At 37.6% G+C, this 242,948-nt stretch overlaps 3 protein-coding genes and 1 pseudogene across 12 annotated transcripts; 2 read left to right on the top strand and 2 right to left on the bottom strand.

The window, feature by feature from the left end:
• Positions 1 to 6,114: 6,114 nt before the first annotated feature.
• Positions 6,115 to 90,348, bottom strand: YAF2 (YY1 associated factor 2). 5 transcript variants are annotated; one of them, XM_037058147.1, is made up of 5 exons: positions 90,124 to 90,329; positions 89,565 to 89,690; positions 60,301 to 60,372; positions 8,691 to 8,843; positions 6,115 to 7,890 (listed from the first exon to the last, which is right to left on the bottom strand). In XM_037058147.1, the coding sequence occupies exons 1-5, from the start codon at positions 90,147 to 90,149 to the stop codon at positions 7,653 to 7,655; spliced, it is 615 nt and encodes a 204-aa protein (XP_036914042.1). In that variant the 5' UTR covers positions 90,150 to 90,329; the 3' UTR covers positions 6,115 to 7,652. The 5 variants fall into 5 exon arrangements, 3 of the variants coding, with proteins under 3 accessions (XP_036914042.1, XP_036914045.1, XP_036914044.1); XM_037058150.1 differs by lacking the exon at positions 60,301 to 60,372 and having other exon boundaries at positions 90,124 to 90,325; XM_037058149.1 differs by lacking the exon at positions 90,124 to 90,329 and having other exon boundaries at positions 60,301 to 60,433; positions 89,565 to 89,684.
• A 23,471-nt stretch (positions 90,349 to 113,819) lies between these two features.
• On the top strand, positions 113,820 to 114,690 carry LOC118995215 (metaxin-2-like; annotated as a pseudogene).
• A 6,902-nt stretch (positions 114,691 to 121,592) lies between these two features.
• ZCRB1 (zinc finger CCHC-type and RNA binding motif containing 1) lies at positions 121,593 to 135,079 on the bottom strand. Its single transcript, XM_037058144.1, has 8 exons — positions 134,858 to 135,079; positions 133,731 to 133,816; positions 131,640 to 131,668; positions 128,361 to 128,472; positions 127,903 to 128,010; positions 123,150 to 123,262; positions 122,984 to 123,059; positions 121,593 to 121,953 (listed from the first exon to the last, which is right to left on the bottom strand). The coding sequence occupies exons 2-8, from the start codon at positions 133,812 to 133,814 to the stop codon at positions 121,822 to 121,824; spliced, it is 654 nt and encodes a 217-aa protein (XP_036914039.1). The 5' UTR covers positions 133,815 to 133,816; positions 134,858 to 135,079; the 3' UTR covers positions 121,593 to 121,821.
• PPHLN1 (periphilin 1) lies at positions 135,073 to 234,371 on the top strand. Of its 6 annotated transcripts, XM_037058138.1 has the most exons (11): positions 135,096 to 135,168; positions 135,766 to 136,040; positions 146,392 to 146,483; positions 158,226 to 158,390; positions 160,729 to 160,790; positions 170,950 to 171,161; positions 179,105 to 179,161; positions 181,608 to 181,687; positions 191,310 to 191,429; positions 196,823 to 196,963; positions 232,057 to 234,371. In XM_037058138.1, exons 2-11 carry the CDS (start codon positions 136,001 to 136,003, stop codon positions 232,249 to 232,251), a joined length of 1,164 nt encoding a protein of 387 aa, XP_036914033.1. In that variant the 5' UTR covers positions 135,096 to 135,168; positions 135,766 to 136,000; the 3' UTR covers positions 232,252 to 234,371. The 6 variants fall into 6 exon arrangements, with proteins under 6 accessions (XP_036914038.1, XP_036914033.1, XP_036914036.1 ...); XM_037058143.1 differs by lacking the exon at positions 135,766 to 136,040 and having other exon boundaries at positions 135,073 to 135,168; XM_037058141.1 differs by lacking the exon at positions 158,226 to 158,390.
• Positions 234,372 to 242,948: the final 8,577 nt, after the last annotated feature.

Below are 242,948 nucleotides of genomic sequence, written 5' to 3'. Positions count from 1 at the left end.
AAATAGAAGTGATCTTTGTATTACCCACACTGTCTTAGTGGTTATCTTGGAAGGTAAGGAGCTGTGTGCATGCCCTTCTGATAATTTTTACAATTCACGTATTTTCATATTCCTAAAATTAAATAATTTTGTTTTAATATAACAGGTAGGTATTTTTTCATTAACTCTGTATATGTATGTATTCCTAAACCTATTTTTTTATTGTAGACCATCCTCTTAATTCTCTAATGACAGGCTGGCTATCTCTACATTTTCAATCAATTTTGATCTTTCATCCTGTCAAAGAAAATTTAAGGTGACAAAATTAAAAAATAACTTGTTTAAATTACAGAGATGGAAATCTTTTCTAGGATCTGGAAAACTCTCAGGTCCAGGATAATCCAAATCTCCATAATCTTCTATTCAAAATGTTAATCTTGACTTTTCTTATACCTCCTAGTACATATTGGCTATATAATAGACATTCAATAAATGAGTGTTTTTATTTGTATTTTTATGTCTTCTCTAAGTCACTCTAAAGCAAACTTTGGGTCCTACTATTTCCTTCCCACCTGTCTGCAAGTGGGAAGGAAATAGTCTAATTTTCCTGTCTACATTTGATTTCTTAATTCTTTAAGAAAGACAGTGTACTGGGGAAAAGGAAAATTCTGTATCTCTTCAGACTAAACTTCAAGACAGACTAAACTTTAGACATTAGACTGTCTAATTTTCCTGTCTACATTTGATTTCTTAATTCTTTAAGAAAGACATTCTACTGGGGAAAAGGAAAATTCTGTACCTCTTCGGACTAAACTTCAAAAACTTTTTTATATATATAACTTCCACTTTATAAAGATTTATGCATAATCTAATTTAATCCTTATAACATTTATATGAAGTAGGAGATATTTTATTCTTTTAAACAACAAAGAACCTGAAATTGAGAGAAGTTCGTTAACCGCATTAATAATGAAGATCCATAAAATGAATAAAAAATCTTTGAGGGTACAAAATCCATGTTTGTTTTTTCTATTATACCATGCTATACAAACAGATAAATGCTAAACTGATGCAAATTAAGAAATAAAAAAATCAATGTTATATGAAAACCTGTTGAGAGGTTAAAACAAAATTTTACAATCAGAGAAATACAGGTGTGATTAGTTAGAGCACAGAGACCCAGAAACTCAGACCGAAAGTAAAAATGATTCTCTCCTCCAGCAGGCCTCTAGTGAAATTTGTCCATTTCCAAGAGACCTTGTTGGACTGGAGGAAAAAGTTAGAAAATACTGTGGCCAGCCTAAACAAAAAGTGTTTCATTTTAAGTGTTCATTCAGACCAGCAAACATGGGAAAAGGGTGGGGTCAGAGCAGGAAGAGAATTAAAAAACTAAATAAAAAGCTCAGCTTAAGCCACAAGATTTAAAAAAGTGGTAGTAGAAAACCAATGAATGGGGACACCTTAGCTCCTATATAGTCCCCAAATTCAGCTGGTGTCTACATCCACAAGGGAGGGAGCTTATGGGGAGGTTGGAGTGGGGGAGGGGAGTGAGAAGTATCCTGTGGACCATCTGTGTTTCTTCCTGGTCCAATCTTCATTCCGATTACTACAATAGATTATAATCTATGATTTTAAAATAAATGCTGTCAGTAAATTAAAAGCTAGGTTTGTAGGGAAGTATAGTCATGGGAAAATCAGAATTCAAATACATAGGCACAAATTCTCCTAACCCAAGTTCCCTAAAACTGAAGTCTGAAAATAATTTAAGAATTTTAATACCATCACACTTCAGAAGTCCAGTGCTTAGCTGAAAACAATCAGAATTTTTGTTATCCATCTTCCTTTCTATACAGCTATGACATCACTAGACAGTCCTACTAGTATGTTTGGTTTATTTTTTTACATTTCTGTATTTTATTTTTAAGCAGAGGGGGAGGGAGGAACAAAGAGAGGGAGAGAAACATCATTGTGTGGTAGCCTCTCTTGTGCCCCAAAACTGGGGATCTGGCCCACAACCCAGGCATGTGCCCTGACTGGGAATCGAATCAGGGACCCTTGGTTCGCAGACTCAATCCACTGAGCCACACCAGCCAGGGCTCTGCATTTTTAATAAAGTAAAAAAATTCTTTTTTGCTCTAATTCAGTATCCCTTAAATTATCCTGTATTGGAAACACAGGTCGTTATTTTTTTTTAATTTACTTTTGTTATCAAACATCAAAAACTATCTCCTAGGCCTAAGGCCAAGCTACTCTGTTCTTGAACTCAAGGCTGCTTTTCTTTAAAAAAAAAAAAAAAAATGCTTTCACTGCTGCGTTGGCCTTTAGGAGTCTTCTTCTCTCAAACTGGTTTTACACAGTCTCCCAACTCTTCTCAACCTTGCTGACCCCCAAGTAACACATAGGCTCATTTCATTGCCATTATGAATTAAAAGTGGGTAGTGAAAATAGTACATATAAAAAAGTCTAAATAAATCTTGATACCCAGTTTAGTTTCTAAATTGTCTTGCTAAAAAAGTTAACGGAAGTATAAAGATGGTATGGTAGCTTTTATCCCAACTCCCCACTTCCAAGGTCAGCAGATCTAAACCAAGGTGTAATCTCGAGACCTGCCAACCTTGTGTATTATTGCCACTGATCAGGAATTCCAGCTGGAGAGGCACTACTTTACTGGCTCCTTGCCCCAGAAAGCTCCTGTTGGGGCTTATCCTCACACCCTGAACTAAAGCTGGTTTTTTTTAGCTTTTAAAAAAAATATTACTATTTAGCCTTATTTACAGAAGAGATTTGAGGAACTTTTTTAAGAACACGGGAAATTGTAAGTAGATAAAAATCTGAATCTAGGAAAAATAATTAACAAGTTAGAATATAGGCATGCAAGGCAGTTGAGTCCTACACAATTATTAAAAGTAAGTTTAATTTTAATCTCAGATTTCTCATGACTAAAGCAAAAACTGAGAGCAATCAATGAGTGATTTGCATTGTCCATAAGGAAAAGGCAAATTGATTTCTCAGAAGTAAAACTTTTCCTGAAACAGGTCTAAATAAAATCCCTCATCTGGATTCTGAGTGATGGAATGTTCCCTCAATAATCTTCACAAAAAGGCAGCCACAGATCTCATTCAGCTGTTTGCTGATTTTTTTAAATTTTGTTCAAGAAAGTAATACATTACATGGCTTAAAGTTTTAAACTTTGCAAAATTCAAGCTGGAAAATGAAACTGTGCTGGCTAAAACTACTTGTGACATCCAACATTATCATCTGCAACTATTAAAATGAGATCCTGACATTTTTAGTGTGGACTTGCAGTGGATACTTTGGCCAAGATGAATTTTCTAGACACGAAAGCGTAACAAGCACACCCTCCTCACTGCTACCTCTGTATTGTACAAATATTTTTATTAATGCATTAAGATCTCTCCTGAGTTCCACATCTTTGTCCTCTTTGTAACCAACCCCTAGCCCAGTGCCTAGAATACAAATACTCCATAAATGTTCAGAGTTGAAGAATACCAATTAAGGAAAACCAAGATCAGAAAAATACTGAAAGTATTACATTGACAAAACAGCTACTATCGTCTACAGCTACTGATGGGAGAGGCAGGGATGGGAGTGGGGTGGAGGGAGGAGGAGGGTAAGGTGCAAGGACCAGCACCAGAAAAGGATTCAGAATGTGAAATATGTCCCACGGCACTGAAATCTTTCAGAGCTGTACTTGACTTTTCCATAGAAGTTCTTATCACAGCATTTCATATGCTCCAGAATTAGCTTATTCCATAAAGGCAGGGATATTCTTCACTGGCTAAATACAATGCCACGTGAAAAACAGTGTCTCCATTACCTGGGCTAGGAAGGATGTGCATTCAGGAAAGTAAAGTGTTAATGCAATTCAAGGGGAAACTTCTCCATGGCAGCTTTTTAAAATGAACTGGTTTTGAAGAAAATCATTCTAAAGTTATACATACTGCTGCCCTAGTGAAGTCTAAACAACTGAAACTTCAATGACTGAATCATTATAAATGTATGATAAAATGTTTTTTAAATATTGAGACAAACATGCTTTATGTTTTCTCTATTCCTAATGATTTTTCTGTTATCCAGATTGCATCCCAATGCCCTATTTCCTAATTTCTGCTACTATTTGTGCTTTGTTTTTCCCCCCTTCTTCCCTCATTTCTTTCCCATTCCTATTTTCCTTGCCTTTGGTATTAGTGGGGCTTATTGTTCATCAATAGCCAGTGAAGGCATTCTTTCACATCTGCTTTCACAAAGTGATCAGTCATGTCCCGTATTCTGCAATCTTCATCTCTTGATTCTGCTATTTTTTGGTCATTGATAACTTTTCTACACTTCAGTTATCTACACCTGTTCCAGACAACTGAAGGTGCTTGTAATTCAAGGGGTGGGGTAGGAGGGGCAATGCTAGTAAGTCAGAGTATTATTTTATGGTTATCCTTATCCTTACACAAACCTACTTTTCTTTTTTCTCCTAATTTTCAAAGCACAAGTTGTTGTCAATTTCCCAGTTCCTACATCAGGCTTTTAAAAGACTGGAGAAGAGGTAAGTTGCACACCAAGAAAATAAGTAAAAAATGGCCTAAATGGAAACGGGTGTCCAACCTGTCACCTACATTCGGCCCAGGATGGCTAAGAATGTGGCCCAACACAAAATCAGAAATTTTCTTAAAACCTTTTTTTTCTGTTCATCAGTTTTTTGTTAATGTTTGTGTATTTAATGTGTGGCCCAGAGACACCGAAAGATTGGACACCCCTGTTAGCATTAATGAATATAATATGCAGAAACTACATTCTTTTTAGGCAATACGGATTTTTATCTAAAAGAAAGGCAATATGCAATCAACTTAGAAAAGCTGAGGTTCTTCTTCCTCTTTAATGTCTTCACTTTGTCTACTATCGCTGCTATAACTTTAGGAAACATTTAATAAAAATAAGACCTTTATTAAGTCAACTATTTCTACTGTGTAATACAAAAGGCTTTAAGAGTATGTACTCTTGTATGCCTTAAATTGTATTCTTCACTCTTACTCATATCAAAATATGGTAATAAACTCTGAAAAACATCCAAATTCTCTTTTTGTAAGGAATTTGGTTAAAAATCTCACTGCTAAAATCATAGGGTAAATTGATGAAACAGAACTAAAAAATGTACCCTAAATCCAGGCTCTGAATCTTTTTGCATATTTTCATATTCTGTGTAAGTATTTATGGGATTTGGGACTGCTTCCTCCTTTGGAAATGTTTCAGGTAGGGTGAAGGCAAGTGAGATAATTATGATTAATGGAAGGAAAACAAAATTTTAAAATAGCCAACTCGATTCATTTCTCCTGTGTCACAGTGCATAGCACCACGTGCTTCACTTATGGAGAGACGGTTGCTCTGGGATCAGAGCAAACATCGGATGTAGAAAACTCAGTGTAACCTACAGAACACAATTCCTTTCAGTCATCCGAGAGGGCATGGAAATGACTTTTGTATTTTTACAAAGTAATGGGATTTTACTGATTCAGACAGTAAAGGCTCACATTTACTGAGCATCCAGTATGCGTCAGGTAATTTTAAGAATTTGGTATGATTGGTATTTAATCCTCCCAACAACCCTATGAGTTAGATAGGATTATCATCACCCTGTTGAACAGACGGGAAGTGACCTTGAGTGATTTCCTCAAGCTCACTTAGGTTCTACAGCAGGGATTCAAACACCAGACATCAGTTAGTACTCTTAATTCCCATGCTACATTATCTCCCCAGTAATATAGAAAAAGGACTGTGCCCCCACCCCACATTCAGGTAAAATCCCACCTTCTGTCAGATTTTTCTCTTTTGCAGTCCACTGAAAATACATCCTGAAAGTTTTTCAGCATCATCAGAAGATTCGGTACTTCTAAAGCATAGTTTTGACTTAAAATTTAGGATATTTTCCCTATAATTATTACTTGTCATTTTTGCTATGTCTAAAAATAAGTATATAAAAAATATCTGAAACACATAAAAAATTAAGACGAGACTTCATGTTTTAAAAGAACATAACCAGTTAGTTGAGGTTCCACTGAAAGTATCTTATAATAAAAACAAATTTTAATTTGTCACTTAATAACACTAAAGAATGAGGTATATAAATGCTTTAATCACAGACTTTTACTGTATGCAAATAACTGTTTTTCACAACTACATCTTACAAATAAGACAGTACCATTGTGCCTGTAAAAAGTACTGCAATTAAACAGAAAATTACATTGCCACATGAAACCACCAAATATCACAACGGTTAGGGTCTACAGCTTTATTTTTTTTTTCTTGAAATGCTATCATGTCTTTATGTGACATTTTGTATCCAACTTATGTTTTTAAGTTTGTTTACACTGCAGAAGTCTCCTACAGGCGGCTGTATATTAAGCAAATGGCTAAGAAGAAGCAGGAGACCCTAGGAGAGTTTAGGAAGTACTGTGTGGTTTCTAGGTTTGATTTTTAAATATAACATAAAACACTTTATTTGTTGTAAACAAAAATGCAAAATCTGTAGTCATAAAAATATTTTATTCATAACTTTGCATAATAGTAAGTGGGGCTGTAAATACTTTTCACTTGGAGATATTGAGAAATGCATAAACTGGCAGATATGTCTGTAAGTAGGGCACTATGATTTTCATAAGAATTGTTACATTTAATAAGAGGCCAATTAAACTGTTTAAGACTATTTTTTCCCCAGTTCTGTGCAACAGTTCTCATTTCTGTATTAATTAGATTCATACCTCTATAACCCTGGATAAAGTTTGGGGCAAGGAAACAGTGATAGAACTATTAAGTTAAAGCTTTTCCAAAATTACAGCTTTTAAAATATGGCAGGTTTCTTTTCTCTTCTGCATTGGCCAAATGCTTATAATTATTTGAATTTTAATTTTTTATATAATACAGAAAATACCAGTGTTCAATGACAATAGCACTAAACCTGAATTATAAAGCTAAATAATCAATGTTTTATTGTTTACTTATCTGAGAGTAAACATTACAATAAATGAATGTTTTGAAAGATAAGGAAAAAAGATAAAACCAGAAATATAATTCAGGAATAATAATTTAGTAAAATGTGTCAAAAAACATTGGCAATGGTTCATACAAATTTTTTATTTAACAACAATTTTCCTATTTAACCACACCAAGTACCAGCAGGTGTATTAAGAGGATAACCATTAAGAAAATCTTGTTGCAGCAATAGCTGATTAAGTTGATCTTTGACTTGTATACATATAACTATTTGTTTCACAATTCTCAAATAATACATATTTAGGCAGCTTGCACTATGTTATAAAAATTTAAATTTGTTACATGCCAATAGTAGAGAATTCAAGATTTATGTGTTAGAATTCACTAAACTAAAAGTGAAAATAGACTTACCAATAACACTGCAATAATGAATAATTCAAACACATTTTCATGGCACCTTTAACTGTGGAGACCAAAATGTTAAAGTCTGGAAATGTCTGGTAGGCACAGATTGCAATAAAATCTAACAAATTCTAACAAATTTCTATTTTATGTAAAACGCAAATTATGGATTGTGCATGAGTATGTTTGTCATGAAAATGTGGTAATATTGGCATAATCTGTGTACTTGCATGGTATGACAGAAGTGACTAAGAAACTGGAGAAAATAAACTTTAATGAGACTCTCCATTCAACGATGAGGCTTCTCCTCTGGGCGAAGATGACCTGGACACTCCCCGCTCTGTGTTATCAGAGCTAGAGCCACTCTGACTGTGCTGGTCTCCGGAAGCAGCACTAGATGCAGGTGGGGACTTCGTTTTCTCCTTAAAGTCTGTAATAATCACGGTCAGATCTCCAACGGTAACTTCCAAATGCTGAGCACTACTCCGATCCACATTTTTCAATCTTGGCCTGAACACACAAAAGATGATAAAATTGTAATTCTAACTTTCTGTACATATAATGAATAAATTAGGCAAAAATACTCTTTAACAACATGAATACATCTATATTTAAAGCTGTACATTCATGTGTAACAAACTAGCCACAAAAATAACATTAAATGTTTCAAATCATTAACATTAATCAAACCAATCACTCATGAAATCTTCAAAATGACAAAAAATGACAATCTAGAAGCAACAGTCTCTTAATTGTGCTTTTATAGCTTTATCATAATTTTGCAGACAGATCATCAACTTTATTAAAACAAATGTTTTAGACCAGCAATGACAGTTGTATCACTGAGGAAGGTAGTAATAGCTACCTACGGTTGTTATACACAGGGCTCTTACTCCACTGATGTGCCTGAGTAAGGGCACCCAGACTGTCTGTTCCACCCAGACCCATGACCATGTAGAGAGATAAAAGCCCGTGCAAATATCTGTGAATACTGTGAATATCACTCCTAGCTTTTTGAGTGAAAAAGCAATAGATTCCCCACCATAAAAAAGAAAGAAATAGCTCAAATGTGAATGTATTTTAATCTAGTAAAAAAAACAAAACAAAACAAAATCCTTACATTTAAGTTTATATTTGTGGCCTCTGTGTTTAATTTCTAGTACATCTTTCAAACTTAAAAAAAACATTTCATGATACTTTATAATAAAGATGAAATCTTTTACTGCTACCTTGTATATATCAATGCTAACTGAAAGAAAATGGTTAATTTTATTATTTCAAAAGTAGCATAAAATACTCTTTAAATTTACCTGGTTTTCTTATGACTGTTCTTTTTGCTAGTTGTTTCCTTTTCACTTTTTTCTTTTTCTACTTTATCTTTTTTCTCTTTCTTTGACTGTGTAGGGGGCACAAACTGCTGAGTAACCTGCTGTGCAACCAACTGGGAGACAGGCCGAGGCTTCCTGTGTGCATGTTAAAAAGAAAGGTTTTTTAAAAAATATTATCGCTTAATATATATTCTTTATGAGAGAATACCTCAAATTATGAGGATACATACTACGGTTTTCAAGTATAAAAGTTCTTCATATGTAGGGTAATTCAGATGCACAATTTAACAAATATACACACACAATTATTGTTTTCCTAACCCAACAAAAATAGAAATATAATAGTTGAAAGTTATAGCCCAAGATACGTGGTCAAAACATTAGAACATGACTTACATAAATCAATGTGAAAATTATTAAAAATGTGTTATCCAACTGAACACTCATATATAGGAAAACACATATATAAATAAACGTAAATTTTAAAAATTAAACTTGAAAGTTTACACTGAAAAAACATTTAAAATTAACCCTCCTTCCTCAGAAAAACCATCTGTGGCAATGACTATTTGGGTTTTTTTCCCTTAAAACCTTTCATTTATTCATTTAATAAATATTTGAGTGTCGAAATTTCTCAGTCCTTATTGCTCAATTCCTTGAGGTACTTTATGTATCTAGCCCAATCTCACCATGCTTTTTTGACACTAGAAATCTACCCAGTCCTTTGAGATATGCCTTCTCATTCACTTATTAATTTAAAAGATATTTACTGAAAAACTACTGTAGGAATGGCACAAAGACATCTGAAATGTTGCCTGGCTTTCACCTTGGTGTCAGTACAAGCTATCCCTCTACTGGCACAGATTAAGGGTCCCTCCAGCTTTATGGTAGAACTTGGGCAACTAAGGTCAAAATTCAAAGTAGTATCTGAGTTCTTAAAATGAGAGACAAGAAGATTGAGAAAAGGAAAAGGGAGGGAGGGGAAAAGTTAGGGAGGATAAGAATACATTTCAACCAATGATCTATAAACAGTAGTAATTTTACTGTCTGGAAAATCCTGACCCTATTTGGGTCAGTAGAGTTACTTAAAAAAAATTTTTTTTGTGGTTCCTCTAGATCAAGACGAAATAAAAACCAATGAGAAAATACTATATAATCTACAATCCAAAGCTGCAAGGAGGAATCTTTTGAAGAAGGAAACAGGAAACATAATGTGTAAAACAGATTTCAGTAGATGGATAATGAATTTTGTTTAGAGCATGGAGTCTGAAGTACCAGAAGGATATCCAGGAAAGACGTCCAATACACAATTTAAAAAGGTAGGATGGACATGTTAATGATGTAGTTAATGTTAATTAATGATGGACAGTTAATGACGCAGATTAAGAGTTACACAAATGAAAGTGACGTTGAAAGCACGGTAATTAATGGCTGAGCTTATTCAAGAAATGAACTTTAAAGGAATGGTTCTCAAATTTAAGTTACAACAGGATCACCTGGAAGGCAGCCCCACGCCCAGGATTTCTGATTCAGAAGGCCTGAGGAAGAGCCCAGTAACTGGCATTTCTAACTAGTTTCCAAGTTATGCTGATACCTCCCGTCTAGCCACCAAACTTTGCAAAGAAGTGCAGTGTTGCTGTAGGTCTTTGGATTTCATGACTTGGAATACTTTCCAGCCCCTTCTTGCCTGTAAGGTCTCTTTTGAGAAACCAGCTGACAGTCTGATGGGAACTCCTTTGTAGGTGACTGTCCCCTTATCTCTTGCTGCTTCTAGAATTCTCTCCTTCATTTTAATCTTGGCTAATGTAATGATGATGTGCCTTGGTGTGTTCCTTCTTGGGTCCAACTTCTTTGGGACTCTCTGAGCTTCCTGGATTTCCTGGAAGTCTATTTCCTTTGCCAGACTGGGGAAGTTCTCCTTTATTATTTGTTCAAATAAGTTTTCCACTCGTAGCTGTTTCTTTCCCCCTTCTGGTACCCCTATAATCCGGATATTGGAACGTTTAAAGATGTCCTGGAGGTTCCTAAGCCTCTCCTCATTTTTTGGAATTCTCATTTCTTCATTCTTTTCTGGTTGGATATTTCATTCTTCCTTCTGGTCCACTTCATTGATTTGAGTCCCAGTTTCCTTTCCATCACTATTGGTTTCCTGTACCTACAGCCAAGATTGCTTTATCCAGCAAAGCTTTCATTTAGAATGGAAGGACAGATAAAGCGCTTCTCAGATAAGGTCAAGTTCAAAGAGTTCATCATCACCAAGCACTTATATGAAATGCTAAAGGGACTTATATAAGAAAAAGAAGATGAAAATATTAACAGTGAAAGGACAGCAAACTCACAGTTATTAACCACCACACCTAAAACAAAAGCAAACCAAGAGGACAGCTAGATCAGGAGTGGAACCATAGAAATGAAGACCACATGGAGGGTTAGCAACAGGGGGGTTGGGGGGGGGGAGAAGGCACAGAAAATAGGATAGACAGTAGGTAGAAAATAGATAGGGGGGAGGGCAAGAATAGTAGGGGAAATATAGTATCTAAAGAACTTGAGACACATGGTTATAAACTAAGGGGGGGAGAATGGTGGGGGAGGGAGTGTGCGGGTGGAGGGGAATGAAGGAGGGGAATAGAACAACTGTAATGGTATAATCAATAAAATATATATTTTTTAAAAAGTACAGTGTTGCTACCACTACAGCTTAAAGCTTGAGAAGAAAAGTGGGAAGTGGTGGAGAAAAAAAGAAAGGCTGGATGCCCAGGAAGGAGCCTGATCATGAAAAACAAAGGGGTCTGATTTCTCCTTAAAAGACTGAAGAAATTCAGCTTTGAATTTTACAAAGATTACTGGCAGCAGTCTTAAGGGGAAAGGTACACAGAGGCCGGGAAACTATTAAAGAAGCTACTTGAAATAAAACTAAATGTTGACATTTAGTTTGACATCCTCTAAAAAATGTTGACATCCTCTAAAAAAATAAGAAGAAGAAACCACTTCAAAAAGGGCTTGACCTAAGGAAGCAGCAGTGGAATTATTTAAGACACTGAAGAGGCAGAATCAAGGGGAAAGGATGACTAATCAAGATGTGCCTTCCTCACTTCTCAGCCAACTAACATTCCTTTAGCAAAACACACAGAAATCCTGGGCTTAGCCAACTTTCTGTGACATAAAAGAAAAGGAAGAGCCCCGCTGGTGTAGCGCACTGGATTGCACGCGGGCCTGTGAACGGAAAGGTCGCCAGTTCCATCCCCAGTCAGGGCGCACGCCTGGGTAGTGGGCCAGGTCCCCAGTTGGGAGCGGTTAGGAGCTACTGATCAATGTCTCTCTCAAACACCAGTGTTCCTCTCCCATTCTTTCTCCTCTCTCCCTCCCCCTTGATTGAAAAATAACTATTAAAAATAAAAGAACACAGTCTTAGATGTTGATAAATGCTATGAAAAAAAATGAAGGAAGGGAGTGTGGAGGAAAGGGTTGCAGTTTTAATTTTGTCTTGTTTCCTCTTCTAAAATAAACACAAGAAAAGAGATTGTATTATGTACCACTGTATAACTAGTACCCAGCGTAGTGCTGAAAAAATACTATATAATTAATATTTGCTGAAGATTGAACAAATGATAAAATCAGGTTTAATGACAAGGGAAGATTTTTTTTTAAGAAAAGGGGTACAGTAATGTCTGAGTTTACTCACTGGCCAGGATCAACCACTTACTAGAAAGAAGAAAACAAGTAATGAGAAAGTAAAAGCAAGAATTACCTTCTCTTCTAATAATGCTGTAATATGGAAAGATTAAAAAAGCTCAGAGGTGTGACACGGTTGAGAGAAGATTTTTCTAGACAAGTGCCTCGTGAACACTGAGCCACCTGAAACTAAATGCCACTCCAAGATGTAAGACGAGACTGAGGTGCAGTAATCAAGGCGTTGGGGGTCTCTGGGTCTATTCCTTCCACAACAAATGAAGGTCTGACAACTTCCCTTACTGCCTTTTGTAGTGTTGCTCCCTTTTCCATCCCAAAATTTACATGCAAAGCTAATTTACAGAAAGGTTAATAAATTAAATTGAATTACAAAAAAACATGCAAATATTAAAATAAATTTACATTCGTTTGAACTTAAAATTCTGAAGTTTCCAGCAATTACCAAATTGATGTTACATATTCAGTAGCCATTAATACTAACTTAAAATATACAATTTATATTCTGTTTACTTAGTGCTGCCTTGAAATAAAATGGATTATTTTTCTAGTTCTTTTCTGGATTCATTAATGACCTCAATAGCTCAATGCTGGGTTTTTTCCCCCCATAAAATCTACATATCTCCATCATGGATACTCAGATCACTGAGATTTTCTGTAACTACTGCGCTGTGGTTAGGTACAATGTTTTTACAGCATGATCAACCCCGCTCCTTTCTCCCCTCCAGCATTTGTCTCCCCGTGGGTACCCATCTATTTTGTGATTCTGCTCCTCAAGATTCTCACTCCAACTTGTATGTGAGAAAGGGATGATCCTAATTCCCCGGCTTCAGGAATCCTGCAATACAACTGCTGCTGAGTCTTTTTTGTATTTAACAACTCTCATGTCTCCAGAGTGTTCCTAGAATTATTTTCCCTTTTTATTTGGCCCATATAAAATATGAGTTCATAAACGTGAAAATAAAAGCATATTAGTAAAGCAGGATTTGTTTCATAAAACTGTAAGTTTAAATTAAATTAATAATTTATTTCTAAACAACTTATGAACCCAGAATTCTTCTAAGTGTTAAACTCTCAGTTTAAGAACAAAATAGTCCGTGTACACTCTCCTACAAGGCACAACCAACACAGAAAGAACTAACTAGCTGAACTGCTCAGGGGAGAGACTAGAATGAAGACTAGGTAGAAGACTACCACGTCAAACTAGAAATGAAGTAAGTAACAGTAATAATGATCTACTCTATGGTGTGGTCAGGGGAATGGAACTGAAGCAGTAAATCTGATGACATTTCAGAAGAAGAATACAACCTGACACATGCTGAGGAATAGGGATCAAGAACTCTCCCTGTTACCCACTGACCCAAATGGGAGTTTTTAAAAAAAGGGAATTAGGAAGCAGAGTGCTAGGGATTGAATGTCTGTACCCCTTTGAGAGGTGATTAGGTCATGCAGCCCTCATGAATGGGATTAAAGCTCTTCTAAAAGAGGTCACAGACAGATCCCTTGCCCCTGCTGTGGTGTGAAGCACAATGAGGAAGTGTGTCCTCATCAGACACTGAATCTGCTAGTGTCATGATCTTATCTTGGACTTTCCTGTCTCGAGAACTGTAAGAAATAAATGTTTGTTGTTTATATCCCACACAGTCTACGGTATTTTTGTTAGCGCAAACAAATGGACTTAGGCAGTTGCAGGAAGCCAAAAACTATTCTAAACAGGAGGGACTGATGAACTTGGTGGTGGTGATGTTGGGTTTGTATATTTTAAAAATATAAGCAAAGCTGTAATTAGGGCCAGTGGAAATGTGAGACTAGGGGTCTGATAAGCAACCATATAATCTTTGTACCTCGTGTTGTTTGTTATTGATTTACTTTTTTAGTCACCAATAAGTTTTCTATAGTGGTTCTCTTTTTCCTTAAGGAAAATGTTATTTATTTCTGTTCTTGTTCTTCCTCTTTTTGTCCTAGACCTCACTAAATGTACACTATTCCATTTTTTTTATTATTAGTGGTAGTTGACTTTCACTTAAAGATTATAACTCGATTCCTCTGTTCTACAATTACTTGTTCTGGTTTAAATTGGGGAGAAACGAACAAAACACATGTGTATACGTACAGCCTCACTACTGAAAGTTTCCTGCTGCTCTCTAGGAGCTGAGTGGGCTTTAAAAGTCCTCCGCTGAAGACAGAGGAAACATAGCTTATGACAATCTTTTTGTCATATCATAAAGGAACTCATCTTCACCATGCCCTGTGAAAAAGAAAGCCCTTCTATATCCAGGGAGCTTAAGAAGGTTTAACTGCGGTTCCTTTTTTATTTAATGAGAAAAATAAGGACGACGGTAGGAAATTTCAGAGGTAAGAGATAGTTAACCCAGGAAATAAGGGCAGGGAATCATTTATAAGGCATGCTTTTTTATGTTCAGGAATTTATCATTTGGTGTTTTGGCACTACACCTGTAATGTCAAAGGTTCTTTGATGAAAAGGACAAAAAATCATCTCATTAATAAAATAAGTGCTGTCCAGCCATGTCCCAATTGCGCTCTATTATCTTCTCACATGTATCATGATCAAGCAATAACCTGTGAAACTGAATAACAATGTTCAAACATTTTGGAAGCCCTACATGTCTCTATATATCCATCTTAAAAGCCCAAATAGACTGTTAGGCAGGTCTGTTGATTTACTGCAACATAAGAAAAAAAGGAACATTTCAACAACCATTTAATGGATATCTACTATTCATCAGAACAAAATATTTAGAAGATTTTAAACCTTCCATGTGAATAGGAGGCTTAATGTATTCCATTTCTAAGTATGTGTCTGCCCACAATCATCATCACTCTTCAATACAAACTCTGTGTGCCAAATACAAGAAAAATGCTTAAAGCTTGATTAATCTCATTACAATTTAGCTTTGTCAAACTGGATAGGCAAAACAAAAAACAAACATATAAAACAGTTACTGGTTCTTTTCTAAAAGAGACAGCACTGCTCATAGCTCAGAAAGAAGTAATCTGGTTCATAGCACTAAAACATGGTACATTGCAGCAATATAATAAATCTCAGTGAGTGAAAAAGGTTGAACTAAACCCAAACCTGCTGTGAGTCTGTTGATACACTGTCAACAGAAACCCAAAAATCTAACCAAGGAAGAGTTTACAAGCACCCACCCTGTTTGAGAAATCTAGGTGAGATGCTGGAGATTAATCATATATGACCGCTTGTGCACTCACAGTTGACTTGGCAGATGAGAAAGACCCCATACAAAAGTAAACTAAATAAAAGTAAATTTTGTCAAAAGCACTGTGAAAAGAAAACGGTGTGCTATAATAGAGAAAAGAGACAGAAGACTGTTAGACATGGTGGAAACAACTTAGTTCATGTCTAAACCATCAGTAAAGTAGGAAAAACAGCCACCAGCACAGAACCCTTTTTTAAATATATTGTCATTTTATGAATAATTTAGATGAAATAAAGAAAAAATGAATACTGAAACTTTTAGTAAGACAGTGTAGGAGACCATTCTGTGTGGCACGGGCCCAGCTCCCACTGGGAGATGCACTGGACCCACGCCCACAGATAGGTTCTCCCGAGGGGGATCAGGCCTGCAATGTGCCTAGGCCGCTTTGAGTCTTGCTTTTTGCCAAAAACTCCCTCACCCAGATTTGTGGCAAACATTTACTGCAAAATAACTTCCTAAAATCCATGCTAAACCTTCCAAGGCTGAGTATAACCAGTTCAATCACCTTTGCCCTTTTCATTTGCAAATATCCCTCTTCTGCGATATGATTAGCATTTGCTCCTTTATTCTCTGTAAAAGGTAACCACCTAAAGCAACCTGTGCATAGTAAATGAGGACCATAATGTAATGTGCCGAGAAACCTAATAAAGGCAGGTCATGGTGGAGGCTGCTGGCTTTTGCTCCCCTTGAGAGAAAAGCCATGCTGTCCCTTTTCCTACACCGGACTCGGTAGTCTGTGTGAATGTTTCATTTCATCCATAATGATGAGGACACTGTGGGCCAGTGTCCGCATCAAGACAGTAAACCCAAATTTTTATTCCCTAAAAATGTGGTTTTAAAGATATATAAACCCTAGCCTACAAAGTTTTTTTAAATAATGTTAAGTAACTCATCAGCTATTATGTCTAATTCTAGGAGCATATCTATCTTATACACACTGGTTTCCTGAATTTATATGTATCTCTGATATCTTTACATCCACTTCTTAAACTTGCACTGTCAAAACATCTTTGAAAACCTTGATGGCTCCTGATTCTTTGAAAAAAGAGAACCATTTTCTTTGCTCTAAAATGATCGAACATTGTCATTTTTAGACCAGTATACTATACTAGTAGAGTATCATCCAGTATCTATCCACTTCTTTTGGTGTCAAGTACCACAGAAAAGAATACCATAATGTCCTAATAGTGAAACAAGATCGTTCAAGTTCACTGTTGAAAAACACTGCATGATAAAATCCTTTCTGTTGAAAGGATTTCTGTTTCTCAGTCATGTGAGAAACTGTATTTTTCCTTTCTGTCCTTAGGCATATATTGCTCACGTAACAACTCAAGTTTGCAAAAAAGTCATCTAGGATATGGTCATTTTGAAGACCTTGTCAGAGAGCTCTAGCATAGCACCCTGCAGCTACCGAGGATTAACAAACAGAGAGGGATGAAAATTATTACACGTTGTCAAGTTCCTGGATATCTCCTCCCAGGCCCTCAGAGAGTATTCTCTTGCTTGGCCCACTCAGTGACTCTTTCCCTTCCAGGGTTTCTGAGATAGATCTTACTTGACAGATCAGTTTCTGAGAATCTGTGCTGGGCAATCAGAAGGAGAGGAAGTTAGACATTGCTAACAGAGGTTTCATTTCTTTGTGGGGGATGAGAGATTTTGAGCATTACACCTTAGCAACAAAACTGTTATTCAGGGCATAGGTGAAAAAGAGAAAATGATGACTAAAAAAATGCTTCTACATTGATATATCTTTTTTCAGTGTTTAAGAAATACAAGTAAAGGGCTTGCTACTTTATTTTGAAACTGTAAAAAAAAAAACCTATACAACTATTCTTCAAAATAAATTAATTCGTTTTAGTGGTCTTCCTTCTGTACATGTTGATATTTGATGTAAAGAACACATTTATTAAGTATCATTTTATTATTTATTTTTAGGTATATTTTATTGATTATGCTATTACAGTTGTCCCATTTTTTCTCATTGTATCCGCCCCTCCCCCCCCATACCCTGTACCCTTTCTCCAGCATTCCCTTCCCTTAGTTCATGTCCATGGGTCATACACAGAAGTTATTTACTTCTCCATTTCCTACACTAATCCTAACCTCCTCCTGTTATTTTGTACCTACCAGTTATGCTTCTTATTCCCTATACCTTTTCTCCCATTTCCCCCTCTCCCCATCCCTGCTGATAACCCTCCATGTGATCTCCATTTCTGTGATTCTGTTCCTGTTCTAGTTGTTTCCTTAGTTTGTTTTTTCCTTTTAGGTTCAGTTGTTGATACTTGTGGGTTTGTTGTCATTTTACTGTTTGTATTTTTTATCTTCTTTTTCTTAGGTAAGTCCTTTTAACATTTCATATAATAAGGGCTTGGGGATGACAAACTCCTTTAACTTGACCTTATCTGGGAAGCACTTTATCTGCCCTTCCATTCCAAATAATAGTTTTGCTGGTTAGAGTAATCTAGTTTATAGGTCCTTGTCTTTCATGACTTTGAATACTTCTTTCCAGCAAGGTTTCTTTTGAGAAATCAGCTAAGAGTCTTATGGGAACTCCTTTATAAGCAATGCTCTCCTTTTCTATTACTGCTTTTTAAGATTCTCTCCTTATCTTTAATCTTGGGTAATTTAAGTATGATGTATCTAGGTGTGTTCCTCCTTGGGTCCAACTTCTTTGGCACTCTCTTAGCTTTCTGGACTTTCTGGGAGTCTATTTCCATCACCACATTGGGAAAGCTTTCTTCAATTATTTTTTCAAATAAGTTTTCACTTTCTTGTTCTTCATTTTCTCCTTCTGCCATCCCAGTGATCAGATGTTGGAATGCTTAAAGTTACCCCACAGGTTCCTAAGCCTCTCCCCAATTTTTTTAAAATCTGTTATTTCATTCTGTTCCAGTTGAATATTTATTTTTTCCTACTGTTCCAAATCGTTGATTTGAGTGCCAGTATCCTTCCCTTCACTGTTGGTTCCCTATATATTTTTTCTATTTCACTTTGTATAGCTTTCACTTTTTCCTTTATTTTGTGGCCATACTCAACCAATTCTGTGAGCATCCCGATTACCAGTGTTTTGAACTCTGCATCTGAAGGTTGGCTATCTCCTTGTCACTTAGTTCTTTCTCTGGAGTTTTGATCTGTTCTTTCATTTGGGCCACATTTTTGTCTTGGCCACCTGTTACATTGTAAGGGGTAGAGCCTCTGGTATTTGCCAGGGCAGAGCAACCCTGCTGCATTGTGGCACTATCTGGGGGGGAGCAGTGAGAGAGGGAACAATGCCAATTGCTTGGCTCTCACAGCTGGCTTTCAGTCACTTCCCCTGCTACCCACAAGCAAACTGCACCCTACTGGTGCTGGCTCCCAAGTGGGTGGGTTTGTGTATGTTCTAGTAGGACCTGTGGGTCTCTCCAACGAACTCTACTGTGAGGTTGAGAGTTTCTCCCACTGCCGCAACCACCACCGATTTTTATAGCCAGTGGTTTTGAAACTGTTTTTCCAGGGCTGGAGTCCTGGTCGCAAGGTCTGTCTCACTGGACAACTGTTCCTCCCAGTTTATCTGAATGCAAATGTGGGACTACCCGGTCCTCCAGCCACCACCTTGCTGCACAGTCTTCGCCTGGCTGCCCATCTCCGCCCCCTCCTACTGGTCTGGAGGAATGTTCCTTCTTTAACTCCTTGGTTGTCAGACTCCCATACACTTCTGTTTTCTGGCAGTTCTGGTTGTTTTTGTTTTTACATTGGCTGTTTTTTTTCTCTTGGTTGTGAGAGAAAGTGAAGCATATCTACCTACACCTCCATGTTGGCCAGAAGTTCCTTATTTTATTTTTTAAATGGTTAAAATACTTTAAAAATATTTGTGGAACCCTTGAATCTCTGCAGAATCATAGTCTTCTGTATTTCTCTGTAACGCTACTGATCACTGCATGATGTGTTCTCTCCCCCCACCAACTGGACTGTATGTTCTCGACATGGGAAAAGATCCCATCTTACTTATTTCTGTATCCCCAGCATCTAGTACCACACATCTTACATTTATTAGATGCTCATAAACATGTCTTGAGGTTAACAAGCACTAATAATACAAATTAAATATAATGTGGCAAACTATTAATCAATAGCATGAACACAGCTTTGATTAAATGCCAACTTCTAGGGGCTCACTTTCAGAAAAAGTTTCTGATGGTGTCCTGCCTTTGAGACATGTACTTCTTTCTCACAAAGGCAGAATGAAGAATTTAATGTATATGTCTACATTCTATAAAGTTATTATTAAATCAAAGGATAAAGAGTCTTTTTAAGTGGTTTTCTCCACTTCCAAATAGTGAAGTCATCTACTTTGCGAATACCAGCATAATCTGACTTACCAGCAAAATTTAAATATTAGCTGTATTAAGGATACTCAAATGTGTTTGTTACTGGTTTGCAGAATGACCATTCTAACAAAATGTTACAGGGAATCTCAATATATAAAACTGCAAAATCGAACTTCTACCTCTACAAAGCTCACGTGGAGGCAGGCTCCGTGGCCCTCCTGTGCTCAGTGCTCCTCCTCAAACCTCTCAGTTATCCCTGAAGTGTGACTGTGACGAAGACAGTGGGAAAACCACTGATCTACCATATTTCCCACTATGCTAATTAAATTGCACCTTAGGTTCAACGTACTCTCTTCTAGTCATCTGGTTAAGTGTGCTTACAGAATGTATAGAACAGTATCTTTCACCATTTCAAGAATCAATGCAGAGTATTTCGAAGAGTCTTTACGGCCTGTGTCTATTTAATTTTCAGTATCAAACACCACCACAGAAGCCCGGAACACAATCTTGCCCGAACTCCTGGGAGATGGTGGCGGGGAGATGATTCCTCGGCAGCACTACAACAGTCTTTGGTAAGCAGGCGAAACAGATGACTACATCTGCTATAAAAACTAGGTTAGAGCATTCAGCAATTAAGTCTCCGAAAAATCCCTCAGATCATTAAACAACATCACAGTTCACTTAACTTGAAAGACGAAGGGCACTCTCTAGAGCTACAAACGGTCATCCTCAACTTTTCCTTCCCCTTAGCCAAATAAACACCAATTTTTCTTCCATATTACTGGGATAATTCCTCATTATCATTCCCATTAACACCACTCTAGTCTAACCCAACAACAGCCCATCATTTACCAAAATTGGAGCTTTCAAGGGTACCAAGAATCACTTTATCATCTCCAGTGATCAACTGTAGCTCTCTTCTTATTGGTCATTTAAAAAGCATTTAACTTAGTTTATCATTCTACTTCCTGCAAAACTTTCTTCACAAGCCCTTAGAACACCACATTCTTCCAATTTTTCTCATGTCTCACTGGCTACTCTTTCAGAGTCTCATTTACTGATTCATTCCTGTCTTTCCCAATTTCTAAATTGTGCACTGCCCCAGGACTCGGTCTTCAGATACCTCTTCTATCTACACTAACCCTATGTAGGGCAGTTACTACTTGGAAGTGTGGCCCACCAACCCAACCAAGGGAACCTACACTCAGAGCCTTCTAGAATGCAAATTCTCAGACCCTGCCCCCAAACTGTGGATATTTTTACGCACACAAAACTTGAGAAAAGCTGGTCTAGGTGACCTACTTCAGTCTTGGCCATATAATAGCATTTGTACAATGATTTGCAGCCTGACTCCAATTACAATTAACCAATGCTTTTTAAAAGTAATTATGCCTGGGGGGGAGTTATTTTGTAAAAATAACAAATATTTAAGAAAAAACTGGATTGTTTAAACTGAAACTAATAAAGCAAACATTAATTTTAATAATATTAATGAAACCAACTGAACATTAATTTTAATAATAAAAATTGTTCTCAAGGACACATACCCACAAAACCTCTCCCACTGAAACATGAACAAACGTGATCCATGTTACCCAGGTACTCCACACCAAAATATTTATTGAGAGAAAGAAGTATGTGTCCATACAGAGATTTATATACAAATGTGCACAGCAGCTTTATTTTTAATATTCAGAAACTGAAAACAACCCAAATGTCCATCAACAGCTGAATTAAGGAACTGTAGGATCACTGGGCTATATGGTAACTCTTCTTCATTTTTAAAGGAATCTCCAAACTGTTTCTATAGTGGCTATATATACTACTTTATTGTACATTCCCACCAGCAGGGTAGGAAGGTTCCTTCTTCTCCACAGTCTCTCTCACACTTGTTATTACTTGTCTCATTGATAACAGCCATTCCAACAGATGTGGGGTGGTATCACACTGTGGTTTTTATTTGCATTTCCCTAAGAGCTGGTTACCAGAGCTGGTTAATTGTGTACTGTATGTCAATTATACCTCAATAAAAGCTGCCTAAATTTTTAATCTAATCACAAATCAAATTACACTATTGATGCCTGAATCCCACTCCCAAATTAAATGATAATCTGTAGAGGTGGAGCTAGGCTTAGCAATTTTTTGGAAGTTTCGAAGCTGACTGTAAATTGCATCCAAGGTTGCAAAGTGCATCCAGAGATGAGAACGACCAATCTCTACAACACTCCAAATTTTATGTTAAAAGCTCCAATGGCCTAAACCTCAGACTTAAATAACCAACTGTCAATTTAACATCTTCACTTGGATGTCTAGTAGAAACTCAAAATAACTCAGTTTGTTCAACAATATACTTTTGATTCCTGCCTTCTCTCACTCTTCCATTCGACAGTCTTCCTATGTTAGTAAATAGTATCCACACTTTCATTTGCTCAGACCAAAGGCTTAGAAATTTCATTCCATACTTCCTTTCATACCCACATCCAATTCGCCAGCAAATCCTTTCCATTCTACCTTCAAAATACATGTAGACTTGAGTGATTTCTCACTACTACCACTGATAGCACCCTTTAATATCCTCATAACTAACATCCCTGATTCCTCAACTGGCTTGCTACAGATATTTTTGCACAAAGTAGCAGATCCTTCCAGATGTAAATCAGATTACTGATTAGATTAGATTACTAACTACTCCCTCTGAAGCTGTTCAGTGGGTTTCTACTCCCCACCCAAACCTTTCCTTTGTTACATTCTGGCAACCAGAGTATACAGCAATTGAGAATAAAATCCAAATGATTGTGCTGGTCCACAACCCTGCATGATTTAATCTCTCCCCCCACTTTATCTTCTATCCTTTCCCCTCTGACATCTCTATTCTCGTGTCTTAGACGGCTTGGGCTGCTGTAATAAAATACTATCGATGAGTCACTTAAACAACAGAAATTTATTGCCTCACAATTCTAGAGGCCAGAAAGCCCAAGATCAAAGTCCGGCAGGGCTCAGCTTAGGGTGAGTGCTCTCCTCTTGGCTTACTGAGGGCCTCCTTCTGTGTCTTCACATGGTAAAGAGAGAGATCTCTTTTCCTCTTCTTACAAGGTCAATGATACTACTGCATCAGGACCTCATCCTTATCACCTCATTTAACCTGCCTCCTGGAAGCCCTATCTCCAAATACTGAATACAGTCACTCTGGGGATTAGAGCTTTGATATAAACTTGAGGTGTGTGTGTAGGGTCGGGGTACAGTTCAAGCCATAGTATCCAATCTTACTGGCCTTCTACTACTACCTGAGGGTTTCCCCTGTTACCCCTCTGCCTAACTTACTCCCTTACTTCTTTCAGGTCTCTGTTCAAATGCCAATCGTCCTGGAAGTCTTCCCTAATCTGACATAAAATAGCACTGGCCTCTCTTACTCCTCACTCCATCCTGCTCATTACTCTGTACCCCTCACTATACTCACATCCTTCAAAGTACTTGTTTCTACTTACCATATATCATTAATTTATTGCTTGTCTTCCCCTACCAGAAAAGAATATAAGCTCCCTACCACCCCCCATAAATGTAAACAGGGACTTTTTCCTGTTTTATTTTGTTCACTGTTGTTTGCCCTGTCCCTGTAACATAGAAAATACCTAATGTGTTTTTCATAGATGGGTGAATGTTAAACCCTCTTACTCAAAAATTTCCAGGGACCTTAAGGGATCCTATAGTAGTTTTCTAACACTGGCTGCAGAGGAGCACCACAGGGAGTGTTTCTGTAATTGCAATACTTCGGCTCCACCCACAACAACTGAACGAAAAGTTCTAGGAGTGAAACCTTGTTTTTTCAAAGCTCCTCAGCCGCCCCTCTTCCGCAGCCACCCACCTACACAGTAAGATCACAGTGTTAGCTAGGCTGTCAGATCTCTCCACATCAGACCCCAGAATCTGTGTCTCTCAAATGCAGCCAACTACTGGACTTCACTAATGTGCTTTCCTGATGTACTCCCAGATCCCATCTTGTCCAAATAGCCCTTCTTATCCCCTCTAGTCTATATTCACCTCTCCCCTCTCTGAATCCCTATGGCACATGTGGACTGTGTCAGATAATCATAGTAAATACACAAATAACTACATCATAAAGTGTACTTATACTCATTTTAAATTAATTACAGTTCTTTTTTTTTTTTTAGCCCTTACAACTCCTATGTCCATTCTGGACATAATAAATACAATTCATGCTGAATGAAGAAAGCTTGTTCATAAAATGATTTACTTATTCACTTTACACTAAATGAGAGAAAGAGTGCATACTCAAATCCTTCCACTGAGAATCACTGAAATCAGCAGTTCCTAAGCCCGATACACACTGGAGTCAGCTGAGAAACCTTTACAAAAAAATGTGCTGGCTTGGCCCCACTTTTCTAGGGGCTTTGAGTTATTTAGCCTGAGATAGAGCCCAGGAATCCTTTTTTGGTGTGGTTTTGAAAATCAATGACTGAAATGATCAAATCTGGATGCTATATTATTTCTCGATATAGAGACTGGCTGTATTAAAAGATGTCATTTGACTTAGATCTGCAGAAAACACCATTCCTATTTTTCAAGCCTTTCTTTACTGATCAAAATTTGTTTACTTTTAGCTAAAACAATTCTTATCCAAAGATTTCTTTTTTTATGGTTCAGTTTCCATTCTTGTAATTTGTATCTATGGACAAGTTAACATAGGCGTACTCCAAAGATACTGCAGGTTTGGTTCCAGACCACAGCAATAAAGTCAATCTTTTTGCTAGTGTAGGATCCTGACTTCAATTTGTAAACAATGCAGTATCTTTAAAGAGCAATGAGTCGAAGCAAAATAAACTGAAGTATGTGTGCACAAGTTATTTTTCCTACGTTTCTCCCATTCATTCACTCCTTTATTCACTGTAGCAGGTAGTCTTAGTCTTCTAAAATGGCCCTCAATAATCCCTGCCTCCTGGTACTCATGTCCTGTCTAATCCCCTCCTTGTGAGTGGGCTGGGCCTAGAGTTAGGTTACTAGAAGACTCTAGCTTCCATCTTGCCCACCCTCTCTTGCCTTGTGAGCTCTCCTTTAGAGTGGCCTATATGACAAAGAACTGAGAGAAGCGGCTGGTCAGCAAACAGGTCAGTGAGGAACTCAAGGAACAGGGGCTGCCAACAGCCACCTAAAGAAGCCTGGAAGAAATTCCTCTCCACCTGATACTCTGAGATAACTGCAGCCCATGACAGACCCTGAATCAAAAGATCTAATTAAGTTGTACCCAGATTCCTGACCCACAAAAACTGAGAGGTAATTAATATTTCTCACCTTAAGCAGCTAAGTTTTGAGGTAATTTGTTATGCAGCAATAGATACTAATATATTAACATGACATTCCAAGGATTGAGATGCCATCCTTCCTGACAGAAAGTCTGGCATCCATACTGCTTGAGACACCTCACTCTGGTCCGTTGAATCTTTACATATTACACAGAAGTTACGGTGCTGACTACAACAAATCACCCACCGGATTACAGCACCTTCAGTGGGGGCGAGCTGCCTGTCCTGTTTGAGGTTACCGGATCTGTTCTTCAGTTAACATTCTCACAGAGCTGTCCCAGCTGGTGTTTTTCACTCCCTTTCGATGTTCGCCATTATTCCGTGCTGTCCGTTATTCCTGGCATGCAGTTTGCTTTGTACTGTCTCCTCTTCCTCCTTGCCCTACTGCTTCCCCTCTGCTTCTCGGCCCAATGTGGGGAAGACACTGATGTTCACGGTCATCAACATGCACTAGTAGTATTGCTCCTTTCGCTTTACCTCTTTTACCGTTTACCAGCCAGGCGTGCTGCTCCCTGCATAATAATCAGATCTGTGACAGTTTTTAACAACTGTTCCTAGAGCACTGAGCGCAGTGTGTCAAAGCCTGGTCTGTGCACCACCGACGGGCCCTGTCAGTCCAACTAGTGCCCCACAGACTGGCTGGTACGATCATTAACAGGGAAGATGAAATACGATTTTTCACAGAAACCTCAGTGTTATTTTGTCATGTATAATCCAAATTGAGACAAACTTTTAACTTATGAAAGCAGACAATTCCAGAAATGCCAGAATTCAGAGTAATGATATAAACATTGAACAGGGCTTCAACAGAATACAGAAATGCCCATCAGTAGGACTGATGTAAACACACTTTCAAGTGTTGATATATATGCACAAGTACCTGGAAAGGAAAAGTGAAATGGGAGGTGTATTGATAAATGTCTTAAAACTGCTTTTTAATAAATCAGCATCCTTTTGCCTCTAGTGACCGCAGAGTACAAGTCTTTGTCAAACTGTGGCATGAAGCATAAAACCTTTAGTGAAATTTTCAAGGTACAGTACTTTTCTGGAAAACCAAGTAAGATTTTATAAAACATGAAGGGCAAAATATGCTCTTCAGTGTAAAACTGATGTATTCTGTCACCAAGAAAAGTCTAAAACTACAATGGCATCGTTCCCAGCTGACCTCTATAATAGCAAAAATATGGTAAAGAGAAATTAAAAACTTCATAATGTTGATGACATATGTTTTGAGAGGAAGTGGAAGGCACAGAATTCTTTTAATATATGATGTAGCCCTGGCTGGTGTGGCTCAGTGGATTGAGCTCTGACCTGTGAGGCAAAGGGTCGCTGGTTCAATTCCCAGTCAGGGCACATGCCTGGGTTGCAGGCCAGGTCCCTGATTGGGCGGATGTATCTCTCATGTACCAATTTTTGTCTCCCTCTCTTCTCTGTTCCTCTCTCTCTAAAAATAAATAAAATCTTTAAAAAATAATGTTAGTATATGATATAGCTGGGCACTGTATAATATTAATAGCACACAATATAGAATAGTTAATACTGTTACGTGTGCATTCTAGCAGATATCTTTGCATTACAGCTGGAACAAATCACAAATGTGAAAAAATATCAATCCCTTATATCATTACAGATACCATATTTGAGAGAGAAGTAATCAATGACTTTTTGTTTGATTTATCACTGACATCCAAGCTACAGAAAAGTTATTTCCACTAAAATGAAACTACATTGAAAACAGCTGCAAAAGGTGGGTTGGGAATACTACTCGTGTAGATATAAAGCTATGAAAGAGGTTGCAGTTAACTGACTAATCTACACGTTGCTTTATGCTTTAATGTATAGCTGGCAATAAAAAATACACCTCCTAATTTTTCCCAAAGACTTTATTTATTTTTAGAAAGAAGGGAAGGAAGGGAGAAAGAGAGGGAGAGAAACATCATGTGTGAGAAATTCATTAATCAGCTGCCCCTGCACAACCCCAAACGGAGACCTGGCCTGCAATTCAGGCAAGTGCCCTGACCAGGAATCAAACCAGCAACTTCTCAGTTAGCAGGATGGTGCTCAATCCACTAAGCCACACCAGCCAGGGCACACCTCCCAATTTTGATTCATTGTGATCCGAATGGTCTTAATGTCTTTCTATTAAAAAATGTTATTGGATATATTGCTTTTTCTACCTTAATATAAACTGTCTGTTGCAGGAAAAACTATTTCTTCAAGGCATTAATAACTTCTGAAATGGGACTTCTGGCCAAGATGGAGGCGTAGGTGGAAATACTGTACCTCTTTGCACAACCAAATTTAAGGACAACAAAGATTTAGAAACAAAAATACAACCAAAACAAACAGAAAATTGAACTGTACCAAAGTCCGACAACAATAAACCATTTATCCAGACTGGTAAGATAGGCAGAGTTGGCGGCCAGCTGAGAGGGGTCCAGGCAGGAAAAGGTGGTGGTTAGCAGACCTGGGTGGGTACAGGGATGACCCAGTGAGGGCGAAAAGGGGCTGGCTGACTGCGGACACACATTCATGCACAAATAAACCAGGCAAAAAAACGGGCAGTGAGACAGACCGCACAACCCAGGGCCCCAGCAATGGGAAATAAAGCCTAAAAGCACCAATTGGAAAAACTTTTGGGGGTTGAGGTGCCAGGAGAGGCTCCCAGCTTCACAGGAGAGTTTGTTGGAGAGGCCCACAGGGTCCTTGAACATACACAAGCCCAAACACCTGGGAACCAGCACCGGAAGGGCCCAATTTGCTTGTGAGAAGCAGCAGAGGGAACCAAATCTGAGAGACAGTGGAACAAGTGCCATTGCTCCCTCTCTGACCCTGCCCCCAGTCACAACCCAGCAACTGGGTTGACCCACCCTGGTGAACACCTAAGCCTCCGCCCCTCACACGTAATAGGTGCGAACAGACCAAAACATTATGGCTCAAGCAGAAAAACAGCTAAAAGCCCCAGAGCCAATACTTCTAAGCGACCAAGAGATGGCCAACCTATCAGATGCACAGTTCAAAACACTGGTGATCAGGATGCACACAGAACTGGTTAATTTTGGTTGCAAATTAGATGAAAAAATAAAGCCTACAATAAGTGAAATGGAGCAAAATGCACAGGGAACCAATAGTGATAGAAAGGAAACTGGGACTCAAATCAATGAAGTGGACCAGAAGGAAGAAAGGAACAACCAAACAGGAAAATATGAAGAAACAAGAATTCAAAAAAATGAGAAGCTTAGGAAACTCCAGGACATCTTTAAACGTTCCAAGATCTGGATTATAGGGGTACCAGAAGGGGGAAAGAAACAGCCACGAGTGGAAAACTTATTTGAACAAATAATAAAGGAGAACTTCCCCAATCTGGCAAAAGCAATAGACCTCCAGGAAATCCAGGAAGCTCAGAGAGTACCAAAGAAGTTGGACCCAAGAAGGAACACATCAAGGCACATCATAATTACATCAGCCAAGATGAAAATGAAGGAGAGAATCCTAGAAGCAGCAAGAGATAAGGGGACAGTCACCTACAAAGGAGTTCCCATCAGGCTGTCAGTGGATTTCTCAAAAGAGACCTTCCAGGCAAGAAGGGACTGGAAAGAAGTATTCAAGTCATGAAAGACAAGGACCTATAGTCCAGATTGCTCTATCCAGCAAAGCTTTCATTTAAAATGAAAGGGCAGATAAAGAGCTTCTCAGATAAGGTCAAGTTCAAGGAGTTCATCATCACCAAGCCCTTATTATATGAAATGTTAAAGGGACTTATCTAAGAAAAAGAAGATCAAAAATATGAACAATGAAAGGACAGCAAACTCAGAGTTATTAACTGACTCAGCTCTGTATGGAAAACCTATAGAAGCGAAGTGGTGGGCAGGAGCCAGACCTTCAAACCGAGTTTTCCTGTAAGAATCGGGCCTAGAAAATGCATACAGATTGTTATAGCTTGCTCTTTCTAAAACTCCATCACCCTGGTCTAAAACAACAAATGTGTATTGTCTATCTTCAAGGTAATTTCCAAAGCCTGTATGAGTTCTCCCAAGGACAGAGCTAATCAGCTCATCGCCATTCCCCTCTGCATCTTATTTTCATTTTCTTAATTGTATTTAAAATGTAGACAATAATATTCTATGTAATAGATAATAAATCTTTCTCTGATGTAAGACCCCAGGAAAACCATAAAAGCCTGTCTAGGGAAGGCTCGAGGCGCTCCCCTCTCGAGGGAGTGGCCGAGGCGTCTGTAGGCACTCTCCCATTGAGAGAGTAGTTGTGCCCTTCCTTTTTTCCCCCAGGATTGTTGTCGCCTGTGCATTCATTCTCATCTTCAACCACAGCAGGCGGACTCTGCTGGCTGGAGTCCACCACAGGGGAACCTGATTTATATAGTTCATAAGCCCTATAGAAAACCCGGCAAACAACATGTCTTTCACAGTTGTGACTTACAATAAACAGTAACTATTATTTTAAAAAATACTATTTTATTTTTATTATTTAGGTGTGACAGTATCTTTTAATTTACCAAATATCAGTGGTATGCTTATACAGTGTATATCCTGTGTTCCAAAGCTACTGTAAGACTGAGATTCAAAGGCATGATGTTTAAAAGTGTCTGGAGGTGACATAGGATTGCCTGGACTCTAATCCTACTCTGAGTCTTACTTAAAACCTCATTTCTTGTCTATAAAACAAAGTTCTGAGGAATAAATATTGTGAGCATAAAAATACCTTAACACATTGTCTTATGTGTATGTAATACGTACTAATAAAGATTAATAATAAACAGCTGTTATTCTTATTCTTTGAAGTTATTCAGACAATGGAGTATATAAAATCCTGAAAGCTAATATGTAAAGGCACTGCTAAAATTTGATTTAGAAATTCATACTTAAAAAGTTTAAGTGTTTCAGACTTTGTCATTTTCATTTCATCTCTCTGTTCCCCAGTTCAGGATAACTACTGCTGGCCTCCAGGGTGGTGGCCATGAACCTCACATCTCTTGGCACTCACGCCCTTGTCCCATCTCCTCTCACACCATGAAGTGCTGACCTGTGCAACCAGGTTTGAAGTGACTAAGTGGGACTTTGGAGGCCAGGTGATAAAAGACCCTGTGACTACCTGCTTACTCACTCTTGGATCACGTAAGCTGGAGGAAGCCAGATGCTATATCACCAGGACTCTGAAAGCAAGCCTAATGGGGAAGTACACACAGCAAAGAACGGCGGCCTCCTGCCAACAGCAGCCAGCCTGGGTGTGCACGCTGCACTGAGTCAAGCCCCCGGGTGACCGCAGCAGCCTCAGCTGACATCTTAATTGCACCCTCCTGATAAATGCAGAGACGGAACTACCAAAATAAGCTTCTCCCAAATTCTTGATTCACAGAAACCGTGAGGAAATAAATGCTTTGTGATAATTTGTTACACAGAAATATGTAATAAATCTGTTGCCAAAAATCCATGTGAAAAAACAGTAGTGTCTGATATGGAAAGGCGTTCATAGAACAGGAAAAGAGGGAAGGAAATGGAAATACAGCTAATCAAAGTGAATAGAATAAATCAATGCAAAGCATTAAAAATATTTCAGGCTATCATTATTTCTAGATCCCTGAGATCATTTCAATGTTCTTGTTTGTGCTTATCTGTATTTTCACACTTTTAACAAGAGTTTACTTTTCAAAATAAAAACAAAAATATTCTTTTTTAATCTTAAAAACTTTCTAAGTATCCACATGTACAATTTTATTATGTAATAATTACTTGAAAACAACCGAAGTTCAACTGATGAGAACCACTATTCATTTCAAACCTATATGCAATCACTGCACTAAATGCAAGAAGGGACTAAAGATGAAGACCACATGGTTCTTAACATCACGTAGCCTCAACTCAGTAGGAGAGACAGACATGAGGAGTCCAACATGGCCTAGAACCCAGTACATTCCCAAAGAATATTGGTTGAACAAACATGAGAAGTAGAAAATACTAAAAAAAAGCTCACCTACAACTAGGAGAGTCAGAGTGGAAAAGACATATATCAGGAAAGCCTTTCTGAGGAGCTGGTATTTACACTGAGCCTTAAGTAATATGTAGAATTTCAAAGGATAAAGTTGGAAAGAAAGGCAATTAAGGGAAAGGGAGCAAAATTAGCAGTCACGATGTGAGGTAGATACAGGGAATTTTGAAAGCATTTTCAGAAAACACATAATTAGCAAGTAACCCAGTATAGCTGGAATACTGAGACTGTGATAGGAGACAAAACTGGAAAGGCAAATTGGAACCAGACTACAGGGAGTTCTGGTGGACATCGTAAACTGGTCTAAAGTTTGGATTTCAAAAAGGTTACCGGTTTGATTCCCAGTCAGGGCTTATGCCTGAGCTGCGGACCAGGTCTGCAGTTGGGAGTGTGCAAGAGACAATCACACATCCATCTCTCTCCCTTCCCCTCTCTCCAAGAATAAATTAATAAAATCTTAAAAAAAATAAAGTTTGGATTTCATTCTGAAGTACTGGGGAGCTATTTGTCACAAGTTTAATCCATATATTATTTTCTCTACTTCTACATTTTATGTTCGAAATGTTATGTAATAAAAAGTTTAAAAAACTGAAATAGTTTTTAAAAATCCTCACTGCTGACAATGCAAGAGTATCAGGGTCAGACTTGAAACAAAGAATAGTATTAAGAAATTATTACAATAGTTGAGAGAGAGGTGACAAGGGCCCAAAATAGGGCTGAAGGGGTTAGATAGGCTAAATGAGAGAGTATGAGGGGGAAAAAAAAACCCTCATAAGTCTAACTGGATTTAGGGCTGCAGAGACAGAGGAAAGGAGGAAATCATGCCTTCGGGATTTCAACCTGGGCACCTGAGAACGTAACGGTATCACAACAGCAGAAACACACTTTGAGTTTTCTGTCTGTCCTTGTGTATGTACATATGTGAGTGTGTATCTATACACCTACATATATACACATAGTATCTATATGTTAAAACCTGATTTTTTAATGTTATATAATTTATATATTACATAAAATATATAACATTTGCAGCAGATATAAAATCCTTAGAAATCTTATGTTCTTGATTATGTTTCTTAGGTTAATATTAACATTAGATAAAATTTCATAAGCACCAATTGATTTTATGTGCTACAGATAGACAGGGAAGGTAAACCATTACTAAGTATCAGAAGACAACACATCTTGTTGATAATTCACATACAAATAATCAGTTTAAGACAAACAATAGTTTTAAAATGTACACATCAGGATAGCATACACTTTCTAAAAAATAAAAGCAGAAAGTGTTAAACACAAGTCTTGATTAAAAACACCTGTTTTAGTATATTATACAATGCCATACCACTTTCTTTAGACTGCTTTTTCTATTTAAAGCATGACGACTATACTCACAGAGATTTCATTCTATTTTAAAGAGTGTTCTTTTAAAGATAACTATAATCAGAAAGATTTTAAAAATTGAGCTTAGGCCCTAGCCAAATAGCAGTTGGTTGGAGCATCATCCCCACACGCCAAGGTTATGGGTTCAATCCCCAGTCAGGGCACATACAAGAATCAACCAATAAATGTATAAATAAGTGGAACAAATCAATGGTTCACTCACTCTCTCAAAATAAATAAATAATTTTTTAAAAAAATCAAGCCTAATAATACCAATCACAGCTAGCCTATTTCTTTTTTATTATACTACATATTAATTTTTCATAGTTAAGAGTCATACCAAATCAACAAATGGTCGTCATCTTCTATTTGCTAACAAAAGACTTAATTCAGCCTTCCTTCAGTACTCCAAAATTTGTATCCAAAATTTGGCTATATGAGGTCTGTCCATATAATATGAAAAATAGAAAAATGTATTGAAGAGACAAGATACAAGAAACACTGTACATAGAACAATGATGCTTCAGTCCCCTTCAAAGTTATGACCTCCTTGAGGAGATCTGGTTCATTGGTAGTGATTTGAATCAAATCATTAGCAACTGCAGCACAATATTCCTTCTGTTCTGGTAGCAGAAGCCATAGAACAAATCTGCCACAACACATTTCATGCCAAGATCCTGTGTCAAAATCTCGGACACAGTAGTTTTTGGAATCCCCAGATCAGATTCTGGTTCTCACATTGTCTCTCATCTTTGCTGAATGCAGCCTGTACGTGTTCTGCATTCTCAGGTGTTCTGCTTGTTGCAGGCCTTCTAGAACACGGACAACTTTCAACAGATTCCTGACCATCTTTGAAGTGTTTGTGCCACACTTTCGTTTGCACTGCACTCATTACATTGTCCCCAAAAGTCTTCTGAATCATCCAAATAGTTTCTGCAGAGGAATGTTCAAGCTTAATGCAAAAATTAATCAGATTCATTGCTTTACTTGCTCATTTTTTTTGCTCAGTCATTTTGCATGCAACTGCCACACAGTACACATGCTCACTCAGCAGTGTCTATCACCCTCACTGACTAGTATGGTGGTCATTGTTCACATATGTGCATTCCAGTCCACTCTCCTTGGCTGCCAGGTTACATCGATAACACACAACTCTTCTCATTATATTAACAATGTCTGGACTTTTTCCAGGCAGATCTCATATATGAAGTTTATGGCAGAATACCATATTTCTTAGAAAACAACATTCTGATGAAAATAAATACTCATGTTTTCTGACAGATTTAGCTCTAATTAGTTAAATTACATCACAAAATATTAAATGACTACCTGGGATTATATGTAAGTGAACAAAATTAATGTAGAATGAATGTGTCATGATGATATATTCCAAAATAACTAAAAAGGGAAAGTTAAGGCTTAACAGTAACATTAAATACAAAGAAACATGCAACCAAAAAAGAGGACTAACTCAAGTAAAAGAGGAGAGGAAAAGACTCAGGAAGGGATTTCTACTGATGAACAGAGTCCTTCCTTAGGAAGGACAAATGGCCCTCTCTCCTCAGCATTTCTCAACCAAACAGTAGTGAACTCCCAGCTTCTCTTTCCAAAGACTGTAAGGAACCACTGCAGGGTCCTCTATCCCAGATCAGCTGAGGAAAAAGTTGCGATTTCTTCTTCCATCCTATAGTTGCCCATGTGCTCATGCTAGCCAAAACTTTAGCACACAGAGCTAAAACACAAATGTACCACTAAACTGACAAATTTATAAATACATATGAGTAATGAGTCAACCAACCAGCAGGCATAAATGACTACTTCAGATCTTTGCTTTTCGATGAACGGGAAGTATAGGGAGTAATAGAAGTATATTGCATTCTCCAGATGAAATAAATAAAAAAACAACTTGAGCCCTGCCTGGTGTGGCTTGGTGGACTGGGTGCTGGCCTGCAAACCAAAGGGTCTCTGGTTCAATTCCCAGTCAGGACACATGCCTGGGTTGCCTGCCCAGCCCCCAGCAGGGGGCTCACAAGAGGTAACCATACATTGATATTTCTCTCTTTCCCCCTCTGTCCAAAAATAAATTTAAAAAGCAACTTGAGAAGAAAAATGTTATACTCTTAAACACAGTATAACACCAGATAGCATGTATTATATACTAATAAATGGAAGGTATATGCAGAAATTTTTGTTAGTAAGCCCACAAATAATATAATTTACTAAAAATACTATGATTGAGTTATGATTACAAATCGACTCAGTTTTTTGAAATAACATTAACCTCCTATAAATTAGCTTTCAAAACACAGAATTTACCAAGTTATCAGTCATCAACTAAATTTTGCAATTCACTAGGAAGTAGTCTACTGCAAATGAAAGATACTATCACATTAATAGTCAAAGTTAAATGTAGTCAAACTGAAAATATAAGACCTATGCATTTTATCATATGTTAATTGTACTTCGGTCAAAAAATTAAATATAGAAAGACTTTCATTATCAGTAACTGAGGATGAAGTATTTAGAGAACACTGATTATCCAGCTGACTGAAATATATATATATTTTTAAAAAAACCAATCTTGTCCTAGCTGGTATGGCTCAGTGTCAGCCTATGAACCAATGAAAGAGTCACAGGTTCAATTCCCAGTCAGGGCACATACCTGGGCCATGGCCCTGGACTACAGTTGGGGGTGTGTGAGAGAGAGGCAACTGATCAATGTACCTCTTGATATGCTGATGTTTCTCTCTCTTTCTCCCTTCCTTCCCCCTCTCTAAAAATAAGTAAAATCTTTTAAAATAAATAAATAACCAAATCTTTTAATTTTCTACCTAAAGTGTCTTACACGCATACTACATACTCAGGATCTACTGCCAGAGGAGTGGATGATGAGGAAGAGGTGACTAACCCCTGTGCAACCAAAGTAGCTCTGCTTTTGCTTTACTAACTGGTGTTCAAAACAAAAATGAGGGTTTTTTCCTTGATTTTTTAATTTACTGTTATTTTTAAATTATATTTTATTGATTATGCTAATACAATTGTCCTGATTTTCCCCCATTCACCCAGCAACCCTCATACCCTCAGGCAATACCCCCACCCTTGTTTATGTCCACCGGTCATGTGTGTAAGTTCTTTGGCTACTCCATTTCCTACACTGTAGTTTACATCCTTAGGGCTATTCCATAACCACCTATTTGTACTTCTTAATCCCCTCACCTCTCACCCATTCTCCAACACACACCCTCCCTTCTTTTATCTTTAACCTTTAGCATTTTAATGATGATGTGTCTTGCGGTGAGTTTCTCGGCATCCATCTTGTTTGGGACTCTCTGTGCTTCCTGGATTTGCACATCTATTTACTCCACCAAATTAGGGAAGTTTTCATCCATTACTTTTTCAAACAGATTTCCAATTTCTTGCTCTGTCTCTTCTCCTTCTGGAACCCCTATAAAGCAAATGTTGAAATCCTTGAGGTTGTCCCAGAGGCTGCTTATACTACCCTCATTATTTTGGATTCTCTTTTCTTCTTGGTGTTCTGATTGGTTGTTTTTTGCTTCCTTATGTTCCAAGTCATTGATTTGATTCTCAGCTTCATTTACTCTACTGTTGTTTCCCTGTAAATTGTTCTTTATTTCAATTAGTATACTCTTCGTTTCTGACTAGAGCTTTTCTGTGCTGGTGAGGTCCTCACTAAGTCCTTGAACTTATAACCAGTGTTTTGAACCTATAAACATCCTTATAACCAGTGTTTTGAACTCTGCATCTGATAGATTGCTTAAGTCCATTTTCTGTAATTATTTTTCTGGAGTTTTGATCTGTTCATTTGGGCCATGTTTCTTTGTCTCCTAATTTTGGCAGCCTTCCTGTGTTTGTTTCTATGTCTTAGGTAGACTGCTTTGACTCCATGTCTTGGTATTGTGGCTTACTGCAGTAGGTGTCCTGTAAGGTCCAGTCACACGGCCCCGCCTTATCACCTAAGCTGGGTACTCCAGGTGCACCATTTGTGTGGGCTGAGTACACCCTCCTCTTGTAGTTGAGCCTTGGCTGCTGCTGGCAGATCAATGGGAGGGATTTGCCCAGGACAGTCAGCTGCTAGGACTGGCTGTGACCACTGACCACCAACTCTGCCATCTGTGGAAGATCGGGTGTGCAGGAGCAGGGTGGTGGTGCTCTGATGTGGTCTGTAGCTGTCCACTGTTCACTGGGTGCACAGGTTGATCAGTCTCCATCTGTGTTTTGCCCAGGGCCACCCTGCCTGAGCTATAAAGCAATCTGAGATGGCTGCTACTTGTGCTGCATTTGGAGATTTCCAAGGATCATATGAAAAAGTAGCTTGGCAGGCCAATAAGTTGGGTGGGGTGGAGTCTCTGGGGATCTCCAAGGCGGGTCAGTCAGCCAGGCTGACGGAATCTTACATACAGCACGAGTACGCTGGCTCAGTCAGGATGGATGTGGTTTCTTTAATTCCACAGTTGTCAGACTTCTATCAACTAGATTTCTGTTGGTTCTAGGCAACGGTTGTTCTATATTTTAGTTGTAATTTTGTTGTGGTTGTGTGAAGAGGTGAGCCATGTCTGCCTATGCTGCCATCTTTACTGAAAGTCCTCTCCGTGAATTTTTCTTTAAGTGTGAAAACTATTAAAATAAGCTAACTGAAAACACTATAAGACTGCATTGGGTGAAAGTTACTGGAAAATGTCTGAAAATTCAACAAGGCAAAGAGTTCTTCAAGACAAGAAACTACATGCCCAGAACAAAGCACTGGATATTATCCAAAGGGTGTGGGAATTACTTCTACATCATGCCTCTTAAATTTCTTTAAATTTTAGCAGATATAGAACAAAATTAAATAATCGTAAGAAAATTTCCGCCCTGGCTGGTGTAGCTCAGTGGATTGAGCGTGGGCCTGTGAACCAGACAATCACGGTTCGATTCCTAGTCAGGGCACATGCCTCGGTTTGCATGCCAGTTCCCGGCAGGGGCCAGGTCCCAGCAGGGGATGCAAGAGAAGCAACCATACATTGTTTCTCTTCCTCCCTCCTTCCCTTCCCCTCTAAAGACAAATAAATAAAATATTTTTTAAAAAAAAGAAAAGAAAATTTCCTTGCCTTGTTTCTAGTATTAATCTCATATATATAGTATTTTCACATATACAGGTTTTGATTTGCATATTTTAATTATGTTAAAGTTTTATTAAAGATGACTTTCAGGAATATATGTATGATTTCATTAACTGCAATTCAAAATCTATTATGATGATCATATGGCTTTTCCTCTTTTCTCTACTAATATGTTAAATTATATTAAGCTCATTCTAATACATCTTTGCAGTCCTGGAAAAAACACAGATTTACTTTAGCACATATTTTATAAACACACACAGGGCAATAGCATATTACATTTTGAATGTACTATAGAATCTCTATCTGTTCTCAGATGAAACTAACCTGCAGTTTTATTTTATTATGAGATCTCTATCAGGTGTTATCAGTATTATGCCTGCTGTACTGCTCTGTTTTTGTGACACTCATGCTCATTAATGCTTTCAATATGTCAGGCATTGTTCTAAGAATTATGTTTGTGTTTGTATTAATCTGTATAATTCTCACAGCAACTTTTCTCACCTGATGTTTACTGCTTTTCAATTTAACTTTGTCTAGCAATAATACTAATCCACTGATAATTTTTTGTTTATGTTTGCCTAATACTTTGTTTTGACTACTGATTTACTTCCAACCTCCTTAATGGTTTTGTTATAGATGTATTTCTAACAAAGTGTATAGATGGGTTTAATATATCATTTGATTGAAGTCTTTAATAGTTGAGCTTATGTCATGGGCATTTATTGTTTTAACAAGCACATTTGATCCTGTTTTTTTATGTTTTCTGGGTTTTTTCCCCACTCATGTTCATTCTTTTTGTTTTCCATCTTTTGCTGCATAGATATGTCACATATTAAACAAATGTTTAAGTGCCTACCACATGTAAAGCACCATGCTTAGTGTTGGGAATACAACAGTAAACTTGAAAGCTGGCTACAAAACGTAGTTTTCTCCTTTCCCACCCTGCTCCAGTGCCATGAGCAATGCTAATAGGAGTGGGAGTAGATATCAAGAAAATTTTCTCATGAGTTTCGATATGCTCAGATTTAAATACGACAATGGAGTTGCTGAATGAAAAAGTGGGGGATTATCTCAGGCAGAAAGTACTGAGTGTACAAAGGCAGAAGAACTTGGTACATTATAGAAACTCAAAGTTGTAAAGCTGGAGAATACTGAGTGAGGGGAAAGATCAAGAGATAGGCAGGCCAGATCAGGTCTACAAAGAGCCCAAGTTAAAGCACCTACTGTTTCTAGGTGCGACAGATACCCTAAATACTCTTCAAAAGAGATGTGACTTCTATTACATTTTCATTTTTTAAATATTGTGTAGAGAATGAACTGGTGTGTGACACACAGAGAGTTGGAAAGACCAAGTGGTACACTATTAAAGTAACCCATACAAGAGGTGATGGTGGCTTGGAGTACTTGGCAAATGGTGAAGATGGATGGAAATGAATGAATCCAAAGATATTCTCTTTTAAAGATTTCATTCATTTACTTTTAGACACAGGGGAATGGAGGGAGAAAGAGAGAGAGAAACATCAATGTGTGGTTGCTTCTCACATGCCCCCCTGCTGGAGAACTGGCCTGCAATCAACGCATATGACCTGACTGGGAATTGAACCAGCAACCCTTTGGTTCACAGGCCGACAATCCACTGAGCCAAACTAGCCAGAGCTGAGTCTAAAGATTTTAATCAAGGTAATACTATGACTCTTCTACCTCTCCTTCCAAAATTACTTTCACGTATAATATAATTTGGTTGTTCTCATAATAAAGACACCACTATTCCTTGACATAAACTCATTCATTCAGTAAATATTTATTTAATGTCTATTACTGCCTGGTAACATGTTAAGCATGGGAATACAGCAAAGAAGGAAAAAATCTCTAGCCACAGAAAGCTTATATTTTGTGAAATAAAATAAAACTAAGCCATTCTTATGTTTTCAATTATGTCCTACCATAATATTCTAAATCAATTAAAACATGTTTTGGTGTAACACAGTCATTCATTTAGTCATCAGACACTTACTAAAAACAATCTATGTACCATCTGATTCTATGAGTGTACAGAAAAATCACCTCATGAAGCATACATGCATTCTAGAAAAGACAGGCAATCACACATACAGTCACAGAAGACAAAGCAAGGTCTGGGAAGGGAGATTTACAGGGAATGTCACAGCTATTTTTCTACAGGGAAATTAGGGAAACACCTCTGAGGAGGTTACACTTTAAAGAGAGTTGTGAATGAAGTGAAGAGTAACGAGATGTAAACCATTCCATGAAAGGTGAGACCAACTGCAAAGTCCCTGAGGCAAAAGGCTGGCATGTTTAAGAAACACTAAGGTGACCAAAATGTATGAACTGCAATGAGTGAAGGAGAAAGTTCTAAAATTACTTTTACTAGGCCAGATGATGTAAGGCCTTTCTTTCATACAATGGAAAGAACTTGGGATTCTGTTATTCTAAGTAGAAAGAGAAACTAAACAGAGTGGGAAAGTTCTGAGCAAGAGAATCACGAGATCTAACCGAAGTTCAAATAAAAATTCCCTGGCTCTCCTATCAGAACAGTCAAACTCCAGAACACTGCCAACACCACATGCTGGTGCATATGTGGAGCATCTCAGGTTCTTATTATTTGCAGGCAGGGACACAAAATGGTCAATGGCTGAATGAACTGTAGTACATTTAGACAACAGAATATTATTCAGCACTTAAAAAAAGAGCTATCAAGCCATCAAAAGGAATGGAGATACCTAAATGCATATTAATAAGTGAAAGAAGTCCATCTGAAAATGCTACATTCTGTATGAAAACAACTATATTACATTCTGAAAAAGGCAAAACTACAGAGGCAATAAAAAGATCAGTGGTGCCAAGGGCTGGGAGGAGAGAGGGATGCAAAGGCACAGCACTGAAGATTTTTAGGTCAGTAAAACTATTTTTTATGATACTGTAGTTGAGGATACATGCCTTTACATATTTGTCCAAACCCACCGAATCTATATCACCAACAGTGAACCCTAATATAAATTATGAACTTTGGGGGATAATGATGTATCAGTCCAGGTTCATCAATGATAACAAATGCACTACTCTAGTGAAGGTATTGCTATTGGGGGAGGCTATGCATGTGTGGGGACAGAAGTTATACAGGAATTTGTGGTCCACAAGACAAAGCTCTGAAACATGAAGACCTACAATTAAATTCTGGTTCTACAACTGAAGAGCTTCTGTTCCTCTAAGCCACTTAACCCTTGTGGACTCTGCTTTCTTGCTAAAATAATTGTAGTAACAGTCATTCTACAAAGGTGTGTGTGAGAATCAGATAAAGATGAGCATTGGAAAGTAAAAAAAAAAAAATTACGTGGTTGCTATTATAGACCAGATGGTAGGAGAATAGTGTGTAATCAGAGAAACCAACTAGAAACTTACTATAATAGGCAGGCAGGAGATGATGGTGGCTTTTATTAGGACAGCAACAGTAGAGGGTGGAAAAAACTGGTATAATTCTAAACATATTCTGGAGATACAGCATATAGGATTTGTATGTGAACAGGAAGTAGAGAATGAGAAAGGGAAAAGAGAGAGTGTATCATCAAAAGAGGAAGAGAAATTTGAGGACAGAAATGTTAAGTTCATTTCACAGGTGTTAAATATGAGATGCTGGGGAGAACAGAAAAGGGAGTTGCCTAAATGACTGCCTAACAATTCACACGCAAAGAAATGAGAGACGTTCATGCCAAGCTTACTGAAAACACTTACAGGACTTCCGGTCAAGATGGAGGCATGGGTAGACACACTGTGCCTCTTTGCACAACCAAAATAAGGACAACAAAAATTCAGAAACAAACAGTATTGACAGAAAACTGAACTGTGTAGAAGTCTGACAACAAAGGAGTTAAAGAAGACACATTCATTCATCCAGACTAGTAAGAGGGGCAGACTTAGGGGGGGCCAGGCAGAGAGGACTTGTGGCACATCAGCAGCTGGTGGACCCAGTGAGGTGGCAGATTATGGAGGGGTGCGGTATACAAGGCAGCTGGTGGACTGGGTGGCCCCACGTTTGCGCAGAGATAAACCAGGAGGAATAACTGGGGAGTGAGACAGATCACCCAACCCAGGGCTCCAACAAGGGGAAATAAAGCCTCAAAACACTGACTGAAAACACCTGTGGGGGTTAAGGTGCCGGGAGAGGCTCCTAGCCTCATAGGAAAGTTCGTTGGAGAGACCCACAGGGTCATAGAACGTATACAAGCCCATCCACCCAGAATCAGCACCAGGAGGGCCCAGTGTCCCTGGGGGAAGCGGCAGAAGTGACTGAAATCCGAGAGAGAGCGGAGCAAGTGCCATTGTTCCCTCTCTGACCCCACCCCCACATACAGTGTCACAACCCAGCAACTGGGTTGCCCTGCCCTGGTGAACACCTAAGGCTCCACCCCTCACTATGTAATAGGACAAAAAAAATGGCCCAAACCAAAGAATAGATCAAAGCTCCAGAAATAATACAACTAAGCAACAAAGACATAGTCAACCTATCAGATGGACAGTTCAAAGCTCTGGTGATCAGGATGCTCACAAAATTGCTTGAATTTGGTTGCAAATTAGATGAAAAAATGAAGGCTACACTGAGTGAAATGAAGGAAAATGTAAAGGGAACCAATAGGGATGGGAAGGAAACTAGGACTCAAATCAATGGAGTGGACCAGAAGGAAGAAAGAAACAACCAAACAGAAAAGAAAGAAAGAACAAGAATTCAAAAAAATGAGGAGAGGCTCAGGAACCTTCAGGACATCTTTAAACGTTCCAACATCCGTATCATAGGGGTACCAGAAGGGGAAGAGAAACAGCAACAAGTGGAAAACTTATCTGACCAAATAATGAAGGAGAACTTCCCAAATCTGGCAAAGGAAATAGACTTCCAGGAAGTCCAGGAGCTCAGAGAGTCCCAGAGAAGGAGGACCTAAGGAGGAACACACCAAGGCACATCATAATTACCTTACCCAAACTTAAAATGAAGGAGAGAATTCTAGAAACAGCAAAAGATAAGGAGACAGTTACCTACAAAGGAGTTCCCATCAGACTGTCAGCTGATTTCTCAAAAGAGACCTACAGGCAAGAAGGGGCTGGAAAGAAGTATTCCAAGTCATGAAAGACAAGGACCTACATCCAAGATTGCTCTATCCAGCAAAGCTTTCATTTAGAACAGAAGGGCAGATAAAGTGCTTCCCAGATAAGGTCAAATTCAAGTAGTTCATCATCACCAAGCCCTTATTATATGAAATGTTAAAGGGACTTATCTAAGAAAAAAAAGATAAAAAACACGTACAGTAAAATGACAGCAAACTCACAATTATTAACAACCACACCTAAAACAAAAACAGAAACAAACTCAGCAAACAACTAGAACAGGAACAGAACCACAGAAAAGGATCACATGGAGGGTTAGCAATAGGGGAGTAGGAGGAGGAGAGAGGGGGAAAAGGTACAGAGAATAAGCAGCATAGACAGTAAGTAGAAAATAGACAGTGGGAGGGCAAGAATAGTTTGGGAAAGGTAAAAGCTAAAGAACTTATAAGTATGACACATGCACATGAACTAAAGGGGGGGGCGGAATGTGGGTGGGAGAGAGTGTGCAAGGTGGAGGGGAGTGAAGGGGGAAAATGGAACAACTGTAATAGCATAATCAATAAACTATATTTTTTTAAATGTATTGTTTTTAGTCACATCTTAAACATGCATATGATGAACATCAAGATTATGTAAACTCCAATATTAGTTAAAATATTATTTTGATAGGTGGTTATAACAAGACAGACATGGTTTCAACCTCTCCTTAGTTTGCAGTTTAGTGTGAGAAACAGAAAAAACACTCAAGCAATTAAAATATTTGCATTAAGCATTATGGTAGAAGTCCAAAATTGAGGAAGAAATTTAGGTAGGGATAAAAACTTCCAGCTCAATGTCATAGTTCTCAATAAATGAGGGAGAATATACAGGAAAATATTAGAGATTTGACTCATGAATGAATATAATGAACAGATAAATTATTTTAGCTAGCACTAGACCATAAGTAAAGCACAGGTTATTGGCCTATAATACCTTACAAACTAAACTGTGACATTAGACATAAATTCAATTTAAAGTAACATCAAGTGCTGAAATCAGAGGTTTCTTACAAGTATTACCAGAACTGAAAGGAGTAAAAAATAAGTAGATACTGGAATAAGCAACCCTCTACCAAAAAAAATGTTAAGACAGCCTCCAAGCTGAAGTTTAGAGGATAAACAGAGTTGGAAGAGTGAAGAGAACATCCCATACAATAGAAACTACATAAACAAAGACTCAGAACTAGGAATTATTACAATTGCGTAGAGCACAGTGGCAAACACAAGGCCTGAGGGCCGAATCCAGCCTCCACCTTGTTTTATCTCGCCTGGCACCTTGTTTCTACCCAGTGGCAACACTGAGCTCTTTGCCCCTAGTTAAGAAGCAGTTACATTTATACAGTCCCAAAATTACATTAGGCCCTTTGAAGGCAACCACAAGACTGATGTGGTCCCTGGTGAAAATGAGTTTGACACCCTTGGCTTAGGGAAAGTAGTCAACCATTCAAGAAATATTAACTACATACCCATTTTATGACAGGCATCAAAGAGGGGAAAGACCCTTTAGAAGTCTACTGAATGGTATGGTAAGGAGACTATCAAAAGCAGTTGTAATAAGTGTTAAGACTGGGTTAAATTCAGGCAGTTATGGAAATACATAGGCAGATCCTATGAGACCTGTGAGGGCTTTCTGATGGATGTGACATCTAAACTAAGACATTAACAGGAATTATCCAAATCTAGGGTGGGGGTCAGGAAGCAGGGGCAACAGAGAATGGGGAGGAAAGGCAAACTAGCATCCAGAGATTAAGAGTGAATGTGTGCAAAGGCCGGAACCAACAGAACACACCGCCAATAAGTAGATGATAGATATGGCTGGGGCACATACATTACTGGGGCAAATGGCCAGAACCAAGGTCGGAGTGACAAACAGGAACCACACCACAAAAGGACTTCTAAGCCAAGTTAAAGAGCATAGACTTCACCTTAGGATATCCTCTTGGCAATACTAAAAGGTTCATGTCAAAGAAAAGTTTAGAGTAGTGAGGGACCAGATTACCTAAAACAAGAGTTGTAAGCCTAATTATCTAGAGACCAGATTAATGAAAATGAGGAAGGAGGACCAGGGATAAGAAAAACCCAGGCGGTAACAGGGAGTGACAAGAACTCTGGACAGCAAAAGTACCTTCTAAATGGGACAAACTGTTGCAATGAACACTGCAGTGAACAATGTGTTGTTAGATGTTCCAATTAATACAAAGAAGCTGGAAATCTGAAATTTCAGGAGAAATATGAAATTTTTTAAATGGCAATTCAATTTCTTTGAAACATGGTACAGATCAACACTGCACAGACCAAACGGAACAAGACTACGAGTCAAACCAGCAGTCATCAGTTTCCAGTCTCCACTGCAGACCCTTAAAGACTAAGAAGGCCTTCGACATGGATCTGAAGACAGCAGAGAGTTATTGGACATTTAAAGAGGAATGGCAAGTAACCACCACTTGAGAAGGCAGGGTCTGCCTTATTCAACACTGAGAAATACCTGACACTTTATTAGTTTCAGTAAATATTTAATAAATATTTATACGTGAAGCTAAAACTGAAATTTTTGAAAATCAGTGCCATGGCAATAGACAGGACAAACTGGAGGGCAGAAAATTTAAAAAAAGAAAACTAATCCAGTGCTCCTCTGTCTAAGGCCAGCCCACCTTTCTACCAGTTTCTAGTTTTGTTCACAGATGCTACCACATGCTGCCTAGTGTTCTTTCTTTGGCTATATAACTGCCTCTTAACGCAGAAACCTGGCCAACATACCAGTGACCACAATTAGCAACTATCAGCTTTCACCCGTCTAGGAGAAATGGAATGATATTTAAAAAATGATCACAGTGGATGGGACAGTGAGAATATTCTTTGCTTCGTTTCAACATCAGGCCAGGACCTGTGATGCTAATTCTATATTGTTGCTAAAACTACCATCTAAACCTCAGGGATAAGTAACACAAATGCTGCACTACCTATGCTGGGAATGCCCACCAAAAATAATGAGTATGCATGGATAGTAGGTCTGGGAAAGAAATGGAAGGGGACTGAGACTCCTGGAAGGGAAGTGGAGTAACACAGAGGTAGGATGAGAAAGACCAGAAACTCAGAACAGGTATGAAAACTAAGCAACAATTAAGACAATAAAACAGGGAACACAAGAAACCCCAGAATCTGACCATTTATATATTCAGAGTCCAAGTAATCTCACATTATAAAAGTCTGGCACTATTTGATATAAATTATGGAAGACTGTTCTGCTGTTATTGGGACACATGGGTAACATGTATTAGACCTTATACATTCATTTACTGAGAATAATCTAGAAAATGACCCTCATCTAGGAAAGGTGAAACCAACAGGCTAGCAGAATGTCAAGTCCTGTGGACGGTACCTTAGATGTGGCTTCATTGTGCAATATGAGTATCAACCAGAGGAAAAGTAGATAAAAATGCATTAACTTGAAAACCTCTAAGCAATTAATATCTTAGAGAATCGACCAAAAAAATCATCATATAAGGAACCCTTCTGGTTCAGAGCAATGACTTTAAACTGAAAAAGTGAGGTCTGTTACCCTGCTAGAGTGAGGGAAATGGTAATAATACATAAACCCACCTACAAAAGCCCATGCGGAAGGTCTGAGTTAGACAGTGTGATAAAAAGCAGGAGTCAATATTCTGATTCAAAGCTTACAGGAAGGAAACTCAACACTTAATATAAAACAATTAAGTAAACCTAAATATAAGGGAACACTACAGAAAGACTTAAGTGCTGTCAAATTTAGGACTTAATGATACAATTTCAGGTTATCAATGATCAATAGTAAAGCCAAGCACCCATGAACAGGTGAAACAATAAAACAAAAAAATACTCAAAGAACCTTTAATGAGAAGTAACAGAAGAATGATAGAGAATCAAATACTCTTTAAGATGCTCTAAGTCTGCACTGTACAATGTAGAAGCCACATGTGACTATTGGGCACTTGAAATGTGCTACTCCAGGTTGAGATGTATTCTAAGTATAAAATACACCCCAAATTTTGAAGAAATGATATGAAAAAGATTGTAAAATGTCTAAAGAACAATACTTCAGATATACTGACTTAAATACAATATTAAAAGTAATTTCACCAGTTACATTTTAATTTGGTCAAAATAAATTTTGAAATTGTACATACGTAATTTTACTTAAGCCACAAAAGGGACAGCGCTGTTATAAATTAGTTATGTTAATGTGAGGCCTAAATTAATGGACTATTCTAACATTTTAATTGAATTTAGTATTGTTTATTCCTTTAATATTAAACTCCTCTTGGTTACATCCTGAATAAAATAATTTTAATATGAAAAACAATGACAGCTTACCAAACTGTCCAGAAAGAGACTCAATCAAATTTCTGGGCAGGGGCTGAAGTTGCCAGGATTATTCCACCAAACGGTAACCATGCTCTCTTCATATCATCACAGGCAAAAGGCCTCATAGTAAGAAAGCAGCACTATTTACACATGGAACAGGATTTGGCCAATAGCTCAACTATAATCCATCTAGCATAATAATATGTTTTGTTATACCCATTCTCAGCAATTTGTAGATATTAAAATTTGCCTTTGAGGGAAAGATCCCACCTAACACTGACTAATGTGCTACCAAGGGAAACATACCTCTCTCACTTGAAAGGAAATAACAGTAACTACCTTTTATGGTACCATGACAAATTTTAAAGACACAGAATTCTGAAATAATGAACACTAATACAATCTGGAAATAGTCCATGGTCCACTGGGAAACTTCAAGAGAACGTGGTTTTAGAAAATTAAGAATTTTGCTAATAAGATGCGGAATATAAACACATTATTAAAAAAACAGTGACTCAAAGACAGAATACAGTAACTGTGAGAAAAATAATTGTACTATCCCACTATTAGAAGGCTACTACTAGATTTTTAAAAAATACATTGGAATCAGCACAATGAAAGTTGAATTTAAAGATTCTAAATTTCCTACAGATTAAAATATTTCTCAAGTCAAAGAGTTCTTTGGCAGAAAGCAATTCAAGGCTTTATACAGCGTTCTTAACCAGATTACCTTAGACTCTAGGAAGAAATGGAACCAACAGAAGACATCCCAGCTTAAGAAGAACTTTGGGTTCACAGGTGCTGATTTGAGTGAAGTGTGAAAGTGCATCAGTTATTCATTCAGATATCTAGGAGTCTCCAATACAAAGCAAAGGGCATTCTAAGTTTTAGTTTTAGAGATACAGGACTACTTGCCCATGCTTGACTCCGCCACATGCCGGGCAGCTGAGTCGCACTACTTGCCCAAAGGCTGCTTGACTGGCAGCTGATTCCCACCCCTGGCCCCCAAGGCTGATTTGAGCTGGGCCATGAGATTGACTCTGCCATTAGCCCTGTAGCTGACTGGCACCACCTGCCCTTCAGTGGGCTCTGGCCACTGTGCACTCCCAAAGAGCAAGAAGGAGATGCACTGCACGGATCTCTGCAACACTCGTGGATTAAAGGCCCCGGCCTAGTGCAGATGGACAGGGGGGCCTGGCAGTTCACCGAGGACCTAGGCTGGAAGCTGACCAACTGTGAATATTGCCACCCAGACCCAGTCCCCATCCTCATAAAACCACAGGAAGGGATAAAATGAAGCCTAGACCCCCAACCTCTTCCTGTGGCATCAAGGAAGACAAGCAGAACTTGCTCGTGGGTTTAAAGTCAGCAGTAGGCTTTTTCTTCCCCCAAGTAAGACAATAAGACCTAGAGCTGTGAAAGGTCCAAAGACAGATCCAAAGATGAAGCACAAGGCTAATCCCAGCAACTGAGAAACTGAGACAAATTTCACTTTGCTATTCGAGAGAACTGGCATTTGTTGTTTATTTGTATTATTATTTTTCATTATTTTTACTTCTTTGATTTTATTAGTATTTTTTATTTCTCTTCTTTTTGTTTAGCTTTCTTCATTTTATTTGTTTAATTGTATTGTTTGAATGGTTTTCCTTATTCTCTCTTTCATATTGTATTTTAATTTTCCTTCTTTCACTTCACTTGTATTCCAGTAATACACTACTCTTGATTATGTGCTTTCTATTCTTGTCATCCAAATCACATATTTCTTGCCATGTTATTGTTGTTCCAGTACTATTGTAAATAATTCTTGTTCCATACTACTGTAAATACTACACAGCACCCCTCCCTGATCCTAGCCCATTTCACTATATTCCTGAGGTTTATGACTGTTGTGGTTAACTCTATTCTTTTGCATACTATGCCTACTTTCTATCCTTTACTCATTATATCTCATCATCTAACCTTGCATAAGCGCTTTGCTTTCTGGATTCAGCTTACAGTCCTCCTCCCCTCTAACAAGAGTTTTACCTCTTTTTTACCTTTTAGAAAAAATGGCTAGCTGGGTGAAATATGACAGTTAACACTATACTTATCCGAAGGATCTCCTATCTCTTCTCTATTTGTTGGTATTTTAAATCCCATAGAATAGTCTCCTGATGTCTTAATCCATTTTGCCTAACCCCTGCCACTGATTACATACAAGATCCCTTTTAAAGTACCAATGGCATATTTCACAGATACAGAACAAACACTTCAAAAACTTATATGGAGCCAGAAACGACCCTGAATAGCTGCAGCAATTTTGAGAAACAAGAACAAAGTAGGAGGGATTATAATACCCAATATCAAACAGTATTACAAGGCCACCATAATCAAAACAGCCTGGTACTGGAATAAGAATAGACAGACCAATGGAACAGAATAGAGAACCCAGAAATAAACCCAAGACTCTATGGTCAATTAATATTTGACAAAAGGGAACAGAAGCATAAAATGGAGTAAAAATAGCCTCTTCAACAAATGGTGTTGGGAAAGCTGGACAGCTACATGCACAAAAATGAAACTTGGTCACCAACTTACCCCATACACAAGAATAAACTCAAGGTGGATAAAAGACTTAAAATGCAAGTCATGACACCATGAAAATCCTAGAGGAGGACATAGACAAGAACATCTCAGATATTCCACACAGCAATATTTTCACTGTGTCTGCTAGAGCAAGAGACATAAAGGTTAGAATAAACAAATGGGATCTCATCAAAATAAAAAGCTTCTGCATGGCTAAAGAAAATAGCATTAAAACGAAAAGAGAACCAACTATATGGGGAAAACATATTTGCCAATGATACCTCAGACAAGGGTTTGATCTCCAAAACATATAAAGAACTCACACGACTCCACTTTAGGAAAACAAACCACCCAATTACAAAATGGGCAAAGGGCTTGAACAGATATTTCTCCAAAGAGGAAATACAAAGGTCCAGAGACATATGAAAAGATGCTCAGCATCACTAGCCATCAGAGAGATGCAAATTAAAACCACAACAAAATACCACTTCACACCAGTGAGAAAGGCCATCATAAACAAAGCAACAAACAAGTGTTAGGGAGGATGTGGAGAAAAGGGAACCCTAATGTACTGTTGGTGGGAATACAGACTGGTGCAGCCACTGTGGAAAACAGTATGGGATTTCCTCAGAAAACTAAAAATGGAACTGCCTTTTGACCCAGCAATTCCACTGCTGGGATTATACCCTAAGAACCCTGAAACACCAACCCAAAGAACCTATGCACCCCAATGTTCATAGCAGCACAATTTACAACAGCCAAGTGCTGGAAGCAACCTAAGTGTCCATCATCAGTAAATGAATAGATCAACAAACTATGGTACATTTCCACAATGGAATACTACTCAGCAGAAAGAAAGGAGGAGCTCCTATCCTTTGTGACAGCATGGATGGAACTGGAGAGCATTATGCAAAGTGGAATAAGCCAGGCAGTGAAAGACAAATACCATATGATCTCACCTTTAAGTGGAACCTAATCAACAAAACAAGCAAGCAAGCAAAATAGAACCAGAGACACTGAAATTAAGAACAAAGTGACAGTAACCAAAGGAGAGGTGGGGTGGGGATAATGGGGGGGGGAAAGGTGAAGGGTTTTCAGGAACAACTATAAAGGACACATGGACAAAACCAAGGAGTGGTAGAATCAGAGGAGCGAGGTGGGGATGGCTGGGGTGGTGGAAAAGGCAGACAACTGTATTTGCACAACAATAAAATTAATTAATCGATCAATTAAAATAAAAAGTTTTACAGATACAATAGTGAATAAGCTACAACCTCTGACCATCACAGGTTTATTCTCTGGTAGTTTTGTAAAAGAATAAGACATAAGACTGCCATCCACATTTCATTGTCTGTTTCCCATGCCCCAAATCAAGATATTTCCCACTTCTCCTATTTGCATTTGGAAGGAAAGGAGTAAGGATGGAAAAACAGGAAAAAGAAATTTGCACTTAACATCCTGAATTGAAATTACTTATCACCTTCCCTGTAATACTGTAAACTCCTTAAAGACAAAGGGTGAAACCTATTCACCTCCCTATCCTTTAGTATCTGGCACTCATCTGCGGTTTACTAGGTCAGAACTAGATTAAATTATAGCAATTGTGGTAAGGCTACTGCTTTTTCCTACTATATATACACCAGTATCAAAATAAATAAAGCTTAAAACAATGAAAGTGTTTCGTTTAAAAAATTTTTATTGATGAGTGAGTGAGAGACATTAACTTGCTGTTCCATTCATCTAGGCATTCACTGGTTGATTCTCATATGTGCCCAAACAGCAGATGGAACCAGCAACCCTGACTTATGGGGATGATACTCTAACCATCTGAGCCACCTAGCCATGGCTGTCCAGTGTTTCTTTTTGCAAAAATAATCATATATACACATTAAATGTGGGTGTTTAAAAGTAATATACAAGCACACATTCTTTAAGGAAAAACGGGCAGTTCCATAAAGCTAATTTCCTTCCACCACTATCAGTAGATCTCCCTCACCTCCCACCCCAACCAGAGGTAACCACTACCATGAGTTTCATGCAAATGAGATCATATCATTCTGCAACCAACTTTTCCTTGCACTTATGAGGTCTCTCCATATTTAAAAGACATGGCACAGTGAACTCTGGAGCAACTGAAGTTCAAATTCTACCTTTGAATCCCAGCTCTGCTATTTTACTACCTATGAGAGTAGGTAGATTTTTTACCTCTCTATGCTTCAGTATGCCCATATGTAAAATGGAGACAACGACAGTGAATATTTCTGAGTTCCTAGGAGGAATAAAATAGTTCACGTTTATAAAATGCTTAGAACAATCCCTGAGCATAGAGAGTACAATTTGTTTCTTTAAAAAAAAAAAAAGCCACCAATGGTAATAACCTGAACAGAGATCTAGGTAATTCTCTGTCACAGAACTATTTTATATCATATTTATCCCTGCCTCTTATTGATAAATGTTTAGATTTTTTGAAGCAAGTATCTGTACAAATCTTGATGGGCAAATGTGCAAGTTTCTCTAGCCTAATGCCTTGAATAGTAATTGTTAGATACTACAGGTAGGTACATTTTCAACAACATAATACTTAGACAACCCTAAGCTTTGCAATCTAATGAGTGAAAATTGATGGCTCCTAAATTTTTAACTGCATTTCCCAGCAAATGAGACTAACCATCTTCTCAGTTCATTAACCATTCCAATTTCCAGTTTCCTCTGCTGTGAATTTCCTTAATATCCTTTTTGTCATTTTTAATTATTTGTATTTATATCATCTGTCTCATCCTTTTAATCTTTATACATATGGACACAAAACCACTGGATATTACAGACACTGCACATACCTCCCAGCTTTGCCACTTATCTTTTAGTTTGGTTTATGATATTTTTTAATTAACCCTAGGTTTTTCTTTTTGAGGTACTCAAAGCCTTTCTCCTTCACGGTTCAGTCTTCTTTTCTTCTTAAACAGGTCTTACACATATTCTTCTATATTTTCTTCTTTTTAAAAAAGTATTTTATGTTCAGTGTGTTTAATTCAAGTAGAATTTATTTCTGCATATGGTTTGAGATCTAGTTCCTTTCCCCATTTAGAAAACCAATTCACCAGTTCACACTCTTTCCCTCCTCAGAGGAGATCCCATCTCTAGCACTTACTAATTTCAAATACAAGTGCATCCATTTCTAAACTCCCTGTTATATTAATGTCTTTTCCTATATTAAGACTATACTACTTTAAATACCATATGTAACTTTTTATTGAAGTTTAACTTACATAAAGTATACAAATATGTATAGAGCTTGATTTTTAAATGTCTAATACCCCTCTGTGATCCAAACCAATATATTAACGTTTCTCCTGCTCCAGAATGGTCCCTCATATCCCAGCGCCACGATTCAGAGATAACTATTATTCCTGACTCTATCACCACAGATTGGTTCCATCTTCTTCTGAGTGGCCTACAAAGGAAATAATTCAATTTGTAATCTTCTGTGTCTCACTTCTTTTGCTCAACATTAAGTCTGGGAGATTCATCCCATGTTATATGTAGCAATTTATTCTTTTTCATGGCTATGTGGGACTTCATTCTAAAAAATTAGCCTGGATCTCCATCAGCACAAGTCCCTCCTTATTTTTTTCTTCTTTTAGAAGTGTCTCAGTTATTCTTGTACCTTTGCTTTTACATATTGAGGTCATGTTCCATTCAAAAAAATCTATAGGGATTTTTGTCTAAAACTACATATAAATCAGAGAGACAATTTTTAGGTCACATTTGTACTTCTCAGCCATAAATACAGTATATCTTGCTCTTTATTCATGTCTAACTATGTTCTTCAATAAAACTTTGGGTACATTACAGAATTTGCCATAAAGGAGATATTTTTTATTTTCTAACTGGCTATTTCCAAATGGAATGATCTTATATCCAGTTCCATTTAATTCTCATATTAACACTGCTGACTTTTTAAAAAAATTTTCTAGAGATTAGTTCATCTCCTTTTTTTCCATCCAATCCTTTTGGATTTTCTTTTTCTTTTTTCTTATCTTACTAGTAGAAGTATATTTGTCTTATACTTGACTTTCATTGGAATACTTCTAAGATTTCACCATTAAAGCATTATGCTTGCTATCTGAAAGACAGGGGTTGAGAACAACCTTTATTGGAAGAAAAAAGTTCAATTCCCTTCACAGTTTAAGGCACAGATGGCAAAGACAAGACCCATGGGCCAACACTGTTTTATCGCGCCAGGCACCGTGTTTCTACCTGGTGAGAGTACCGAGCTCCTTGCCCCTACTGAAGTAGTAGTTACATTTATGGAGTGCTAAAATTACATTCAGCCCTTTGAAGACTATTGGCAAGGCTGATGTGATCCCCAGTGAAAATGAGTTTAACACCCCTGTTTTTTTTTTAAACAACCCTTGGTTTAAGGGTTGTTTTAAAGAAAGATCAATAGGCATTGACATTTTTAAAAGATTTATTTACTTATTTATTTACTTCCAGAGAAATGGGAAGGGAGGAAGAACGAGAGGGAAAGAAACACCAATGTGTGGTTGCCTCTCACACACCCCCAACTGAGGAGCTGGCCTGCAACCCAGGCATGAGTCCAGACTGGGAATCAAACCAGCAACCCCTTGGTTTCCAACCTGTGCTCAGTCCACTGAGCCACACCAGCCAGGGCAGGCACTGACATTTTAAAACATTTCATTTTTTACTGTTTTTTCCCCCATTACCATTTATACCCCTTATACTCTCTTCAACTTCCCATCCATCCCCCTCCCCCCTCCCCATAATCACCACACTGTTGCCGGTATCCATGACTTTTATCACATACTCTCACTGAATCTTTCAAGATTTTTTCCCTGTTATAAATTACATTGATATATTTTTCAAATATTGAACTGTCCTTATATTCTTAATTAAAAATTTTATGTCTCTGTTCATAAATGAAATTGAATGTAGTATGTTTCCCCTTGCATATTTTTTCCAATTTAGGTTTCAAGGCTAAACTTGTCTGATAAATGAGCAAGGTAGCTTTCCCTTTTTTTCCCTATTATCCTGGTAAGGTTGTATAGAATCGAGATTATCTGTTCTGCAAAAGTATGTCTGAAATTATGATTATAAATATCACAATTAAAACTATTCCTGTGGGCCCTGGCTAGGTAGGTCAGTTGGTTAGGGAATCGTCCCCATACACCAAGTTTGCAGGTTTGATGCCCAGTCAGGACACACATAAGAATAACTAAAGAATACATAAATAAGTAGAACAACAAACCAACGATTCACTTTCTCTCTCTCTCTCTAAAAATCAATCAGTAAATGTTTTAAAAAAACTATTCCTGGCCCTGGCTGGTGTAGCTCAGTGGATTGAGCACAGGCCTGTGAACCAGAGGATCATGGTTCGATTCCCAGTCAGGGCACATGCCTGGGTTGCAGGCTGGTTCCCTGCAGGCCAACTCCCAGCAGGGGATGCACAAAAGGCAACCATACATTGATGTTTCTCTCCCTCTCTCCTTCCCATTTAAAGATAAATAAATAAATAAATCTTTAAAAAAAAGAACCATCGTCATTCATATAAAAAAAAACACTATTCCTTCTAATACAAATTCGTAGTTACAAAATAATCATGGGGAACTGGAGAGCATTATGCTGAGTGAAAACAAGCCAGGCAGTGACAGACAGTACCATATGATCTCACCTTTAACTGGAACATAATCAACAAAAGAAAAAAGCAAACAAAATATAACCAGATACACTGAAATTAAGAACAATCTGACAACAGCCAGAAGGGAGGGGAGAGGGGACTGTGGGGAAAAGGGTTTTCAGGAACTACTATGGAGGACACATGAACAAAACCAAGGGAGAAGGTGGGAGCAAGGGAGGGAGGTGGGTTTGGCTGGGGTCGGAGGAGAGTGGTGGGGCAAAAATGCAGACAACTGTAATTGAACAACAATAAAGTAAAAAAATAGTAATAATCATGGGAATGTAAAGTACTGCATGGGGAATACAGTTGATAACACTGTAATAACTATGTACAGTATCAGCGGGATAATAGATTTATTGGGGTGATCACTGCGGAAGTTATACAAATGTCTAATCACTGTGTTGTACACCTGAAAGTAATATAATATTGTACGTCAACAGTAATTTATAAGTAAAAAATTATTTAAAGTAAAAAAAAACAAACCCTATTCCTTCCAAAACCACTTCACACCATTGGGGATGGCTGTAATCAGACACATAGTAAAAGTCTTGGTGAAAATGTGGAAAAACTGGGGCACTCATACATGGCTGGTGGAAAAGTAATCTGGTAGTTGCTCATAAAGTTAAACACAGTTACCATATGACCTAGCAATTCCACTTCTAAGCACATACCCAAGAAAAATGAAAACATAAGCCCCCACAAAAATTTGTCCACAATGTTGATACAGGGATTATTCATTGAGGGAAACAATCCAAATATTCACTAACTGATGCATGAATAAACCAATGGCCATAAAAAAAAAATGAAGTGTATTGATGATATATGCTGCAACAAGGTTGAACCTTAAAAATATTACACTAAGTGAAAGAAATGAATCACAAAAAGCCACATATTAAATGATTCCATTTATATGAAATGTCTAGAAGGGGCAAATCTACAGAAGCAGAGTGCATTAGTGGTGGCTGACACTGGTACATGGAGAACTGGGATTGAATGTTAACACACACAGAGTTTCGTTTTGGAATGATGAGACTGTTCTAAAATTCACTGTGGTAATGGTTTGATGAGACTGTTCTAAAATTCACTGTGGTAATGGTTGCACAACTCTGTAAAAGTGCTAGAAACTACTGAATTGTATACTTTAAGTGGGGTAAATTGTATGGGTTTGTGAATTACAGCTTAACATAGTACCTATTTTTAAAAACTCCTCTTGGGGAAATTTACTACAGCTTTAATTTCTCAAATGGTTTTTAGTTTCTTTGGGTTTTCTTTTTCTTGTACAGTCAATTTTGGAATGACTTTTTTCTCTAGAAAGCAGACCATTTCATTTGGTTTAAAAAATATATATACACATGAATTACAAGTGATTTTTTGTGATCTTTAAAATTATAATTGTAATTATATATTTTTTATACATGATTGCCTTATAACTATATTCTATTTTTAAATCTCATTATTTGTCATCTGTTTCTTGATGAGTATTTTCAGAACTTAATCAACTGAAAAGAGCCAGTTTTGATATGAATAAACATCGCTATTTTTTTATGTTGATTATTTCCTAACACCAAATTCTATATTTATTTTTATTTCCTCTCTTCCTTCTTTCTTCATTTTACTTTCTTCTTTTTTTAGTGGAATATCTGGCTCACTTATTTTCCTTCAACTGAATACATGCATTTAAGGTTATAAATTTACCCCTAAGCACTACTTTTCTTGTATTTCTCAAGTTTTGATACAATGTTTTGTTGTAATTAAGCTCTAATAATTTCATAACTTCCACTTTTTTAATTCTTAAAATATTCTTGGTCTTTTTTTCTTCAATACTATTTCTCTACCATTCTCTGCATGCTCTCCTCTGGAACTCCAACAAGACACTCATTCAGAGCTTTTCAATCTAGTCTCTAAGGCTCCTGAGCCCTTCTTTACCTCTTTACTTCCCTGTGCTGTGTCCCGAGTCACTAGTTTTATCTCAAAAAAGATAGTTTTTATCTCGATAAGAAGTTCAACAACTTCTTTCTTTAGTTGTGTCTAGTCTTCTATTATTTCCATTTATTGAGTTAAAACTTGCTTGTTTTTCATTTTCTAGATTTCAATTGGATACTTTATACAGTATCTATATATTTATTGTTTCTTAATTGTTTTTGTTTAGTTATAATGCAGTATGCTCTTAATAAAAAAGAGGATATATATGTATCTTCAGCTACTATACTTTTAGGTAAAATGTTCTTTGAAAAGCTGTCCATTATAAAGCTCTTATTTAACGCAAAAAAAACAAAAACCTCTCCATTAAAGTTCTCTTGACTGCTATTCTATCTACCAAATGCTATTTCACTATGCCTGCCTACATCAAGGAAACATGAAAATAAGTCTATTATTCCCATTTTAGAATTAGAAAAGCTAAAGCACAGTGAAGTTCTTTTTAAAATACCTGGCTCCCCACTTTTTTGGGGGGGAAATATCAAAGCCACAGAAAAGTTAAGAGAATATGTCTGTCGCCCAGGTTCAAAATTAACATTTGCAACATTTGCTTTATCTCTCATCTCTCTTTACACATACCTACACACACCACACCCAAATACCCACATTTTTCTTTTCTGAGCCCATTCCTGAACCTATTACAATACTTCAATTCTAAATACTTCAATATGTACCTCTATCAAATAAGGGCAATTTCAATATTACCATCACACTATTACCAAACCAAAGAAACCATGAGACTGAATAGTCTCTTACAAGGATGTGCAAAAGACTCAAAAGAAGCAGTGAAGTCATCTGACTAAATGTTCTTTACCTTTGCCTATTTACTGGACCTGAATTGATTTAGAAGTGACAATGTGTCTAAGAGCATTTCCTTCCTCAACGACCTTGAAAAAGAACTTACTTTACTGCTTCATCAACTGGTATACTTAAAAACAAGCTTTCCTGAAAGTTAAGCAATAACCTTCTCAAAAGGTTGATAGTCAAATCTCAAAATTCCATATACTGAATTTCCAGTTTGTCTAACACTACACAAAGCCTTAAAGTACAGCCAACCTAATTAACTCTCTTAATACTATACACTCCTTTGTAATGTTCCATATAAGTTCATATTGCACTGAACAATTATAATTTCACTTTTAAATGAAAAAAGTTCTTAAAACATACAGTATAAAAACAACATTGATAAGTCAAATAAATATCTTTATAAATGAAAAAACTGTTAAGTATATTTATTAACTTAGATAAAAACAAATTTTTCAATGGATTTAATCTCAGTGACTGACATTAGTAACTAAATAAGATAAAAAGAACAATAAAATCCTAATCTTGCTCTCAAAGACCATACAAGTCAGCTTAAGAGTTTTATTTCAAAAGAAATAGCCATATAACCTGAAGCCAATATTTAAAAGTTAAACTGTGTCATACAGATAAGGATTCTATCTATACTCACATAAATGTTTAAGACCAATCTACAAGTAAATGAGAGCTAACAAGAAGAGTGTTGACTATGTGCCTCTACGTGGTAGGCAATGTCCCAAACACATTCCATGAATTAGTTCAATCCTCAGAGCAATCCCAGAGAGGTGCTAGCCTAAAAGGATGTATCTAAGCAGTATGACTTGACCTCAACCTTAAAGTATAGAAAAAAGAATGAAAAGAAGGTCATTTCAAGAAAATGGAAAAGCACAAACTAACATATAAAGTATAAATACAGTAACTGTCCAGATAAGACCAAACAAAAGTTCCAAATCAAAGAAGCTCGGGCTAAATAGGGTGGGACTGGATTATGAAGAGCCTTAAATACTTAGCAAATGGATGAAAAATTTATAAAATAGCTAGAGAGCAGGGAACCCCTACAGGCTCTTTATGCACTAAAAGTGCCATTTGAGAAATGGTAACTTGATAACAATGCAGAGTGAGTGAAAGAAAAGCGAGAAAGGAACTCTGTCTATTTCTAACATTAACACGCCAGAGAGTGCATACTGAATCAACTGTGCCGCTCTTCATAACAATAAGCCCATCCACTACGAACAAGAAAGCAGTAAACAGAATTACCACATGCCTTGAATTATTTTACAAACACACCTTCGGTGAAGTTAAAAGGTACACTGAAAACTATGTCATTAAGATGAGATAGTCAAGTGATATAAAACTATTTTTTACTGTTCAGTACTATGCCAAAAGAATTTGGCCAAACTTGGCATAAGCATAAATTTTATTGTTAAGTGCTTACTTCAATAAAAGCAATGTCACAAATAAATGAATAACAAAAAACACAAAGAAATGAATTAACAAAATATCAACAAAGAACTTCCTTAAATTGCTTTAGAACTATTTATAGTATTTACCATAAGGTAATAAACATAATTTTTATGAACCTTTATGTAAATGATACACTTTGAAATCAGTGTCACATTTATTCATACACTATTTAAGAATTAGGTATTTATCATCCACACAAGAAACTCGATAATCTATATCAAACTCACACACACAAAAAAGCAATAGCAAACAAGTTCCTTTCTTCATAATTAAATGAACTCCTTCTAAAGAGAAGAAATGTGAGAAAAAAATATCTCAAGTTTGCAAAAACTAGACTACTTACCAGTAACTTGAGTTATCCTATTGGGCCTTTTCCCTCACAGATCCACCTCTTCCCTTCTCTCCAGCATGAGAGTCTTCCTGATGGGCATCCACGGGCACTGAGGGGGCATGCAGTACAGATGTATATGTAAGAAAGTTGAGGGGAGGGGATTTGGGAGATGCTAGAGACATGCTTCAGTGCACTTGCTTACCTTCCTGAAATTGGAAATTTCAACGGTCCCTTGGTCCTCAAGGCATTCACAATAACTTCAGAGAATGTGGATCTGTGGAGATTACCCAATAGGAGAACTCCAGTTACTGGTAAGTGATCCAGCTTTTTCTTCTCTATCAGAATAAGAAGATTGTATAATTTTATTTGAGGTTATTAATACATACAGAACTATAGAAAAGAGGGTTGTAAATTCACCAGACAACTACATATGCATGCCCCAAAGTAAATACAAAAACTATCTGCTTAGTACAATGTCAACAAAAACTTCTGGCATTATTAGAAACACAAGCAAAAGAAAATGATTTGAATGGTTTCATTTTTAAATTTCCACTATAATGGCAGCTGTACTTTAACATACACATGTATCAGCTATCAAACTACGCCATTTCACTTAAACACCATCACCACTGAAATAATGTTTTCAGTATTAGTAAAAATGATCCTATTAATTAGGTGATCAAAATCTGTCCTTTCCTAACTAGCCAGTGTCATTAACATTCACCGAATTTTGGTGAAGGCCACAACAGTGGATAAACTATATACAAGACTTCAAATAAAATGCATCAATACAACTCCCATCCATCACTCGATAGGTCTTTAAAAGGACAATTTGCCATCTATAACAAATCGATCACAGACATGTATAAAAGTATGCCAGGCCATGGATAAATAACAAAGCTGATTTTAATTTAAATATTTCTACAAAGTAGCATAGCAATATTTTTTGTTAAGTTATACTTGTTAAATGATTAACTAAAAATAGACCTGTCATTTAAAAGAACCAACTGTTTCTAACAAAAGAAAACAAGGTGTCCTCAACAGAACTTTATCTTCAAGTGCCCATTAAAATCTCCTATTACTTTTAATTCAATCAGCATAGTTCAATTTTTAGTTCAATTCAACATATTAATCAAGCGCATGTTCATCTTAATGTGCTACAGCAGTGATGACTTCAAACATTAATCCCTGTTGAAGACACAGAGGGATACGTTTCGTAATACTCTTCCCTTTTACCACTCTATTACTAAGTAGTCATCCCCTACCTCCAAAAGATTACGGTTTCATGGTTCTTCAGTCTAGGGAAACAAAGATAATGTACACCTCTTCCTTTAATCGTAAACAGGATTAAATGGTGTAGAAAAGTTAACAAAAACCAAAAATGTAATTTTAACAAAACTCTTACATTTCAATGTTGTAATGAAGTAATATTTGTATGTTGTAAAGGCATATATGTCAAGATTTTTGCTAAATTTTCCCTAATATCAACATATAAAATTTGTCCCTGGTAAATTATATACATTTTCCCATAAATCTGAATTTAAAAAAACAGCAATTAATGCATTTATTTTGATTTATTTATTTTAGAGGGAAAGAAAGAAAGGAGAAAAGAGAGGGGGAGAAAGAAACATCAATTTGTTGTTCCATTCATTTATGCGTTTATTAGTTGATTTCCATATGTGCCCTGATCAGGGGATCACACCCACAACCTTGGAGTTTCCAGAGGATGCTCTGAGCTATCTCGCCAGGGCTAATGTATTCATTTTTTTAAAGATTTTATTTATTTATCTTTAGAGGGGAAGGGAAGGAGAGAAGGAGAGAAGTATCAATATATGGTTGCCTCTCATAAGTCCCCTGCTGGGAACTGGCCTGCAACCCAGGCATGTGGCCTGACTGGGAATTGAACCGCAATCGCATGGTTTGCAGGCCCATGCTCAATCCACTGAGCTACACCAGCCAGGGCTAATGTATTCATTTTTTAAGTGAGTCATTCATTCAAATAAGGGCACTAGACAGACCTCATTTCTAACTGTAATCCAAGGATAATTAACAAAAGGGTCATCTAGTTAACTTGTATTCTCTGAAGAGTAAGCAAATATACAACACAAAAGTCTTACATGTTTGGATTGATAAAATAGGCACAAGAACAATAATCCAAATATTTTATCCTTTTGGTATAAGCTAAAATAAAATATTACTGAGAACTAAATAATGATTTCCAAATTTTATTTATAGCAAATGTAGTCTCCATTAAACTCAGGTCTTATGAATTTAAAACAGAATCAAGTGCATTTTTTTAAAACAGTAAGTGAATTAAAGTATTTTGAAAATATTTTAAGCTAACCAAAAGGGTCACTTAGAGACCAGCACTGAAAGCTATGTTTGTTGTTACCATGCTATAAGTTCAATTTAAGATAATAGATTTTATCAGAGTATCTTAGAAAAGAAGTTTGAAAAATTAGGATGATCTATTCAAAAGTATCCTGTATAAACTTTAATAAACATAACACTTCACAAAAAGGTAAATTATCTTCCTTAGTAATAATCAAGAACCAAATCAAGTATTTCACTAATGAAAATCTATTCCATTAAATTAATTTAAATTTATGTCCTGGCTGGTGTGGTTCAGTGGACTTGAGCACCGGCCTGTGAACCAGAGGGTTGCTGGTTCAATTCCCAGTCAGGGCACATGGCTGGGTTACAAGCCAGGTCCCCAGTTGGTGCACTTGAGAGGCAAACACATATTGATGTTTCTCTCTCTCCCTTTCCGCTTCTTTAAAAATAAATGAATAAAGTCTTTTTTAAAAATCAATTTGAATTTATGAAAAAACTGCTCAGAAAACAATGTGGTAGCTAGTATTTACTTTCATTACTATCCACTGGTTTGGACATTATATTTTAGCAAGAAGCACCTTAAACTGTAATTGGTTTTCATGATTCCAAGTATATTATTTTCTAATTTTTATGAAGGTTTAAATATTTAATGTAGTCCTGGTCTAGGTGGTTCAGCTGGTTGGAGCATTGTCCGTTATCCCATAACCAAAAGGTTGTGGGTTCAATTCCAGATCAGGGCACACACCTAGGTTGCAGGACTAGGCGCATATGGTCCCCGGTCTAGGCATGTGTGAAAAGCAACCAATTTTTCTCCCTCTCCCTTCCTCTCTCTAAAGGCAATGGGGAAAAAATGTCCTTGGGTGAGGATAAAATTATTCTATACATCATTACACATTACATAAAAATATATCTATATATATAATGTAAGGTATTATGGTTGTAGAAAGTTATTCAGAATAAATCCTGGACTTGGAATCCCCTAACAGTATAATAAAATTTGATATTATACATACACTCACACATATTTAAGTGACATTACTGATGGTTCATACATAAATAAAGGGGAATGGATATATATAATTGAGCTGAACATCAGTTAATCAAAGCAAGGTTAAAAGTGAGTTTTCAACTTATTAAATAATGTTATTTACAGGAAACTATCTTCTCTTTTGCTCCTTACACAGCTCAGCAGATGTCTAGGTAAAGTATAGAATCTCACATCCGTTTTTTCCCAGCTAGACCCTCCCTCTTATCATCCAAGAGGGAAAAGTTCTACAAGGCACAGCATTTATAAACAAAAACTCTAAGACTGGTACTTTGTCTTTTTTTAATACATTTGACAAAAATTTATTGAGTCTATTGTGCCTTATCTCCCTTTTCAGGCCTATGATATACTTATACCATTCTCAGGATCCCTAAATTATAAATATCCTCTCATTTCTTAATCCAAATTGCTCTTTTCCTCAATTTTTAACCACCATTCCCCTACATCAACCCATAAAGTTTAAAAAAGGAAAAACAGTACTATTTTCTTGTTAATGCAAATTAGCTTGAAATCAAGACAGCAAAAACTATATTGGTTTGTAAAATAAGTATAATGGAACCTACTTCACAGGGCAGCTGTAAGGATTAACTAAATGTGAGTGAAGCCTTTAAAAACAATGTCCAGGATCTAATCGTTTATCAAACTGTTAACAAGACCACCCAGAAACGAAATTATTTTCAAATGGTTTCGGTTATAACCTGTTTAGAGGACTGTAGTCTATGGACTAAAAGAACTATAAAGAAAGTCCAAACTTCACTCAGAGATTTATCATTTACATTCATTTTGGTACTATTATTTTGAAACTACACACTTTATATTGCTAGATAGAGAAAATAAGTAGTTAATGTTATTGAATAGGAATTACACTTTCCAGGGTAAAATACAAGAGCTGTAAGAACACATTAATATTAAATTTAATTGCAAGTATCACTAGACCCTCATTTTTTTAAAATATAGTTTGGAAATAGTTAAACATTCTAGACAGTAGTTACTAAGTAAATCAGTATCATTATCATACCAATATATAAATTATATTTGCTAATATTACAAAATCAGCCATTATATTAGCCTTACTTCATTAATGGAAGCTACTTAGACTTTAAAAGTTGCCAGAAACATTTACACAAGTAATTTTCCATGTTCCAATACCCGATTTTTACAAGCTAGAACTTTACAGTTGCTGACAAATTCTGAGATAAAATATATACTTTATAATATATATACTGTTTATAATTTGAGACAAATTAAAAATATGAGATAAACAGTATATATTCATGCTCTTGACTGATTTTGATGGTAAAGATATTAATACTCAAACTGTTTGGAAAAGCTTGAGGAGGAGGGATGCCTACAGGTGAAGCTTGGACTCCTGCTTTAGACAGAAGAGCTCCCCTTTTATCAACTGTTATTCTGGGATTCCCCCACATGTTTTCCTTTCAAGAAAGAATTCTGCAATGACAAAAACTTTTAAACTTTAGAGACTTCTGGCCAAGATGGAGGCATAGGTGGAAATACTGTGCCTCCTCACACAACCAAATTTAATGACAACAAAGATTCAGAAACAAAAACACAACCAAAACAGACAGAAAATTGAACTGTACAGAAGTCTGACCACAAACCATTTATCCAGTCCGGTAAAAGGAGCAGAGTCGGTGGCCGGCGGAGAGGGGTCCGGAGGAAAGAGGCGGTGCTTGGCATACACAGGCACGAGAAGGAAACCAGCAGACCCAGTGAGGCGCACAAGGCGGTTGGCTGACTGTGGTCACACATTCGCACACAGATAAATCAGGCAAAAAAAAGGGTAGTGAGACAAACCATGCAACCCAGAGCCCCAGCGATGGGAAATAAAGCCTAAAAGCACCAACTAAAAAAAACTTGCAGGGGTTGAGGTGCCAGGAGAGACTCCCAGCCTCACAGGAGAGTTCGTGGGAGAGATCCACAGGGTCCTGGAATGTACACAAGCCCACCCACCCAGGAATCAGCACCAGGAGGGCCCAGTTTGCTTGGGGGAAGTGGCAGAAGTGACTGAAATCCGAGACAGAGAGAAGCAAGTGCCACTGTTCCCTCTTTGACCTCACCCCCATGTACAGCCTCACAACCCAGCTTCTGGGTTGCCCCGCCGTGGTGAACACCTAAGCCTCCGCCTCTCATACATAACAAGCACAACCAGACCAAAAAATTATGGCTCAAACAGAAGAACAAATCAAAGCCCCAGAGCCAATACTTTTAAGTGACCAAGAGATGGCCAACCTATCAGATGCACAGTTCAAAATACTTGTGATCAGGATGCTCACAGAACTGGTTGGTTTTGGTTGCAAATTAGATAAAAAAAAGAAGGCTACACTAAGTGAAATGAAGGAAAATGCACAGGGAACCAATAGTGATAGAAAGGAAACTGGGACTCAAATCAATGAAGTGGACCAGAAGGAAGGAAGAAACAACCAAACAGAAAAGAATGAAGAAACAAGAATTCAAAAAAATGAGGAGAGGCTTAGGAACCTCCAGGATATCTTTAAACATTCCAACATCCCAATTATAGGGGTACCAGAAGGGAAGAGGAACAGCAACAAGTGGAAAACTTATTTGAACAAATAATAAAGGAGAACTTCCCCAATCTGGCAAAGGAAATAGACCTCCAGGAAGTCCGGGAAGCTCAGAGAGCCCCAGAGAAGGTGGACCCAAAGAGGAACACACCAAGGCACATCATAATTACATTACCCAAGATTAAAATGAAGAATTCTAGAAGCAGCAAGAGATAAGGGGACAGCAACCTCCAAAGGAGTTCCCATCAGACTGTCAGCTGATTTCTCAAAAGGGACCTTACAGGCAAGAAGGGGCTGGAAAGAAGTATTCCAAGTCATGAAAGACAAGGACCTACATCCAAGATTGCTATATCCAGCAAAGCTTTCATTTAGAATGGAAGGGCAGATAAAGTGCTTCTCAGATAAGGTCAAATTCAAGGAGTTCATCATCACCAAGCCCTTATTATATGAAATGTTAAAGGGACTTATCTAAGAAAAAGAAGATAAAAAATATGAACAGTAAAAGGACAGCAAACTCACAATTATTAACAACCACACCTAAACCAAAAGCAAACTAAGTAAACAACTAGAATGGGAACAGAGCCACAGAAATGGGGATCACATGGAGGGTTAGCAACAGGGGAGTGGGAGGAGGAGAGAGGGGGAAAAGGTACAGAGAATAAGTAGCATAGACAGTAAGGAGAAAATAGACAGGGGGAGGGCAAGAGTAGTATGGGATATGTAGAAGCTAAAGAACTTATGACACATGGACATGAACTAAAGGGGGGAGTGTGGGGGGGGAATGTGGGAGGAGGGGTGTGCAGGGTAGAGGGGAATGAAGGGGGGAAATGGGACAACTTATGGCATAATCAATAAATGGCATAATCAATAAATTTTAAAAAACAATGGCAAAGTTTTGGTCAGATAGTTCAGTTGTTTAGAGCATCCATCCCAACACACCAAGGTTGCAGGTTTAATCCCTGGTCAGGACACATACAAGAATGAAGCAATGAATGCAAAGTATGTGGAACAACAAATCAATGTTTCTTTCTTTCTTCCTCTCTCTCTAAAAAAAAATCAATATATTTAAAAAAATGGCAAACTTTTCTAACCAACTCCAATATAGTGACAGTTTTCAAACTATTACCTATATTCTAAGTAATAACCTTGTTATTCAGCACTCATAAAATCTAACTCATGAATCATATATAATCCAATGTACTCCACAGGTAACTACCACTTTTCAGACCAATTACGTATTTATGGAAAATGCTGTGATTTGCTTGGTTAGATGATCTATAAAGAGTGATATAATTCATTCCTCATAAAAACAAAAGGGCTTCTTTAAACTACTCATGCTCCTCCACAATTAACCACACAATTTTCCAAGAGTCTTCAAAGTTACTGTACATTTACTTACCACTTTAAAAATTCTTGACACCAAGGAGGACCCAAGTTTTTTATTAATTCTATTAATTTCTGTAGCTATAATCAGGAACTACCTGTAAAAGTACAGGCTTAACGATAGATTTTACTACATAAGTAAAGATCTCTTCCTTGAGAAACAAAGTTAGATACTAACATAATTTTACTTACCTCCCAACCTACCAATATTAATCTCCTTTATTTAAACTATAGATATAATTTTTAAGTGTTATAATTATCATGAAAAGCTTAGCACAAGCACCACGCAGGATGGTGTTTGTTCCAACTTAAAGTATATATTTTAATGCGAAGTTTGTTAAAATAAACACTACACAGAACACAAGGAGAAATTTAGGATCCTTCTTGTTGAGAGTAATGGCCATTTAACATGGCTGACGACATACCCTCCCTTCGAAAACATTCTCTTCCTTCTGTTTCCGTAACATTGCACTTTCCTGGGCTTCCTACTCCATACTTAATTTTTCTTTCTCCTCCATTTCTTCTTCTTTATGGATGCTCTTCTTCTACCCCCACAAAAAAAGTGGTGACGTTTCTCAACGTTCTGTCCTAGATGTTCTTTTCTCAGCTCCACAGCCTATTCTCTCCCTGATCTGCCTCACCACTCTGATGACTTCCACTCAGTCATGTACGCTGATGACTACTGGATAAATACAGCTATGTTCTCCTCCCTAAGCTTAAGCCTCACATATGCAACTGCCTCATAGATCTCCCCACTTAGACACCTGAAATTAGACAAATCTAAAAGTGTACTATTACCTTCCCCCAAGCCTGCCCTTCCTCCTGTTCCCTATGTCATTGAGGAGTACCACCATTTACTTACCCAGCTACTTAAGCCAGAATCTGGGATTCTTTGCTTCTTTCCTTTGTACAACTCAACTTCCTCCCTTCTATAGCTATAGCAACAATCCATTAAGTCCTGTAAATTTGCTCCTGAACATATCTAAAATCCATTCGTTTCTCTCTCCCCGATATTATCCTTGTTGGGCCACTACTGTCTCTTGCCTAGACTATTACAATGATGTCCACTAAATGGTTTCTCTGCCTCTAGTTACGACTCAACAAGTGACCAGGACACTGGACAAGAAAATCCTGTATTCTGTATCAACTACAGTATCAACTAGTATCATTGATTTGATGGCAAAAGAAAACTCCTGAAAAAGTTGAGCATGAAGGTACCTTGGGTTTACATAAATTCTTTTATCAAATAAAATGGACATAAACATAATCCACCCAACTCACAGGTTCATGAAGTGAAATTACATCACTGTTCCTTAAAAAACAGGATGTAGAAAACAGTTTAAAGCAGCGACAGAATCAGATAAATGATAAAGAGCCTTTCCAGTTCAGTTAAGTGTTATCAATACCAACGTTAAGACCCAGTGACAGGCACTGGAAATTCTTATCAGTATTTACAATTACTATCTTTATTATTAAGAATTGTGTTGGGCCCTGGCTGGTGTAGCTCAGTGGATTGAGCGCGGGCCTGTGAACCAGAGGATCGTGGTTCGATTCCCAGTCAGGGCACATGCCTAGGTTGCAGGCCAGTTCCCTGCAGGCCAACTCCAGCAGGGGACGCACAAAAGGCAACCATACATTGATGTTTCTCTCCCTCTCTCCTTCCCCTCTAAAGATAAATAAATAAATAAAATCTAAAAAAAAAAAAAAGAATTGTGTTAATTTCCTTACATCATTTATCACATTTAATCATCACCAAAAAGCCCTATGGTTACATGGCAACAAATAGCATGGTACGGATTTCAACTGAAATGTGATTCCAGGACCAATGGTCCTACTCTCAAAGAGATTAGTCCAGGGAAGAAAAGAGAAACAAAAACAAAATATTTCAATACACTGTGTCAATACAACCATCATATTTTGTATAGAATGCTTTAGGAGTAATTGAAAGGGCATTCATTCTGGCCTAGATAAACAAGTACATCTTGAGAAATGATGCTTAAAAAATTAGAAAGAATACCCCGGCTGGTTTGGCTCAATGGACTGAGTGCCACCCCACAGACCAAAAAGTGCCTGGTTTGATTCCTGGTCAGGGCACATGCCTGGGTTGCAGACCAGGTTCCCAGTTGGTGGGTGTGTGAGAGGCAACCAATTGATATTTCTCTTGCACACTGATATTTCTCTCCATCCCTTCCTCTCCCCCTAAATATAAATAAATACATTTAAAAAAGAATTAGAAAGAAGCCCTGACTGATGTGGTGCAGTTGGTTGGGCGTCATCCTGCAAAGTGAAAGGTCACTGATTTGATTCCAGGTCAGGGCACATGCCTGGGATGGGGTTCCGTGCAGAGGCAACCAACTGATGTTTTCATATCAATGTTTCTCTCCCTCTCTTTCTCCCTTCCTCCCTCTCTCTGTAAAGATAAATAAATAAAATCTTAAAACAAATTAGAAAGTTGTGCAGGACAGGAGAGTGAGAGACAGAAGAAAGCCTAATGACACATAAATGAGATGACACAGTGGCCTAAAAAAGACACAACCCCACTCTCTGCCAATACAACCTTGAAAATAGACTTACTCTTTAAGGCAAACAGTAAAAACTGCTGCTTTAACTGTTTCAATTCTTAAGTGTATGTACACCGTTTATCACTATTAACACTACTGAAGTACTTTCTTGAAGTTAGAATTTTACTTGCAAGGCCTAAATGTTTATTTGACAATGCACATCAGGTTACTTAGGGAGATGTTATTTTCTTAGTAGAAAACATTTATTCTGGTTTTGTTAGTTACCCCACTAGAATCCACACATTTGACTATACAGATTCTTATACCCCTATATGAATTGTATTACCACTTGTATATTTGATGTTATTAGCTAACATTTTTGAGGACTTACTATACAGTAGGCGCTATGCCAAGTACTTTCCAAAATTTATCTCATTTAATCCTCATAACAACCCTATTAGGTAGGTGTTATTTTTACCTCCATTTTACAATGAAAAAACTGAGGCTCATAAAGGTCACACAGCCAGTAAGTGGTGAGAGGAATATTTAAACCCAAACAGTGGGAGTCCAAAGTCTAAATTCTTCACATCACTTTATGACATAATTGTAGAGAATTATTAAACACTGAAGTTATTTTTGTTTACTTTTATTATACTGAATACACATAAAAATTTAAGATAAATATGTATTTGAAAAAATATAACTAGGTATGTTCTCCTGCACTAAAAACATTGATATATAATGAAATTCCGTAAGACTGGAGGACAGCAAGATTACAGCTAAAATGTAAATCACCAAGAAATAATATAGAAAAATGCTGTGTGATAAAGACATTATGTTTATGGAAAATTGGCAACACGGGAATAGTGACCAAATTTAATAACCAGATTCTCACAGATAATGGAATAGTCTTATTAAATTTTATGAAAAAGTACAATTGAATGACATTATGAATTTAGTATTTTTTCATCTACTGAGAACTGCTCAAATAAAACAAGTTCTTCTACCAGAGGACTTCTCAGAAACTTTATTAAATTCCACTAAGGTATGATATGCAGTATCTCCCAAACTTCGTGGACTTCTTATTTCCAAAGAGCATTCCTTAAGGCTAGAGTTTGTGAAACACACTGGAGCACAGAGGATCAGGCAAGGTGAAAGCACTCATGGGAGAAAGTCAGAGAACACCAATGATTTAAAAGTCTCCTCCCATTTTTCCAAAGAGGTATGTCAACTACCACTTTTAAATTATAATATCTACCCCCTGGCTGGTATAGCTCAGTGGATTGAGTGCGGGCCTGCGAACCACACGATCGCGGTTCGATTCCCAGTCAGGGCACATGCCTGGGGTTGCAGGCCAGTTCCCAGCAGGGGACACAAAAGAGGCAACCATACATTGATATTTCTCTCCCTCTCTCCTTCCCTTCCCCTCTAAAGATAAATAAATAAAATCTTTAAAAAATGATAATATCTACATGTAAAAAGTCAGAAAACATTTTAATAAGTAGCTATTTCTGGCTGGAGATGATGATGCATATTCCATTTTCCTCCTTATAGTTCTTTATTCTTTAGTACCATCAATGTATATGGAATACTTTTGTCATCAGAAAGTTATTTTCTTAAGGAAAAAAACTCTATCCACCATGATCAGGTTACTTATATTTGAAAGAATTCCTTTATTCAGATGTACATAAAGCACAAAAGGTTTTCCAGTAAAGGAAAGGCTGTTGGTAGAATAAGGAAAACAAAGGAATCAGAACATTTTAGAATAGGCTAGAACATAGGCTAGAAACAAACATTAGTGAGGAGATTTGGGGCCTTGGGGAAACAAAAGATAAATAGCAAAAAGGGATGGAAAAAAACAAAAGAAGACCAAAACAACTTTGCCTACTCTGCAAACACACCTAGAGCTCTACTCCTTGAACAACTACTTCTATCGCATCAAATATCACCTATTTGCTGCTGTTGTAAGTTAATCATTCCTAGTATATCCAAATATTGTGCAAAGTACCTTGGATCAAATTATAAAACATCTAAAAATGAAGTGTTTTAGTTCATGCCTAAAAACTGTCAAAGGGCTGAGTAAACTTTATCATACACACATTCATATACACACATATACTCAAATTGATTATTAATTACACTATTAGTGACTCTTAGTATTTGTATCACAAATAAAGGAAAAATAATATTTACTGGGATTCTTCTAATATTATGATATCAAAGACAGGATACACAACACAATTTTACTATAAGAGACATCAAAATTAAGTCTGTTTATATTTGTACTTCAAAAGTATTAGTTAACATTAGGAAAATAACTGAGTTATTTTGTTCTTCTCATTATAGAGCAAGCCCAGACTTTAACACAAGTTCTTATTCTATCAGTTTTAAGCAGGAGGCTTAATGTTGGAAGTTCCCAAGATGTACAGTACTAGATCTAGGTATACTGAAATTCACAAAGAATCTTTCTGCAGTCACTTACCAGCAAATTTGAAATGCTACCGTAGCGAGGTAATAACAAGGACTAGAAATCTGAATACCTGAATCTGACACTAGCTGCATACTGACCTTGAACGAGGCACAACCTTTTCTGGCATGCCTCTTACCTGCCAAGATGATGGTAGGCTAGAGTCATGAATTCCACCAAATACAAAAGACGGCACTCAGCAGATTGCTACATGTCACCTGGCAGTTCTCTAAGAGGGTACCACAACTGAGCTGAAAAGTCTAATCAAGAAGGGCTTGCAAACAACAGTGGCCACAACCCATTTCAAAAGCTTTAATGTAAACATCTCTACCTGAAACCTCTCAAGATATTCGTTCTGAAGACTATTTTATCCCCCTACCATTAAGGTTCCAAATAATAAAAACTAGCCTGTCTCCAAGAAATGATTAAATAATATGGCAGCTCTTCAAAGGTTCCCTCCAGCTCTGAAATTTTCAGTAATTCTATAATTTTCCACAGTAAACAATATTACAGAATAAAGTGCACACTAAATCTTTTAAAACAAATGATTATCACTCTGGCTGGTGTTGCTCAGTGGTTTGAGTGCTGGTCTGTGAACCAAAGGGCCATTGGTTTGACTCCCAGTCAGGGAACATGCCTGGGTTGCAGACCAGGTCCCCACTGGGGGGGGGGGGGGGGNGGGGGGGGGGGGGGGGGGGCGCACATGAGAGGCAGCCATGCATTGATTTTCTCTCCCTCTCTTCCTCCCTCAGCCACTCCCCAAAATAAATAAAGTCTAAAAAAACACCCAGATGATTGTCAATCACATCATATATCAAAAGACAGAGGTTTTAGCAAACATGAAAGCCAATAAATAAAAACACTATTAAGTGTTCAGTATTTATTAAATGAATTTATCAAGTCACTATGACATATTTTATATACTTGTAATACCAGTAAAATTACAACCTATAAAAATGTTTAAGGAAAATGTGTCTTTCAACCCCACCCCAGGTTTCATTAAATCCTTGAATAAAACTTGAAACCTCACAGAATGCTAATCTTTCTACCAAAGTATGCTGGCCCCTACACCTAACCTTGAAGAAAAGAGGAATAAGCGAAGAAACTTTTTGCCCAAACGGGAGTGTTTTATAAACCTGTTTACCAGAGGTGGAAGGGGGAAAAGATCAACCAGTCAGACACCCTGAGTTCCAACCTGGGTTCTAACACTAAATCTAGGATGAGATGATCATCTTCCTCTCCTCTAAGTAAGGTGGTCTGATGAGCAGAGGCAGGATACAGAGGGAAGAATTCTGAACACAGTACAGCACTGCATAAATGACAATTTAAAGATACTGCTTTTACAGAATTTATACCCCCCACAAATGACCCACAGTAACTAAAAATTAATTTAGCAGTAATAAACTATATTTTTTCAAATACATACTTAACGGTAACGGCTACCATTTAATGAGCACTTGCTATGTATGAGCCACCATGAAGCAGCTTTACAGAAATTAACTCATTAAATCTTCTCAGCAATGCTTTTTTAAAATATTTTATTTATTTGTCTTTAGAGAGGAAGGAAAGGAGAGAAGGAGAGAAACATCAATGTATGGTTGCTTCTTGTACGTCCCCTGCTGGGAACTGGCCTGCAACCCAGGCATGTGCCCTGACTGGGAATCGAACCGCGATCCTGTGGTTCACAGGCCTGCGCTCAATCCACTGAGCTACACCAGCCAGGGCAGCAATGCTTTTTAAAGAAAAGAAAAAAACCTGAGCACCATTGCCAGTATAACCAGTAAGATACATAAAGGAACACACACTGAATTTAATAATGTTGTCCTATTACAAAAGTATTTTATTCCCCCAAAAAGGCAAATTCTGGAATGAGTAATCATGAAATATGTATAAATTTAACAGTCTGTAACATCCAATGTCACAGGCAAGTAATCATTTTAGTCTTCTGAAATCTTCAATTATATAACTATTTAACAAAAAAATTAGTTTATTTTAAAGACATATACATCTATACATACATATGTATGTATGTATGTATGTATGTGTATATATATGTATGTATGTATAAAGGCAAGAGGAGGTTTTACTCAGTAATGAAGTGGTAGCTTCATTTGGCTGAAATTTCTTAGGAGAAAGGTAATCTATCAAATTAGAAATTGGCCATGACATTAAAGCACATTTTATCAAAAGTGCTTTACCAGGGGTAGGTAGAGGAGGGTATGGGGGGTAAATGGTGATGGACAGACACTTATCTCGGAGTGGTGAACACACAATACAGTGTATAGATGACATGTTGTAGAATTGTGCATCTGAAACCTGTAGGATTTTGGTAACCAGTGTCTTTTAAGATTCTCTCCTTATCCTTAATCTTGGGTAATGTAATTATCACGTGCTTTGGTGTTTGCTTCCTCAGGTCCAACTTCTTTGGGACTCTCTGAGCTTCCTGGACTTCCTGGAAGTCTATTTCCTCTACCAGATCAGGGAAGTTCTCCTTCATTATTTGTTCAAATAAGTTTTCAATTTCTTGCTCTTCCTCTTCTCCTTCTGGCACCCCATGATTTGGATGTTGGAATGTTTAAAATTATCCCAGAGATTCCTAAGTCTCTCCTCATATTTTTGAATTCTTGTTTCTTCATTCTGTTCTGGTTGAATGTTTATTTCTTCCTTTATGGTCCAAACCATTGATTTGAGTCCCGATTTCCTTCCCATCACTCTTGGTTCCCTGTATATTTTTTTTTAATTTCACTTTGCATAGCCTTCACTTCTTACTCTATTTTGCGACCACACTCAACCAATTCTGGGAGCATCCTGATTACCAGTGTTTTAAACTGCGCATGTGATAGGTTTAGCTATCTCTTCATCACTTAGTTTTGTTTTGGAACTTTGATCTGTTCTTTCATTTGGGCCTACTTTTGTCTCAGCACCCTGTTATGTATAAGGAGCAGAGCCTTAGATATTCACCAGAGTGGGGCAATCCACATCACTACCCTTGTGGTGCTGTCTGTGAGGGAGGGGTCAGAAAGGGAACAATGACGCTTGCTTGTCTCTCAGTTGGCTTTCGAAGTCACTTCCCCTGCTACCCACAAACAAACTGGGCCCTTCTGGTGCTGATATCTGGGTGGGTGGGTTTGTGTACATTCTAGGACCCTGTGGGTCTCTTCAACAAACTCTCCTATGAGGCTAGGAGTTTCTCAACCCTCACAGGTTTTTTCAGTCAGAAGTTTTGAGGTTTTATAACCCTACACTGGAACTCTGGGTTGCTCAGTCTGTGTCTTGCTCCACAATTATTACTCCCAGCTTATCCACACAAAAATGTGAGACCACCAGGTCTCCCAGCTACAGACTTGCCTTGAGTCCTCTCGCCCCAATGCCCATCTCTGCCCCTCCTACCAGTCCAGATGAATGTTTCTTCTTTAACTCCCTGGTTGTCAGACTTCCATATAGTTCTATTTTCTGGCAGTTCTGGTTGGTTTTGTTTTTAAGTTTTCTGTTGTCCTTCTTTTCATTATGCAAGGAGGCAAAGTGTATCTACCTATGTGTCCATCTTGGCCAGAAGTCATTTCTGATTATTTGTCCTCAAGAAAGAATACTTGGCTTCCTGAGGAAGCAAAAATCAACACTGGATTTATAAGTAAATGGTAAAGCTAGATGGAGAACACAATCAGAGGTATGCACAAAAGCATACAATAGAAGGCAAGTTTGGGATGTCCCTAGGAAAATATCACAGGATAGACACGTGAACTGGGTCTTGAAAATTAAATAGTTAACTAGGCAGGCAAAATGACACTGAAATCCTGGAAAGATACATCAGCGCCCTAACTGATGTGGCTCAGTGGGCTGGGCATCATCCAGGAGGCCAAAAGATCTCTGGTTTGATTCCTGGTCAGGGCACAGAGCTGAGTTGAGGGACAAGACCAGGGAGATACCCAACTTTGGGCATGTGAAGCGCAGCTTCTCTGGCACACTGATGTTTCTCTTTTCCTTTTTCTCCTTCCCTTCCCCTCTCTCAAAAGATAAAATCTAAAAAACAAAAATGGCAACACAGGTAAACAGGGCTAGCCTCCTCACACAATCACATCAAAATTCAAACTAAAATACAGAACAACCATCATTCAGAAGCATCAGAAATCAAATAGAAGGGAAGTCTGGCAACTACAAAATTAAAGAAACCACATCCATTGAGACTGGTAGGAGGGGCAGAGACACAGGACAGGCAGGTCCCAAATCCATGTGTGGTGGATAAAAACTGAGGGGGGGATATCTCAGGAGCAAGGGATCCAGCCCCATACCAGGCCACTCAGCCCAGGGTTCCAGTGCAAGGAAGACTAAGATCCCATCACTTCAGGCTCAAAAACCACAGGGACTGAGCTGGTAGAAGAAACTTCTGGAGTCCCAAGCAGTTCCTCTTAAAGAACCCACACACGGACTTACTCAGACTCACTCCCTCTGAGCTCCAGCACTGAGATAGCAGCTTAAAAGGCACCAGTGGCAAACAGGGAGAAACTGAAGTGTCTGGCATCAAGACAAGAGCTGGGGGACAGAGGCCACTGTCCCTTTTCTGAAGCCTCCCTGCACAGGGCCACAGAGCTAACAGGTTGGTGCCATATCTGACACTCCTAAAATCTGGCTAGCATTATTTACTTTGCCCTGGAAAACCTAGAGACTCTGTCCCACCCAACTTACAGGCCCAACCAAAATGCTTTTCCATATGAATGGCTGGCCTTGCCTTGAGGTTCACAACATCCTAAATCCTCTCAAACAAGCAAGAGCCAGACTCAATGAGCTCTCCTCCCCTGTTCTTCTTGCTAAGTGGCCCCAGGCCTGACTCAAGCATCAGCCATCCTAGACTCAAAAATTGGCTTTGCCAAGTAATCTCCAAGCCCAGTACAAGTGGCTGCCATCTCCGAGGGCTTTATAGCTCAAACAGGGTGGCCCTAGGCAAAACACAGGTGGGGGCTGACCTTGGTCTACACCACAAGGGAAACCCTAAAGCCTATGCACCCATTTGACAGCTACAGATCATGTCAGAGTATTACCACCCTGCCCCCCGCACAGCTGATCACGCATGGAGGATGGAGGTTAGTGGTCAGTAGTCACAGCCAGTCCTTGCAGCTTACTGGCCTGGGCAAATCCCTTCCATTGATCTGTCAATAGCAATCAAGGCTCAACTACAAGAAGAGGGAATACTCAACCCACAGAAAGGCACACCTCGAGCACCCAGCTTGGAAGATGGGACAAGCTGTGCCACTGGATCCTACAGGACACCTAATACATCAGACCATGCCACCAAGACAGGAAGTTACAGCAGCTCTACCTAATACACAGAAACAAACACAGGGAGGCTGCCAAAATGAGGAGGCAAAGAAATATGGCCCAAATAAAGGAACAGATCAAAACTCCAGAAAAACAAGTGAACAAAATGGAGATAAGCAAACTACCAGGTGCAGAGTTCAAAACACTAGTCATAAGAATGCTCAAGACACTTAGTGAGGAACCTCAAGAACATAAAAAAGATCCAGTGAGAATCAAAGGATACAGTAATTGAAATAAACAACAATTTACAGGCAAATAAAAGTAAAATGGGTGAAGGCAAGAATCAAATCAATGATTTGGAACATAAGAAAGCAAAAAACCACCAAATCCAAAAAAAAAGAGGACAGTGTAAGCAGCCTCTGGGACAATTTCAAGCATTTCAACATCTGCATCATAGGGGTTCCAGAAGCAGAATAGACAGAGCAAGAAGTTAGAAATCTATCTGAAAGAATAATGAAAGAAAACCTCCCTAATTTAGTGAAGGAAATGGACATGCAAGTCCAGAGACACAGAGAGTCCCAAACAAGATGAATGCAAAGAGGCCATCTCCGAGACATGTCATAATTAAAATACCGAAGATTAAAGATAAGGAGAGAATCTTAAAAGCAGCAAGAGAAAAGCTGAGAGTTACCTACAGAAGAGCTTCCATAAGGCTGTCAGCTGATTTCTCAAAAGAAACTTTGCAGGCCAGAAGGGACTGGCAACAAATGTTCACAGTCATGAAAAGCAGGGACCTTCAGCCAAGATTGCTCTACTAAGCAAAGATATTATTTGAAATCAAAGGACAGATAAAGAGCTCCCCAAGAAAGAAAAAACTAAAGGAGTTCATCATCACCAAACCATTATTATATGAAATGTTAAAGGGACTTACTTAATAAAAAGAGGAAGATCAAAACTATGAACATTAAAATGGCAAAAAATACATGTCTATCAGCAGCTAAGTCTAAAAAACAAAGTAAACAAGAACAGAGACAGAATTCATGGATACAGAGAGGGTCATGATGGTTGCCAGATAGGACGGTATATGGGGGAATAGGTGAAGAGGTAAGGGGAGTAAGAAGTACAAATAGCCATGGGGATGTTAAGTACAGTATAGGAAATGGAGTAGCCAAGGAACTTATACAAATGACCCATGGACATAAACAATAGTGTGAGGATTGCCTAAGGGAGTGAGGAGGCTGGCTGGAGGGGACAATGGGGGAAAAATTGGGACAATTGTAGTAGCATACTCAGTATAATTTTTTAAAAGATATCAGCAGCTAATCTTGTTAGCCTTACTCTGAACAATTATGTAGTAAAGAAGTACACAACGAAGTACTTCTTAATGTCTGCCAATTTCTATAGTTGTTCAGTGTCTGCTGATTTGTACAATTTATTTATCTTTAAAAGTAGTCAGTTCAGCCCTGGCTGATGTAGCTCAGGGGACTGAGCACAGGCTTGTGAAGCAAAGGGTTGCCAGCTTGATTCCCAGTCAGAGCACATGTGTGGGTTGCAAGCCAGGTCCCCAGTGAGGGCCACATGAGAGGCAACCACACATTGGTCTTTCTCTCCCACTCTTTCTCCTTCCCTTCCCCTCTCTCTAAAAATAAATAAAATATATAAAGAATAAAAGTAGTCAGTTCATAGATTAAATAATACTACCTCCTCAATCAGAAGGTAAAAATTAGCTCAAACTTCATTACAATTCAATTTAATCTGTTTCATTAATTTTATTTTTTATTTTATTTATTTTTAGAGAAAGTAAAGGAGAGGGAGTGAATCATCAATGTGTGGTTGCCTCTAGCACACCCCTCACTGGGGACATGGCCTGCAACTCAGGCATGTGCCCTAACTGGTGATCGAACCAGCGACACCTTGGTCCATAGCCCTGTGCTCAATTCACTGAGCTATACCAGCCAGGGCAAGTTCCACTAATTTTATTTTTTTATTATTTTTAAAGTACAAGTGCTTTTTAAAAATTTTTATTTATTATCTTTAGAGAGGAAGGGAAGGAGAAAAGGAGAGAAATATCAATGTACGGTTGCCTCTTGTGAGTCCCCTGCTGGGAACTGGCCTGCAAGCCAAGCACGTGCCCTGACTGGGAATGGAACCGCAATCCCTTAGTTCGCAGGCCCGTGCTCAATCCACTGAGCTACACCAGCCAGGGCAAGTTCCACTAATTCTAAATGCAGTATACGTGTGCATTATACACAGCAAAATACAGTACTTTTCAATTGGGAAAACTGGACAGATTATACACACAGATTAAAATTGGACAGATTTCATTATACAGTTGGGAAAACTGGACAGATACATGCAAAAATGAAACTAGACCACCTTCTTACATTACACACAAGAATAAATTCAAAGAGTCAAAATCTCAGACACTGCTCATAGCAATATTTTATCAGATATATCTCCCCAGGCAAAGGAAACAAAAGAAAATAAAAACAAATAGAACTACATCAAACAAAAAGGTTTTGCACAGCAAAAGAAATCAACAACAAAATAAAAAGACAACCCATAGAATGGGAGAACATATTCACCAATACATCTGATAAGGGGTTAATATCCAAAATACATAAAGTACTTACAAAACTCAACACCAGAAAGCCAACAACCCAAGTAAAAAATGGGCAAAGGACCTGAATAGATACCTCTCCAAGGAGCATACACACATTGCCAACAGACATATGAAAAGATGCTCTACATCACTAATCATCAGAGAAATGCAAATTAAAATCACATACCATCACACCTGACAGGATGGCTATCGTCAAAAAATCAACAAATAACAAGTACTGGTGAGGATGTAGAGAAAAGGGAACCCTTTTGCACTGTTGGTGGAAATGCAGACTGGTACAGCCACTATGGAAAGCAGTATAGAGATACCTCAAAAAATTAAACATGGTCTGCCTTTTGATCCAGCGGTCCCACTTCTGGGAATATATCTGAAGGAACCCAAAACACTGGTTTGAAAGAACATAAGCACCCTTATGTTCATTGCAGCATTATTTACACTTGCCAAGATATAGAAGCTGCCCAAGAGTCCATCAATAGATGAGTAGATAAAACAATTATGGGACATTTACACAACGAAACACTACTCGGCCATAAAAAAGAAGAAAATTTTATCACTTCTGACAGTATGGATGGACCTGGAGAACATTATGCTAAGTGAAGTAAGCCACTCAGAGAAGACAAATACCATATGATTATTACTCATATGTGGAATCTAACAAACTGAACTAACAAGCAAAACAGAGACAAACTCATAGATGGAGAACAGATGACAGCTAGTGGGGGAAGGGGATCAGAGGTGGAGAGATTGAGGAAAAAGGACTCATGTACATGGACAACAGTGTGGTGATTGCTAGGGGGAGGGGATTATAAGGGGTCTAAATGGTAATTGAAAAACACAATAAAGATTTTTAAAATGGGGCAGTATATACACATGCCGAAATTTTTAAAAAATAAAAATTAATTCAAAAGGGAACTTATAATTTAGTTGAGAAATAAAATATATAATATGCTATCTATACTCTTTCTTGACTTCAGCAGAATACTTCTCAGTTTTAGCAATACTATATAAACTGCAATAGTCTGGATAACATGACCTAAATAAGTGGTGGTAAATGAGATAAAAAAATAGCCCTGGCTAGTGTAGCTCAGTGGATTGAGCACGGGCCTGCGAACCACACGATCACGGTTCGATTCCCAGTCAGGGCGCATGCCTGGGTTGCAGGCCAGTCCCCAGGAGGGGACTCACAAGAGGCAACCATACATTGATCTTTCTCTCCTTCCCTTCCCCTCTAAAGATAAATAAATAAAATATTTAAAAAATAATAATAAACATAAAACTTCCCAAAGTTAAACCTTAAAAATGCTAAGGTATTCATATAATATCATCTTTAAAATAAATAAATCTTTATTTCATCTTTAAATAATAATAAAACGAGACAAATATAATGTTATATGTCAACTTAAAAAATAATAAAACTAAAAATGTTCAAATACTGCTCTGGCTGGGGTGGCTGAGTGGACTGAGCACCAGCCTGCAAACCAAAGGGTCGCCACTCCAATTTCCAGGTAGGGCACATGCCTGGGTTGCCAGCCTGGTCACCAGCAGGCCTGTGAGAGGCAACTGACTGATGTATCTCTCAAACGCTGATGTTTCTTTCCCTCACTTTCTCCCTCCCTTCCCATCTCTAAAAGTAAATAAATAAAATCTTTTTTCGATGTTCAAAAACTGAAAAGAAAATATATTTTCCACTTTTATACATGCTTTTAAGAATATACATGACAAGAACAAGTAAGTATGGTCATAGAAAAAGTAAGACATGCTAAGTTCTTCAAGTAAATTCTTTTTTTTAAGGAAAATCTTTTTTTAAATTTATGTAATTATTTTTCAAGTAGTTTTCTATTACTCCCATTCCATCTCACCCCCCCCCCCCGTGCTTCCCTCCTCATTTCCACCCTTCTTAATTGTTGTCCATGTATCCTTTATATTTGTTCCTCTAAATCCCTTCCAATTTTCCCCTGAAATTCCCTCCCCTCTCCCCTCTGGTCACTGTCAGCCTGTTCTCTATTTCACTGTCTTTGGTTATATTTGGCTTGCTTGTTTGCTTTGTTGTTTAGCTTCCTGTTAAAGGTGAGATCATATGGTATTTGTCCTTCAACATTTGGCTTATGTTGAAGGACAAATCACTCAGCATAATGCTTTCCAGTTCCATCCATGCTGTTGCAAAAGGTAGGAGCTCCTTCTTTCTTTCTGCTGCATAGAATTCCATTGTGTATATGTACCATAGTTTTTTGATCCATTCATTTACTGATGGACACCTAGGTTGCTTCCAACTCTTGGCTATTGTAAATTGTGCTGCTATGAACATTGGGGTGCATAGGTTCTTTGCAAGTATATTCTAATTTAATCTTCAAAATAATCATAGATTGCCCTGGCTGGTGTGGCTCAGTGGACTGAGCACCAGCCTGTGAACTGAAGGGTCACCAGTTGGATTCCCAGGCAGGGCACATGCCTGGTTTGTGGGCTGGGTTGCCAGATGGGGGTGTGCAAGAGTCAACCACACATTGATGTTTCTCTCCCCCTCCTTCTCCCTTCCTTCCACTCTCTCTAAAGATAAATAAAATCTTTTTAAAAAATTTAGTAAAACACATATTGTGTTATAACATTATTGTGCTATAAAAATACTATCGTCATGTTTAAAGATAAAGAAACTAAAACTCAGAGTCACTCATCTCATCTAAATACCAGTCTAACTGTAAAAATTGTGCTTCTAATCAAATAATACAGCTCAAAATATAAAACAAAATTATAAAAATAATGTTGAAACAACTAACATATACCTATAAATTATGAACAAAATAGCCTGATAATATTTTTAAAAGCACGATTATTGGAAAAGTAATGCCAGATGTCAAATTACAATAATCAAATTAAGAAAAACAAATATTAATTGAAAAAGTTTAAATGCCTACAATGCCTACTTAGCTAGCTTCTGGGGATACCACAGTGAGTAAGACAGACCCTATCAGGTAGGGGAGACAAATATCTAGACAATAGCACAACACAGCGATTATCTAGGAATAGTTATATACACAGATAGAACGAGTCAATATGAGAGTCGGGGATGGGGGTAATCCCAGAGGGTTTCTCTTAAGTACTATCTGATCAAAATACTTAATTGCTACTGCAGCATAGGATTGGCTGGTATATACAGCAGAAAATGAAGCTAGGAAAGTAGTTTAGGAAGAGCTTATTATTGTCTGGAATACCATTCTCAGGAGCTCAACCTTTATTCAGGAGTAAATGGAGAGTCTCTATTTTTTTTAATACAAGGGCTAACATAATTACATAGTTTTCAAAAAATATATACTGAAGATAACATTGCGTTCTGGAGAAAAGACTGATTTGTCCAATAACTCATAAGAGAAATGATATGGGCTACTAAACTACAACTACATAAATTGGGAAAAGGACAGATATGAGAAAAAATCCAGAGAAAGACTGAACATAAGGGATGATGATGAGTTAGAATCAAAAATGAGTCGACAGTTTCTAGCTTAGGTTCCAGAAAGTTTGTGCCACATACAAAGAGAAGAAGCCAAGTAGGGGTAGGCAGAAATTGTATTTAAGAGATATAAAAGGAAAACTAGGAAAAAATAGTGCTACAAATGAAAAGAAGAATTTCAATTTATAAAGAAAGTTACCAATGTCAAATACTGGGAAGTGACAGAGAAAGAAGACTGAGATTAAGCCACTGAGTTTAACAATTAGGTCACTACGTTACCAGAGAGATCTACTCAACAAAGGATCAAGGAAGGAAAAGAATGCTGCTGAAGTAAACCAGTTGTTGCAGAAACCAAGTTAGTAAAACTCTAGACCAAGCAATTCATAAGATTTTTGGTCTCGAGACCTCCTTACACTACCAAAAGTTAAAAGAGCTTTTGTTTATATATATCTTATCTGTCAAGAAATAAAACACTTTATTAGAAATCAAAACAAAAAATATATATATTTTAGCACATTTAAAAACTAACAAAAGTACATCACATATTGACATAAATAATGTTTTTTATGGAAAAAATCCTCTGTTTTCCAAAACAAAGATAACTTTGCATAAAGAGGGGCATTTATGTATTTTTTAAAACCTCTGAACATCTGGCTTAACAGACGATATCTGGATTATCATATCTATTTCTGCATTCAATTTGTTGCATGATGCTGTTCTGGTTCAATAGGAAGAAATCTGGACTCTCACAAGTATGTAGTTGAAATAAGAGAGGAGTATTTTAATAGCCAAGTTCAGGCAGGAGACAGGAAGGAAGAAACTCTGGAGGTTCCTCAGGCCTAAGATAAAGGACATCCATAAAAGACAGAGACCCTCTTCTAAGACCGGTTGTTCCTGCTTTCTGAGAAATAGCTGAATCATGGTGACTCAAGAACGCAACTTCATAGAACATGCTACAAGACCTGTGCTGCATTATAATGGCATTATAATAAATTAACATTGTGTGACCCCCCTTCTTCGGTGGCCAATCAAGGAAAATCATGGGAGATCACATGCACAGTAGGTTTAAAATAATAGAAGTACTTGTACCATGCAATATAAGCCCGCAAAACTAGCCAGGAAGGACCCGCCCTGTAAGACCAGACTCCCTCCAGCTTGAGGTCAATCTCTGCTGGGAGTTGGCCTGCTCCCATGTTCTGTGGAGCCTACTATTACTTAATAAATCCCCTCTCTTTCTTTAAACTCTGTGTTCAGTTCAATTCTTTGTCTGCGATCACCAAGAACCTAGTGACCTGTGCCCACCTGTGACATTATCAGATAATTACTGATATTCTTTGGTATGACAGAAAAACACAAGTAGTTGTTTCTCAAAAGTTAGCTGCATGTGAAATCTGAAACCACATCAAGGAAGTTTTCACAGTGTTCCCTTAAAACCCGCTGGTTTATTTAGTACTCTGAATGGATTATATCCACGCATGGTTTTGTAACAACGTACATAGGTTATTGGGAAATACTGGGTCACTGAGTTACAGAGATCTTCCAAGTACTCACAAATTTCATGATAAAATATCAGAAATTACACTCACTGACATTACCACACAAGCTCATCTTTAAAGTGTTGGGAAATTCTTAAAATGTGATCATTTTCTTGATCACAAAAGGGAGCTCCAGGGTTCCTCACATCACACTTTGAAGACCACCATTCTAGCCTATCCAAATGCAATCATTTTCCAAATTTCTCTGTAAACACTGAACCCGTGTAACTGCTCTCATCCAAGATACAGGGAAGAAAACCAACCAACCAGCCTCCTAGAATAAGGGGTCTCTGAACAACTGTATAGTAGCCGGAAACACTCCTCAGACAGATGAGGGAGGCTCAGGAACTCTGCAATCTGAAAAATGAACTGACTTAGATGGTCCTGGTTTTTTTTCTCCCATTCCCAAAAGTCTAGGAAAATCTGTGCCAAACTTCAAATTAGAAGATAGGAAACAGGTGTGAAAAGACAACAACGATACTGAAATGAGTTTCATCAGGTAATGGGTTTCTTTAAGGTTTCTTCGAAATGTGAATTTTATAGACTTCATACATTCTATAGAAGCTGAAGTAATTCATTCCATCTACCAACAATAAGATCCTAACTATAATACTGTATTCAGATAGAAAACTATTTTTCTTTAAATGAGTAAGTTTTACCTTTTTAGCTCACACAAAAAGGAAAGAATTACTAATACTACCTCATGTACAGAATCTGGTATAATTCAAAGTGATTCTGATTTGACAAAATCATACAATTTTACAGAAGAAACCAAAACATGGATTTTGCTCACCAATGTATTCCCAAAACCTAGCTCAGCCCTTGTATAAAATAAGATGCTGAGCACACATTTCTGAATGCTGGGCGTTGGGGTGGCTGGAAAGAGAAGAGCCCTGGCTGCCAGACCCCCAGCACGGTTCTTAGCACTCCTTCTACCCCGTGCAGTCTCGTCCATCATCCTCTAAAATAACACCTCGGGAACCCCAGGGAACCATTTCAGTTTACCCTGAGAAGATATAATATTACCAGTTATACTTGAAATTACACTAGAAAGCCTGCTATGAGAACTAGGTGTTTTATAGGTTCTCATTTAGATCACAGTTCATAGTTATAGTTTTTAATATTTGCTTTCTGAATTAAGCAGGAATTTCCATCCCTATGTGAAAAAGTGGTGACAAGATATTAATCTAACTCAATCATCACACACTGTACTACCCTCACACACACACTACACTGCACACACTACAATGAAGACTTCATTTTCTGTGATGATTCAGAATGGTTCTCAATTTCTTACAGTTTCTTGGGTTTAATCTTTGAGACCCTCACTGCCTTTTAAGAACTAAGGAGTCTATATAGTACCATTGATAACAATTTGTCACCATAGTTTTTTCTTTTTAAAATTTTTTCCTGTCACTTTAACATCTATCATTTTTTTTGTTCACAAAAGCAAAATGTAGAAAACCTGAAGTACTTGAATTATGTAGTTATTTAGGTTCTGGATTAAAAAAAATAAAATTTAAAGTAATTAAGGCCAGCATGTACCAAAGTTTAACCCCAGAAAATATCTTAAGAATATAATTTAGCAATTTAGCAAGTAAAACATCAAATGACATTTTATTTTAAAATACTGCCATGAATATAACCTCATTTCACTTCATGCAGTTATTCTGCAGAAAAACATGACCCAGCAAGCATACAGCCAAAGGAAATGATGTTCTGTTGCAATATAAAGGATTTGAACTAGATATTCTTTAAAGAAAATAAAAATGTCAGTGGAAACTTTATAGGGAGACCATAAACTTCCTCTTCTCTGGAGGTTTAGAAAGAAAAGATTTTTCAAATGTCTGGGTTGGCTTAAACTTGGCCTCCCATTTGACACTGAGACAGAATCAGTTCAAAAGTCAGTATGACCCAAGGAATTCAAGTCCCTCCGGTGGCAAACAAGGCATTAGCAATCTGCATCCTTCTGTTCTGCAGCCATCAGCTTTGGTAATCCCCAACCCTACCCTTGAAATTGCTTTAACTGCTAATATAACATGTCCGTTGTGGAGACATATTTCTTCCAACTACTGAAACTTTTGCTTTTCAATAGTGCTCTGCAGGCCTTTAATCCTGTTTTCTAACATTACCAGAGAGGGCAATATTTTGTGGTGTAATCAATATCTGCCCTAGTAACAAAGCCCTGCTCCATTGTTCTATCCAAACATGGATTCCACTCTGATTTTCAGAAACAGCGGTAGGAAAATAACAGACAGAGAAATTAGAGCTCTTAGGTTTAACTTACGGCCAAAATCAAAAGAGAAGAGACAATTCAGAGAGAGGAAGGAAGAAGCTGAGAGGGTTGTAGTGTAGAACACTTACTTTTAGGAACAGAGTGTCCCTTAGACTTCTGGTGAGTTGCCCAGAGCCTCTTCAGTTTCAATCCAAATGACAATGCTTCTCTGAGTCCTCCTCAAGTAATCCACTAAAAATTGGATCTACAAGAGCTCAGATGCACTGGTAAAAAATGTCAGGGGCCCCCATGTGGGCCTCAAGCCTCTTTTAAACTAGGCCCACTTCTCTGTCCTGGGCCAACACCCCTGTGCACTATATTCCTTCTTCTTCCAGGTGCCAGGTAGTCGGCCTGTTTCTTCTCTTCTGAGCTGCCACCACCTACTCTATTTCTCAGGGTTCCTCTAACCCCAAGACTGGCTGTGGAGTAGGCCACCAGCTTCCCCCCTTCCTTGCTGTCCCTGCAAATAAACATATAGGCTCTTCTAGTTTCAGTATTTTTCTAAAGGCTACAAGAAAATAGAGGGAACAACAAAAAGCAACAATATCGTACCAGAGATTAAGATTATAATAACTGTCTCCACTTTAAAGTTCCTGTCTCCAAAACCCAAATTTTCTGGAGATTGCTTATCGAGCATTTTAAAAAGTACAGGTTACTAATACAGATATATAATCTAAACCAAATCCAACCTTATACAGACATAAACATATAAAGATATTCTGCTTTTCAAAAATCCTTAAATCACGGGTCCAAAAATAGTTACCATATTCCTTTTAGCAAATAGGTATTTTTTATCAGACTGGTTCTGTTACATTCCCTTGAATTCCAAAGATGTTTGAAAGTTTGCTTTTTAAAAAATATCATGAAAAATGCTCATATTTCACCCAATGTAAATAGGAATTAACATGCAAAAAGCCTACTATGATTTACAGTAAGACATATGTCAAAAGCAGCCAGCTTCACTAAGCAAATCTTAAAATTTTAACTTACTGTCAACCATACCTGAATCTACATTTTAAAATTTTATAAAATGCTCTAAATGGTGCTTAAAAATCTGGATATCTCATTTTTAGAAATCTAATTTTACTGAATATAAATCTAATGTCAATATTGTGTCAGTGTTTAAGATGGTATACCATATCAATATGCTTATACTCTTGTGATAATTTAGTTTGTAATAGACTTTGTAATATAAAAATACATGTTATCTAAATATCAGGCTATAAATAACAGGATCATAATGAATTAAGTCAAAGCCTACTTTCCTACAAAGGCAAAGAAACTCTGTAACTAAGTGCTGGCATATCAAGAATATCATTGACTTTGAATTTCCTGGATGATTTTCTTTATCCACTTAATTAACTTAAGTGGTTCTTAAAAGACTTATTGTAAGCTTACAGTAAAAGACTGAAAATAGGCAGAGATCATGTAATCTTACTTGTATAGTTTAATAATAGACTGCCATTTGATCAATCTAAAGATATTCAGATACTTTCAGCAAAAATATGTCCGTGCCTGGGCTCACCTCCAACTATCTATTTATAAAATATTAGCGAATTGGAATGCAAACACTAAAAAAAACCTTGATCTGACCCTTCCAGACATCTGTATTATAAAAGGAAGTTAAATCTATTGTGTATTATATAATCAGATACTTTTTTTTTTTTAGGAATGAAATTAAATTACATCTTTTGCTCCTAAAAGGTCTTCAGGGTTTCTTTCGTTCCTATACACTAACAACAATTGCAGCCAACATTATTATACCCGGAATGGGAGGGGGAACATTACACCCAGCGATACGAATTAAATCGCAGTAGCTAATGCCTCCCTTAAATAATTTATTCTCTCCTGGCAGCAAAAAACATTACACTCTTCAATTACCCTTCACTGCAAACCATCGCCTGCGTCGCGATCAATCTGACCCAATTCCTATCACGGCCACCACCTCAGTCGGGCCTCCTACCCGCCAGGTCTGCGAGTGTCATGGGAAGGGGCGGCAGCCGCAAGGGCCTCCTCTGGCCGCAACCCGGTGGCCGACGGTGCCCCGGGCAGGCTCTGGACTCACCGGGTGGAGGTGCCCTTCCGCACATCGCACATCATGCACTTGAAGGCCTCGGCACTATTCCGGAAGGTGCAGACGCTACAGTCCCAGTAACCCTCATCCGAGGACGGCTTCGGCTGTCGCTTCGGCCTGCAAGACACAACCCGGACAGGACGTTGCGCAGGGTCACCAGCAGGCCTTGCCGGGCTCCCAGGCCCCGCGGCCACCCCTGCCCCGCCCCCTGTCCCAATTCCACGACCCCCACCCCGCAGGCCCCCAGCACGCCGCGCTCCGGCTCAGAGGGGGAGGGGAGTCAGGAAGGAGGAGGGCGCGAGCGCAGCAGTAGTCTCGGCGTGAGCTGCTGCTGCCGCCACTGCCTCGGCTGACACCACTGGCTACCGCCGACAGCCGCCGCCATCGCAGCTCTATTGTAGGGCAGCTGGCGCCGGCCCCTCACACGGAGCAGCGGTGCCGCCCTCCTTCTCTCCCCGCTGCCTGTGCGGCGAGCGAAGAGGCAGCTCGAAGTCCAGCGCAAGGGCCCTGCCACCCGCACAGTCCGGGTCCGCAGGCCAGACGCTGTTACCTGGTGGGGCTCTTCTTGTCTCCCATGGCTTGGCTACAGATGCACGCTGAGAATCGCTGCCGCTGTTTGTCAATAAGGAGGATAATAAGCCGGGCGGAAACGGGCGGGGGAGGAGGGAGAGAGGGGGCGGGGAAGGCCGCACCGCTGTGCTCCGAGCCGCCGCCGGATCCCACGCAGCCTCCAGCTGTCGGGGAAACTCCTGCCTGGACGCACGTGATCTGCACCCGCCAATCAGCAGCCGCGCCGGAGACTTCAAACGCGGCCAGCGCGGCCCAGCACCCGCAGCGAGTTCGCTGGCAGGCGGGAGGAGTGGGGGTGACGCTGCATCCTCAGGAGCTGCTGTTGTTTCTCTGTCCGCTCTCCCTTGCATACCCCGAGCATCCTGCACGGGCTGGGAGTGCCCTGCCCTTCGGAGCCCCTCTGTCCCGGGGAATGGCGGGGGATGATCCCTGCCCTTCAACAAGAAGCCTGGTCCAAGGTGGGGCCAGCGTTTAGAGGGCAGCCCAGCTTGGAACTAGAGTTCCCTGGTGAGGTTTCTAGGTAGAAGCACTTTTCTGTCCTCAGCCGCCCTTGGCTACTCAGACCACCCCGAGGGATACCTGGGGGAGGATGGGAATCAACATTGAGGGCCATTACCTAAGGGTTTTATAATACTGTCTGGTTTTACGCACGCAAATGCTTTACCAAGTAGGGCTTGTCGCCCTTAATTTAGAGGAAATTAAACCGAGGCTCAAAAGAAGTTAGGTGACTTCCTCCGTATTACATAATTAGAAGATAACAGCCAAGGATCCAACCCTGGCTTTAATTCCAAATGTGTTGCTTTGGTTTCCCAGGCCTCTAGAGTAGCTGCTTAAATAAATTTTTTTAAGCACTCATAAGCCTTCTTTTAAAATAAGAGATTTACATGTACATGAACACAATCTGTTGGTTAAAAAAGAACACCATCCTCCCAGGTCTCATTCATTACCTCAACATACCAAATGCCCTCATCTTTAACACACTAGAAGCTCGTAACAACTGGTCTCTGAAGCACCAGCCCCAACTCCCCAATCTATTCGATAACACACAACCGGATTAGTAGTACAGTGCTGGTTAACGTGTGTTGTCACACTGGTCAAGGATTCTCCTAAGGCTCTTGGACTCCTTAGCCTGGCATTAAGGACTTCCACACCTTCTCTCTAACTACCCACCCCATTCCCTATCAGAAAAGCTGCCTCCTGGCAAAGACTGTAGATGATATTCATTCATTACCCTCCCAAAACCTTCCTTCAAAAAAAAAAATGGCTTACTTCTGCATTAAATATTTCCCTATCCTCTTTGATAGTACTGTTTCCATCAGTCTTTCTAGATTCACAGCAAGTCTGAATTACTGCAAAATAATAGTCACATTCCCTTGGGTTCTCGGCCTACCTTCCCTGTGTTTTCGCTGATAGACCTCGGAAAGTGTGTGCTTAATTTCAGGAATTGTTACCTTCTTCATCTGCAAAATGGCATCTATATTTATGAGGTTGTGTGGTTAATAATAAAATAACTAACCTTTTTTAGCACTACATGCCAAGAGCTTTGTAAATCTCTACACAAACACTTATTTTAAAGAACTCAAAGTACTATGCGAATGTTCTGGTCAACTAGCCTATCCCTTCATTTGATAGACAAGGAACTTAGAGCCCTGGTTAAGTGGTCTTTCTTTAATGAACAGGCCAGGATTAGAGCTCAGACTCTCACCAAACCTGCTTTCTGATTATCACCCCGATTTATAGGGGTCTCTGAACTCATGGCACCATCTGTACTTCTGGGAAGTGTCACTTGTTGAGGCTCAGATCTGGATTCAGAAGCACAGAAACCATGAGGAGTGCGTACAAAAGAATTTACACAAAGAGGAATGAGACTGTGAAAAAGGGACTTAGTGTGATACCATCATTTCTTCTGCATTCAGTTTCTGCGCCTTTCTCAGAGCCCCCAACAGCAGAATACTGGGACAGAGCACTCGAGGTTCACAACCTCTGTGGTCCATGGGAGCCACTATAAGGAGGGTCCCAGGAAGAATTTGCCATTTTCAGTGGAAAACAAGTGGCAGTTACTAGCTATGATGACTCTGTACTTAGGATATGGATTTGCCACACCTTTCTTTATAGTAAGACACCAACTGCTTAATAAATAAGGATGTTTCAGTTAATCCATGAAACAGATACAAAGAGGAATGTTTTCCTCTTTGAGCACAGCATACTAGATATGTTTGTAAATAAACATACGGAATTTTTTTTAAAAGCATACAAGAGAAGATCTGAGGCCTAGTCTTCAATCTCTCAGTAATGCAATGGGTAAACTTAGATTAGTCACTTCTTTTTTTCCCATCTGTAAATTAAATGAGTTAAAACTATTGTCTCAACTAAGGTCCCTTTCAGACCTAAGGCACTGTGATGCTTCTAAATTCCTCAACTGGCTGAATGTTCAAGGAGACTGAATAGAAATATCATCTACTTGCAAAAGTGATGGCAACAATTGTAATCAATTATATTTTAAAAGCTTGACTTTGGGAGTAGAGTTAGCACAGTTGGTTGGTGTTTTGTTTTTGCAAATTGGAGATACTTTACTAAACTTTACTAATTTTGTTGATCATCAGTTTTATAGGTTACCACTGTATTAGTTTCTAGGGTGCCAAAACAAAATACCACAGAGTGGCCTAACAACAAAAATTTATTTTACAATTCCACAGGCTAGATGTCCAGATATCAAGGTTACCCGTGGCTGCCTTCTCTCTCTGCCTTCACGTGGTCTTCTCCCTGCGTGTATGTGGCCTAATATCTTCTCTTAAGAACACCAGTTATGTTGGATTAGAGCCTACCCCAAAGACCTCATTTTCTTTAATTATTTCTTTGAAGACTCCATCTGCAAATACAGTCACATTCCGAGAGACTGGGATGTTAAGACTTCAACGTGAATTTATGAGGGGGCACAATTCAGTCCACAACAGCAGTGAAAAATTTCAGCAAATATTTTTTTAATTAATATATCCAGAGCATTCTTGTAGCATTACCAGCACAGGTTCGCAATCCTTATCTGAAACCCTCAAGCCTGGATATGTTTTGTGAGTAAGATATTTTGAGATTTTCAAAAGGAAATATGGTAAAAATACTACATAATTACCCAAGCCTCTGAGTGAGTTCTGTAGTACCCCATAATCAAATGCATTAGTGTTTATGCAAAATATCAAATACTCACACTATGTTGAAAAATAAAGTCTACAAATCACCTTCATCAGTTCCGCTCCGGTTTTACTGCTAAATGATTGCAGGTCAGGTGAAATATGAAGATGCTTTCCATTGTTAGTGCTTTTTAGATTACAGTTTTGTGGAAAAAGGACGTTCATCTGAAAGAATTCCAGGGGAAATTAAGAATGAAATTACTAAGATTAAAAATGTCTGTATTCTCTGACCCTGCCATTCTACTTTGGGGGTGTCCTTAGGATAAGTATATCCTAAGTATAGGATATACTTATATAGTATATATACTATAAGTATATAAAGTTTTGCACAGAGACAATCATTGCAGTTATTTTAACAAACACTGAAAATAGTTTAAATGCCCATCAGAAGAGAAATAATTAAATAAATAATGATCTAACCAAAAAGCTAAATTTTAAGCAGGCTCTAAAAACAATGCCGAGAATCTAAAGAGACATTTTTCCAAAGAAGACATACAGATGGCCAACAAGCACATGAAAAGATGCTCAACCTCACTGTTCATATGGGAAATACATATTAAAACCACAATGAGATATTGCATCACACCTGTTAGAATGATTATTATCAAAAAGACAAGAAATAACAGATGTTGGCTAGGACGTGAAGGAAAAGGAACCCTTGTGCACTGTTGGTGGGAATGTAAATTGGTGTAGCCACTATGAAAAATAGTGTGGAGTTTCCACCAAAAATTAAAAATAGAACTACCATATGATCCTATAGCTCCATTTTGGGTGTTTATCCAAAGAAAACAAAACACTAACTCAAAAGAACAAGCACCCCCCCATATTTATTGCAGCATTATTTATAGTCACCAAGATATGGAAACAAATTAAATGTCCATTGATGATGAGTGAATGGATAAAGAAATTGTGGAATATATTCACATATACAATGAAATATTATTCAGCCATAAAAAGAATAAAGTTCATCATTTGCAACAGCATGGGTAGACCTGAAAAAGCATGCTGCAGGCCCCTCCCCCACATACAGCAACACAATGTGTATTGCCCTGCCCTGGTAAATACATAAGGTTCTGACCCTTACTACGTAACAGGTGCACTGAGACCAAAAAAAAAAAAAATGGTCCAAATGAAAGAGCAGATCAAAGCTCCAGAAGAAATACAACCAAGTGATGAAAAGATAGCCAACCTATCAGATGCATGTTCTGAAACACTGATAATCAGGATGCTCGTAGAATTGGTTGAGTATGGTTGCAACATAGAGGAAAAATGAAGGCTACAAAAAGTGAAATAAAGGAAAATATACAGAGAACCAACAGTGAAGGGAAGGACACTGGGACTCAAATCAATGATTTGGAACAATAGAAAAAAATAAACATTCAACTGGAACAGAATGAAAGAACAAGAATTCAAAAAAAACTGGGGAGAGGCTTAAGAACCTCTGGGGCAACTTTAAACATTCCAACATCTGATCACTGGGATGGCAGAAGGAGAAAATGAAGAGCAAGAAACTGAAAACTTATTTGAAAAAATAATGAAAGAAAACTTTCCCAATGTGGTGATGGAGATAGACTTCCAGGAAGTCCAGGAAGCTAAGAGAGTCCCAAAGAAATTGGACCCAAGGAGGAACACACCAAGATACATTATACTTAAACTACCCAAGATTAAAGATAAGGAGAGAATCTTAAAAGCAGCAAGAGAAAAGGAGAGCATTACTTATAAAGGAGTTCCCATAAGACTCTCCACTGATTTCTCAAAAAAAACCTTTCAGGCAAGAAGGGGCTGGAAAGAAGTATTCCAAGTCATGAAAGGCAAGGAGCTACATCCAAGATCATTCTAACCAGAAAAGATATTATTTGGAATGTAAGGGCAGATAGAGTGCTTCCCAGATAAGGTCAAGTTAAAGGACTTCATCATCACCAAGCCCTTATTATATGAAATATTAAAGGGACTTATCTAAGAAAAAGATAAAAAATACAAACAGTAAAACGACAACAAACTCACAACAATCAACAACCAAACCTAAAAATAAAATAAAATAAGCAATCAACAAGAACAGGAACAGAAGCACAGAAATGGAGATCACATGGCGGGGGGGGCGGGTATCAGTGAGGGAGTGAGAGGGGAAGAGAGGGGGAAAAGGAACAGGGAATAAGTAGCATAAATGGTAGGTAGCAAATAGACAGGAGGAGGTTAAGAATAGTATAGGAAATGGAGAAACCAAAGAACTTATATGTACGACCCATGAACATGAACTAAAGTTGGGGAATGAGGGTGGGAGGAAGTATGCAGGGCAGAAGGGAATAAAGGGGGGGGAATAGGACAACTGTAATAACATAATAAAATATATTTAAAAAACAAAAAAAGAAGAAAAATTGTATTTTTTCTTTTTTGGATTGAGAGAGAAGGGGTCGTAGAGGAGCAGAGAAAGGGAGTGATAGAGGGAGAGAGAGGGAAAGAAAGAAAAACATTGGTTTATTGTTCCACCATTTGTGCATTCATTGGTTGATTTTTGTATGTGTCCTGACAGAGAATATGATCTGCAACTTTGGCTTATTGGGAGGACACTCCAACCAACTGAGTTACCAGGTAAGGGCCAAAAAAAAAGGGAAGTCATCATTCATGCATGAGCATTCCAATCCACTCTCCTTGGTTGCCAAGTTATATCAATATCATGCAAACCATTCTTATTATATTAACAATGGCTGGACTTTTTCCAGATAGACTTGCATGTAGCTGCTACAATCCTCAGTCCTATAGCTGGTCATGAAGCCATTATTGATATTTATAACTTTTTTTCTACTAACCATTCTACATTCTATGTTCCTTCTTTCTTCAGTCAAGTTTTTTATTAGTCTTAAATTTTTACCTGGTGAAGTGACCTAAACCTTTGTTCCTGAATCCTCAGTAGTCCTGCCTTGATTGGTTGGCGAAATTTCCATGAACTCTCCTTATTTGACATTGAAATATTAAGAGGTGTTTTCAAGAGTATTCCAGGTTGAAGACATAGTCCTTCCTATCTTCGCAGTGTATCAGCAACCCAATTTTCCCTTTGTAATCAGGATCAATCTTTCCATCGAGTAAAGCATCTTCCTTACTTATCTGTGCATTTGGTAGTCTGAGGAACATTAAATGTCCGGCTGGCATTTTCATCCTCTAATTCAATAGAAGAAACACTGCTTGGCCCCTCATGGAAGCATTCCTACCCTGGACATCAAGATCTCCAGATCAGTAGAATTCAATGTTATGAAAAAGGAAAGCAAAAATTCTGCAAGCAGATTTTTAGGTATAACAATGAGAAGAGAAACTCCCACTTCTAGCTCTTAGTTCCTGTATTTACTCTGGTTATGGAAGAGACAGCATCACGTAGTGGTCTCTGATTCAAAGCACATATTGCATGTTGTAAGACAGCACCACCTTTTTTTTCAGGATATTGTCTCCAAACTGACTGGGTCTGGAGTAAGAACATTCCACTGCTCTATTAGGCCAGATGCTTCTGTGCATCTAATAGAGTCTGTGGTGTGACCAGAGAATTTCACAGGCATGAGCCCATTGCTTCGAAGTGAGTTCCCTAATTGGAAGCAATATTGTACAGAAGACACTGAACACAGTGGTGCTAGCAGAAGCATTACAGACGGGGAGGGCAAATCCACATCCAAAAGATATGTCTACCCCAGGGAAATGATCTGCATCCCTTTCCATGAGGAAAATGGCCTAATATGATTAACATGCCAGCAGCTAGCTGTCCTGCTCCTTTGATGAAGGGTGCCAAATTGGAGACCCAGTGTTGGTCTGTGCCCGTGATCAGTTCAGCACTCAAGAGCCACAGTGTCACAGGCCACAAAGTCAGCCTGGTGAGGAGGTGACAGTGCTGGGGCCCACGTAGAGCCTCCATTTCAAACAACATGGCCATTCTACACACGGTCCCATTAAGAAATCCCTAGGGTGGCTGGAAATAGTGGCAGGTGGACAAAAAGAGACTGTCATTTTGTCCATCTGATTATTGAAAGCTTCTTCTTCACGTGATGCCTTTTGGTGAGTATTTGCATGGAACACAAATATCTCCATACTGTGAGTCCATTCTGAGAGCTCCATCCACATTCCTCTTTCTCCAGACCATTTTGTATCAGTCTCTCAATCTTGTCCTTTCTGAGCCCCTAGCCATCTAGCTCGAATGTTAGCAAGTGTCCACGAATCACTGCATCCCCATATTTCTAATTATTCCTCACGTTTGATTGTCCAGACAAGGTGGGCAATCAAATGTGTTGGTCAAAACTATGCTTCTTAAGGGAACTTCCCTCGATTCACGGCCTTCAGGGCCATCTCTCACTGAGACTGTAATTAATACAATTGTCCACATCTCCTTGGTGCCAGGACATCGTGCAGAACCATTTGTGAAACAGCCCTGGGTTTTTCATCCTCAATCAACCAATTGTGAGAAACTCTTTATGAAGCCATCGACGTGGACTGAGGGAGAGGAAGAAACACCATTGATAGGCTTTTCATGCAATAAACTCCACAGTTGTAAAGATTTCACCACCATTCATATAGGAAGTGATTTTATAAACTTCCATTACAAAATATAGATACTGTAGCTACACTTAGAACCCCTAGTAAGAGCAAATGTATTTTATTCATTTTTATATTAATGTTTGATCCAGAAAAATCTACTGAAATATATCTGAAAAAATTTTGAGTACCCAAAGTCTTTATGCCAAGAGCACAAACACAGCTGCAATGTTGCATTTTTGGGTAGTGAAAATAGTGTTTCCCTGAGACATCATCTTGGAAACAGATGTTTAAGGAGAAATTGCAATCTGTTGTCCTATGTGTCTTCCTAGGAAAATGATTGAACTGGAATCAGTTTTTGCAGTAATATAAATATAACTCCAGCAATTTCTACAAGGATTTCTTGCAGCGAACACATTGCCATTTAGATAATATATTCCACTACTATATTGCATTCTAGAAACAAACATCTTATTTCAGTAATACAGGTAACAGATTTTCCATGTTATACATTGCTTGACATTTCTCAGATTAAATATATCTTTAAATTTTAATATGAATACATTATGGCAACAAGCAAAACAAACTGTTTTCTTTTTTGTTTTTTTTTAAAGATTTTATTTATTTATCATTAGGGGGGAAGGGAAGGAGAGAAGGAGAGAAATATCAATGTATAGTTGCCTCTCGTAAGTCCCCTGCTGGGAACTGGCCTGCAACCCAGGCATGTGCCCTGACTGGGAATCGAACCGTGATCGTGTGGTTCGCAGGCCTGCGCTCAATCAAAACTGTTTTCTTAACCAGTGGTTAAGGGCATTACCCATAGCCAGATTGCCTGGATTCAAATTCTGGCTCTGAAGCTCACTAGCTGTGCTACCTTGGGCAAATTACTTAACCTGTGCCTCAGCCTTCACATCTATGAAATGGGACTAATAACAGTATGTGCTTATGGTTTTTTTTATGAGGGTTAAAAGTTAATATAGGTAAAGCCCTTGGAAACAATGCTTAGCACTTATAATATCAGAGACCTAGCTGTTTTTCTGAGGTAGCTCAACACAATGGCTAGAGCAAGACTGTCATTTTCCAATTTTAGCTCTAGAACTTATTCCCTGTATAATATTGGACAAGTTATTTAATCTTTTTGTACCTCGATTTCCTCATCTGTAAAATGAGAATGCTTATAATACTTGCTTCATGTACTTATTGTGGGTTGGTACACGTAAAGTACTGCGACTGGTATACAGTAAGCTCTATACAATAAACCTTTGCTTTCACCAGCTGCTGTTGCTTAGTTTGAATGCCGGTGAGACCTGAAAGCCCAAGGAGCTTAGTGAATTTTCAGGGAGCCCATCTTCCTAGAACCCACCGAATATTCCTACGGGACAAACAGGCCAACTTCCAGGATTCCTCCTGGCCAGGGTTCCCTGTGGCTTTCTAGGTAAATAGAAGTCTACATGTAATGATATTTATTTCTATTTTAGATATAAAATATAAGGAGATAGATATAGAATCAGCTGAAAGTTGTAATATATTTGAGTTGGCTCAGTTCTATTCTATATCCAAATATTTATGGAAGTATTATCACTTAGCTTCTTTGGTCCTCAATTTTCTCACTTGTAAGAAATGAAAGGATTATAGTGAAAATCTCTCATTTCCCTTCCAAGCATAAATTCTAAAACTCTTGCGTTCTATTTGAGTAGCGAGATGATGTTTGGTGTAGTGTGGTCTGAAAGATGAAATCTCAGTTGTTATTTGAATCGGATCCATAGTTTAAATACCACTGTTGGTGGCAGCTGCCTAAACAGTAGGTTACTATAAATTCTATCATTTCTTGTTACTATGGAAAAGAGGGATCAAAATAAATTGGAATGTTTATAATGATATGTAATTCTATGACTCAATTGCTATAAAACGCCTAAACTACTTTGAAATAACAGGATTTTACATTGGAAAGTTTTTAAAATCCATACAAAGACAAGCATAAAATTTAAGTTTAAATAAGGAAATACATGTATGTAAAAGTTCTTCACAGAGTACGTTTTGCAAATGTGAGACATGATCATATTTAAATCAACGTGGCCTTTAACTTATTTTAACAGAAGAGCTTTATGATGATGGAGACAAACCTCTGATTATTCAGCGAGCATGTAGAAGGCATCCATTCTACACTGACATCAAAGCATTTCTACTCGATAAGATATCCAAGTTAGATTCCATGTATATGAAGTCACGCCAGTTGCTAGAAGGATAAGGGGCCTTACTTTGACGGTTTTGAGTTTCCACATTTGCTTTCAGCTACTCTGCCAAAGGCTCATACCCCGCACCATCCAAACCCATATCAATTTCTCTGATGTTTTTCATGTCAAGACATTTTTCCCATTGACTTTTTGCTTTTGTCAGATAGTGAAATGACTTACCTGTTGGTAAAGTTTGTTCATCTATTATTATGGCTCTTAGTATACCACATAGTGGTTAATTTTTAGTATTCTTTAACACACGGCCTAGCCCGTGTTTATCTTTGAGGTAATGTAGTGATCCATTTGCTAATGTGTATCTGAAAGACAATTTCTCGTGTAAAATAGAGCAAAACCACGTTGTCATGTCACAATATTTTTAACATTAGCTCATCTCTTCACATACTCTGCAGTGTCCCTCTTAACATGCTTCTTTAAAAAATAGGATCTGGCACAAATAATGCCCTTTTATTACAAAATCATAAGCATGGAATTTTATAACATAACAATATGCACAAGCACACCATATGGCATTGTAGGTGAAATGTTCAAATTAAAACTATAAATTATTACACATATTATTACCCTACCAACCACTCAAAGCAGGTGTTACTCCTTCTGGACCTGGTATACAATCCCCATAAGTGGAATTGCTGGATCATGGAGATTCCATGTTTAAGTGTTTCAATTTTTGAGGAATCACCATATTATTGAGCCAAAGTCTTAAAAGGATGATTTACCTATCTAACATTGCTTTTTATATGTGATTGCTGGATATATGAGAAACATTTAGAAAAGAAAATGGACTTCAGATATTAATGGACAGTTGTGTGGCTAGTGGGGACAGCCAGGAAGGGCCTACTGAGAGGAAATATACTTCAACAAAGAATTTCTAACATCTTTCTGTACTGACACTACTACTAGAGCCAAGTATGTTCACAGCATCATCATTTGCTCCCTAATATTCTAATGTCAGAAGTATAATCAGAATGCCGATTTAAATTTTTTTAATTTTGTTTGTGAAAAGAAAATCCGACATTTCAAATTCCTTAGCTCTAAAAACAGTTTTTCTACCAGGTTTTTAAAAAATTAGCAATTTTTCCCTGGCTGGGTGGCTCAGTTGGTTGGAGCATTATCCCATTGTACATCAGAAGGTTGTGGGTTCGATGCCTGGTTAGGGCATATACCTGGGTTGTGGGTTTGATCCCCTGTCCATGTGCATATGGGAGGCAGCCAAATGATGTTTCTCTCCTATATCGATCTCTCTCTCTCTCTCAAATCAATAAACATTCTCAGGTGAGGATTAAATATATATATTAAAAATTAATAATTTCTATAACAAGCCATTTTATGTCCTCATCCAGAATTTATCTTCATGCTTTTTTAAAAAACTAAATGTTGCCCTGGCTGGTGTAGCTCAGTGGACTGAGTGCAGGCCTGCGAACCACATGATCGGGGCACATGCCTGGGTGGCAGGCCAGTTCCCAGCAGGGGACTCACGAGAGGCAACCATACATCGATATTTCTCTCCTTCTCTCCTTCCCTTCCCCTCTAAAGATAAATAAATAAAATCTTTTTAAAAAGATAAATAAATAAAAAAATCTTTAAAAAATTAAAATAAAAAAGTGGGTCCACAATCAGATGCTATTAAAAAAAGGAAGGAAAAAAACTAAATGTTTATTTATTAAGGCATCTTTATTATTATTTATCTAGTCTTGTGACAGATCCTGGGAATCTTAAAAACCAGACACTTAATTAGAATCTACTGCTGACATTAAAGAAAACACACTGGTCAATGAATTAAAAAGATGATCAGGTCTTAGATGCAACAAATGGAAGTGGTGCCAAGTGCTCACCAACTTTTGTTTGGGGAGAGACAAGTTCAGGGATGTTGATGCAACTTGCATCCTGGACAAACTTTAAAGTTTCCTTAAATAGGGACTGTAGCCTTCGAGTCACACTGAGCGCCAAACTACATAAACAGGTGACATTCCTAGAAGTAACATAGCTCCTTGCCCTCTTTCCTCTCTGTCACTCAGTAAGAGAACACTTTAGGACCCGTGTCATTCTCCTCTGTCCAGAGCTTCCTTCAGGCGCTTACAACGCAGATCAATTGCTGTCCTGTATAAAATGCCAGCAAAGGCTGAGGACTCTTGACAGAGGCAGAGACTCTACCCTTATCAAGTCTGACACCGGCTGAGGTTTTAGCCTGGGGCCATTTTGAGCCTCAAAGCCAATTAATCCTAAAAGGCTTCCTCTTACTCTCTGTCATCTTCAGTCACTCTCACAATTGCAAATTACAGTCCCTCCTCCACCAACACTTACACTCTACCCTGTCTTTCTGAGAATTGTTGTCATTCTACTGCTTTGTACTCACTCCCCAGTATATCACTGTTTCTCTTGTGGTTGCTCATGCACCCTCGTCCTCTTTTACTATGCCTTTTGCACATCTCCCCAGAACAACAAAACAAACAGCCAAACAAACAGAACACCCTTTCTTAAGGACATTGTGTATTCTTCAGAGTGTTTCCCTCTTTGAATTGTCTGCTAGGTATTGTAGAGCTCACTTTGTGGATGAAGTCCACTTCCACTTCCGCTTTATAATATTATTTCTCTCTTGCTTCATTTCTAATGCTTTCTTAAAACTTTGCTATGGTGTTACTACCTTCATAAAACGTCCTTAGATACCTTTCTAGAACCATATGAGATTATAATAAATGAATAATTGGGCATTTACTTATTACCTATCCAAAATCCATTGCTTCTCCTTCAGTTTTGCTTTGAATATCAAAGTGTCCCACATCAAACAATTTTGACTTTTTAGCTCCTTTAATACCAGGAATGGTCATTTGACATAGTTTGAGCTAATGAGATATAAATGGAAGTCTACTTCAGAGTTTTCAGAAAACCTATTGTTTTACTGTTAAAAGGGTCATACTCATCTATGCTCTTCTTCATCTATTCATATTTAAATGTAGATGCTTCGTATGTTCCTGTACTCTACCTTCTTCTTGCTCTATATACAGTATTCTTATCTTCACCTACAGCTTTTATCATCACATACACATAGTGTCATTAGTAAGGTTTCTCCAGAGAAACAGAACTAATGGAGATACACATGAGGTCTGACCAAAGAAAGTCCAGCCATTGTTAACAGGATGAGAATAGTTTGTGCAACATCATTGTTACCTGGCAGCCAAGGAAGGTGGACTGGAATGTGCATACATGAACGAGGATGACTTCACTGTACTAGTAGTGTGGGTGGTAGATGCTGTTGAGTGAGCATATGTACTATGTAGCTGTCACATTCAAAATGACTGAGGGAGTAAAGCAACAAATCTGCATCAAATTTTCAGTTAAGCTTGAACATTCCTCCATGGAAACTATTTGGATGATTCAGCAGGCCACAGCTATGGTCAACAGCTATGGTGATTGGCAGCTTCATTGTGACAACATGCCTGCTCAAGCATCACATTGCATGCAAAGATTTTGGGTGAAATATCATGTCACCTAGGTGACTCAGCCCCCCACAGCCCAGATTTGGCACCCTGCAACTTCTGACTTTTCCCAAAACTAATGTCACCTTTGAAAGGGAAGAGATTTCAGACCCTCAATGAGATTCAGGAAAATACAACAGGGCAACTGATGGCAATTGGGAGAACTGTGTGAGGTCCCAAAGTGCCTACTTTGAAGGGGACTGAGGTGCCATTGCCCTATGTATGATGTTTCTTGTATCTCGTATCTTCTTCAATAAATGTCTCTATTTTTCATATTACATGGCTGGATACTTTCAGGACAGAGCTCATATATTAATGAAGAGATTTATCATGGCAAGTGGCTCATGTGATTATGGACGCTGAGCTATGCTATGACATACCATCTGCAATCTGGAGAACCAGAAAAGCCAGTCTGACACCAAAGGCTTGAGAACACTGGGGGCTGCAAGTACTGGAGTTCAAAGGCCTGCAAACAGGAAACTTCATGATCTGAGTACAGCAGGGGATGGATGTCCCGGCCTTGCGAAGAGAGAGAAGATTTGCCCTTCCCATGCCTCTTATTCCATTCAAACCCTTGATGGATTGAATGATGCCTACCCACATTGGTGTGGGTGGATCTTCGTTATCAGTCTAGTGATTCAAATGCTAAACTCTTCCAGAAACATCTTCCCAGCCACACTCAGAAATACTGTTTTACCAGCAATCTGGGCATACCTTAGTCCAGTCAAGTCAACCCATATAATTAACCATCACAATGATAATGCCAAAGAATTTGCTTTGGAATTTCAAAACAGTATTTCCGGCTCTGGCTGTCTTATAAGCATCTCAAACATGAACTCATTCTTTCCAGAAGATATATATTTTTTCTTGCTTTTTGTATTCTGGTTAACAATGTCATGATCTACCCTACTGCCCATATGGGAAATGAGGATTCACATTAGATTCTTGGCTCTCCGTCACCTTCCACATCCGTATTCCACATCTAAGTCTTGTTGTTCTCATTCCTATAACGTTTGTTGTATTTTGGTAATTCCTCCGCCTGACCGAGAACCTTTGACTCTTCCATAATTTCCTCCTCCACATTGCAAACCCCACATGGGTAGGGAGGATAGCTTGCTGACTTCTGTGACCCTAGCTACCCCAGGTAATAGGGTTCTTGTTAAATACTTATTTTCTGGCTGGTTAAAACTAATATTTAAATCTGATTGTGTTATTCTAGCACTTAAAGGTTTTTAATAACTTCTAATCACTTATCTAAATACCTTAGTATCTTGTAAAAGATATTTAATCATTCCTATGTGCAGATTTTTGGGGCATATAGGTGTACTCAGATGCCTAAAACTTTTAAGCCCTTCAGTCTGCTTTTACACGTTTCTGTCACTTCCCTCATTATACAGCTTTCCACGACCACTTGTGCTATCAGTGAGCTTGCTATCACTTGCCTGGTCTTCCTTTCTCATGTGCTGCTTCTATGCTGCCATAGGCAGGGAAAATAGGGACCAACTGAGAGTTCAAAGGGCTACCTTCTGGGTAAGTTCATGAGTACTAGTGGACAAAAATGATAATTTCTCACCCTGGCTGGTGTGGCTCAGTGGATTGAGCCCCAGCCCACAAACCAAGAGGTGGCTGGTTAGATTCCTAGTCAGGGCACATTCCTGGGTTGCTGGCCAGGTCCCCAGGTAGGGGTGTGCAAGAGGAAACCAGTTGGTATTACTCTCCCACATTAATGTTTCTCTCCCTCTCTCTCTCCCTCCCTTCTCCTCTCTCTAAAAAATAAATTAATTAAATTAAAAAATTATAATTCTCATTTGGTTTATCACAGTTTTCCCTCTTATTTCCCACTTGTTGGTTATATTACAGAGATGAGACATTGCTGGATAAATGTCTTTTAGACAAGTGAGGTATAGTTATATATAAAGCAATGTAAAAAATAAAAATTATATGGCAGCTCTGCATGTGTTTTCCACATGAGGAAACTGGCCCATATGCAAATCAATAATCCAGTGCTTAAATCTGAACCAGTTATAACTGTCTCTCCCATTCATTCCATTTCTGGCCCTTTGCCCCCAGTCCATTTTCATGGACTGTCGTCACTACTTTACTGTCATTGCGATGTCAAGCCTAGATGGTAAGTATAAGGGAATGCAGAGAAACCATAAAAGTGAAGTCTAGAAACATGTTAATGTTTTCAGTTTCCTATGCCATAATTTTTAGGAAAGGGGTCATGTGACATCAGTCTGGCACATGAACACCTTATCTCTCCTGTCCCCATGTAAGGTCAACTTAAATAGGACTATTATTTAAATAAATATATCGCTGGGGTTTTTTAAAGGGGGTCCTGTTCATAAGCTATTTGACTATTTCCCTAAACAAAAGCAAAAACTAGATCCCCTGGCCACCCCGTATCTGCAAGTGAGCTGACTATTACTGCCAAGATAGGGTATATATTTTAGTCATTCGGAAATACCTTAAATGGTAAGACTTTTAACAGGTGTCCATTATACCACATACACGTGAAGAGAGAGACACACGAGAAAAGCAAATAAGCAAATACACACAATCCGTTAGAACTTCCCAATTAGAATAAGCTGTGAGAGTCTGGCACAGAGGAATAAGACAGAAGAAGCTTTCCTTTGAGCTGAGGCTTGTTTATCCTGCTTATTTGAAGTCACAGCCAATAATCCCAATGATCCCAAGAATGGTGATGAATGTTTTTCCTCATTTAGAAAGAGCCAATTGGCAGAACCTTTGCCAATGGTCAATTCCTGCTCTTAGTAACACAATACCAATAGGGCTCTTCTGATTTAATGCTGGTGTGTCAAGTGCCTTGAGTTGTTTTTCATTAGCAGAGATGGATTTACACCCATTCTCCTGCTTTCTGGCTCAGTGCCTTTGACAACCACCTGAATGCACTTAAGAAACAGGAGGATGACATTAGTATTTAGGAAACAAAACCAAGCTACCTGACCCATAGGAGTCTGACCTTAGCATCTGTCAAATGCCAGGTGGAGAGTCCTCTGCCTTCAAAGCTGACAGTGGAACATCTATAAGGCCATATGTTCCCAAACAGAGGCTGCTGCAGCACATCTTTGCTGGATTCCACAAAGGGTGTGTGTGTGTGTGCACGCATGCGTGTCATTCCCCCTGATTCAATTCTTTTAGCCCAAGCAGATCTAAATCCTAAGTATATTTCAGGTCTCTGCCCTTTTCTATTTATGTCTACTAGTTTTATTGTCACTTAGGCTACTTGATTTCTGTCCTTGGCCGATCTCTGAGTCTACTTTTGCTTTATTTCACTAGATCGCGTTGACCTGCTTGTACCCTCATCTGTATCTGGCTGCTTTTGCTTTAGCTCTTCCATAACGATCTGTAGGGACTGATTTATAGTGCACCACAAGATCTGGAGAGCTACATCATTAGGACAGTGTAAACTGGCTTGTCAGACACTGTGCCCTCCCGTCTTATAAAGTGATTTTATTTGTAGGCTTTTGAGTTGAAGTTGGCTGACATGCTTGAATTTTGACTTATCAGTAAGAATCTTGTGATGGGAAAGGCTAGGAAGTAGCCGTTCTTTTCCCAGTTTCCATCCTTTACATTTATAATCTGAATGCTGAGTATCCATGGGAGAAAATGGTTCATTTACAAGGTAGATAATAATTTTAGAAACAACTTGGATTTTTTACTTCACAAAAGTAAACATGGACTAGTGACTCCATTAATTGATAGAAATGTAGGGAAAAAAATCTTATTTTTCCTCAAGTAACTAATGACATCATATATGAACTAAGTGGTATCCGTAATTTTCAGATTGACTCTCAGCTAAGAGTTCATTGCTGAGACTAGCACTAAGGAAGCTTGCACCCCTACAAGTTGCCATTTCATATATTTTTAACTCCTTCCTTACTTCCAACACTCAGAACATGGTGCATTTTAACTTATATTAAATTGTTTCATTGCAGAGGCAATGTGTTTGTGGTAAGGATTAAATCATTTGGAACACAGCCTAGTACATAATATAGTTGTTTGCTAGTATCATATTCAAATTATAATAGTGGATTAGTATCAAGATAGTGCTGTATGAAATTTAGCCAGGAATATCTGAACAACAAGGGCCTGTTGTTCCTTCTCTTTGTTTTGGTGTTGAGGGAGCTGTGTTCACAACAGGAGCAAAACAACACAAAAATAATATCTCATTGTTAACTAGATCTTTGGCTCCAAATCCTAACACAAAACTCCAGAGAGATGGACCAGAAAAAGGAGAAAATTCCACTTCTTTAGAGGCCATAGATATCAAGGGCCAAACCCACTGGCCAGCATCTTCTCTTTGTCCTGCCTCATGGCCTACTCACACCCAAGTCTTGAAATTTGTCATTCCAGCAGTATAAAAACGACGCATACAAGAGCTAGAGAGTAAGGGACAAATAACGAGAGAAAAATCATCCCCTGAGCATGGAGCTGTCTATGCCAGACCTTCTCATGCCAGGGTAAGACAACGAGCTTCACTGTGTCACCTGGGGAAAAAGAGACAAAAGGAGAACAGAAAAAGGCAAAGTGGTTTAGGCTTCTACCAAGTCCAAAGCCTGACTTCCATAACCTCGTGGGTGCGTCATGGAGAAGCAGAGGAAGCACTGGTTCAGCTGGGAAGGTGCAGCACTGCTTTTAGCCCTTACTGCCATCCCAGTCTTGGCAGCTAGGGCATTTGATAACTGGTCACGCACCAAGTCACTAACCATGACCACTACAATGTTCCTTAAACCAAACCAAGCCAAACCATAGACACTTCTCCTGGTGGACTGAGTCAGAGCTCAAAAGACTAGAATGAAGAGTACTGCCTGGGGTCAACACCTATCTTCCAGCGTTGTGAAGACAATTGACAGTGACGTATGTGATATACATGGCACATAGTAGGTTCTCAAAATGTATCTATATTTCTTCATTTTGCTATTATTATTATTAGAGAAAATCTTCTATGCTAGATGCTGAAACACGGAACTGAATGAAAAAGCAAAAATTGATGGCTACAGCTGGTCCAATACAATAAATACTTTGGCATAGATTTAAGAAACCTAAAATGAGTACAGAACCTGACAGCTATGTTTCATCCAGATTCATATCACATTTAGAGTTTGGCTGGGATGTTAGCCAAAAGAGATTTGCTATAGTTTCATGAGATAAAATTATGGCATGAATCATCATCTCTCTAGTCTATTCAAGTAAAGATTCTTTTCAGAGGATTTTAAGATGACAAACGCAGTTCATAATTTGATGTATATGTGTTTCTGCCATTTGAGTTTTTAATTTCAAACAGCATGGTGGAGAGGGCATGCATTATCTCCAGCTACATGTTTGGGTTCATAAAATGACAACTAAGTGAAGGAATGAAAAAAACATGCTTTTTTTTTTTCTATTTAAAAGAAGGCAGAGGTTCTATTTTAAAAGAGGCTTGACATTTTCCAGGCTAAATTATTATTTATAATACACACATCACAAAGATATAGATTATCTTTGTGAGCAAGGAATTTAAAAACCAATTATCATGGGTGTTTGGCAGCACAAGACACATGCAGAATGTTGGAAGAGCTCATACTGAGACCATCATCTGCCCCTGCAACCACACAACATTCAAATCCAACCTCAGAATTCCTGACATTTGCTGAGGAGGAGAAAATGTGGGTTTTAAAAGACCAGTCCAGTACTATTGTATCAGGGTAACTAGATATTTTTTATTTTACACTGGTAAACTTTAGACTAATAAACTTTCACAATAAGATAAATTAATCTTTAATCTTTACCCTTATAATAACTTTTAGGTATTGGCATCTGGCATTTTACTGATGTCAATTTAATGCCCTGAAAAATAATTTCAAGATGTATTAGAAACAGAGAGTAGTAAGATAAGGACCAATATCATTTAAGTCAATGTGTTATTTAGACTAACTCTGCATAAACTTTTTAAAAAAGACTTTATTTATTTATTTTCAGAGAGAAGGGAAGGGAGTGAGAAAGACAAGGAGAGAAATACTGATTGGTTGCCTCTTGCATGCCTCTAACTGGAGACCCCTCAACCCAGGCATGTGCTCTGATGAGGAATCTAAACTTTCGGTTCTCAGGCAGGTACTCAAATCACTGAGCCACAGGAGCCAGGTTATTTCTGCATAAACATAAACATCGTCTACTAGTATAGCCATAAAACATGTAAGTTATTAAGAAAAAAAGGGAAAAGAAACCGTGTAGGTTACTTAACTTCTCTGCCACTTGGTTTCTTCACCTGTAATATGGGCATACCTCCCTTGATTTTTAGGAGGATTACATTAGATGACACATTTAATGTCCTAAGACTATCAGCTGATTTATCAAAAGAAACCTTACAGGCAAGAAGGGGTTGGAAAGAAGTTTTAAGGCAAGGACCTACATCCAAGATTACTCTATCCAGCAAAGCTTTCATTTAGAATGGAAGGGCAGATAAAGTGCTTCTCAGATAACATCAAGTTAAAGGTGTTCATCATCACCAAACCCTTATTATATGAAATGTTAAAGGAACTTATTTAAGAAAAGGAATATAAAAACTATGAACAATAGAATGACAACAAACTTACAACTGAACCTAAAAAGCAAAAAAAGCTAAGCAACAACTAGAACAGGAACAGAATCACAGAAATGGAGATCACATGAAGGGTTATCAGTGAGAAGGGGGAGGGGAAGAATGGGGGAAAGGTACAGAGAATAAGAAACATAAATGGTAGGTACAAAATAGATGGGGGGGCGGTCAAGAATAGTATAGGAAATGGAGAAGCCAAAGAATGTATATGTACAACGCATGTACATGAACTAAGGTGGGGAGGAATGCTGGAGGGTGGAGGGATGAAGGACAGAGGGGGATAAAGGGGAGATAAAATTGGGACAACTGTAGTAGCATAACCACTAAAATATACTTTAAAAAGGACTTCCGCCAAGATGGAAGCATAGGTGGAAACACTGTGCCTTCTCCCACAGCCAAGTTTGAATACAACAAAGGTTTGGAGAACAAGGACACACCCAAAGACCAGAAAATTGAATTATACGGAAGTCCACAACTACAAACCGTTCAACGTGGACGGTAAGAGAGGCGGAGCCAGCAGTGGAGCAGGGTCGGGCAGGACAGATCCCCCGACCTAGACGCGCAGGCAGCCCGGAACCAGTCGGGGTGTGGGGCAGACTGACCACGGTCGCACATTCGCGCACAGTGAGACGGACCACACAGGCCCCAGGGGGCAAACCCAGTGATGGAGGGCTGACGGCGGTGGCACACTCGCGTGCAGTGGAACGAAACGTGTGGGCCTNTATTTGAACAAATAATAAAGGAGAACTTCCCCAGTCTGGCAAAGGAAATAGACTTCCAGGAAATCCAGGAAGCTCAGAGAGTGCCAAAGAAGTTGGACCCAAGAAGGAACACACCAAGGCACATCATAATTACATTAGCCAAGACCAAAATGAAGGAGAGAATCCTAGAAGCATCAAGGGATAAGGGGACAGTCACCTACAAAGGAGTACCCATCAGACTGTCAGTGGATTTCTCAAAAGAGACCTTCCAGGCAAGAAGGGGCTGGAAAGAAGTATTCCAAGTCATGAAATCCAAAGACCTACACCCAAGATTGCTCTATCCAGCAAAGCTTTCATTTAGAATGGAAGGAGAGATAAAGTGCTTCTCAGATAAGATCAAATTCAAGGAGTTCATCATCACCAAGCCCTTATTATATGAAATGCTAAAAGGACTTATATAAGAAAAAGAAGATGAAAAATATTAACAGTGAAAGGACAGCAAACACACAGTTATTAACAACCACACCTAAAACAAAAGCAAACCAAGAGGACAGCTAGATCAGGAGTGGAACCATAGAAATGAAGAACACATGGAGGGTTAGAAACAGGGGGGGTGGGAGGAGGAAAAGGGGGGAGAAGGCACAGAAAATAGCATAGAGGGTAGGTAGAAAATAGGGGAGAGGGCGAGAATAGTGGGGGAAATATAGAATCTAAAGAACCTGAGACATGTGGTTATAAATTAAGGGGGGGAGAATGGTGGGGGAGGGAGTGTGCGGGTGGAGGGGAATGAAGGGGGGGAATAGAACAACTGTAATGGTATAATCAATACAATATATTTTAAAAGTAAAAAAATGAAATATAAAAACAGGAAAAAATAAAATATACTTAAAAAAATAGAGTTTTTAGAATAGTACTTGGCACACAGTAAGCATTCCACATAGGATACATGTTACTGGGACCAGTAGTTTTATATGGAAAATGATTGCTTAACATGTAGTTATATGAGAATAATAAAACTCACACTGTTTCAGCATTTACTCACTTAAAATTTGGAGAAAACATTTTATGTTTCCTAACCAATAAAAATAAAATTTCTGAAAAATACCCGATGAACAATTAATATTTACTAATACAGTAATACATTACATAATGACCACCCATTAAGCATAAGAAACAAAATAAATGTGAAAACACTATGCATAACATTGTATATAAGGTAGTGCTTATTATTATCACATATTTTACTCTATAAAATTTCTTCCTGAATTCAGAGGTTCCCTAGAAAATCTTCCATTGTAGATTATTAGTGTGTTAGACCCCTGCTGAAACACAGCTCATTATACTGAGATCCATATACTTGTGTTAAATCATTTCCACTGAAAGTTATGTCTCATTGTAAAACTTCTTAGTAATTTATTACTTTGTTTAAGCTATGTGTCAAATAATATTTCCCTGAAAAACAAACAGTGTAAGACCAAAAAAAGGCATTCATTTTCCTCACAAACATCAGGATATTTGTTATTTGTGTTTAGTAAGACAAGTAATTTCCAACATACCATGGCAGTATAATAGGCATAATTGTTTTCCCAGATGTGTATAAGGTCTGAATCACTAATCATTAGTTCTGTAGGATAAATTCATAAAATTTAAAAAACCCACTCTTTTCAATCTTCTGCATATTTTATGTACATTGTTTTCGCTCATAAATTCCAATTACTTTGATATATGAGTATATTCAGCCTCATTTCCTATCTCCTCTTTATAGTCTAAAATGGATACTTTCAAGTCTAGACAAAGAAAAATAAGAATGTCAGAAAAGGATTAAAAATGGAGTTTCCAAAACTCTGGAGATTAATAAGAAAAAGATGGGAGAAGAATGGCATGAAAAAGGTGAAAGAGAAGAACTGAGTCTAATCTAGTGCTGATCTTAATCTGTTTCCTTGTCTGACCACAAACTTTGGAATTGTCTTTAACCTACAGTTATCAGATGACTTCAATGAGTTTGATATTCAAGATAACTCATCTGTATGGATATTAGTAGACAAGTTGATGTTTGCTGTCTGTGGAGAGCTCAGCTAGAACTTTTTTAAAAAGATTATTTATTTATTTATTTTTTAGAGAGGGAAAGGGAGAGAGACACCGATGTGTGGTTGTCTCTCGCGTTCTGCCTGCCAGGGACCTGGCCCATAACTCAGGCATGTACCCTGGGACCAAGAATCGAACTGGCAACCCTTTGATTCATAGGCTAGTAGTCAACTACTGAGCCACATCAGCCAGGGCTCAGCTAGAGTTTTGAAGTTTTGACAGTGCCTACACATTTCCCTTGTGGCGTGTTTTTTACAGCATGATGGCTTGTCTCCCAAGGGGAGCTTCTTCAGTGCTAAGTGTCTTCAGAACAAGCATTTCAAAAGGCCCAGGTGGAAGCCTGAAAACTTATGTTCTAACCTTGGAAATCCTGAAATATTACCTCCGATGCCTTCTATTGACCTAGCAAGTCAAGAGAGAAGATTCAGAGATTAGAGAGGAATGGAGTCCATCTCTCAATAGGACATGTAACAAAGAATTTGTAGCTATCCTTCATTAAGCACAAATTTGAAAAAAATTCTAAAAATGAAAATCAGCTCTGGCTGGTGTAGTTCAGTGGATTGAGTGCAGGCCTGCGAACCAAAGAATCGTGGTTTGATTCCCAGTCAGGGCGCATGCCTGGGTTTTGGGAGAGGACCCAGCAGGGGACACACGGGAAGCAACTATACATTGATATTTCTCTCCCTCTCCCCTTTCCTTCCCCTCTAAAGATACATATATAAAATATTTAAAACAATGAAAATCACTCTGAAAAGATTAAGAACTCAGTTCAAGAGGCTCACAGAGTATTTGAGAAAAGTGTAAGAATTAGCGGTGAGCTTTGCAAGTCCAAGCCCCAGCAGGTGCCAGGCCTGTTAGCTGCCAGGAGCCATGGGGGTTGTGGAGCAGGATGCTGAAGGCCTCCAGGGACAGAAACCACAGGCACAGGGCTGCCCAGCCCACCTGTCTCTATTGACAAAAGCCTTTGTCTCACAGATCACAGCTGCAGAACCTTGGCCTGAAAATGCTGCACTGTATCAGCAACTGAGAGGGGAGTACATTTTGCTTTCTGCCAATGCTGCTCCTCTTGCTGTGCAGGCCTTTGGCAAATGTGTAATCAGCCAATCAAAGTGGTTTGAATATATCCTCTTCTACACCCTATGCAGAATATAGGTCTCCATCTGGTAAAGTGCCTTTTATTCACGTAGGGAATCAAGTAGTATCAGAACTTGTTCCAATAGTCCAATTGGTTAAAAGCAAGGGTTATTTTGTTAGTGATGGGCTGCATCCAAAGTCAACAACATGCTGTTGCCTGCAGAGTTATACTCTTGTGGTGTGATGAAGCCACAGTCGGGGAGATCACATGTACTAGGCATGGATCTCCTTACCCTTGGCCTCTGAATTGTATTTGGCCTATCAGAAACAGTGGGAAGTCAGATGTAAGATGAAAGGTATTGGATAAGGTAACAAGACTCTGGACCAGGTCTTAGAAGATGTTGCCCAGTGCTGTCAAACTCTTTCTCAAAGTCTGGGAACAAAACCATGTTTCCTCCAGAAGAAGCCTACTAAACTAGAGGCACTGGTGTTTGGCTGTTCTGCACCTCATTCTCACCCCACAACTCACCCATATGAACTTTCTCAGAAGGAAGAAAGCTATAGTGACCCCCTGGCTTTCTGTAGAAGAATTGAACAGCACTATTTAAAAGACTGTGGTAAGGGTAGCTCATCCTTCAGATTGTCTTACAGTTATGTGTTAATTTAGTTATTATTTTTAAAAATTTAACTTTTGAAATTTGAATGACATGATATCAAAATTTTAAAACCCAAACACTGTGTTTTGAAAACTTAAAATTATATAATGTGTTCTATACATGTACTTTGTCCTGTTGGTTGTGTGTACATTGAAGTTATTCTGAATAACTTCATTTAGTATCTTATACTCTATATCTTGCGATTTCTCTTGAAACTTGTATGCATAAAAATAAACTTAAACAACTGTTAAAAGTAGTGATCTGGAAGATAGAACTGGAAGAGAATAATTAGAATATGGAATCTTAAAGATAATAAGAGATAGTTTTAAAAAGACAGTGGAGCCCTGGCTGGTGTGGCTCAATGGATTGAGTGCTGACATGCAAACCAAAGGGTCACCGGTTCAATTCCTAATCAGGGCACACGCCTGGGTTGTGAGCCAGGTCCCCAGTAGGGGCAATGCATGGGAGGCAACCACACATTGATGTTTCTCTCCTTCACTGTCTAAAAATAAATACATAATCTTTAAAAATTTTGACATTTCAAATATCAAATTTAAATGTTAAAAAAATTGATACTAAAATTAATCTTTAAAAACTTGATACTAAATAAAATGGAAACCAAAAGTTAATGGAATAATTTTTTCAATTATTGAAAACAATAACCAAACTTAACTTCTATAATGTTGACGTAAGAAATGTCCAAACCTGTAGAAAAATTTTCTAAGAGCTGATTTGAGCCAAACTGATGATATGCTGGGGGGCAAGATATCAAATGTTCTGGAGAATAAAAGCTTTGCAGTTTCTTCTATGCATTTGAGAGTAAGCAGGGAAGTAAGGAAGATTCCATGAAAGTAGGAAAAAACAAGGTGACGATTGGATTACAGGGTAGTTAACAAGATTGTGTGCTCTCTTGAGAGTAGGTATGGTTTCTTTCAAAGGTGCATTAACCTACAGGCGCAAAATAATGGACAGGCCTTGCTTAAGGCAAAGACAAAACCTTTTGCTAAAAAGGTCTGTGGTGGGGCATGACCTGCTTAGTTAGGAATTTATGATTTATTACACTCCCCCTCCTTTTTTGTATATAATACTTAGAGACAATGTTCTTCAGGAATGCTTTACATAAACAAAAATTAAGATAATTCATCACCAGCAGACCTATATGAAAGGAAATACTAAAAGGGTGATCTCTAGGCCAAGAAAAAAAATGGTCCTAAGTAGCTTAGATATGAGAAGAAATGAAGAGCACAAAAGTGCTAAGTGTGTGAATAAATTTTCTGAATGAACATGGACAGTATAACATAATAATTTTGAGGGGAGTTCAAAATATAGACAAGTTGATAATGCTGGCATATATAACCAATAATGGAGGTTAAATAGAACTAGGTACTCCGGGGGCAAATTAAAGCACTAATTATCACTAGAATTTGACTGTCAAGAATATATTTTTGGGTCCAGATAAAAACTCTCAGATTTATTATAAATTGATTTACAATATTAATTTACATTAATTGAGCTCAATCCATTGAGCTATACCAGCCAGGGCTAATTTTATAAATATTTTAATAGCTATATCTTTTTATTCCTATAAATCATAGTTATTTATTTTTCAATCCAGTTTTTCTAATATAGTCTTCTATTTTCATATTTGTGCCTTTTATACTTTTAATCATCTCTATTCAATATATCTGATATTTTTATCTGTTTTGGAAGTCTAATCCTGCTATTAATTTTGTCTACTGACTCTTGCATGTTTTGCATGCATATTTTGGACTGTTTGCTTGTATGTTTTATAATGTTTGACTTGACTCATTTTCAGTGTAGTTTTATCTCAGAGAGTCTTGTGCAGTCCAAGTTGAAGGCGTGTTCACCTACTGCCGGCTTTCACTTGCTTCTGCCAAGTGTCCCAGTGAAGTTACTAGTTGGTGACTATAGTTGTGTCCAGAAACAATCAATGGACCATTCTATTTGTTTTTCCATAGCAACATTTTAGTATTTTGTTTTGTAATAAGATTTCTGGAATCATGACTCCACAGCTAATTTTTTAAAAGATTTTATTTCTTTCTTTTTAGAGAGAGGGGAAAGGAGGGAGAAAGAAAGGGAGAGAAACACCATTGGGTGGTTCCCTCTCACGTGGCCCTCACTTGGGACCTGGTCTGCAACCCAGGCATGTGCCCTGACTGAGAATCGAACTGGTGATCCTTTGGTTCACAGCCCATGCTCAGTTCACTGAGCTCCAACAGCCAGGGCCACAGCTAATTTTTAAAGACCCTAAAATAGACATCATTTTGATCAAAATTTAAATGATAGGTTTGGAAAACTTTGAACTGATTTAAAAGCTTAAAGCTATGACATTATTCTTATTGCAATAAATATGTATCCTGGTAAAAGCAAAATTAAAACATTCTAATATTTAAACTATTTTTTTAATGCCATGGCTGGTGTGGCTCAGCGGGTTGAGTGTTGTCGCACAAAGCAAAGGGTGCTGGTTTGAGTCTTCGTCAGGGCACATGCCTGGGTTGCAGAGCCGACCCCCAGCTGGGGGCGTGCAAGAGGCAACCAATTGATGTTTCTGATGTCTCTCCCACATAGATGATTCTGTCCCTCGTTTTCTCCCTCCTTTCCCCTCTATCTAAAAATAAATTGCATGAGAGGCAACCATACATTGATATTTCTCTCCCTCTCTCCTTCCCTTCCCCTCTAAAGATAAATAAATATTTTTAAAAATAAATAAATAAAATATTAAAATACTTTTTTTCTTACTATTTTAGATAGAGGAAGGAAGAAAGAGAGAGAGAAAAACATCAATTTGATATTCCACTTAGTTATATATTCATTGGTTGCTTCTTGTTTGGACTCTGACTGAAGATAAAACATTTGATATTATAATAATTGATACAATTTGTCCAGTATCAACTATGTGTTTGACTGTATATTATTTGTCTAATAAACCTGGATATGTTTTTTAAATTAAATAATTTCTTCAATTAGTTGATATACAACATTATATTGGTTATAGGTGTTCAATTTAGTGATTAGACTATTATATAATTTATAAAGTGATCACTCTGGTAAGTCTAGTACCCAAAAGATACATATTATTATTCCCTTTTCTAAATGGGGATGCCAAGGCTCAGAGAATGTGGATCAGGGACTCAGAAATCTTTCTGTTTGACTTCAAAGCCTAGACTTTATTAGCAGAATGTAAATTTATTTTATATTTTATAAAATATGTTGCAAACAGATATATCCAGAGCAGCTGTGCAGGTTTGTGGTTTTTAAAAAAAATTTTTTTACTACAGTTATTTTTTTTTTAAAGATTTTATTTACTTATCTTTAGAGAGGAAGGAGAGAGGGAGAGAAACATCAATGTATGGTTGCCTCTCATGTGTCCCTCACTGGGAACTGGCTTGCAACCCAGGCATGTGCCCTGACTGGGAATCAAAACTGCGATCCTCTGGTTCGCAGGCCCACACTCAATCCACTGAGCTACACCAGCCAGGGCCTTACTACAGTTATTTAAGAGCCCAGGGCAATATCTTAAACATCTTGAAAATTGCTGATACTCCAGAGTGGGGGTCCTCGACCTCCTGGCCTCAGACCTGTGCCGCTCCAGTCCTATACCAAATAGGGCCGCACAGCAAGAGGGGAGCTTGAATGTAATGTGCTTGAATCATCCTCGAACCATCCCCCCAACATCCAATCTGCGGAAAAATTATCTTCCATGAAACTGGCCCCTGGTACCAAAAAGGCTGGGGACCACTGCTCTAGAGAACACTAGAGCATCTTAGACCAACAATTAAGTGTTCCAGTTCAAAAATAACACACATTGTTTCTGCTCACAGCTCACTGACTACTACTGGTCACTTTTCCCACACACAAGTGGGCCAAGAATTGCAATCCCTCTACACGCCTAGGAGGCAGAGATATTTCATGAGCTGAATATTGAATGACTATCAAACTAAGTATCAACTTGGACTAGTGGCTTGCTCCCTTCAGGGACATAATGATAGTGTCAGACATCACATCCAGCAAAAAAGCAGTATCACACTATTCTAAACAGCAAGGACATTTCTCCCAGAAGTGCGTCACAGAACTTCTTCACTTAGTATTGGACAGAACTTTAGCATATGTCCATTCTTAACCCATCACTGGCCAGAGGAATGGGATTTTTGTTTGGCTCAGCCCAGTCAGAATCTGCTTTCCAGAGCTGGGGATTAGGTTACTTTCCCCTGAAGCTGAGGGCTGTCTAAAGTTTGTGAAAGTGTTGAAAGATATTTCTCTGGCACTTCTTGGTAAGTCAAATTCACAAAGGAAAGATACTTTAGTAATGTCAACAACTCAGGTATTAAAGGAGAACTGGGGAAATGAATGCAGGCAGGAACCCAATATGAGCTACTAAAACAATGATGGCAAAAGTTCTGAAGTGGGTGCCCAGCGGTGAGTTTCCGAAACAGGAAGGATGCCAGTGTGGCCATGGCCAACTGACTTGGGGAGTGAATTGTAGGCAATGAGGTAAGATACATAATGTCCTTCTTTCGGGACCTCATATATAGGTCATTGGAAGAACTTCAGCTTTTATTTTGGTGAAGGTAAGAAGTAAGAGATTTTTTAGTGGAGGATTCCATCTATCTTAGTTTTAAAAGGATCATTCTGTTGTGTGGAGCACACCGAGGAGGCAATTGAGGTAATTCTAGATGATGGTGTCCTGGGCCAAGGTGTTAGCAATAGACTGGCTCTGTACGTCTGAATACATTTTAAAGACAGAGCTGACAGCTTATGGTTTGATGTGGGGTGCGTACATGAAAAAGAAAAAAATCAAGGATTTTTTGGCCTGAGCTAAAGAATGTGGTGAACATTAAGAAACGTGAAAGGGCCTGGCTGGTGTAGCTCAGTGGATAGAGCACGGGCCTGTCAACCAGTGTCACCGGTTCAATTCCCAGTCAAGGCACATGCCTGGGCTGTAGGCCAGGTCCCCAGCAGGGTGTGTGCAAGAGGCAACCACACATTGTTTCACTTCCCCTCTTTCTCCTTCCCTTCCCCCCCTCTCTAAAAATAAATAAAATCTTTAAAAAAATGTGAAAGGCAGTGTATAGACAATCTGGAAGACTGGGAGTTCAGTTTGGGGTGGGTAAGTTTGAGATCTTGTGAGACTTCCAAGTGGAGATTATTTAAAAAATTTAAAGGCACTTGGGTATAATATATGTAATTTTTTAAGCTTTACCTTTAAAATCTGCTAGCCCTTCCAAATATATCCATCTCAGAAAAACCACTGAAAGAACAGTTCTAAGACACATTGTTATTCATATGTAAATGAAATTTAATCTACCTTTCTCTAGTTGACAATGCAGTAATATAGTCTGAGTACTTATTGAGGGAAAAAAGCATCACTGCATAGTGATGTCTAGATTTCAGAGGCGGGCTGACTGAATTGAAATCCTTTTTGCACTTTGTGAGACTTCGGGTGTATTACTTTACCTCTCTGCCTCAATTCTGTCATCTATATAATGATGCATATAATGCCTTCCAAAAAGGGATTGTTAGTTTGTATTTGTAGTGTTTCCGTTCTGGCCATTTGGGTCTCTGTGGTGTTGGGGGCTTTCCTCATCTGTTGATGCTGGTCTGTCTGTTCATATTTGAATATATTCATATCAACTTCTCTATATTGTATAGAAAAATGTTCTGTGATTTTCTTCTTGGCTTTAAAGTTGGTGAATTAATGGGTGGAACAAATAGTGGAATCCAGCATTCAATTGTTTTATCTGGATTACTCATCGAAATCTAGAAGATTCTTTGCTGGCGAGTGGTTAACACTTTCATTGCCTTTGTAGTTTTCAAAGAGGAAATATTTCTATTGCTTTTAGGAATTTAAAAAAAAGTAATAAATTGGTGTTCTTTTTAAGAACACTAAAAAAATATACAAACTAGAAAATTAAAGGCTCCATAATACCATTCCCATATAACTCTCTGCAGACAGTATGAGAACATTTAGTCAGAAAGTGTAATCACAGCATACTTATTAGTTCAGAAGTGAACAGTATTCACATAGTCATAAAATAAAAAACAATAAATACAGATTTGACCAAAAATTCTAACACAGCCAAATTGAGAAGATGGAATAGGACACTGGGGAGTATAGGAGATTGAAAAATCCTCCTTTAAACTTTTAGGAATTAAGTGGCAAAAATGTATGCATTTTATTTAAAAAATACATGTACATTTGGAAAAAAACAGCTAAAGAAGTTAGCTGCTTCTGGGGAATGGAACTTGGTGCCAAAGGCAGTGCAATTAATGCTGTTTGGTTGTAAGCCTTCTTGACATACTTCACATTTTAGGGGAAATTACAATGCATCCAGATTGGGATAAAGCTAAAAGACATAAGGTGACAACTACCCATATCAAAAACAAAAATTCTCTTCGAAATTTTATTAACATTTAATAACAATAAATCATCCAACTTTTCCCCAGCCTCTATAGAGTTTCTGCTTTACAGATGAAATTTATTTTAAAAGTCCCAGTGTAAACTAATCAGATGCATAAACTTTATAATGAACTTTCAAACAAATCTTTTTTAAATTGTGTTTTTTAATTGGTTTTACAGAGAGAGAGAGGGAGTAGGGGAAGAGAGAGAAGGGGAGCGGAGGAGAGGGGGAGAGAGGAATAGGGGGAGAGACGAATAGGGAGAGGGTGATTTGTTTTTCCACTCATTCACGCATTCATTGGTTGCTTCTAGTATTTGCCCTGACAGGAGATGGAGCCACAACCTTGGCATATCAGGTCCATGCTCTAGCCAATTGACTTAGCCGGCCAGGGCCTCAAACAAATCTTTTTAGTAACGCCTTACTTCTTGGATAACACCAACGTTACTTTGATAGTATTAAGTTTTATTTTTTATTCAAATAAACTGTTTTCAAGGTTAATGGTTATTAGCAAATCTTTATTTTTAATACTCTGCTAAGGCAATACTTAATACATGATCCTTTGAAATTTCTTTACAATTTCCTATGAAATACTTTAAAGTAAAAAATTATTTGGTATTAAGTATTTTTATGCTTAAATTCTAAAAGTGATCTTTAGTCCCAACTAAACTTGGTACTCCGAGATTAAAAAAAAACTTTAATGATATATACATAATAAATATAATTTTAATCACTAAGTTCTTCCTCATCACTGAAGTATGTGCTTTTCTTTATCCTTGGGCGTCTTGAATCATCGGATGTTGACGGACCCCCTGAACTGGGTTTCCATTTTTTTTGTTCTTCTTCAATTTTGGCTTGCTGTAGTGTGAGTCAGAAAACAAGATAAAACAAAACCAGGAACCTGTTTATTATTACTTGTGGTGCATGAATTCAAAACAAAGCAGACACACACCAGAAGTGCCAACACTGTCCACTCACGCAAACAATTCTACTCCATCACGATACTCCTCTCTCACTCCTGAGTTATATCCCAGTCTTACTATGTTACTAAAATCACTTTAGGTGGTTTCTACTAATTATCAGGCAGAGGAAATGGTGCCTACTTTCCATTTCTGCTAGAGGTGGGCGTGTTCTATAATATACATTAGTTAACTAAAAGGAAAACTAAATTGACATATATACTGACCGTGTGTCAACTACATTAAAACAAAATATCTAGTTGTATAAAAATTAAAAGATTATGTGCCCTTCTTTAAAAAATGTTTCATATATTTGTATGAGGGCCTTTAATGCTCAAAAATATGTTTCTGGTTTTGTTTTCAAATGAAGCTTCTTTTCAAATATATATTTTTAAAGATATCTTTTCAATATCTTTAATAAAATATTTTCTGTTCGGTTAAACTCACTTTAATCAAATAGTTCTGCTCAGTTCTGTAATGAAAACAAATTAAGATATTGAAAGTGCTGTGGGGACCTTTAAGTCTAGAAAGATCCAAGGGGAAACTCTTCTACCACACTGTTCTAAAGAGCTCAGAGAAGTAGCCTGACTCCTGAAGTTTAGGAGGTGAAGGGGAAAGACAGGTTGCCACGTGGAGATGATAAATAAAGTAAGCAAGGAACAGAAAACTATTAACTCAGGGCAGCTATGGCATGGTGCTTTCAAAAAAACTACTCAGGCCCTGGTTGGTGTGGCTCAGTGGATTGAGTGCTGGCCTGTGAACCTAGGGTCATAGGTTCGATTCCCAGTCAGGCCAAGTGCTCAGTTGTGGGTCAGGTCCTCGGTAGGGGGTGATCAAGAACACATTGATGCTTCTCTCCCTTTCTCTCCCTCCCTTCCACTCCGTCTTAAATAAATAAAATCTTTAAAAAATAAAGAACTACTTAGTACCTGGAAAGCTATGGCCTGACTGAGGCTATCAAGTGCAGGATCTTCCCCTTCATCTTCACTTTCTTCTACTTCATCACTAAATTAAAAAAAAAATCAGAATCACCTAACCAATAGTAAAACGACAGAAGCAACCTATAATTTATTTAGTAAGAGTAGATATACATACATTTCTTCTTCTGGTTCAGGCATTTTCTTTTTTTTCTTTTTCTCTTTCTTCTTTGGAGGTTCACGTTCTCCAAGCATATTTTTAGGACAGGCGTAACTTAAGTGTCCACTTTCCTTTTGTTTCCCATTGAAATGAAGAGGAAAAATACCATATGTTATCATTAACAGAAAGTTACCAAGTACCCTAAGACTAAAAGGTTTTACAAGTTAAAAAAAATATTGTTACACTGGGAATATACATGAAGAAGTTAACAAAATCCATAATATTTATAAGGAGGAGATAATAACTCCTAATAAGCTACTTTAACAATAACTACTTTGCCCTGGCTGGTGTAGCTCAGTGGATTGAGCACGGGCCTGCGAACCACATGATCGCGGTTGGATTCCCAGTCAGGGCACATGCCTGGGTTGCAGGCCAGTTCCCGGCAGGGGACACACCAGAGGCAACCATACATTGACATTTCTCTCTCTCTCTCCTTCCTTTCCCCTCTAAAAATAAATAAATAAAATCTTTAAAAAAAACCAAACAACAATAACTATTTTACAAGTCTGCTAAGAGTAAAAGTATTCTTCCTTCAAACATTCGAAACATCAAGATTTATGACAGAAAACAACTCAAAATTTAAATGGACTATCAACTTTAAATGTAAAAATTTTAAGTCATTTTTTGATAAAATTCAGACAAAAATATCCCTAACTCCCAACATGTTGCTTAACATTGTTTTAAGAACGGAAAATTTAAAGTTTTCCTCACTTTTCCTATTAATTTCATTTTGCTTCTTTCATATTTGGATTATACCTATGCTGTTCAATTATGGTAGCCACTGGCCATAATTCTTTTGTGGTTGGTGAGAACCTGTCTGAATTGATATGCAGTATAAGGGCAAAATACATACGTGATTTTGAAGACAATATGAAAAAAAAGTGTAAAATATCTTAATTTATAAAAATATTAATTATAATTATTCAAATAATATTTTAGATTATATTGGGTTAAGTAAAAGATATAAAGTTTACTTGTTTCTTTTTTAATGTGGCTACTAGAAAATTAAAAATTACACTTGTGACTTGCATCATATACACATTTGACAGTGCTGGACTAGCTATAAAGTTATAATGAGCCATAACATTGAGTTGTAAAACATAAAACGATGCACTATGTAATGTGCACATTAGCTCATTAATACATGTTTAAGAATATGGGCAAGTAAGGTGCAATTGAGCCAAGAAGGAGAGACTGAGCCAGGATGAGAACAACAGAAAAGAGTAATAATCATGCTTTTCAAAAAGCACGAAACAGACTGTGTACTTTGTATACCTGGGGACACAAGTGAACCTAAGAGGTGTCACTGTTAACAAACTATTGAGAAAACGTGCTCAGAGAAGCATTTTCCAAACTGTTTTTGAAATAAAGATATATCAAAAAATACTAACATGTACCATATTTAAAAAAGGATATAAGCCCTAGCTGGTGTGGCTGAGTGGATTGAGTTCCGGCCTGCAAACCAAAGGATCAATTCCCAATCAGGGCACACGCCTGGGTTGCGGGCCAGATCCCCAGTAGGCAGCGCATGAGAGGCAACTGCACACTGATGTTTCTCTCCCTCTCTCCCTCCCTTCCCCACTTTCTAAAAAATAAATAAATAAAATACTTTACAAAATAAAAATAAATAAAAAAGGATTTAATAGTGAAATCATTTTGAGACAAACTAGGCTAAATAAATGGAAAGACATTTTCTGGGGGGAAACTTTTTAAAAAATGTAAAAATGTACAAAGTATAATAAATATGAATCCACAAACCAAAAAGACAGTAACAGATTTGTCCAGGATATCTCAGATTATTTAATATTCACTGTGAATACAATACATACTATTCTATTCAACCACAGCTACTCTTCCCTCGCCCTTTTATTTTTTTTAAATAAAATTCAGGACTCTGGAACACAGTTTCCGAAACACTAGCTTATGAGATATTAGAATCATAGGAGCTGACAGAATGTCCTCGTGGCCCCTGCTTCCTCTCTTTCCTTCTTTCCTTCCTTCTTCCCCCACACCTGCCATCCACCTGTTTATTTAGTTTGGGATGAACAGTTAAGGACTGGCAGAGGGGAAAGGTCGCCAACTCATTTCCTTGTATCTTCCACATGATTTTGTAGCCAGGACAATGTCTCTCTCCGGCTTTCCATAAATACCTCTATACCCTGTTTATACAGTATTCTATACAGGCATTTTGGAGACCCTGACAGAAATTCTCTTGGTACCATTAATAGCCTTATGCAAAATTGTTCTGTGGCTGTATCTCTCTTAATCACTAAAAGATGAAATGGTTAATGATAGGTGGTGAGAAACAGATAAGAAAATTATCTACTTCAGTTATAAAACATTAGCAGTACTAATAGGAAAAAACCCAAAGAAGTTAAAAACACAGTATTTCATAAGACTAGGTCACATGATATTGTTTATACTGAATTGTAATGCTTAAACATTGGCTGAATACTACAGAAACGGGCAATATTTTACTAACACAAACAATTATTGGTCACTAAAATCTTTCAAGACAAACCAGTAAGTAATGGGTCAACATTTTTTAATCTGGACTTCTGGCCAAGACGGAGGTGTAGGTGGAACCATGGTACCTCCTCGAACAACCAAATTTAAGGACAACAAAGATTCAGAAACAAAAAACAACCAGAACAGACAGAAAATTGAACTGTACTGAAATTCGACAACCATTCGTCCAGATTGGTAAGAGGGGCGGAGTCGGCAGCCAGTGGAGAGGGGTCCAGGCAGGAAGAGGCAGTGGCTGGCACACCCAGGTGCAGGGAGGAAACCAGCAAACCCAGTGAGGCACACAAGGTGGTTGGCTGACCGAGGACACACATTCGCACGCAGATAAACCAGGCGAAACACGGGCAGTGAGACAGACCGTGCAATCCAGGGCCCCAGCGATGGGAAATAAACTCTAATAGCACTGATTGAAAAAACCTGCCGGGGTTGAGGTGCCCGGAGTGGCTCCCAGCCTCACAGGAGAGTTCATGGGAGAGACCCAAAGGGTCCTAGAATGTACACAAGCTCACCCACCCAGGAACCAGCACCAGAAGGGCCCAAATTGTTTCTGGGAAGCAGCAGAGGGGACCAAAATATGAGAGAGAGCGGGGCAAGCGCCATTATTCTTTCTCTGACCCCGCCCACACACACAGTGTCACAACCCAGCAAATGGGCTGCCCCGCCCTGGTGAACACCTAAGGCTCTGCCCCTTATGTAACAGGCGTGAACAGACCAAAACATTATGGCTCAAACAGAAGAACAGCTCAAAGCCCCAGAGGCAATATTTCTAAGTGACAAAAAGATAGCCAACCTATTGGATGCACAGTTCAAAACACTGGTGATCAGGATGCTCACAGAACTGGTTGATTTTGGTTGCAAATTAGATTAAAAAAAAATGAAGGCTATGCTAAGTGAAATAAAGCAAAATGTATAGGGAACCAACAGTGACGAGAAGGAAACTGGGACTCATATCAACACTGTGGAGCAGAAGGAAGAAATAAACATTTAACCAGAACAGAATGAAGAAACAAGAATTCAAAAAAAACGAGGAGAGTCTTAGGAACCTTCAGGACATCTTTAAACGTTCCAACATCCGAATTATAGGGGTACCAGAAGGGGAAGAGGAAAAGCAACAAGTGGAAAACTTATTTGAACACATAATAAAGGAGAACTTCCCCAGTCTGGCAAAGGAAATAGACTTCCAGGAAATCCAGGAAGCTCAGAGTCCCAAAGAAGTTGGACCCAAGAAGGAACACACCAAGACACATCATAATTACATTACCCAAGATTAAAATAAAGGGGAGAATTCTACAAGCAGCAAGAGATAAGGGGATAGTCACCTACAAAGGACTTCCCATCAGCCTGTCAGCTGATTTCTCAAAAGGGACCTTACAGGCAAGAAGGGGCTGGAAAGAAGTATTCCAAGTCATGAAATCCAAAGACCTACAGCCCAGATTGCTTTATCCAGCAAAGCTTTCATTAAGAATGGAAGGGCAGATAAAGTGCTTCTCAGATAAGGCCAAGTTCAAGGAGTTCATCATCACCAAGCCCTTAATATATGAAATGTTAAAGGGACTTATCTAAGAAAAAGAAGATCAAAAATACGAACAGTGAAAGGACAGCAAACTCACAGTTATTAACAACCACAGCTAAAACAAAAGCAAACTAAGGAAATAACTAGATCGGGATCAGAACCATAGAAATGGAGATCACATGGAGGGTTAGCAACAGGGGAGTGGGAGGGGGAGAAGGGGGGAGAAGGTACAGAAAATAAGGAGCATAGACGGTAGAAAATAGGGGGAGGGCAAGAATAATGGGGGAAATATAGAATCTAGAGAACTTGTGACACAGGGACATGAACTAAAGGGGAAAATGGGGGGGGGAGGGGGTGAGCAGGGTGGAGGGGAATGAATGGGGGCAAATGGGACAACTGTAATGGCATTAATCAATAAAATTTATTAAATGCATTTTTTAATCTAACAATTTTCAAAGATTTAGAGAGTAGAGAAAATTTCACTATCATCCAACTCAGATTATGTTTATGTACTACATTTCAATTGAATTTACTTACGTAAGTACTACATTAAAACAGCTTTCATAACCCAGTTTTAGCCATCCAGTTTTGGAGAGCACAAATAAAACACTGATGTGAAAAATACCTAAAAGTAAACTATGGAAAATTACATTAAGTTTTAGGTATACTCACCCCACACTCATAACACTTAGATTTATCAAAGTAGTTTCGTCTTCGAATGAACTCAGCTGCTCTTCCATTGTCAATAGCAATGCTTGCTTTTATCACTCTACCAAATAACTAAACCAAAGAAAAATGTCAATGCAGAAGGATGTATTCATTGAAACCTAACACTACAGTCATTTGACCCCATTTCTTCAAACCTTTAATTCCACTTAATATTTTAGATTATTTTAGCAGTTGCCTACTTAGGTGTGACAAATTCTATCCCATCATTTCTTATTCCTTAGCGTGTACCAATGTTTTAGGAACCCCATAAAGTTTTGGCTTCTTTTCTTTTCCATCAGTTAATACCTTCAGAATTTATTAATATCCAGCAGACTTGAGCACCCACTACATCCCCACATTTTTGGCCTGGATGAGCACAAAGGCTTTTGGGTTAAAAACCTTGTTGGGAATGAGTGACTTACCTGTTTGTTGTTTATTGCCCTGGTACAGTTTTGTGCAGAGTCTTTATCCAAAAATAAAATAAATGCAACACCTTTACTTTTCCTGGTATCTTTATCTTTCATTATAGTAACCCTTAAAGCATAAACAAAAAGTTTAAAATAATGAGGCAGCAATAAATAAAAAAGACATTAATAATAACTTGGAAAACTCAAGTGTTCGAAAAGGGTTAACAGAACATATACAGACTAAGAAATTAATACATTTGATAATAGCTACCACTTCAAGGTCATGGAACATCAAGAATGGAAGTGAGAAAGTGTGATACTGATTTAACTCTAGTGAACACAGGTAGGAATAGGAGTATATGATAAATCAAACTGTAATCAAAGGCTTAAGGATGAAGTAGAGATTACAAAGACAACAGTATCTCGAAGAATAAGTCTAATTCCTCTTCTCTATTCTTATTCAGTAGGAAAAAACAAAACTGAGGTATTCTCTTCTACACAAAATATAAAACGACTTACTTTTCCTGGATTTTAGAATCTAACTATATTCTTAAAATTCTTTTTAAGAATCTCCAGCTCTGTGGCTCTTAGCCACATCACCCAAAGTACCCAAGTGATAGGCATGGTGATAGGAGCAGAGTCCACTCTTTCTCCAGACACCTACACACTATTAGTCCTTTTGACCCTTGTCATCATGTCATTAAATATAGTATAAAAACAATGTCCAACAGGGCAGTATGGAGAAATGGCTGATTCTGAGGCTGGGAGAGGGAGAGACAAGGTGAACTATTTTAATTAGAAATACTTCCTCCTCCTTTCTGCTAGCCTCTACTAAACTCTAATTATGTAAAACTATGCCTCATCTCATGTGTTTTAATAATAACTCCTTTAAGGTTGTCTCTGTTAATCCTAGCTCAATATGTTAAAGTAAAAAAATAGATACAAATGGGAAAGTACTTTTTCAAAAGATTGCATCTATTTGCTACCCATGTGGTCATTCAGTCACTCAATTAGCTGCAAGCCTAGGCATTAAATACTGATAATATAGAGGGAGTAGGACAATATCACTCCCTCATTTAAAGTCTGCAATGGATCCCTGGTGTTCTTAGTATGAATATCAAATATCTTGTAACATGGCCAAGAAGCACAATTAGAAACCTGCTTCCATCTCTGGGCTCACCTCAGTATTGTTCCCTCTTGCGCACTTACCTCTAAGTCATATTGGCCTTCTTTCTGTTTCATGATCTTACTTTATTTTCTCTTGCCACAGGGCCTTTGCACAAGCTGTTTTCTCTACCCAGAATGTTTCTTTCATTCTTTTTGCCTACTTAACTCTTACTTAGACTTTAAAATTCAACTCAAAGGATAATGACTTAAGTAAATCTATCCTACTTAGACTAGATCAGGTCTTCCCTGTTTGTAGGTGCTTATAACTCTATGTCTTTAACTTCATAGCATCTTCATGTCTTATAATTATATATTTGTATGGACATTCATTTGGAACTTCTGACAGGGTAAAAATAAGAAAAGGTAATGGTAGGGTTAAGGGAGTAGACTCTGGAATCAAACAAACTGTTAGATTTAAATCTTTCTTTTTTAAAATTTTATTTATTTAATTGTTGTTCAAGTACAGTTTTCTGTGGATTTAAATCTTGTCTCCACTGTAAACAAGCAATATAATTTTAGGTTTACTGTGTGCTTCAGTTTTGTCATTTATAATATCAGGATAATAACAGTATTTACTTTAAAAGGTAGTTGTCAGAATTTAATGAGATATTAAAAATTAGAGCAATGACTAGCATATTTATATGCTTAATGTTACATATCATTAGTTTTTCTTTTAGGATTTTATTTATCTTTAGAGGGGAAGGGAAGGGAAGGAGAGGAGAGAAATATCAATGTATGGTTGCCTCTCATGAGTCCCCTGCTGGGAACTGGCTTGCAACCCAGGCATGTGCCCTGACTGGGAATCAAACCACGATCGTGTGGTTCACAGGCCTGCGCTCAATCCACTGAGCTACACCAGCCAGGGCCATATCATTAGTTTTTATTATTAGTGTTTTGATTGTTAATGATGACTGTTTGAAATTCTGAACACCCAAAAATTTACCTAGAAGCATTTCTGATGATTTTTAAATACAGAAGTAACTGTAAAAGAAGTTAACCTCAGGATGCAAACACAGTTCAACTATTGAACATCCATTTATCAAAGCTAGAAGGAAATTTAGTCAGGCTAAACAGATTCTAAATTCTTAAGATTTTAAATGATTTGATTTAAAATTTATACCAGAATATACACTGGTTATAAGATAGTTAGAATGACAGTATCTTGCTTTTACTTCTTTGCCCCATAACATAGTTAATCGATTTAAAATAGAGAATTAAGTATGAGAACCTGAAGTTCCCTTTACCTCAGTCCCAACTGGTATTACCACCCCTACCATTTCTGTATGTGTTCAGTCTTTCCAAAGATATCTACGCTTTCTAGATGAAGGCAGAGAGGCAGAGAATGTTTTCTATTTATCACTTTCATAAGCACTTTGCATAAGCATTACAATTTTTTTCATTCTGCATTCTAATAATATTCTCAATATTATTTATATTTGTTTCACAAGTGATAATCCATTTATAGTATACTCTATAATATACTTTCTAGTAAGAAATTATAGTTTAAATAAATTATGACATATAAATGAATACCATGAAATCATTAAGTATGAGAATATATCTTTAAAGTACATCACATGACATTTATTATATAATGTCAAGTTAAAAGACAACAATATTGCATGTATAGAATTGAGTCTCTTAAAAAACTGTTTATATATGTTTATACACATAGGAAAATAACTTAAATATATGTAAAAATGTTAACAGTGGTATTTTTATTTGCTTTGCTATATAAAACAGTGTTTTGTAAAAAAGTCAATCTACTTCCATTATAAATACATGGAGAAGAAAATTCAAGTAAATTTTTATATTTGATCTTAGTTGAAAGGCCAGTAAGTTACATATTCAGATAAACATTTTTTTTAATCCTCACCGAAAGAGATGTTTCCATTGCTTTTTAGAGAGGGAGGGAGAGAGTTACATCAATGTGAGAGAAAAACATCAATTGGTTACTTCCATATGCACCCTAACCAGAGACTGAACCCACAATGTAGGCATGTGCTCTGACCAGGAACTGACCCCGCAACCCCATGGTGTGCAAGATGACACTCCAGTCAACTGAGCCATGCAGCCAGGCCCAGATAAACTTTTAAATGAGTTTCAAAATTTGATGTGAATACTTACTTTACGACTTTGCCATACTTGGAAAATATCTGAAACAAAATAACACATAGTAATTTTCAATTTAATTTAAAATCACACAAAAACATTACATTTACAGGTTGTATACACTGATCACATTTTTTTAGTTCAAGAAAAATTTCAGCCTTTAGTCTGTAAGACAGACTCTAGAAGATATATATATATATATATATATATACACACACACACACACATGTATTTTAGTGACTACAGTAATATTCTTAATTGTTGTTATTGGAGTCACAGGTTTCTGCCTTCAGTTCCTCCATTTCTGATGGATGAGTACATACAGAGGAAAGAAGCACTCCTCATGTGTGGTAGACTGAAGACACACACATGCACAGCTGCTGTGTTTCCTGTGGCATATCCATGGCAACTATCAAACCCACTATAGGCCCAGAGAAACCTTGTACTTGAAATATCAATGTTGTGCAGTATCACTATTCCTAGCCTACCCCAGCCAATCAAGCAGTCACTGTTGCATAAAACAAAAGCTTCTATAATGAAAAATCCATTTCTATCAGTCTCCTTCTGCCCACCCTTGGTGGAACTTCAGTTGGCCTTTTCTCCTCTTACTTTTTCCTTTTCACCCTAAGCAATCTCACCTATTTCTTCATTTCAGCCACTACCTACCAATATATACTAATAGTTCCTATTATATAATGCTTTCTAGAAAAGCCTTTTAGAATACATTAATATATGCAATCAAAAATAAGAAATTTAGAGTATACAATTAACTTGTACAATGCTGGAATGTGTTATAATTGGATCCCACTGTTAGCCGCACTGAATTCTGAAGACCAATACAGACAACTTTCCATATAACTTTCAAAAGGCTTTGCATTTCACTCAGCGTTCCTTACTATTAACTATGCACACCCTAAACGGAACCTCTGCATGGGCTTACCTGACTGCTCCTCCTCTTCTCTCTACTTGATTTACTCTGTGCCAGAAAGGCTTATCCCCTAGACATATGCACAACTGCCTTACTCTCTTTAGGTGTTTAATGAAAAGGTATCTTCTCAATAAGGCTTCAGACCACTCATGTAGAATTTCACCTCCATTCCCAACCTTACATTTAATAACTCTCCTTTCCTGCTCTATTTTCTCTCCCTACTACCTAACATCTTAACATTAACTTTGTATCTAACAAATAACATCATTTGATTTTGAAATATTTCACATGGTTAGTTTACATTTATATTGTGGATGCCAAGAGAGATTTTCATTTTTTTGTTTGCTGATGTGTTCCTAGTATCTCTGAGAGCGCTCGGCATCCTATTAAGTGTTCGATAAGTACAGAAATGTCTCTATTTGGTAACAAGGAAGGAAGCTACAGTTCATTTCCTCCTCTGTTCTTTGGGACTCAAACTACCTTACTTAAGTAATTAGTTAGGTACTATGTGTATCATCTATACGGCATCTCTCTACATACACATCTACCTAAAGTAGCAAAGAGAAGAGGGCACATTTGGAAGAAAAATTCATGTCATTTCTCCCAGTTTTCCTCAGCTACCCATCTGCAGGACGGGCTCTGCAGGAACTTTGTTCTGTGAAAGGTAAACAGGTGAAACATGTCAGAAGGGACTCTTTCATCTCGATCACTTCTATCCTACACTGGAAACAAAATTTATTAAACTGTTAAGTTTCTGCCACATATGTAAATTAAAGTACACTTTTGTCTGGAGGGTTAGGAAACGTCTGTTTCCATCAGCCTTTGCATCCAAAACCTCTACCCCACTACCAGTTTCAAAAGCCAAGTAAGCAAGCAAGCAGGAAAAGTCAGCCTATCACACGTTGCTCCTACTTCATTATGCTAGTTATAACTTCTGTGTTCATAAAGAACTTGTTATCCTCTAATAAAGTGCTGCAAATTCCCTTTGGAAATTATGAGTGTCTAATTTATTTTCATTTACTCATGTTTGCAATAGAGATCTTTGGTATTAATGGTTTAAGTGTACTGTAATGTACTTATAGAGCATTTTTGCCAAGGAGGACTGTTTGCTTGAGCTACAACTGTTTCTCAGACAGAGAATTCAGAAGGTAACAGTACTAATACCAAAACAAACTTACCCGATATAAGTCATTGTTGGTTAGGGAAAAGGGCAAGTTGGATACATAGACTGTGCTTTTACTTGGGGCCAATCCACCACTCATTTCTAAAAAAGAAAACAAACAGACCCCAAAGCAATCTAAGCCAACGTATTCTTCATCCCAAGTAAAACCAATATAGGCAATCATTAATTTAATTATGCCAGGTTCATACAGCTTCCTTACTTTGTAGTAATAGCTAAGAACAATGACTCCAGGTGGGTGAATTGAGGAATTCCTTTTTTCCAGACACCACTTAAAACAGATTTTTGGTTCTCTTACACATAGATTCTTCACACTAACTTTTTCATGGTCTACGGTGTGAATGGAGAGGTGAGTTTGAAAGAGATGAAGGAAAAGCTCTGAAGCTGCTCTTAACCTTCCCTAAGGCTAAGAGCAAAATGCTTTCAAATATGCATAATATGTTGCATACACACAGCAGAAAGAGCCTGGGATCTCAGAAAGAACCTAAGCCATTGCTATTTCACTAACACTACATACAGTTAGATAACTTTCTGGTTGTCTTAGTACTTTTTTTTTCCTGGAGTGGTGTTATGAGGAAATTTTAGCCTCACATTTTGATGCACATAAAGCTCTTTCATATCACTAATTTTGCAGACTAGTGCTAAACTCTGAAATGACACATTATACAAATACGTTTCAATGCCTTGTATGTATTTTTAAGTTTATAAATATAATCTGTAACTTTCACATCGCGCTTTCCAAGTCTGCAAATTATCTGAAAATTTTATCTGGCTCAACTAAGTTCAAATTTTTCAATTTAAGAAATGTGTGTGGTATATATTTAAGAAGTGAGTACGGACTATCACAAATAGCAAAATATTGATTAGAAAGCATGCCAATTCGCGAAATAATAAGAAAACTGCTTGATACTTGGGATGCTTTGGGGGAGTTATTTAGACAACTTCAGAAAGTTCAAGTTTCCCACTTGAAACTCTACACGTTAGCCGTTTTGTAGGAAATGCGAAGGCAGCCAACGGTAAAGGCCCTGGAATAAAACGGGTGCCCGGAGAAAAGGCTTGCAGTTTCGGCAGCCGGGTCGGGGAGGGGCCCGCAGGAGGAAAGGCCAGAGGTTGGCAGGCTTTTACCTTCAGGTGGGGCGGGCCTGGAAGATCGGAAGAGCGTGAGCCCCGGACTCAGCTGGGGCTCAACCCCGACTATTCCTCGCCCCACGCAGTGGCCTTGGCATCACGGGTACTGGGAAATGTCAGGCACCGTAGACATCAAGGTAGTTGCAGCAGGCAGTACCTCTCCCCGACTCTCGTTTGACTCAGGCCCTGGAGGCGGGCCCAGAGGCGGGCGCTTTTGCTGACGTATTCCGCGCGCCGGAAGTGCCCGCCTGGAAAACGGCGACGAGCGGGCTACCACATTTACGGTGTCTCCCGGTGGCCCATAGTTGGTGAGCGTGTTTTACCTTTGTAAGAGCTGGACCGGGAAACGGGAGACTAGCGGGGATGGCGGTTGGCGGGCGGGCGTTTTCCGTGGCGGGACTTGGAGTCTTTTGCTGCTTTTGAATCGCGCAACAGCTATGCCTCTGCGGTTGAGGGTGGACAGACGCAGTGGAGTTGGAATAAGGAAAAGCATTAACTCTGAGATGTAATTTGCCTCTCTTTAGTGCCTTAGTATGCAAAAAGGGGACGGAACTAGGTAACTTAAATGCCCCCAGATCAGTTAGGAAGTCGGTAAGTTCACGGAATGTGTTCGACGTACCCAGGTTGGTATGAAGGACTTCGAGAACTATAAAAAAGCGTAAAACATGCATTTTTTTCTGGCGGATATCTTAATTTAGTTGGGGAGACTTGGATTCAGGAATGACTTATCTGGAGTGTTGGCATTGACAAATGTTGAACTTCTTGGTATCTTTTTTCTTCCTGTAAGTCTATAATGGGCACACATTGCTTTTTTTTTTTTGAAGAGGCTGTATGCAGACCCATCATTCCTACAGAAAAATCAGAAAATAATGTAAGGTAGTTTATACTTAACTTCTACCCACCAGCACACACAGACCAGGCCTCTAACCACTCCATGGGAGCCTGCGTGCCAGCAGCCTGGAACCCAGAGCCGTTTCTGGAGCCTGCACAATCCAGACTGAAGCCGATGTGTTACACAGAGACCGAAGTGCAATCCAGCCAGGACACAGCTGAATTTTGAGAGGCCTGAATGCCTCCGCGTCCACCAGGGGACCGCTGGGACTAATTCTCTTGGCAAACTTGTGGCCAGCCAAAACTACCATGCTTCACATCCCCGTTATCCTTGGTTACCGCCCAAGATGTAAGCCCCTTTGGTCTTCTATGCTACTACACCCTCATACCCATGCTGCTTTGTGCTTTCTTGCCCTTGATTCAGTCTATCACTGCTTCTTTTTTTCCCTACATTTCACCCTTCAACACAGCTGTGCTCTCTGAAACCTCTGTTCCTTCCTTAATGAACTTTTTTACATCATCAGCCACTTTATGGACATTCTCTTTCATCTCCTGACCTTAACACTTGGCTTTTCCCTCCAGCCCTTTCAAATGAGCCTTTCTGTGACACCTGCTGTAAGGCAGGGCAAAGGCTTTCGCATATTGAACTGATTTCGAGTCCTCAAATACTTTGTCTCCCCTTGGGGTTTTTGCAAAGGTTCTTTTCTGTCCGTGGCGTTTATTTTTCCTGTCTTCTTTCTTGATAATTTCTGTGCCTTCTAAAGATCAGTTTAGGTGTCTCTTTGAGGGGTGTTCCCAGACTTCCTGTAGGTAGAGTTGGGTACCCTACCCATCACAGCACTTACCTATCCTAATTGCACGTCTCTGCTTTTGTGACTGAGGTAGAGGGTGGAGGAACTGTATTTTTGTTTGTTTATTTTTGTAATTCCAGTGCCTAATAAGCAGTCAGGTATTTCTTGAATGGTTGCTGTGCTGCAGGTACAGTCTCAGAAGTCAGGCAGTTGACTGTCATCCCCCGACTTTAAGATGAAAGAGCCATTCAGAAAGGGGCATCTGCTCCTCAGCTTCAGTTCGTTGTGGCTATGTGACTATATGATCTCAGTGTTGCCAGAGCATCCAATTTTTCAAGGAAAGTTGGAAATATAGGTTATGTTTTAAAAAGTGATATATCCCAGTCTTTACGTTTTGTTAATGAGGTAACATTGTATTAATTTCGCATATGGTCTATTAGTCACCAGTTTGAACCCTGTTTTAAGTGTTGTAGGGTTTAGAAATGGGCTTTGTGGGGAATAATAAATTTTGAACTGGGCATTAATGGAAGGTTGGAAGTTGAATGAGAGAATTGAAAGAGGTATTCCAGCTTGGGAAATGAGTGAGGTAACTTCAAGGTAGCGTGTGTTACTTTGTGGCACAGTGAGAAGGCTGGCATGAATGATCCTTTTGGAGTAAACAGGAGGTTAAGTGAAATGATGGGGGGCATATGGAGGGCACAAAAGCTTGGATTTGTTATAGTTATTAAAAAACTATTTGGATTCTTGACCAGGAAAACTTAAGATATGATGTATTAGCAAAGCAAATTGAGAACCTTTTTTTGAGGGTAAAGTGAAGAGTAAAAGACTGGAAGGAGGCTGACCAATAAAGACTGTAACCTTTATCTAGATGTGAAATAAGACTTAGATTTGTAAATATTATATATAAGCAAACATCTGGTATTTTTGTCGATTTGTGTAATTTTAGTTATTTGATCACTACAATGGACAATCAAGAGACTCTTACTTGTAAGTATTTAATACAACATGGTGGGCTGTATAAAAGAAGTATCTTTACAGCAAGTAACTTGTACAACTGGTAGAGAATGCAGTATTTTCACATTGCTCAGTCCCCTGTTTCATTATGAAGTGGTCAGTAGTCTCCTTTTCTCTAACTTCTTTCTCTTTTATTCCATCTTGTTACTGCCAAAATAATTTTCTGGAGTAACATTTTCCTTTCACCCTATATTTACTCTTAAAAGTCTACAATGAACTCTAGTTGTTCTTGTTGTTGGGTTTTTTTGTTGTTGTTGTTGTTGTGCCATTTAATGCCCTTGAATTTGTTCTCTCTGCCCCTCCTTGTTTTGTTTGTGAAGCAATGTGGCGTGAAGTAAAGGACTTGGGCTTGAGAGTCATGCAGGCTTCAGTATGATTCGAGGCTCCTTTTGGCTCTGCACTTTGCGCTTCAGTGCCTCCATGTTTTAACTGGAACGGGAGGGATAACACCCATGTCGGGAGGAAATGAAAGCGTATTGAATACCTATGCAGGGCTACTTCCTACTCCTCTGCAATGTGCGTATTCTGCTCTTGTCAGTTCCATCTTTCGCATGTATATGTTTTCTTCCCTAATTTCTTTCCCTTTTCTTGGGTTCTTTTCACTCTTGTTTATCCACATTTAAGCAATCTCTCAAGATTCTGTTTAAATTTTCTTGGTTTCCTTAACTGTCTGCACTTATCTTTCCCTGAGCTTTGAATAGTGATTGATTCTAGTAGATACTTTTCTGCTGTATTTTGATCTTTTTAATTGGCATCAATGTTAGTTTTTTTCCATGGACCTTAAATAATTATGTTTTAATATTTATTTTTAATTAACTTGTCTGGAATTTTAAACATTTTCCAATTAAAATAGTATTATGTAGGTTTTATGTTCAAGACAGCCCTTAAAAGCTTCTTGTTTCAATTTAATATGTTAGGAATATGTTTACCTTGCTTTAAAATCAGTGGATTTCATCCTGAGATAAGACTTTTAAAAAGTGTCAGTGTTTCACCTCAGTTTAATTATATAGGGATTTAGAGGGTGGGGCCTAGGCATTTGTATTTTTAAAAGCTCTTTAGATGGTTCTAATATGCAGGATTGAGAATTCCTGCTTTGAATGCTAGAGCTAAGGATTCTCATTGATACCTTTCACTTAAAAATGAAATGCCACTAGTGTCATGAAAAGTGTGACAGGAACCATAACCTAATAGTGTTCATTGGACTTTTTCTGAATAACTAAAAAGTACAAAGTAAGTTTTCAGAATGGCTCATGTGGTGGTCATGAATATTATGCTTACTTATTTGGCCAATATTTAATAAGTACCTTTGCTAAGTACTGAGAGTAAGAGAGGTGCACAGTGATCGCCTTTGCAGTGGTGTTTGGTTTTGGAAGGCGAAGAAAAAAAAGCAGATTGAATATGATGTTATATAGTACTGTTATAGCAGGGCGCTTTAAGAGGCCCAAAGAAGAAGCGACTTTAATCTTTCTAAAGCTTTCTATAAGAAACACAACAATGCAAGATCTATGGGACAGAGCGAAAGCAGTCCTAAGAGGGAAGGTCATAGCATTATTGATTTACCTCAAGAAACAAGAAAAATCTCAAATTATCTAACTTTACACTTAAAGGAACTAGAAAAGGAAAAATAAATAAAGGCCCAAGTGAGAAGAAGAAAGGAAATAATAAAGATCAGGGCAGTATTAAATGAATTAGAGTCTTAAAACAGTACAAAAGATCAATGAAAATAAGAGCTTGTTCTTAGAAAAGATAAACAAGACTGACAGACCTTAACCAGACCCTTAAAAAAGAGAGAGGACCCAAATAAATAAAATCATAAATGAAAGAGAAGAAACAACTGACACCAAAGAAATTGTAAAGCTTGTGAGAAAAAATTGTGAACAGATTGCCAACAAATTGGACAATCTAGATTAAATGGATAAGTTCCTAGAAACATACAATCTTCCTGAGTCAGGAAGAATCGCAAAATCTGAATAGACAGATTATACCTAATAAAATTGAAGCAGTAATCAAAAAACTCCCAACAAACAAGTCCCGGGCTGGAAGGCTTTATAGGTAAATTTTACCAAAAATTCCAAGAACTAACACCTATCCTCTTCAAACTATTCCCAAAAATTCAAAAGGAGGGAAGACTCCCAAGCTCATTTTATGAAGCCAGCAGTATTTTAATTCCAAAACCAGATAAAGACATTACAAAGAGGCCCTGGCTGGGTAGCTCGTTGGTTAGAGCATTGCCCTAGTATGCCAAGGTTGTGGGTTTGATACCTGGTCAGGGCACACATATCAACCAATGAATGCATAAATAAGTGGAACAACAAATTAACATTTCTTTTTCACTCTCCCTTTCCCTTCTTCCCTCCCTTCTCTCTCTCTCTCTTAAATCAATAAATAAAATATTTAAAAAACACTACACAGAAAGAAAAATTTAGGCCAATATCTCTGATGAACACAGGTGCTAAAATCCTCAACAAAATATTAGCAGACCAGATCCAGCAATACATTAAAAAGATCATACACTATGGTCAAGTGAGATTTTTTTGCAGGGATATAAGGTTGGTACAATCTCTGTAAATCTACAAAGGTGACATATCACATAAACAAAATGAAGGATAAAAATCACATAATCATGTCAATCGATGCAGAAAAAGCACTTGGTAAAATTCAGCACCTATTTATAATAAAAACTCTCAGCAAAGTGGGAATAGTGGTAACATAACTCAACAAAGGCCACATATGACAAACCCACAGCTAACATCTTACTGAATGGGCAAGAATTACAAGCATTTACCTTAAGATACAGAGGAAGACAGGGATGTCCACTTTTACCACTGTTATTCAACGTAATATAGGAAGTCCTAGCCAAAGCAATTAGACAAGAAGAAGTGAAAGGTCTCCAAATTGGAAAGGAGAAGTAAAACTGTTGGGAAAACTGGACAGATACATACAAAAATACAGTTAGACCATCTTCTTACACCATATGCAAGAATAAACTCAAAATGAATTAAAGACTTCAATGTTAAACTTGAAACCATAAAAATCTTGGAAGAAAACATAGGCAGTGAAATCTTAAACATTTCTCATAGCAATATTTTTTCTGTTATGTCACCTTGAACAAGGAAAACAAAAGAAAAAATAAGTGAGGCTACATCAAACAAAAAGGGTTTTACACAGTAGAGGAAACCAATAAAATGAGAAGACTACCCATTGAATGGGAGAATGTGTTTGCCATGATATATCTGATAAGGGGTTAATACCCAAAATCTATAAAAAACTCAGATATCTCAACATCAAATAAACAGTCCAATTAAAAATGGTCAAAGCACTTGAACAGACACTTCTCCAAAGAGGACATAGAGATGGCCAATAGACATGAAAAGATGCTGAATGTTACCATTCATCAGAGAAATGCAAATTAAAACCACAGTGAGAAAGCACCTCACAGCTGTCAGATGGCTAACACCAGTAAATCAATACAGAACAAGTGTTGATGATGATGTAGAGAAAAGGGAACCCTTGTGCACTGCTGGTGGGAATGCAGATTGGTGCAGCCACTGTGGAAAACAGTATGGAGTTACCTCAAAAAATTAAAAGTTGAACAGCCATATGACTCAGTGATTCTGCTTCTGGAAATATATTAGAAGAACTCAAAATACTAATTCAGAAGAATGTATGCACTCCTCTGTTCACAGCAGCATTACTTACAAACAAGATTTGGATGTAGTCTAAGTGTCCATTGGTAGATGAGGGGATAAAAGAGCTATGGTGCATTTACACAGTATAATACTACTCAGTTGTAAAAAAAGGAAATCTTACCTGTGCAACATCGTGGATGGACCTGGAGAGTATTATGCTAAGTGAAATAAGCCAGTCAGAGAAAGACAAATACCATATGATTTCACTTATATGTGCGATCTAATGAACAAAGTAAACTGACAAGCAGAATAGAAACAGACTCATACATGCATAGAACAGCTGTCAGGAGAGAGAGGTCGGAGACAGAGGGAAAAAGGGGAAGGAAGTGAACACAAACATAAGCAACAGTATGGTGATTATTAGCGGGTAAGGATGGGTGTAGGTAGAAGAGAGTAAAGGGGGTATAAGTGGTGATGGAAGGAGATGTGCCTTGGAGTGGTGAACACAATACAAGATACAGATCATGTGTCATAAAAATGTACTCCTGGAACCTATATAATAACCAGTGTCACCACAATAAATTAAATAATAATAAAACTTTAAAAAAGTATAAGAAAAGCTGGCATTTGAGCCAAATAAGGTAGATTAGAAGGTGAAAGCAGATACGTAGAAAAAGAATATTCTAGGCATGGGGAAAGGGTGCCAAATAGTGGTGGAGAGACCTAGTGGCACACTTACAGAACAAAAAGTAGGTAATGTGTCTGGAGGTGCTCGAGACTGCTTGAGAATTGCTAGGAGGTGAAGTCGGAAAGGCAATAGCAAAGTTATAAGTAAGCCTTTTTCAAGCTTTACAGTTCAGACTTCATTCTTTAGGATGTGCAGAACCACTGAGATTTTAAAATCGGGTGTCTTATCATGATGAACACTCTGGCTACAGTTTGCAGGGTAGGGAAGGTGACTCCAGAAACAGAGACCAGTGTTTTACTACTGGGGAGTCCAATGGCTACATTAAGAGCATCTGTGCATGCATTGGTAGTAGGGACAGGGAAGTGTAGATACGTGTGCTTTATCTATTGAGGTGATGGAAGTAACTGGACTTAGTGAATAGTTAGATATGAAAAGTTTTGGGTCTTCTATTACTCAGGTTTCTGATTTGGCCATTTGGGGTACCTGGTGGTGTCGTTGACCATAATGGGGAAGAGAGATGATAAAGCAGATGTCTAAGAAGTAAAGAACTGTTTTTGCATTTGAAGTTCAAGTGTCTGTGAGACATTCTCTTGAAAGGACTCAGGATGGAAGTGGAAATTGGAGAGGTATCGGTAGGAAGCATATTGGTAGCTCAGTGGAGTGCCCTAAGAAAGGCGTGTTTCTTTCTGGAATTAAATATACCGTGATGGTGTATTAAAGATCCTCTCTTTATTGAATATGGCATCAGAGGGTATTTTTTAAAAATCTAGAACCAGTTATGAAGAAACTTCTTAATGAAACTTACATTCTCCACACTGAATTCTTAATTTTATATGCCCAATTGTTATGCAGAGTGTCCTTTCACTTTTTAGTTGTATTCTTTCATTTTCGCATCTTATTGATCAAACAACTTAACTATAGTACTTGCTTCTCAGACTCTGCTAATGGCCATTCCTCCCCCCTCCCCCCTTTGTAAGCATCATCATAAAGAGCCACCAAAAATCCTTTGACATATGTCTTCTGTAAAATACGTTTTTTTCATAGATCTGTGGACTACCCACGTGGGCTTGTGCTGTTTTCTATGTATGAAAAGGCCCTAACTTTGTAGCTGTCCATTTTCACTTCTTTATCATGATCATCCTTCTACCTATCAGGATGGTTCACATTTCTTGGCCCAGAATCTGCTGTGTGATTACTTCACTCTCTTCTGGTTCTTCCCAGTTAACCATTTGTCATCTACTTTAGAGCTGTCAAGCTACTGCCTGTAGGCCACTTGCCTGTTTTTGTAAACAAAATTTTACTGGAACACAATCATACCCAAACATTTATGTACATTGCCAATTGCTGCTTTCAAATTGTGGTGGTAGGATTGAGTGGCTGTGACACAGACCTGTGAACTACAAGGCCAAAAATATCGATCTGGTTCTTTACAAAAAGTTTGTTAGCCCCTAATCTACTCTCATGCCATTTCATATAAATGACCTTTTGGGCTGTTTCCTGCACCCTGTTCTCAGGTTTCTTCTTCTTTTAGTTTATTTTATTGATTATGTTATTACACTTGTCCCAATTTCCTACCCTTTGCTTCCTTCTGCCCAGGACTCCCCTTTCATCCATCAGTGTCGTCCCCCNCCCCCCCCCCCCCCCCCCCCCACCCAGAGCATCCTTGGGTTATGCATATAAGTTCTTTGGCTTCTCCATTCCCTATACTATTCTTGATACCCCCCTGTCTATTTTGTACCTATGAATTATACTTCTTAAACTCTGCACCTTTTCCCCCATTTTTCCCCTTCCTCCTCCCAGCTAGTCACTTTCAAAATGATCTCGATACCTATGATTCTGTTCCTGTTCTGGTGGTTTGCTTAGTGTCTTTTTTTTTCTTCCTTTTTTTTTGATTCAGTTACTGATAGTTGTGAACTTGTTACCTTTTAATGTTCATGGTTTTGATCTTCTTTTTCTTAAATAAGTCCCTTTGACATTTTATGTAATAATGGCTTGGTGATGATGAATTAATTCAGCTTAACTTTGTCTGGGAAGCACTTTATCTATCCTTCCAGTCTAAATGACAGCTTTGCTGGATAGGGTAACCTAGGTTGTAGTCTTTGCTTTTCATCACTTTGAATACTTCTTGCCAGTCCCTTCTAGCCTGCAAAGTTTCTTTTGAGAAATCAGTTAATAGTCTTATGGGTACTGCTCTGTAGGTAAACCCTCTGCTTTTCTCTTGCTGCTTTTAAGATTCTCTCTTTATAACCTTTGGCATTTTAATTATGATGTGTTTTGATGTGTTCCTCTTTGGGTCCAACTTGTTTGGGATTTTCTGTGCTTTCTGGACTTACTTGTATGTTTTTTTCATTTGTCAAATTAGGGAAGTTTTCTTTCATTGTTTTTCAAATAAGTTTTCAATTCGTTGCTCTTCTTCTTCTGGCATCTCTGTGATTCAGATGTTGGCATGTGTGGAGATGTCCCAGAGACTTCTTATACCATCCTTGTTTTTTTTTTTTTTAAATTCTTGTTTGTTCTTTCTGTTCTGGTTCAGCGTTTATTTCTTCCTTATGTTTCAAATCTTTAATTTGAATCCTGGCTTCCTTCCCTTTACTGCTGGTTCCCTGTAGATTTTTCTTTATTTCACTTCATTTCTCTCTTGTTTGTTTTTTCAAAAGATTTTACTTATTTATTTTTAGAGAGAGGGGAAAGGAGAGAAAAAGAGAGGGAGAGAAACAGCAATGTGTGATTACTTCTCATGTACCCCCTACCAGGAACCTGGTAAGCAACCCAGGCATGTGGCCTGACTGGGAATCGAACCAGCAACCCTTTGGTTGGCGGGTTGGCACTCAGTCCACTGAGCCACATCAGCCAGGGCTCATTTCTTTCTTTATGTTGTTGACATACTCATTGACTTCTTTGAGCATCCTGATCACCAGTGTTTTGAACTTTGCATGTGATAGGTTCGCCATCTCTATTTCATTTAGTTCTTTTCTGGTGGGTTGTGTTCTGTTCTTTCACTTGGGCCAATTTCTTTGTCTTCTCAATTCAGCAGCATCTCTGTGTTTGTTTCTGTGTATTAGGTAGAACTGCTTTGACTCCCTGTCTTAGTAGCATGGCCTATTAGAGAAATGGCACCTATAGATTGTGTGGGGCAGAGCCTTAGATAATCGCCGGGGTGGGACAACCTGCTTCACTGCTTTGTGTGTGTGTTGGGGGGGGGAGGGGGTCTCAAAGACGGGACTGTGCCACTGCCTGGCTTCTAGAGGTTTTCCCAGTAGTCTTCCCGTTTCCAGTCACTTCACCCACTCTGTATGTGACTGGCGTCCTGCCAGCCCCTGCCCTGGTGTTGAATCCCTGGATGGGTGTGCTTGCATATGCTTTCAGACCATGCAGGCCCTTTAAGTGGAGTTTCCTGAAAATCTGTCAGTTCCTTCTGCTGCCCAACACCCACTCGTTTTTATAGCTAAAAGTTATGAGGATTTTATCTTCTCGTTGCTGGAACCCTTGGCTGTGCAGTCTGGCCTGAGGCTGGATCACTTGCTCACAAGGTATCCCTCCTGATTTTTATCCGCCGCATGTGAACGTGGGACCACCTGGCTGTTCTGCCACTGCCACCTCTCCGCCGCTCACCACCTCTGCTGGCCTTTCTGCTGATGTCGGCAACTCTGTCTCTCCTACCTGTCTGGATGAATGTGGTCCTTTAAATCCTTGGTTGTTGGACTTCCATACAGTTCACTTCTCTGATGGTTATGGGTGTTCTTTGTTTTGAGATTTAGTTGCAATTCTTTTTGTGGTTGCATGAGGAGGCAAAGTGTGCGTACCTATTCCATCTTGACCAGGAGTATGTTCTCATCTTTCTTACCTTGTCTTCTGCCTGTTCACAGGTTCTGTTTTCTTCTGGGCTCTGTAATGTACTGCATTAGCCTCTATCCAGATGTGTCAGCTCTCAAAGTAGGAAGGCTCTCTCAGCATCCAGACATGAGTGCTGACAGAACTTTTATTCTAATTTCAAATTTTATGAGGGGGCCTTTTTATTAAAATTTACAGTGTTAAAAACAAGCGGTTTGTTTCAGAGTTTGTTGAGTGTGTTTTTACTGGATTGTTTATTTAATATTTTTTTCAATCAAAATCACTGTTAATTGTATAGAGAGAAGATATAAGTTCTAAGAATGTGGAAAAGCAAAAGCCTAATGTTATACAAACATCTTCCAAGAAATAGGAGTAATTTTACAGATTAGTTTTTAAAACTATTTGTGACTCTTTCCTGTTTTACTATGTGAGAATGAAGAAATATTTTTGGTTTTATGGTTCTTCCCACAATTGATGGGGGCAAGCTCTTTGAAGGTTTAAAATTTATCCTTGGAAATTGAAGAATGGTGGGGCATTCCATTTTTCTTTTAAAAGAAAATTTCAAAATTATTTGGAAGAAGAATTGCCTTAATCATTCTTTTCTCCTTTTGGTCACTTACATTTTTTTCCCCTTAAGTATCTCTGGAAAATATTTGTGTTGGAAAGTAATCATTTACTCCTTCATCATCTGTTACTTCCTAGTAACATAAAAATATATAATTCTTTGGTTTCTTTTTTATTCTTTAGTGGCTTACAGAAGAGATGAAATGTGGTCCGAGGGACGACATGACTATGACAGGCTTCCAAGAGAACGAGCACCCCCCCGAACTCACCCCAGTGTAAGTTGCTTCTACATAGAGAATAATTCAAACCCAAGCATCGAAGTACATTTGGGACATCAAAACTAGGGCCCTTTAAAATCTTCAAGTGCCCCAAATTTGCCATTTTATGTTGACTATAGAGTAAGCATATCTTTTAAGAGCTAAAATTTTGAAAATACATAAAAACTAACATTATATAGAAAATCTGTTTTTTATATTTGTTATATTTCTAAAATGGAGGGTTTATATTGAATTTAATTTGTGAAGAAAATGCATGTGATAATGGTTAGTCCATCACATAACAAAAAAGTACTTAAACGCCTGTTTTTATTATTGGCTGTTACTTATTGTGCTTTGTTTTTAAAGATTTTATTTATTTATGTTTAGAGAGAGGGAGATAGAGAGGGAGAGAAACATCGATGTGTGAAAGATACATCAACGGTTGGTTCTTGGATGCCCCATCTGGGGACCTGGCCCACAACCTGGACACATGCCCTGACTGGGAGTTGAACCTGTGACCTTTAAGTTTGTAGTCCAGCACTCAGTCCTCTGAGCCACACCAGTCAGGGCTCCACCTTTTTTTTCTGTATTCTTAAAAATATTTGTGATTGGATATATGAAATTTTCAACTAGGGGCTGCTCAGGGGCAGGTGCGTGGACAGTTTCTGGAATGCCGTCTTGCTGTTTGTCTCTTTGTGGCTCTGGGAATTGTGAATTTTGAACCAGATCTTTTGTCAAGGAAGTTGCTGTTTTGCTTATTACTATTTTCCCAGCACTGTATCCAGTACCTGGCATAGTAGGAGCTCAGTATTTACTGAACAAGTATATGCACTCCCCAAAATCCTGTATAGGGGCCCAAGGAAGGTTTTGGGGAAGGTCACAAAGCTATCAATCTTAAACTTTTGCACAGATCCATTCTAAGGACTCGGGGATTTGGCTTGTGGTCATGGTGTATGGATAAATTAGGATTCATTATATACTATCGAAGGGCACAAATATTTGCTCATACATTGGTTATTTTCCCCCATTTTTAATTTTTTTTTACTGTTCTTCAAGTACAGTTTTCTGCCTTTTCCCCCCACCCTAGCCCAACACCCAACCCTCCTCACCACCCTCCCCTTTTTCCACCGCCCCCTTGTTATTGTCCATCTGTCCTTTATAATTGTTCCTGCAAACCCTTCACCTTTTCCCCTTGAAATTCCCTCTCCTCTCCCCTCTGGTCATTGTCAGCCTGTTCTCAATTTCAGTGTCTTTGGTTATATTTTGCTTGTTTGTTCTGTTAATTAGGTTCCTGTTAAAGGTGAGATTATATGGTATTTGTCTTTCATCGCCTGGCTTATTTTGCTTAGCACAATGCTTTCCACTTCTATCCATGTGTCACAATGGGTAGGAGCTCCTTCTTTCTGCTGCATAGAATTCCATTGTGTAAATGTACCATAGTTTTTGGATCCATTCATTTACTGATGGGCACCTAGGTTGCTTCCAGCAGTTGGCTATTGTAAATTGTGCTGCTATGAACATTGGGGTGCATAGGTTCTTTTGGATTGGTGTTTCAGGGTTCTTAGGATATAATCCCAGCAGTGGAATTGGTGGGTCAAAAGGCAGTTCCATTTTTAGTTTTTTGAGGAACTTCCACACTATTTTCCATAGTGGTTGCACCAGTCTGTGGTCCCACCAGCAGTGCACTAGGGTTCCCTTTTCTCCGTATATTGGTTGTTTATTATTTATATATTACAAGCAAATTCCACAACCCTTTTAGATGGATGACTTTTAGGCTGTTACCTTCAAGGTTGTCATTTGGCCTAGGTTACAGCTTAGGTTGGGGTTGAACTAAAATGATTTAAGATGGAAAAAATGAAGAGGCTTACCATATTTCAGAATTAGCAGACTTAATTATTACTATATGTAATTCTAGATTACGTTATAGACTTTCTATTTTTAATCAAAATCCAAATTCCAGAATTTTTTTCAACTTGATAAAAATTTTTTCCAGTTTGCTTAGGATAATATGCCAGTGATATAGATAAGCATGATGTGGGACTCATGCAGCGAAGAGAAAATGGATGACTTTTTTTCTTTGTATTTTAGGACCCCCCCACCTGCCCAAGGATATATCCCATTAGGAATTATTTTTCAAAGATAATTAAAAACATTTCTGTGTGATGATACCATCAACTGGATATGTTATTGGATATATAGTTGGTTTTGTTTTAGTGTGTTTTCAGTTTTGGGGGATTGCCTCTTTTCTAATTAGTTTTCTTTAAAATTTAATACATTTACAGGGCTCCAAATTATAAAACAAGGTACAAAGAGGGGATAACTTGCTTTAAGTGGTAATTTGTTTTAATTATACATGTAACTAGTGCTTGCTTACTACAAGTGAGGTGTTTTATATGTAAACTTCCTAATCTTTAAAACAACACTTAGTATTGGGTGATATAACATTTACAGAACCCAGTAGAGTGTTTTAGAAACCATAAAACGTAGGCAGAGATTTACATACAGAAATAGACTTTCAGACAATAATGAGAAATAATCATGGAACAAGTTATGATATAAAACCATTAGTATGCTATTCTGCATTATGTATGTATGCATGCTATGTTATATCATAAACCGTTTTGCAATGGAAATTGGCTTGAAGAGCTGTTAATACTGGAAGCAGAGAGACCTGCCAGGAGGCTATTGCTAGGCAAGGGAGCTAGTTGAAGCAAGGTGGGGAAGAATTTTAAGTTGGGAAAAATCAGTTTCATTATTAATGTCATGAAGACCAATAAGAAGGGCCCTCCAGATTGTCAGTTAGGTCATTGTGTGAGAATGGTTTTGAGAAAGTTCATATCTAATAGCCTTTGTTTTTCTCTAAAGTAAGGGGTGGCAAGATTATCCAGAGTTGAGGAGGTGAAGGAACACTTGAGGCCAGCACCGAAGTTTTGGAGCAGGCTTTGCAGGTGTCTCCTGACCAAGGGTGTTTTAATAAGACTTGCTGAGGGCACCATAAATTTTGTAGGGGCACCAGCTTGCAGGATTGTGTGCTTTATTGCCTAAGCACCCCAGTTTAGGAGTGAGGAAAGCAAAGTTGTATTGATTTAAGATTGCAGGGTGAGCGAGTGGTGGACCCAGGCATATAAGGATATGGAAGTTCTGACCCAGAGACAATTATTGAGTTAATTCATATATTATGTGATGTAGACTGTTTAATGAAGGGAGTCAGGCTATGAGAGGGACAGTGGATTGAAAGTAGGGAGGGATTAAGGAAAGGAAAGGCTTTACTACGTGTGAAGATCAGGGTGCGGCAGAAAGGGAGTCGGCGTTTAGAATGCAGAGTTTTGAAAATGAAACAGGTGATTGAAGTTCAGTGTACGGCAATGGGAATAGAAAGTGGGTGAAGGTAATTAGAGTTGAGATCAAGAAAACATTGAGGCTAGATTTTTGGATCAGGGATTTAGATTATAGGCTCTAAATCCTCACTACACATTAAAAATCACCTAGGGAACTCTTAAATACCAGTCTATGGGCTCCATCTCAGGTAATTAAGTCATAATTATCTGCAGGTAGGGCCTGGACGTCAGTGTTTAAAAGTTCGTCAGGTGATTATTATTTGCAGAGTTCAGTGCAGTTTGTAGATGAACACTTAAGTCATTGGTGATGACAGGAGTTGATATAAAAATGACAGGCTCATGAAAGTCTTCAGTCAGTGAGGATATTGTAGTAAAATTTGAACAAACCAAAACATTTTCATTTTGTACCACTTTTTTGTGTGTAAATGTGAAACAGGCTCTTTTCCTTTGTAAAATAATTTCAACAGCATTGAGCAGATAGAGAGGTGAGTGTTTTACCACAAGTATCTTTGAAGTGAGACTAGCTGTACTTACCTGTCTCTAACTCGGGTGTCAAACTCATTTTCATGGGGGCCACATCAGCCTTGCGGTTGCCTTCAGAGGGCTGAAATAATTTTGGGACTGTATACATGTAACTACTTCTCAACAGTTAAGCGAGAGCTCAGTGCTGCCACTGGGTAGAAACAAGATGCCAGGCCAGAGAAAACAAGGTGGAGGGCCGGGTTCAGCCCTTGGCCTTGCGTTTGCCACCTGTGCTCTGTTTGCCCAGCCCTTGCACAGGTTCCTTCTTCTTTTTGTCTTCTGACTCCATAGATTGGTCTCTCCACCCCCACAATTGACCTCTTCTAGTTTATAAAACCTGTATTTCTGCATTCCCCTTCCTCAAGACTCAGGTACATTTTTTCCAGTGAGTCGGCCTTATTTTAGTTAGTAATATAGAGCTTTGATGGCTCTTGGAAATTATGCCTTTTATGTTACACCTACATTTTAGTTAAATAAAACAGGTTCTTAAACTTTATTGTTCCATGGATCCCTTTAGCGGTCTAGTGAAGCCTATGGATCTCTTCTCAGAATGGCATTTTTCAAAGACCACTTGTGTTAGACTATTAAAATCCAACTTTGTGATCTAGTAATATATAATTCTTTAGTAGGTCATTAAATATCAAGAATTAGTGGAGGGCTAATGGTAGCAGTTTCCTTGCTCTGTTTTCAAAGTAGTGATGAGTGTAAATGATATTTTTGAGATATTTACAATAGCAGTAACTTGATATAAAAATACCTGATTTCTGTTAGTGATGAAGCCACAAATACTGCTATTGCTGTTGTGCTTGTTACCTATATGTAGGTGAAAAGGTAATTTTATAATCACATCTGATTTTGGAACTCAACTGAATACTTGGGTTCAAGTGTTTAATGAGTGACATTAAGACTAGAAATGTAAATGAACAATGTTATAATTTCTGACTTCGGATTTAATAAAAATATAACTTAAATGTTTTAAAATATTTACGTATAGTGCAGAGTTCATCTAATGTTATCTTTAAAACTATACTTGTATATCATATTGACATGGGCAAGAATGTTCACAAGCAGCGTTATTCATAAGAATTCCAAAGTGGCAACAATCTAAATGTCCAGCAGTAGAGAAGATCAATTAATTTACAATCATACAGCAAAGAGAATGAATGGAATTTTGCTAAATGCAACAACATGTATTAACCTCTCACATGTAATACCGAGAGAAAGAAGCCAGACATACATCCTGTGTGGCATTTTTTTTTTAATATAAAGTTTCAAAACAGGCAAAACTAGCCAGGAAAGTGGTTACTTTTGGAAGATAGAGGTAGTGACTGCAAGCAAGAACAGGAAGGCTTTTGCTGCTTGCTAGGAATGTTTAACCTCTTGATCTGGGTGGTAGTAACACGGTGTGACTAACTTGTTAAAATTTATCCAGGAGTACCTTTATGATTTGCATACTTTTTTCGTGTGTATATCATACCCCGATAAATTCACTTAAAGTTTTGAAAATGCGTATTATTTTTTCTAAATATAAAACCGAGGTTGATTCTTTTAAAAGTGAAAACCCACTGTTATTTGGGTCTGGGATGGAGAAAGATAGTACTCTACTTTATTTTTCATTTTTGAGTTCTGTTCTCTAACAGAAGAGCAGTTTTACTGCATTTCTCTTTTTTTTCCTTATTCCTTCCTTTGCCTCATTCATTCCCAATTTGGATACATTTTTTAGAGATTTTATTTATTTATTTTTAGAGAGAGGGGAAGGAAGGGAGAGAGGGAAACCTCAATGTGTGGTTGCCTCTCATGCTCCCTCCATTGGAGACCTAGCTGGCAACCCAGTCATGGGAACCAGTGACCCTTTGGTTCGCAGACTGGCACTCAATTCACTGAGCCACACCAGCCAGGGCCCAATTCTAATATATTAAAAATGTATTTGAGGAACTATCGGATATGATACATGGTGTGAAGGGAGACTTGAGAAGGTACGTACTATTATGACCTTATTAATAAAAGCAGCTATTTTGGGGCTTCTGGCTTTGATGAACCTAAAAAGGCAGTTGGGCGTTCATACATTTTTGATGCCCGTATTAAATCACACTAAATTTGAGTACTGGGAAACTTATCCTCAATATACAACTTAACAAATGCACTGTCATTATTTTAGCACTTTATAGCATTTAAACATTGCTTCTGTATTAATATGTTACTTTTATAAGGTGAAATTTTAAATTTCACAGAAATTTTTATTTGGTCTTAAATTTGGATAAATAGGAGATAAAGCCCTAAGAGAATCTTTATGTAAGCATATACATTCCTCCATTTGGAGGAAATTGATTATTATAGAATATCTACATTTACATTATAAATGTCTACAAGGCCCTTATTTATTATTATTATTTTATCCTTACCCAAGAACATTTTTTCATTGCTTTTGGGGCAGGGGGTAAGAAAGAAAAGATCAATGTGAGAGAGAAACATTAGTTGGTTGCCTCACACTCATGCCCCAACCAGGGATTGAACCTGCAACCCAGGCTTCTGCTGGGAATCAAACCAGCAACCTTTCAGTGTATGGGACTGTGTTCCAACCAACCGAGCCACACCAGCCAGAGCTATAAGGTCCTTATTTTTATTTTTATTTGTTTTAAATTATTTTTTTATTTTTAGAGAGAGGGGAAGGGAAGGAGAAAGTGGGAGAGAAACATCAATTTGTCCTCTCATGTGTCCTCTCATGTGGCCTGCAACCCAGGCATGTGCCCTGACTTGGAATTGAACTGGTGACCCTTTGTTTCACAGGCCCATTCTCAATCCACTGAGCTACACCAGCCAGGGCAGGTCCTTATTTTTAAAAGTGTGTTTTTCACTATTTAACTTATAATTTCTGTGAGCTTGATTGTCTGACTTCTTAGCCCCTATCAAGTTTTGTGAAAGTTTTGTGACAGAGTGGCTTTTAGATACTAGTAAACATTCAGTTTGGGACTTCATCTTGTTAGCTTTTTTTTTTAAGATTTTATTTATTTATTTATCTTTAGAGGGGAAGGAGAGAGGGAGAGAAACATCAATGTATGGTTGCCTTTTGTGCGTCCCCTGCTGGGAGTTGGCCTGCAGGGAACTGGCCTGCAACCCAGGCATGTGCCCTGACTGGGAATCAAACCAAGATCCTCTGGTTCGCAGGCCCGCGCTCAATCCACTGAGCTACACCAGCCAGGGCCTTCCATCTTGTTAGCTTGATGGAGGACAGAGGTAATGTGGAGTATTTTAGTGAGTTGCAACATAAAATGTCCATTTTCCATTGGCTTATTTTAAAAACGGGGGACAAATTTCAGTTTCAGAATTTTTAGAGGTTTAAGTTTGGAAACTAAGATCAGAACTCTTGCAGCCTATACACTGGGCATTGTAATATAATTGGGCTGGAGCCGTCTGTCTGCTTCTGCCTCCTTCTGGTCCTTTAACAAACACTTGTTAAGTGAGAGATTTCTGATCTTTGTAGTAGTGAGAATTATAAAGATGGAGGGTAGTGATGTCAGTGACACTTAACATTTTTTTTCTAAGACATTTGGTTAATTTTGAGTTACATGATTAGGTTTTATAATTTAGTCATATAACAATATTTCCTTTGGTAGGCTGAATGTTTCTAAAATTTTTGTCATTGGTTATTTCTCTCTCCTAGAGAGTTTAGCTGATGAAAATAAATTCTTTAGTTAATTTTGAACATGATTTTGTTAATTTCTGAGGCCTTGTAGTGAATATATGGACATATATCTGTTCCATATATTCTCAAATATAAATGGGAACAACATGTATTGCACAAATCTTTCATCCAACTTGAAATTGTCTACCTAATTTAGTAATTTAATTATATACATATCCCATATGATACTGTTTAAAAGGTATTAATGTGAAAATAATTCCTTTGCTTCCCACTCTTATTTCATGAAATACTTTTATTTATTTCATTTCTCTAAAACACTTGTAGTTAAAATGTTCATGTGCATATTTCAGTTCCTCTTCCCTTTATGCACCATATTTTGTTTCTGTTTTATATAGTCACTGTTCATGTCAATTTACCCACATAAGTACAACTTTTATCATTACAGGGTGGAACAAAAATAGGTTTACAGTTGTTTGTATGGAAAATGGTACAACAATAAATAAATAATGATACAAGAATAAACTGTGTTTTGCCCCACCCTGTATTTTGTTATGAAAGTTTTAAAATGTACAGCAAAGTTGAAAGTATTTCGTAGTGATATTGCTACTTGATATCCGTTTAATCACTGCTTAGTTTCAACTATTAACATTTTACTGAACTTGCTTTGTCATCTGTGTATTCTTTCATAAGTCCTTTTTTTCTTCCACTTCACCCATCTAATTTTCTGGATGCATTTAAAAGTAAACTGTGGACAACCGTATACTTTCCTTAATTACTTAAGCATGCATATCATTAGTGAAAATGCAATGTTTCTTTAAAGTTTTTTTTTTTTCAGTGTGAAAATTACGTACTACATGAAGTGCAAAATCTTAGGGATTAATTTGCTGAGTTTTGATTTAGTAATTTTTTTTAGAGCTGCCCTGGTAGGTGTTGTAACTTTCTTGACTGACAGATTGTAACAACTTAACCTTCTTTTGTTGTCACTGTTTCCAGAGAGATAAAATCATTTCCTGGCTACATTCTCTAACAATATGTCCTAATTTTCTGGGGTAGTTCCAGTATAATAGTTTTGACACATTATTCCTAAAAGGCATTGAAATGACCGGGAATATTTCATTGAAAACCCAGCAAGCGATTTAACCAATAAGTGCTATAATAAAAATGCTTGTCACAAAATATGATGACGAATCAGAATGAAGGAACCTGCTAGTGGTAATACAATTTTTAATTAGATGTGGTTTGTTAGGCACTTTTCTAGTAAAAACTATGTGATGCCAAAAGTGGTATAAAATTGAGATACCCAAGTAGAATTGACGTATGTGGTGCTTATGTGTTGGCGTGGCAGAATACCATGCTGAAGTGATATTCCAGGTGATGGGAACAGAGTAGTCAGTAAGACCATAAAGGTTTCCGCCCATGAGGTTTGCATTCACGTACAGTGTAAGTTGATTGTGTTAGGAAATGACATTATTTACATGTGGCATTATACTTCGTTATTGATACTTTGCTGGTAGGTTAGTGTGTTCTAGTTGTTTTGACTTTTTATGAGGGCAAAAACTAAGTATATAGACAGTATAATATAATGAACTCCCCATGGTCAAATGATCCAAGTGACAATAATCAAGTCGTGATCAATCTTGTTTTGTTCATGCCTTCACTATTTTTCTCCCACTCAGATTGTTTTGAACTAAATCCAAGACACCATATTTCAAATGCAAATAAATGTTTTGGTATGCATTTCTAAAAGATAAATAAGAATGCTTAAGGGATAGTGCTTATGTATGAAAATTTTCATCCTAAATAAAATGTTTTTGTGTTAAAATGTGAGAAAAGTATACTTCAATGACATAGGAGAATAAGTAATTTTAAAAGAACAGTAATCCTCATAATCTGTATCCAGCCTAGTAATTCCTTTGAGTTCAAATAATTAGTTGAAAATGATCCTATTTTCCTTAAAAACCTTTTAAGTTGTACTTTACAAGTCATAGTTTTTATTTCTGATTCTATATAATGGGCTCTTTGTTTTCTAAGATATTTCTAAAATGGAGGTTCAAAACATTCAGTATCTGAAGCCTTGTGTACTTTTGTTAGCATTTAGAAAGGAAAATTATATGTTTATTGCTCAGTGTGAGATTTTACAAGAATTTCAAACACTGATGTTTTTTTCATGGAGTCTGGCATTGCAGGTAATGGAAAATATTGGTTGAACTTTCTTAATAGTATAAACTTTTGAAAGAGAAATTCGGAAATCTTCACCACATGTCATGAATTTTATTGGAAAGCAAAAGAAATCCATGAATGGTATATCATGATAAGATATGAGCCATCTCTGGAAATAGGCTTGCTTTGCCACTCACTCCTGTAGTCATCTTCATTTCCTTAAATCTTTTTGAGTAGCTAGAGAGTTTTTAAGATTAGATGCCTACGAAGCAGAGATGGTATTTGTATTTGAACACTCTCAAAAGGTAAAGGAAACCCCAGGTTGGTCTTGATTGCTAGATACAAATGGTGTCATTAGGAGGTGGTGGTGTTGCTGCTGCTGTTTGTAAAAACAGTTGTTAAATATATAACTAAGTGTGACTCGAGTTTCACTTCTTTGAAAGTTTTACCACGTATATTTTTTAATCCTGAAATAATTTTCTTGTAACTGTGGCTGTTGAAGAAAGGAACAGGCAGCTTAGTGAAGTAAGAAGCTTTCTCTCTATTTATGGAAATGTTCAGGCACACTCACCCCACCACCCCTTCCAATAAGCATGTACAAACAAGCAAGGATATTGTGGAGTGGAATTTTATAATTTCTTAGATTTAGAGAAATCAATAATTCTACATTCATAACAAAATTTGAATTAGAAAGTGCTATAAATTGTAATATTGCTAATTTTGGCCTAATGATTTTTTTGGAAGCTTAGCATTTGCTTAGATTTCATGGAAATCTATGAAAGACAGTGTTTAGAAGAGTCAATTCATTTGTATAGTGTATTTTATGCAAATATATAAAATATAACTTGATATCTAACACCAAAGAAGGAAACCACCTAATTATCCTCATGGAAGGAAATTAGGTAGATATTTTAGCTGTCAAGTAGATATGAACTATTGATTTTTTTCCCCAGCACATTGACAAGTATACTGGGAAGTTTGAATAGGATGTAATAATTTATTAACCGAATAGTTGTTGTTATTAATGGTAAAAAGAAATTTAAGGAAATAGACACTTTGAAGAATTTAGTGTTTCACTTAGGCTTATGTAAGTAGAAATCAAAATAGCAAACATTTTTTCAGTAGCATAAACTAAGTTTATGCTACTGTGCTAAATGCCTTACAATCTGTTTTTATTTAGCTTTCACAACAGCCCCATGAGGTGTAGGTATTAGTATTCAGCTTATTTCACAGATAATGAAACTGAGGTTTAGAATGGTAAAGTATCCAGTGAATGTTGGGCTTTATGTTTTTTTTTTTTTTATTTTGTCATAACTCATTGATCATGTCTTACATACTTTGACAGCTTGCTAGCTAGTTCCTTTCACCTCTATCTGATAATCACTTTTGTTCAGTTATTTCACAGCACCTACTAAAGACCTGTTGTTTTCCCTGTGTCCAAGTTCCTAACCCCTGCAAATAATCCATTCAGTTGCTAAAACTTTTAAACATTAACATCATATTATTTTGAAAATTCATTCAAATTTTAAAATGGGTTTTATTTTGCTTACAAACCTGTGAAGTCAAAGACTCTCCTTTGTCCATGGCTGTGGAGAAGTAGCAAAATGTTTCCTCTTGATCTTGCTACCTCGTTATTACTTCTGTGTTTGTTGTTGCTTATGTGTAAAAATCTTGGATTTCTTCTAAACAGTGTATTTCAATGATAGACCAAAGATGTGTGCTATCTCAAATGGTTTATTTCTAAAGTTCCTAGGCAATTAGGGATTAGAGTTATTGTAACACTTTTACTTTCTGTAGTTTATTTTTCATTGAAACAATAATATGTATGTTTCTTTTACTTATGATTGGTTTTCTGCATTGCTGCATGTTATTTTATTTAAGCACCTGGCTTTCTTCATTGAACAATTTTATTTCCTTTAATTCATGTAAAGACCTTACTATTAGTTAATATATTCATGTTATTTCATTAATGCATTTTTGTTTATTTATACATTTACTCTATTTGATTAAGGATAAGAACTCCTGTGCTTTTTAAACCTTTCCAAAACCAAATAGAGAAATTAGTGATTTTTATATATTTCTTTTTGTCTGTTTTAGGATGGCTACCATAGAGTAGTTAATATTGTGCCAAAGAAACCACCACTGCTAGACAGACCTGGTGAAGGAAGCTACAATAGATATTACAGTCATGTTGATTACCGAGACTATGACGAGGGCCGCAGTTTTTCTCATGATCGAAGAAGTGGTCCACCTCACAGAGGAGTATGTAAATTTTGCCCATGTACTAATTGTTATTTTTTTTCTTGTAAGTTTAAAAATCATGTAATTTTTGAAATTTATGTGACTGGCCATGAAGGCAGTTGAATAAACACTTCCTGCTTGATGCTCTGTTGAATTTTGCCTGCTGGAGCTTTCAAATGGGAACTGGTAGTCAAGAATCTTGAGGTGCTGGTCAAAGTGGGTAAGCACTCTTGATAGCTCTATCTAAATGACGTTAATTACAACTAGCCTGCTTTTTTTATCCCTCAAATTATCAGGGATTTGCAGAAGCAGTTAAAGGTCATCTGTTGCTTTAGTACTCAAAAAATGATGGGAAGGTGGTTACCATCTCTTACTAGATGTGCCCACTTATAATTACTTTGGTTATTTTTAGCATGATGAAATGATGTGGATGAGGTTGGGTTAAGGTCGGCCTTGAGACTCTTGTTTTGTTTTTGTTATAATTATTAAAGTCTACTTACAAAGTCAGATTAGAAAGCACTCAAAACATTGCCTGACCTATAGTAAACACTTATGTTAGCTGCTGTCATTACTATTGCTATTATATTGTTTCTCTTAATCATCTTTAAAAATCTAAAAGTATGTATTTAACATTGCAGTAATCTGAAAGTATATTTAATTTTGCAGTACTGTCATTGAACTTGATTGAAACTATCCCTTGATGCCGTTCCTTTGACCTAGCTTGCATGTCCCCCCACAAACCGTTTTCCTGCATTTTCTCTTTTTTGCCCTTTCCTACTGTTGTAACTAACAGTACTTATTCAAGCATGCTTATGATAAAATTTGACCTCACCTTGGCTGTTGGAATTAGTTTCCGTACTTTACACTTGAAGAAATGGAGGTCAGGTGATTTAGCTAGGGCAGGTATACCCATGGGAGTCCAGTTCGCTCACTATCATAGTTACACTGACAGTTCTGTAGTAGTAATGAGACTTCATTGTTTTCTTTTGTTTGCTTTGAAGGTTTGGTGTGTTAGGGCTTCCCTTTCATAGAATTAATTTTTATTTTGTTTACTTTTTAAATGTCATGCTGTTTCTTTAGGAAGAGAGATTCAGTTTTGAAAAGTAAATATTATGCATTATCCCTCTTCTAGAAATACTGGATTTTGCCATCAGAGCCCCCATCTTGCAGGTAGTCCCAGGAAGAACCAATTTGATCTGTGCATTGTTCTTATCCCTCTTGTGAAAATCCTGTGGCCACTTGCAGCGTAAGAGGGGATTTTGGATTCATTGGACCAGTTTGTATCTGAATCCTCATTAGCATGATTTTTTTTCTAAAACCTTGTAGCATAATAATGCCTTGACAGTAATTTTTTTCTATTGTTATAAATTGTGTTCATACCAGGCACAATGTTTTAGATTTAAATTCTCTTCAAACAAACAAGCCCAGTTGAGATCCTTAGGACTTTCATGACGCTGATTCTTATTTAGACTTCAGTTGTATAATACAAACTACTTACTTGAGACAGTATTTAATTATAGCTGTTATTTTTTTCTTTTGTGTGTTTATATTGAATGTTAAGGAAAATGATAAATACACTTTATTTATGTAAGAGTATGTGATGCTAAAAAAGAGGAAAATAGTATTTATTTTAGCTGAATGAGCGTTTCTGATTGTAAGCAATTTATGTTATATTGTTCCATATATAAAGTAACTTGGTGTGGATTATTGTGTTTCTTTTTCTTTGCACCTTTTCAAATGTGTCTGTCTTAGAGGACAAAATGTGCTTGCTTTCTTCGGTTAATTTCAAACTTCTTGCCACAATTTGCTCTAATGTAGCTTATCAGTAAAGAATGGTTTCATATATTGTTTCCAGTTATGTATTTTAATGGGAGGTAAGATAAGGGAGAAAAACTTGAATGAGAAAAATGGGAAAGTAGCACATTCTTCCTTGACCCTGAGAATTGATGAGAAAACTTTAAATAAGAAGAATAAAATGAAAGGTCAAGAAATGTTTCCTTAGTTAAATTTAGATTGATCCTTTATTCTTGAATAGCCTTTTAGCTATTGTTATTTTAGTATATGTGTCCTCGTCCATAGGACTGTTAGAGCCTACCAAAGAACTATTTTAAGCATTTTCATAGAGATAAATGGTACCACAGATTCTAAGTTTACTAAATTAGTTGTTGAAATGGATGATTTGTATATTTTTTATTTTATGCCTTTGAGCCTCTGAGAAATTTAGAAAGGTGTTTTTGCTTTCATCTTATTTTGGTCTTAAAAACTAGGTGCTGTTATAAAACTAGATAGTACTGTTAGATATATTCTACTCAACTGAAATAATGCAAAAAAAAATCTAAGAAACCTTTTAATTTTACAGGATGACCCTGGCTATAAGTGGGGAAGAGATGATCATTCTGGAAGTCGTCAGCCTGAATACAGGTAAAAAGATGAAAATAATAACTTCTTTGATACCTGACCCATTGAGATATCTAACCTCAAGGGAGCTTCCAGTCAAGATGGCAGAGTAGGTAAATGAGGTACTCACAGCCTCCCACAACCACATCAGAATTACAACTAAATTGCAGTACAGTCATCATTGAGAACCGCCTAACATCTACCTGAGCAGAAGTCCTATAACTAAGCATGTAAAGAAGAAATCACTGGAGGCTGGTAGAAGGGGCAGAGATGTTGGTTCCACACCCATTTATGGTGGTTAAAGATGCAGAGGATTATCTCGGCTGCAGAGGTTCCCCCTTGGGGAAGGAGACATCCAGTCCCATACCAGGCCCCCCAGCCCAGGGTTCCAGTGCCAGCAAAATAAGCCTCATAATGCTGGCTGTGAAAACCAGTGGTGATTGTGGCTGAGTGAGACAAAGGACTTCTGAAGTCCCAGGCATTTCTCTTTAAGGGCTAGTGCACTTTTATTTTTTCCTAAGTAAGTGTATACCTTTACATAAATGATGTAGAATTATATATGTGATTCTCTAATCCCCACAACCATGTTAACTTCTTGGTATATGTTCTCTATATTCCTAAACCTGTGGGGTATTTGATTGTTGTTAATGAAATCATGTTATATGTACTTTTCTCTAAGTTATTTTTCTCATTCAGAGGCTTTTGGAAATCCAAGTTATTTGCTTTAACTTTAATTTGATTCTTTTTGTTGATCAAGTAATATTTCATGACATGGATATACCAAATAATTTAGCTGTTCACCTATTGATGAATATTCACTCTGGTTCCAGTACAAAGTAGTGCTGCAATAAATCCGAGTGCATAATGTCTTTATGAAACGGTAGTTTAGTTTCTATTGGATTGATTGCAGAAAGTAGAATTTCTGAGTCAAAGGGCATATGCCTTTTATTATTATTATTATTTAAATTTTATTTCTTTTTAGAGAAAAAGGAAGTGAGGGAGAAAGAAAGGGAGAGAAACATCAATGTGTGGTTGCCTCTTCACTCATCCTCCTGACTGGAGGAGACCTGGCCTGCAACTCAGGCGTGTGCCCTGACTGGGAATTGAACTGGTGACCCCTTGGTTTGCAGGCTGGCACTCAGTACACTGAGCCATACCAGCCAGGGAGCATATGCATTTAAATTTTGATAGATGTTTTCAGTTTTTCCTTCTAAAAGCCTATAACACCTGTTATCATTTTCCAAGAATCTAACACTCTGTAATTTGGAATTATTTTTATTTCTTCTTTACTAATATAAGTAGCATTTTGATATTTGTTTGGCCAAAAAGTTCGCATTTTTTTCCTGTAAAATAAGTGACATGTTTTTCATTTTCACCAATAACTTAAGCTGTCACAATACAATCTAGAAAATTGTTTCAAGTGAAATTAAAGACAACTAAGCAGTACTAGAGCCATCTTCAGGAAAAATCCAAATGAACTTTTTGGCCAACTCAATATATTCCTTAGGCATTGTTGTAACTATATTCTATGATTCTAATATATAGCAATTTTACACTGATGAGATAGTATATTGTTATTCTGTGATCAGAGAATGTTGTGCATATTCTTATTCTGCTGTTTAAAGTTTATTGGTCATTGGGTGATCAGTTTCCTTAGTTGTATAATGGCATTTAAAACGAGCATGGCTGGTGTAGCTTAGTGGGCTGAGCGTGGGCCTGCAAACCACACGATCGCGGTTTGATTCCCAGTCAGGGCACATGCCTGGGTTGCAGGCCAGTTCCCAGCAGGGGACTCACATGTCAGGGGTTACAGGCCAGTCCCTAGTAGGGGGGGACTCACGAGAGGCAACCATACATTGATACTTCTCTCCTTCTCTCCTTCCCTTCCCCTCTAAAGATAAATAAATACATAAAAATATTTAAAAATAAATAAAACGAGATGTATTTTCTGTTTTCAGAGTGTAGAGTTTGTTCTATGTGATATATTCATTTGGTAAATATTTATTTACCAAATAAATAAGTGATTATGTTGGATTCTTTTCTAGTCTTTGGGATAAAAAGCTCTCACTTTTATAAAGTGTACATTTTAGGAAGGATTATAGATAGTAAACAGATTAAGAACATAATTTTTATGAAGACAGTAAAGTGTTATAGTGGATTAGATCGTGCTTCCGCTTCAGCACCTTCCTACACCTTCACTTTGATGTCTGAATGACTTCAGTAGTGTCTCAGGTTTTATACCATCATAAAAGCTATAGCTTTTGCCCTAGGCCAGGTCACTCAGTTGGTTAGAGTGTCGTCCTCATACTCCAAAATTGTGGGTTCGATCCCCTGTCAGGGTACATACAGGGATCAACTAATGAATGTATACATGAGTGGCATAACAAATTGATGTTACCCTCTCTCTTTTCCTCTCTCTGCCCCCTCCTTTCTCTATAAAATCAATAAATAAAAATTTTAAAATAACACTAAAGCTTTAGTTTTTACTGGCTAGTATCTTTCTGGCTGTAAGTTATTCCCTATTAGGTGGGCTCATTGAAGAGCTCCTACCTAACAGACTGTGAATAGAAAATAGTTGTCATTTTAGAAAAAAAAAGAAATTGCTGCACTATAAACCTGGCAGAGTGTAGCTGTGTAAGAGAATGAGGTTCTGCACAGTTAGGCAAAACCGTGCTAGTCGGTGTTTTTGTTTTGTCAGTGGGGTATATGCAATACAGGGTGGGGCAAAAGCAGGCTTATGGTTGTTCATATGGGAAATAATGCAATAATTAATAATACAAGAACAAACTCTGTTTTGCATAGTCACAACTGTAGACCTACTGTTAACTCTACGCTGCAATTCTTTGTTTTGTAGGAAGAAAACATTAAAACATTGAAAACATTTTATTTGAAACAACATTAAAATTTATAGAAAGGTTACAGGAATAAAGAACTTCTGTAAGTCTTCATCAGAGACCCCATTAATGTCTCTAACAGTGCCCTATGATGTGTTTTCAAGCAAAAAGATGTAATCTGAGCTCATAGGTCATATTTTTGCAGACCTCTTTAATCTAGAAGAATTCTTCAGTCTTTCCTTGACTTTTATGACTCACTGTTTTTGGCGAGATGAATACAGGGCAGACATTTTGTGGAATGTTTCTCAATTTCAGTTTTTCCGATGCTTCTTCATGATCTGATTCTGGTTGTGTAGTTTTTGTTGTTGTTGTTGTTGTGGGGGTTCTTGGTCTGTTTTTGCTCGGGCAGTCCCAGAGGTGATACTGTTCTCTTTTTCTTGCGTCCTGTTAAGTTGTTGATTCATCCCCTCGTTGATGTTGTTGACTTTTATCACTTGATTGTGATGGAGTCTGCAAAATTTCTTCACTCCGAAGTTAGCCTCTTGTAAAATTAATATGTTTTGCGGGGAGATAGTTTGAAACTGTGTGATGTCATTCTTTATCACTAGTTTTAATGTCCATTGATGTTTCTTGCCTGCTTTTATTATTAATATGATTTCTAATGGATGATTTTATAATTAGACTATTCTTTCTATATTTATTCAATATTATGCAGGCATTCTGTGTGAGGAAGAGCTTTCCCTTTTCCCCATGCCCCTTAAACAAAAACCTTTGTTTATATCAGTGTAGACAAGTGGATTCCTATTTTATTCAGTGTGTTACAATTTGCTGCTATCATTTTGATGCTCAAATTTGGCCACTGAATTCTTTCAAGATAGCTCCTGTGTTTAAAAAATATATATTTTGTTGTGGTAGGATGCACATAACATAAAATGTGCATTTTAACCATTTTCAAGTATACAGTGTACTGGCATTAATTACATTTACAATGTTGTGCAGCTATCATGACTGTTTTCAAAACTTTACCACATGAAATACCACTTTACACCAGTCAGAATGGCTATCATAAACAAAGAAACAAACAACAAGTGCTGGAGAGGTTGTGGGGAAAAGGGGACCCTAGTTCACTGTCGGTGGGATTGCAGACTGGTACAACCACTATGGAAAACAGTATGGAACTTTCTAAGAAAACTAAAAATGAACGTGCCTTTTGACCCAGCAATTTCACTATTAGGAGTATATCCTAAGAACCCTGAAACACCAATCCAAAAGAACCTATGCACCCGATGTTCATAACAGCACAATTTATGATAGCCAAGAGTTGGAAGCAACCTAGATGCCCATCAGTCAATGACTGGATCAAAAAGCCATGGTACATTTACACAATGGAATTCTATGCTGCAGAAAGGAAGAAGGAGCTCCTACCCTTTGCAACATCATGGATGGAACTGGAGAGCATTATGCTGAGCAAAATAAGCCAGGTGATGAAAGACAAATACCATATGATCTCACCCTAAAGCCCAAATTAATTCCAAAATCTGTGACTTCTTCACTGATATGTCAGTCCAACTATATCAGTGAAGAAGTCACAGATTTTGGAATTAATTTGGGCTTTAGGGTGGCTAAGTTGATGTATCACCGTTGCCAGGATAGAAAGACATTTGTATTCACAGAGTGGTTCAAATACTGTAATTGAGGCTGGAAGGGCAAGGAGTGAGGTCAGGATGGAATCCATGGATTGCTAGGAAATATTGGAGACTAAAAAGTATTCATGAGGTGAAGGTCGAGTTATTGTAGGATTGATAAAACTGAAGGATAAGTCATTATGATTAGACACCTCTGGGTAATAAGTAGCAAGGCTTAGGATTTCAGGGTGTGGCTCAAGTATTGTGAAGAGGTCAAAGGTAGTCAAGGAACTGGTACAATATTGCACAAGTGATGCACATGAATTTGAAAGTCACCCATGATTTGGAGTAAGGATATGTTACAGTTCCGATTATCGTTGGATAAAGGATTTGGGCAGTGTGGGGTTATAGTGGGATAGCAGGGACTTAAGGACTTTATTGGGGTCTTTCTCCCTTTTCTCAGAGGTTGGAGGGTTTAGAACATAATCCTGGGCTCCATATACCTTCCAGGGATGTCCAAGCTTTTGGGAGTCTCTGGGTCACACTGGAAGAAGAGTTGACTTGGGCCACACATTAAATACATTGTGACACCTAATCACAAAAAATCTCAGTGTTTTAAGTAAATTTACTATTTTGTGTTGGGTTGCATTCATAGCCATCCTGAGCCACATGTGGCCTGAGGGCTGCAGGTTGGACACCCCTGCTAGACCTTGAGGCTAAGACATCAGTATGTACCTACTACCCAAGAGTTTAAGGGACATAGGATAGATAACCCCTGATTTTTGAAAGTTTGTTTTATACCACTTTGCTTTTATAAAAGACCTACATTAATAACTATTTTCTCTAATTGAAGGAAATCTAGAGAGGAGTTTCACGTTTTTTTTAAAGGTGGAATGCAAAAATAACATTCATCTTTTGTTTTGCAGCAAGCCATTGCAGAGGCAGCCTGCACCCTGAGTAGTGAGAGTGGCCCCACCAAGCTCCTTCCCTGGAACTACACTCAGTATCTGTGCTTTATCTCAATTTACTTTGCATATGCATTAGCAAGACAGGTCCTAAGGTTGCAGAAAAACCTAAGAGAGTTTCTATGGTGTTATCCTTAGCATTACATGACATAATTAAGCATTTCATCTGTTAAACCAAAGACATTTAACATTTTAACATTTAAAATGGAAGACTTTTTTTTTCCTATTAATGACTATTTTCTGTTTATTCACTAAGTCATGATTTGAATGTGTTTAGTTGCATAGGTATAGTAGCAGGCACCAAAGATTCAAGAAAAACTATGGGAGGAAAAAAATATTTAAATTTTATTTTTTATTATCAAGGGTTATTTTTAAATATATTGTATTGATTATACTATTATAGTTGCCACAGTTTTTCCCCCTTTGCCCACCTCTACTCAGTATTCCCATTTTCTCCAGCAGTTTCTCCCTCGCCTTAGTTCATGTCCATGTCATGCATGTAAGTTCTTTGGCTTCTCCATTTCCCATACTATCCTTAACCTCCCCCTGTCTATTATGTATCTACCAATTCGTACTTCTTAATCCTTGCAATTTTTCAACCCCTATCCTCCTCCTTCCCCCTCCCAACTGGTAATCATCTGAATGATCTCTATATCTAAAACTCTGTTTCTGTTCTGCTTGTTAGTATAGTTTGTTTTTTAGATCCAATCATTTATAGCTGTGAATTTATTGCCATTTTAATGTTCATAGTTTTGATCTTTTTCTTAAATAAGTCCCTTTAACATTTCATACAATAATGGCTTGGTGATGATGAACTCATTCAGCTTTACCTTGTCTGGGAAGCCCTTTATCTGCCCTTCCATTCTAAATGATAGCTTTGACAGATAGAGTAACCTAGGTCGTAGGTCCTTGCTTTTCATCATTTTGAATACTTCTTGCCAGTCCCTTCTAGCCTGCAAAGTTTCTTTTGAGAAATCAGCTGACAGTCTTATAGGAACTCCTTTGTTGGTAACTCTCTGCTTTTCTTTCGCTGCTTTTAAGATTCCCTCTTTAGTCCTGGCTGGTGTGGCTCAGTGGATTGAGTGTTGGCCTATGAACCAAGGGGTTGCTGGTTTGATTCCCAGTCAGGGCACATGCCTGGGTTGTCCCCAGTTGGGGGCGTGTAAGAAGCAACTGCACAATGATGTTTTTCTCCCTCCCTTCCCTTGCTCTAAAAATAAATAAATAATGTCTTTTTAAAAAGATTCTCTCTTTATCTTTAACCTTTGTCATTTTAATTAGGATGTGTCTTGCTGTGGTCCTCTTCAGTTGGGTCCATCTGGTTTGGGATTCTCTGTGCTTCCTGGACTTGTATGTCTATTTCCTTTGCCAAATTGCAGTTTTCTTTCATTATTTTTTCAAATAAGTTTCCAGTTTCTTGCTCTTTCTCTTCTCTTCCTGGCGTCCCTATGATTCAAATGTTGGTACATTTGAAGTTGTCTGTCCCAGAGGCTCTTTATGCTACCTTGTTTTTTTGGATTCTTTTTTCTAAGGATTTTATTTTTTTATGTTTTACTTATAAAAGATTGTCCTTGAGTCTGTTTACTGACTTTTCCATTAAAATCAGTAAATGGATTCCATGCAATCCATAATGATTGCATTAAAAAATCATAATGTTTGGAAATAATATTGAAGGTTAAGAATTGCTGTGTTAGGGTATAACATTTCTCTGAATAATGAGAGAGGAAGAGAGAGATTATTTTGCTCTGAGGTTTTAAAAATTGACATGTGCTTTCCCTAAATTATCCATCCACACAGGCCATTCTTGATAGTTCTGAACTGTTTGTTCTGTTGTGATTTTACTGCCATCTGGTGTCAGGATTAGGGAACTGTAGTTCCGCATTTCTTTCCTTTCCCCCAGAGAAATTAGGCAATCTTTCCTCTCAATGTGGGCCTGCTCTTTGGTTTCCCCACAGTGAGTTAACGGTAAGAGCTTGTTTGATTCCAGTGTACAGAACCTTCATTCTCCTTAGAGCACTCTCCCCTGGGCTTCCTGATACTCTGCAGTGCCCCTCATGCTTCTGGGACCATCCTCTCTCATTTCAGACGGCCATTTCTGCCTCAGTGTGGTGATTTTCTTGCCTTGAACTCTGGGCCCTCTGCTCTTTTGATCCTTCGTTTGCATCCATATTCATGGCGCTAAAAACTGCTTGTCTGGAGACAAATTTATTGTTTTAACCAAAAATCTCTTCTGATCTTGGCATCAGTCTCTGTTTGCCAACAAGTTGTTATATGAGTCTTTCAAATTTAACATGTTCTAGTCTAAAATACGGACTCCCCCACCTTGTCCCTAGTTCTGAAAATTTTATTTTCTCATTTCAGTAATACATCTCACCAGAATTGTGGGAATCAGCTTGACATTTCTTGTTGCATACACTTATTAAACATTTACCATGTGCCATTGAACCTACCAGGGTGTGTTCTTGTGCATTTTAAATGTGTGACCGCTTTCTTGTTGCTCCATGTTTAAGCTACCACTCTCTTGCCTGGACTGAGTAGATTACCACCAGTTAGTCCCCCTGCATGCACTCTTGGTTGAGTTCACATGTTTTATGGTTGGTTTTTGTGTTGTTTTTTTTTCTTTCTATTAGCCTTTCTGACTAACCTGAGAGCCCGATGAGAGAGACTGCATACATTTGGTTCACCCTTGGGTCCCTAGAACCTGGTAGAGCTCCTAAAACCTGCATAATAAATAGGAGGGGGGACCACCCAAAACCCATAATTATCTTCTGGAGGGGGGCCCCTTGTGGTACAGGGCTCCCCACTAGGTGAGTGTTCTAGAAACCCATCTGTATCTGTGTACCAGCTGCTGTGAGAGGCTGCATTCAGCTTCACTGAATTTTACAAAGACTTCTTCAACACATTTGCCCTCTCATGATGGGTGATTTACCAGCGCACCTGCCCACATCATGCTGAGTGTTCAGCAGGTTTTGACCAAAAATGACATGACCCCAGTGCCCCACCCTCCCTATTCATCTGATCTTGTCCTGGGTGACACTTTTTTGTATCCTGGATGAAAAAAGTCTTCAGAGGGAAATGTTTTACGTATGTGGAAGAGGTGAAACAAATAACAGCAGGAGCATTAAAAAACATCAAAATGAACAAGTTCAAAAGCTGTTTTGAGCAGTGGGAAAACCATCTTGATAGGTGTATTGCATCAGATATATTGAAGGTGACTGAAATTTAAACGTAACAAAGACTACACAACTTTTTATAAATCAGGTTATTTGGGGTCCCCCCTTGTATATAGCTAGTCTGGCTCTCATTGATGTTGATACAACTCCTATAGTCTAAGTGATCCAATTTGAATACATTAGAATTTCTTTAATGATTTAGTATTTTGAGTTTATCATAAATGAGTTTTAGCTGTTTTCTGCTTTTGTCCAGAGAAACTTAAGTGTATCTGAAAAGGCAATATATTTTGGATTCTAATTAGCTGATGACAGCAACATATGTGTAGATGTGTGTGTGTATGTATATGTGTGTGTGTATATATATATATATGGGAGAAACTGCTCATCAATATGCAGAAATTATTGTAGAGCATTTGAAATCTCACGCCATTGGTTTGTCTTTTAGCATTCTTCTGCCTGAAATTTAAAGTTCTTTAATTTAAATATGGAGGTACATTTGCTAAATCTTTTATTTAAAAAGATGTCTTTCTCCAAGCGTTCTTTTAAACAAAAGCTTAAGTCTTGATAGTTTCATTTAATAATTTTGATTTGCTTTGTTTTAAAGATGGTTTGCTTTTTAAAGTTTTACAACTTGGGCCTTTTGCTTTGAATTAATGATATTGCTTAATAAAGAAATTTAATTTGTAAAAATTTAATTTATAAAATGTTGGTTTTCAGAGGTTGCTAACAATCTGCATACTAAGGATTAAAATTCAGAAAGCAAGGATTTGATCGGCAGATGTCAGGGCTTCTCAGCCTTGGCGTTATTAACATTTTGGGCCGAATAGTTTATTGTCGTGTGTGTGGGAGCTGCTCTGGGCACTGCAGAGTTTTAAAAGGATCCCTGCCCTTTACCCGCCAGTGGTACCTCTTCTTCTCCAGTTGTGACAACAGAAATGCCTGTGGGCATAACCAAATTGTCATATAGGGGCAAAAAATGCATCATTTGAAAATCAGTGTATACTATACTTAGAAGGGAATAATAGGCTATAAAATGTCTCATCGGGAAGTCTTTGGCATCCTCTAGGTGTCTTTGAGAGTATGATAGCTGTGTGGTATGTTGTTAATGGCAAAAAAAAGTAGAGATTATATGACTGTACATTTTTCACATTTTAAGATTTCTGTGTTTGCCCTGGCTGGTGTGACTCAGTGGATTGAGTGCTGGCCTGTGGAGCAAGAGGTTGCTGGTTGGATTCCCAGTCAGGACACATGCCTGGGTTGCAGGTCAAGTCCCCAGTAGGGGGGCGAGTGAGAGGCAACCACACATTGCTGTTTCTCAGCTAATGACAATTAGCTCTCTCTTTCTCCCTCCCTTCCCCTTCTCTAAAACTAAATAAATAAAATATTTTAAAAATAAAAATATAATTTCTGTGCTTACTTAAAGTAACTTTTGCATTTAACATCAGGTTCTTTCCTAAACTGTGAAAAAAAGATGCATTCTAAAACATATTTCACTGAACCAAGATTGCAACTTAAGGAATACCTTGTAATTGTGTTTGTATCAATAGGGTACAGGAATGTTAACATCTTTTCTTTTCTATTCAAAGGGACATGAGAGATGGCTTTAGAAGAAAAAGTGTCTACACTTCCCATTACGCCAGAGATCGGTCTCCTCATAAAAGAGAAACTCCTTTTTTCAGAGACTCATCTGTAGGCAGGAAGGATTCTCCACACAGCAGATCTGGCTCCAGTGTCAGTAGTAGAAGCTACTCTCCAGAAAGAAGCAAAACTTACTCTTTCCATCAGTCTCAACATAGAAGTATGTATTTCAAAGACCTTTTCTTTTTTTCTTTTACAGCCTCCTCTGATGAGAATGTACTGAGGCAGATTGCCTTATAGGTATTATAAAAGATTTTTATTCCAAAAAGTTCAAACTTTTGGAACAGTTGAAAGAACAGTCGATGATCATTTTGTATAATGATCATCATACACCTGCACGCACTCATTTTTTGAATCATTTCAAGTTACAGTGTATATGACATTTCACTTCTGATTCTTCAGCATTGAAGAGGTATGTTTTCAAGCATGTTGGAAAGTCGTGCACTCCTGTGTTTTCTGCTAGTTCCTGTGCCAGTTCAGCCTCATTCTCTTTTGTCACTGGGTAATATCTTTATGTATCTGATAGTACATTTTTCGTGAAAAATATCACTGGTTTTCCTTAATTTGGAGTTTAACCTACCTTAGGTTTATTCTTTTGCAACCTTCAATTTGTTTTCTTCAAATTTGGGGTACCCAGGTAAGCATGGCATTGTGTGCAGTCACATCATCCTGACGGAGTTGCTTGGTGGGGCTTCCAAAACAGTTGGTTTCAGTGCATGTGTGTGAATGGACATGTACGTGTATATGCCCAAGTGCTTCAGTGTTTTCAGAATGGTTCCAGGCAACTCGGAGTTTTACTCTGGAGTTCAGTGTTACCAGTTTGGTGTTTCCTTCCTCTCTCCCACACACCATCCCCCAAAAGAAGGTAAACAACCTCTAAATTCTAATGCATGCTCACATTGAGCACAGATGAAAATAACCAGAATTAGCCGTATACTTTCTAGGAAGACATTTTTTTTGATGTGTATGACTTAAATGCAAATCTATTAATGATTTTATTACGAGGAGGAAGGTACCATATCTTTGGAAACTGATTATGAAGCCTTTTAGTAAACAAAATGTTAGTAAAATGGAGGCTTGAAATACTTGACAGCTTAAAGTGAAGCTGTTATTTAAGATAGCTGTTGGTGAATTAGCCTTATTTTTCTTCCCTATTTAGCCTCTAAAACAAATTTCTGAGGAGGCAGCTTCTGCTGGTCTTGGCATGGTAAATTAGTAGCCAAAACTGAAATCTTGAGATGAGATGGGGAGGAGCCACAGTGGTGCTCTCGTCAGAGGATCTCCAGTCTGTCAGCCCTTCTCCCGTCCTTTGGCGCCCAGCGCCTTTAATATCTGCAGTGTTACTAGGGCAACAAAGATGGGAAATTATAATATGTGATGGATTGAATGAACTAGAGCATGTGACTTTGTTAATGCCTTTATGTTCATTTTCTTGAGTTACTTAGCTTTGAAAGTAAACTTCAATCAAAAAAGGACTGAGAAACAGGGTCCTTCAATGATCAGTCACTTACCCTGGGTTAATTAGTGATATTCTGTGAATTTACTTTTCTATGGTAAATGAAAATTTTGCCATAGATTTTTAAATGTTTGTATAAATAACAGGTAAAAATAATTAGCTAGTTTTACCATTTTGCTAATTCTTTAACTTTTTTGTTTTTGTTTATACTTCCCAGAGTAATTTTACTTATTTTAAAGATCAGTAGTTTGGCCATGGTAACCATTTTTTTTTAATTAAAATTTTTTTCAATTACAGTTGACATTCAATATTATATTAGTTTCAGGTGTACAGCATAGTGGTTAGACATTTATATCACTTGCTAAAAGGACCACCCCCTATAATTCTAGTACCTACCTGGCACATGGTAACCATTTAAGGACTAATTCTTCATAATTCTTCTGTGCATTTAATGTATCTCTTATGTGCTTAATTATAAGCTACAGGGTGATTTTTACTCCTTTTTCATCTCAAGTAGTTACTTTTCATTTTGTGCTTGCACATGTGCACATGAACACACACACATGTGCATTTAATTAAGTTTCTTTTACTTAGCCTTTTGGGTTAATCCTGTGGAACTTTGTTCTGCGTTAGACTAATTATCCTTCTGAATCAAACTGTTGTTTTTATCCCATGCTTCGTGTGTAAGGATTTTCTGCCTATAACCTAACTGGACTAACCTGGTTCAAGCTGTGACTGCAATATTATTTTTCTTTCCTTTTTGTTGTCCATATTTACGTGCTACCAGTGTAGGCTGCCCTTAACCTCATTTCCTTTCCCCTTGTTTATTATGTGTTTTAGTTGAAATTGTTACATATACCTTGTATATTTTTACTTGAAGTATATTTTTATTCTAATTAATCTAACCAAATATCTCCCCATTTGCCCTGCCAGCTCTCTTGGATATTTGTGTTACTTTTTTGCTCTCCTTTTTCAAACGACTCCCATTGTGTTTGTCTTTCGTTTTTGTTATTTATCTTTTGTTTAGGATTATAGCATTAATAGTGACACTAGAGATTACTAAATTCAGTTGCCTGTGTCCATTCTTTGTTAAAGTACTTCTGTGATGTTTATTATTTCACAATCTAGTCTTTCCATCTTTGTATAGTTCATTTTTATAAAACAATTAAAATCTGTTCCTGTGACATGTACATAATGCTAGTTATTATCTTAGACCCATAAAGATATTTTTGCTTGTTATGTTGTAACCATATATGTATTTGAAGAGTCCCATCATAATCTTCTTGGTTTTTTTCCCAGGTTTAAATATATTTAGTTCTTTCAGCTGTTCTTTTTATTTGGCATGTTGTGGACCTTTTGCTTTGTAGATTTTTTTTTCTACGCTTTTCAAGTTGTAATGCCAGAAGGAACTTTTATTTTGCCAACAACATTGCATTATTGACCCGTATTGAGACTGTAGACAATTGAAACCTAAACCATTTTCTTATATTTTACTCTTAATTAAAGTGCTCTTTGGCTGTAATTTTTTAGGTGCAGTTGTTTATATATAATTAATACATTAAAAAATCTATGTTAAATTTCATCTAATTAACTTTGGATTATGAGTCTCTTCCATAGAGGTTTAAAAATCTCGTTTAGTGGTCACGTGTATTAGTTGCGGATAGAAAACAGCTTTGTTTTATCAGCAAATGAAATATGCTTTGTTTTGTATTAATCATTAATAATTTTCTTGAGTAGCATAAGACTCAAGATAGAAACTTCTAGAGATCTCTTTCTGTGGACCTCAACCACTTACCCGCACTTTTTCCTGTCACTGAACCAGTTATGATTCCCAGTCTTGCTTGTCTTTCTTTCCACTTGCAGTTTTCATGGAAGACTTGGTCAGGTACTTTCTTGAAATTTAAGTTACATATCAAAACTAGTGACTTTGTTAATTCATTCTAAGCATTTGCTACAGATTATAATGTCAGCTTTACCAGTGATACTCATATATAAATTACAATGTGTGACATTTGGTTGAATTTTTAAAATATTGTTACTATAGAAGATTTGGAAATTTATTGTTTTTGTGGATCTGTGTCTGTTTTTCTCTAGTCTGAGTTTGGGCCCAGCCTCCCCTTATTTTCTTGATTTCTTGAGTAACCATTATTAAGCAGATATTTTAAAGAAAGATGATTATTCATCAGTGTTTAATCCATTTTGGAAGAATATCTAAGATAACTGAAAATGTACAAGAATTAAAAATACTACTATGAAAAAAAATACTACTATGAGAAGAGAATATTTGAAAGATAGACTCCATTATTGAACTTCAGTGTAATTGGAAAAGATACCTGTCTAAAGACCGATGAATGAGTTTTGAAGTCTACATTAATTTTTTTGATTACAGCTGAAATTCTGATAAAATTTAGAAGCTTAATTCTGCCTTCAGAAAGAAGACCTTTCTGTGCAAGTCTAGATGGTAATGGGGTGTGGGAACAGGCCCGTACCCTCGCCTCGTGTGCACTAGGCATTCGGAAGGAAGGTTAAGGCAGTTCCTTTGGCAGCTGAATGTAGTGTTTCCTGGTTTGAAAGTCGCTGTATATATAATCACTATTCATGTCGTCTTTCATTTCACAGAAATATGTTTCAAATAAATAGTTTGCCAAGCAAAAAAGATTCAGTCTTACCCTCTGAATTTATAGTCTAGTGATGGAGATGAACAAGCCATTACACAGGATTAGACGTTTTAGGTGGTGTCTGGAGGATGGGTAGAAGTTGAAGGGAGGATACACGTGGCCAAGGGTTATGATGAGGAGTACCGTGTGGAGTACCTGCAATGTAATTCGGTATTTTCCGAGAATACCTTGGACTGTTAACTGATTCACGCTATCCGTGTGCTGTGGAATTAGATACTATGTGTTGTTTTTGTTAGAGACGATTGCTTACCCACAAGCCAGCTTTGGCTGAGTTTCCTGTGGAATTCTAGGAGGATGGCTATAGCTTTTCCAGCATCTGAATGATTATGGTTCTAGAAGAGTAATCAGTTAACGACATTTATATATAAATAAGTGCCTATACATGTAGGCACTATAAGTGCCTACATGTATAGGCACTTACAGTATCCCTGTTTTAGGACTTACGATGTTCTGTCAGCACACATTCATAATATACACAGATGATACCATGTTTTATTGAAATTTTAAAAAGTGAGCCCCTGTGGTTTTAGGTGATATATTAAAGGAGAGTTCTGTTTAGAAGTGCACTTCCAAAGCAGTCATAGTTAAAAATCTTTACTTTAACTTGTTGCATTGTTAACCTCCGAAATGTGCTTATTTGGGGGGAGCAGAAGTGCTACAAAGTCTCCGTCATTCTGCTCCCCTCCTCTCCTCGTTTCTCTCTCTGCCACAGGAATATTTGCTTGTGTCACCTCCAATTTCTTTTTTGGACCTTTCTGAATAAATCAGTAGATATCTAGGAAAATGTATTCTTCTTAACCAGGAGTCCCAGATTTGTATATCATCACCCATGATCCAGAAAAATAAATTATTTGCTTAGCATTTGAGTAAGCACCACATTTTTACTTGTTCATATCTTAATTTCTCTTTCAAAGCTTCAAGGGAAAAATGACTTTTTTTGTTTCTTGAAAAGACTTTCATTTAGAGGTATCTGTGTTGTTCCCATATGTCAGGCACTGTACCAAGAATTTAATAGTTTGCAAGACATAGTCCATAATTTCATCATCTTTCATGGTGATTTTTTTCTAGCAATGTGTTTTGTTCTTACACGGGTTATTAGTAACAACACTTAATTAAGATTGGGCGAGTCTGGTTCGGTTTATCATTGCTTTCATCAGGACAACATGTTGGAAAGAAAACATATTTCTGAAAGATTGTATCAGACTTACAGCTGTTATATTTAAAGAGTCATCAAATGTTTTAATTAATATTTATATCAGCTATTATTTCAGAGAGTCACCAAATATTGTTAAATTTTTATAGAATTTCTAAATGTTTGGTGGAACAGTAACCTGGTTCTCTAGCTTTGATTTCATCTGTATGGAAAGAGCTTTATCCCTGGTCTATGGAACCAGTATTTGAGATTCCTTTTCATTTTCTTCCTTCCCATTTATTCTTTGACTCACCAATATATTGACTTGAATTTTGATTTCCTTACCTACCACATTCAGAACTTTTCTTTCCTGGTTTCTTTCTTTCATCCTAATTTGGAACTTATTTTCTTAGCAAGTCATAGCAGAGGCAGAAATGTGTTGAGCCTTTTGCCCTGTTCTCAAGCAGGGAGTTTGTGCTGCTTCCTGAGGTTGTGTGTGAGATGAATTTGAGGTAATAGCAGAGGGGTAGCATCCTGTCAGCTAGAAATGGAGACGCATGAATGAAAGAAGCAGGCTTGAGAAACGTAGGCATTCGCATTGTTGGTCGGAGCCACTAAGAATAGCAAAGCAAAAAGGATTGCGGTTAGGAGGAATACTCACTTGAAGGAACAATAACCAACAAAGAAGGAGAAAGGTGTAGTTATGTATAAACACAGGAGTACAAAGGCATGAAACCAAATGGCAAAATATTAAGAAAAACTTGTTTAGTAGTCATTAATATGCTGTAGTAGAGGACGAGAAAAAAGACCCTTGGTTTTCATATAAATATATCATTGGAAACTCTGGTATGAAGAGTTTAAGCACAGTGGAGTTGTTTCTATTATACTTCGTATTAAAAAATACTTCTAGCCCTGGCTGGTGTAGCTCAGTGGATTGAGTGCTGGCCTGCGAACCACACGATCGTGGTTCGATTCCCAGTCAGGGCACATGCCTAGGTTGCAGGCCAGTTCCCAGCAGGGGACTCAGGACAGGCAACCCATACATTGATATTTCTCTCCTTCTCTCCTTCCCTTCCCCTCTAAAGATAAATAAATAAAAATCTAAAAAAAATTAAAAAAAATTTTTTTTAAAAATTTTAAAAAGTACCTCTAAAGCTTAGTGAAGTAATACAACCACTTAATTTTTTTTATGATTCTGCATTTTGAGCCAGGTTCAGCCGGGTGGTTTTATTAGTCTGTTAGGGTTGTTAAATAGCCCAAGCATGTTTAGGGCAGCATGGTTAGGAATCTGTAGTTAAATGTGGTCATTCTTACAATGTCCCAGAAATTTGGAATAAAAATCAGTAAACATAGCATCAGTTATGTATCAGTAAACTGACTCTTTGGAGGGAAAAAACACCTGATGTGTGACATTTGCCGATATCCATGGAGTAAAGACCGCCACTGTGGCTGACTTCAGGCTACCCATGTGGAGTCATTGAACTTACAGCTTGGAAGGGCTAGGGACAGTCCACTTTCACCAGCTAACATGCGCCAGCTGCAGACTCCAGACACTTGTGTAAAACATCACTGTCCTAATCTCTTTATCTACAAAGAATTTGAGGCAAGTTAACAAAATAAACACTTAATAAAATAGGATGAAGTAAGTGAGTGAAGGCTTTTATGTAAAAGGGAAATGACTACATGAAAATAAAAGTAACAATGAAGTTAGTATATGAAATAAATGCCTGTGATATGGCTCTCATTAGCTGCTGCAGGTAAGCTAAGGATTTGCCTCAAACGAGGAAATGAGCATTACTAGTGTTCCCAGTGTACCTTGGGTAAAAACATACCAGCTGCTTAGGAAGAACAAAGATTTCCTGATGACAAATCAGAGGGATCTGCAATTAGGGAGACACTGCATCTTCAACAATATTCCTACCAAAGGAGGGCAGTATTTGTGTGACATTTCTTGCAACATTTTTTAATGCACAGTGCTGACAGTGCCAAAATGATTCAGAAAAAGAATTGTTTTCTTAGGAAAAGGCACAGTTGGAAATTTGGGATCTTTAATAAAAGGAGTTTGTATGTTATTGCAAAGATATCTAAGAACCTTTACTAGTACATTTCAGCTGTTTAGAAAGCTGATTTCATCTGTATCAAGAGTTTTCAGGAAGCTAATACAAATATTTACAAGATTCTAAATATGGAATAATTAGAGGCTCAACCAAAACAGTAGCTGTGGGTTTGTTTATAAAGAAAATTCCTATATGAGGGAGTTTGTATAGCATGATTTAATAATAGGCTGCTTGTTGAGAGCATGTCAGAATAACTACTGCAGATAACCATTGTAACCCTACAGAGCAAATAAGATACACTATGAAAACCTTCCCAGTGTCCTTTTTGATTTCTAGTGGTAATTCCTCTTTCATCTTGATGTTCTGGTGTCATTTTTTAACTAATTCTTTAAATACTGACTTTATGAAGAAGATTAGACTAGGTTCTTAAACTGATAAATAAGACAGGATCCCATCTTCAACTTTTTGGTGCCTTATTTTATGAGCCTTTCTCATTTCTTTCTGCCCATGCTGTCCTTGGTTAGCCTCATCTTCATACTTCATATTGTTAGACCCAATCCATTTCTGCTCTTAAACAGACTTTCTCCTGTTCCGTTATTCCTCGTCAGTGGTGGCCGCTCAGGCAGCCCAACAGGAAGGCAGGTTAAGAAAGAGGTTAGGACCAACAGCAAGTGCTTAGAAGTTCCTGTCCTCATCACTCCCACTTCTGGGTTCTTCTCATTCCTCCTGGGCACAGAGGTGCTTGCTGGTGGTAATTCCTCCCTGCCCACCTTTCCCTAGAACCCATGCGTGCTGATGCCTCCTACAAACGGCAGAATGAAGGAAAGCCAGAAAGAGGTGAGTTCTGAGCTAGATTTTGACTTGGGATTGTGAAAGGGTGGGAGCTTGAAGTGATTGACGTTATAGAAATGGGAATAGTTTGTAACTGCTCCAGTAGTCTGCTGTTGGAACCAGAGTTGAACACCAGTAGACTCCAGTAACAGGATTTCGGGGTTACGGGGGCGGTTGTCTGGGTCAGCCATTCCTGGCCAGCAGTAGTTACCTCACAGGAGGTTGAGATCTATAGACAAGACAAGTCATTGGCAGATGGGATCTGACAATAGTAGGCTCAAAGGATTATTTTTGTTTACCTTCTCTTGCCTTTTCTGCTGCCATCTGTATCATCTTTTTTCTTTATCCTTTGCTTTTTGCCTGCTCTAGGTGTAATTGAGTACATGTAGATACATGCTAAACCACCTGCTGTACCCTTCAGTGTTCTTTTGCTTCTGCACCCTGGCGTTAGTTGAAATCTGCTTAAATTAGCCCTTCTGCAGCTAAAACCAGGAAAGAGTCTAAGACTACACTTGGCATAGCTGTAGTGCTGATGTCTTGCTTATAAAGGAAATGCTAGGTGAGAGATTGACAATTGCTTGTGAAAGATTTTTTCCTGTGTCTAGTTGTGAGGTGCCAGAAATGACCCTACAATTATGCTTTTAATGTGCTGTGCTGATTGCTTCAGCTTCTCATCTTCTTTCAAGGGATTGCTTATCTGAATAGAATGGGAAGGTAGTTGCAGTCTAAGGGTAAAATAAATAATCTTTTCACTGAATTTTTGAGTGCCTACTCTTACTTAAAGTACTGGTAGGTTAGGTAGGTCCTGAGTATTCAGAAATAAATAAGCTATGATACTTGCTCCTTTAGGTGTTTTTGGCATAGTGGGATAGACTGGCACTGCCACAAAATGATTTGGAATTTGCCATGTGCAATGGAAATACAGTAGGGAATAATTAACCCGTGTTCTGAAGTATTTGGGGATATAGTGATGGTTGGTACCATTTTACTATTGATTTTTTAAGGTCTGCAAGAACTTTTAAACATGCTTAATGTGGAAGCTTCTTAAAGATATCACAAGTTAAAAGATTCTAGGGGTATGTCTTTTCAAAGACAGTTGGAGCTTTGTGCCTTTGGAACAGGAATTGACATTTGGGGCTGGGTAATACTTCGTTTTGGAAGGCTGTCCTGTGCATTTGTAGGGATACTTAGCAGCATCCCTACAAATGCACAGGGATGCATTAGCCTCTTTTTACTATGTACCAGAGGCATTCTCCCTCATGTGAAATGAAAAGTATCTTCACACATTGACAAATGACCCTAGAGAGGTTGGGGGAGGATCTTGAGAAAGCCTTTCTGGTTTGCAGGACATTGGGAAGATGTTACTCAGTGCTGTCTTAGGGGCCTCAGAACCGTGTGTCTCCAGGCCCTTATTTAGCTGTCTTCACCATAGCAGGAAGAACCTGCGAGGCTTTTTTGACTAAAGCTGGCTATGCCTCAATTGCAAAGTCGTTTTGTCCCCGCCTTTGCTCTTGACTGCTTTCTTGGCCTTAATTCGCTTGACCAGCTTCTGTGTCATTGCAAACTTGGTGTCACTTTTTCCTTTTCTTCATAATGTGTCAGTTTCCCTAGTAATTAAGGTCGAAGGATTTACATTATAGTTTCATTAAATTGTCTACACTAAGTGTAGACAATTTAATGAAATGTTTTTCTGCCAAGAACAACTCACTGTTATTTTTAAGATTATATTTAAATAAATAAATATTTTGTTGTTGAACTGGCTAAAGTAATATTATTTAAATCTGTTTTGTGGCTAAAGTTTCTATAAAAACAGTGATATACATTGAACACTGATATGAATATTGAAGTGACTAAAGATAGAGGTTAATGATTTTATCTCATACAGATTTATTTTTAACTATTTAGAATATATTCAGGTTCACATTAATACCAGGCACTGGATTAGTGCTCTAAATTATAGTTTTCTACTTTTTATTTTTGTTTTTTGAAACTGAGCATTTCAGGAATACTCGCTAAACTTTCTACATGGCCCCTCTCTTTGAGCTACTGCTTAATTAGCTAGTTCTCTTTGCTGGTAGCTATATAGTAACTCCTTTTGGATTTTTACTGTGATGTATTAAAAGTTAGATTTTAAGACCTCGGATGAGAAAGCATTTAGTATTATAAAGTTTTTTGCCTTTCCGAGGTCTTCTCAGTGGTTCTGCGTTTGCACACTGGCATTGATGTGCACTGGCCATGTATGCCGCGCACTAGTTCTAGGTCATTGGAAATTTTTGATGTTGCCCGGTCTCTGAGAGAGGTAAGTGGATTTAGATATTAACTAGTTTAATAACGTAATGGAAGATTTCACTGCTAAAATAAGTGTAGAACCACCTTGCTTTATTCAATTATAAAATCAGTCTAATTGAAAACAAATGAGCTAGATAATTACATTTTATATTTTCTTATATAGGTAAAGAGAGACCTGTTCAGTCTTTGAAAACATCAAGAGACACTTCACCCTCCAGTTCTTCAACAATTCCTTCATCAAAGGTTTGTTATAAAATCAAGTTAAAGAGAAATTACAGAGTAAATGATGTGGACTGTCTAGTACAAAGACTTTTATTTTTTATTACCATACATCATGGGAGTAATTTGCTGCATTTAAAAATTTGAATCTTAAGTATCCACAACTTGAAAGTAGCTACCATGGTGAGTGAACTGTTTTGTCATAGAATTTTTTTCCACAGATTGTGCTAAAATTAGTTCTTATTTCTGCCCTGCTCATCTTGACCATAACCAGGTGGCAGTGAGTATTCAGTCGGGGTATATTAGATAGAGACATAATGATAAAGTGGGATTTATTCCATGGATGCAAAAATGGTTCTATATCTACAAATTAATCAGTGTGCTACACACCACATGAAGAAAATGAAGGATACAAATTTTATGACCATATAAATATATGCAGAAAAGGCATTTGAGAGAATTAACATCTATCCATGATAAAAGTTCTGAATAAACTGGGTATAGGGGGAATGTACTTCAGCATAGTAAAGGCTGCCGAGGACCAGATCTAGACAGCTCCTGACGTCAGACTCAGAGGTCAGAGCAGCGTCCAGAGGGAGAAACCAGCAGGCACACACCAAAGTCTGCCGAGGCCAGTCCAGTTGGTACTTTTTCATTTTTTTGCTATTTTTTCATGATTTTTAAATTATTTTTATCTATTTTTTTCTTTTATTTTTGGTATATTATCTTTTCTTTCATATCTCTTATTTTATTCCTACCTTTGATTACTCCCTTTCCTCTTTCCTTTTATTATTTATGGTACTTTTTCTGTGTGTTTTTTTCTCTGTTCCCCTCTTTTAATTCATTACTAGCATTCTCTTCCCCTTTCTCTCATAATCACTTTTCTTTCCTTTGGTCTTCTCATATTCCCCTCCCCCCCTTTTCCTACTATTCTCTTTCTCTGGATTCCACTTTTATTATTCTTTGCTTTGTGGTTGTTGATGTTACTGTTATGGTTGAGGGGTGGGTAGCTTGTTTTGCTTTGACCTGCCAGTTCCTATACAACAGCCTACAAAATGTAGGCGCTGAGCCTCCTAGCCACCTGGAGGGCAGTTCCCATCAACGAATGGGGCAATAACAAGCAGGACCCAAATGCAACAGGTGAGTTCAGATAACCCACACAAAGGACATTCCTAGGGCATCCAGATCAGGAGATCATGAATGCGCCACAGGGTCCCACAGGACTCCTAACACACAAGGCCACTCGAAAAGACAGAGATTCGAAGCAGATCACTCTAATACATAGAAACACAAGAGACAACTAAAATGGGGAGACAAAGAAACAGCCACAAATAAAAGGAGGAGTTTCCAGAAAAAGATAAGTGAAATCAAGGCAAGCAATTTATCAGACATAGAGTTCAAAGTAGTGGTTATTAGGATGCTCAAGGAACTTAGTAGAAACTACATTAGCATGAAAAAGGACATAGAAACCTTGAATAAGAACCAGTTGGAAATGAAGAATGCAATTTCTGAAATGAAGAGTACACTAGAAAGAATTAAAAGGCTAGATAAAGCAGAGGAGCAAATCAGCGAGTTGGAAAACAATGTAGAATAAAACGCCCCCTCAGAGCAACAAAACAAAAAAGACTCAAAATTATGAAGAGAGAGAAACACAAGTACAAAGGGAAAAATTGGCAATGAATAAACCTATCAATAATACCCTTAAATGTAAATGGATTAAATGCTTCAATCAGAAGACATAGGGTAGCTGAATGGATAAGAAAACATGACCCACATATATGCTGTCTACAAGAGTCCCCCCTCAGAGCAGAAGATATACACTGGCTGAAAGTGTAGGGTAGGAAAAAATATTCCAAGCAAATAGACATGAAGAAAAAGCTGGGATAGCGATACTTATATCAGACAAAATAGACTTCAAAACAAAGGCCATAACAAGAGACGAAGAAGGTCACTGCATAGTATTTAAGAGAGTAGTCCAACAAGAGGGTGTAACTCTTATACACATATATGTTCCCAATATAGGTGCACCTAAATATATAAGGAAAATCTTGGAGGACTTTAAGAAAGATAGACAGCAATACAGCCCTTGTAAGGGATTTTAACACCCCACTGTCGATGATGGATAGGCCTTCCAAACAAAGATCAACAAGGATATTGTGGCATTGAATGACACTCTTGATTAAGTAGACTTAGTTGATATTTATAGAACATTTCACCCCAAAGAAACAAAATACACATTCTTCTCAAATGTACATGGGTCATTTTCAAAATAGACCCATATAGTAGGACACAAAACAAGTCTTACTAAATTTAAGGAAATTGAAATATCAAGTATCTTCTGAGATCACAATGACTTAAAACTAGAAACCAATCTCAAGGGAAAAAACTCAAAAACATTCAAATACATGGAGGCTGAATAACAAGTTATTATATAATGAATGGGTAAGCAATGAGATCAAGAAGAAATCAAATGTATCTGGAAACAAATGAACACACAACAAGCCGAAACCTATGGGACACAGTCCTGAGAGGAAAGTTTATAGCAATACAGGCCTAACCTAACCTTGCATCTAAAAGAACTAGAACAACAACAACAAAGGCCAGAGTAAGCAAAAGAAAGGAAATAATCGATATCAGAGCAGAATTAAATGACATAGAGACTGAAAAACCATTCAAAGGATCAGTGAATCCAGGAGCTGGTTCTTTGAAAAGATAAGGAAAATTGACAAACTGTTAACCAGACTCATCAAGAAAAAAGGAGAGAAATAGCTCACCTCCTCATATAACCACATTAAAATTACAATTAAATCATAGAACAGCTGTCACTTAGAACAGCTGCCACGTCAGAAATTGAGTTGATGGGGAGTCTGACAACTATGAAATTAAAGAAACCACATCCATCCAGACTGGTAGGAGGGACACAGACGCAGAGCGGGCTTGTACCACATTCATGCATGGTGGATGAAAATTTGAGGGGTATATCAGACCCACACCAGGTCTGAGAGTTCCAACCTTGAGAGGAGTCCCAGACCCACACCAGGGCCCCCAGCCCAGTGTTCCAGTGTCGGGAAGATAAGTCCCCATAACTTCTGGCTGTAAAAACCAGCAGGGATTGTGTCAGAAGAAATTTCTGGAGTCCCCAGGAGTTCCTCTTAAAGAACCCTCACATTTACTTGGACTTATTTAGATTTACTTGGACTCACTCTTTCTGAGCTCCAGCACTGAGGTGGCAGCTTGAAGCACCCAGTGGCATACAGGGAGGAACCCCAGTGTTTGACATTAAGGCAAGAACTAGGGGACAGCTGTCTCCCAGATAAGATATTTGGGCAGAGGCCATCATTTCTTTCCTGAACTTTCCCTTTGCACAGCCACAAAACTGGCAGGCAGGTAACACCTGAGACTCCATCAACCTGACTAACACTGTTTGCCCTGCCCTGGAGATCCCCTGAGACACTATCTCCCAACTTACAGCTGTTAACAGTGGTGTATGAATGGTTGGTATTGGCTCATGTTTCACAACTTCCTAAATCCTCTCAAAGAAGCAACATCTGGCCTCAGTGAGCCCCTAGCCCCTAGCCCCTATACTCTTGTTAGGTGGCCCCAGGCCCTGTACTAGGAGCAGCCAGCCTAGATTTACACCTTGGCTTCATCTGGGAATCTCCAAGCCCAGCACAAGTAGCCATCTCAGATTGCTTTATAGCTCAGGCAGGGTGTCCTGAAGCAAAACACAGGTGGGATCTGACCTTGGCCTGACATAACAGCAATCCTGAGAAGAACAGAGTTGGAGGACTCATGCTACCTGATATCAAACTATACTATAAGGCTATAGTGATTAAACCAGCATTGTACTGGCATAAAAACAGACACATAGGTCATTGGAACAGAATAGAGAACCCAGAAATAAACCCATGTGTTTATGGTCAACTAATATTTAACAAAGGGGGCACGAGCATAGAATGGGATAAAGATAGTCTCTTCAGTAAGTTTTGCTGAGAACTGGACTGGTATATGCAAAAAAAATGAAATGGACCACCTATTTACACTATACACCAGAATAATGGATAAAAGACTTAAATATAATTTGGGGTATCATAAACATCCTAATAGAAAACATAGGCAGTAAAATTTTAGATACCCCACGTAGCATATTTTTATGCCAATATATTTCCTGGGGCAAGGGAAATAAAGGAAAAAATAAGCAAATGGGACTACATCAAATTTAAAAAGTTTCTGCACAGCTAAAGAAACCAGAATCAAAATGAAAAGGAAACCGACTGTGTGGGAGAACGTATTTGCCAATGATATTTGGACAAGGCTTTAATTTCCAAAGTATATAAAGAAATCGTGCAACTCAATACCAGGAAGACAAACAATCTAATTGAAAAATGAGCAAAGGAACTGAATAGACACCAAGGAGGACACACAGATGGCCCACAGACATATGAAAAGATTCTCCACATCACTAGCCATCAGAGAGATGTAAATTAAAGCCACAATGAATGATCACCCCACACCTGCCAAAATGGCTATCATTAATAAATCAACAAACAAATGTGGAGAAAAGGGAACCCTAGTGCACTGTTGGTGGGAATGCAGACTGGTGCAGGCACTGGGAAAAAACAGTATAGAGTTTCCTCAAAACATTAAAAGTGGTACTGCCTTTGATCTAGCGATTCCACTGCTTGGAATGAATATACCCCAAGAATCCTGAAATACCAGTTCAAAAGAATTTATGTATGCTTATGTTCATAGCAGTGTTATTTGCAATAGCCAGTATTTGGAAACAGCATAAATGCCCATCAATAGATGAGTGGATTAAAAAACAGGTACATTTACACAATGGAATAGTACACTGCAGAAAAAAGGGAATTCCTGATGTTTGCAAAAACATGGATAGAACTGGAAACTATTGTGCTAAGTGGAGTAAGTCACTCAGTGAAAGTCAAATCTATGATCTCACTTATAGGAGGATTCTGATGAACAAAGTAAACTAATAAGCAAAATAGAACCAGAGGCATGGGATCATGGAATAGACTGACAGCTGTGGGTCAGCAGGGGAGGTGGGGACAGATTGAAAGAAGGTGAAGGGATTAGTCAGCATACACAAAGTACCCTTAGATATGGACAACAGTGTGAGGACTGACTGTGGGAGTGGGGAGCAGGAAGTGGGTCGGAGGGTGATGAAGGGTGAAAAAATGAGGCATCGGTAATAGCATAAACTATAAGAAAAAATAAATAATAAAGGGAAAAAACAAACAAAATTTCTCAAGCCTTAAACAAATGTCCACATTATCCAAGGAACCTACAGATTCAGTGCAATGCCTATCAAAATTCTAGTGTCATTTTTTTTCACAGAGATAGAACAATCATAACATTTGTATACATGTCCACATTATCCAAGGATAATGTTAAAATGTTAAAATGTCCACATTATCCAAGGAACCTACAGATTCAGTGCAATGCCTATCAAAATTCTAGTGTCATTTTTTTTTCACAGAGATAGAACAATCATAACATTTGTATACAACTACAAAAGACCCTACATAGCCAAAGTAATCTTGAGAAATAAGAACAAGACTGGAAGCGTCACAGTTACTGATTTCAAACTATATCACAAAGCTATAGTGATCAAAACAATATGGTATTAGCTTAAAAACACACACAGATTAATGGACTGGAATAGAGACCTCAGAAATAAACCCATGCATATATGGTCAATTAATTTACAGCCAAGGAATGAGGAATATAAAATGGGGAGAAAACCATCTCCAGTAATGTCTGTTGTGAGAACTGGGTAGCCATATACTTAAAGAATAAAATCGTACCCCTATTTTATGCTATAAGCAAAAGTCAACTCTAAGTAGATTAAAGCCTTGAATATAAGGCCTGAAACCTTAGCAGTCCTAGAAGAAAACCTAGGTGGTAAGCTGCTTGACATTGGTCTTAGTGGTGATTTTTTGGATTTGACACCAAATGCAAAGGCAAAAGAAAAACAAAAATAACTAAATAAACAAAAAATGGGACTACATCAAATTAAAAAGTTTCTGCCCATCAAAGGAAATCATCAATAAAATAAAAAGGCAACTTACAAAATGAAAGAAAATATTTGCCAATCATGTATCTGATAAGGGATTAATATTAAAGTGTATAAAGAACCTAAACAGTTCAATAGGGAAACCTAAAAAATTCTATTAAGAAATAATCAAGAGAATCTGAATAGAAATTTTTCCATAGAAGTTATAATACAAATGACCAACAGGTATATGAAAAGATTCTGAACATCAGTGAGTGAAATAGAGAAAGTACTGTATGATCTCACTTATATATGTGGAATCTAAAAACGGATTCACAGGAACAGAGATGAGAAAGGCAGTTATTAGGGACTGGGGTGGGGGGTTGGGTAAAAGATGTTGGTCAAAGAGTAGACTTCTTGCTACAAGATGAGTTCTGGGGATCTAATGTACAGCAGAGTAATTGTAGTTAACAATAATATGTACTTGAAAGTTGCTAAGATACCTTAAATGTTCTCACCACAAAAAGACATTGTAATTATGTGAGGGGAGGCAGGTGTTTTCTAACACCTGGTTATAATTATCTTGCAGTTTTAAAATGTAGGTGTGTATCTCCATTTTATAAAAAAGGCTCAGAAGTTAAATACTTTCCTTAAGGACATAACTCCTCTTCACTACATCATTTTTCCAAATCTTAACCTTTCCAGCAACCCAAAACATGTTGAAAAGATAATTCATGGTTCTAATCTTCAAAACTTAAAAATTTTGAGGTGTTGCTCTATCTGTTCTCTATAATTATTCTCTTCACTGACCTCACTCTTATTATTATTACATCTATGTTCTTCTTTTTGTTTTTCTGTCTTTGTTATGTTTATTTTTGCAGTAAGAGTACATATCACTTGGCAGTCTGTGCTGGTGTTCAGGGTACAGCTCTTCTCTGCCTCAAAGAGAAAAAGAAAAAGAAAAAGGTGTCTTTGTGCCAACTTGTATCTTTAGAGCTTTCCCAGAAGTCTGAGGATTAGAGAATGCTGGGCTTTGAAGAGGGCAGATTGGATTTTTTGTTTGTTTTCTAACTCTGTCAAGAGTGCTTTACCCACCTGAAAGACTGGCTTGTTTTTCTTGTCATAAAGAAATGAAAGAAGAATAAATAGTACTTGCTCATCCATGTCACTCTGATTATTTAAATTATGATATATGAAATATTCATTTCCCCTGAACTAGAATGCCATGTAAATATAAGTTACACTGTAACATTTTGTGGCATATGTTAAAAAATATCTAGTGGTAAACAATGATAATGGATTTTAGATATTTTTGTCTGGACAGTTTATGTAGATGTTTGCATTTTTGTTGCAAGGTGGAATCAGAATTTCAGAATTTTAGGTTTGTAATCATTTTATGTATTTGGAAAGTGCAGCCTCCTGTCATCTTTTGCCCAGAGTTACATGGTAGCTGTGGAAGGCTTTATTACCTAGATTTCCTGATTTGGTGGAAGAATTTTTCTTTTAAACATTATGGCTGGCCACATGTAGGGAGGTCAGGGGCCTTTGTTCAGAACTTATTTTCTGCTTTTAAAAGTTAGTTTCTTTTTAAAAATATTTTATTTATTTATTTTTAGAGAGAGGGGAAGGGAGGGAGAAATAGAGGGGGAGAAACATCAATGTGGGGAAAGGAGGGAGAAGTAGAGGGGGAGAAACATCAATGTGTGGTTGCTTCTCGAGCACCCTCTACTGGGAACCTGGCTCACAACCCAGGTATATGTGCCCTGACTGGGGAATCAGACAGGTGACCCTTTGGTTCACAGGCCAGGCACTCAATCCACTGAGCCACACCAACCAGTTAAAAGTTTTGAGTGAGTTTTTCAAATATGCAGATTTAATGATGGATAAGTAGAGGTTTGAGTTACAGATTTTGCTTCCTTTATTACTGGAGATAACTTACAATGTTTGTTTTATCTTTATAACTTTCTCTTCAAAACTGATTCCCCCAAAAAGTGAGGTATAATTTTTTGATACATTTGTACATGTGTTTTTCTTTTAACTTTAAAAAACGTTTAAACTCATTACTAAGTGATAATAAAGATATTATTTACACATTTTTAACTTTATGTATGGGTTGGGCTTTGGAGTTAGATATTTAGGCTTCTTTAATAGCTGTGGAATCACTCCCCATAAATGCATCATTATTATCTTCCAGTAAACATTATGGATGGCACTCCAGTGAATTGAATAAGCTATGGAAGGTGGTCAAGGGCCTTTTTTTTCCAGAAGACCTAGTTTTAAGTTTCCAGCTCAGCACAGTAACTTTGGGAAATCACTGGTTGTTTTTGATGTTCAGTTTCTTGGTCTATAACTTGGGTAATAAAGTCTCTACTGTAGCCACCTTCATGGAATACCATTTAATTAAAATTTTTATTTTGGTTTATATATGAAAGCATTTTATAGATGGTAGTGTACCATAGCAGGGATTGCTGAGGAGATGTTTCCAGAGGAGATATTTTTGGAATCGGTGATGTGACTTTTGAGAAGAAGTGGAGGGTCTGATTGATGAAAATGTACACTAACGAAATAGAATAGAACCAGGAGTTACCATAAAGGCCCAAGGAAGAAATTTTTCTAATTTGTGTCTTATAGTTTTTACATTTTATTCTGTAACATGGGTTTGTAAAAAGCATTAGAATCATAAGTGATCCAAAAAACCCATTTTATTTTCTTCATTTTTATATTGATCCCATGAACGGATTGATTTTTAAATGTTTTAGTTTTTATAACAGATTTATAGCAATAAATAGGGAAAAGAAAGAAGTAGAGTACCAAGCGCTTGCTAGATGCTTTCAGTCCTGTTAGCTGTTGTGATTCTCACAAATATTAAAAAATTTGTACAGTACTGTATTAGTTCCAGGTATGCAACATAGAGATTAGACATTTATATAGTTTATAAAATGATCACCCTGATGAGCTGGTAAAACTGTATATTATTAACCCCTATTTCATAAATAAGGAAACCAGAACTCACAGTGCCCTGTCATTTACCTGGCGAGGGGTGAAACTGCCATCCTAACCCATGTCTGTGTGTAGCTCCATGTCCCGTTTCTAGTTCAGTATTGTCTGTTCTTGAGGAAGGGAAGCAATAGTATTATCACAAAATGAAATCTAAGTCTGTTGACTTTGCATAAAGAGTAGGATTTATATCAATTATTACAAATCATAAAAATAGTGTGTCTGGGCTTTTCTTTGCATTAATTAGTAATTTACCTTGATGAGGTTTTGGCATTATTTATTTCATTGAATATAATTAAAGATAGAAATTTGAAATCTGTATGATGTTTTGTGTGTTCTAAATACTATTAGTATATTAGTTCATTGTTAGTGTCTTTTGTTTTGTTCCTCAGATGAATTTCTGAACTTTGATGTAAATGGAATTAAGAGATCTAGTCTGTATGTCCCAAAGGAATTGCTTTGTAAAGAAATTCTATGTTGAATGCTTTTGAAAAAGCAAATACAGCATGTACTTGTTCTTTATATGTATTTGAAGGCTTATATGATTTTAAGTTTCAGTGGGATGTACTTCTTAATGTATTTGATGTTTAAAAGCTCTTGAGAATTGCATCAGGATTGTTCTTTTGTTTTGATTAGGTGTTAGACAAATCCAAGTTCCTAAATGAAAAGGAACATGCTGAAGCTGCAAGCAAGTGGGCTGCTGAAAAGCTAGAGAAGGCAGATGAAAGTAACTTGCCTGAAATTTCTGACTATGAGGTAAGGCATAATTTCTCCCTTATATTTCACATTTGAGAGTTTAGACTAGATTCTAAATTAGGGGCAGAAAATATTTGGTTCTAGTATTTTAAAATATATTTGGGGGAAATATCCTAATGGATTATTAAAATATATCACATAGTAATGGTATGAATAAGAATGACTAAATTCAATAATGCTACTGTGTCAATGCTTCCAGTAGTTTAGAAGTGTAACAATAGTATAAATATGAATTAAAAGGAAAATGCATTATTCACATGCTCTTTTTATGGGCTTTGCTGTTAAATGTATCTCTAGAAATTATGCTAAGCCACTTGTCATAAACCAGTGCATTCAGAACATAAATCTAATTAGACTTTGGGTCTTGGACTGTATTTATGTTATATGTTCTAATCTATGTAAATTATTTCATAAATATCTCAGAAATGAAATTATGCATTGTTTGGGTTACTGTGACCTTTGATGAATCTGGAGTACCAGAAGATTAGAGTGTTTTGGGGTCCTTAGAATACTGTTTCTGAAGTGTTTATGTTATAATAACTGAAAATTAACTGAAAAATTTCTTTATAGCCTGTAACATCTCTAGTAGGGAAATAGAAATGTTTTATAGGCAAACTTAAGCTTGAGGATTTGCTGCTTGAGGAATTATTTTGACATGATAGGCAGAGAATATAAAAATCTTTCTACCATGACAAATTATGTTTCTTTGGAAGAGATTTATAGCTTTTCAGTATATTTTGGATGCCTTTCATGGAATGTCCTGATAAAAGGGATCAAGTACTGGAATTTGATATACAAATTATATACCTATGTACCTCTTCATAGGCTAGGAAAAGATCCTTTCCAAAATAACTAATGCACAGGCTCCTGGGAAGGACAAAGCAGTACTGACCCTATCCATACTTATGCAAATGGAGACTTTCTTTTTATTCGTAATTTAAATACCAATTATTCTTATGTAGGTCAAGGTTTTCATGTTATTGTAGCTATAAAATCAATATTTGTACAGATTTTTCAGTAAATTGTTCAAAAACATCAAGCTGTTCCTCTGGTATCTTTCTAGTACTATTTAAATGCATGAATAATACAGTGATGCATTTAATATGGTCGGTCATTTTGCTTATTTTCTTTGATAATTTAGAATAATGGTTTTTATATTAGTAATAGATATAAATGCTTCAAAATTGCTATTTTGGAGAACTGATCATTTCCTCAGGGTATTTAAAATCAAAAACCTGCAAAAACACTACATTATTGTTTGTTAAATACTGTATCTTCAATTAGCAAGGTTTTTATTAAAATACACAGGGTCCAGCACAAATAATGCCTCCCTTTTTTAAATTACAAAATCATAAGCATGTAATCTGTAACATAACAATATCATACTCAAGCATACTATATGACATTTTAGGTAAAATGTTCAAATTAAAACTATAAATTATTACACCCATACTGTCTTACCAACCACACTCAAGCAGGCCTTCCTTCTGCTGGACCCTGTGTTTATTCTCCCTTACCCATCCCCATCATTTTTTTGATATATTAAATTAAAATAAATCACTGTTTACCTTTCCCAGATTTTAAATATTCTACTTAAATTTATTTATTATTGCTTGACTGGATCTTGACTGAATAGGCGGTGACATTGGATCTAGAAAGACTTTTTTAAAACCTCCTTATTTTTTCTTTAAAACATGCCCAGAATTTCCTAGATTTTGAATTAATGAAAAGTAAGTAACCCTAAAAAAATCCATAAGGAGTGTCATAGATCAGATATGATCTCTGTTGAGCCGGAGGCAAAGTGAGGGAGAGTAGAATGAGATAACTTGAGTATGTTTGTGGCTTGTTGTATGCCATTAATGTTGAGGAGCAGCATTAAGGTTGTAGCATTATGTAAAGTATTTTTCAAGTTACATTGATACTTTCTCATGCTGGAAATAAAGCAGTTGGGAAATGTTTATTTTATACTGTGTTTTACTTAAATATTTTATATTCTGTTTTTTGTTGAAAAGCTTAATTCTACCATATTTTATTAACATTTTGCTCAGATAGTTAACATTTGTTCTTGGTTAGTTGTTAAGTAATTACTCATTTCAGTGATCCATGCTGTTTGCAATACAGACTTTTTGAGAATTTTGACTTTGGTTTTGTAAACTCACATCTTATTTGAAAGAATAAACTTGAAGGAAAAAAGGACTTTAATGCTTGGAGTTTGGTATAGCACTGTGTGTATATGTGTGTGCACATGTATAAATTTAGTTGTGACAGTATTGTATATTAGCTGTTTCAGTAACTTTGTATTTCAGAAACATTCTGTAGGTTTATTTTTACCAGTAGAGAGAGATTAAACATTTAGGTTTCCAGTTTCTTTTCTCTTGCTGCCACCATAATATAGGTTTGAACAATTTGTTTGGGAGACCAGGTTGTTTTTAGGTGAGGCCCAGTGAAATTAATGATATTTTTAGTGATACACATAAATATTCAGGAATGTTGTACTTCATTTTTCTGGTTAGTTTTATAATTTTACCTTGTGGCCACTAATAGAGAATTTCCCCAAGTATTTGATAAAATAGTAATTCTGAAGGGTATTAGTGATCTGAGGAAGGAAAGAAAGATTCTTTTAGCCAGTATGTTTGCGAAAAGTTTTAATTATTCAGCACTTCTTAGAGATTTTTAATATGTTAATGTGCTCAACTATGGTCTGTGAAAGGAGGATGAATAATAAAATTTACATAATTTATCAAACATGACATTTTTTTCACAGTGCATATTTTAAGATTAGTGTTTTAAGGCACGTTTCAGAAAATAATACTGTACTGGCTTTCTCAGAGTTGGTTTAAATTCATCTCCTGGTGCCAAGCCTGCATTATAGACACTGTTCTAGCTATCAGGGAGTTTACGGTCAAGTGAGTTTTGCAGGTATATAATTCACTCTCCTGAAACAAATGGCCAGGAGAGTTTGCTTTGGGCTGCCAGAATTAAAAGCAAATCATTTAAAGACTATTAGAATATCCCAGTAGAATGGGATTTTTTTAAATTTTAAATTTTATTTTATTTTTTAAATATTTTATTTATTTATCTTTAGAGGGGAAGGAGAGAGGGAGAGAAACATCAATGTATGGTTGCCTTTCGTGCATCCCCTGCTGGGAACTGGCCTGCAACCCAGGCATGTGCCCTGACTGGGAATCGAACCGCGATCCTCTGGTTCGCAGGCCTGTGCTCAATCCACTGAGCTATACCAGCCAGGGCGAATGGGATGTTTTTTGCTGTAGAAGATAATCTAAACTTTTTTACCTGAGTGTGAAAATGTGAGTTTTCCACATATAAGGTATCATTTTCCCCCCACATATAAGGTGTCATTTTCGGGCCCTGAATGGTCCCTTCAGTTGGTTTAGAGTGTTGTCCCAATATATCAAATTTGGAGAATTGATCTCTGATCAGGGCACATAAAAGAATCGACCAAGGAATGCATAAATAAGTGGAATAACAAATCAATCTCCCTCTCTTTAAAAATACCAATAAATAAAAATAAAGTGTCATTTTCTGCTTTAGTATCTCTGCTTATTCTGTCCCCAGTGAAGAATGCCCGTCTTCATTTTCTTCATCTACATTCATTCAGTGGAGTCATTTGTGCTTGAGATAACAAGACTCAAGCTCTTTCTTGATTCTATTTTTCTCCCCTTCCTATGGTAAAATTTTATACCATTTGTATTTCACCGATGACCTTATATTGCCTTTATTAAAGCAATTTATTTTTACTTGTCTAGTTCTATATATTGACTATGCCTCAAAGCACTTATCTTGTTTTCCCTACAGTACCTTGGATTTTATATCTAATTACTGAACTAAATTTAATTCTTAATAAGTTTCTCTGCAGTTTTATTGAGATAGAATTGATATACAGAACTTTATAAATTTAAGGTATATAGCATAATGACATATATATATGTGTGTGTGTGTGTGTGTGTGTATATATAGTGAAATGATTACCATAATAGGTTTAGTTAATATCCATCATCTCATTTAGCTACCCTCCAAAAATAAAAAAATATGTATTTTCCCTTGTGATGAGAATTCTTAGGATTTGCTCTCTTAGCAACTTGCAAATATACCTTAGGTCAGTGTGTACATTCTCAGTACTATTTATCTTGTAACTGGGAGTTTGTACATTTTGACCATCTTCATCCAATTCCCACCCCACCCCCGCCACACACACACTCCCACCCACACCCCCCACCTCTGGTAACCATAAATCTGGTCTTTTTTCCTCTGTTTTGTTTTTCTTTTTGAAGATTACACATAAAAGTACGATCATACAGTATTTGCCTTTCTCTTTCTGACTTTGCTGCTTGAGAGGGACATGTGCTAAGTTTGGCTAAATGCTGCCAAGTTACTCTCTGAAGAAGTGGTGGCAGTATACAACCACTAAGTGTGGAATGCCAATGCTTTTACTGGTGAAGAGTACAATAATTATTCTATGTCTTACAACTATTCTAAATCTACTACTGTTTGCCACAACTTCAACCACAAAAGTCCTAAGCATTTTGTAAACTTGCATTATAGTACGTACATAGTTCTTATGTCTTCTCTCACCTCCCATCCGCCTAACACATGCACCATTTAAATACATGAGCTCAAACAGTTTACTCTTCTAAGTTACTGCTTACTGCAAGCTACACGAAGTCAAGAACTTTTGTCTCTTCTGTTCATTAGTATAGCCATTGTTCCTAGAGCAGTGCTTGGAATTTTTTATACAGTAAAGTTATGAAGAAACGAATGAGTGTAATGAAAATAATAGTCTTTCCTCATGTCTTTCTCATTTTATCAAATGTTTTTATCAAGTAAAATAATTGCCTGTAGGCTTTTTGTGGGATGATTCATCAATGAATTGCTTTAAATTCAAGTGATCATTATTGCTTTTGGGGATTGTTTTTATTTATTTCAGTAAATTCTTAGGCCATGGGAGCAAGGTAGTTTCAACTTTTGAAGAGAGCCTTTTTTCATGTTCCTTTTACTATAATGTGTATGTGTACACTTGCCCCTCAGTTCCAATTGGACCTTTTCTCTTCAGTGTTTCTTAAATAGTTTGCTTAAGGGATAGTTATAGGACAGAGCCTTCTAACTGTGTCTTAATATAACGTGAAGTGTAAATTTGGAATGAAATAAGCCTAGAGATTTTTGTGTTACCTAAAATTTGTAAAGTTACAAATCAATCCCTCTTTAATTCTCCTCACATATGCTTATTATGCATACTGAAATTGAAAGCATTTTCTTAAGACAGGTTAAATTTAGCACGTTCTCTTAATATATCTGCCAGTTAATGCCTATACAAGTCATTGGAAATGCTATGTTCTTTAAGAAAGCAATGAAAGATTTCGAATTTTTTCTTAAAGGCGGGATCCACAGCGCCACTGTTCATTGACCAGCCAGAAGAACCTGAGTCAAACGCAGCAGATGGCATAGAATTATTTGAAGATAGTCAGCTAAACAGTCGCTCTAAAGCAATAGCATCGAAAACCAAAGAGATTGAACAGGTAAGAATCCAGTATCCTTAGGGTACATAATCTTTTGTTCCTGTCACTTTGCACATGGCATTTACAGTACTTAGTTATTGAATAAATACTCTGAAATTAATTATAAAAATTGTTTGATTTGATTTTACCATTTGATCAGTTTAGTCCCTGACCCTGTTTACTTATTTATTACTCTAAATAAAAAGCAAGCTTCTTTTTCAGAGAATGTTAATATTCTAGTTAGTATGGAGTAATTTTAAAACTATTAAAATTAATAGGGATAGGCTAAAAGAAGTAAATATTATAAAATACAAGCATACTTTTTGAATATTGGGATTGCAGATGTTATGTTTTTCATTATACTTTTAAGCATTTTTCAAATATTAAAGAAAAATAAATGATAGGTATTTAAATCTAATTTTAATGATGTCATTCTTGAAAGTTAGGATCTTGTTTTTAATAAATTAAATAGATTACATAAGGATAGCAAAGGACAAAACCTTCTAGCTATATCCTGTGTTTAATAGGTTAAGTAGTTTGCTTAAGGAATAGTTACAGGACAAAACCTATAGTGTGAAATATGATTTTGGAATGGAGTAAGCCTTGAGGCTTTGTCTTATTGAAGATTAAAAAAGTAGTTCTTGTTTTTTTCTTCAGTCCTCCTCACTATGCTGATTATGCATAGCAAAATTTAAAGTGTTTCAGCATGGAAATACTGCCTGCCTCAGAGAGTATTATCACTTTATGAGGAGTAAATGAATAAACTGTAAAAGAGCCTTATGCCAGGTAACATGTTGTGCAAGGGTTTGCTTTTGATGTTTCTCTCCAGTGCCTTGAGTAGATGTCTCTATATTGTTATATAAGCTTCTAAAAACTATTGGAAATTAGGAACAGAATTAAATCTTTTCTCGAGGTGCTGTCCAATTGCACATCAGTTAAAATCTGTTTGCCTTGGTTGGACAGGAGAAGACATTAATTAAATTCCAGGTGTGGTCGCACAGCTCACATCCTGATGGCCAAGGTTAGGAGCATGGATAGGAAATTTGTCATGGAAACCAGTAGGGTTTCAAAATGGAGGTGATCAGCAGTGTCAGATGCTTGGAGGAATATAAGGAAAATGGAAACTGGGAAAATATTTAGTTTGATGTGAAGATGGATTGGTGCCTTTTAAGATATCAGTTAAATGAGAGCATAGATAAAAGGTTTATTTACCTTGTCAAGACACAAGAGTGTATCTTCAATATGCATATAATTATCATTACCCTGTATGAAATTACTGCCCTTCTGTCTTTTTACTCTGATTTATTTTTCTTTGTGGCTTTTTTTTCCTTTTCTTTTTAAAAAATATTTTATTTATTTTTTAGAGAGAGGGGAAGGGAAGGCGAAAGAGTGGGAGAGAAACATCAGTGCGTGGTTGCCTCTCATGTGTTCCTTACTGGGCACCTGGCCTGCAACCCAGGCATGTGCTCTGACTGGGCTGAACCGAAAACCCTTTGCTTCACAGGCCCATGTACAATCCACTGAGCTACACTAGCCAGGGTTTTTTTTTCTACTTGACATATGTTTTTATTTGTTTGCTTATCTCCCCACACCACAATGGAAGCTTCATGAGAGCAAGGACTTTGTTTTGTTACTGCTTTATCTCCATTACCTAGAACAGTGATTGGCATGTAGTGGGCTCACAAGAAATATTTGTTGTACGGATGATGGATGGAGTTATAAACCTAGAAGTGAAATTTGACATAGTCTCTGAGTCATTTGAAATCAGACACTGCATCTTAACCTGACCACGTCACAGAGTGCCCAGGCCTGACACTTAGTATAAGTGCTTGATAGATGTTTATCGAATCAATGGTTTAATATTATTTTTCTTTTTCACCTCATTTGCAGTTCTTTTTTTTAATATTTTATTTATTTATCTTTATAGGGGGAGGGAAGGAGGGAAATATCAATGTATGGTTGCCTCTCATGAGTCCCCTGCTGGGAACTGGCCTGCAACCCAGGCATGTGCCCTGACTGGGAATCGAACCGCGATCCTCTGGTTCGCAGGCCTGTGCTCAATCCACTGAGCTATACCAGCCAGGGCCTCATTTGCAGTTCTTTAAAGGAGCTTCTCTTAAGAAAATAACTGGTTGAAAAACTTGACTAAATAACAGGGGAGAGAGTATTATTTTGGGTTGTGGCTTATTAATATCTGTACTATCTCATCTCGCTATTATTCATAATTGATCTACTCGATCTTGAAAAGGTGGGTTGCTGGTCAGATGTAGAGGCTAGCTTAGCAGTATACACAAAATATGAAACCCATTTATTTTTTTAAGGGTTTTATTTATTTATTTGTAGAGAGAGGGGAAGAGTGGGAGAGAAATATCGATGTACGAGAGATACGCCAATCAGTTGCCTCTCACACACTCCCAACTGGGGACCTGGCCTGCAACCCAGGCATGTGCCCTGACTGGGAATCTAGCCAGCAACCATTAGGTTTACAGGTCAGTGCTCAATCTATTGAGCCACACCAGCCAGGGCCAGAAGTTATTCTTTATCATTTTTTCATATGTTTGAAGTGCTTTTAAAAAAGAATAATAGCCCCAAACAAATCAAGCTCAGAATAATGTAAAAATGTAAATTTTGGTGTAATACTTGAGCTGCTTTTTCTTTCTGTTATGTCAAGTAAGTATGTTCAGATATCTTGTAAAGATAAATGACCACATATAACGTTTTGAGGGTTTATATAAATCAGATCCTTCAGCTCTTGAGTCCCCAAAAGTCATTAACTTACGGCAGTATTACAATATAAAATAAACTAAGTCTCCAGGTCAAAATTTAGTATAATTCAAAGTGCCTACAAAGGCAGTGATTTGATGTTGAAGGAAATGTATATGGAAGTATAGTGCTAGAAAAAATGTCCTTTCCATATTTTGCCATCTCGTCCCTCTGCATATAGAAATTGGGTAAGGCTGAGGGTACAGGTGTTTTCTGACAAAGCTCCCAAGATTATGGTCAGATATGGCAGACCACTGTCTCAAATCCCTGAGCCAGAAGACATGAGGTTGTATCTGAATACTGTGTTGCTAGAGATCATCTAAATCACCCTGTTTTTACTTGAATATACTTCAGTGGATATCATATATTTTTTTGCCACAAAACATTAAAAAAATTAGCTTGTACTTTGGAATCCTGTAGTATATCATTCTCCCCCTCCTTTCCCCCATATTGACTTCTCTTAACTGATTTGGGCCATCTTTAATATTTAGTTATTAGGATAGTTTTCTTGCTTCCTAGCTTCTGAACTTGGGCAAATTTCAGAATTTCACCTGTTATTACAGTAATTCCTAGAGAGTTTAACCCACAAAGTTATGGGTGATTCATATTCTGGTTCAGGTGTTTGACATTAATCCCTTGATTGATATCTTTCAAGTCCTAACATACTTACTGTTACTGAATTATTTAATTTGAAAGTACATCTCACTACTTGATATTTTACCAGTGAAGAATCATGTCTTTTAACAAATTGTTAAGTTGAATGAACCACACAAATTGAAATTTTCTGTTATTACATACCCTTCTTCCATCTACTGCACCTCCAGGGATAAAGTAATATTTAACTCTTTGGAACTTTCTTGTGTTTAAGATTTTCAGGGTCCTTCATACTTGGAGAAAATTGTGCTTAGCTATAGACTCTGTTTCTTGGGGTCCTGGCATCATTTAATGATGGTACAAGTTTCTTTGTAATTCCCCACTGATATTACAAGATCTGTATTTGATTCCCTATCTTCCGCTTCAGATGGAATCAGATAATCTGACTGGATCTAGAATATACATATATAACATACATATGCTTATTCTGCCTAGCAGATGTTTTGCCTAAGAGTGTCAGGGTAGCTAAAATCCTCCTAATAAAACAACTACTAAGGATAGCCATTGTGTGGCTGGAGTTTATTAAGATATTTGACTGTGCGAACTAGTCCTGAACAAAGAATCTTCCATCTCTTCATCCTCAAGGCTCAGTACTTAAACTGTAATTCTCTACCTTTATTGTACATCTGTAGAGCTTCTTTGATTTCTGCTGTAAATATTCTGCTAAGTGGGTTATTAGAGTTTCACAAACTTTAATATGCACATAAATCACTTGGGGAGCCTGTTAAAATACCTATTCTGACTCAGCAGATCTTGGATGGGTGTGAGATTGGAATTTCTAACAGTGTCCCAGATGGTGGTGATTCTATTAATATTAGTCTGTGGATCATATTTAGAGAAACAAGGAGTTGGAAGGAGGTGACTTTTCTTACATTCTTCTATAGTTTATACTGTGCTAAAAGGTTGAAAACTACCACCTTACTTTTATGTAAATTAAAGAAGTTCTAATTTATCAATTTTTAAATAGGTATAATTTATATACAATAAAATGCATAAATCTTAAATATTCATTTGGATGAGTTTTGACAGTTGTAACACTATAACTATCATCCCAAGCAAGTATTTTTGAATATTTCTTTTCAGTTATGAATAGTACATTGTACTGACAGTAATAAGGATTTAGTTAGGAACTAAAGTTACAGTCATATCTCGGAAGTATGTACTCTGATTTGGTTTATGTTAAATATCCTCCACCCATCCCTTGAAAGCTATATTTTAAGTAATAACAGATAGAAGTGTAAAATTCAAAAGGCACAAGAGATTATGCAGTGAAAACAAATTTGCTTCTCACCCATAAGTCTTGGCTACCCAATTTCTTCCTAGCATATAGGTATACTCATATGTGATATGCATATATATGTGTATATACATAAATTATAGTATTCATGTATTTGTATGTGCATATATTCACACACACACATGCATACACATATACATACACCTCACCCACACATCTGGGACACAGTTAATCCAAATGAGTAAAGAGTTGGTGTCTATGTCTCCATACTTGTTCTTTAAATACAAATGGCATACCATGTTCTCTATTCAGTGTATCTTAGGGAGCATTCTATGTCAGTATGTATGTATACTAGTCCCCATTAATAGATGTATATATAATGCATCTTATAAAGTTTTAAAACACAGTTCCTCTTATTTCTTCACATTTAAAAAAGTTTTATGCGTGCATTTTTAAAATAAAAGTTATTATACTTAAAGTGAACAGTTTTGGGGTGGTTTAATAGTGTGGGTGTTGAAGGCCTGTGTTCTTGTCTTATGAAGGGCTGTGTAGATTTCAGTAACTACGTAAGAGATCACCAGAATGCCTTTTAATCTCTCATGATTTTAATGGCATGCCAAGTTTGAGAATAACTGAAGTATATGATTGCAGAAAATCTTAGTCATTTGCTTAGTGCCAATCATCGTCAACCATTCTTAAAAATTATATTAGTAGAGCTCTGGCTGGTGTGACTCAGTGGATTGAGTGCCAGATTGCAAAGCAAAGGGTCGTTGGTTCGATTGCCAGTCAGGGCATATGCCTGGGCCTATAGGCCTAGGCCCCAGTAGAGGGTGCATTAGAGGGAACCACACATTGATGTTTCTCTCCCTTTCTCCCTTTCCCTTCAGGGTATGCCTGAAAATACTCTTCAAATGCATTATTTATGGTATTCCTCAAATCACAGAAAATTATCATTTGTATGAGAAAAAGTCTCTTCTTATGTGGTGGATAATAACTAAGAACAAGTACCATGAAAGCAAATTCATTTTTTAAAATTCTTTGGCTATATCAGTATTATCCTAACCTAATTCTGTTTTATGAAAATGCTGGTATTTCTACCTGTAAGTAAGTGTCTGTTTAATTAAGGATTGATTATATATGTATATGATAATTTATAATTAAAATGTCAATGGTAATAATTCTAAATCCAGAGAGGGTGCCAGTTGGATGTTCTAAAACATATGAACATAGAGAGTATTAAGAAAAACTTGATCGGGGGCATTATTTTGTTTTCTATCTTTTAACTTAAAAGGACTCCAACTAAATATACATTTATTTTGATATAGTCACTCATAGCTATGCCAGCTTGTTGTATTGAAGAAATTTTATTTCTTATCCACCTAGGAACCTCTTACTCCAGTCAAGTAAGGGAAATAAAATGGACTACAAATCATTTTGTTGCCTATCTAGGCCATTAGCCTTACAGGTTAATAAAATTTTATTGTAGTCTATATCAAACTACTTAACAGATGATTTTTATTTTAATATGAATTCTGTGCAGCCACCATTTTTGTGACCATATGGACGGCTTACTGGCTTTTCTTTTTTTCTCAGAATAAAATAGTTGGACTGAATAATCTCGGGTCCCTTCTGAATCTAAATCATATTAAAAATATAGAGCTAAGGTTGCTTCTTTTTTATATGCTGTTATGTGTAGCTAATTTCAGATTTAATTACAGATTTTTAGGTGTTCTGGTTTTTCTTTAGTCTCTTCATAAGGACAAAAAGATTTTATGTTAAAATGTTTTTTGAAAACTCAAATATGCCATTGCTATGATAAGTCAGTAGTTAATTAGTGTTTGTTAATTGGTACTTAATTAGCTAATAAGTTGCACAGAAAATGTTTTCTTCAGTAAGCAAGATGTTACGTGTAGTCAGTGTTCTTTCTGTGGCTCTCGTCTTACGATACATGGTTTCGTCACCATCTAAATAGCTTATGCTTCCTAGCACTCTCACTAGCTTCTGCTCTTTCTTTCTCAATAGAATATTTTTGTTTTAGTGTTAAAAGAAAAAGGCTAGACAAGTAATCAAATGTACTATCTTCCCGAAATGTTAACAAGAGTTGGGGACGTGGAAAAGAGTCAGCTTTCAACACATGAAGGGTTAAAATGAAATTATTTTTAAACTAGTGGTACCTCTTTTGTTGTATATGCATTTCATACTAGCCTTATATAATAGAAACATTCTTTGTTTTTCTTTTTTTTATCAGAGCAAGTAACAAACTTCTTAAAAGTGCAGCTCTCACCACTATCTTGTCTAGACATCAAGTCTACCCTGCTTTATTCAGCAGTCCATTATTACCAACCACTTGTTCAGACTTTACATCTATAGATGTAGGAAAATACATTCACATAAGGTTTACCTCTGAAAAAATCTCGTTCCAAACACATACAAAATATATCATGTATTTTGGCCAAATTTCAGTGTTTGAATGTTCTATAATTCATCACTCAGATTCTGGTCCCATCTCTACTACAGAGACTTGTTGCTGAAGTGCAAGTATAAAAACTGTTCCATGAGTAATTTGTGTCATTTTTGAAATATTAAATCCAAGCATCTCTACCTTTAAATGTAAAGATAAGTTAGTTGTTTTGTACCTGATGTAAACCTATAAGTATGAAAATTGATGACTCTGTTAAGATACTATTTGTATATAAAAATATAAAATTTGACAGTAAAAGATAGCGAGCCTAATCAGAGTCATGCTTAAAATGCTGCTGGAAGGGATGAGGCCATCTTGGACCTTATCCCTGGGGGTGTCATTACTTTGCCAAAAAGTACCCTGCTATAAAGCAGTTCCAACACAGGTGTTTCCTGTGGTGTAAACTCAGGCATGAGCTACATTCTCTCACCTCTGCTCTTCCTCCACTGCCTACCAGTGGTAGGTGTGGATTTTCTCCAATGGCTCCACATTGTTGTACTGTCCTTTGCTCTTCAGTTCCCCTTATATAAGTTGGCAATTTTATTTAGTCTCTGAGTACTTTGCATGGAGCACATTTGTAAGTGGTAGTGTGGCATAGTCAACACTGGATGCTTCCAACTAGTGTTTTAACCTCCTAGAGCCCCTTTCTTGATTTGGTGAATGGGGTTAATGACACACTCAGAATTAAACTTTTATGCGAATGCCCTTTGTATTATTGAAAAATCACTATTGAAGTGCTTACAGTAGTGTTGTGTTACTTTTACTGTTTTTCAACTTTGGAATATTGACTACTTTCAAATTACTTCTTAGGAATATGTTATAGCAAGTTTCTTGTATAGGTTAAACTATGAAAGGCCATTTCAGATCAGGGTCAGGGTCAGGCTGTTTACGTCTTGTCCTTTTACTACTGTTCTTATTTTTTGCTTTTTCTCCCCCCCCCCATTTGTTAAAAATGACATATAAAATAATTTTATGATGAAATATTTTGCTATTTTGGGAGACTTTGCAATTTTGCTTTTACATTTTCCATTTGCTTTTTATCTCACATTTATAGAAGGTGTTTTAAAAATTGCACCAAGAAAATCTTATGGTTCTACTGAGGTCTAACTTGAAATTAAAGATTAGAAGTAGGTTGATGATTGTTTAGTGTCTGGTTCATTAGAAGCCAGTTATGTTGTTTTCCATTATGCTGTCGTTCTCCCATATTCTTTATTTTTTAAACTATTATAGGAAATTAGACAATGTAGTATGTATTATTTTTGTTTAGAATACTTATTTACTTGAATTATCTGGGAGATTATTTATAGGTTTTTTTTGGTCTGCCTCAAATCTGAAATTTAAGATTTCTAATCCCTCAGTTATCTAGACTTGGGAGAAAATGAACAGGTCAGCATCATTTAATTTCCTGATTAGCTAAAGTTTGACTATGCTGAACTCCTTTATGTTTCCTATTATGCTTTACTTTTTAAAGAACTCACTTTAATGATCTATAATGAATATACAGAAAGACATTCAGAACCTGATTGTTACCCTGAGTGATTTCTCACAAAGCAAATACTTATGAACACTTCCTACCATTCAGGGTAGGAACTACGACATTACCAGCACCCCAGGAATCCCTTCACTCTCCCTGGTAATCAGAAACTTCCTCCCTTTCCCCAAAAGTAACCACTAAATTCATTCCTAACATTATCATATAGTTGGTCTGCTTTTGACCTTTGTAAAACAGAATCACACAGTATATATCGTGTCTTGTGTTTTTTGTTCAACATTGTATTTTATGAGGTTCATTGATATTGTTATATGTGATAACGCTCCTTATGGTTTTAATTTGCATTTCCCTGATTACTAATGGTGCCAAGGACTTTTAAAAAAAATATATTTTATTTATTTATTTTTAGGGAGGGGGAGGGAGGGAGGGAGAGAAGCATCAATGTGTGCTTTTCCCATTAAACCACTTTTTTATGTCAGATTTTTCCTGAACTTTTTTCTAAACATAGACATTCCATTGTCTTTTGCTGTATGAACCTCATAGACTATATTGAATTGTGGTGTTTATTTCTATCATTAGGGCTATTTCTAACTTTGAAGATTATTTCTCTCTATTCATTACTTTCATCAGCATTTATATATTCACACACACATACATACACATATTGTTTTGAGGGTTCTCAATTATAATTCTTGCCCAGGAACTTTGACAGTTTTGTGCTGCATTGATTTCTAATTATGGTTTGCATTGTTCTGCCCTGAAATGTTATTCTATTATTAGCATCTTTCACTGGCACTATTTGAGCAAAGCTAAGAAGAAAAACCACTAGTGCTTATTTCAACAACTGTTACACTACATGTGTTTTTCAGCCCTTTGTAATTGTTTCTGCTGTCCAAAAGTTACAGTTCAGATGAGGTCTTAGTAAGGATTTTTTTTAATCTAGAAATTTTAAATAGTACTCAATTTATTCTATTTAAATGGTCAATCATAAGCTATTTCAGTAAAAATTCTTGGTACTATTAGCTTGAAGAAATGAATGTGAGTCTCTCAGAAGGGAATTTGTTCTAACATAAAAATATTTTTTTCAGGGGTAGGGGGAAAAGGCAGAAAACTGTCCTTGAACAACAATAAAAATGTTACAAAATAAAATAATAAAATAATTTTTTCAGTATATGTATTGTAATATAGTACGTTCTTGATTGTGACTATGAAAAATCAGAGTCAAAAAATATTAAATTAATTGGGTTTTAGTTGAAACCTGGTATTAAGGGAGGATAGTTTGTTTGCAGCATGCTTAACTTTCTAAGTTTCATTTTATTTACTCCAGAAAATTTTTTTATTCACTGAATTCATGAGCTTCACAAGCAACTATTGTTTGCCCATGAAAGTTACACAGCCAAAAATAAAAAACACCTTTTCCTCCTATACTCATAACCAGCATATGTTCAACTACAATACTACTTACCTTTTTAATAGGCTGAAAAGAAAATTACCCAATTAATCCTGAGTTCTTTGCTTATAGTAGGCTCACATTTAATGTTTAACAGAACAATGAATGGACGTGGTAGAAGTGTCCAGAGCACCCACAATCCCATGTAATTTGGCTTGGCCATTTTAGTTTCATTTTAGATTTACTAGAGTAAATCTTCAAGAATTGTTTCCTTCAAGGAATTAAGAAGTAAAGGAAGAAGCAAAACCACCTTCATTCATTTGGTTGCAAAAATGCAGCCAAATCTTTATGGTTTTCAGAGTCTACAAGATTGAAGGGATTTCTTATACATTTATCACATGTGACTAATATATATATTGAGATGGGTGTTAAAATTATCATTGATGTAAAAAATTGGATCTTTATGACAACCCGTAAATGGGCAAGGGAGAGATTATTTTTAATTTAAAATTTATTTACTTTTAATGTACAATTTCACTCTGAATGTCTAGATATGGATTATTTTAAAATTTATTCTGCTTAAGATAATTTATGCTCTCTGAGAATTACACTTTTCATTAGAGCTAGGGTTATATAAATTTTTATGTCTTTGAATTTTGCTTATTCTCGATTCTAATTTTATGTAACCCAGTTGGACATAGGTAGCTTTTTTTCATTTCTTGTAAACTTTTTTCATTCATCTTTACTGTCTTCTGTTATCTGAAATTATCACTGTTTTGTTCAGACTCTAAGTCTTATTTCCGTTGTCTTTAATTTGTCGTTTAACCTGTCTATTGAGTTCTTAATTTCAGTTGTATTTTCCATTTTTGAAAGTTCAATTTGTAAAAATTGAACAATTGGTTTTCTTTTTAAATCTACCTAGAATTAGATTGTTTATTGCTCTTGTTTTCATTCTCTCTTATTTCTTTAAATATCTTATTTTTTGTAACTGATAATTTTAATATCTATAAAGTCTCAGGGCTTTAATACAAATGTTGTTTCTGCTGGCTCTTGCTCACAGTATCATATTCCCTCATATAATTTGTATTTGGAGTTGTGAGCTTATATTTACAACTTCAAATGCATAATGAAGATAGACCTGTGCTTATAAATTCCTAGAAGAAACTGCATTCATTGCCTAGAGCCCAGATCAAGACAGAGAGGTTTCCGTGTCATTTTCTTTTATTGACAGATGATTTTTGTTTTCTTTTTTTCTAGTTTATTCTTTCACAAAAATCCTAGCTTTGTGGAGAGGCCTCAGATCCAGTTGTATCTTGAATGGGCCAGAGGTTATGTCTCTCCTTCCTTACCAGGCTCTGAGTTTCATGTTCTTTGAGGGCAGCCAGGGCCCATCATACTAAGTTACTGTATTGGTTTCTTGCTGCTGCTTCTATATTTATGACTGCTGACAATTTCACTTACTTTAAGAGGGTAGTTATGCTTTTCTTTTAAAAAGTTTTTTATTGATTATGCTATTAACAGTTGTCCCATTTTTCCCCCTTTGCCCCCTCCACCCACTATCCCCCACTCCCTCCAGTAGTCCCCATGCCCCAGCCCCCACCCTCTGTGCCCCCACCACACACACACATCTTAGTTCATGTCCATGGGTTATGCATTAAGTTATTTGGCTACTCTATTTCCTATTATATTACTTGCAATTTGTACTTCTTTTTTGTTGTTTTTGTTGCAAGTTCTACTTCTTAACCTCTGCACCTTCATCCCCATTCTTCCCTGTCTCCCTTCCCCTCCCAACTGGTAGTCATCCAATGATCTCCGTATCTATGATTCTGTTTCTGTTCAATTTGTTTGCTTCGTTTGTTTTTAGATTCAATTATTGATAGTTATGAATTTATTGCCATTTTAATATTGATAGCTTTGATCTTCTGAGTTGCCCCGCCCTGGTAAACACCTAGGGCTCTGCTCATACGCAACAGGCACAAACAGTCCAAAATAACTCATGAAGAATTCAAAGCCTCAGAGCTGATAACTCTAAGCGACCAGGAAATAGCGAACCTCTCAGATGCTCAGTTCAAGACACTGGTGATCAGGATGCTCACAGAACTGGTTGATTATAGTCACAAATTACAGGAACATATGAAGGCTAAACTAGTTGAAATGAAGGGAAATGCACAGGAAACCAATAGTGATGGAAAGGAAACTGGGACTCAAATCAAGGGAGTGGACCAGAAGGAGGATAAAAATGACCAAGCAGAAAAATATGAAGTAACAAGAATTCAAAAAAATGAGGAGAGGCTTGGGAGCCTCCAGGACATCTTTAAATGTTCCAACATCCGAATTATAGGGGTACCAGAAGGGGAAGAGGAAAAGCAACAAGTGAAAAACTTATTTGAACAACTAATAAAGGAGAACTTCCCCAATCTGGCAAAGGAAATAGACTTCCAGGAAATCCAGGAAGCTCAGAGAGTCCCAAAGAAGTTGGACCCAAGAAGGAACACACCAAGGCACATCATAATTACATTAGCCAAGATTAAAATGAAGGAGAGAATTCTAGAAGCAGCAAGAGATAAGGGGATAGTCACCTACAAAGGAGTGCCCATCAGACTGTCAGCAGATTTCTCAAAAGAGACCTTACAGGCAAGAAGGGGCTGGAAAGAAGTATTCCAAGTCATGAAATCCAAAGACCTACAGCCAAGATTGCTCTATCCAGCAAAGCTTTCATTTAGAATGGAAGGACAGATAAAGTGCTTCTCAGATAAGATCAAATTCAAGTTCATTATCACGAAGCCCTTATTATATGAAATGTTACAGGGACTAATCTAAGAAAAGGAAGATAAAAAATATGAACAGTGAAAGGACAGCAAACTCATAGTTATTAAGAATCACACCTAAAACAAAAGCAAACCAAGAGGACAGCTAGATTGGAGCGGAACCATAGAAATGGAGATCACATGGAGGGTTAGCAACAGGGGAGTAGGAGGAGGGGAAAGGGGAGCAGGTACAGAAAATAAGTAGCATAGACGGTAGGTAGAAAATAGATAGGGGGAAGGGCAAGAATAGTGGGGGAAATACAGAATCTAAAGAACTTGAGACATGTGGTCATAAACTAAAGGGGGGAATGGTGGGGGAGGGGGAGTGCAGAGTGGAAGGGAATGAAGGGGGAGGGAAATAGAACAACTGTAATGGCATAATCAAAATAAAATAAATAAGATTGTAGATAAGGGTGAATGGAATGAGCATAGGATGGAAAATGGGGAACTATAGGGAATAATCAACAATTGTAAGTACTTTGCTTTGGGCAAAATGGTATCTTCTGTGGGTATTTTTAAGTCTGTCCCCAATAGCCTCATTCCCCAACCCTACTCCCTAGTTACAACATTTATCACTATGACTTACTATATAGTAGACATCTACAAAATTCTCTATGGTAGTATAATAGAAGGACCTTGAATAGTCTTATATAATGAGCCCAGGAAATTCATCCTGATTCAGTAGAAAGGCTTTGGAAGTGTCCTGTTTTAACCCAAACTGGTGTACTTCAGTTCACTTCTGTCATTAATCACCCAAAGTTAGTGCAGACCCCGTAAGTCAAAGGGCATGGTCCCCAGCAAGACTGCATTTACTTTAAACATTTGCTGTATTTGGGGGGCAGCTCCCTTACATTCTGACCAAGTGGCTACCAAATTGGGGGTCCCCATGACTCCTGTCAGGTCTGATAATGTGCTTGAACAACTGGCAGAACTCAGGAAAATGCTATACTTATGACTACAGTTTTATTATAAAAGATGCAAATCAGGAAGGATGTGTTCTGATTCAACCCCAACTGGTATATGGCAATTCTGTTCTGACAGTAACCACTCAGAATTAACGCACGTATCTCCCACAGGTTTAAGGGCACAGTCCCTAAGCAGTAGATGAGAAACTAAGGTAGTGTGAGGAAGACAAAACTGTGGTAGAGAAAAGATAGTAGATAGCAAGCCCAGGATAGTTGTCTGAGAATATATGGATTATGGCCACATAATGAAAAATTTAAATGCAAGATAAGAGTGTGAATTATGTTCATAGGCAGTATGGTTTATGGATGAATTTCAAACACATGAGAATTAGGATCAAGATGTTATTTTTTGAAGATTAGCTTGCTTGTACAAAAATGTTTGGCTACTCTTCAGGTGAAGCATGAGAGCCTAAATAGATTGGTGGAGTCAGAAATGAAGAACAATTACTTGAGAGTGGGTGACAAGAGAATAAATAAAACCCAGAGACCTATTTATTTACTTATTTATTTTTGACCACTTGTGACACAAGGTAATTTGAGAGACTGAAATGAAGGTAAAAAAAAATGGGATAATTTATGAAGCAAGAAGGGCTATTAATGGCACAGATGGAGCGACGAACCTTGAAAATTTAGAGAAGCCTTGTTCTGAGACTGGGGCAAAGTAGCATAAAGTAGCACTTGTGAGGAGAAGAAGAGAGAAGTGTAGGAGAGAGGCAGTTATGCTAAAAGTAAGGGGAAATGGCATAGGGAGGGCGAGTCCTGTCAGCGGTTGGACTTCCTGAATTGGGCGAGGAAGGGGCTTGGACTCTCCCATGTGGTGGGCATTGACATGGACATCACCATGAGAGATTGAGGAGGTTGTGGTGGGTCAAGTAATTCCAGTCTTCAGCTTTTTCCAGCAATTCACAGAAGCAGCCATTGAGTAAGAGTAGAAAAGGCAAACCGGATTGTTTATCCATTGTTGACCAAGGAAGAACACCTTAAATGTTGCAAGATAAGCAAAAAAATGCTCACTGATAAGATGGAGGTGATGATTTTATTGGGGAAAACACTAAAAAATTACCAAACTTACTTCTTATAGTCTTTAATTCAGTTACTTATGTGCTAGAAGTTTGACCAGTTCTATTGCCCAGCTTTCAAGCAGCTACATCTTGTGCAGTTCAGAATTAAAGAGGCAATTGAAAAAATTAGACTTATGTCAATAACTCAGTGTAGCTTTTGATCATGGTGCATTTTAAGGGGGTGCTGTAGTTGTTAAGGTTTTTGAGATGTCTTAGAAAACATAACTGAGGCAAGAAGTGGCCAATATATTGTAGAATTTTCCACTTTTAGAAGGAATAAATGGTAGTATTTTTGAACAAAGGTAGTTGCCAGTGCTCTAGAATGCTTTGAATCTAGATCTTCCAAACCAAATGAGATGTTGCTGTGGTTATTTCCTGACTTTTAAACCTGTTAAATATAATGGTTTCTCTGCCTGAAAGAGAAATGTGGTGGCTTCCCATTATATTTAAAGTAAAAACCCAAAGTTTTTTCACTGTTGCTCTAGAGATCTGCTGGGCCTTTCTGCCACCTCTCCTTCCAGATTTCTTTCAGTTGCCCTCATGGTTCCCTGGGCTGCAGTCATACTGGCCTCTCAGTGGGGCATGCTTCTGCCCCTCCAGGTGACCTTTGCTGACGGTGCTACTTCAGCCTAGAATACTCTCTCTGACTGCTCCCCTCTCAGACTCCGGCTGAAGTGTCACCCTAACACTTTTCCATATCCCCCCTGACCAATCAGAGTAGTTCTTCCATCACTGAACTTACTTTATTCCCTTTATAACACTTACTATAACTATACATTTTATTGTTTACCCTTCCACAAAAAAAGAAAGCTTCCTGAGAATAGGGACTTTGTTTTTTGCCTTATTACTTGGATAGGCTGGCACATAGCAGGTCCCCAAATATGTGTTGACTAGTAGGCCCTCAAATGTTTGTTAAGTGAATGGTTTCTGAGTATTAAGTAGTTTGTGTTTGTTCTATCATATAGTCCTCACAAAGCCCTATGAGCTAGGTTCTGTTATAATCCCCACATTACAAATAAGGTAGCTGGGCTTACAGAATTATGTAACGTGCGCAGCATGTCACAGCATCCCAGGCCTAGGGGCTCCATAAAATCTGTTGTCTCCATCACCCTGCCCTATTCCCCTCCCGCCCCATTAATAATTTACATCCTTTCATACGTATTTTAAATAAAATCTTTTTTTAGAATTTTTATTTATTTATCTTTAGAGGGGAAGGGAAGGAGAGAGGGAGAGAAACATCAATGTATGGTTGCCTCTCATATATCCCCTGCCGGAAACTGGCCTGCAACCCGGGCATGAGCCCTGACTGGGAATCGAACCGCGATCCTTTGGTTCATAGGCCTGTGCTCAATCCACTGAGTTACACCAGCCAGGCTACATCCTTTCATACGTATTTTAAACAGACAATATAAAACATTTAAAATGCTTTTCTGTAATAGTTGTGTCTGTAGGAAATGTTTTAAGTGGTTTAAGACAAAGGATTTTTTTTGCAGTTTTCTAGATTGAATTATATTTAAATTGCATTTCTTATTAGTATGAATGAAAATTACACCCAATGTAATTTTTCACATTTTCTCCTTTTGACATGCCTGTGGATACGAATGGCTCATTCCTCAAGCTCATAACAAGTGGAATTTTATTGTGCAAGGGATTTGAGTTTGTAGCTTTTACTGTGTAATTATATCCACATATTATTGAAGGTTAGAGAAAAACAGCTTAATCTGATTTCTATGTGGATAGCTTCAAGTGTGCTCAGTATGTGAGGAGAATGGTCTATTTTTTTTTTTTAACTGAAATATCGGACATTATGGTCTTTTGTTTCTAAACCAGAAATAACCTAAGTCCCATTAAAAGAGCAGAGTAGAGTGCAGCTGCCGCCCAAATGGGGCTGTGGGGGCTGAGTACTGGCTGGGGTCACGGAGGCCGTTCAGTGTTTGAGGAAAATCTGTACAGCTTTCCTGTTGCACCTACACAGTGGAGGCAGAGGCGGAACTGGAAATTTTCTCGTTTTATATTTAATGTGTTCACTTTTTAATTATTCTCTCATCTTAGTGTGCAGCTCTTTTGATTTCCTAGTGTTGTCTGAATGGTACCATTTTTGGGTGGGTTTTGTTTTGGGTTTTAGGTTTGCATGTGTGTGTGTGTTTTTTTTTTGCAAAAGACAATATAAATATGTATTTTGACATATTAAAACTTGTGTCTTTGTATAACAGTCTCTTTAAAAATCTTTTTTTCCTTGGTGTTCAGTTTTAGTAGTGAAAACTCTAGAATGTCCAGTGAAGTAAGGTAATTCTAGTTGAATTTTATTCTCTTCTTACAATATGATTGTTTTACAGACAAAAAAAACAACTTTGGACCAAATCTTTTTCACTCTGGTTAGAAGATTTGATTCCCAAAGAATAATAGAATGTTGTCAATCTGTGCAGTAGGAATTGAGTGTTTTAACCAAGATGTGGTCCTTGATCACTTTACATAGCTTACAGAAAAAAACCCTTGCTAAGCAAACCATCAGCAAGGTTCTATGTATAATGTTATACAAGAAAGTTTTATTTGTCAAAAACAATTCTAAGCCAAAGTCTTTACATTTTAAAAGTTGAAGTGACTATATATTTAGAAGTAGTAAAGTTATAGCAATTTTCAAGGTACTGTGTTTCAGACGTTTCACTGTTTGGAAATGACTTTATAATGTAAAACTTCTTCCTACCTGATTGTGAAACATTCCTTTGTTATACTTCACTTTTCTTGTACTACTAAATCAAGTAAAAATTTAATTATGATCTTTACTTGATAAAGAAACAATATTTATTGACAGCCCCTGTGAACAGATCTATTTACTAATCTCAAAGAATTCTCATATGGGATCAGTTGGATAGGATTGCCACAATTGTCTAATTAAAGCTTGAGCCAAGGCTAGAATATATGATTTTAAACTTTTAAGTTAATCAGTGATAATTAAAGATACATTTAGTTCCCAGCCTTGTACTTACATATTTACAAAGGAAGCAAAAGGAATTGTATTTGCCCTCAATATAATGAAGGAGGAAACAGACAGAAAGAAACATACTTACTCAAATATTTAGAGTAACCTGGAAAAATTGATCTGGCAAAAGTTTGTGAAAGATCCATAAACAAAATTTTGAAGTAGTTAACCTTTGGGGTTGGCAAAAAGTTTGTTTTTTTCTGTAAGATGGCTCTAGTAGCACTTAGTTGTCTTTAGTTTCATTCAAAACAATTTGCTTAGATTTTTAAAAAGATTTTATTTATCTTTAGAGGGGAAGGGAAGGAAAGAGGGAGAGAAATATCAATGTATGGTTGCCTCTTGTGGGTCCCCTGCTGGGAACTGGCCTATAAACCCACACGTGTGCCCCGACTGGGAATTGAACCGCGATCCTTTGGTTGACAGGCCTGGGTTCAATCCACTGAGCTAAACCAGCCAGGGCTGTTAGATTGTTTTGTGACAGCTGTCATATCAATGTGCATTTTTTAAAAAAACTTTATCTAAATTGGTGAATTTTTGTGTAGCCGTTGTAACATTGAAGATGGAAGAAAATATGCAACATTTTTAGCATATAATGCTTTATTATTTCAAGAAAGGTAAAGGTTCAACTGAAACGCAAATAAAAAGATTTGTGCAGTGTATGGAGAAGGTGCTGTGACTGATCAAACGTGTCAAGCATTGTTTGTGAAGTTTCGTGCTAGAGATGTCTTGCTGGATGATGCTCCATACTTGGGTAGACTAGTTGAAATTAATAGGGATCAAATCGAGACATTACTGGGGAACAATCAATGTCATATCACATGGGAGATAGCTGACCTACTCAAAATGTCCAAACCAATAAAGTTATTGGTGAAATTGAAAAGTGTGTCTTTTATTTTATGGGAAAAAAACTAAACAAACTCTTTGGCTAACCCAATAGTAGAAATGCAACAAGGGAATTCAGACGGCCTATGAGAACGAGTAAAATGCTGAAAAATGTATGGTGGGTGGCATTTTGGTGGATGATAAGATTTTAGTAACTCAGATTTTGTTGAAGAATTTAATTGAGTCAGATGTTGAAAGTCAGAGCAGCAGTGTTCTTTGAGAAGGGGTTTTCCATCATTAGGACAATGGTATTTGTGAGAAGGAAAGTTTATAATAAAAAGACTAGAAGCTAAACAGTTAGAAACAGGATTGTCTTGTTAGGTCCACACTAGTTTTGTGACTGTAGAAGTAGCAATAAGGAGGTGTAGAGCAGAGTCAGATTTCAGCGCTGTGATTCCTTTGAAAGCATGCAAATTTTAAGTATTCTACTTAAAAGTAGAATACTTTAAGCAATTAATTTTTATGAATGATTTAGCGTTTGCTCAGGAATTAAGTCCTAACCATAAATATTAATTTCTGGACTTAAATACTATAACACGAAGCACACAACTCTGAGAATGAAGCCACATTTTAATATTTCTGCTTTTTATTGACATAGGACACTGAAAATATGTATGAGCAGAGAAATAGTGTAATGCATTTTTCCAGGATGTGTTTATATAAAAAATTTCTGTGTTGTATCTAGGTGAGCACATGGTACTTTTGCATGGGGTAAGGTTAAAGGGGAAGCCACAGTCTACTGTTTCTTTTGGCTCTTGCAGTAAGTTGGTCAGCCTTTTGACCTTTATTTTTTCTGAATCAATTCAATGTCTAGTGCTGCTCCAAAATCCAAACAAAGATTTTGTTTCTGGTTTTCTCTGTTATTCTTACCTAAAATATACCAATAATTCTAGTGTTAGTGATTTTTCTCAACAAAAAAAGTTAGCAATTTAAAAGTATACACTTTTGCCCTGGCTGGTGTGGCTCAGTGGATTGAGTGCTGGCCTGTGAACCAAAAGGTAGCTGGGTCAATTCCCAGTCAGGGTACATGCCTGAGTTGTAAGCCAGGTCTCCAACAAGGGGCGCATGAGAGGCAACCACACGCTGATATTTCTCCCCCTCTCTTACTCCCTCCCTTCTCTTTTCTAAAAAGTAAATAAGTAAAATCTTTAAAAAAATAAATAGAAAATCAAAGTATACACTTTTAAACCAATCAATCAAATTTTAAAACATCATTTAAATAAGTGTACTACATATTGAAAATACATATGGTAAGTTTAATTAGACCTTCAGAATTCCAGTAGAATTCATAGGTATATCATGTTTTGCTCTCATAATTTCAAATACGTAGAAATACATAGTTGTATTTAGTAATACCAGCTTACCCAAAATTATCTGCAAGCATTACCAAAAGAATTTCATTTGACTGGATTCCTGCCTCAAATCCTTGGCTGTAACTAAATTCTGTCTTCAAAAAGGCTTTTTAAGGGCCAAGCTTATTACTTATTTACTAAAATTGAATACGGTCCTTAGTGATCAACACCTAGTGCTTGAGAATGAAATGGAAGTAGCAGCATAACTGAATGATGTGACTATGACAGCTTTGCGATTCCAGCGTATGTCTGTTCATCAGTGTGCACACTGTTGTTATAGGTATGACTCTGATTCTTGGAAGGAACTTCAGTCTTATTTGTGATGTCTTTAATTTATTTGTAATGTTAAGTGGACAAATCAGGATTCATTTAGATCTTATACCAATCACTCTATATATTTTGCTATTAAAATTATAGACTAGAAAAATACCTGCAGATAGACCTTGAAAATATGTTTTTATTCCCATGTAGTAGATTTATGGACTTTTCCCACTCTGTGTAATGCTCTCAGAGATAAAAGTAAAATAATGAGTTATTTTAAATATTAATTAATTTTAACCTACTTTTAATATTCCTGATACTGCAGCTCCTATTTTTAACATGAAGCTGTGCCATTTGTATTATGAATAATTCCTTTCTTCTGGAAAGAAAAAAACATCTTAGAAGTATTCAGAGTGGTATTATACGTTATCTAATTGAAAAGCCTCTCGGGTAGAAGTATGATTAAGTAGACTGATAATATTCTATTTCTCACATTTGCATGTGATGAGCTGAAAGCAGATACAGTGCTTTTTTTTTTCAGTAGCAGTAACAAAAGCTGTGTTTTCCGTGGAAAGTCTAAGGATTGGTAATTCTTTAGCTTTCACCATGTAAAATTATAGCCTGTCTCTGACTATGTTGGATAAAGCCTGTGAAGCATCATTGATGGGTTTGCAATTGCATTGAAGAAAAAATAGAGTTACACCATCACCTTGGCATTCGTGCTGGAGTGGAAGCACTGGTGACCAGCAGATAATGCCACAGTGCAGGCGTAACTGTGCTGGCCTCTGCTGCTCCCAGAAGTCCAGTAAGATCCACTTCATGTATCAAGCTATCAGCCAAAAGCTCCTTTTGGTTACAAGTTATAAAACCCACTCAAACTACCTTTAGCAGATAAAAGGAAAATATTGAAAGTTTATGAGGATTCTCATGAAACACAGGTGGCAACCAAGTTTAGAGCCTGGAACTGCAAGACCATCAGGCAGAGGACACTGAAAATATGTATGAGCAGAGGAATTCCGCTCCTTTCTCTCCGTACTCCCAACCACTGTTCACTTTTTCTGTATTCCTTGGCAATGTCAACACTCAATTTATAATCTTGTAAACCCTTCGGATTCAACTTTATCACCCAAATCCCTTAAACTCTATCTTCTATAAATACAATACGTAGTTTTCAGTTGGCATATAATATAAATACACCTGGCAGAGAGGCCTCTCTCAAGGTGCAGGGTAGAGTTGGGAAGGGACAAGCAGAAGCTGCCTCTGTAGCTGGAGTTATAGGCAGTTGTGACCACCATTAGCATTTCCTGCCCTTCACTGCTGCCTTTGGGTTGTGACCTCTTAACGGCCCCTACTGCCGCACCTTTACTAACACATGTGAAGTAACTGTACCTTTATAGCAAACTGTGAAATCTCTTGTAACTATTGCATTAGCAAAGACTTATTTATGTTTAGCTGGAAATTCACAATACCTTGATACTGTAACAGAAAAAGAGGAGAAACAGAAAAGAGGAGAAAGAGAGGGAAACATCAATGTATAGTTGCCTCTTGAACACCCCCTATTAGGGACCTGGCCCGCAACCCAGGCATGTGCACTAGACTGAGAATCAAACCAGCAGCCCTTTGGTTGGCAGGCTGGCACTCGATCCACTGAGCCACACTAGCCAGGGCGGGACTTGGTACTTTTCTGATTATTAATGTTAAATAATTTTGAGGACTGGATTACCTCATGATCAATTTAAAATGTATTAATTTCTAAAAAGATTTATTTGTACATAATCTTAAATAAAATAGATTTTCTTTGGATAATTCTAACTTTATCTGCTACATTTTTCTTTTACTTGTATACTCCTTAGCCTCATTTAATTTCTCACCCAATATAATAATGTCTTTTATAACAATTAGCTATATGTAAAAAATCAATTGAAATATACATTAAAATACTTATCTTTTTAACCTGATCTTTTTTTTTTTTTTGTCAAGGGAAGTGACATCCTTTAAAGGCGCTTACTTGCCATTTTAACCTATGATCCATTTCATTGTGATGAAATTTTAGACATTAAATTGAGAAAATATCTAAATTAAGCCTTTTCATTAGAATATTATTTCCTTTAAGAGGGTGTGCTATATTACTGACCAAGTACAGGGCCTTGCACATCTTAGTTCTAGTCATCTGGAAGGCACAGCTGCCTTTCATTCAAAGTACACCTGCACTTACAGATTCATTAATATCTATAATAATATTTGTAGGAGATGCAAAGCAAAACAGAGCTGTTTTCATTTGTAAGATGAGATGATCAGACACATATATGCACCATTGCTGCTTATTTTGATGTACATCTTAGTGTTTTATTATGAAAAATTTCAAACTTTAGGAATTATACACACACATATATTCACCTAGATTTTATAATTAATGCTTTTGTTTTATTTGCTTTGTTACATATTTATTCCCTTATTCATTCATTAATTTATCTTATTTTTGATGCATGTCAAAGGATGTTACAAATCTCATTCCACTTGACTCCTAATTCAGCATGTATGCCATTAGCTAGAGATCAGTATTTGTGTCTCCCCCCTCTTTCATTTCAAAATTTTTATTTATTTATTATTACAGAGAGGTAACGAAGGAGAGAGGGAGAGAAACATGATGTGTGAGAGAAACAGCAATCAGTTGCCTCTCTCATGCCCCCAACTGGGGACCTGGCCTGAGATCCAGGCTTGTGCCCTGACTGGGAATCAAACTGTCAACTTTTTGGTCTGTAGGCCAGCGTTCAACCCACTGGGCCACACCAGCCAGGGCTTTCCCCCCTTTTTTAAAGAAATAAAGTATTACAGATATCAGATAAACCCCTCTCAGATCCCTGCTGGCTCCCTCCCTTCTCAGAGCTGTTATTCTTATGTATGTTTTTGTATTTTTATAAATATAAACAGGTATCCCTAAATGAAATAAACTTTAAAAAATACATAAATGGTGTCTCTTTCATTTGCAACTTTTTTCAGTTGGTATTAATCTGAAATGTGTCTAGTTCCTCTATTTAATCTCTGTGGGACCTGCTTTTGGCATCAGTGAAAAAGTCTGTAGACTCTCTTGAAATTACTTCATTTATTTTTTTAATTTAATGTATTGTGATTGAAAGAACTAGTAAGCTGGAAAGGATAAAAAGACAATATTTAAGTATTAATCTTTGAATCCTGAAAATTTATAAATTGATCTGCATTTATGAATGAGAGTTCTATAAATATGGATTGCTATGTTGTTTTTGTATGTTTGTTTTAGCATTTATCCACTTTATCATTAACTTTGGACTTAATGTTTATGTGGCTGTAATAATTATACCCACATATTGAATGTAGGCAGTTGCAATTTAATTCATGTGCTCATAATGCATTTCTTAACAACTACCAGTGTTCTTTTTAGCATTTGTGCCCTAAGAACCTGTGGGGCTGCAGCTTTGAGGAGGACATTTCAAAGACGTTTTTCTATTAATATATCACAAGTAGCAGCATAGTTATAATAGCTTTGATGCCTTTTGCATTGCTACAGACCCAAAATTAAAGGGTCTAAATTTGTCTCCAGTATTTAACATCACTATGCTGTCACTTTTTGGCGACCTCATCAAAACATGAGACATGAATGTTTCCTTGTATATTAAGTCTCAGTTGGAGTTACTTATTTTAACTTACATTTTTATCTGCATTTCATCAAAAGACTGTAGAACATTTCACAGATACTAATTATATTTCACAGTGTTCCTTAAGGTGGTAAGCTTTTATTTCCATTTTAATGGTGTAATAGTTGTGATGTATATATTATTTACTTCAGCAGGTCAACACCTATCACTACATCTTCACCTTTTTTCAGTCCTTAGTCCCCTTTAACAACAATGCTGAATAGAATTTTTTTTTGTGATGGAAATATTTTATATCTGCACTGTCCAATGTGGAAGTCACTAGTATTTGTTTTGTTTTATTATATTTTATTGCTTATGCTGTTACAGTTGCCCTGATTTTCCCCATTGTCCCTCTCTACCCAGCACCCCTTAACTCCCTCAGGCAATCCCCACCATTGTTCAGGTCCATGGGTCATGCATATAAGTTCTTTGGCTATTCCTTTTCCTGTACTCTACATCTCATGGTTATTTGGTAACTACCTATTTGTACTTTTTAATCTCCTCACCCATTCTCCCTCTCACCCCTCCCATCTGGCAACCATCTGGTAATCAACTTCTTTTCTCTTGCTGATTTTAAGTCTCTCTTTATCTTTAACCTTTGGCCTTTTAATTATAATGTGTCTTGGCGTGGGCATCTTTGCATCCATCATAATTGGGACTCTCAGTGATTCCTGGACCTGCATGTCTATTTCCTTCACCAAATTAGGGAAGTTTTATTGCCCCATTTTTTAAAATAGATTTCCAGTTTCATGTTCTTTCTTTTCTCCTTATGACACCCCTACGACATGAATGTTGGACCTCTTAAAGTTATCCCAGAGGCTGCTTTTCCTATCCTGATTTTTTGGATTCTTTTTTCTTCTTGCTCAGATTGGTTGTTTTTTTTGCTCTCTTATGTGCCAAATCATTGATTTGATTCTCGGCTTTATCCACTCTACTGTTGCTTCCCTGTAAATTGTTCTTTATGTCAATCAGTGTATCCTTTGTTTCTGACTGGATCTTTTTATGCTGTTAGGTCCTCCCTAAGTTCCTTGAGCATCCTTATAACCAGTGTTTTGAACTCTGCATCTGATAGATTGCTTATTTTCATTTCATTTAGCTTTCCCCTTGGAGTTTGATCTGTTCTTTCATTTGAGCCATGTTTCTTTGTCTCCTCGTTTAGGCAGCTTCCATGTGCTTGTTTCTATGTATTAGGTAGAGCTGCTTTGACTCCATGTCTTGGTAGTGTGGCCTAATGTAGTAGGTGTCCTGTAGGGTTCAGTGGCACAGCCTCTCTTGTCACCCAAGCTGGGTACTCAGGGTTCGCCATTTGTGTGGGCTGAGTACACCCTCCTCTTGTAGTTGAGCCTTGGTTGCTGTTGGCGGATCAATGGGAAGGATTTACCCAGGCCAGTCAGCTGCAAGGACTGGCTGTGACCATTGACAACGCGAACTCCATGCTCCGTGGAGGATCAGCTGTTCAGGGGCAGGTGGTGGTGCTCCAGTGTGGTCTATAGCTGTCCAGTGGGTGCCCTGGCCCTGGGGTTTCCTGTGTGGTGCAGGCCAAGGTCAGCCCCCACCTGTGTTTTGCCCCAAGTACCTACCTGAGCTGTGAAGCTGTCAGAGATGGCTGCTACTTAGGCTGGGCTTGGAGACTCCCAGGCAGAGCCAAGCCATGACTCTAATCTAATTGTCACTAGGGCTCACTGAAGCCAGCTGTTGCTTGTTTGATAGAATTTGGGAGCCAAGACCATCCATTCTTCTGGAAAAGCAGCTTGGGTGGGCCCCTAAGTTGGGTGGGGCAGAGCCTTTGGGCATCTCTAAGGTAGGTCAGACAGTGATGGTTGTTCTATATTTTAATCATCATTTTGGTGAGGTTGTGTGACGAGGTGACCCGTGTCTGCCTACACTCATCTTGACCGGAAGTGGAAGCCACTAGTATTTCAAATAGGGCTAGTGCAACTGAGAAACTGAATGTTTAATTTAATTTTTCTTAATTAAAATTAAAATTTAATTAGTTACATATGGCTAGTGGCTATATTAAATAGCACAGCTCTATAATCTCCATCATCCTAATAAACTTCTCTTGCACTTAAGCAGTTACCCTTTCATATCCAAATTCAATGTATTTTGTTTGTCAGCTTCTTTGACCTTTCTCTGGCATTTGATTGGCTATAGTCTTATTTTACAAACTTCCCTTGGCAGCGTGTCTTCACTTTTTCCTGGTTTTTAGTCTTTTTTATTGTCTTTTCTGTGGCTTGATATTGATGTTTTTAGATGTCTGCTCTTGGCTGCCTTTTGATTTTATATTACCATTCTCTCCGAACTGACTTTAGCTCTTTATTCAGCATTTACTGAGTATCTACTGTGTATCAGACACTGGGGCTAGAAAGAACTTAGCCCTTTCTTCAAGGAACCCCCATGACCTCAGCTAGTTTGAATGTAAAGATATCTCTTTTTCCCTGACCCCTCTCTCCCTCCTTCCTTCTGTTTCCTCCTTCGAAGTCTAGACTCAGCACTTAACTTCCGTTTGAGGGATACCTCAGCTACAGACTAGGGACTGAACTCACCTCCCTTTCCAGTACCATTCCCCATGAAATAAATTAAAAACGTCCCATCCATCATTCTTTATTGTACCCATATTGTGTTTTAATTCCTTGTAAAGCCTCTAATCTCCTCTGTAACACATCCTTCCACATTCGTTGTCCCTGCTCTCAGGAGCCCATGGCATTGGTTTCTAACCACTCCCTCTCTCTGACACATCAGAAGGGTCCACTTCCTCCTCGTAGCTCTCTTCTCATTTGCTCATGGCTAATTTATAGATTTAGGTCTGAATTCCTTGAAAGAAAGCTCTTCGTGGTGTACTTTGAGAGTGCACACACACTGTGCTTTTTAGTTGTGCCAAACCAATTGAATTCCCCATAAAGCAATTTCCTTTTCCTCCTCCATGTTTCCCTAGAGTGAACTTCTCATGTTTAAACAGTCAGTTCTTGAGATGGCAGATGTGGCCATCTTATTGATCTTTGAAACATGTACATGATTAATGTTGGCAGAAAGTGAAGGACAACTTGAAGTGAAACTGAAACCAAAGTAAAAGCAAACTGGTCCAGGGTGTCCAACCCAGGATGGCTGTGAATGCAGCCCAACACAAAATCTTTAATTTACTTAAAACACTATGATATTTTTTGTAATTATGTGTCGCAGTGCAATGTATTTAATGTGTGACTCAAGAAAACTCTTCGTCCAGTGTGGTGCAGAGATGCCAAAAACACCCCTTAGGGTGTTCTTCAATTGTCAAAAGTAGATGTTAAATATTAGAAAAAAAAGAATTTGTTCTAACACCATTTTCTAATGTCCCCTTCTCTAGACAAAGTCAGAAGAGTTGTTTTCCTCTTTCCATTGTCAGCATCACTGTATACTAAATGCTTTCTATATAACAAGCACTATTGTGAGTGTTCTTCATTATCTTATTTATTCCTACACCAGCATAGTTAGGTCTGTAGGTACTGAAATAGAAGCACCGAGACTGAGTAGCTACCCCTCCCCGTTTTTTATTTGTGTGATTCTGTTTTTTAAATAGACTGTATTAGGACATTTTTTGGTTTACAGAAAAATTGCAAGAAAGTACAGAGTTTTCCCATATATCCCCTCTTTCCTTACAGGGTTTCATCTATGATTAGCATTTTCTTCTGACCAAAAATAGGGGTTGTCATTGTTGTGCATTTTAACAGTTTTAAAGGGTGTGTAGTGGTCTCTCATCAGTGCTTTAATTTGTCATACTCTGATGATATACGATGTTGGACATCTTTTCATATACTTGTTTGCCGTGTAGATGTCTTCTTTGGTGGAGGGTCTGTTCAGATCTTTTTGCCCTTTTTAAACCAAGTTGTTTTCTTCTTTTTGAATTTTAAGAGTTCTTTGTATCTTTTGGATACCAGTACTTTATCAGATATGTTTTGCAAAGATTTCTCTCAAATCTGAAGCTTGTCTTCTCTTAACAGTATCTTTGTAGAGCAGAAGTTTTAATTTTAATGAAATCCAGCTAAGTGCTTTGTTTTTCTTTTTTGGAATATGCTTTTGGTGTTGTCACCTGGATTTTACCTTCTAGACATACTATGGTTTTGTATTTTACATTTATGTCTGTGCTGCATTTTGATTTAATTTTTGTGAAAGGGGTACGATCAACATCTAGATTATTTCGAATATGGGTATCCAGTTCTTTCAGCACCATTTGTTGAAAACTATCTTCATTCAGTTGCTTTTTTGCTCCTTTGTTGAAGATCCATTGATTATATTCGTATGGGTCTATTTTTGTGCTCTTCATTTTGTACCATTGCCCTGTTTGTTTTGATACTACCATACAGCTTTAATTACTGTGGCTTTATGGCAAGCTGAGTAGTGTCAGCCCTCTGACTTTGTTTGTTATCTTTAATGTCGTATTGACTATCTTGGGTCTTTTTCCTTTCTTTTTAAAATTTAGAGTTAGTTTGTCAGTATCCACAAGATGACTTGCAGGGATTTTCTAGGCTATAGATACGAAGGACTCTATTAATTGATTTTCAAGTGTTGAACAACCTTGTATACTTGGAATAAATTCTACTTGGTTGTGTTGCATAATTCTATTAGATTGTTGGATTAGCTAATGTTTTTCAATGATTTGTTGACATCTATGTTTATGAGAGATACTGGTCTTATTTTCTTTTCTTGTAATGTCTTTGTCTGACTTTTGGTAATAGGGTAATAATGTGGGCCTCATAGAATGTTAGGAAATGTTCCCTCTGCTTCTCTTTACTGTAAGTGATTGTAGAGAATTGGTGTAACTTATTCCTTAAATGTTTGGTAGAATTTACTTACTTACTTTTGGCATTATTATAGATGTCTCTCATTCCCGCTTTTGCTCCCACCCCCAGCCAGCCCCCAGCCACCTTCACCAAAATGTTTTCTCTGTCCATGGGCTATGCATGTTTTTCTTTGGTTGTTAATTGTTGATTCAATTTCTTTCATAGATATAGACCTATTCAGTTGATCTATTTCTCCTTTGTTTGAGTTTGGGTATACTGTGTCTTTCCAGGAATTGGTGCATTTCATCTAAGTTATCAAATTAAGCAGGCATGGAGTTTTTCATAATATTCCTTTTAATGTCCACGAACTTAGTAGTGATAACCCATTTCAATTTTGATATTAATAGTTTGTGTCTTTCTTTTTTCTTGGTTAGCCTAGCTAGAGGGTCATCACTTTCTTCAGTCTTTTCAAGGAACCAGCATTTGGTTTAGTGATGCTCTGATTTCCTGTTCTCAATTTCATTGCTTACTTTGCATTAAATTTCCTCTTTTTCTTGTTTTCTATCTTAGAGTATTAACTTGTTTCTAACCTGTGCATTTATTATTTCCAACATATACATTTAATACTATAAATTTCTAAGCAGTGTTTTTGGTACATCTCACAAATTTTCATAAGTTGTATTTTTAGTTAGTTCAAAATATTTTAAAATTTCTCTTGAGACTTCTTTGATCTGTTATTTGAAAGTGTTGTTTAATCTCCAAATATTTTCAAATTTTCTAGCTATCTTTCTGTTGACTTCTAATTTAATTTCATTGTGGTCTGAGAGCATGTTTTGTATAATTCCTGTTTTTTCAATTTGTTAAGATGTGTTTTACGGCCCAGAATGTTGTTTCTTCTGGTGAATATTCCATATGAGCTTGAAAAAAATGTGTAAAGTTGGAAATGTGTTTCACCAGGCCCAAACCAAAGAGTCTGCGGGGCCCCGCTTCCTCAGGACATGCCGGGGGAATCGTTTCCTTGCCTCGTTCATTTTTAGAGGCTGCCTCATTCCTTGGCTGGTAGCTCCTTCCTCCATCTTTAAAGCTCATCATTCAACTTCTGTTTCTGTGGTCTCATTTTCCTTTTTTCCCCCTCCTGCATTCCTTTTTTCAGGATTTTGTGATTATATTTTCCCCATCTGGGTATTCCAGGATAATCTCATCACAAAGTCCTTAACATAATTATATCTGCAAAGTCCTTTACACCTTGTAAGGTAACATATCCATGTGTTCCAGAGATTGGGATGTGGACATCTTGGGTGTGGGGATAGAGGGCATTATTAAGCCTACCAAAGTCGTGAGAGTCAGGATTTGAATTCAATAAACCTGCTTATGAAACTGCTTCTCTGCTCTTTCCAGCTTCCATACTGCTTTCTACATTAGATACCTCCTTTATGCTTTGTTTTAATTGTCTGTGTCTACCTTGCCAACTAGGATGATCACAGGGCATAGAGCATTTGAACCAAATGAGTTCAGATTGAGAAAATTATACAGAATGATGAGGCATTTAACGATAGAGAAAATAATTGGTCTTATTTGGTTCCTCAGCCTTTTAGGGAACCTTAAATGGTTCCTTACATGTGTATGTCTGACTTGAGCAGTTAATCAGTTATTGCCTAATGTTAATATAAATTAATATTAAGATAAGTATATGCATATATATTTAAATTTAAGTATTCTCCTGTGGCTACTTGGCTACTGTGTTAAACAGCACAGCTCTGTAATCACTAACATTCCACCACACTGACCTTACAGCACTGTAACGCTGTGACTAAAGAAAGTTTCCGAAATGAGAATTCTAACAAGTCACGTTCCCTTAATTTTTGGTTTCTCTCTTTGTGGAATCAGAGGTAAGGCCTAAAGTAATATACATTTTAGAGACATTTTATGTCATTACAGGTATTTTAGATAGAACAAACTCGCCATTGAGTTTGGCCAGATACTCTTCTTCCAGTCACCAGAAGCATAATTAATAGTAAAAGGCCTCAGTGGTTCATTTTATCATATTACTTTATTCCTAGAAGTACCTTGTGAGAATTTAACTACTAACACAAGCTACTATAATAAAGGACTGTGTGAAACCACATTTGAATAGTGGTTTATTATACTGGCAAGTTTAACTACATTTCTTTGCAGTTTATGTGAACCCCACCCAAACTTTAACCTGTTTCCCATTTTGATGAGGTCCAATCAGGGGAGAAAGCAAAAACAAAATAATCTTCCTGTGTGGCCTGTCGATATCAAATCTGAAGATTATAATGCATTTCCAGCTACGAGCCTAAGCAAACAAACTCTCCCACAGATAACTACACCCTTCCTGTTTGGGCCTGAGTTTACTGTGGAGCAGGTTTCGGAAATAGTTTTCTGACAGTGGTGAATTTTATTTATAAAATGTTGGAGGGTGTGGTTCTTCCTTTAACAAAAAACTACGTGTTTCCTGTCTAATGCCCAACCAGGGCATTTTAAGTAGTCTTTTTAGAAAATTTGCCCGTTAGTAGAGAATTACCTTGCTTTAGGCAGTTCTGCTTGTCAACTAATGTACCAAATTTGTCTGTTACAATGAATAGTTCAGAAAGTACTTACAATGAAAAAATAAAACACAGTCTTTAAATTCTTGTATTACCTTATCTCCAGAGTGATAGTTTATAGTTTTAATAAATGTATGAACATCTTCTAATATGGTTTTACTTTTGATATGCAAATCTGTAGCACATTTATGTTCTGTAAATATGCTAAATGAAGAGTTAGAGTTTAGGTAAAACAGCAGATTTGCATTAAAGAATTTGCAGGTTAATTCACAGTGTAACATTATCCTCATCTAGTACATCTGTTATAAAGCAGCCCATAAAATTTAGGCCACCCACAAAGTGGTCTGCTGAGGCCTGTGGTTGGTGTTCAGATGCTGTTATTATGTGTGCTGACTGGTTTGGAAAGGAATTCACCTCCAGTGAGTGAGACTGAAGCTTCATGGTCTGACTTTACCCCGCGGGGGCTACATTGGCTTGACTTGGGTGCTGTGTGTTTGTCAGACCAGTTACTGGTCTGTTGCTTTGACATCATACATAATATGCGAATGGTATACCGTTTCTGTGTTGCTTTATTAGGGTAGTATTATCAATTCTGGGTCATGTAAATCTTAGGGTGAACTGCAATAAATGGTTGGTTTAAATAGCTGAACTAAGCTTAATTGCTATTACAAGTAAATGTCATCGTTATTTAGCAAAATGTGCGTGTGCACGCTGAGGTGGAGAAGGTAGTTAAGGGCTTTATGTATTTTAATTTCTTTGTCATTTGAAGAACTTACCCTTTTAATTTCCTGGAGGCTTATAAATAGTTTTCAAGAACAAGGACATGGATTTAGTATGAGATTCAAATTTAAATATTCTTCTTCTAATGCCTATTTTTAAGGAATCAAATATCACAGACATTTAGGAAATACAGCAGCAACCACCACTTCTAGCAGTGGTCGTCTGAGGTCTTATGATAAGCACTATCATAAGCCAAGCAATATCTCACATCACTTTTTTCTAAAATTTTCTAAATGAATGAAATTCTTTTTCAGAGAATAAACATGTTATGTTGTTTTTGTTAAAAATAGAAAAGTCAAAATTAATAGGTTTTAAAAATAAGATAATTTGTATTTCACTTAATTTCATGGAGACTTATCTGTAACTTTTTAAACACATAAAGTATAAATAATGAAAAATAGCATAGAAATCTGAAATGCATTTTGTGACAACAAATTAAGGAAATGACATTTCCTTAATAGTATGAGGAAACAGCAATTTTTGGACAGGAAATAATATCTAATTTCCACTGATAAAAATTATACATATTAAAGTAAAATAGTAAACTATAAACATTAAGGTAGAAAATATATACACATGATTACATATAACACATGTATTTATATACATGTGCACACATGCACAACCATGTGCGTGTGTGACACTGTTTTGATCTTAAGTCTACCTTGATGACTTTATAGTCAAATAATTTACAACTTGAAAAGTTTTTTTTCAGATAGATATTTTTAGCATTCTTATACTCATTTGTTGTATACTAAACAGAATTTTGAATTTGTCATCTGGTCACAATTCAAACAAATAATCTGAAGTTAGGGGCTTGGAAACTTGTTTCTTCCAAACAAGTAAATGAGTCAAGCCATTAATGCGCCTTACCTAGCTAGTCTTTGTTCCCAGGTCTCTCATTGCTGCTCTGATGTCCTTTTTGCAGACTGTCTTATGCTGACATGTGCTGTGCCTAACTTCTTCTTCTTTTTTTTTAAATGGGAAATTTATTTATTTTTATTTTTTTTAAATATATTTTATTGATTATACCATTACAGTTGTTCTTTCCCCCCCCCTTCATTCCCCTCCACCCGCATCCTCCCTCCCCCACCATTCTCCCCCCCCTTAGTTTATAACCACGTGTCTCAAGTTCTTTGGATTCTGTATTTCCCCCACTATTCTCGCCCTCCCCCCTATCTATTTTCTACCTACCCTCTATGCTATTTTCTGTGCCTTCTCCCCCTCCCACCCCCCTATTTCTAACCCTCCATGTGTTCTTCATTTCTATGGTTCCACTCCTGATCTAGCTGTCCTCTTGGTTTGCTTTTGTTTTAGGTGTGGTTGTTAATAACTGTGTGTTTGCTGTCCTTTCACTGTTAATATTTTTCATCTTCTTTTTCTTAGATAAGTCCCTTTAGCATTTCATATAATAAGGGCTTGGTGATGATGAACTCCTTGAACTTGACCTTATCTGAGAAGCACTTTATCTGTCCTTCCATTCTAAATGAAAGTTTTGCTGGATAAAGCAATCTTGGCTGTAGGTCTTTGGATTTCATGACTTGGAATACTTCTTTCCAGCCCCTTCTTGCCTGTAAGGTCTCTTTTGAGAAATCCGCTGACAGTCTGATGGGTACTCCTTTGTAGGTGACTGTCCCCTTATCCCTTGATGCTTCTAGGATTCTCTCCTTCATTTTGGTCTTGGCTAATGTAATTATGATGTGCCTTGGTGTGTTCCTTCTTGGGTCCAACTTCTTTGGCACTCTCTGAGCTTCCTGGATTTCCTGGAAGTCTATTTCCTTTGCCAGACTGGGGAAGTTCTCCTTTATTATTTGTTCAAATACGTTTTCCACTCGTGGCTGTTTCTTTCCCCCTTCTGGTACCCCTATAATTCGGATGTTGGAACGTTTAAAGATGTCCTGGAGGTTCCTAAGCCTCTCCTCATTTTTTTGAATTCTCATTTCTTCATTCCTTTCTGGTGGGATGTTTTGTTCTTCCTTCTGGTCCATTCCATTGATTTGAGTCCCAGTTTCCTTTCCATCACTATTGGTTTCCTGTGCATCTCCCTTCATTTCAATTAGTTTAGCCTTCATATGTTCCTCTAATTTGTGACTTTGTTCCTCTAATTTGTGACTATAATCTACCAGTTCTGTGAGCATCCTGATAAATAGTGTCCTGAATTGTGCTTCTGAGAGGCTGTCAATTTCTTGGTCGCTTAGAGTTATTGGCTCTGGGACTTTGAGTTCTTCTCGCGCCATCTTTCGGGTTGTTCGTGCCTGTTCCATAGCAGGATCAGAGCCCTAAAGTGTTCACTAGAACAGGGCAACTAAGTCACTGAGTTGTGACGTTGTATGTGGGGGCAGGGTCAAAGAGGGACTGTGGCGTCCTGTCCGCCGCCTTCCGCCACGGCCCTCACCGGTGCCGCAGTTGCTGCCGTCACGGGGCCCAGGCGTTTCATCCCACTGCACGCGAGTGTGCCACCGCCGTCAGCCCTCGCCCCCTGGGGCCTGCGTGGTCTGTCTCACTGTGCGCGAATATGCGCCCGCGGTCTGCCCCGCACCCCAACTGGTTCCCGTCTGCCTGCGCGCCTGGGTCGGGGGCCCTGTCCTGCCCGACCCTGCTCGCTGCTGGCTCCACCCCTCTTACCGTCCCGTTGAACGGTTAGATGTAGTCGGACTTCCGTATAATTCAATTTTCTGTCCTTTGGTTGTGTCTTTGTTTCTCCAAATCTTTGTTGTATTCAAACTTGGTTGTGGGAGAAGGCACAGTGTTTCCACCTATGCCTCCATCTTGGCGGAAGTCCTGTGCCTAACTTCTACAGTTAGTAATGCAGTACATCAGTGTTTTTCTCCTCATTCAAATTGTCAGCAAACCTCAAACATAGAGGTTTACATGTCCTTTCACAATAGCGATTGCTCAGGGCCAACAGAAGTTCAGCCTTATTACTGTGTCTCCCTTCTAAACTTTAGCAACATAATTCTGCCAACTGAACCAGCTCAGTAGTTGACTAATTGTTTGCACTTTTAACTAACCACAGTGTATTTCACCTTCCTAGGTTTACCGGCAAGACTGTGAGACTTTTGGGATGGTCGTGAAAATGCTGATTGAAAAAGATCCTTCATTAGAAAAGTCCATACAGTTTGCACTGAGACAGAATTTACATGAAATAGGTGAGCGGTGTGTTGAAGAACTCAAGCATTTCATTGCAGAGTATGACACCTCTAGTCAAGACTTTGGAGAGCCGTTTTAGAAATTTACTTGCTCAGGCAAAAAAATGTTTCTAGAGTTTTTTTCCTGGATTGTGTAAATCCTCAATATATGGATTTTTGTGATGGAGAGAGGTACCTTATGATAGTTGATCACCTTTCCAATGTCAAATAAACATGTAAAAGAATCTTAACATATTTTAATTAGATTTTTTTAACCAGTTAGAGCCTCCTAACCCATAGTTTTTTTTCCCCCTTCGAAAATGATGGGTCAAGTAATGTTTCAAGTCTGGAGAACAGCTTTTTGTACTTACTCATGTTCTGTAGTCTTCCATAGTACGTGATCATTCGTTTGATCACACTAGGGTAATTTTTAGAAATCGTTCCATTTAAACATTTAATTTTTTGCTTTTCATAGTGATACCTTGTGAAAACGTTAGAATTCTAAGTTGAGATTTTATTGACTTCTTGCTTGCTTATTGTAGGCTTTGTAAGTTTTAATATGTTTAAGAATAAGATCCAAAGAAACTGAACACCTTGGTATCTTAGAGAATATTTGCTTTGAGTGTAAATTCTCATTGTGGTAACTAGAGCACTTAAATCTCTTATGAGACACCACACAATAAAATCTTCTTTTCCAAGTAAATGAATCTAAATTAATGTCTTCTATTAGAATAATCCTAAAATTCTTGTGTGAGCCTTAACATCATATGTAGATAATTTGAAATGAAAGATAAGAGCTATTTTTAAATCTGAGATTTCTTTTAAAATTTCTGATTGAAAGAAAAATTTAGAATGTGAAGGAGTATTAGAACTTCATTTTTTCAGTGGCCCAAATTCACCATCTCAAGAAAAATGACTAATAACATACCCATGATTAAGCCATTTGCAAATTATGCTTTTGTTAACTTCTTTGTAGTCTAACAACTTCATTGTTCTGCTGCCCTTTTAAGGGGTTCTTAGTCCTTTAAAATTGTTCTTGGAGAAACAAAGCAGAGGAGGTAGTAAGCCCAGTACAACTGCCTTTCTCCAAGGAGTCTATTGCAAACAGTCCCTCCTCGTGAGTGCACCGTCCCAGTGACAGGGCAGTTCAGACTCTAACTGGGACGGTCGGGATATTCCACTCACTTCCTGATGACTTCCAGCTGCCCAGTGGCATTTAGCCAAAATATGTCGTTTTGTGGCATGAGTTAGGAAACCTTAAAAATCGTGTTTATCATTACTCTCCAATGTCACTCTCCTCCCATCCTCTTTCCACTCTCTCCTCACTTGAATTCTGGCATTTTTTGCTGGCCTTTATTGATAGTATCATAACAGCTACCCCGGAGTAGATAAAAATTTTATTAAATGGAAATAGCAGTATAAATAATTTTAGATCTTTAATAGGTACCTCAAAACATGTATTATGCCATTCCACAAATTTAAAATTGAATTGAAGCAACAATTATTTTCTTAAATTTCCTATATAAGACCACCTTGAATTTCTTTTTTCCATTTAGATGTTATACATAAGCCAAAACTCAACCCCATGTATGATCTCTGGTATTGTTTTCTAATGTGAACAATGGTTTTGTTTGTTACAACCACTTTGGAAAGACAGAAAGTGCTGATTTTGTTTCTCCCCTGCCCCCATGTTTTCCTTCTCCTTAAATGTTCTAATTCCAGGATTCTTTTCTTTAGTCAAGATGTCACAGTTTAAAAGTAAAACTTGAGAAAATACCATGGAGGCAAAGAGTTGTTCACTTTTTTGTAATTTGTTAAATTACAGAACTTTAACTCACAGATGCATTTAATATAGGTTCAACAGGTCATTTTTTCTTCACCCCTTCCCCCAAATTCCATTCAACATTTTAAGCTGTTTGTAACTTGCCATCAGCATTATTTTTGTAGGCTTGTCAGTGTTAAAACTATGTTTTTTTTTAAGCTTTAAAATCTAATTTTAGGATAGATTAATTCAGATGTGTACCAGAGTGTGTATTTTGCAGAATGTTCTTTATTAAAAAAATGTTTGTAAATTATCCATTGTTTTTGAATATTCCCAACTGATGTGGTAACATTTTCATTGTCCTATATAAAGCCTTGATGACCAAAAGGGAAAAGCAGATATTGTGAAGCTTTTTGTGAATTTTAAAAGTGCGAAATAAAACAACCAGGTTTAAATAGTTATATTGTCTTTTTTCTCTTTAACAGGCTAGAAGTGTTCTGCTGAAATGTAAATTTTTATTCCTTTCTACTGCAAACATATTCCTTAGTGTTCAGTTCACCTGCCCAGCAGGACGAAGTTTGAGAATTGAGACACTATTACCTTTGGTGTCGTACGGGGTCTCGATACCTGAGAAAGCAGTTAAACGTGAAGTCTGGTGCATGGCAGTGCTCAGTCATTGCGTGATAATGAGCCTGAGTTTCAGAGCAGTGTGGGGTTAGAATCCTACATCTCTGTCGTAACCTCTGGAGGATTTAGGAACCGTGTTGTCTTGGCGACCCCCATTTCTAGCATAATTTGGAATGTTTTAGATACTTAAATTTGTTGAGGCTTCACAGAGGAAGGAAAGTTTGATCCTTGGGTCTTGGAGGAATAAGATTTATTCAAGCAGAGAAAGTGAGGTAATGGAAGTATAGGAGGAGGGACTGGTATAAGTCTAGTATAAGGACTGAAGCTGGTTGGGGAAGATTATAGGGGACAAATGTAGAAAAAGGTAGGTTGAGTGCAGAATATGAAGGATTTTGTGTGTGTGGTTCACAGGCCCGTGCTCAATGCACTGAGCTACACCAGCCAGGGCAGAATATGAAGGATTTTGAATGCTTACAACTTTATTCTTCTCTCCTACTTAACAACGAGGTTTGAAAATACTACTTTTGTATTTACTCTTGCCAGAAATGTTGATTTCTCCTACCCCTTCAGCCACTGCTAGGCCTGAGCCAGATCATAGACCCAGAAGCTCTTGAAGGACAGGGGAGCCAGATCCCCTTAAGAAGGACCCTGCTACACTGCCGAAATACTGTACAGTGCTTTCAGCCTCATTTCAGGGTTTCCTGACAGAGATCCTGAGGTCCAAGACTCTGACAGTTTTTTGACAAAAACTTTGGAGACAGTGGTCTGGTCATACTCATAGTCGACAGTATTCAGTGTTGTGGGCTCCCAGCCCCGCCGGTGGCTCTGCTGCTGTAGCACTGCTGCGACTGGCACTTGGGGCTCCTGTAGGGACGGCCACATTCTGCTTGCCGCACCAAGACCACGGTTCATGGGTAAGCACTGCACATTCATCACCTCCATCCTGTAAGTTTTCTTCAGTGCACTGATGTTACCCAATTCAGTGATTTAAAAAAAGGGCGGGGACTAGTAACTAAGGTAGTTAGCAGAATATATTTTCTCCTTTCAAAACCGAGTCATATGACTGCCTTATTAGGAGTGTATTTGCCTCATTCCTCTTGCAGTTAGGTATGACCACGTTAAGCTAAGTTCTCTCCTGTGGAACTCAAAGTACTGCTACTTCTGGGCTGGGACCTTTAGGACAATAGATATTCCTCCTTCATGCGGTCTCTTCTCCCTTCCCTTCTCTTCTCCCTACTTCTCCCAAAGTAGTAGCAATAGCAGCCCAGCCCTGGTAATAGACAACAGGATGGAAGGAGCCTGGATCCCTGTGTGACCACATGGAGTGTTCCTGAACTGTTGCATGGAAGAGAAATCAACATCTTTATTGTTTAAGCCACATGGTTGGGTTCTTGTTAGCACCTCACATTAATTTTGCTCAGTTTAATGTAAATGATTAATATAAACATTTGAGGGTTAGCTCTACTGAAGTTGACCTTGGCTAGCTGCACAAGTCCCACATTTCCATTGTAATAAGTGATGTGGTAGTAACAGGGGCTGTTTATATTAAAGGCTTTGCCAGTCTGTTGAGTTTGTTTCCAGTTGTATTTGAAATGTCACTTGATGAGAACTATCATTAAAGCCTTAAACATTTGTACAGCAGTACAGACAGCTTGATTCTATAGCACACTTTTTTGATCTCTGCTCTCACAGATTAATGGTGTTCTAATGATAGACCATTATCACTAAGATTGTATAAAGTTTGAAAACTGTTTTTCTCATTCGTGTGTGTATATGTGTGAAATGGTAGTGGTTTATTGGAACATAAACATTCTTTGAGAGCACCAAGGGTTCACTGAGAGGATGAGGCTGGGCAAGCTGCCTGGATAAAGGGAGAGAATCTAATGACTCTCCCCACATCCTCCAAGTGGGAAAATCCATCCTTCGTGACCAAACTCCAGAGAAAGACGCTGGCCCAGTGTCTGCGATACCTTCAGGTGGATTCAGCTCCAGCCAGCTGGGCTCCTCCCCGGCACCAGGTCCGAGATGCCCATCTCTACCCACACCCTGCGCTTGTCTGGTGGGGAAGGTGGGGAAGGCTTCTAAAGCCAGAGGGTGAGCTCCCAGTGGATGGGGCTGGCGGGGAGGTGGGGGGCATGGGGCTGTCGTGGGATGTGAGGCTGGGGAGGAGTGAAAGGAGATGCAGTCCATCAGAGCTGCAGTTTGCCAGGCTGAAGTGCCTGGTTTTTGCTCAAGCTCTTGATTTACCTTTCCTAGACAGGGCTGAGTGTTAGCTGTGCCGTGGGCTCATGCCAGCCAACATGGCCTCCTACCACTGCAGCCCAAGGGTGTCACAGTGGACGGTGTTCTGAACACTTGCAGGGCTTACTCAGTTGTGAGGTGGTCAAGTGTGAGAATCACCTATTCTTTACAATGTAGGAGCAACCTGATCCACCCCAGGGTCCAAGAGGAGAGATGACGCTCTCTCAGCACCTCCTCATCCCCTGGGGCGGCCTGAGGGCCCTGGCCACCCTGCCCTGCCCTGCCCTGCCCTGCCCTGAGGTGGGAAGACATCCTTAACAGCTAAGCTAGGGATATAGGCGTGTGGGAGCAGCCCTGCTTTGGCAGGAATTTCCCATTTAAAAAACTTTCTATCTACTACTTTAGAGTAGAATCTAATGTAGCATTGGATGTAGCTTAAAATGTATTTCCGGTTTAATATGCTAAATATTTTGTAGGATTCTGAGAAGCCCCATGTTCTTCAATTGTTTATCTGAACAAGGTTAGAACTACATTCTAGTGTTTTCTGAGTCACAAACATTTTCCCCTGTAACAAGCCAATGGGGATTTTATTCTTTTTACATTTAAGGGCAAGAGGTTATAACTTGCGTAGGTCAGATAGCTGGAAGTGGCAGAGCCAGAGATTTACTCAAATCTTTAAACTCTAAACTCAAGTGTTTTTGGAAAAGTAGGAAAGTTTGGTGGTCCCTTTATTCTCAATTGCTACTCTCTTCGCTATTTGGAGCTATTTTAAAAAATACCTTTGAGATGCATTCATAAGAGATAGTCGTTAAGGGGCAAGCAGCATGTAGGGTTACAGCCCCTGTGGCCACAGTGCAGCTCAGGACAGAGTTCTAGGTGCTGCACCTGGACCCCTGGTCGATTTAGAGAAGAGCCATTTAAGTGGAATGAACCTGGTAATTCAACTCTACTATTCTAGGAACCAACATTAATTAAATATAGTTAACACCTTTTCAGCTTCGCTTACAACATGTTCAGAGATTCCAGACTAAGATTGCTGCCATTAGCAGCCCTCTGAGATGTAAAAGAAAAACCTTACTTTTCATCCTGGTAACCAGGGAGAAATAACATGAAGGAGGAAGATGATGCTGTCAACTTCAGACCATCTAATGAATGAAGCCAAAGCCAATTTGAAGCACATGCATTTTGGGGGGGAGATCATCTCCAAACTTTTTTATGATTTAGTTTAACCTCTTGCCCATTCAGATCCAATCATTGATATTAAGAAACACCAACTCTAGTTTCCAGCTCCCAGGAGTCATGGTCTTTGGAGGGATCGTCCTTTCTGGGATCCTGGACAGACAGGTATGTTGGTAAACACAAGTCAGAAAAGGGAAACAACACTATCCTGACCGAGAAGGTTTTTCTGACCTGAAAAATTCACTCTCCAAAGACTACTGAAGCTGGAAGGAAGCCGTTGAGATGGTCTGGCACTCTCATTTTACAGAGGTGGAAACTGGGTCAGAGCATTTGACCTGCTCAAGCTAATGGGAGAGGTGAGTCTCCTTACCCACGCCTCCTGAGTCCTGGAGTGCAGTATGCTTTGTACCACTCCAAGGTCAACTTTGTGGTATGTTTAGGTAAGCCTAGTAATCGTCTTTTCCAATGTCAGCTGCTTGGTTCATTTACATAAAAATGCTGAAACAAGTGTTAACATTTAAGAGAACTGGGTTCATACTGTTAATGGTACTGTCTATGTTGTCTGGAATCACATGTTTGCGAGAATGGGCTGCAAGTTACGTCTCAAGCTGGCCTCGCAGCACCTGTACAGCAGTAGAGATGTAGAATTCCCTCAAAAAGTTCAGCCTATGTAATTGAACAATAAAGTAATTTATGAAACAAACCAACAAACAAAAAAAACTCGGGGCTAAAATTGATCCCTAAAGTGGGGATTGTATTAGGTCTGTTCACAGAGAATTGGCTCTACTCCTGTGACCACGTCTGTGTATCAAGTATCTTCCTCTACTTCGTTGTGAAAGCCACCCTTAAACACTATTCCCCCAGAAAGGTTCAGGATTCTAAGACCTTGGCAAACTGTGAGCTCGGAGTTAAAAAACTCAGTTTGCTCCTGCTCACTTCTCCTTGGCCCAGTTTACCTGGAAGCCTTCCTAAGGTGCAAGATTGCAGAAAACCCATGCAGACTGTACAGGACAAGCTTTCTGCTTTTAAATAGAATGGCGAGAGAATCTAACTGGACAATTAACAATTTCCTCCTTTGACTAATTAAAGTAGATTTGTATCATAATTGTTACTAACATTGAATTGATAATGAGGCTCTTAGTGACATTTTTTGACCCCATTAATTTTTCTTCTTTGTGTATCGAAAAAATGTTGTGTGTGCTCCTCCATGCAGTTATTAGTTGTGCCTCCCCGAGACAGCCCCAAGGGTCCAGGGGAATCGGCCTCAGGCTTCTGCATTTCCAACCCCGGTGCTGGAGACTTGCTGATGGCAGGCTCATTTGGTTCAGTGTTTCAGAAATGTTTGAACTCGCTGCTAGGATTTTAAAGCTGGGATTAGTTCACAAAAGTTCAAATTCCCAATTTCTCTTAAAACAATCTGAAGGTCTAGCAACCTGGTTCTCCTTTCCATGGGCAGCAGTGAAGTGTCCATTAGAAAAGCAGCCCACTAAACCAGAGTGTGCCCACACTGTTTGTAATGCCTGTGCTGAAGCGTTTGGGGCATCCCCTGAAACATGTGCACACCAACACCTCCACGTCCCATCACCCAAGGACCACGCTAGGAAGGGGTGTGTGCCACTCGTGGAAGTCTAGCAGCCATGGGTGTCCACTGCAATGTCACTACCCTTTTAAGTAGGCCCATGATCGTATGTAAAGTGAAAGCATTAGACAGCGAAGGATAGCGTATCTCCTTTCACTTCTGGAACTTTATTCAACTCAGGAACTAGAAAGCAGAATGTCAAGAATAGCACACACAAAATGAATCACTCTCTTTTAATGAGACCTTAAAAAAAGAGTGCTTGAGAGAATTTTAGGTTAGTGTGTTTTATAGACCACAGTAAAGCCTTCGACTGTGTGGGTCAGGAAAGGCTATGGACTGCACTCAAAGAAGTGGACGTGCCTCAGCACTCGACTGGTCAGGAAGCCACTGTCAGGACAGGATATGGAAAGACATAATGGTTTCCCATAGGCCAAGGTGTCAGGTAAGGGTGCATTTCATCTCTCTGTTTAATCTGTATGTAGAACATATACAAAATACTAGGCTAGACTCAGAGGAAGGAGTCATGAAAATTGGTGGAAGAAATGTCAATAATATATGCAGATGGAAGCATATTACTGGCAGAAAGTAGCAATAATTTGAAAATTCTGATGAACGTGGAAGAAGGGTGCCAAAGCAGGACTGCATTTGAACATCAAGAAGATAAAAATCAAGACCACAGAAATACACGGCCTGGAAACAAGACAATGATGATGTTGAAATGTTTGAAATGTTAAGGATTTTGCTTATCTTGGCTCAGTCATTCACATGGAGACTGCAGCTGAGAAGTCAAGAGAAGGCTGAGACTGAAGAGCAGCAGAATTAGGGACGATCACTGAGAACAAAGATGCGCTATTAGAGACCAGGCCTAAGCTCATCCACACCTTCAGTTTCAATGACTACGCACAGATGTAGAAGTTGGACAGTGAAGGAGGCTGACGAAAAAAGCAATTGGTTCATTTCAAAGATAGTGTCAGAGGTCTACAGGTGCCTTAAACGGCCAGAAAGACAAGCGGGTCCTACAACAAATTAAGCAGGAAATGTCACTGGTGGCAAAAATGACAAAACTGAAGCTGTTCTACTTGGGGAACATCAGGAGAAGGCAGGGTTCTTTGGAAAAGACATTAATTCTGGAAGACATAGAAGGCAGCAGGAAAAGAAGACCAAATGTGAGATTGAGTGATTCCACAAACGCAGCCATAGAAATGAGTCTACAGGAGCTAAGCAGGGCTCTTGTGGACAGGACACTGGACATCACTCATTCAGAGGGTCCCTGGGAGTTGAGGCCAATTCAATGGCAACTAACACACACCAGAGTTCCTGCTGTCATTTTATGTGTGTCTGTCCATGTGTCTTAAGAATGTTCTTCAATTTGGTCTGAAGTGAGGAAAATGCAGCCCTTAGAATTCTGCTTCACCTATCTAGAGATTAGAGGTGGTTTTAACATCTGATCCCTTAGTGAATAACCATATATTGCATTCTTGTTAATAACTAAATCTATGCACATCTTTTAGCAGCTATGCTTAATTTTCTTGCCAGTTCTTTATAGAACTGCAAGGCAGTTGCTTCCCTTTCCTCCTTTGTAGATAGGCTTTAAGTTACATTATTATTGTAAATAATTTCTGCATTTCCTTAAGCCTTTGGCAATCTAAGGAAATGAAAAGGATGAATAGAGTAAGAAGCAAAAGAAATTAATCTTCTAAGGATGATTTGAATACCACTGAGAATAGTGATTTCAGTTTATACTCAGCCTAAGCATACCTGTTTATTATCTGTTACCCATCCTTTATAAGCAACTTAAAGCAACAGTCTTTTCTAAAAGGATGCCCACTCTTTGCAGCATTAGATTCTGAAAAGGTTTTCAAAATCAAGAAATTTATCACTTTGTGATGATTGTGATGATTTATCACTTTCTGTGACTGTGTTGGAATAAGGACTCACATACACTGTTAGGGTAAGTTAATATTCTTTGAAGGAAAACTTTATACCCATCAGAAAATTTTAATGCATAACCTTTGTCCCAGTAATTATGCTGCTCAGAATCAATCTGCATGTGCCAGTGCAGGATACAGCGTCTATGGGGGAATTCAAGTCCATCAGCCAGGCCCTGGTTAGGTGAATTATGGTGTATCCCAAAGTGGAATATTACATAGTCCTTGAAAAAATGAGGTAGACCTACATGCACTAATGTGAAATGCCCACATATGAAGTGAAAAAGCAAGTCGCAGTGTGTATAGTTTGCTACTGTTCTTAAAAGAGGCACATTTATGGACATGTGCTTTAACAGCTGAAGGATACACTAGCAATGGATAACAGCGGTTTCTTCTGGGGAGGGGAATGGGGGGGGACTGGGGACAAAGGGTAAAGAGGAAAAACTCTACTCGTTTGAACTTTTTTACCACGTGCATGTGTTTCCTCTTTGCTGCTTACATGTTGTTTAATGAGCCAGACTATGGAACTGAAGGTCGAGTTCCTGAGTAAAGAGCTTGCAACAGTGGTTTTTCTGGAGGGGCTCTGTCTAGCCCAGATACAAAGCCTTGCTATATACAGGAGATGTGTAGAGGGGACGCTGTCCACCACTGGTTTACCTGCTGGATTCATGTTGCTATTCCCAAGGTGTGGCAACTTTCCCATTCCACTGAATCCAACTGTGCCTCTGTGCCACAAGTCCCACATCCCATCTACTACTACTAGTAGAGGCAGGGCCCCTGCAGGAGTCCAGTGGTGGTCTGTTGGCAGAAGGACGGCAAGAGAAAGCGTGCCTGAACACAGGAGTAAAGTGCAAGTTGTCTGGGTATATTTGCAAGCATCTGTGTTCAGAAAGGTAGGTAGTTTATTATTTATCGTTTATTAAATACCTTCTGAAAGGTCCACAGTACCACTAGGACTTTAGTTAGGACTGAAACGTATGTGCAATAATGGCACATGACAAAGTATCAGCTCATTAGTTCAAATCCAAGATAATTTTCCCTTGAAATAGAACCTCATATTAACTTGAAGTAGTCAGTGGTACGACATCCTCTAATTTACAGATTTTTAAAAGAAAAACATAATCAGAAGGCCCAGTTTTCAAAATTGCTGCTAAAAGCCAACAAATTAGCTGGAAGGGAGGGATGAAAAGGAATAACCTCTCTTCAAATAATAAATCTACAAAGCCCTCTGCCACAAAAAAGCAGATCCTTGTAGTTTTGGTCTCTTCCCGAGAGATAATCACCACCTTGCTAAAAGTGGGAAAGGCACCCCCCTCCACACACACACCATCCCCAAAGGGGGAAAAAAATCTACCCAAACAGTTTCTACTTGTTTTTACCATATATTCCAGGGGTATATATGGGTTTTTTGTTTGTTTTTACATTTATACAGTTTACATTGCTTGACCCATAAATAACACTGGTAAGATTAATAGGGCCATA

Source organism: Sturnira hondurensis, unplaced genomic scaffold, assembly GCF_014824575.4.
Source record: "Sturnira hondurensis isolate 20B ecotype Veracruz unplaced genomic scaffold, ASM1482457v3 Scaffold0009935, whole genome shotgun sequence".
NCBI lineage: Eukaryota > Metazoa > Chordata > Mammalia > Chiroptera > Phyllostomidae > Sturnira > Sturnira hondurensis.
This window is presented reverse-complemented; position numbering and strand designations above follow the sequence as displayed.

What these genes read in the sequence shown, in the direction of transcription:
- ZCRB1 (XM_037058144.1), bottom strand. Translation starts at nt 133,814, where the DNA reads ATGAGTGGTGGATTGGCCCCAAGTAAAAGCACAGTCTATGTATCCAAC. An exon ending in CCAACAATGACTTATATCGG is followed by an intron (nt 131,669 to 133,730) that starts GTAAGTTTGTTT and finishes ATTTTGTTTCAG; the next exon opens with ATATTTTCCAAGTATGGCAA. An exon ending in CTAAGTGTTATGAGTGTGGG is followed by an intron (nt 123,263 to 127,902) that starts GTGAGTATACCT and finishes GGGAAACAAAAG; the next exon opens with GAAAGTGGACACTTAAGTTA.
- YAF2 (XM_037058147.1), bottom strand. Translation starts at nt 90,149, where the DNA reads ATGGGAGACAAGAAGAGCCCCACCAG. An exon ending in AAATTTCCAATTTCAGGAAG is followed by an intron (nt 8,844 to 60,300) that starts GTAAGCAAGTGC and finishes ACATGCACACAG; the next exon opens with GAAGCCTCGGCCTGTCTCCC. An exon ending in AACAGTCATAAGAAAACCAG is followed by an intron (nt 7,891 to 8,690) that starts GTAAATTTAAAG and finishes TTGTGTGTTCAG; the next exon opens with GCCAAGATTGAAAAATGTGG.
- PPHLN1 (XM_037058138.1), top strand. Translation starts at nt 136,001, where the DNA reads ATGCTTCACATCCCCGTTATCCTTGGTTACCGCCCAAGAT. An exon ending in CCCCCCGAACTCACCCCAGT is followed by an intron (nt 146,484 to 158,225) that starts GTAAGTTGCTTC and finishes TGTCTGTTTTAG; the next exon opens with GATGGCTACCATAGAGTAGT. An exon ending in CAACAATTCCTTCATCAAAG is followed by an intron (nt 181,688 to 191,309) that starts GTTTGTTATAAA and finishes TGTTTTGATTAG; the next exon opens with GTGTTAGACAAATCCAAGTT.